Source organism: Juglans microcarpa x Juglans regia, chromosome 2D (assembly GCF_004785595.1).
Source record: "Juglans microcarpa x Juglans regia isolate MS1-56 chromosome 2D, Jm3101_v1.0, whole genome shotgun sequence".
In the NCBI taxonomy this organism is placed as follows: domain Eukaryota; kingdom Viridiplantae; phylum Streptophyta; class Magnoliopsida; order Fagales; family Juglandaceae; genus Juglans; species Juglans microcarpa x Juglans regia.
In genome coordinates, this window is record NC_054596.1 from 37,884,717 (window position 1) to 38,162,886 (window position 278,170).

The 278,170-nt window shown below is 35.0% G+C and overlaps 19 protein-coding genes, 2 long non-coding RNA genes and 1 pseudogene across 43 annotated transcripts; 16 read left to right on the top strand and 6 right to left on the bottom strand.

The window, feature by feature from the left end:
- The first annotated feature begins 411 nt into the window (after positions 1-411).
- LOC121250032 (strigolactone esterase D14-like) lies at positions 412-2,792 on the top strand. The gene is made up of 2 exons (XM_041148944.1): positions 412-902; positions 2,134-2,792. The coding sequence occupies exons 1-2, from the start codon at positions 517-519 to the stop codon at positions 2,576-2,578; spliced, it is 831 nt and encodes a 276-aa protein (XP_041004878.1). The 5' UTR covers positions 412-516; the 3' UTR covers positions 2,579-2,792.
- Positions 2,793-5,230: 2,438 nt separating this feature from the next.
- Positions 5,231-10,396, bottom strand: LOC121248966 (nudix hydrolase 20, chloroplastic-like). Of its 3 annotated transcripts, XM_041147600.1 has the most exons (9): positions 9,998-10,396; positions 9,741-9,805; positions 9,361-9,547; positions 8,892-8,972; positions 7,575-7,700; positions 7,223-7,302; positions 6,988-7,103; positions 6,697-6,817; positions 5,231-5,730 (listed from the first exon to the last, which is right to left on the bottom strand). In XM_041147600.1, exons 1-9 carry the CDS (start codon positions 10,292-10,294, stop codon positions 5,661-5,663), a joined length of 1,143 nt encoding a protein of 380 aa, XP_041003534.1. In that variant the 5' UTR covers positions 10,295-10,396; the 3' UTR covers positions 5,231-5,660. The 3 variants fall into 3 exon arrangements, with proteins under 3 accessions (XP_041003534.1, XP_041003535.1, XP_041003536.1); XM_041147601.1 differs by lacking the exon at positions 8,892-8,972; XM_041147602.1 differs by lacking the exon at positions 5,231-5,730 and having other exon boundaries at positions 6,711-6,843; positions 6,882-7,103.
- Positions 10,397-26,658: 16,262 nt separating this feature from the next.
- On the top strand, positions 26,659-39,364 carry LOC121248967. Of its 2 annotated transcripts, none has more exons than XM_041147604.1 (15): positions 26,659-26,976; positions 27,525-27,602; positions 28,872-28,921; positions 29,044-29,097; positions 29,658-29,710; positions 29,903-29,975; positions 30,335-30,396; positions 33,179-33,247; positions 33,914-34,019; positions 35,039-35,109; positions 35,382-35,482; positions 36,709-36,804; positions 37,831-37,898; positions 37,987-38,032; positions 39,186-39,364. In XM_041147604.1, the coding sequence occupies exons 1-15, from the start codon at positions 26,908-26,910 to the stop codon at positions 39,264-39,266; spliced, it is 1,077 nt and encodes a 358-aa protein (XP_041003538.1). In that variant the 5' UTR covers positions 26,659-26,907; the 3' UTR covers positions 39,267-39,364. The 2 variants fall into 2 exon arrangements, with proteins under 2 accessions (XP_041003538.1, XP_041003537.1); XM_041147603.1 differs by having other exon boundaries at positions 26,661-26,976; positions 33,179-33,262.
- Positions 35,511-35,784, bottom strand: LOC121248970. Its single transcript, XR_005937556.1, has 2 exons — positions 35,634-35,784; positions 35,511-35,588 (listed from the first exon to the last, which is right to left on the bottom strand). It is a non-coding gene; the product is annotated as an uncharacterized LOC121248970 (long non-coding RNA).
- A 1,302-nt stretch (positions 39,365-40,666) lies between the features above and the next one.
- Positions 40,667-41,358, top strand: LOC121248969. The gene has a single exon (XM_041147605.1). It carries the CDS (start codon positions 40,682-40,684, stop codon positions 40,964-40,966), a length of 285 nt encoding a protein of 94 aa, XP_041003539.1. The 5' UTR covers positions 40,667-40,681; the 3' UTR covers positions 40,967-41,358.
- An 8,110-nt stretch (positions 41,359-49,468) lies between these two features.
- LOC121248965 (tRNA (guanine(37)-N1)-methyltransferase 2) lies at positions 49,469-62,844 on the top strand. 4 transcript variants are annotated; one of them, XM_041147596.1, is made up of 12 exons: positions 49,469-49,604; positions 57,059-57,216; positions 57,299-57,396; positions 58,814-58,918; positions 59,176-59,238; positions 59,370-59,443; positions 60,118-60,646; positions 60,733-60,837; positions 61,069-61,227; positions 61,541-61,647; positions 62,231-62,305; positions 62,408-62,844. In XM_041147596.1, the coding sequence occupies exons 2-12, from the start codon at positions 57,122-57,124 to the stop codon at positions 62,495-62,497; spliced, it is 1,500 nt and encodes a 499-aa protein (XP_041003530.1). In that variant the 5' UTR covers positions 49,469-49,604; positions 57,059-57,121; the 3' UTR covers positions 62,498-62,844. The 4 variants fall into 4 exon arrangements, with proteins under 4 accessions (XP_041003530.1, XP_041003532.1, XP_041003531.1 ...); XM_041147598.1 differs by having other exon boundaries at positions 59,370-59,431; XM_041147597.1 differs by lacking the exon at positions 49,469-49,604 and adding an exon at positions 56,184-56,286.
- A 5,171-nt stretch (positions 62,845-68,015) lies between these two features.
- Positions 68,016-70,774, top strand: LOC121248070 (annotated as a pseudogene).
- Positions 70,775-73,778: 3,004 nt separating this feature from the next.
- LOC121250926 lies at positions 73,779-78,025 on the top strand. Its single transcript, XM_041150185.1, is given in 5 exon segments — positions 73,779-74,796; positions 74,799-75,031; positions 76,054-76,272; positions 76,704-76,795; positions 77,131-78,025. Coding segments are annotated over 5 exon segments (2,151 nt in total). The 5' UTR covers positions 73,779-73,898; the 3' UTR covers positions 77,840-78,025.
- A 5,092-nt stretch (positions 78,026-83,117) lies between these two features.
- Positions 83,118-88,399, top strand: LOC121250162 (histone-lysine N-methyltransferase SETD1B-like). The gene is made up of 3 exons (XM_041149142.1): positions 83,118-83,956; positions 87,024-87,279; positions 87,871-88,399. The coding sequence occupies exons 1-3, from the start codon at positions 83,615-83,617 to the stop codon at positions 88,254-88,256; spliced, it is 984 nt and encodes a 327-aa protein (XP_041005076.1). The 5' UTR covers positions 83,118-83,614; the 3' UTR covers positions 88,257-88,399.
- A 6,475-nt stretch (positions 88,400-94,874) lies between these two features.
- On the top strand, positions 94,875-96,278 carry LOC121249494 (omega-hydroxypalmitate O-feruloyl transferase). The gene has a single exon (XM_041148198.1). The coding sequence runs from the start codon at positions 94,875-94,877 to the stop codon at positions 96,276-96,278; it is 1,404 nt and encodes a 467-aa protein (XP_041004132.1).
- A 1,661-nt stretch (positions 96,279-97,939) lies between these two features.
- Positions 97,940-101,335, top strand: LOC121250608 (polyadenylate-binding protein-interacting protein 6-like). Of its 3 annotated transcripts, none has more exons than XM_041149758.1 (3): positions 97,940-98,102; positions 99,959-100,455; positions 100,932-101,335. In XM_041149758.1, the coding sequence occupies exons 2-3, from the start codon at positions 100,024-100,026 to the stop codon at positions 101,088-101,090; spliced, it is 591 nt and encodes a 196-aa protein (XP_041005692.1). In that variant the 5' UTR covers positions 97,940-98,102; positions 99,959-100,023; the 3' UTR covers positions 101,091-101,335. The 3 variants fall into 3 exon arrangements, with proteins under 3 accessions (XP_041005692.1, XP_041005693.1, XP_041005694.1); XM_041149759.1 differs by having other exon boundaries at positions 99,999-100,455; XM_041149760.1 differs by lacking the exon at positions 97,940-98,102 and adding an exon at positions 98,167-98,189.
- Positions 101,336-104,474: 3,139 nt separating this feature from the next.
- Positions 104,475-126,397, top strand: LOC121250648 (dnaJ homolog subfamily C GRV2). The gene is given in 23 exon segments (XM_041149826.1): positions 104,475-105,409; positions 107,197-107,430; positions 107,650-107,737; positions 107,843-108,051; positions 109,280-109,381; positions 109,455-109,517; positions 109,683-111,042; positions 111,045-111,913; positions 112,313-112,675; positions 113,071-113,211; positions 113,626-114,018; positions 114,124-114,615; positions 116,030-116,253; positions 116,362-116,706; positions 117,006-117,300; positions 120,473-120,985; positions 121,055-121,400; positions 121,480-121,823; positions 121,901-122,365; positions 123,046-123,170; positions 124,098-124,221; positions 125,449-125,517; positions 125,913-126,397. Coding segments are annotated over 23 exon segments (7,788 nt in total). The 5' UTR covers positions 104,475-104,989; the 3' UTR covers positions 126,117-126,397.
- A 15,092-nt stretch (positions 126,398-141,489) lies between these two features.
- Positions 141,490-147,779, top strand: LOC121249921 (palmitoyl-acyl carrier protein thioesterase, chloroplastic-like). 4 transcript variants are annotated; one of them, XM_041148779.1, is made up of 7 exons: positions 141,490-141,844; positions 142,866-143,434; positions 143,582-143,715; positions 145,077-145,190; positions 145,556-145,727; positions 145,833-145,901; positions 146,974-147,779. In XM_041148779.1, exons 2-7 carry the CDS (start codon positions 142,937-142,939, stop codon positions 147,241-147,243), a joined length of 1,257 nt encoding a protein of 418 aa, XP_041004713.1. In that variant the 5' UTR covers positions 141,490-141,844; positions 142,866-142,936; the 3' UTR covers positions 147,244-147,779. The 4 variants fall into 4 exon arrangements, with proteins under 4 accessions (XP_041004713.1, XP_041004711.1, XP_041004714.1 ...); XM_041148777.1 differs by having other exon boundaries at positions 141,601-141,844; positions 142,883-143,434; XM_041148780.1 differs by having other exon boundaries at positions 141,601-141,826.
- Positions 147,780-152,828: 5,049 nt separating this feature from the next.
- Positions 152,829-155,066, top strand: LOC121248489 (auxin-responsive protein IAA1-like). Its single transcript, XM_041146965.1, has 5 exons — positions 152,829-153,167; positions 153,620-153,810; positions 153,950-154,067; positions 154,528-154,592; positions 154,729-155,066. Exons 1-5 carry the CDS (start codon positions 152,902-152,904, stop codon positions 154,797-154,799), a joined length of 711 nt encoding a protein of 236 aa, XP_041002899.1. The 5' UTR covers positions 152,829-152,901; the 3' UTR covers positions 154,800-155,066.
- Positions 155,067-159,856: 4,790 nt separating this feature from the next.
- LOC121249981 (serine/threonine protein phosphatase 2A 57 kDa regulatory subunit B' kappa isoform-like) lies at positions 159,857-163,603 on the top strand. Its single transcript, XM_041148874.1, has 3 exons — positions 159,857-160,198; positions 161,415-162,598; positions 162,955-163,603. Exons 2-3 carry the CDS (start codon positions 161,450-161,452, stop codon positions 163,255-163,257), a joined length of 1,452 nt encoding a protein of 483 aa, XP_041004808.1. The 5' UTR covers positions 159,857-160,198; positions 161,415-161,449; the 3' UTR covers positions 163,258-163,603.
- A 10,632-nt stretch (positions 163,604-174,235) lies between these two features.
- On the top strand, positions 174,236-175,717 carry LOC121250765 (aquaporin SIP1-2-like). 2 transcript variants are annotated; one of them, XM_041149969.1, is made up of 2 exons: positions 174,236-174,530; positions 174,878-175,717. In XM_041149969.1, exon 2 carries the CDS (start codon positions 174,886-174,888, stop codon positions 175,612-175,614), a length of 729 nt encoding a protein of 242 aa, XP_041005903.1. In that variant the 5' UTR covers positions 174,236-174,530; positions 174,878-174,885; the 3' UTR covers positions 175,615-175,717. The 2 variants fall into 2 exon arrangements, with proteins under 2 accessions (XP_041005903.1, XP_041005902.1); XM_041149968.1 differs by having other exon boundaries at positions 174,237-174,530; positions 174,870-175,717.
- Positions 175,718-177,402: 1,685 nt separating this feature from the next.
- Positions 177,403-184,844, bottom strand: LOC121250556 (protein PGR). Its single transcript, XM_041149693.1, has 5 exons — positions 184,487-184,844; positions 184,250-184,363; positions 183,269-183,491; positions 177,888-178,136; positions 177,403-177,736 (listed from the first exon to the last, which is right to left on the bottom strand). The coding sequence occupies exons 1-5, from the start codon at positions 184,630-184,632 to the stop codon at positions 177,605-177,607; spliced, it is 864 nt and encodes a 287-aa protein (XP_041005627.1). The 5' UTR covers positions 184,633-184,844; the 3' UTR covers positions 177,403-177,604.
- On the bottom strand, positions 182,060-182,815 carry LOC121250557. Its single transcript, XR_005937808.1, has 2 exons — positions 182,539-182,815; positions 182,060-182,456 (listed from the first exon to the last, which is right to left on the bottom strand). It is a non-coding gene; the product is annotated as an uncharacterized LOC121250557 (long non-coding RNA).
- A 25,801-nt stretch (positions 184,845-210,645) lies between the features above and the next one.
- Positions 210,646-223,008, top strand: LOC121250196 (ABC transporter G family member 32). Of its 3 annotated transcripts, none has more exons than XM_041149206.1 (25): positions 210,646-211,177; positions 211,915-212,035; positions 212,154-212,242; positions 212,325-212,409; positions 212,740-212,899; positions 212,973-213,049; positions 213,153-213,206; positions 214,567-214,657; positions 214,738-215,039; positions 215,113-215,394; positions 215,610-215,926; positions 216,011-216,171; positions 216,252-216,355; positions 217,417-217,576; positions 217,724-217,846; positions 218,301-218,395; positions 218,476-218,808; positions 218,882-219,172; positions 219,530-219,613; positions 219,966-220,099; positions 220,230-220,457; positions 221,299-221,470; positions 221,555-221,809; positions 222,385-222,769; positions 222,801-223,008. In XM_041149206.1, the coding sequence occupies exons 1-24, from the start codon at positions 210,903-210,905 to the stop codon at positions 222,655-222,657; spliced, it is 4,266 nt and encodes a 1,421-aa protein (XP_041005140.1). In that variant the 5' UTR covers positions 210,646-210,902; the 3' UTR covers positions 222,658-222,769; positions 222,801-223,008. The 3 variants fall into 3 exon arrangements, with proteins under 3 accessions (XP_041005140.1, XP_041005142.1, XP_041005141.1); XM_041149208.1 differs by having other exon boundaries at positions 218,304-218,395; XM_041149207.1 differs by having other exon boundaries at positions 222,385-222,828.
- A 6,689-nt stretch (positions 223,009-229,697) lies between these two features.
- Positions 229,698-232,352, top strand: LOC121250202 (gibberellin 3-beta-dioxygenase 3-like). The gene is given in 3 exon segments (XM_041149222.1): positions 229,698-230,032; positions 230,035-230,287; positions 231,690-232,352. Coding segments are annotated over 3 exon segments (1,080 nt in total). The 5' UTR covers positions 229,698-229,800; the 3' UTR covers positions 232,285-232,352.
- A 619-nt stretch (positions 232,353-232,971) lies between these two features.
- On the bottom strand, positions 232,972-250,131 carry LOC121250197 (transcriptional corepressor LEUNIG-like). Of its 8 annotated transcripts, none has more exons than XM_041149210.1 (19): positions 249,860-250,131; positions 249,053-249,150; positions 248,826-248,935; positions 246,573-246,851; positions 246,403-246,491; positions 241,274-241,354; positions 241,075-241,157; positions 239,651-239,703; positions 238,344-238,628; positions 238,007-238,186; positions 237,306-237,548; positions 236,841-236,937; positions 236,610-236,719; positions 236,332-236,481; positions 235,479-235,634; positions 235,284-235,400; positions 234,039-234,245; positions 233,576-233,746; positions 232,972-233,121 (listed from the first exon to the last, which is right to left on the bottom strand). In XM_041149210.1, exons 1-18 carry the CDS (start codon positions 249,889-249,891, stop codon positions 233,603-233,605), a joined length of 2,514 nt encoding a protein of 837 aa, XP_041005144.1. In that variant the 5' UTR covers positions 249,892-250,131; the 3' UTR covers positions 232,972-233,121; positions 233,576-233,602. The 8 variants fall into 8 exon arrangements, with proteins under 8 accessions (XP_041005144.1, XP_041005147.1, XP_041005148.1 ...); XM_041149213.1 differs by lacking the exon at positions 232,972-233,121 and having other exon boundaries at positions 233,237-233,746; positions 246,573-246,755; positions 246,807-246,851; XM_041149214.1 differs by lacking the exon at positions 232,972-233,121 and having other exon boundaries at positions 233,237-233,746; positions 238,344-238,439; positions 238,533-238,628.
- A 2,534-nt stretch (positions 250,132-252,665) lies between these two features.
- Positions 252,666-258,726, bottom strand: LOC121250200 (sodium/pyruvate cotransporter BASS2, chloroplastic). 2 transcript variants are annotated; one of them, XM_041149220.1, is made up of 14 exons: positions 258,425-258,726; positions 258,265-258,366; positions 257,917-258,025; positions 257,515-257,638; positions 257,333-257,374; positions 257,135-257,248; positions 256,993-257,055; positions 256,576-256,703; positions 256,021-256,102; positions 254,813-254,864; positions 254,551-254,648; positions 254,162-254,320; positions 253,463-253,552; positions 252,666-253,333 (listed from the first exon to the last, which is right to left on the bottom strand). In XM_041149220.1, exons 1-14 carry the CDS (start codon positions 258,489-258,491, stop codon positions 253,256-253,258), a joined length of 1,308 nt encoding a protein of 435 aa, XP_041005154.1. In that variant the 5' UTR covers positions 258,492-258,726; the 3' UTR covers positions 252,666-253,255. The 2 variants fall into 2 exon arrangements, with proteins under 2 accessions (XP_041005154.1, XP_041005155.1); XM_041149221.1 differs by having other exon boundaries at positions 258,265-258,726.
- Between the last annotated feature and the right edge of the window lie 19,444 nt (positions 258,727-278,170).

Here is a 278,170-nt window from a genome sequence, read left to right on the forward strand (position 1 = left end):
TGTTACACACATTCAAGTGTTCAATGCATAGGAATAATGCAAATACAAGTGTCATGATAACAAGTACATCATGTCTTGAAAAGTAATATTACCAACAAAAGGATCAAGAATATCCAATATATATTCAAGTCGACTTGAACTTTCAAATAGTTGCGTTTGGATAATAAGATATTTTCAAGTATTCAGTGAATAAAAATAGTAGATAAAAGATAATAATAAAATAATCAACAGTAATGAAATATTCTGAGAGATATTATCAATACTCAAACTAATCTTAACGTAAATGTTAGAATTGGAGTCTCATGAATAACTGCTCCCATTTACTACTTTTCTATATTCAATCCGAGAAGCCATCTTTCTTTATTTGCTAATTATAAACTTGAAGTGACTCCTTGTTCCTATATATTAGAGGCCAAACCAAGCACAAACCACACTAAAGAGGCCCTTGCTTTCAACTCTCCTCTATGTAATAATTTTTTGCCTAGCTAGCTCGCTTTTCTTCTTCCTCTTCCAAACATGGTGCTGCTAGAAAATGGCATCTTCTCAACTGCCATGAACTCAAAAATCATTGGCTCGGGCAGTGAAGTCATAGTTCTAGCACATGGGTATGGAGGAGACCAGTCTGTCTGGGACAAAATCCTGCCCTCCTTGGCTCAACATTGCCGTGTTCTTGTCTTCGACTGGACCTTTTCTGGTGCTGTCGAAGATCCGAACCTCTACGATCCTGTCAAGTACTCTTCGTACGATGCTTTTGCCGATGACTTAATTTCTCTCCTGGTTGAGATGAACCTTCAATCTTCGGTTTTCATCGGGCATTCCATGTCTGGCTTGATTGGATGCATCGCTTCCATCAAAAGACCTGAGCTCTTTAAGAGGCTCGTACTCATTGGATCTTCTCCAAGGTACTTGGAAAAAGATTACCTTTCTGTTGCTTACAAATGGTCGGCTGTTCTTTGATTCTTAATGATATATTGTGGTGTCTTTCTATCTTTTTTGTTCTTTTTGAAACATGATTCCAGGCACACCCATTTAAATTTTAACTGTAAAAAGCATGCTATTTCCAGATTGGCATCAAGTTAGTTTTCTTTTGTACTAAACATAATTTAGAGAGCTTACTATTCCTGGCCTGTCTCTTAAGGACATGGATTCAAGCTAGAAGAAGAAGTAATTAAGTGGATAGGTTTTGATACGAATGGAGAAATTTGATGTGCTTTATCCAAGTAGAACCAATCAAACATGTGGACACGAACTATATGGTTTCATGATGGTGCCGACCTGCCGGGTTTCTAACTTTTCTTTGTCATGTTCTGTTTATGTTTGGTCTCTATACGTGGGCCAGTGAAGCTTTTAGGGCTACTGTATGTGTCCACAACCAAAATGAAGACTTGACATCAGATCAGATAGCTCGAGGGCGCACATGCGCATTCTTGAACTGAAATAAAGACAAGTTTCCTTTCCTCTAATTTTGACTTTTTTCGCATTTTGAGACCCTTTTAGTTTGGATGCATGCCTTATAAGTAGAGCATGATATTGAGATTGTTGACATCAAAATATCATTGAAGCTGCCTCAAAGCGTTATTGACTTTGATGAAGTTTTCTCTGTAAAGTCTCTTAACAATGAGACAAACATCCCATTTCTCTGCTTTTAGCTTTACACTAGTGTTTTTGTAATCATCGTTTGCATACGAGTGCATGTTATTATTATTATTTTTTTTTTTTTGAGGGGTGGTATTAGCGCATTCACGTCTCGTTTTCTAAATTATTTTTGAATTATGACTATTAAACCCACTTTTTCTATTTTTACAAGAGAAATGAAAATTATAGTCGTGAATGTACGAGCACTGCACAATCACTTTAAAAAAGTGAATATATATGAAACTCACATGAAAAAAATTAATTTTTTAATAGTAGACCCCACTTTTTTTTAAAGCGACTACACGACGCTTGTGCACTCTACGACTGCATGTAACATTACTCTTTTAACAAACCATAAATATTATTCCTTATTTAAATTTTAAAATTTTCTTTTTTGCCAAACCGCTAATTTTCTCTTTGCATGGTACAATGCATGCCTAACTAATTAGCATCCATCTCAAACATGCAAGTCTCAGAATTTCTCATGCCACATCACAGATGCATAAACACGGACGATTACGAAGGCGGATTTGGGAACTCCGACATTGATAAGATCATCTCAAACATTGAATCCAATTATCAAAACTGGACCTCAGCCTTTGCTTCTCTTGTAGTCGACGCAAAAGATCCCCTATCGGTTGATAAGTTCGCAAAATGCTTGAAAAGAATGAGACCCGAAGTGGCACTTCACTTAGCCAAGATTGTATTTCAATGCGATGAACGAGAAGTTCTTGAAAAGGTGATTAAACCATGCACAATCATCCAGACCACCAAAGATTATGTCGTCCCAAATTCAGTGGCACTCTACATGCTGAAGAAAATCAAGGGAAAATCGACTGTGGAGATGATAGAGGGTGATGGGCATTTTCCACAGCTAACTGCTCACCTCCAGCTCCTTGAGGTGCTAGGGCGTGTCCTGGGTTTTGATCTTATTCGTGATTAATTAATTAAGAAAATATATATAATAACATAATATCATGGGATTTGTTATTTTGTTAAAGTTTTGTGCTTATTAATGTTGTCCTGAAATTATTAGTATGGTGCTTGTAAACGAATTGGTGGAAATAAATTGCTAGTCTTTGCCGTGTCAACCTATGATCTAACATACTATTTGTCAGTCTATCTAAAAAAAAAACCATACTATTTGATAAGAAAAATGATTTGTAGGGTTTTTGAGCATGTAAACCCGTACAATAAATCTCATTTTTTTTTTAAAGAGATTGCACGAGATTTTTGTATGGACAGGTTTGGGGGTGGGATGAGACACAAAATTCTCATCTCATCTCATTATTATACATTTTTCAAATCTTCATACAAAATATAATAAATAATTTAATTTTTTTAAATTCTCAAATTTCAAAATAATAATAATATTAAAACACAATATTTTAAACTTCTAAACAAAATACAAAATTCTCATCAAATGATACATGCATGTGTCAAGCCGGTAATCATTCGGTGATCAACGGGCCTTCAGCCTGTAAAGTCCAAACTCCAAAGCTCACAAATTTTGAAAGGACAAAATCCACACACAAGTTAAAATATAAACGAATGAGAATAATAGTTATACCAACAATGTCGACCAAATAAAACAGACAAAGAAAGGAGCAAGAAGATATGATCCAGTAGCGAAACACGTTGCTTCACACGTGACTCAAACCAATATATAAAATCCTCGATATAGTTAGCCTTTGAATTGATCGTGCTTCCGGTGGTCAGTGGTGCCTTTGTTTTGGGTAGAGATTTTGATTTGGTTACTCTCAAATTTCTCATTAATTTTTCCGAGAAACTATGGAGATAAGAGAGTTTGGGTAGTGATAGGGTTACTGCCCTTACTCTTCATAATTTATTTGAAATTTTTTATTTATTTATCATTTTCTTTTAAATATTTTTTTAACATCCTTAATTATTAAGAAAAAAATTAAAAAATATATAATTTTACTAATAATCATTTTCTTAACTATTAAGTAAAATAAAAAATTATAAATACAAAAAAAATAGTAATAAACAGTAAGAGAGTAGTAATCATATCATTATCCAAGAGGGTTTATCTCTTTGAGTTTTGAAAATAGTTATGCTACTTATAAGTCTGGCGTGTCAACGCAGGATCCTAGTTAATTAACTTTATTTATTAGTAGGTGTGACATATTTCTATATCCTCCGCATCGTTGATGTGTTAAAACATAGATTTACAAATAGAATTATCCTTTTAAAAAAATATATTGATATATATTGATATATGATGATATCATAATGTTCTTTTTTTTTTGGGGGTGTGGGGGAGGGGGCCTTTTACGTATAACTTTTTTTGCGTGGAATTTTTCATGATTATTATGCCTCTGCAGAACCCAGAGGAGAATCCATCGTTAAAAACTTATATGGATGTCTTGGACACTTGCTTTGAAATCACAGTTCCCTCCCCCACAAGGGAGACTGTACCCATTTGGATTGAGAAGTAATCTTAATTCATCTCATCTTATCATTATGATTTTTTTAAATTCTCACATAAAATATAATAAACAATTCAATTTTTTCAAATCTCAAAATAATAATAATATTAAAAAATAATATTCTAACAATATTTGATTCAACTTATCTAAAATCATTTCATCCAATCTCATCTCAACTCACTATCTAAATGGTACCTAAAACATATATTGACTTAATATATATATAAAACCAACCCAAAGAGGAATCCTGAAAAGACTTAGCAACTCAACATCCATATGTTGGTAGCTCTTCTCGCCCTTTTCTCTTTAGAGACTCGCCCCTAGCAAAAACTGAACCCGCAGGGGGGTGTTTAGACTAGAGATTGTGTAGCCCTTTATTTTTCTTTATTGTTTGTTTTTTCATCCAAAGTATGGCGAAACGCCGATCTGTTATTTTTCGGAGCCCAACGATCACCACGCGCCCCACCGCAAGAGTCCCAAGCTGCCGATCCTTTGGAAGGCTGAATGTTTTCGTCTAACGGAGCATCGCATGAGTCACATGCGCAGGTCAAAGAAGCACGTGAAATACATGCACCACCACACCAGGAAGCTCTATTGCTGCCATGAGCGGCATTTCTGGGACTAGGGACCTCGAGTTCTTCAGACTTGACTGGTTGCCACACTCCTAGTGTGGCACATGTCTCTCACGAGCCACTATAGTCTCTTTGTTTCTTGTGTTTTGCTTTCCTTCAAACTGAAGTTTCGAATCTACAGTTGTAATCTATCATTTTTACATCTATCTTTATCTTTATGTTTATTGTTATTTCATTTTGTTTAGATAAATATAAAAAAGAAATAGTCTCTTGGACATTTTGTCCATAGAGTGAGAGTCCTCTTATTCTCTAGAGGGTGAGGTTTGAAATCTCTGCTTTAGACAAAATGTGGTCTCTCGGACGGTTTATCTATAGAGAGTTATAAAAATTAAGACCATATCAACCACAAAAAAATTTGTATACTGGTAGAGTCTAAACTATGAATAGTTGACTTGTAATATGAGATTTTCCTTGTATATATTAGTCACGAGCCAAGGAGTTAAGATGGGATAATATATTATAACTTTCGCAGCAGCTTTTTCCTTGTTCATCAACTGAGAGATGGGCTGTGGATGCTATTGAAGTATATTATATTTCCGACTGTAGAAAAAATAGTTCATTTTACATGAGCAAAAGCCATCCATCTCAGTGACCAGTGTATGGTATTCTTCTTGATGATGGTGACTCTGATTAACAGTTGGTTTGTAAGAGTTGTTGAGAACAACCGTTTTCTTTTTATTTTTTCCCCCACTAAACTAGTAGGATTTTTTCCAAACACTTTTCAATAGACGACTGCAGTACTATTTTTATCCCCTAAATTAATTGTAGCACAACATTTTTCCACTTCAAAGAAATTGGCTTTTAACTCACAACATCGATTCTTACAACACAGCCTTTCTTCCTTCACAACATAAGCAGAGCGAGAGGCGCCCGCGGGAGGTTGGGGGGGGGGGGGGGGGGGGGGGTAGGTGTTCGAAGTTTGGAACACGATGCACGAGTATCGTTAGGAGCAATCCCCACTCCTCAAACTTTGTAGTAGATCCAAGTATCCAAAATGTTCAGGTTTCATGTATCTGCAAAGTTTGTAGATAAAAATTAGCCTAAGGTGATAGTTATGCCATATATGTGTTTCATGGAACTCATTGAAAAACTATCTACTTCTATTAATTGGAAAGCTATTTTACACACCCAAAAATTGATGAAAGCAGGGGAAGAATTCAGAGAGGCATATCAACTTAATTCCATAATCATTGTTCCAAGTGTAACATAAATTATAACTGTTTTGATGGTCATGGCGGTGATAGGATGGGGCTGCCTTTTCTTTCCCTTTTTCTTGTAACAAGAAGCTACTGGGGGTGCATTGCAATCCTATTCGTACTTTGCCTAGTTCTAAAAATTCAGAAAGCATATATATGCTATATTTTACACTCTCCAAAGTGAGATTCATGCATGAAGTAACAACTGAGGGCAGATAAGCAGGCTTTAGTAAGACTCGGTAATTTGGAATGGGCACAAGTCTTTAGCTCTCCAGGAATAAGCAAGGAAATCTCTAGGTAGAAACTTGAGCATAAATAAAAATCGTGTATCAACATTGACAACAATGTTAGTATGCAAAAGATTCTGGAAATACACATTAAGCTTGTAAGTTCTTTTTATTTTTTATTTTTCAATTTAAGAGAGAGAGAGAGAGAGAGAGAGAGAGAGAGAGATTACCAGATAAAAATGAGGAAAATGAAGTGATCTTGAAAGTGAAATATTAGGCTCAAAAAGTTATTTCAATAATTTGTTAATGGTGGAAATTGGGTAGGATTGGTTCTAAGCTGAAAGCATAACGGCCACAGTTATCTCGCAGCATCAGCAGTAAAGTCAGTGAGTAGAAATGTGTTTTGGGGTTTTTTTTTTTTAATTAACACCGAGTGTTCAAGAACAAAGTCCCGACTAATCCTAGGGGTGCATAGGCCCTCGGCAAGGAGTTGTTTTGGGTTCTTGTTCAACCAATTGCTGGAAGTTAAGAAAATATCAGAATTCAGAAGAGATACCCGTGTCGAAACAAGAAATCAATGATGACAAGAGAGCAATTTGGCTTGAAGAACTGTGTTCTGCGAATGACATTGGCTACATGCCTTGCAGGAATCAACTTGAAGCTATCCACCTCTCCATCTGTCTCTCAACAAACAGTTCACAAAGGGGTCAAATCCACCATAAGAAACCACTTCAGATCAAATGAAGATTACTGAGATGCAACCATCAAATGAATAAGAAAAACTAGTAAAGACTGTGGTTAGGAACAGATACAAGCATTAAAGAAGGGTGTGCTTGAATCATCCTACCTTGATTCTCAGGTTTAAAACTTTCAGGAAGCTTCAAATCATAACAAAATAGAACATCTCTCTTATATCTGTAGCCATCAATGTCCATATAGGAAACAGCGCCTACTGGTATAGCTCTGTATGAAATGCATTTATGAATCAGTGAGAGGCGGAGAGAGAGGTTGTAAGAATCCTTTCTCAACCAATGGCAGATGCCACTACTAGGTAACATGAAACAATGATGGCGAAAACTTACTCATTAGCTATGGATATGGGAATTCCTGCCTCCTCTTCACATTCCTTCACAAGATTCTCCCCACAAGAAATCCCATGAGGCTGCAATTACCATTGTGGAAATACGAAATCAGTGGCTGGAACAGAATCATAATGGGCATAATATAAACCAGCTAATAGGCCTTAGTAATGACTTGACCAGAAGAGCTTTATCTTTTTGTAATTTTTTATCAAGATTGGGCATAAATAACCCTGCTCAATTTAACTGCTTCAACAAGAAAAACTGAATTGACCTCCAAAAATTTGCAGCGAGGAAGAAATCCTCAGATTCCCACCCGCCTCAGGTTTTAAATCATAACTAAGTCATTACAAACCAGTCCTCCAGCAACTAGATGATCAAGCATCCCTGGATAAGTGGCTTTCCCTTGACTTCTCTTCCCTATCCATAAAAGTTTTTGCCTATCCCTTTCAACATAGCCATTCATCTGAACTCCATAAGCCTATACACAGGAAAGCATAAGAGAAAAGAAGGCAAAACTTAAGAGTCATCAATAACCTGATTGCAATACAGTCAGGATCATCAATCAGATAGAAAAACAAAATGCATTGCTTGGTATGTTCAAATATTGATATTCCGTCTTCAATCAGTAATGCAGATATCTGGGGGTAAACATGAAATACGATGGTAATATTCAGGTCCATAAGTTTAGTACAAATGGTATTGCAAAGAGGAAGAAGTTTAAAGCCAGTAAGACCGATGTACTATATTTACACTGTCCTATAAATAATACAGTCAAAAGGTAATCAAGAAGTCATGAAGCGCATATTTTTTGTCTCTGTAGCATGTGATGAAAGTTCACTCCACTTCTTTCATAGCAGAAGCCCATTTTGTGTTTATAGGTGATACAACTTGCACAAAATTATATGGGGATGAACCTATGACCTCACCACGGACCCCACTTTATAGGGAGGAGATGCCATTTGGTCTACAGACCTCAGTCTTGATTAGCCGAAACCATGGATTTAATATGTAATATTGACTCGTCACTCTATGGGACTCAACTCACTTTATAGTTGCCTAACAAATGTATGAAAATCCTTGATTACTAGTAAAAAAAAAAGTGCAGAGCTTGTTGTGATGAAATTCTTAAGCGCGATCATTTTACTAATTGTCTGTAAGAGTTCCACACATTAAATGATGATAAAGAGAACAAAAGATAACAAAATAGTGAAAAGGCCAGTCATATAGGGAAATGATTCCTAAGCAACAGGTTGGACAATTCACCTTCAGCATTTTGTTTTATATAATTTCAAGTCCTGAGTTGACAGAATCACCTGTTTTTAGGTCAGTCTCAGGAACCTTTGTCATTGAAAAATATAAGCTTAGCGAAAGCAGAGCATCCAAAAGATAACAAGTATTAACCACTGAATTTTCCCCTCCATTGATAGAATATTTTTTATAAGTATAAAAAAAATCTATCAATGGAGAGGACTTTTTTCCCTTTATAAAAGCTAAAGAAAACCACTTGGTTTTTAAAGCAAAAGAATCTAGAACCAAATCAAGTTGCAAGTGTCTAATCATATTTGACATGTTTTCTAAAAATTTAGGACTACAAAACAATGGTGTCAACTTTGTCTCCAGAGAACTGTGTATCCAAAAGATGAGACATTCCACAATGCCATAAACCCACCTTTATTCCAAAGTAAGGAGCTGCAGCACGTTCCAGTGAAAAAAAGACCCGCGAACCAAAGGAAGATGTCACAGGGTAAAGCTGAATAAAATAAGTAGAATTTATATCAGTCAAGGAAACAACGATTGGATACTCGGAAACATAGGTGGAAACTTCTAAATAAGGGAGTGGGGGAAGGGTGATATATTCTAGCATGTAATCCTCACGCACAAATATTCTGTGAAATCATCATTTGTCCTTAACACTCTCCCTCACGTGTGAGTCAGTGCAATCTAGGGTTCAAACTCATATCTCTGGTCTAATACTATGTAAAATCACTGACATGTTGAAATTTTAAACTGATGGAAGAGATATATTTTATTATTTAATTTATATCCTAACATATTTGATATTCCAACACACATTCACTTGGTACGCACAAAAAGAATAACATGAGCGAATCAGTGCGTCGCTTAATTACAATGAGTACCTCGTTCCGTATACCTGGAATCAGTTCTTCCCCCAAGCATTTGACCACATCTCCAACTGCACCAGTCCTATCCTCGGGTTTCCCCAGCATTGGATGTAAGGTCACGTGGGCACCAATGGGTCCTCCATAAGAATCATCTCTAGGGAAAATGAAGACATCCTTGAATCTCCTTAAATTTTGAGCGAAACTGCGAGAATTTGAAAAATTACCTAATAAACCTACTGTTTTGATTCCCGAATAGATACAAACAAAATCAATTCCGCAATACAATTCAACATGACAGGAATTCAGTTCTCGGAGAATTTGACCGAAACATATCAGTGAGGTCAGTAATAAAAAAAAACCATATACGAATTTCTCTATAAGACTCTAAGCCTTACCCATTATGAAGATAACCAACGATTTGGTCCTCGATGACAAATGGAAGGAACTCGGATTGCTTTTCCTGGGAGCGATTCCAAAAGAGAAATGAGTAAATCTAACAAAAGGAAATGAAAAACGGTCCGTTTGGCTTGAGAAGGAGTCAAAAACTGCGAAAAGTAGGTCCAAAAACAGCCAAAATGCTTCTTAATTCCTTTCACGTTTTGAATTTCTGGGGAACCAAGCAGAGGAAAAGAGGGACTCCAAAGGACTTAACTGATCCACGATTGCAGATCTTGACCTTCTGGAAGAAGACTGAGATATCCGAAGGATCGTCTGGAAGGCTTTCCGGTTGAGAAATTCGCAAGACATCGTCCCAAGTGAAGGAAGCACCGGCGGCGGATACTGAAAGAGTAGTAGACTTGGATTTGAAGCAAGTGTGAGTGAGAAAACGTGATGGAAACGGTGTCGAAGTTCTCATGGGAAAAGCGGGAGAAGCTTTGGAGATGCAGAGGGAGGGAACGAACGAGTTTTGGATTTTGTGAGAGAGGGGAAGACTGCAACTGCGGGCCATCAGAGAGCTTGGGCAACTGGGCAAGCAAGGATAAGTGATCTCACTCCCTCCATGCTAATTTCGTCCGTTCCAGCGCGAGATCACTCCCGGTCCGTCCCGCTTTTCCCATCCGGTTTGTACGTTGAGACGAGTTGAATTGAATTGTAAATATTAATATTTTATAAATTTTATTAAAATGAGTTTAATTTTTTAAATTAAAATATATAAAATAGGTTGAGATAAATTTATTCTTTTATAAAGAGTTAAAAAAATAGTAAATCTTATCAATAATTAGTTTAAAATGAATTGAATTTAGTTTAACAACTAAGCACAAGCTTAATGTTCTTCTCTTTGAATAAGAGATTATTATTTTTTGATTGGCACGTGCGAGAATAGTATCTAAATAATCTTGGGAGTACACAGATCTTCAATAATAAATTTTTTGCAAGTACATATAAGATAATTCAAGAAAAAAAATTTTCAGACCAAGTGTACATTGGATTTTTCCTAATTATGTTTTTATTGGGTAGATATTTTTGATAGAATAATTCTAGTAATCATCTTTATACTATATACTATACTTTATTTTTTTATCTTTTTATTTTTTTCTATTATATGATTTGGGAATGATAAGTAGAAGAATTTAATTAATTTAATAAAAAAAATTAAAATATATGTGATGTATAGTGTAAGATGATGATAGCAAAACACTTATTAAAAAGGTTAGTTACTCTTCAAATAAATTGTTCAATCTGTTAAGATTTCGCTACTGCTATTTTTTAATTAACGATGTATTAAATTAAATGAAAGATACAGGAGAGGGTATGATGTCTAGTACAAAAACCCCATTACAAATTTACAATAACGTAGCATGGGAAGGAAAAAACGAAAAAAAAAAAAAAGGGCAATCAACTATAGGTTCAGCCAACGAGGGAATTACCAAAGACGGTTTGCGTTGACTTGACAAGTTGATCGTTTGCTTGTGGCTTCAAACTACAATCGATAAAAAAAACAAGCAGCTATCTGTTCTGGTCCATTTCATAGAAAAGTTCCACTTCTATTGTCTTCATATTCTCTAATGGATGAAAATAGGAATATATTTAAAATACCTATACATGGAAAAGCACAATCGTCAGAGGTATCAAATAAGTATTGGCCATTCTATTAGTGAGGATGGTATGTTAAAAACTTTGTCAGATAGGATGCTGTTGAAAAAAATCTAGCAAGAAAGTGAACAAAATTTTATTTATTATTGCTATGCTTGATCAGTGCTCTAAGTTGAAAGTTTTGGAGTTTTGGTTCACTGATTTTCTTGGCAATGAGCGAGCTTCTAAAGTCATTACAAGGTTAAGAAAGATGATTGAGCAGAATTATAAGCAGTATTCAAAATTTAATGTAGGTTTTGAAGACAATCAACACAAGATGTTTGAGAAAAATACTTAGTCGCCATGAGAGTACTGAGGGTGTTTCTTCTATTATTTATAGAGTATATTTGAGCCTCCTAATATCAAATACAATCTGTATTTTACAGTTATACATCATACAAAATAAGATACTATGTTTAGTGATGTTTTAATGTCAGTAATATTGTGTAGATAGTCGTTTGGTGCTTCCCATATCTGGCGAGCGTGTTGAGGTCATGATTGTAGGAGCGTCGTTGAGATTGGATTTGTTGTGTGTTGAGCTATGTTGAGGATGTGATTGTAGGAGTGCCGTTGAGGTGGTTTCTTCTGTCTTGAGTTGGATGATCTAGGTGGTCTGGGTTAATACTCCCCCTCAAACTAGGTTGAGGTACAAGGCCAAGTTTGGCTCGAAGAGAAGAAAGTGCAGGTCTTCCGAGTGGTTTAGTAAGAAGATTAGCAAGTTGGAGAGAATAGGAAATATGCTGTGTATGGAGAAGTCCTAGTGTAACTCGTTCATGTGCATAATGGTAGTTAATGTCAATGTGTTTGCTTCGAGCATGAAAGATAGGATTGACTGTCATATAGAGAGCACTCAAATTGTCACAAAGAAGAAGTGGTGGAGAGAAAAGAGCAACACTAATGTCACATAAGAGAAATGAAATCCAAGTGAGCTCAGCGGTAGTCTGGGTCATAGCGCGATATTCAACTTTAGAGCTAGAACGTGAAATTGTATATTGGCTTCTTGGTAGACCAGGAAATGCAATTGCTTCTAAGAAAAACACAGTACCTAATAGTGGAGTGCCTAGCGAAAGGACAACATGCCCAATTTGTATCTGAAAAGGCATATAAATCAAGTGTAGAATTTGAACTAAAATATAATCCAAAATTAGTTGTACCTTGCAAATATCGTAATATACTTTTGACCATTTTATAAGGAGCTTCTGTTAGCAAGTGCATAAATTGAGAAACATAATTAACACTATAAGATAATCAGGGCGAGTATAATAAACAATTCATCTCATCCCACACAAAACTTTCCCAAATTTTCATACAAAATATAATAAACAATTCAACTTTTTCAAATCTCAAAACAATAATAATATTAAAAAATAATATTCTAACAAATATTTTATTCAACTTTCATCTCAATTCATTATCCAAACGACACCTAATAAGATATTGAAGAGCACCAACTATGCTACGATAGTGACCAGGGTATGAGAACAGAGTATTCGAGGTAAGACCTTTAGTCTTGGGCATCATGTGGGTCCCCATGGGTTTGCAATCATTCATTTGAGCACACTTTAAAATGTCTAGAGCATATTTAATCAGCGACAAAACAAGACCCGTGCTAGTTGGAGTGATCACTTGAATATCAAGGAAATAGTGCAAGGGACCAAGATTTTCATAGCAAACTGTTGACTCAAAACAAAGACAAAATCATTAAGAGATGCAGTGTTAGATCCGGTTAAGAGAATATCATCGATATATAACAATAAAATAAGAGTGCTACGATGAGAATGACAAACAAATAGGGAAGAGTCAGTCGTGCTACAAATAAATCCATAACCAAGCAAGAAACTACTAAACTTATCAAACTAAGCACGCAATGCTTGTTTTAATCCATAAAGAGTTTTATTTAATTTACATACATAAGATGAGAGAGTAGGGTGTACAAAACCTAGAGGTTATTTCATCTAGACTGATTCTTGAATATCTCCATGCAAGAATGCATTCTTGACATCTAGGTGACAAATCGACCACCGATTGATCAAGGCAAGTGTAATAACGATCTGAATTGTGCTCGGTTTGATAACCGGAGAAAAAGCTTCATTATAATTAACATCATCTTCTTGAAGAAAACCTTTAGCAACTAAGCATGCTTTAAGGCGATCAAGTATGCTATTAGCATTGAGTTTAGTTTTAAAAACCCATTTGCAACCAATGACCGACATGTGAGGGTCACGAGGAACAAGGGTCCACGTGTTGTTGTCATGCAAAGCTTTGAGTTCATCATTCATAGCTTGAGACCAACCCGAGTGGGTGAGAGCGAAATGAACGATTTTGGGCTCTTTGGGTATTTGAGAAGTATCATGAAGATTAGCATACTTGGGATTAGATTTGTGAATCCCATGCTTAGAGCGAGTGATCATTGGATGCTCAGAGATCATAGGTGAAGAAGTAGAGATGGAAGAAATAGATGGGGTGAGTGAAGCATCTGAGGGAAACGTGTTGTGTTGAGATTGTAGAATGATGGCGGGTGAAGAAGTGCCTAAGGGTGGTGAAGGATCAGAGCGAGGAAGTGAGGTGAGTGAGGGGTCAAGGGGAATAGGTACATCCGGCATAGTGGGAGAAGGGGTACTAGAAACAGACGGTGGAGGAAGACTCCACATATTAAAGGTAGATAGAACTTGTTCTAAGGGAGGAGGTAGATGTAAATTACCCGGATTTTTATAAGGGAATGTAAGTTCGTCAAAAACCACATGTCGAGAAATGAAAGTACGGCAAGAAGGTTGGTGATAGCATTTGTATCCTTGGTGTCGATCACTAGACCCGAAAAATACACAAGGTAAGGTCTTAGGGTCAAACTTATTTTTTTTGGCATCCCAAATATAAGGATAGCATTTAGACACAAAAACACAGAATGAGCTATAGTCGAGGGCAGGTTCCAAATAAGATAGAAAATGAAGATTGTAAATCAAGAGAAGATGATGGTAAATGATTAATGAGGAAAGTTGCAGTGAAAAAGACTTCAACCCAAAAGTGTTTTGGGACACCACTATGGAAGATCATAGTCATGTTGAGTTCGCAAATGGTGTGATAACGATGCTCAACAATGCCATTTTGTTTGGGGTATAAGGACAAGAAAAATGATGGAGAATACATTGTCATTGAAGATTAGACATATATTGATGGTTAGAAAATTCCCCACCCCCATTAGATTGAGTTTTTTTTTTATTAAATTGGTGCTCAACATATTTTTCAAATAAAACAAACGTGTTAAAAAAAACCAGATTTTTTAATAAATAAGCCATATGTATTTAGAATGAGCATCCACAAGACCTGAATAATAGTGAAATTTTCCAACAGAAATCACAGGAGCAAGTCCCCATAAGTCACAATAGATTTTCTCAAAAACATCATGCGTAACACTAGAAGATGTTAAGAAAGGTAGTTTACTAAGTTTGCTGAACTGGAAACTTTCACAAATAGAAGACATTTTATTAGAACCAACAGTTTGAATAAGGACATTAGACTTGAGGACTTGAAGAGTAAAGGCCTGGGGATGTCCCAAACGTTGATGCCACACTTCTTTAAAGACCTTCTAGAACCAGGTGGAGAAGTGAGCTTCATAGAAAGGTGACAATATATAGAGGTTACCCTTCCGTCGTCCGGTGAGATGGACGTGGTTGGTCTCCCGTTCCTTAACAACAAAGCCAATTCTATAAAATTCACAGTTATAAGGATAGTCAGAAGTAAGTTGTCCTATAGATAACAAATTTTTGGTTAAATCAGGAACTAAGAAAACACCTTTTAATTTAATTCAAGATGTGCCATTACCAATATACGTGTCACCAATATGTGTAATAACTTGTGAACTACCATCATCAACAATAACAACATCATGACCAAAATAACAATGAAGGTTGTCAAGTATACCTGCATTACCTGTCATGTGAGTTGAAACACCGGTATCTACAACCCATTCAGTATCATAGGAGGAATTCTCAAGAGTGAGTGCATTAAGCACCGATACACGTTCCAACATTTAAGAGCCACGTCTTTTTTTTTCCCAAATATTTGATAAATGTCCACCCAAGTAGATTCACATCCTTTGGTAGAATAATTAACTCGATTAGTTGGTACACGAGTATTCAAAGTGTGAGAAACAGATTCGGTGCGAGTGGTGTTTGTGGCTAGTGTGAAGCCACGACCCTTGGAAGAAAATGTGTGGGATTGGTTTCGCTTATTGTTGCGGTGGTCTTTAACACTAGAGTGGTTAGATTTCTATCCATAGAAAGTAAAAGTTGAGCCAAAGGAAGCCTCATGAAGAGCAAATCTCAAAGCCTTGAAGTAGAGGGATCAATTCAGTGTAAGTGGGCATAGGTGGCTTCAACATAGACATTGGACTCATACTTGGCCCCAAGGCTACTCAAGAGAGAAAAATCCTTCATTTTATCTTGCACAGGGCGGCCAATGGCAGCAAGGTTGTCACATAGGCTTTTGAAGGTTCGTAAATGCTTAGTGAGGAAGGTGTTTAGTTCCTTTCACAGATAAGTGAGCAGTTGAGTAAGGTGGAATTCACGTTCTTGTGAATCTTGAGCATAGGCTTCTTTCAAAGAGGACTAGACTTGAGATGTGGATTCTAGACTGACAACCAAACCCAGTGCCTCTTATGAAAGAGTGCCTATAATCCACCCACGAAGTAAGCAATCGAATTTACGCCACTGAAGAAACTCATCACTGAAGGAGCTATGATCAATGTCAGACGCTGCATCAAGAGCACCTTATTTTGGAGGTGCAGAGCTCTCACTGAGAAGATGATCAACCAAGTCTTGGCTCTCGGCCAATGCCAAAATTTGCTCACACCACAATGGGTAACTGGAGTTGGTGAGGCACAAGGTAACAAAATTCTAAACGTTGAGGGAGATGGTAGCCATGGGAGGAAGACTCTTACTCTCACATAGGCTCTGATACCATAAAGACAATCAACACAAGGTGTTTGAGAAAAATACTCAGTCACTATGAGAGTATTGAAAGTGTTTCTTCTATTATTTTGTCGTTACACATTATACAAAATAAGATACTATGTTTAGTGATTTTTTAATCTCGGTAATATTGTGTAGGTAGCCCCGTTTGGTGCTTCCCATATCTGGCGAGTGTGTTGAGGCCGTGATTGTGGGAGTGTCGTTAAGATTGGAGTTGTTGTGTGTTGAGCTGTGTTGAGGCTGTGATTCTAGGAGTGTTGTTGAGGATGTTTCTACTATGTGTTGAGCTGGATGATACGGGTTATCTGGGTTAATAGGTTCAAGTAGGAGCCAATCAAATAATGGTGAGACCCAAAACAACACAAAATCCTATGATGATAAGAATGATCTTTATAGTAGTTATCAAAAGTATCAAGCATGAAAGGTTGTTGTAGAGTCCAAGTCAGAGTTGGATCGATATTTTATGGGGAGCCTTGATTGATGCCCAACTTTGACATTTTAATCATGTGGTGGAAGGTGAATTCAACCAAGTTACCAATCCTTGCCAATATAGATGAGATGTGTTAGCTACTCTCATTTCTATTATTGGTTTTGAGTCAGCATTTAGCATTGGAGATCATGTGTTAGATTTATTTCGTAGTTCATCGGTCCTGACAACAGTTGAAACTCTTATCTGCACACAAAACTGGTTAAAGGCTCCTTCCATTAATTATTACTTTCAATATGTAAAAGAAGATGTTGAAAGTTAAAGTTAGAAACTTGTAATATTCATATTTGAAGAATATTTTGATATAGTCATTTCAATTAATTATGTTTTTCACTTAACTTTTGTTTTTTCTGTGAAGAGATAACCTTAAAGAATATTTTGAATGAGAACAATTGGAGTCTAAAGGTAAGACCATCTCGTAGTCTAGGGGTCCGTTTAGCAACATAATTGTTCTCAAGTCTTCAATATTTTCATCTAATCATTACTTAATCATTACAAATTTTCTAAACTGCCAAACAAAACACAAAAAGTAATACTACTTTTTTCAAATTTCAAAATAAAATTATATTAAAAAATTATATTCAGACGATTTTTTAACTTTATAATGTAGTTATTCAACTTTTTCTCTCTTATTTTTCAAAACTCAATAAAATATCTTAACTCAAATTATTTCACTACTATTCACATATATATTAATATATTTTAAGTATCCGGCCCTAAGACTTATGGGAAGAAAAATTATGTTAATTTGAATAAGACCAATCTTGCAGATCGAGGTCCTTTAATTTCTATGATTATAGCTTAATTTAAGATTGTTTACTTACAATAACACCACAAATTTTGAATCTTAATTAATTAGTCACTTCCTTTACTGAGGTTTACTTTAAAAATTTTGAATCTTAATTAATTAGTCACTTCCTTTACTGAGGTTTACTTTAATGATGTCTATTTATGCCTGTTATCTTGATGTTTGATGCTGGTGTTCGGTCATTGTGCTAAAACCTTAGGTAGATGAGATGAGATGGTTTAAGATGAAAGTTGAATATTGAATAAAATATTCTTAAAATATTATTTTTTTAATATTATTATTATTTTGAGATTTAAAAAAGTTAAATTATTCATTATATTTTATGTGAAAATTTGAAAAAATTGTAATGATGATATGAAACCGTTTCTGTATCAAATAGGACCTTAATCTTGCAAGGCTTTATGAGTAAGGCAGTATATATTTTGTTTGGAAATGGTATTTGTTGCTGCATTATTTATATGAATATCCCCTTTGATGGTGCTACTGTTGACTGCTACTTGAGTTCCCTTTTCGTGATCTGCTCTTGTTATGATGGTTCATTGCCAACTCTTGATAGACTTTTAAACCCTCTCTGTAGATGAGAATACTTGGGTATTTTTTGAGAAATTGTTGTGTTGCCTTTGGTTTGTGCTTTTGCAAGTTTGCTCAATATTTCAATGTTTAGCAAAAACACTCTGGGTATTTTTGGAGTTGGCATGCGTTCTATCCAGTTGAATTGCCCTGCATGGTAGTGTTGATCTGTAACTCTGTATATAATATAGGATCCCTATTTTTGGTTAATGAAATTTGAATTACCCAAAAAAAGAGAGAGAATTCTACAACTATTTGTATGTTTATTCGAGCACTCTTGAATGGTTTAGCCGTAATGCACTTGCCCAGTGTTAATATTCTAGGTGTTTGGTCTCTTTAATGCTAGTGATGTCAACTTCTTCCCACCATGATGGCATATGAAAAAGTAGCTTGCCTTTCAACATTAGACTAATTGTTGTCTTCTTCCTCTTGCATCAGGTATATATGGCCCTTCAACTGGTATCTATGGCATGAACTTTTTGTTGTGTTGGAGAAAGCTAGATTCCGTGTCGATCATTGTTGTAAATGCAAGTCACGCGTTGGAATTCTGCACAGAGTTACAAAGGAGGACGAAATGAAATGGTTCCAGATGAAATACGAAGTTGTTCTTAACAAGTCCCTATCAATTACAACCTATATGATCTTAAGTTGTGAGAAGTAGGGGTGAAAATCGACCCCATCAACGCGGTTTTGGGACAAAACTGATGCCGACCGATGCACCATTTTGGGGGAGGAAACCGGCCGAAACCGATCAATGGGAAGGAGAAACACCGACCGTCTCGACACCGATAGTTCTCTGGCGGTTCATTGATGAGTTTCGTCTGAGAGAGTAGAGAGAGAGTGTGTTGTAGAGGGGAGAGAGAGAGAGGATGAGAAATGAGATCGCAGCTCTAGGAAGAAGAAGTTTGACAAAGAAGACGACCTAATTTCAAAACGACTCCGTTTGGTTTAGACTAAACGGTGTCTTTCTACTTAATTTTATTTAATACGTTATGAATAAAACTACGCCGTTTGGTTTAATACTAAACGGCGTCGTTTCAGCGGTTTGAACTAGGTTCGAATCAATGCCGAACCGGCCGATATCAGTTTATTCTATTTTTTGGCCACACGCCAACGTGTTCTCCACCGGTTTCGGCAGGTTCTGAGCTCTAACGGCCAGTCTGAGTCTGTCTAGGTCGGTTTCTCGGTTTCTTGTACTGTCCTAGTGAGAAGAGTTGTAAATAGTAGTAAAAAAATAATGAAAAAATAATAATAAAATATTAAATAGTAGTGAAAAGTAATAAATAGTAATAAAAAATAGGTAAAAAGTAATAAAAAAAATAATGAATAGTAGTGAAGTATTCTGGTAATACCTGAGGTACTCTTGGTACCTAAACGTATCCCTCGGTTACCTTTCATCAATTGCTTGCCAGGAATTATGTTTTTGTTGAAGAGATTTATGAGTTACTTTCAGTTTTGTGTACTTTCGGTTGATTTCCACTCAAGATGAGATGAGAAATCTATAAATACTAGAAATAATTTGTGAATAGTAATAATATAGTTTGAGTTAAAATGTTTTATAGGGTTTCAAAAAAGAAGAGAGAAAAATTGAATAAAAAAATATAAAGTTAAAAGAGGGTTAGAATATAATTTTTTCATATAATTTTTGTTTTATAATTTAAAAAAGTAGAATTATTTTTTATATTTTATTTAGAAGTTTGAAAAATTTGTAATAATTAACTAATAATTAGATGAAAAAATTATAAAATTTGAAATTTGAAATTGGAAGAGTGTAGATAGAGGAAGGGCCTATGTAAATTATTTCTTTATGCTTCGTTTGATTACATAGATAAGATGAGATAATATGAGATAAAAATTGAAAGTTAAATGAAATACTGTTATAATATAATTTTTGTTTTGGGATTTGAAAAAATTGAATTTTTATTATATTTTATGTGAGAATTTAAAAAAATTATAATGATTATATAAGATGAGATCTCATCTTGGTAACCAAACCAGGCCAACTTTAAAGGAAAAGAATTGGAATGACTTATTACCTCATTAATAAAAGTAGAGTTCTTCTATAGAGTATCCACTGTAGCGGTGCACACAATGCACACACTACGCAGATGCTGTGTTTGTATTTTTTTTTTAAATGCAAAACGTGCGTTTTCATTTTACGATTTTCTTCTTCCCCAATTCATTCGAATTTACCCCACGCGAAAAAGCTCCTCTCCCTCGCCCGCGTCGAGTCGTTTCTTTGCCCACCGCCACCGACGATGCCGCCTCTTTGTCCAGCGACACCGAATGACTTTCCTCAGTCTACACAACACCGCCACTCCCCGCGTCGCCTAGCTCTCCTCCCTCCCCGTCGCCCGTCCATATTCTTTTGTTCCTCTCCCCGCTCGCCGTGTCTCCCCCCACCACCCGCGTCCCCCATACTCTCCCCCACCCCCACCACCCACGTCGTCCATCCTCTCCCCCACCCCCACCCCCGCGTCACCCATCCTCCAGCCCCACCCCCGCGTCGCCCAAACAATGCCCTAGTTGCCCCGCACCACCTCTGCCCAACACCCCCGTTGGTTGCCGTCGACCCTCCCTCTGCCCATTACCCTCACCCTCATTGGTTGCCGTCGACCCTCCCTCTGCGCATCCTCTGATTGCGAAGTTTGAAAAGGTAAGCCGAGACCGATTTATTCTCTGCTCTCTCCTCTTCCTCTCTTACTTCTTGTTTGTATTTCTCTCTTTGTATTATGCCTTTGCATATTTTGCTTGCTTGTTGGTTGGTTCGATTTTTTTGAGTTTTGTGGATATTATGCAATGAGATTGGTTCATGTCTCGTTTGCCGCTTACGAGGGCATCAGTTGGGATTTCTTAGCCTTTGGTGAAATTTGAAGACATGGGTCAATGCAGTGTTCAAATCTTGGATTGAAATTGTCAATGTCTACATTCACTCACCCTTTTTATTGTTTTTTTTTTTGTTTTGTAAAGCATGAATTATGAAAACAGGAATGTATTATTATAATCTTTTAGCTTGTATTTCTTGCTTATCTTCTTTGATTTATTTGTGTGGATTTGAATTCCACATTAATATTGCTTACCTTGCCGCATACCTGGCGTGACGATTACAAGGGGATTAGTTAGGTTTCCTTGGCTCTTGGTGAAATTTAAGGTCATGGGTCGATTCCAGTTTTAATAATTGGATTGATTTGTACATGTATTCTTTCATTCCAATATTCTAGTTGTGCCAAATTTTCATTCCAATATTCTAGTTGTGCCACATTATGACTTTGATCATAACTTACTGGGTCATCTTGATGGGTCCTTGAAATTTTTTCAATAATTGGATTGATTTTCCCTTCCCCTTTATGGTCATCTTGATGGGTCCTTGAATTTTTTTTTTAAGAATTTTATATTCAATAGGTTGTATTGTGTACATGATAATGTGGGGTCATGTGTTATTTATGCATTAGTTAAGCTACATAATTTCTGAACTTTATGATTTTCCTATGATTGCACTCATATTTCATCTTCCCATTCAGAAAACATCTTCCCTTCATTTCTAAATGCTATTTGATGTACTTCAAATGGTGTTTTGGTTTCAGCTTCAGTACTATGTTGTCATGCTTATATGCTTGAGATATATATTGGTAAAGATCTGTGTTGGTTATTTGCTGCAGGCCCATATTAAGTTATTTCAAATTTGCTCCATGAGTATGTGCTGGTTAACTTGCAAATAAGTTCCTATGAGTACGTTATAAAATTAAAAATAAGGTGGCTTATGTGGAATATCATATATTTTTCACAATAAGAATTTGTAGAATGTAATATAGTTTTTTCTAATGTAATGTTTTATAATTCTTTTTGTGTACCTATAAAAGAAAACTTTTTTGTGAATCACACATTTCAAATTCTTTCTTTCTCTGCAGGGGAATGACCTTTAGGTAATTTGTTATTATTTGAATTGGTTAATGAGTGTTGTTTGATTTACCATTGTATAGTATGATAGCTTAGATCATCGTTATATTTTGCTAAATGCCAAATGATCATTGTTATGGTTTACTAAGCTGTGTTTCAAAAAATAAATTGTGTTTACTAAGCTGTGTTTTATATGCAGCAAGAGAAAAAATGCAAAGAATTTGTTCAAGCTTTTGTTGATATTTTTTTTTCTCATTTAAACCTTCACCTTTCAATTTTCTTTACGTTGGCTTCAGTTGAATGTGTCTTTTATTGAATCTTTGTTACTGAATTGTCCACTGCTGGAGAGTTTGAGCTTGACGAAATGTTGGAGTGTAGGTTGCTCAGACACAGAAGGTGTTGCAGTGTAAAAACTAAAAGGTGTTGTACTGAGCTGTAAGGAACAATTTATTACATCTTCAGCATATGAATTAACAGATCTTAGGTTTCAGCATATTACTTCCTGAAATGCATATGCTTTGGCTTTGAACCACAGAGGTGCCTTGTTTAAACCACCAGTGCAATCTTTTGACAAAGGAGGCAGGACTTTGAATGTGATTGCACCAGGAAGTATTGTTTTGATCTGGTTCTCTGCACCAGGAAGTTGATGAAGTTGTCGGTAATCTTCTTCATAAACTCCTAGAACAACTTCAGGTATATATGATATGATCAACTTCATTGATCTAAGCATGATATGATGTACTCTTTTGGTTAAAGGTTAAACCCTAGGATCAGTTCTACTTGTGTGTGTTTCTCTCTAGGCATCATGAATTTTAGTAAAAAAAGTTATCAGGATTTTGATTTTATGAGCAATGTGAAGACCATTTATGCTGCATCCCAAGTCTGTTTTAACCATTTATGTTCACTATTTTAGGTTATTCCCCTTGGAGAAGAACCATTGCATATGAGTATTTGATTTAAGTATCATTTGTCCTTAAACTCAGTATACTCATGGGTGTATAGATAGGAGTTCTTTGATTTACAGATTGTTTTATTGGTTTTAAATGTCATTTGAACATGTCTCCAATGGGTGTATTTCTGCCATTTTTCAGATATGGTTTCAACCCAATATTTTGAGTGACACTTCTTTCGGATGGAGGATTTTGACAAGATTGGAAGCAAAGACAAGACCACGATGCACTTCTTTTGGATGGAGGATTTTGCCATTTTCATTTGCTATATATTTAGTTCTTGTATAACATGCACTGATCTCTGTATATATTGTATGAGGCAAGATCACGATTTTCATTTGATATAAGTTTATTACAGTGTTATTACACAGATTTTTGAACAGTATTATTACATTTGTTGTAAGTTCATTTGCTGTAAATTTATTACAGTATTATTACATTTGACGTACGCTCATTTGATGTGCTCATTTGCTGTATCATTTATAGTATCATTACATTTGCAGGTCTAATTTTGATTTTCTGAAAATTTCTGCTGGACTCACATTGAGTATTGGTTAAGCAAATTGCATAGTACTGTATTTTCTTTAAAAGGTTTTTCAACTTCTGGTGGAAAGTTCGTATATTTTTCAACACCTTTTCCCAGCTAACTAATTTGCCCTGCTTTTGAAGCTAAATGGAATTTTTGTGTTATGGGATCATTATCCTTTGAGCAACTAAAGTGCCACAGTTTTTATGGTTTTTTTAAAGTAATTTTTAGTTGTACATTAGTCATTAGTGCTTTCGTTCTAGCTGGTATTGAACAGAGAGAGCTTGTTTGAAAATCACTGACATATTATTGAGGAAGCTTGGGTTTTGGACTTGTTTGTGGAATTATGAAAAATGCACCGACCTCCCAAAACATCTAATTTTCATTTTTTTGGGTCAATTTATAGCTTGATGAGCAGGTACTGTAATAATAATATATCGTTACGAGGACTCTTAAAATAGCAAAAAAGTCGAGATCAAACAATGTGCACAAGTTGTTTTCAACTGTTCATTACAAAGGTTAATTTAATGAACCAACAGATTCCCCTTTTGTACATCATAACCAAAACATAGTTGGAGTACCCATTTTGTACATCATAACCAAAACATAGTGGGAGTACCATTACAGTTGATCCATTCAAAACCGATATACTCCATACAATGTGTTATTTATATACAGTTTATCCGAACCAAGCCAAAACTATTACAAATGTGACAACCTAGTACAAACATAATAATTTTTGCTTTTTCTTTTGAAGTGTTGTCTCTCTCTCTCTTTCTTACTTTATCTTCCCTTTTATGAACTTTTATGTTCGAGCAGCAATACGTCATCCCACATCTTCCAATAATCCAAACTTTATTCTCTTTTGTATGAATTTTCTCTTCTAGCAAGTGAAGTATATACCGCCCAAATAAAAAATTCACATCTCCTCACTTCTCCCTACACACGGTATACAGTGCAAAATAAAACTCAAAACGCCGCACACAAGTTCAAATTTGTAATACTAAAATAGAGTCCTTTCATTTCAGATTTGTAAAAGACTAGCTAATTACAAGTACTAGACTGCTAAATTACAAAGTCTAAATCCATCAAACAAGTTGTGTCAAATATAATTAGTGCATCACTAAATACGTACTGGCAACTAGAAAAATACAAGGCATTTTAAAGCTTACAATCCAGCAAGTTATCATCCTTAATTCTAAGCCCCAGTACTGACTAGCAGCTAGGAAATTACAAAGTATTTTAAAGCTTAAAATCCATCAAGATCCAAGCTTCTACTACAGGGTAGAGTAATTAGCACTTCTTTCGGATGGAGCATCTCCAAGCATGGAAGTTTAAAAAACATACAAACCATTCTACCCCAAACAGGTTCAAAAAACATTTTTCTGAATGGTTGTGTTTGTAGTAGTCAAAGCTCAAGAATTCTGCCATGTCATTATCGAAGGAGGTTATGTACATGTGGTACTTGCTGATCTTTCTAAGCAAGATCTTTTTACAAACTGGGTGTGCATCATAACTTTGGCAAAATGGGTCGCTCCTCCTAATCACATTACGTCAAAGTTATTCATTTTTTTTTATTCTTTAGATTTCAAATCTTTAGTATTTTTTTCTTTATAATTTTTCAACAAGTATCCTCCATCATATGTTCATTTTACTTAACATAAGTATGAAATGGAAAGTCACTACTCCTCAGATTTAAACCGGATCTGCCCATTTGGTCGTCTTAAAGACCCTCTTTGCATCCTCTATCACAGACATTAATCTGATAAAATTGCATGCATGCTTACCAATTTACTGTCAAATGTTACAAAGATCTGCTTGATGAATGAGTTGAGCCACAAGAAAGCATTTATCATATAAGTTTGTGACATTTTGACTGAGAGGGATGGCAACAATTTGTGTGTTCATGGTGTGTATTCATGGTGTTTCTGTCCATGCTTTATTATGTAGTCGAAAACTCAATATTTATTCTAAATGAATTTTTTTCCCCACTGCAAAGAAAACTTGATAGGACAGAAAAGGAAATAAAAATCCTAGATTTCGAGATCAACTACAACATTCAATCCAGAGATCGACTACTTTCAGTAAATTATTATTAATTTGGGGCAAAATTACAAATTTCTACATATGAACAATAGATCTCATGTTAAAAAAGATTATTTATGAAAATACATTAGCCCTACCGCAGATCTCTAGACGCAAGTTCTCTTCTGTATGGTCTGGACTCACACCGTCGCGAGACTGAGACAAGGCAGCATGAAGGATTTTGGGTGAAGTGAGGGTGAGCCGCAAAAAAATCTTTGCGAGACTGAGATGGGGAAAGTCACATCGGTGGAGATTGAGGTGCTCGCTAGTTAAGAGGATGAAGGGAGGGGGGGAGATGAAGGATTTCTTTGGGGAAAATCATAGTGAAAGCAAACGAAGCAAACCAGTGGGAAATCATAGAGAATAAGAAGTCAACATCCAGCTTCGGGGGATCCGGGATAGGGGATGGTTGAATGAGGGGCATGAGGGCTGAGAGAAGGAACATAGCAAACCGGTTCAGTGGTGTTAGTGAACCCGGTTTACACATCATGTGTACAATGGATGCAATCAAATAATGACTTCTGCGAAGATTTTCTCATAAAAGTTTCCTGCTTTTGACTTAAAAAAATTTTTTTATCTTCATCTTCACGTTATAATGTAGTATTATATTCTTAAGTCAGTGGGTGGAATATAATAATTTATTTTTTATATTTTACTAAAGTATCGTTTAGATAATAAATTGAGATGAGATGAGATGAGATGAGTTGAAATGAAAGTTAAAAGTTGAATAAAATATTATTATTATTTTAAGATGTAAAAAAATTAAATTATTTATTATATTTTATATAAAAATTTAAAAAAATTATAATAATAAAATAAAATAAGATAAAATATCTTTGACCCGTGAGTACAAAGTCGATAATAAAATTTTTGAAACGGTTAACGGCGTATGATTCACGTCAATGTATGCCGAATTATTTTGTAGTTTTTTTGGAGGAAGCAATCATTTCTCATTTGCTCTTTGTACCGTGATTCTCTCCTTGCTCACGCAAAGCCCAAAGTCACCTGTAGGTCCACCTGATGCCGGCTACGTTATTGTTCCTCTCAAATTTGAAAGTCGGACTCGATCAATGATTTCCCACCTGCCACCATCCCTCAACTAAACCCGCCTTCTTCCCAAACCCCTATTTGTTCCCGCTGGTTCTCCCTCTCCGTCACCGCCCGGTTGCCGTGTTTCCAGCCCGGTGAAGTGTCGGAAAATGTCGTGCTCGTCCCAAACCGCCTTCCCTACTCTCAGAACTGTCACCATATCGTACTCAGAGCTCAAGGTATGTATTCTCTCTTGGGCTCTGTTTGGTCCCTGAGAAGATTATTGGTAAGCAGAATAATGGTGTTGCCTGGCCCTTTTTGTGGAGAAAACTAACGTTCTTGTTAATTCGGCTGAACAAGACTTGGACGAGTTGACTTTTTTGTTATTGAAACTAAAATCAAATGGGGTGGGAATACGCCCACCGCTGCAATTATGTGTTTTTTTATTTATTTATTTTTACATGATTTTTTAATATTTTTTTAAAAATTCACAATATTATTAAAAACACTTACTTAATCACGAATTTAAAAAAAAAAAACTAAAAAAAAAAAAAAATTACCAGCGGGAGCCCCCAACGGTAAGCATAGTATTTTCCAAATGACATTATAAACGGGGCTCGAATTGTTCGCATACATTATAAAATGTTGTTGAACACAATTATCACGTACGCCAAATTCGACAGCATTCCTATTTGTGTAGTATAGTTAAGATTACAATTGCTTCATAGATTAGTTTGTTTTTAACGCCCCATCACCTTGATGGAATTCTCGGACTTGATTGTAACAGGACAAGAGCGCTAACTTGTCGATGAAAATCGAAGAAGGTTTTGGACCAAACGGGCTGGGAATTCTATCGATTACTGAGGTACGAAATTGTGTCGCATGCAAACTGCTTGTTCAAGTTACTGTCTCGATATTCTCTTTATATATACAATTGTTAATGAATTTACTTTTACTATGATCTTAACTTATCATTGGCAGCTAGCACATTTGATATGTTCCTTCCTTGCCACCATCAATCATGGTTATCGTTTTGGAGGAACAGACATACCCATTATTTTTGCACGGGATAGTTTCTTTTTATTTCTTTCTTCTTTTCCCGTTGTTCCTTTTTTTTTTTTTTTTTAATGGTAATCAGCATCCTAATATGCTGACATGCTGTAAAATTAGTTTCATATCAGCAATTTGTTTGCGATAGTTTAAGTCGTTAGGTTATGGCTTCAAGTAAATGGAGCTCTTGATGTGATTTTAAGCTTTGTGGAAATAGATGTTAGTTGTGATGTCTGTGGCATTACAAATTTCAGAGAACGTAAGGCATCCTCTGCATTGAACTTAATTGAAATATGATGAACATGTAATGCATTGGTGAAAAATAGATAATATATCGTTGTCTGTTTTAATTGGAACACTTCTATATCGGTGTGTTGTTTGTTATTGGTAGGTATGAGTACCATATAGGGCATCTTTAATGATCAAATGAAAATTTGTCTCGTTCACACGTTCACAAGGTTTATTTAATTAATCTTAAAATGTAAAATACCATGAGCAAAAAGAACCTTTGAAATCTGTTTCTGATTTAAAAAAAAAAAAAAGAAGTTGCTTATCAAAAAATTTTGTGGAGTTCCTCGTATTTCTCTAGGGGTGTACTTATTTCAGAGATATGTTCACCTGTATCTTTAATTTTTCTTTGGGACTAAGTGTAGGTTTGCTCTTAATTATTACCACAACAGGGCCAATTTGCTGCTTTATTGAAAATACTATTCTCTATAATTAGAATATAGGATTCTGCCATGAACTAGGCAACAATTGAAATGTATACTCTCCGTGCTCATGGGCTGCAGTGAAAGTTTTCACCTATCCTGCAAACTTAGATGCCTGATTTTTGCTTTATGTTTTGATAACACGATTGCCCAATTGTCCTTGTCTTTGCAATCAGAACTTCCTCAAGTTGTGCAAAGAACTTCCTCAAGTTGTGAGTATGGTGTTAATCTCATGTCAGATCTCTTTTGTATTCTGAAGCTTTGTATCTTGAACCCGTGCATGGCAGAGCTCAACTATTCTATATAGAATTTATGACTGTGTTTTCTAGTATTATCATAATTGCTTCTCTGAGTTTAACCTTATTTAACTGTAGGTTCCAGGATTTTCTGCATTGCGTCGAAATCTGTTACGTCTTTCACCTAGGTATAACCTTTGAAATATTCCAAGTCATTTTGAGTGCTCTCAAATGTCTCTCACTAAGGAGTATATTTGAAACTATTTTTTACCATATTCTTCTTATGATTCCCCCCACCCTCGCTCTCCAGATTGGCTGGCCTGCCTGAAGAGACAAAGAAGGAACTTGAAGATCCTCACAGTAGGTAACATATTTTTCTTCTCAAGTATTTTACTTCCCAAGTCTCAATTCCTACTGATTGTTCCATTTCAATTCCTTTTTCCACTTGGTAGGTTAAATTGTTTGGTTAGAAAGTAAATCTACCTGCTACTGTCACCTCCATGGTAATGCTGTGTGTAGACACAGAGGTTAATTTGACCTACTCTACAACGACAAAGATTCTTCTCATCTTCGGCAACTTGGGACAGCACCAAGGTGATTGAGGGTGCCTGGCCCAAAGCTGAATAAGAAAGAAAAAAGAATAGGCTTTTTTGTTATTTTTTCACTAATTTCCCTTCAAAGACTCCTTCCAGCCCTATAAAAAATATGGAACCCAAGATAAATGTGTGGGTGTGAAATATTGTTATAACATTTATCACTTTTCATAGAGATTCTATCTGCTTGTATTGTGCTTAAAGTAGAGCTGCAGTAAGAATTCCTACTTCTATAGCTGATTGTATTTTTCCATTTTGGTAACCCATCTGTATAGGTGGTTTAATTTTCTGTTCCTTTCACCAACTGTTCCCGGGTGCCCCCAACTTGTAGGTACAACTTTGGATGGAGTCATGGGAAAGAGAAGCTTGAATCTGGGAAGCCTGGTAAAATCTTGACGTGTTAGATTTTAGAACTCCCTAAGCAGTCTATATTTATTTGTGAATGAAGTACGCACATGTAGTTCAGTATATGGAATGCAAACTCTAATTACTCTCCAACCCATTGGCCCTATTAATTGGTAGAGTTTTTACCTTTTATTATGACGTTGTTGTATTGCTTTGTATTTTGTTGTGCAGATTTGTTGAAGGGCTCTTTTTATGCAAATCCAATATTAGATACACCTACTATGGAGGCATCTGTGATACAACGGTAAAAGCAGCTAAGACCATATTTATTGTTTTAGTACTTCTATCTTATACTCATTGCAAAAGATGCCAATTTCGATAGTCTGGTTTGGGCCAATTGATTTTTGGGAAAGTAGATTAATAAAAAGGAAATGTTATTATTCATAATCACTGGCATATGAATTTAAATATTCTCTCCCCCTATCCCAAATCCTTAGTGAAATGCTTACATTTTTTTTCATAGAGTTCTACAAAATTGACCAGGTAACTTCTTGTTTATGCTGTAGAATGCTTAAGTGGTTCTAGCCGATTTGCATGCCCATCCATTGTGCATACAAAAACATTGTTTATCTATCCACTGGTTTTTAACCCATGATCTTGTAGGTATCCATCATACTGTGGGTCAAATATTTGGCCTGATAGGGCATTGCCAGAACTTGAAGTGGGTATGTCCGTAATTGATTATATGGTTTTCTTAGCTGCAAATTGTGGTGCTAAATCATGCTTTATATATGGCAGTTGTCTTTTCTGTTATTTTTTCCTGACATTTTGCATAGCATACTGCTGGATACACAAATGTAAGTTGTGAGGAGTCTTTTGACTATCATCATTGCATGCCACTGTTCCCATAAAGTGGGCACTTATCAAGCTAATGAAACAAGTCATGTTTATGATATTTGTTGTAAATTATTATAATAATGCCTTTTCTGTTATTTTTTTCCTGACATTTTGTATAGCATACTGCTGGATACACAAATGTAAGTTCTGAGGAGTCTTTGGACTACCCTCATTGCATGCCACTGTTCCCATAAAGTGGGCACTTATCAAGCTAATGAAACACATACCATCATGTTTATGATCTTTGTCATAAACCATTATAACCATGTCTTGCAGTGTCCATTGGTTTCTCTAGAGCGTGTGTTTCAGTGTAACACCCCGCTCCCTAAGTTTAAGAATAAAATCACCTTTAGAAATTCTCGAAGCCAGAGTGCTACTACTAAACTTGACTTAAAAATATTTTCTTTTATTCTAAAAGAAGCGCTAGGTACAAAGATTCATTATAATACAATCTTTATTAAATACTTAAAATCCAAAAGAGTCTACAGAAGCACTTATCTAAATTCAATAAAGTCTCAGGTTCTTATCAAAATAACTTATTAAATTTAAATCATAAAACTGAGCATGGCATAAACTATCTAGGCCTCTGCCTCGCTTCCCTGGGCCAAGTCATGTCCTGCAGTCCCGTCCTCATAAATATCATCACCTGGGGTGGTTAAAAAATAAAAACATACAAAAAATGAGTTGAATATTCAATAAGCAACACATCATACAGTAAACATAATAAACATAAGGTTTCTTGAAAAATATGCATACTCATAAATAGATACGTAAATAACATGAATATGAACTTATATTTCACTTGTCATAGGCCGATACCCACTATTGACACATGTGAGTTAGGGTTAGCGAATCTAAGTAGATTCCGATTCTGCCCATGCCCACGGGTTGTGGAATCCATATATAAGGAAGACACATTGGGTGCACTACCAGCATGTACAACCTGGCAATGCAATATGCCCATAACATATGGTACCGTCTTCATATCATAACATAGGCCGTTACGTATCTTATCATTCATATTTCATCATAATCATACTTGCATACTTGTCATATCATAAATTTCAAATAAAATTGCATTCTTTCATAAAATGTCGTGATACATATTTCCTCACATAAAATCATGATTTTTCATAAATATTTTGATGCACAATTCATTTCATAAAACTATGAATTTTCATAAATAATTTAATGCATAAACCTTCACATAAGTCATGGATTTTCATAAAATATTTAATGCATGTCTTGCAACTAACACGAAACTTATGCATAAAATCATGATATTTATGACTATCCAATGAAGTGACTCTCGTAAAAGATAGCTTCACATAAAAAGGGGCTTCCAATGGGGGGCGTACATGCATAATATTTTTATAAAAGATATGTCGTTTACCATACATACGTGTAAGGATATGATCATGCTACTTACCTCGTAGCGTTAATCCAATATTCTGACGTGAAATCAAGCACGTGAACTAGAAGGAGAGAAAAAACGTGAGGGATGCTGGTGGACTAGAGGTGCTGTGTGATTTTGGGTAAGCAGAAACTACACTGGGGCTTTAAGAGGAATGAGACACACGTAAAGTGTATGGGGCTGAGCGTATCTATAAGGAGTCGGTTTAAGAGTTTTAATGTGAAGATGATTTGTAGAATTGTAAGAGAGTTCTATTGGGGCATGAATCCTAGTGGAAGGTGGAGATGTGCATGGCTTAAAGTTTGATAAGGCAATCGGTTAAAGAGTTTTAACGTGAAGATGGCTTGTAGAGTTGTATTCCTGTTGGAATAGGATGCTGACAAGTTCAAGTTGGACTTGGTCACTTTTATTCAAGAAAAGAGTTTGAATTTAAAAACATGATCTAGTGGTTCATTCAATGTAGGATTAGTAGTGACTGAGACTATGTAGGGGACTTCAATCGGTGATGATTTTAAATTGAAATAAATTTCTAATGGCCGATTTTTAAATTCTAAAAGAAGTCTAATTCGTTCAATAAATAATAAATGTGATTTAACCTAGTTATTGAGCCTAGTTAAAACTCCTAATCAACCTCAATAATTTATTGCTCGTGGGCTTATCCAATATGGCCTATTAAATATAATTTAAGTCCAATAAAAATTATCAATATTCCAACCTTAGAATTACTGGACGGGGTCGTTACATTCAGTTTATAATATTCTTTGCATTAATTTTAGTGTATATGTTATTTAAATTGAATACTACCGAAATATACTGTTTGGTAGTGAATAATTTTTTTACTCGAGTCAGGCGAAAATTGGTGCTTGTAGAAGACAATCCCTTATATCGTTGCTTTAAAAAGTTTGCTTACAAAAATTCATCCTTTTAATTTCTATTCATGGCAAACTTTATGATCAAACAGTTATTAATGGGAATGAAATTTTAGTACACTGCTCTGTTTTGGTTTCTTATGTTTTTGTTTGACTTGTTTATAACTTCTCTCTGTTCTATAAAGCTAATGCATCTAACCATATATTGATCCTTTGATTGGTCGTTATAACTTGTGATAATGATTAACAATGCCTTGCTTTATAAAACTACTGATCCGTAATGTTGCATTATTATATAATTACCAAACACCAATTTTTCATGTGCAGCTTTCAAGGCTCTTGGAAAGTTGATCCTTGATGTTGGGTTGATGGTGGCATATCACTGTGACCGATATGGTAAGATCTCAATATGTAAGAACTTTTTGTGTTAGTACATTTTAGAAGTGAGCTTGTATTTTGTAGGTCTTTCTTTCAACAGATTTTGTTGGAACAGTTGGGACGGTGTCAATGTTTCTTCCCTCAAAAGAATAAAACATCTTTCTCGCCAAGCCAGGAAATTGTGGGGTAGTTTGTCGTTGTTGGAACAGTTGGGACAGTGTCAATGTTTCTTCCCTCAAAAGAATAAAACATCTTTCTCGCCAAGCCAGGAAATTGTGGGGTAGTTTGTGGAAAGGTTTCTGAGTAGATTCAGATTGATATCCGTGGGTAATGGTTCTCCCTTGCAAGATGAGAGCTTCAAGTTTCCCCAAAACAAACACCAACTAAATTCTCAAGCACTTGGGGAAGATAATTGCTTCGATCTCAATTTTTTTTTAAAAGATCACCTTTTCTATCCATTAAAAGACAGTTATCAATTTTAGTAATTATTTTTATGTCATTTCTAGATCATGTTAAGCACCATTTACACGCATTTAGCCCTATGCAAAAAAGCTGCCCAACTGTAGCCTTCTTGTTGCTTGTGTTAGTTTCTTAAATTCAATTTTCTTTAACTATAATATGTGGTAGTTGTTCTTATTCTGTTGTGATCTCTTGTGACCCGTAATTTTTAATGCATTTGATTAGCATCCAAAGGGATGAATATGCACGAGGATCAAGGCCTTGAGCAAATACTTCTTCATTCTCGGTGTCATAAAGGGCGCCTGCTTTATTATTTTCCAGCACAACAGAGGTGATCTTATTTTATTTTTCTCTATCACATTTTTTCCATAGTTGATAAACTCAACAGGCCGAAGAGATCCTTATCACTTTGTGCTTTGATGCTTGTTAGTAGCATAATCAATTATGGAACTGCATTAAGAAGGATAATGAAATTGACACGGTTGAAGTTAGCAGATACATGTTTATTTTAACCTGCTTTAGTAATCCCTTGAATGCATGATCTCTTTAAATCAAGTAATGAGCATATCTTCCAAAAACTTTTATGTTCAAGTTTCTGTAGGAAGCTTTATTACTATACTGCAGCAGGGCTCAGAGATAGAATCTCAAGATTGCTATGAAGTTCATTAACTGCTAAAATGATTGCTTACCTATAAAAAAGGGTCATAAAATGAGGTCCTGAAAAAATACTGTAACATGTTGATGGGCATGTTAATATGAATAAAAGTGAATGCCAATTACTTGATGGGCAAGATCATACTAATAAGGCAAAGGAAGACTTACATGTAGCACAAGAAGGAATATATTATTAGGAAAAGCTTTTCTTTTAAACTGTTGCTCACGTAGCTGTTTTTTGTTTCTCTAGCTCCGTTAAGTTGTGTGGGTCTTTTAAGTGTATCATGTTCAGCTATATGATGGAGATTTTTTTTTATACATCAATTTTGGAATTTCATGGCTAGGTCTGATTTTTTTTTTTTTGGTTTGCATGAATTGATGAGAGAGCAATCATAGTTGGGTGCTTGTATGGGAAATTATGGATTTCTGATGTGGGGATTTCTTCCTCTTATCTTTTAGTTATGACCTCTATCTCTAGTTTTGGACACTACTCATGAATCTTGTACTAAAACTTTTATCATCATGTATAAGTGTTACTTTGTAACATTTCTGTTTAGAAAAAGGAACTCGACTTTTGGTAATGGTTTAAATCATAAGTTTTTAAGGCTGAGAATGTCACTGTATTTGTTTCTAAGGTAGAATAGTTGGTTTATGCTTAGGAAGGTGAAATTTTATCTAGTTGAGTATGACTTGCAGTAATTGTACACAAGATGGTGATTCCACATCATCCTGGTGCGGCTGGCATACGGACCATGGTTCCCTGACAGGTTATTGATTGCTTCTCATGTACTTGCACTTATTTCTCTTCATAGCCTATGAGCCGCTCATCAAGTTGTGATTTGTGGAAGGCAGTGCTTTAGCAGAAATACAATTGTGAATTGTGCCATGTTCTATTGTTGAAATAAGCCTACACAATAAAGTAAAATAAAATATATGCATATATATATATATATATATAGATTACTATCTTACAATACCTACAGTAGAGTTGACAATTGTTTTCTGTTTTGTCTGATTTCTGCTTCAATTCAACATGTAGGTCTGACTTGTGCCATGTTTATGAGAGATGCTGTAGAAATACCTTGCCCTGATAGTGCTGCCGGTCTTTATATTAGAACACGAACTGATCAAATTGTCAAAGTATACTTTCTTGTTCCTAAATTCCAGCAATGCAAGACAAAATAACACATAATTCATTGATTCGAAATTTCTTTAGTGCATGTTGCATCCATTCTAGGAGTTGTACCTGTCATTTTTTTCAATTAAATGTGTCAATATCCCAAGATATGACCTTTCTCTAATGGGATTAACTTGTTGGAAGGATTTATCTCTCCAAAACATTATAGGATTTGGAAATGCTGCAAAAACAAAACATAGCAAAACCAAAAGAAAAAAAGAAAAAGAAAAATAGAACAAAAAAGAGATAAAATGTTATAAATCTTGCAGTGGCATTCCCTAGGTCTCAACAATCTGAAGCGATTCGGAAGGTAAAGAGCGATATGGAGATGTAGGGAGTTAAAAAGTGATGTAATCATATGCTAGAGTGAACAATTAACATAAATCAACTTTCATTTCCTTGTTTTGCTCCTCCATTGATGTTGTGGGTGAGGACAGAATGCAACAGAAACTAGATTGGGCCTCTTGAGTCAACCATGAAATCTACCTCAGTCAGTTACATACACCATATAGTGAGTTTTGTGGAGTATGATAGCATACCTACATTCATAGAGAGGAGCTAAAATGACTTCTTTCCAAATTGGTTCACAAAAATTCTATTGCCCTACCTGTAACAACATAAGGAAAGTCCAGGCCACATTTAGGTTCACACTCAAATGTGAACTCATTACAGGTAATGTGAACTCATTACCTGCAAAAACTTCTTCCTTACAGGAAATGTGGGATCTCATTCACTACCCTTGTATACTCAATCAAGAGTATTACACTGCCTCTGTGCACTTGAATCTACAACTTAAAGATTACTTCAAATGAATTACCACCAGATGCATGGCAACTTGAATACCTCATAGTAATAATGCTTCATAGGACTGGATATGGATAGGATGATGCTAGGATGCCCTCCAAATATGCCCCCAAAAGTGTCCCCTAGTGTATTTTTTTTTTTTTTAATGTTAAAAAAACACACACAAATTCACTAGTGGTAATTTTTTTAAACATTTTAAAAAATAAATAAATAAATAAATTACAATAGGGGGCACTTTTGTGGGGCACATTTGGAGGGCACCCAAGCATTTTCCATATGGATATGGTTATTTATAGTAACTTGGGTTCATTTTTTTTTTTTTTTTTTTTTTTTTTTTTTTTTTTTTTTTTTTTTTTTTTTTTTTTTTTTTTTTTTTTTGCATCAGGTTGTCTTTGGAGAAGATGAAATAGCATACCAGATTGGTGAAACTACTGAAATACTGTCAAGAGGTTATCTTTGTGCAACACCTCATTGTGTTCGGGTACTTGCCACTGTCTTATTTTATATCCTGGAACGATGTTGCACAACCTTTGGCGGAATATCAGTGTCTACATGCATGTGTTGGTGTATAACTTATGTCATGATCCCTAGTTTCTAAGCTTTTGAGCCTCAGAAACGCAGTCACTCCAAATATGCAAAATGAGGTTTTTATGTGGAAGCTGGGATTGAGTTCACATATTCAGTCACCGGACACTGAAATGTAATTTGTGGAATCATTGTTGAAAGAAAATGATGAACCTTTTCTTTTCTTTTTTTTCCCCAAAACTGATTATCTCTCATTTCTCTAAAATATTATATTAAGCTGTCATCAAGTTGATATGTACATATGCCTCCATGCTGCACAGCTTCCCTCCTGCTTTATCCGATTTCCATTGGTAATGCATATGTCAACATAGTTACATAGGGAGGGGGAGGTCCTATCAAACTGGCAAGGGACCATTGTTGCTTCTGTAACTTGAGAGCCAAGTTTCAAATTCAAGTTCATTCAGTGATAGCAGACCCATTTTCTAGAAATTAAGACACTGCAATAGGTGGTGATTAGCACTGAGTGTAGCTGAATTCAATGACATAATTATGGTCATCAGGTTTACCAAGGATCCACCCACACCAGTCTTTTAGATCAAAGAACAGCTATGTTTAAGTTGCAAAGCAAGTTCCATTTATTTCCTTTTTATTTTTTTGAGATTGACAATGATAGTTCTATTTTTAGTGAACTAGAAACTTTTCCTAGTTATCAGAATTTTTTTAGTTATTTGAATAATGTATCTAATAGTGGTGATCCCGATGATAATCCTTACATATATGATACTGAATATAGTTGGAATAACCACATTAATAGTTTTATTGACAATTATTTCCGTACTCAAAGTTTGTATCGATAGCTACATGTTAAGTGGTATTGTCAATTATAATGACAGTTACATTTATAGTTGCATCTTTTATGAATCTATTCAATTTCTATTGCCAATTTGTCTAATAGCAGCGGTTTTTAACTTATTGTTCTTAGGCACCTAAAGGAGAGGACGCTTCTGGTCTTGAGCGTTCAACATTTGCATTGTTCATGCAACCGGACTGGTACATAAATTAATAAAGTGGAACATAAACTCTGTTGACCTGACTTGTTCCACCAGAAATTGTACCTTGACCAAACCTTGTTTTGCAGGGATGAAAGCCTCAATTTTCCAGAGGATGTGCATATTCATAAAGAGGTATGTATTTTCAACTCTAATCCCAAAATAATTGGCATGTAGGATTAGAGCCTTGTGAAAAAAGGTTTATCTGGCATTGATCAGCTGCCTATTATGTAGAACTTCAAGAGGTTTTGTAGAATTGAGCTTTCCCAAAGTTGTAGGTCATGATATAGGCTATGATAAACCGCAGATGAAAATAACATATGTGCCATGAATTAGTGGTTGATTTTAGATGTGCCCAGGGCGCACCGTTATTTCAGGGATGTTTATCTCGAGGAATGTGGCTAAATTTTATATCTGAATCAAATATTTTTTATCCACCAATAGTGTCGGTTCTTTATATCATTAATGCAGTCAAATGGTTTTCTTGGCTGTTCTAATAAATTGTTACTTGGGCAATTGCAAACTCAGCCTGCTTTTAATTTCTCATGACTGTATTTTGACCGTAATAAATATAGGGTCAAAATTCTACTCATTATCTAAATTCTCATTATCCTCTCATCATCTCATGATATATCATTAGATGATTAGAAACTATTTATTATATTTTACTTGTAAACCTATCATCTAATACCACATCATGAAATGATGAGAGGATGTAAAAAAAATAGATGATGAATAGATTTTTTCATAAATATATTTTCAGTATCTTATTCCTTCCTCCAGTCTAGTCTTTCTCAAGGAAAAATGATAAAGTTACTACTAAATAATAATTTGTATACAACTATATAATAAAATAATATTATTTTAAATTTGATTTTGACTTTTATTTTTGATTTGATGTGTTTAAATATAATAAAAAAACATTATTATATTTAAAATTTGTCAGTAAGTTATGAATGAGTTGTTACCCTATCCCTTCCCTTCCCTTTCCTTTCCTTTCCTAAGTCAGTCTCCGGAAAGTTGAAAGAAATTGCTAAAATCTCAAGAAACACTTGATATGATTGCTGTACTGAGGCTACCCTAATTCCGCTTAACCTCTGATAAAAAGTATGAGGCATGTCTTTGACTCCACCATGAAAGAACACCAACTAATTGCCTCTCGCCCAAATTAGATTCCTTAACTAATTTCCTCTTATAGTAAGGGCGCCTTATCTGTGAGGTGGAGTCTTCTCTTTATGCACTTTGAAGGCTCAACTAATCTGTTCTGAACGTTTGCTTTTTTCCTCAGCTGATTCCATCAAGTGGAGCTCTTACTTTTGGAGAGTATACCGAGAAGCTACTTGATAAATATTATCACCTGAAAGTGTAGAAAATTGTATATATTGCCACAACGAAGTTTATTGATAAATAAATGCTCTGTAATGCAAGGGATAACATAAACGGAACTAACTTGTTAATATGCCAAAAATCATTTGTTTGTGTAAGACTTTATATTCGGTTTATTTTCATTTATATAGTTCAATTTCACGTGAAAAATAGGTAGTATTTTTAAAGAAGGGTATATATATATATATAATAATTATAGTAAATGTCGTATAATTATTTTGAAAAAAATAAATAAATACAATATTTACATGAAAAAAAATAACAATAATAAATTTTACTTGACTGTACACTTGTACACTCGCTGATACGCAGTATTACTCATATTTATATATATCTTTTGTTAAAGGTATACTGCCTATGTAATGCTTCCGTTTACCTAGTGTGAAACAGGCCATAGGTCAAGGTTTTAAAGGCAAGAAAATCAAAATGATTTGTCTAGTTATTAATCTAACGTGTGTGAGGATAAGGTGGGGCCAATGAAGAAGAAGATCTTTTGATTGTCTTTCTTCCGCTCAATATAAAAGTGAGAAGCGAACTCTGTTGGTATTTTAAATGCATAAAAAACACGAAAGTCGCGAGGAGTCGGCCGGACACTTCCAAAACGTTGAGATAATAGGACCAAAACTCTACAAAAACACCGGCCGACATGCACCCTTGGACACTCGTGCAGTTTCTGACAGCCCCTCCTTCTCGAAAGAGAGAGGTGCGATGAACCGAAGATTGGCGGCCACCTTAAAAAAGCCTAAGCAGAAAACGTGGGCATTTGGAGCAAGGACAATAAAAATAAGCCACGTGGGATAGATGAGGAAAGAACGCAGCGGACTTGAAAGCTGTGTGCTTGGCGATTTGCATCCCCACACGGCTTCTCTACGCTTTCACGTCTCCATCTCTGCGTTGAAAATGTTCCCCCACAAGCCACTGATCTTTGACCAGTATATGTATTGCGTATATCTTTTTGTATGGTTTTTTTGTGCAATAACCTAAATGACCTTTGAGGCTTTTTCCAACCCTTAGCAAAATAATAATAATAATAATAAAATAAGAAAAATATAGTTTCATTGTAATATTATGCTTGAATAAGTCTATAATAAAATTTTTTTATTTTTTATTAATCGAATATAGTTTTATAACTGGATGTTATTTCAAAAATTGAATGAACAAAAAAGAAAAAAAAAAATCAAGCTTCCTTTAGATACCCTTTATCAAGACTACACATCTTAACATATACATTTCATGTACTTTATTTTTCCATTAATATCCTCAAAATCCAATTGCAAAACCTAAAAAAAGAAATTACATCAATAATAATTGAGGGGTGGAAATGTCAATTTGAGACGAGGCATGTATCCCCAACTCAACCCAACCCAAGAAACGACCTCTATCTTAAAAAGTGGGACCATGGTGTCGGAAGTCCTTCACGCTTTTATATATAGCCACGCCATCTACTCCATCCCTATCCTACCCAAAGCGGCTCTACTCTTCGCTTCCTTCCTTTCTCCTCAAACCATCCCCTCCTCCATGTCGATGCTTTACTTACCTGCAAAACCCCAAGTACCCCGCCGGAAAACCAGGTTCCGGAAACGCTGCTTTCTAATGGCTAAGCAGCAGAAAACCCGGTTCTACATCCTCGGACGTTGCATCTCTATGCTCTTGTGCTGGCACGACCACGATCTCTCGGATTAGCTTCCAAGTTGCTCGCTTTTTAATGCTGTCGTATGCTGCAACCCAAATTAATTGGTTGTCGAAAAGTTGCAGAACCAGCGCGCGGACATGTTCCTGCTCTTTCGAAGTCTCAAGATGCAGAAGATCGATCAATAAAGGAAGATTTGGAACGAACTTGTATATATATACAGAGTTAGTAACAGAGAATCCAGTCTCGGAGCTAAACACTGTTAGATAGTTCATGGAGCTAGACACCCAGTTTTTTCTCTTTAATTTTCTTTCTTGGTTTCAATTTACAGTGTCGTTTAAGGGCATCCCTGTTTCAAAGTTTTGGTGGGTAGTATTGGATTTGTATACCCTTTTCCGATTCAATCAAAGAGAAAGAAAAAGAAAGAGAAACGAAGTTAGTACCATACTTGTTGAGATTTTGCTGATAATTGAGAGAGAACCCAGCAATGGAAACTCGAAATAAAAATGCTTATATTCCGAGTAAAATCGGCAGATAGAATGTCAAAACAAAACAGCATAAGCCATGAAATGTGACCCAATTCCTGCTATCCCAGGAAAGTGGTGTGGCTGGAAAACCCATTGATGCAAAGCATGATTAGCCCAAGGAAATTAAAAAAAAATAATAATAATAATAATAAAAAAAAAAAAAAAAAAAAAAAAGGATGCAAAGTCTAATTTGATTTGGAAATTTCTTGTTCTCGAGTATTACAAGTTGTTACTAAAAGCCAAACCAACTGCCACGACAAATGCCCAAATATAAAGTACATTATGAAAATTTGTATCCACCGTTTTTCTAAACACCTCACTTTTCCCCGCTGAGTTGTCCCATCTGAACGAAGTGAAATCCAAATTTTGTTGGAAAATGTCCAGGGACCGACAAACTGCCCGGCTGATATAGTTAACTAATTTTTAGTGAGTTCGTATTTTTTTTAAAATATATTTAAAAAAATGTGAAAACAAAAGTGGAAGTTGTGGGATCGGTCGGACCGTTGAATAGCACCATCCAATTTGTTACCACTCCATATGCATCTTGGCATCGTCATTGTCGGGCACCAAAACAATTTTTTAAGGTTGGTGTCTTTTGTTCATGATTCTACTTTGTTCGAATGAAAGGTATGTTATCTAGGGTAGGATTGGGAAATAGGGTCGTCCCCCGGCCTGTCCGTGTGTTCCGCCCAACCCGCATTGTACCAGGCAGACAATCCACCATATTTATCCGGGATATAAAAATAATTTTAAAAGAAAAAACAGGGCGGGTTACGGGTGGGGGTGTAATCGGTTCGAAGAGGTCATGGACCTAAAATTTCAGTCTATTATTTTTGTCAAATTGAACTGTTAGCTATCGGTTTGGTCGGTTCATTTGGTCCATGAACATTTTTTCCTCTTTTTTCAACAAAAAAATTAATACAAAAAATTAACTAAATTAGTAAAATTAAAATTAAGCGGTCTCTTTAACGTTTTATATATGGTTAATGAATACTAAATCATTTCATTGTATATATGGTCAATGGTCATCACTTATATGAAAATTATATAATTAATTTATACAACTATTATATAAAGTAATATTATATATAATATTTAATATATATATATATACACATTCAGTCTGTCTCAGTCCGGTCCATTCCAAAAAAACCACACCTCAAAATCGACCAATAAGACTATCGGTCCAGTCTGTTTTTTCAATTTGAATCGATAATCTTACACCCCTAATTACGAGTAGGATATATATGTGTATATATATATATATATATATATCCAAATTCATCAAATCTAGCCCTCTTCTATCGTCTCCTCCGTCATCCTATGCTCTCCACTCGTTTCAATTTCTTCTTCTTCTTCTCCTATGGCATTGTGGGTCTCAGTAAATAAGATGGGTCATTCTCTTGGTCACAATGTCGTGGATCTATAGTCACGAATCTAAGATCCATGGCATTATGGGTCTCTGGTTGCGGCATCATTCTTTGGTCTTTGCTAGAGATTGATGGAGTCATTGTTTTATGATTTTAAATTGTTTTTTGTTCAATTTTTTATTTGATTTTCATTCCATTTTAGTTGGTTGCTTGGATTTTCTATTTATGTTTGTGCTAACATTGTGTTTCACCTGCCTTTGGGTCGGGTTTCAGCAACTCAGGTTTTTAGGCTTTCACCTGCACATTTAAGCAAACATGGAGAATGGGAGCCTTGATGGTAGCCGAGGAGTCAAGTCAGTATATCTTCTTAGTAGTTTATGCGTAAGTCTAGAGGAATCAATGAGAGTTTTTCATACCTGGGGTTGACTTTTATACTAGGTTTCTGATGAGGACATCTCGTACCGTACTTTGAGGAGCCTATGTCATTTCCATTATTCATTTTGTCATAATCCTTTAATGCTAGGTGGCTTCTGGGGCGGCGTCATTAAATGCGGCATAGAGTTCGGAGAGTGGCATGCGGCGTGGCTTACTGACTCACTTTACCCAGCAGGTGTTCCTTGTTGAGCCCTACCATGCCTTCTATCAGGAGATCAAAGGTTCTCCATATTTCTTACCTACCTGCCTGCGCAGGTTCTCGAGGGTAGGGTGTCAGTGAGGTAGTGTCAGGATAGCGAGTCTCATCTCCCCCCCTATTGTCCACTTTCCCCATGCATGGGTTGCTTCAGGGGTGGGTTTTGCTCATGGGCCGAGTACTCTACAGAGGCCGACTGACTTCTCTTAGTGGAGGGTTGTTGGGCTTGGCTGGGCTCTCTGACTTGCTTCCTTTGTGATCCCTTGTGGGCTTGCTATATGGGACAATTAGAGGGGGAATTATAGTTATTCCGTCAATTCTCATCGGACTAGTTCGATGGAAATTCCTTCTTGCCTTTGTCACTATGCTATATATTTTTTGGCAGTCGTTGCAATTGAGATCCTATTCCTTATAAATAGGCAGTTATTACATTCTCGGATTTTCTATTTGTCAAGTTCCGGGCTCTAGATCATGTCTGCGTGGCTTTTTCGCAATTTTAAGGATGTCAGCCGACTTCATTGGCACGTTCTGACGGTTGGACTTCGCACTTGATTGCATCCCTCCAACCCTCTCAGCATTGATGGTGTCAGATGACTCCTTCTGTCTATGCCGTGTCACATAGTACATGATGTGGGATTTGTGCATATCCTACCAGCTTTGTGGAGTGCATGCATTCCCACGATCTTAGGAAGGCCAACTGTCGATGGGGTCTATTTAAGCCCCCTCCTTTCGATGTTGGAGCCCATTTTGTCTTCTCCTCATTTCTCAGAATTATTCGTGCTTACTCTTTTTCTCTTCAAATCTCCTTCTATGTGCATCATATTTTTCATTTCCATATTCACATAACTCCCAAGAATTCTTCCCGTCCTGCCCTCAAAACCCCTAAGCTGGCCAAGTCCTCGCATGTTCCTGGGCGCCTAGACCCCTCTGAGGTTGCACCGAGTCACAGAGATTTGATGGGTTCTCGTGGTGGTCAGTCGTGACTCCTGGTGAGTTGGAGTCGCTAAAGTCAACTTACAACGTGTCAGGCATTGTAGAGTTTGAGGTGTCATCTCCTAATGAAGGCGTCGTGGACTCTGAATGGTATGCGTCGAAGGTGGCCATGTACCCTAGCATGTTCTCCAGCGGCCTTAGGCTACCTTTTTGTCGTTCAATTTGTGATGTGCTGGACTACCTGCACTTGGCACCCACCCAACTCCATCCAAATGCGTGGAGGATTTTGGTATCGTGTTGCGTCAGCTGGTGGCGAGCACTAGAGAAGGCAGGTTCCGAGTACCTTGACCTCACCGCACATGAATTCTTCATCACCCATAATATTTTGAAGCTGAGTGGCAACACTTGCAGTTTCAGATCTATTCAAGCATTGACTCATTTGGAGCTACAGTACAATAGGGTGAAGGGACCTGACGCTTTTTTTCTTGTCCGATAGGGTATGAGAGTTCGATGTCAAGTAGTCCAATCAGCGTGACTACCCCGTTCGCGCCATCTAAGGAGTCGTGGGCAATGAAAAGAGCTCCCTACCCTCAGCTACTCTAAAGGAAGTGAGTCGGATCGAGTTCGTTCACGTTTGGGTGAAAGCTCACCTGGACAATGTTTTTTCCAAGGCCCTTGAGAGTGAAGTTGCAAAAACATTACAATTCCAACTTCTGGCTGAACAAGTGGTTGGAAGGGAGGTTCGAGGGGGCCTCCAAGTCTCTGCAGAGAAAGAGGGATTCTCTCAAGCCTAAAGAACAGAGAGTGAAGGCCTTGGAGTTTGAGAAAACCGAGGCCGATCATGCGACAGCCGCCCATGAGGCCACTATCTTGGACTTGCGCTCTCGCCTTGACAGCGTTGAATCCTCTCTTCCTCAGCTGTGCGAGGAGTTTTCGCACATCTGCTTGGCTCGCGATGATGCCTGGAACTACGACTACTTTAAGGAGAGAATGAGAGATCATGTGCTCTTGAATCCCCAAAACAATCTGAAGGCACTGAAAGTGCAAGAAGTCCCTCTGGATCTAGCAGCGCTGAAGCATGGCTCCTTGATAGGGAAAGAGCTCATCCTAAGTGCACTCTTAGACAAACCCCGCCAGCTGAACATTCATCATCCTGTATCGATGTATTTCTTTTTCTTCTGTTTGTAATATACTTTGCTATAATATTAATGAAGTTTCTCGTATATGTTTTTCTCTCTTCTTAGGGTGATGCCACTTGTGTGATGAACAACAACAAGTGATCTTTGCCTGTTATTAGAATTATAAATTTGGGTAGTGGAGAGAACAGGCCGACATTCCCTAGGGAGAGAGGACGAGATGCCTTAGGCTAAGCCATTCTCTTTGGTTTCCTCAAGGGTGTGATTCGTAGTGTAGTCGATGAGTTGTCTCGCTCTGGCTTTCCATTTGGTAGAGGAGGAGTTCGACGAGGATTTTGAGGCACTACTTGTTTGGTGTTCTATCCTTAGAGATGACGTAATGTCGGGCTGTCGAAGGACTAAGCCTATTCTCCACGCCGGGGGGAGGGGTTGGATTCCCTAGGCTAAGCCCGCTCCTTTAGTCCCCCTAAGAAGACGTCTAATGTACCGTTGGAAAAAATAAATAAGTTAACATAACTGATAGGGTGGAAAACCCCCTTACAGTTTAAATCTGTTTTTGTTTTGATTTTAGTTGTCAATGGTTTAGAAACAGAGGAGCAACCGGTTGTTGCCCTCCATTGATTTGGTTGTATGATCAAGACGGATAGGATCTCTCTAATAGGGGTGCTACCCGTACCCCCATCCCACACCCTGCCCCGCTCCCCGCTCAACTCAATTACTCATTGGGTCTATAATATTTTTTTTATATTCAAATTATAATATAATTAAAATTTATACATTAAAAAAAATATAAACTCATTAGAATTTTAGTTTGGATTGTCTTAATCTCTTTGGCAAACTTTTATACAGGAGGTCAAGACAATTCATTAACTTGAATTCAACTTCAAGTTTTAAACAAATTGTATATATCTATATACAATATAGTTATATAAATAATAAAAATATTATTTTTTATATTATAAGGGAATGGTGCAGAGCGGGGGATGGGGTGGGGCCTCGCTGGGGTCAGCCCAGCCCCCATCCCCACTTGGGATCTCCCATGTGAGTCGAGGGCCTCCGGCCCAACATGGGCGGTGCGGGTAGCCCATGCTGACTACCCCCATTGTAAAGTAGTGCGAGACTGCCTTACAGGGGCAGGGTAGGGAAGGGCAGGCCCCCACTGCCCACCCCGAGTCTGTAAGGCAGGCATGAGAGATATAACTTTTGGCGATCCCAAGAAAAGATTCAACCCAATCCCAAGAAAAGGAGGCCCGACCCGTTGTGATATAAGAGAATAAAAGAGAAGGGGTGCGAATCGAACCTTTTGGACAAAAAGGGTTTTCCCCTACATTTCCCTTTCCCTTAGCTCCCAATCTCGCGTTCTCTCTCTCGCTCTCCCTTCTGCATTTTTGTTTTCGTGGGACGTTAGAGCCGCCGCTTCCCCTCCTGATTTTTCAACACTGGTAAGCTCATCGCCCATCTCTCTCTATTTCTCTCCCACTCTCTCATAACTCTCTATTGGCATCTCACTGTGCCTCAATTAGGCTGGCTGTAGTGACCAACAAAGGCCACCTGAGCCATCGTGCCACCCCATGCCGCCAAGGTATGTCTCGTTATCTTTTTCCCTCTCGTCTGCCTTGATCACTTTCTCTTCCGGCTCGTTTTTCTCTTCGTCCGATTTCGTTCTCCTGCTATGTGTTTCCTCACCATCTCGAACTTGATTTTAATGTTACTTTTCAATGTTACAGAGCATCAGGAATGTCTCTAGACATTGTCGTCGCGCCCTCAAATCTGAGCGACTACCACTCTGAGATTTGTGGCTCTTGTATTTGTGCCCACTGGAAGTTTGTGTTGCCCTTGTTTTGTATGTTGGGATTTTTAGTTTATTGACTTCATAATTGGTTGACATTTGGAGGGTTCCATACATAATGTCATGGTCGGAGGAGTGAATGAATGTAAAAATATGAGTTGGTGTTCTAATGTGCAGGGAGTATGGTTGTAAATGGTGTTGTGTGTTTCTGTTAAGGTTAAGCGAATTCCAAGGAGTTTGGGCTAACCTATTGGTGGAGTAGTGTTTTCAAACGTTGTGTGTGGGTCATGATAAACCCGAGGCACCATGGTGGACTATTTGTTTATGGGCTTATGGATTTTTGTTCTTATTGACGTATGGTTCGGGTTATAGAAATTTGTTAGTTAGGTAGGTTTTTGTTTTGGTATGAATTATTAATATGCTAGCAATATTTTTGAATTAGGTTGTGATACTACTTGTGTTCGGGATCAAGGCTTAGATTGTATACTACTAAACTTTGCCAAAAACTTACTGATGTCGATTTTATGAAAACTTGTATATTTTGTTAAGAAAACAATCTCGATTATTTTCTATACTAGTCTATGTACTTGAATATGAAAATGTGACATTTTATCATACTAGTGTAGACATGAGCAAATTTTTACACTTTGTTTCTTTATTGCATAAAATGTGAACATGAAATCTAAAATAATTTTTATCTGATTATATGATATTATTTGTTCAATTATGTTATTGCATTGTATTTGAAAACCTTGAGCCATAAGATTTTGTTCTGCGTTGTTATGGGCCCTGCCACAAGTTAATATAGTGGCGTCTATTTTGGCCTTGCCACATGTATAGAAAGTGGCCTCTCTTTTGACCTCGCTAGGGTATAAAAAAAAAACTCAAAAAATGGGTCCGGACCGGCTCGAACCGGTCCAGATCGGTTTTCGTAATGGGAAAACCAGTCAGAACCGGTCCAGTTCCGATTCTAGGCTTTTCAGGCCTGGACCGGACTGGTTCCATTTAATATGTATTTTAAATTATTTTTTAAATATTATATATAATAATATAAATTATAATTATATATAAGATAATATTATTATAGTTTATAAAATAAAAATTTAATTGATCATATGCTTTAAACATAAAATATATATATTAATAACATTTTATCATAAATTAATTTAAAAATAAACTGAAATTGTAAAACTTTAAACTAAAATTTATAAATCACATCAATATTTTTTTATCACTTAAAATCAGTTTAAAATTGAAAAACAAATCCTAAATATCAAAATATTTGATATTTATAATATACCAAAGTTGTAAATAAGATTATTAAAATATTATTTACCAAAAAAAAAAAAGAAAATCACTCAAATATCATTACCAAATTTTTATGACCTAATAAATTCTTAATATATTCTTTTTGATAAGTAGATAATACATTAGTAAATTAGTAATACTAATATATATTACTAATTTACATTTTATGGCCTAATGCTAATAGTCTAATACTATATTACTATTAGTAATATACTTTAAGTCTATATATAAATTAGTATATAAATCACTATGCTAAATAATTACATATGAAATAATGATATAGTAATATTAATACTATTAGTAATTTAGTATTTGCATACTAATACTATCACTATAGTCTATCAATAATGTAGTTATAATAAATTAAACTCACTATAATAAATACTAATATACAATTATTCTAATATATTAAATAGCTATAATAAATACTAATATATAGTTATTCTAATACTAATAGTCTAATATAGACTAGTTATATTTATACTAGTATAGTTATACTAAATCACTATAACTAATACTAATATATAGCTATACTAATAGTCTAATATTAATACTAGTATTTAATATATTAGAATATAGTATATTACCACTATAGTATTAGACTATTAGTAATAATTTTGATAAATACATTATTGTATTAGGAAACGGTGCCGGTGCCTCTCCAATATCCCAAATTCCCAATCTAAGACCCGCGCTTCTCTTCCTCACTCTCTCATCCTGCCTCACAGCCTCCCTGTCCTCTCACGCGGCCACGGCCCACACCACTGCATTGTGCACATCTCGCCGTCGCCCTTTCAGAAACATAAACCCGCTCTCTCGCCGTTGCACCTCCCCTCACGGCCTCACCTCTCAAGCCGTTCCCATCACACACATTGCCTCTCGGCCCCTCTCTCAAAGCTGCGCTACCCGCTTTGTCTCTCACCATCTCACTCTCATGCAGCCCTCCCATCTCTCACGCAGCCAGCAGCCACTCTCTCACGTCTCTCTGTCTTCAACAGTAATTTTTCACACTTACTTTTTTTTTTTTCATTTCACTTATTTAAGTTATATGAAATTACTTTGAAATATGGTATGAATCATAATCAGACTTTATATATAGCTAGTGATCTGTAATATATGTATATGTATGTATGTATATATGTGTGTGTGTGCGCGTGCGCATGCGCGCGCGTAAGTGTTAGTTGTTTTTCATGAACTTGGATGCAACTTTTTATAAATGTTTGTGTTAATCCGATGTAGTTTGCATGGTAGCCTTTCAAATTTTTAGATTGCAGGCTGCCTATATTTAGTTATAGAGGTAAGTTATTTTGCTATAACTCTTTTTACAACCCCGTACCAAATGGAGGGTAGTTATGTAAAATTTGAATTTAAATAAATTTGAATTTTAATGTTTTTAATGAAATGAATGTATCACATTAAGTTGTAAAATAATTATATAAATATTATTCTTTTTACTTATAATATGTTAGTAGCAATGCACAACATTTTGAGGTTGCTAGGAATTAATTTCTACAAGTTCTAAGGTTCAAGTAGCAAATGTTAAACCATAAACATGAATGTTGGATTTAGTTTACTAATAGAGAGAAGATCTATGTACAGTGCAGATTACAACATAACACTCATTCCATTCTCTCCATCCATTTCCATACACAACTTAGGCGCTCAACAGTATCAACAAGTCTTGGTCTTCAAACAAATTCATAGAGAGGATCTAGCTAACATGTTTTATTGCACAGAGAGGATCTATTCATTTCTATTTATCAGGATAAGCTAACATATGTTCCCCTAACAATTAAAACCTGCAGCTTGCTTATATATATATATATGTATGTATGTATGTATGTTTAGACAACATATGATATATAAGATTTGACTTTTTGTACTAGTCATGCATTTATCTTGTAATTCTTTTCTTGTCATTTATATTGCAATCTTCTGAGTTCTTTTAAACATCAATCTTTTGAGTTTTTTTTACTGATCGGATTTTGGAATAAAAGTATAAAACAAATTTTTTTATAGGAGCTTTTTTTTTAATGAACAATTTTTTTTTTTTTTACAAATTTGCATTTTATTAAAACCGGAATATCGGACCAAACCAGTAGATTTAAAGGGGTAACCGGTGTGTAATATGTTTTTAAGGACCAAACCAGACCCGTTACACCTCTAAACCTTGCCATGGGTGTAGAATGTGGCATCTATTCTGACCTCACAACGAGTGTAAAATGGCATTTGTTTTGAGTGCAATCACTTTTATTTTCAGCTTGGCTATCCGCAAAATGCACAATCCTGCCACGGGGGTAAACAATAGAATGAATAACCCTGTCATAGGGGTAACTAGTAGAATACACAACCCTGGCACGGGGTAAGCATGACCTCTGTTTTGGGTGCAATCACTTTAGTAACAAAGTGATGTATGTTCTGCTTGGCTATTTGCAGAATGCACAACCCTACCATGGGGTAAACATGACCTCTGTTTTGAGTGTAATCACTTTGGTGACAAAGTGATGTATATTTTGCTTGGCTATCTGCAAAATGCACAACCCTGCCATATGATAAACATGACATCTGTTTTGAGTGCAATCACTTTGGTGAGTGATTGATTTATGTTTTGCTTGGCTCTCCGTAGAATGCACAACCTTGCCATGTGTAACACCCTATTCTTGTAGAATAGAGATATTACTAGCAATCATAACATAATGCTCAGTAAAGAGATTCATTTCCTGAAATACCTCATTTATTGAAAAGCATCAAAATATTAAAATCGAATTGAACATGATTGTTTTGAAAACTGAACGTAAAATAAAATAACATAAACTAATCCTATGAATGACATAAAAGAAATCTATTCGTGGCTATCCAGCTCTGTGTCACCATAATCACCATCTGTGAGAATTAAACATGGAAGAAAACAAGAATACAAATAAAAATGAGTCGAATACCCAGTAAGTAGCACATCACACTGTAAAAATATAATTTGGCCTAACATGGACTTAATTTCTTAAGACTCTTCATAACATACATACAGCTTCATAGATTTACAATCATACACGTAACATGACTTTCGGAAAGACTTTACATACATATATCATCACAGATTTATATAGCATACGTATCCATCATTAACATGAGCGGAAGCATATATAATCATGGCAACATGTAACGTGAATGTATAATATCTTGTTTATCTTGTCTTAACATGGAGTGAAACACGCTTGAGTCTGTGTTTCACTTATCACTTAACTGGCGTTACATGGAGTGAAACACACTTGAGTCCGTGTTTCACCTAACTTGCATAAGATAGAGTGAAACACCTTGAGTCTGTGTTTTACCTAACTTGCATAATATGGAGTGAAACACGCTTGAGTCCGTGTTTCACTTAAATTGCATAACATGGAGTGAAACACGCTTGGGTCCGTATTTCACCTAACTTACATAACATGGAGTGAAACACGCTTGGGTCCGTGTTTCACTTAACTTGTGGTTAACCACGCTTGAGTCTGTGGCACCGTAACATTTCTTATCTCTCTAAATGCATGAGAATTTATTAGGCTTCATGAACATATCTAACATGATATATTCTTGTACATGGCATAGCATAACATGGCATATTCTTGCACATGGCATATTCTTGTACATGGTATAGCATAACATGGCATTTTCTTATACATGGCATAGCATAACATGACATTACAAAACATGCTCTGAACGTTTTATGACATTCCATAGCATACATGATCTAAGTATTACATGAACATGGCATACTGATCTAAGTACTATATGAACATGGCATACATAATCTAAGTATTACATGGACATGGCTTGCATAATCTGACTATTCCATTACATGACATACTTGACTTGAATTACTACATGAACATCTCATGGCTTTCATATGATTTTAGTAACATTCAATCAATCGAACAACAAATTTATTCATTCAAGCATAATCTCATATTTCATCAAAGATCGTAAAAGGAATCTAACATTGACTTACCTCTTAGCGTAGCATAGTTAACCATTATAAGCACATCTATTTTCATACATAACAATAATATTCACAGTATGCATGCATTTATATGATCATACTATTTACCTCTTAGAGTTGCTTCCACAATCTCTCGTCGTAGCTCGCGACCTATACAAGACACTAATCGTCACTAACCTTTCTAGAAAGATGTGTCGAAGCATTCTAAATATTTAAAATCATATACAATAATATTATTCAAAACTCATAATGTAACACCCCGTATTTTAGTGTATTTTCACTGAAGGATTATTTTTATTAATTCAAAAATTTATTCTCCTGTTTTAAATATATCGGTTATTTTTAGATGTTTTATTTTATGATCTTTAAATTGTGAAAAAATTAATTTGCGATGTTTCCTTAATATTCATTATTGTTATGCATTTAAATTGTTCTTCTTTTAAATTAATTGAGTGTTGGATTTAATTATTTTATTTGCCTTGTATCAATACGTTTAAATTATTTTAATTGACTTGCGGTTTTAAAATCTTTTCCGTTGGATCATTTATGTGACCCAAGATGTGAGGATTGTACCTCATTTCTTTCCCTCCATTTTTCTTTTTCCCTTTTTCTTTTCTTTCCTTTCTTTTTTTTTTTCTTTTTCTTTCCCCAGTTTTCCTCCCCTCCCGCGCGACACCGCCCCTCCCATCAGCTTCCCCACCGGCCGGCGACCACCCCCCTCCATTTCCAGCTCCTCCATCGCCGCCGTTAGCCTCCACGCACCACTCCAAGACGCGGCGCATTTTGAGCTCCAGTGCCGCCGTCGCGCCACCTCCGACCACTATCTCTTCACCACTTCATCCTCGACCTTCTAGCAACCCAATGGATCCAACTCCAGCTCCGATCCGTCACCGGTGAAGCACAACCAAGCCCATCTCCGATTTCAACTTTTTGGCCTTAAAACCACCCTTTGCGCCGCCACCCATAGCAAACCACCACCACCATTGGCTTCACCGACCTCTCTAGGCCCTACCCTATCAATTTTGGATCTTAGTTTGTCTCCGTTGAAAAGTGGATTTTTGAGACCCGCGGCCACAGTGTATTTTACACTGTTATGTTGCTGAGCCGCCACTTCTTGCAGCTTCGTGATCCTTCGAAAATTATAATATAGCGTTGTAAGTATTTTTCCAAAGAACTTTCGTGATTTAAATGTATTTTTGCACTAACACATATTATTGTGATCTGGTTGGACATGCCGGACTGAGTCCGAGGAGTTCGGGGGTCGGATGGATTATGGACGGAGTTGTGTGTTTGGTTGGTATTGTGAATTGTTGGTTGTTGTGGTGTTGTTTCATGTATATGGCTATTTGCATGCATGTTCATGTTTGTAAATGAAAACTAAGTTTTCACATGATTGCATACATGTTCATGTGTTTATCTGAAAATTAGATTTTCATGTGAAATGATTTGAGTGTGTTTGAAACGACTGGATTGACTGGTTTGAGAAAAAGGAAAAGAGACTGTAGGGATGGTGGTAAGTAGGGATGGTGGTTGTGTCCCGCCTGTGATTCCCGCCTACGGTGCACGCGGTAGGGATGGTGGTATAGTCCCGCCTGTGATTCCCATCTACAGTGCTCTGATTAGTATTCATTATGTGTAATAAATATTCATTTTGTGGAAAGGAACTGTAGGGATGGTGATAAGCAGGGATGGTGGTAAGCAGGGATGATGGTAGAGTCCAGCCTGTGATTCCCGCCTACGGTGCACGCGATAGGGATGGTGGTAAGCAGGGATAGTCGTTGTGTCCCGCCTGTGATTCCCGCCTACGGTGCACGCGGTAGGGATGGTGGTAAGCAGGGACGGTGGTAGAGTCCCGCCTGCGATTCCCGCCTACAGTGTCCGATAAATGGTTTGTTTTGGTGTGAATCATTTTCTGGGAAAATGACAGACTATGTTTTTAGGCCAAAATGAGATTTTTGGCGTGTGTTGGAAATAATCATTTTTCTGGAAAAAATGGTATTTTATGGCTAAGTGTATTTTGTCATATGAATGCATATTGGTTACATTAATATGTTTTTATCCCAAGAGTTGTTTGGTTTATACTTACCTGCGGTACTATTTTTTGATAACGCAGATTTCGATGCAGATGAGGCTGAGGGTGAGCCTGTGGATTTGGCTCCGCCCGAGGAGTGATCTGGGATCACTCGTCTCGGTTTGAGACTTGTAAAATATTTATTTTTGAATGACTGTATAATTTTTAAACCTTTTTACTGATTCTTTAAATTGTATTAACAATTCTAGTACTTAATTGTATTAATTATCTTCTGCATTATTTTTGTATACTGTTGCATGTACACACACTTGGCACTAACGTTGGGATGTGTGACCCTGTTATCATCATCCCAGTGTCTAGATTCCCGTGTCTCCTTACATGGGAGTCGTGGGCGCCACACATAACATATTCCTTAACTTCTATTTAAAAAATATAACTTAATAATTTTATAAAAAAATCTAGTTAAAAGTCAATTGGAATATTAACTAAATAATAGACTCAAAAATAGTTTAAAAAAGATACTTTAAAATTATGCTTTAAAATCCCTTAAATACTTATCTATAAAAATAAGTCTATGACTAATATATTTATTCAATTAAAAAACTTTGGCCTACTTAATTATTAGCCCAACCCCAATTAGAGAGAACAACCCACTTAATATCACTAAAACAGTTTCTGTAAACACAATCGGCCCAATTTAGACCTCAAGCCCGCATGAAATCAACCCACTTAACCTAGTACTATAGTTTCTGAAATAAATCAAGCCCACCAGATTTAAAAACCAGTCAAGTTACAACTAAGCCCAGCCCCAATAAAACTCAACCTAGTAGAAAGGGTATTTTGGAAAAATTGAAACAAAAGAAATAAAGAGAGAAAACAGGCTTACGGGAGAGGAGGCTGTGCGATGCTCACCGAGAGAGGGCTGAGTATGACGGTGATTCTAGGTGGCTGGGAGTGACCGGCAACGCAACTGGCGGGTCCCTATGGTGGTGCGACACCGACAGAAGGGGAGAGAGAGAGAGAGAGAGAGAGAGAGAATCTGTCAGGCCGACGGAAATAGAGGGAGGGAGGATGAGTGCAACAGCAGTGGCTTACCTGATGGAGTGGGTGCAACGAGACTAGGATGGCTGGCAGTTTCTGGCACCGTGTGTGGTGCTCCAATGTCCTGGGCTAATCGGTGGTGGTTGGGTAAAAACTAGGCTATCCGGGAGTGAGTTTTTCCTCCGGGTATTTCTTGGGTTTTATTTCTAAAAGGTCTCGGGTGAGTTTTTATAGATTGGGGGAAGGAAGTACGTGAGTGTGATTAGGAGACTAGGTTATAGTTTGAAGTTGTCTAGAATTTAGGAACCTATTCCTATGAGGATATACCTATTGAGAGGGATTTTTTTTTTTTAGTGTTTGAGTTAGAGTTGGTTTCAAACTAGGAATCCATTCAAACTGGAAACCAAGGGATAACTATGTCAATAAGGATCTTCCTAATGAAATACAAACCCTTTTAATCTGATTAGTTGTCAAATAAAATAAAAATAAAATCACACTTTTGGGGTTTGGATGTTACACCATGGGAGTAAACATAGCCTCTGTTTTGGATGCAATTATCTCGGTGACAAAGTGATTTATGTTCTGATTGGCTATTTTCATAATGTACAACCCTCCCACGGGGTAAATATGATCTCTTTTTTTAGTGCACTCACTTTAGTGACAAGAGGTACAAGTGCATTAACAGATTGGAATAAGTGTCAAATAGTACAAGAGACTATTGGAGGATTTTTATTCGGGAAATTAATTACTTTTCTTTTTTAATAGTATTATGAGATAATGCTGCTACGTTATTTGAGACTTTGTGGAGTTTTCTTTTATTTTATATGTTAATAGAGTTCATGGATGTCTCTATGGAGGAATGCATATTTTTTAATAAATGAGTTTTACATGATATAGGGCCTCGCCGTCACCATTTGGAGTCTCTTCTTGTATTGTTGGAAACTTGATTTTAGGTAAAAGGAACTCGCTCCCTAACCCTCTGGGTACGGGTTGTGACACCGGGGGCGGGAGGGATGCTACCCGGCATAATATTATCCTTTTCATCTTTTATATCGACTTTAATTGAATCGGAAACCTTTGATATTGGGCTTTGGATCAGATTTTTAACCCCAAAATCCAATCCAATCTGTCTGTGTTCAGCCCAATACCAAACGACGTCGTACCAAACAAACCCCTCCTGGATCCGCCATTGTTTTTGCATAAACCCTAGTCATTGCTTTCTTGTCTGCTGCAATAGATGGATGCTGGGTTTATCCAGGATTACATTACGACATATTTGATTAATTTTCGTTCCTAAATCTCTAGCTCTAAATTTGAGCCCTAGGTATTGAGGGTTTATCATGCTCTTTCTCTTGATGTTCCCATTTCGCTTTCTCTGTTTAAAAAATCGTAGGTTCGGGTTTTAATTGAGTGCTCACTCACTGGTGAATTAAACAATACTCTGTGAGATAAAGAAATGTTGGATGAAAGCAAGTTTGATGTGCATCTAAAACTGTGGGCACTTCGAGTTCCTCGCGAGTTTTGCAAGGTTGGCACTCGAATTTTAAACGGGTGGGTGAGATATTGTTTATTTTTTCTGTTCATCTTCTAGTTTTGATTTTATTTCTTTAAAGACCTGGATGTTTATTTGCAGGTATTTACTTGACAAGGCTCGCATTAAGCCTATCACTGAAGATCCAACATGTGAGAAAAACCGTTACATGATTTTATCTGAAAGAGTTCAGAATCCTGGTATGAATAAGAAATAGTAAAATTTATTTAGATGAATTATTTGTTCTGGTATTTTGCAGAAAATGGATATAATGGTCCCCTTATTGAAAATAAAAGAGCAACTAAAACTCAAATATTTTAGACTGTTGTGTTGTGAAGTTACAAAGATCAGGATGTTGAGGTTTCTTTGTACATTAAATGTAATTATGAAAAGATATCCTTTCCAATTGCCAGACCAAATTAGATGATCCAATTAATGTTGAGTGTTTGGAATTTTTGGGCTGTATGGACCACGAATGAGCATTTGTGTCCCTCTCTTTCCGAATTGAACCAAACCATAAAATTCTGGCAGGAATTCGGGAGGATCTCAATTGCGTAATTGGCATAGTGCGTACTGAGCTTTATTGGTTGTTTTAGCAGTCTCCCTATATCATATGGTGGATCCTTGTGGCACTAAGTGTAAGATACAAAGATCTCATACATATTTGTTTTAGATGAGGTCCAAGGCTACCAGGCCAGACACTTGGGGTTGCATTAGGGGTCGTAAAAAGTGCTTAAATAGCGTCCAAAGCTCTTTAATGATAAAATTAGGTTGTCTAGTTGTTATATGTTATGGTATTTTTTAATCTAAAAACCCTAAAAAGTACGATTTAGGAAAAACATCATTTTGATCATTTTAATGCTTTTCCTCAAACGTACTTTTCCGAATAATGCGGAACGTAGTTCGAATTTTAAAGACAATTGTCAATGGGCGAAAATACCCATACAACTTTCAAATAATTACAGCTTTGCCCTATGAATATTGAGTGTAATTGTATTGCTATTTCACTTATGCATCATTGAAGGGATTTTTTTTCATTATACTTACTGAAAATCCTATTAGACTATTTTCATTGTCATTTGATTATAAAATTTGATTTCTATCAAGAATATGGTCATAATCTTTAAAAAGTCAAAAGGCCTTTTATGTCATTTCTACCTCAAAAAACACTTTTTTATATTGTTTTCAAACAAATGTAACAGGTTTGAAAGTGCTTTAGACATATAGTTACCAAACAGTAAATAGCTTTTTAATAATAGAGCTTATTACTTAAGCTCTACAACTAAAAGCCCTAAAGCTGAAAGCTATAGTACCCACCGCAATCCCAAACATGCACTTACACATTGGACATGGCGTGAGCTGTTATGAAGATTGACTGGTTCCCTTTGTGATTGAGCTGCATTTTCTTAGTTCTTCAATTGGGTTTCCAATTATTGGTACTTACATTTGTTGCATTTTTTAAAGGATTTTTTAGTTTCTTGATTGTACTAAGAGGAGACTAAATCTTGGTTTATGAATTTATGTTTGCTCTGGGATTTAGTCATTTGTGTTTTTAGGCTGTGTCGTTTACTTGCTGTGCATATCTCTCATTATTTGCGAACTTTTTACTTTGGGCAGATTTATCTGATATTCCAGAAGAAAAACTTGGTGAACTGAAAGTTTTATGCAAGATTGAAGTAGTTCCCTATTCACTGACACTTGGATATTCATATTGGAGTACAGGTTAGTTGGCTTCTTTGCATATTATACAGCCAAGCCAGTATTAGTTGTTTTGTCTTTATAAGAACCCCCAAATATCCAGATTTAGGCTCTGCCTGTGTTCTGTCTTCATTTATAACACACCCGATCTATGGAGGTTTAAGTGCCAAGGACTGTATATTGAACTTTTCGATGTCGACGTAATAATGATATCTATTTGCTTTCCAATATTTTACTCTGTGACTAATGGACTACTTTCTGAATGGTTCTTTTGATTATAGATCATGTATTGAAGCAGATTCTACCTCCTGGAGTGGAGGTTCCTTCATCTTTTGAAACGATAGTTGAGTATCTAGTTTGTGTTCTATGATTGCTATGTGATTTAGCAGAAATCTTACTTTGCACTGCTTGGTTTGTCTTACTGATTGTGCATCTCTTACTGAAGATGAATTAACATATCTTCATGCTTATACAGGTCACATTGCTCATCTGAATATACACGATGAATTACTTCTCTACAAGGATGTTATTGCAAAGGTTATCTATGATGTATGTTTTCGATTCTGGATTTTACATTAACTGAGCCTTTGTTCTGTATATATGTGGAATGCCATCTAACAGGATGAATGTGATACATGTTTTAGCACAGAGGATACTTTACCCTTTCTGACTCCAATGCTGCATTGCTTAATTTTTGTTTGTTAAATGTTATTCTTCCTTTATTTTTTATTGGTTGGTGTTTGGGGGGGGGGCTGGTATTGTCTAACTGACCTGCTTTGCAATGTCATAAGATAAGCTGTAACTTAAGTCAAATCATTTATCTAAATATTTTTACTGATTCTGTTAACATTACTACTCTCTCTCTCTCTCTCTCACAAACACACAAAGAGTTCTTCTCATTAATAGTGCTCCTTTCTGGGTTCAAAAAACTTGTATGGTCATCAGCTGCTTAGACCTGTCAACAATGCTACTCCTGATACTGGGATTATCTGGATGCTCTGACCTAGAAACATTAATGTGGGTTGCTATGCCCTTGAGCCAATCTTTGTTCCTCTTCACAGAGATTAGTATTTTTACTTTCTAGTCTTCATATTGGGCACTTCTTTGCTGTTGAACAGACCATTATATATATATATATATATATGTATGTATGTAGTTGTTACCATGAGTTTCTATGCGTGGTTTTGACTTTTTATATATTAAATATTTTTTAATATCTGCAGAAAAATTATCCAAGAATCAAAACGGTTGTTAATAAAGTTGGTACAATTACAAATGAGTTCCGTGTGCCAAAGTTTGAAGTTCTTGCGGGGCAAAATGATATGGTTACAGAAGTGAAGCAATATAGGGCAACTTTCAAGCTTGATTACAGCTTGGTCTACTGGAATTCAAGATTGGAACATGAACACATGCGGCTGGTTTCTCAGTTCCGAGCTGGGGAGACCGTTTGTGACATGTTTGCTGGCGTTGGTCCCTTTGCTATTCCAGCAGCACAGAAAGGATGCGTAGTGTATGCAAATGACCTGAATCCAGATAGCATTCGTTTTCTGAAGATTAATGCAGAAATCAACAAAGTTGATGATCTTGTTTGTGCATACAACATGGATGCAAGAAAGTTCATTATGCAATTGATGGCGGTGCCAGATGGTGAGATTAAAATGGATCCTGATTTCCTCAATAGGAAATGTAGTGAGAAATATGAGATGGATGCCAATGAGGAATCAAAGTCGGAAAATGGGAAGCCAACTGGTGGTATAAATGTGTAATCATATTTTTGATTTTGTTGTAGGCATGCCATGCTGATGTAGGGTTTCATCCAATTTTTCTGTTTCCTGCAGTTGAGGTGAAGTACGTACCAGATACTATTACTAGTGATCTGGAGTGTGCGCAAGGCTCAAGTAGGAAAGCAGATACATCTGTTTCTGCAGTTAAAAGGCCTTCAGGTAATTGTCAAGAAGGTAACATATGCACTGCAATCAGGCTATGGGCTGTAACTAATTCTGATGCAGTGAAGTGCCTCCTCATTGTGTCAGTATCTTCACTGTTGGAGCTAGATGCATGTGCAATTTACCTTTGCCTGCCCAAAGAAATGAAAAATCCCTTTAATAAAATGTGACTAGTCTCTATATCGACAGTCGAAATAGCTACATTTTCCTACGTATTTTCCTCCACAGAGAATGGGGGTGCTGATGGAACTCATACCTTTGAAGCTTGTCAAAGAAAACGAAGCACAAATAAGAGGATGAGAGGCTCTGAGATATCAAATGCTAAGACTTGGGAACATGTTGATCATTTGATAATGAACTTACCTGCTTCTGCTCTTCAATTTCTAGGTAACGTGCTTTTGAACGAATTGTCTTTTAATGGATCATCTCATCATCTGTTCTGTGGGTAAACATCTTTTGATTTGTGTGCTTTAATTAGTATATTTTTTTTGGCATGTCACATTGTAACTATCATTCTTAGAATTGGGAAGACCAGATCATAAATGCCATTCACAATGTTAGATAAAGATTTGTTTTTGTTATTTCTATTGTTAGCACTTTGATAAACATTGCCATGTCATATGTTTCTCCGTGTTCACATTTTCGCTTGCGTCTCTGTTCCCTGTCCAGTAAGATTTAGTGACAGAATAAGTTTCCTCAGATGTATTTAGGGGCATACTCCATAGGGAATATTGGAAGGGACCTCTTCCATGGATTCATTGCTATTGCTTCATGCGGGCAAATGAAACCCAAGAAATTATCGTTTCGGTAAGTTCATTCTGCACTGTTTTTCCCTTGTTCATTTTTCTATCTGCAATGCTGATTAGTTTCCTGCAAGTCCTTTAGCTTGGTTATATTTTTATCATCATTTTCTGCTTTTAATTTATGGTTCCTAGAATGTATTTAGGTGTTCTTTTGTATACTTATTGTGTACATGGGTTTTGCCTATTCATATTAATAAAATTTTCATTTTTTTTTTTATATTATCATTAGACGGTATTTTTGCGAAGTAGTGGGGGTGGGCCCCTAGGGGCACTGCCCTGATCACATTTGCCTCCCCATTCGGCCGGTTTTATTGTAGATTTACTGTTAACTATTCCAGTTCAGCGTAGGAAGTTCTTTTTATTCATTTCTAATTGAAAAATTCTACTTATCATTCCCTACACCACACACCAACATATGACTTGTCATTTTTGCCTTTTTATTTAAATACACATATTGATGTGTATATATGTATGTTTAAATAGAATGATAAAAATGACAAATCACATGGTGGTGTCTGGTGTGGGTATGATAAGTAGCATTCTCATTTTGTATTGTGATTGAAACTGCTTTTCCAACCATTTTGCAGGAGGCAGAATCTGCCTTGAATGCCCGTATACAAGACCCAATATTTCATAGGGTTAGGGATGTGGCTCCAAACAAGGTATCGCCTATTATTACCACTTTTCTTTTTATATATTACTCCATAGTTATAGCCATGCCTTGGCGGCCTTCTGTTTTCTTAACTTTGTCTTGCTATATGCAGGCAATGTTTTGCTTGAGTTTTAGGCTGCCAGAAGCATGCTTCAATGAAGATACCACTGACAATGTAATTCATAATGCTGATCGAGAGTGATTAGCACTTCATATTTTGCCAAGGCTTCAAGATTGGGTTTGACGCAGTATTAGGTGCGGGTACAATGGGTTAAGTGACCTTGAACCCAAAGACAAACTGCCAACAGAAAATAGGGATGGCCTCTATGGGTCACTTTGAGTTAGTTGATGGCAAAAATGTTGAGAATTATTGAGATAAATCAACAATTTGAAGTGTCTTTCTTCTTTAAGCCCTACAGTGTATCATTCCCTTTTGTTGGGTCTTATGGTCAATCGGAACATCAACAAAAACCTGAGTCAACATTGTCTGACTACGATCTATCTCAACATAAACAAAGATTCGACTGGTGCTCTGTCCAACTTCTAAAACTGTTGTTTTATCAGGATGATTGTCTTTTGATTTGCGTTTTCCCTTAGCCTACCAATTTGTGTTGGCTCAAATGGGTTCGTGTCTGACCCATTAGACGGGTATTAAACTTAACGGGTATATACACCATGGCATCCCAGCTCTTCATTAGACGGGTTTATCTGACCCGACCCAAGATGCAACTTGATATAAAAACTTAACAGAGATTTGGAAGCCTTTTCTTCTTGACAATTATCCTCATATATGGCTTCTTGACTGTGAAGCTAAGAAAAGTTAAAATGGCCGTTTCTGCCTATCAAGCTAATTAAATTCGTAGTTGGTCATTTAAGTGGGTATTAAACTTAGCATTTGATTACGTGTTGCATGATGCGTGTACTTCGAGAAATGCCAAAACCTATTTGAAGGGGATAGAAATTCTCTTAAGAGTTCTTGACAGAATTTAGAGTAGGAGAGACGTATTAAGTGAATTCTATAATATTTATTGAGCATTTACATTGTCCATGTAATTTACTCGGACGGTTATAAATGTTGTGTGGTCAGCTTCTTGTATCTATCTCTTTCTCACTCTAGGTTATCAAGAACTTATTATCATTTGACTACGTGTTGGCCTCCGGCCATTTGAAGGAGAGAGATTCTCTTGAGTTCAATCGAATCTAGAGTGTGAGAGACATGCATGAAGTGGATTTTATAACATTTATTGAGTATTTATGCTGCCCATGTAATTTACTCAGGTGGTTATAAATATTGTGTAGTCTACTTCATGAATTTATCTCTATGCTCATGTAATTTACTCGGATAGTTATAAATATTGTGTTGTCTACTTCATATATTTATCTCTCTCTCACTCTACGCGGTCAAGAACTCTAGGAGATCCAAACTCATTGGAATGCCATGAATCCCAAAAGACTTCACTCACTTACCTATCTTTGCCTTTGGATTGTTATCCACTTTATCTTTTCAGGTCTTTGCAAGGTTGAAGTCATGTTGCTAAGAAAAGATGGTTCCCCTTTACTAGGAGTCCATCAAAGTTTGCCAAAAGAGAGTGATGACATTGTCACTTCTTCCCCAAACACAAATTGTCAAATACCTCTAATATTCGGTTCCTTAGGTCCTAGATTATTGTCTCATATGTCGTGGATCACAACAGAAGCTTGGGAAACAAGGAATGCGATGTGAATACAGTTTGCTTTTGAAATATCAAGTCGCCCTTTTACATTCAGATTGCACTAACAAATCTCTTTTCTATCCTTTTGCGAAGAGAAAAGCGAGCTCACAAATTAATGCGCAACACATAGTAAGAAAGGGAGATTTCTGCACGAAGATAGACTATGGCTGTAAAGTTGGCACTTTGGACGATGATTGTTTTCAGTCCTCATCTTAAATGACTGGTCCATGGTCTTTCTCCAAAGCTCCATCCAACTTTAGGAAGTATTTTCTCTCGACAAAAAAAAAAAAAAAAAAAATGTAATGTTAAAAGAGAATTTGGGGAGAATGGAGAAAAATAAAGAAAATAGTATACAACAAGGAAAAGTTTGAAGGAGAGGTAGTACTCTAGAAAGAAGATGAATTATATGCATCAATCACTATTTACTTTCACACTTCACATTTATAGTTTTTTTTTTTATAAGATATGATACATTTTTCATAAGGTGTAGAGGTATTTTTTATAAGGTGTGAAGTATAGAGTAGTAAATAATAGTCGATGAAAAGAATATTTTATAGAAAGAATAACTTGAAAGATTATAAGTTATGATTTTTTTAATATATATATAAATTCTTTTACTTTTAGAAAATTTTAGAGGCAGGTTTTTAAGGAAAAAAAAATATTTAATATACGATTATTATAGAGTTCTGGAACTCTGTAGCCAAAGAGGGTTATTTTATGTTTTCTTATTTGTTTGTGAGGAAGCAAGATTTTTTTGTTATTAGTTTTATAAAATTTTATGTGTAGTTATTTTTGTGTATATTTTATATATTTTATTAATATAATTAGTTGCATTATTTTTTTAATATAAAATAATTATTTTAATTAATCACGTTAATATTAATAGAATACACAAAAACTATACAAAATTATGTGACAAATTCTTATTTTTATATAATTTAGACAAGGGAAAGAGGCTTCTAAAAAAGAGTGCGCACTCTCCGTACACTTTATATGGAATATCTTTTTTTTTTTAAATGCAGCATAAAATGTGCTGCGGCTGTAGCATACAGTAGACAGTAATAAATATTTTTTTTCTAAAATATCAGTGCCACCTTTTTTTCTAGAGCGCTTGTTCACACGCGCTAATGGGAATCTGGCAGACTGGCACGTCAGCTGTCCATTACTTTTTTCGAAAAGAATTTTATCATTTTTGATTGACTTCTTGCTAAAATTTCAGAACCGCGACTTTGGGTTCTCTTGTATATTGATACACTAATTAGTGCAGACAAGCTTTCATCCCTTGTTTGTAGCAACATAACATTTTCTACAGTCATGGATTCCTAAAGAGACAAAATATATATATTGATGCTTGAAAATAATTTGGCTTTCACGCAACAGATGCAAATTCTGTCCAGTACTGCCATTTTTTGTTTTTTTTTTTTTTTTTTTTTTGGTCTCTGTCTGGACTTTTTCTCTGATCTTTATGCGGTTGTTTTTCTTGTTTTATCCAAACAAAAGCTTGGATTTATGGACTGGATGAACTCTAGTTGTTGTTCTGTTGATGATTTTTGCTTTCTGGATTAATGGAGTTTGTCTCAATAATTCAAATCTACCAAAACTCTTGGGTGATAACTTTGTGTTAAATCAATGGTTATTAATGTAGAATTGATGTGGCAAGTGGCTACAGTACATGGCGGCGATTGGGTGTCACTGCAATGTAGACTAATAAAATAATCGGAGATTGACGTGTTGGCCTCTAATTGGACCATCAGCTAATTTTCTGGGTTCTCTGTAAATTAACTACATGGCAGAAACTAAAATTTAAGAACTCCCCCTAAGCAAGAACATCAGCAAGATTGCCAAGAAGGTCGAAGTTGATGGAAAATCAAATACTGAAGAACTCGTTCGCTTAGTATTCGTTTGTTTTTGCAGATGAGATAAGATGAATTGAAATAAAAATTAAAAGTTGAATAAAATATTATTATAAAATATTTTTTAATATTATTTTTATTTTAGGATTTGAAAATATTGAACTGCTTATTCTATTTTGTGTAAAAATTTAAAAAATTATAATAATTAGATGAAATGAGATGAGGTGGGATGAGAATGATTGTGAAAACAAACGAGGCTTAGATCATCCATGGACGAGTAAAATTTCTCCTAAATTTTAGTTAAAAGTCATATTTTCCTAAATTTTTTCTTCAATTTTATTCATCTTTTCATAATCTCCTACTTCACACTCCCTATTATTTTCCTATTCTATTAAAATAATCTTTCTATATTCTTTTTTTATTATTTTTTTATCACTTCCTTTTACAATATTATTAACTAGGGATAACAATATGTGACACGAGCCATGAACTCAACATGAATACGACACGAAATTAGTAGGTTTGGGTTTAATGTTAATGGGTTTGGGTTAAAACGGATTGACCCGTTAAGACATGATTTATTAACTGGTTAATATGCTTAATACGAAATCAACTCGTTTTGACCCACTGAAATTTTATTTTAAAATTAAAATTTTATTATTATTAAGTTGTAATATTGGTATTTCTCAATATGCTTATATTTTTATTGCTGGAATTGTAATTTTAGATGTATACTTGTATTTGTTATTGTATTGTTTGTAATATTAGTTTTATTATATGTTAAAATTTGAAAAATATTTATATATATTTTTCAAGATATCATGACTACTAATAAATATGGATTTTAAATTTTATGTGAAGTTATGTTAATCAGGTCAAATGAGTTATACGTGTTAGTTCAATCCATTTATATGAAACGTGTTTAAATAGGTTGTATCGTGTTAATTTATTTATAATTAATTATTAAATTGGTCAAAACGGATGACACGACACTAACCATTATCTAAATGAGTTGGGTTAGAGTTTGAAAATGAAAATTTGACACATTTAGCTTAAAGGATCGGGTTTGGGTTAACCCATATAGTCGAATGTTCAAGAATTGAAACAACACAAACACAACTCGAAAACACGATTTGCCACCCCTAATATTAACTACTCACTCTTTTGTCTTTCTCCTTCTTTTTAAACTATTATTCTTTAGCGAATATCTTAAATAAAAATTTAAATTATTTTTCTACAAGTACGATAATATTTTCAAAATTATTATGTTTTAAAGAAAAATCTAAATTTTTGTCAAAATTCACTTTTTCCAAAGGTAATATTTTGTAACGGTTAAATTTTAAAAATTAGTAGGAAATTGAAATTGTACATAGCACTGTGAAAATGTGTGTTTGTTAATAAAAATTAGTTAAATGTTTAGTAAAAATGATTTTATTTAATATTATTGAAAGATATAAAATATAATCAGCCTCACATTAACAAAAATAAGAAAAATTGATTTTTATGATATTGGTTTTAATTTTGAAAAAAGAGTAGGAATAATAAATATATCTAAATGTATTATTAAATTGGAATGAAAAAATCAAATGAATGATTTAGGGAACTGGATGTAACCCACTTTTCTTCCATTTTCATATTTTTCCCCTATAATTTAGCCAAGGACCACTTGATGAAGCGGATCGGATGCAGTGCTCTTAGGAATGCTTATCAGAGTTTGTTGTAGTTAAGAACACCCACATTAATGTACAATATATGTAAGAACTGGTACATGCTTCCTTAGTGCGTACGAAATAGCCTTAACATCAATTGGGATGCATGGCATAACGGAATGGAATTAAGTAACGGATCTTCAGTTTTTTTTTTTTTTTTCTTGCTACTTTACTCTATATTTGTTTTGAGTAATGCTACATACAATCGGGTGTGGAGTGTTCAAGCGGTGCAGTCGTTTTGAAAATGAGTAAAATTTATTATTAAAAAATTATTTTTTTTTTCACGTTAGTTCCGTAGTTATTCACTTTTTTCAAAATAATTTTGCAGCGTTTATATATTCACGACTGCAACTATCAGTTTTCATTTATTTTATACAAACTCCACCTTTAAACTTTCACCTTGTATATGAATGCATTGAATGGTCTCTCAAATGCTAATAACTTTGTAGAGAAGGAAGTAGCTAGGATTTCATCACTTTTTCACTCTATAAAATCCATCGACGAGAAACCTAAAAATTCCCCTTCCCCGCCCACTCTAGATCTCTTACATGCTTTCAACTCTCTAGTCACCATTATTTCTGCTCTTTGAAACATTGATTCTCTCTTGGTTCAAGAAACATTTATTCCCCGCCCACTCTAGAGAGAAAACCCAGTTAAAGAATATTCATCCAAGAAGGAAAAAAATGACACAAACCTTGCTTTTTCTTGTTTTCATGACCATGCTCTCTAAGGGCATGGGTATCCATATTCATAACCACAAGGGCAAGGGTGTTGGAGTGAACTGGGGAACCCAATCTACACAACAACTCCCAGCGGATAAGGTGGTAAAAATGCTGAGGGATAATGGGTTTAACAAGCTGAAGCTGTTTGACGCCGATGAGAACATTCTTGGGGCTCTGATGGGGACAGATATTGAAGTGATGCTGGCACTACCCAATAAAATGTTGCGGAATATGAGTGAGGATCCTGATGCTGCGGCTTCCTGGGTGGATGCCTATGTCACTAGTTATTCCTACCCTGGTGGAGTGCATATCAAGTTGAGTCACGCACTATAATTTCTTTATGTTAATCAAACCAATTTAGAGTTTCGTTTTCCTTTCCTTTTTAGATCATCTTTATGTTCACTAAGTGTTCTATATATCACTTTTACTCTCTAGGTTAATTCTGTAATTTGTTCCCATGCTGCAACTGTATGATCCGTTATGGTCCAAGTTTTTTTTCTTTTTCTGGGCACTATACATTCTCCACGTACGCTTTCCGTGATGGCTTCCTCTCTTCATTGATTGATAGTTCTTGTTTCCGCTTAAGATCGTTGTTCATGATCTTCTGAATGAGTACTCTCTCACTTCTCTCTACCGTCTCTCTACCTTCTTGGAATAGGCTTTTGATCATTCTGGAAATTGGTCTTCCCGTACTTGTTCTAGTACTTATCCTCAATGGATTACCGTCAACCATCATATTTGAGGTGTTTTTTTCCAAATTTTGTGTCATTCGTGTGTTTTGATATTCTTTTCTGGCATCTTTTATTATCTGTGGGAGGTAATTAAGTCGATTCCATGATCTATCGAGAAACATTCAGTTTTTAGCATCTTCCGGGTACTTCAAGCCTAAGTCCTTCAGCTTTATAATAGATTTAGTGATCCAACAGTAATTTTTTATAGCTCAAATGTCTAGCTCACATGACCATGTGCACACGACTTCGGCATCTGGCTTAGGTGTCTGCAACTTAAATCTGACTAACTTGTATTTTGTTCTACCTAGTATCCAACAAAGGCTATATATGAAGGTGATCTTGATTGGCCTATACTTTATTCTGGCTTCATTAATTATGCTTAACCCAAAAAAGAAAAAGGGATATGTTGCCCCATGTGTTGTCTGAAATTACTGTGACTATTATTTTTGCAGGTATGTTGCTGTAGGCAATGAGCCTTTCCTTAAATCTTACAATGGTACCTATCTCCATTGCACATTACCAGCCCTCAGAAACATCCAGCAAGCACTCAACCATTCTAGGCACGGATCCAATGTGAAAGTCACAGTCCCCTTCAACGCAGACGTCTACTACTCGCCGGACTCAAACCCCGTGCCATCTGCTGGTGATTTCGGGCCTGAACTCCGAGACACCACAATTGAAATAATCAAATTCCTGCATTCAAATGATGCGCCTTTCACTGTCAACAGCTACCCTTTCCTCAGTCTCTATTTGGGCGACGATTTTTTCCCCGTGGACTATGCGTTCTTTGATGGAGCAAACAAACCTGTTAAAGATGGTGATTTGCTTTACACCAACGTGTTTGATGCAAATCTGGACACTCTACTTTCAGCTTTGTCTAAAGCTGGTTACCCCGACATGAAAATCATAGTTGGTGAAGTCGGGTGGCCAACTGATGGCGACAAGAATGCAAATAAACAAAATGCAAAGAAATTCAACCAGGGATTACTCCGACATGTTCTGAGTGGAAATGGAACCCCGCTGAGGAAAGGTGTGATTGACATATATCTGTTCAGCCTCGTGGATGAGAATGCTAAAAGCGTAGCTCCTGGAAGCTTTGAAAGGCACTGGGGTTGTTTGAATACGATGGAAAGCCAAAGTATGAGTTGGATTTGTCAGGTTTGGAGAAGAATAAAGATCTGGTACCAGCTGAGGACGTGAAATATATGCCAAAAAGGTGGTGTGTTCTGAATCCAGATGCTAGCGATTTGGATGATTTGCCAGACAGTATCGACTACGCTTGCAGCAGATCAGATTGCACTTCTCTGGGTTATGGGTCTTCTTGTAATCATCTGAGCGTGGAAGGGAATGCATCTTATGCTTTCAACATGTATTATCAAGTCAATGGGCAGCAGATTTGGGACTGTGATTTTTCTGGGTTGGCTATGGTGACTGATGAGGATCCATCCGATGAGAACTGTCTATTCCGGTGATGATTTCTTATGGTGCTGCAGTGTTGCTGCATGGGGGAGTTTCAGATACAGTAGTAAAAGTAATTTGGGGATATATGTTTGTGGGGTTTCTGCTATTATATATATAAGCATATATGTTTTTGGGGTTTCATGCATGCACGTTGTTTTTGTCTAGCCAGTTAGGTTGATTGGTACTTTGTACGGCTAGCATGGATAGATCATTGAATTATTTATGAGATGTCTTTGCCATGTATTTATCATTTTTATATTTGGTTAATATAAAAAAAATAATTTAAAATATGTCACTGCAACAATCGATATGGTAGGAGATGACAAATTTAAAATAAAAAATAAGTACTCTGGTGTTATGAAATAGACCAATCTCAATAGAATCTTCTATTTCCACATCGGATTAGTTGCATTTGTCAATTTCTTTAGTGCATTGTGATGTGTAGATCATCATTCATATATATAGAGGATACTTGAGTTTCCTAGTTATTTATGTTATCATATGCAAATTCTGCAACACTGCACTTCTCAGTGTTGATCAATAATGGATATGCATTTTTAACTCTCATATCTCACTCCATTAGGAGGGGTTTGGATTTAGAAATGAGGCCGAATTTCTCTCATTTTTTTTGTCTATAAGTATTCTAATTGTTAGGGTTTCTAAAGTCTTGTTTGTTTTTACAGATGAGATAAGATGAGATTAAAATTAAAAATTGAATAAAATATTATTATAAATATTTTTTAATATTATTTTTATTTTGAGATTTAAAAAAATGAAATTATTTATTTTATTTTATATAGAAATTTAAAAAATTGTAATGATTAGATGAAATGAATTTAGAAAAATTGTGAAAACAAACGAGAGACCTAATTGATGTCATGATACCGAAGTTTAATTAGTGATTAAGAAAAGACAACATTTGTTAAAGAATAAAGAGACAGAAGTGTGATATTGATCTTAATTTGTGTAATATTCAGCGTATGATTTACAAGTTTTTAGCGTATATTCTATCGAGTTATATTTTATATTATGCTCGCATTTCATTAGCTAGGTGATCGACGTGATATAATATTTGTTAGAAAATGATTTATATACAATATTTTTTACAACCTTTTTCACAACTATGTTGTAAATGAGGGATATTTTTTATAAAATATCTTATAAAAATAACATCATTTTACAAAAATACCCTCATCTTATGACATTGTTGTGAAATGTTTTATGAAAATAAAGATGTGGTGTATATTAATGTGTGTATATATATGTTAACACCCAAAAAGGGCACAACCCGAAAAAGAAGAAAGATTCATTCTTGAGATGCACTGAGGTGGGCCGGGTCTCGATCAGTGTTGTTGGGATCCCCCTGCAGTGGTCCGATGAGGTTGTACGGTGTCGGTGGGTACATCCATGACGATGAACAATATTTAAATATAGAAAAAATAAGAATAGATGAACACACAAATTTACGTGGTTCGGCACTAGACCTACTACCACAGAGGTTTAGGGAGGGAAGATTCTACTATAATATTTTTGTTTACAGTCTCTCGTAACCTCTCATTTCTTACTGTACAATAAAAGCCAGAGATCTATATGCTGGAAAAGATATTCTCTCTGGAGTTCTCTATCTCGAGTTTGAAGAAGAAGTCTAAGCCTAAAAGAAAAGTCGGAAGTCTCCCTCAAACCGTAGGCTCCCTGTCCCTTTTATTTGACCCTCTGCTTGCGTGCCGCTCGGTAGTAGTGAGGGATGTTTGCTTTGCATATCTGACTCTCTCTTCCTTTTCTACTTTCTCCTAACTCCCTCACCCTTAGTCCCTTCTTACCCTCTTTCCTTCTCTCTTCCTTTATTTTCTAATGATGACCTCTTGATGGGTTGAGCTTTGAAATCCATTTTCGGTTTGGTGTATTTTACCCCCTCACAATATATATTGATATTTTTTTGTTTGCTTTTTGATTTTGTACCCTTAATTCCTTTCCCTACCAAAAGAAAATAAAATAGAATAGAAGGCCTTGTGAATTATTTGAATGCATAAGTTGATTAGTGATACACATATTATAGACAAGAAGGCTGCACTAATAGAAAATGGGCAGGGAGATTATAAAAATGAATAATTCTACATACAATCGTGAAGTGTGTAAATGCCATGTAATCGTTTTGAAAAAGAGTGGGATCCACTATTAAAAAATTAAATTTTTTTATGTGGGTCTCATATTTTATTTACTTTTTTCAAAACGATTACGCGGTGGTTGCACAATTCACGGTTGCAAATATCTTTTCTCTATAAATAAATGAACCCGTGGCTATAAAATATGGATTGATCAGATCTCTTATAATTGTCAGTGGATCTTATAGGACTCCATTATTCTATCTTAGACAAATTTTAATTTGAAGTCACGACCCAATATTAGGCCACTTCAATTCTAAAATAACTGAGCCTTGAGGTCTTTGAAAGATCAGTAATTTGCGTATCAAAATTGTGGATACATTCTATCTAATATCCAATTATAGGTGTATATGAGTGTACTAATATATTACAAACATATATATTGTTGACTTGTTAATAAACATCTTAAGCCCCGTTTGGATAGAGAAACGGTTTCATTTCATCTCATCATTACAACTTTCATAAATTTTCATACAAAATATAATAAACAAATCAATTTTTTCAAATCTTAAAACAATAATAATATTAAAAAATAATATTCTAACAATATTTTATTCAACTTTCAATTTGTATCTAAAATCATCTCATCTCACCTCACCTCACCTCACTATTCAAACCAAGCCTTAGAATTGAAGAGTTCTTATTCTCTCTTGATTTTTTTAAGATCATAAAAAATGATATAACCCAATGTTGGATTTTCAAAACAATTCATCATGAAGGGTTATTAAATTGTTGATCATTGATAATTATAAGTTTTTTATATTTTTATATTTAAATTTTTTATTTAAAGGATATTTTTATATCTAACTTAAAAAATGCTGAGTGATATTCATATGTTAATGATTTAAGAAAAAGCATTTCGACTTTACCAAAAAAATAAAAAATAAACACCATTTAGACGGGGCAAAAAAGGAAAGAAATAATCTTCTGCCACGTGGAGTTATGCGATTGGAAATATAGAATGTGCTCCTCCAAGGTTCCTGTCACATTAACATCCTTTGCCCTTTCAGTTAAGGTAACGGTAACGTAGCCCATACCGAGCAACTGACCCATTTCGAACAAAAGATTCTAGCGGGATTTTGAATTTGAATTCTGTAACGGACAAATCTGCCTATCCTTTATTTCCAGTTCTGCCACTACTAGCCAGTACTTCTCTTCCACTCCACCTCCTCCTTTACTCTCAGACTCTCTCTCTCTCTCTCTCTCTCTCTCTCTCTCTCCCTCCCTGTGTGACAGGCACGCGCTCACCTACAATGGCGTCTCTCACTCCAGGGATTCTCCTGAAGCTCCTCCAATCAATGAACTCCACCACCCGTGTGACCGGAGATCACCGCTCGGCTCTCCTACAAGTCATCGGCATTGTCCCTGCCCTAGCCGGTTCTGACCTCTGGCCCAACCATGGCTTCTACGTCCAGCTCTCCGATTCCCTCAACTCCACCTACGTCTCACTCTCCGAACGAGACAACGACCTCATCTTGACCAACCGGTTGCAGCTCGGCCAGTTCGTGTACGTGGACCGCTTCGAATTCGATTCGCCCGTTCCACGTGTCTGTGGGATCCGCCCAATCGCCGGGCGCCACCCGTTCGTTGGAACCCCCGAACCGCTCATTGCGCGGATTTCAGCCTCAAAACGCGAGTTTGTGATTCAACCTGTCGCGGACTCGGATCAATCGGCTGACCCGATCGCTATTTATTTGTCCAGCAAGAAGTTAGAGGAAGCTCGAAGCGAAAATAAGGAATCATTGAAGCTTGAGTCGAAGGCAGAAAAGGGCAGATCAAGGCAGGCTCTGGCACCTCGAGATAATGTACTTGTTGGAAATGTGGGGAATTATGATGAACCAAAGACTTCGGATAGGCCTCAGAGGTTCTCGTCTCCTGCAAGTGCTAAAAGATCAGTATCAAGAGGGAAGAAGAACGTGGCTGTAGTGGAGAGAGACCCATCACCGGCGGCAAAGGGAAAGAGGTCGGCGTCTCCAGTGCCTTCAAAATGTGTGGTTCCGAGCTTGGTTTCTGCTCGGGAAGAGAATCGGAAGACATCAAGGGAGCCATCAATCATCGTTCCTTCAAGGTACAGGCAGCCATCTCCAAATGGGCGGAAGCAGGCTTCGCCTAGTGCACGAAGGGCTTCTCTTTCTCCAGGTAGGAGGTTGTCGGGGGTGTCAAGCTTTCGCCCATGGTGGCCGGAGGTCCCATGGATTCCACCAGTAAGAAGAAGATGGCAACTATTGTTGCTGGGATTTCCAAGGTTTCGGAAGCGCTTGTTGGGTCTGCAAAGTCAATTCGGAAGAGCTGGGATGAGCCGCCAGCAATGGCAGCCCCAGTGGAGCAGAAAGAGAAAGCTGTTTCAAAGAATAAACAGAATCTGCAAGCAATTTTGCGGACTCAGGTAAATTTATAACCCTTGTCGATACTAAAAACTCTGCTTACATAATGAAATCTTGTCTCTATAATTTCTGTACTTCTAATTTTCTCATTCCCATTTTGTTGCCACTTCTTTAAGCATTAAGCTTTTGCATGAAAAACTTGATTTATTGGGATTTATACGCTAAGCTTTTACGAGAAAAAAATGCTCTTGTTTTTATTCATTGCTAGTAGAATGGACTTCTATGGTAGCATTACATTTTCTTTTTAGGCTTTACTGTGCTTTTATTTTACGTTGAATGTTTTGCTCAAGGTTTCTCTATCTGCATTCTTACAATAGAAAAAACAAAAATCACAGCATCTGCCCAGCTCTTACTTTGATAGCTCCTCTCCGTTAACATGTCATCGTTGATATCATTGAATTTCAGTTTGGACTGATTAGAGATATGAGTTCCCTTTTGTGTACGCCATCGCGAAAAGAAATGGCTGTGAACAGGCACGTCTGATTCACGCATTTGGTGAACTGATGTAAAGAGATAGGGAACAGAAAATGAATGAAATCTGTTAGAAATTCTTGATTTGTCATTTTACCTCTAACAGAGCCAAATCAATAACTTCGTTGATCAGTCTTCCCATTTGTAAGTGTAATTCCAAATGATATGAAAAATTATAGGTGAAGAGTCTATAACTCAGCAAAATCAATGCTTTGCTCTTAGACATATCCATTAGCATATTCACTCAAGAATGTCCTTTGGTCAGGAAGTCAACGAACATGATGATATATATATATATATATATATATATGTGGTCATAAACGCAATCTACTAAGTGAATATTTTCAGTAATTACCCGTGAAATCACCACTAGTGCTAATGAGATTATATTTTATCTTTAGCACTCCGCATTTTATCCCTTTTACTTGAAGTTATGTTGTTTCTGATATTCCTTTACGGATTTTCTTATTTTCATTTCTGTGCACTTGAGATTCCTCATTGATATTCTCTCCAGAGCTTGTTTTGTTCATTGCGTTCTTTTCCTGCTTTCCAGGCTGCAATTTCTAGACGTTTAAGTGACGTAAACGGCCGAAAACCGAGTACCGACGATTCTTCAAGTGATGAGAAAACAAAACCAAGCTCTCCTGACAGTTGTCTGATTGAAGAAAAATTAAACTTAGGAGCTCTTGGTATCACTGTTCATGAAAAGAAATGGACTGACGGCAGTGTTCCATTGGATGCAGTGTCTGTTGATCTTGCAAGCCTTGGGAAGGTATGGATCAAGATAGGAACTTGGATTGATTGATTGAGTCGGACAGCACTGAATAGAACAAAGGCTTCGTTTGTTTTCAGAAAATATCTCATCTCATCTCATCTCACTTCATCATTATAATTTTTTCAAATTTTTATATAAAATAAAATAAATAATTCAACTTTTTCAAATCTCAAAACAAAATAATATTAAAAATATATTCTAATAATATTTTATTCAACTTTTTAATTTTAATCTCATCTTATCTCATCTCATCTCTAAAAGTCTAAGTTATTAGCCACTTGGTAGTTACTGCATGATTACATCCAAATTGTTCACAATTAATGCGGCAAGGATTACTTTATATCTAGTTAAAAGATTAAAAGAATTATTAAAACTTGATTAAAGATTGAAGACAGAAGTTTGACTTTTAACACATCAACCAAATGCAGGATGCCATGCAAAGGAGAGCTGTTGCTTCTGCAGCTGCAGCTGAAGCATTGAAGGAGGCCCTTGCTACTGAATCTGTTGTAAGGAGTTTAAGGTAATAATAATTCCTCTCTCCCCCATCAGTTTTATATTTCTCTCAAGTGCACACATTTGAAGCAAAGACGCAGCACACGTGGTTTATAAAACAGGGTGGCACAACTTCATTAATAATAAGCCTGTGAGACAACTTGAAAGCATAGTCTAATGAGTTTTTTGCGTTCTCAAATCACAGTTCTGTGATTATAATTGCCATCTTTATGATACAAAGTTCGCTTATGGCTTTAATACTGAGGGTGCATTTGATATTGTGGTCTGTCTCAACTTCATCCATTTTATTCTCTAACAATTTGTCGAAGGGAGCCTAATTATATTATTTTCTATCCTTCTCAGCATGTTCTCAGAACTCTCTTCTGAATGCAAGGCTGGAAATCCTTTGCCCACCATTGATAGGTTCTTCACAATCTATAACGATGTTGTGAGATCAACTGTGATTGCTGAATCAGTTGCTAGTAGCCAGAATTCTGACATACCTGATGACAGTATCCCCACAGAGCAATCTAATCTGTGGGTTGAAGCTGCCTTGGCAACAGACCTACAGATTGTCTCCCTTCTTACCAGCCAAGATCATGATCCCCCATCAACTCTACGGAAAAGTTCGTCAAGACGAAAATCTTCTCATAATGCACCTCCCAAGGTCCATCGAAAGGTCTCATCGTCTTCATTGCCACAATCCAATCCGGGTAGTGGGGTGTGGACAAGGGGTCATGGTATGAAAGAAACAGCAGAGCTTGCAACGAAGCTGCTATCTGAAATGCAAATGTGGTTTCTAAGATTTGTTGAGGAGTCCCTTGATGCAGGTTTTAGGGTGTTGGGAGAGCGTGGCACTGATGGGGGTAAATCAATGTGTCTTGATGGTAGCTCCATTGCTGTAGTTTTATCCAAGTTGAAGCGAGTCAATGATTGGTTGGACCTTGTGGTTTCTAAAGGGGATGAACAGCTGACAGAAAAGGTTGAACGGCTGAAGCGAAAGATCTACGGATTTGTCATCCAGCATGTTGGGACTACGTTTGATAACTCCTTGTCCCTTGCTTCTTCTTGATTTTCTCTGCCTTTTCTTCTCTTTTGTGAATTATGTTTGAATTCTGAACAAAAAAAAATGCTTATGAAATCAAATTGGCTTGCGTTATTCTTCACAGGAAAATGATGATTGATTCATTGTAAAGTCAGTGCAGTTGGTTTTTTCATTCAGTGGAATCTCATTGAATATATTTTGGCATTTTGCTTCCTCGCGTGAAGATTGTTAGTGAGGTTTGGATTTCCGAATTCTTTAGTTTCTTTTTACTTTTTGAGAATTCCCTTTTTTAATTTATTTCTTTTTTTTTGTACACAAATAATAGAGGTGCCTATTGAACGACTAGCCTCATTTATTTTTGCAAGTGAGAAGAAATGAATTGATATTAAAATTAAAAGTTAAATAAAATATTGTTAGAATATATTTTTTAACATTAATTTTAGTTTGTGATTTGAAAAAAGTTGAATTATTTATTTTATTTTGTGTGAAAATTTGAAAAAATTGTAATGATTAGATGAAATGAATTGAGAGGAGTTGTGAAAACAAACGTGGCCATTCTGACATGTTTTTTCATTCTTTTTTCTTTCTTAACCCATCTTTAGATAAACTCATCTCATTTCATATCATTACAATTTTTTCAAATTCTCATAAAATATAATAAATAATTTAATTTTTTTAAATCTTAAAATAATAATATTAAAAATAATATTTTAATAATATTTCATTTAATTCGTTAAAACTATCTCAAATTATATTTCAATGGAGAGTTTTGAGGATCATTTACTGAGTTTAGAAAATGTTATTTTCGAAAATATTTCTTTGAAGTTCACGGATCACAATGACTGCCATTCCCCAAAAGGAAAGTTCACGGGCTGGCCTATTTCAGGCCCACAGGAAAGATATTTATGACTATTTTCCTATTAGACAACATCTAGTTTCAACAATGTTGTAACTTGTAGATTCCTCCCATTCAAGCTAAAAATTCTTGATAAAGTTCCATTATTGTTTTTAAATTCAAATATGTAACATGTTAATATTTACCATGTTTAACTATAAATTTAAATTAAATATAAGTTATATTATATTATAAATGTAGGATAAATTCAAATATGCACACTAGATAAATGATTTTTTTTTCTTTTTCTTTAATTATTTTTTAAACATATTTAATCATTAAGAAAATAAAATTCAAATTCATTAATAGTCATTAAAAAAAATTTAAAATACATGAGTGGACACATTTGACCTTTTGGGAGTCATACTAACATTTTCCTATTATGTTTTGTCAATTTCTCGTGAGTTCAATTATTGCTTTCAAAGTAAACGATAGGGATTTTGCCACGTCAACATTTTGTCACTTTGAAATTCAATTGTGTCTTTTTGTATTTACCACACAAAAATCTTTTGCAATTCTTCTATTCATGGGTCGTGTATAGTGTAGGATTCAATATTTAAGGGTTATGATGTAATTTTATAGGTGCCTGAAACTCAACTCGAAGAGTCACCAGCTGTTGCTCTTGTCTTTTAACTTCGGTGGATGTAATTTAAGAATCGCCCAATGAAAGTCATGCCATAATTGAAATTGGTTTTTTTTTTTTTTCATTGTCCTATGCCTTGATAAGGATGTCCTTGCTTAATCAAAATGTGTGAAACATTTTACATGACATGATATGATATGTGCCTTTTTCACTTGAGATTAGGCCTCTTCCCAATCCCTAACCCTCGAATGAAAAAGGTGGCTCTGGATATTTTCCTTTTTAAAGTGCACTATTATGTCTTTTAATGTGTTCATACTTCATGTTTTATTGTCATTTTCTTTAGTCTAGTCATCAATTCTTCAAACCAACATATTTTTTTTTTAAATATATATATATATATATATATATATATATATATATAATCTCAGAATTTCCCAACAAACATTCATTTATAGCAAATATGGCATGAAAAGGGGAAAAAATAGGTCATTGGATAAAAAAAAAAAAAATGTTCCCCGCCAAGTCCCTGCAAAGAAAGCATTGTCTTTTACAGTCCACTAGACGGACTATGGTGCCATCACTAAAGGTAGTAGTTGATTGTGATGGATTATAATTAGGATAATGATAGGCTTACTACTAATTCTTACAACCCATCTATAACTCTTTTTATTTTTTTTTTAAATTTTCTTTTTACTTAATGGTTAAGGAAGTAACTATTAGTGAAATTGTATATTTTTAAAATTTTTCCTTAATGATTAAGGATGTTAAAAAAATAATAAAAAGAAAAAAAAATCAAATACACTATAGAGTAATAAAATAGTAGTAAGAGAGTAGTAAACTTATCATTATCCTAACGACTATCATCATCTATCTTACACAGTAAAAGCAAAATGTGATTTAAAATTATGATTCCAAAGGTCACTTTACTCCTATCATTTGGCTCTCATTGCTTAAATAAGATTGTATTTTTATTTTGTATTGTATTTTTTTTTTTTATAATATTCATAGTCTTTTTCTCTTTCAATGGGGGTGCCAAGTGCCATTGAAACACTTGTAGAAGAATATAGAGAATGATAACTTTGATGGTTGGCTCACTCGTTGAGCAACCCAAAAAGGTCTGTTCCTATTAAAGACATGGAGTGATACATATTAAAGGTATATTCTACTTCGTATGGAGTGATTCATATTAAAGGTCTGTTCCTTGACCACATGTTACCATCTAATAAAGCAAACTTAGTGGATCACGTTACGCGTATTTATGCTTTATTATAAAATCTAAAAGTATGAACGACGTGATATTCTTATGAGATACTAGTAGTTATAAAAAATGATTATATAAGTAGTAATTTTTAATAATATCTTATTTTATGATAAAATGAGATGAGATGAAAGTACAACATATCAATATTTTCGTTGATAATCACCATACCATGATGGAATTGCGTATAATTATAACGTGCTTCCTATATGTAGTCATTTTACTGTTGAGCTTTCATATCCTATTTGTTTAGGGTTTATTTGTGAATATAATTATTTTCAGATATTTTCATACTACTTCACAAATTATTCATTATTTTTTTTACTATTGTGGGCCCTTAACCTATTTAATTTGTGGGATAATGTTAGGATGCACACCAAATGTCCATCTCAAATATACACACCAGTACAAAATGATTTTTTTTCTCTTTCTTTTAAGTATTTTTTAAAATGTCCTTAACTATTTAGAAAAGATTAAAAAAAATATAAATTTATTAATACTCACTTTCTTAATTATTAAAAAAAATTAAAAAATAAATAAAACACACTAGTATGCATATTTAGTAAGCACATTTATGAGTCGTACTATATTTTCCTTAATTTGTGTAATAACTTGTAGCAATAGGAATTAGGATAAAAAAACAGAAAATAATTTACATCAATTTATAGTCGCAGCACACTCCATATGTTAAGTTAAAAAATAAAAATAAAAATAAAAAATAAAAAAATTGTGAGGTGTGCAGTGAGTGCACCGCAACCTTAAAAAAAACCATTATGAGCTCTTTAGGTACGAGACTTTTGTCTATTCTCTTTGTTAATCTATTTTCTGTCATGATATTCTCAGGAGATTAGAGCTAAGATTATTTTAACCAGTCTCGAGAAAAATGTAAGCAGACCACCTTTAGCCTTTTTGACCATAAAAACAAGAGAGATAATTTAACTACAAAATGATTACATAAAAATAATCTTAAAAATTATTATAATTTGATGTAATTTATTAGATTATAAAATTACTTTTATTATAAAATAAATTTAACAGATTACATGAAAGTACGTCTATTTGTGAGATTACTTTTATGTAATCACTTTGTAACTAAAATATTTTTCTAAAAACAAAACAAAACAAAACTTGAGAAAAGCAACTATGACACTAAGATTTTGTTTGAAAGTTGAAATGATCTTAAATAATCTAAGATGATTTATGAATAATAATATTTTGTAAGTTTTACTGATATGTGTTTTAATGTATGAAGTGAATTGAGATAATTTTTAACGTTTTATATGTAGTTGAAAAAGTAGTGAGTTTCTATCAATAATTGATTTGAGATGAATTGAGATAATTTCATCTTCTAAATATAGCTTAAGATACTTGAAAACAAAATGAAAATCTTAAATAAAAATGTTACATTATTTATTATTTATTTAATATTATCTAAAATATTTATATAGTCGTTAATATATGTTATAGAACTCAGTAATATGTAATTAAGGATCAAAAGAAAATTTGGTAAATAATAATAAAAGAAATGATAGTTGTAGTGATAAATATATAAATGTTATATAATCATTTTAAAAAAAATAAATATAAAATTATATAAAAAATAATAATTTTTTAATAATAAATTTTACGACTATACCTAATATTACTTTATTAACAAAATAAGGAAACAAAGTCGGTTAGTTAAATCACTATGCATAAACAGGTAGGAGTGGTCCAAAGGAAGGGAAAAAAATCCTTTTAGGCATGCCAGACAATTGTCCTCCCAACTCTGTTCATATCCATCCGCATTTTTCTTTTTCTTTCCATGCTGCATGCATAAAACCTCCGCCACAAAACGCCAGACAACATGACAACCCCCCACCAAGACAACGGCTGATCTTCTCTCATGCCATCTTAAATAAGAAAAATGCTGATCATTATAATTTTTCTATTTTAATCATTATTTTGTCATCATTTCAAATCTTATAAATAAATAATCTGTGTAAATATTCTTTATGTGAATATATTTAATTTAAAAAAATTAAAAAATTAAAATTTTATTTTAAATGACATCTTGTCCAGTCAATAATGTAAAGAGTTCATCATCCACACCAACTAAGCAACTATTACATAAAAGTTAGGCTCGTCAGTATACACAAATTATTTCAACTTATTTTTTTCAGCTTCTCTTTATAATTTTTTCTAAATTTTTAAGTACAATATAATAAATAATTTAATTTTTTAAATTTAAAATAATAATAATATTAAAAATAATATTATAACAATATTTTATTCAATTAATTTAAAATTATTACATCTCATCTCATTATCCAAACTAACTTAATAAGTAATTAAAATATCCTATACTTTTAGGTTGAATATTATATATACATTGAAATAAGATAATCAAGATTAGAAAAAAATAGAAAATCAAATTAAAAAGAAATAAGCAAATTTCTTTTATTTAATTTTATCTTCATTAAAATTAGATAATTTCATAGAAAAATGAAGCGTGTCACTCTCTGGCCGCTTCACCCTCCACGTAACGAGCCCCAAGACGCCACGGCGAAACGAAACGCTCGATTAGACAGACAGACACGCCCAGCAGCCTCACTGTCTCTGTCGACAATGCAAAATTAAAACAATAATAAAGAGAGAGAGAGAGAGAGAGAGAGAGAGAGATCCATTGAGTCCTCACACCGCAGGCCGCCTCCTCGTTCACACTCATGAGCGACGTTATCTTGCGGGAGTAAAATCTCCATCTCCGCGACTGTGATCACGCGTTCTGACTCTGTTGTCCTGTCTTCCCCGCATCGTCGTCTCCATCTACCTATTCATTTCTTTCTTTCTTTCTTTCTTTTTGGAGAAATCTTGAAGCTGATATTCCTCTGAAAACCCTAATCCGTTTCTCGAAGAATTTAAACTTTTTCCCCATTTTCCCCATCTCTCAAATAGCTCTACATTATCATCGGCTCTTAAATATATAATACAAAACTGTAGTGTAATTCTGGAAACCAAATCCAAAAAAGGAAAAAGAGGTTATTGTTTGGTTACGCGGCTGAGGCTATTACCGAAGCGGATTAGAAAATGGTGGGAGGAGCGAGCAGGAGGGACGAATCGCTGGTCATAAACAGCTCAAACGTGTTCGCCGCGCTCGGGAGCTTGAAGAAGAAGAAGAAGAAGCCGTCCGAGAAGGAACATACGGGTTCTTCCACCAGTAAAAGCTCGGCGTCGAATAAGCTCGCGGAGAAGGAGAAGGAGGAGGAGGTGTTCTGGGCCCCGGCGAAGCTGACGGTGAAGTCGTGGGCTGATGTCGACGATGACGATGACGACGATTACTACGCCACCACGGCACCGCCCGACTCGGTCTGGAGCGCTGCCGCTGATTCCAAGGTCGTGAAGGAGAGCGACGCCGAGCATGCGGAGGAGGTAAAATCCTTTGAGCTTGGCAGTCCTTTAAAAAAATAAAATTGATGATCTAGTTTTTAAATGCTAGTTTTCTTCTTTTCGGTTTCATGTTGTTGAGCGTTATTAAGTTTGTTATACACGCGTAAACACTGGAATACATGCGTGCAATTTCTTATGTAATTTGTGCTGAGTGCATCGCTGTGCTGAATACTCTGAAATGCTAATTTGTTATTTTCCATTTTTGGTTATGTTTAATGGTAATTATAGTATCCTGAAGAAGACGATACGCGCGCGCCCGGGGGGGGGGGGGGGGGGGGGGGGGGGGGGGGGGGGGGGGGGGATGTTTGTTAATACTTTACTTCAATTTATTGTTTGAATTATGTTGATTGTGCATTTCTGAGGTGGGTTTTTGTGCTGTATGGCCTGGTGATTTTACATTTTTTAAGTCGTACATATTGTGCAATTTTAAATGCATGTTCTCTTCATTTTGCCTAATGAATGAATTGGGTAATGTTGGGACTACATGCTAAAGATCGAGCTTTAGGTGAACCAAGACAAATAATTAAGGTAAAAACATGATGTCACATAACTCCTAGGGGTTGGCTCAAGTGGTAAAGGCCTTGGGCTTGGGGTATGCTCCCCCTTGGGGGCAAACTATCTCTAGAGGCTATCGGACTGAGTGATTTTCCCCTTAAATTACTTAAGGTGCACTTGCGGGAAACTCCTTGCCGAGAGCCTGTGCACCTTCGGGATTAGTCGGGGCGTTTTTCCTAGACACCCGGTGCCAATTAAAAAAAAAAACATGATGTCACATGCTGTTGGATGACTGTGATGTTAATCTGCAATCAGTCTGTTCATTTTAATAAATAAAAAGTTAGATTGATATACAACTTCTTCCTCTTTTTTTCTTAATAAAAAAAGACTTGTATTTGTGAATTGTGGAGTACTAACTGTGGTATGGTGATGTTTGCTCTGGAGTTCTGGAACCTGAAGGATCTTGGTTGGATTGTGGGGGGATAGTATCATTATGTTTGGTTTGTTCAGTCATTTGGTCACTTAGTTTTACAACAAAGAATTTTGATCCTTCGAAGTGCATGCCTATTGGTCCCCTGCATAAAGGATTGCATGTTACTCTGTCCTGGCTTGCTCATGTTTAATTATGGTATCTTGGTTAAGTTGTGAATGTTTCTTGTGGCATATGGAGAGACATTTAATCTTGTGTTTGTCGTTGCTTTGAGATATTTAGGAATAGATTACTTCTATGCAATCATTGTGAATAACGGAAGTGGTAGACGCCATTTGACTTTCCAGGATCTATGGACTATGCATAATTTTTGTTAATTTAACAAGCATTGGTGGTGGCGGCTAATAATGAAAGATGTGGCCAATGGGCCTTGAGCAACCATAAATATTTTCTTTGTCATCACCTTTGAATTTTTAAGATAATGTAACTTTATGTTATAAGTATGAATAATGGACATAAAATGTAATATAGCTTATAGGAGTCCAAGGATTGTATAGTTTGTATTAATTCAACATGTGTTGATGGTGGCAGCTACAAAGGAGCACATGGCCTGCTGATTCATACATTTACTTTTGTCGTGTTGATGACAGAGCAACTTTGTCGGAATAGATCTGCATTACGTAATGCTCCCTTTTATGGTGTATCTCTGAAGTTTGTACTTTTCACTTTTGTTGTGTCTCAAGTTGGTAACTTATTAGTTGCTATGGATATAAATTTGGACTTGCGCTTTGTTATGTGAACATCTGGATGACTGTAATTGATACAGCTTTGCAAGAATCTTAGATGATGGGCTTATACTGATGACACCCAATGCACATTTTGCATCCTAAGAAATGGTCATGGACCGCCAAATTGGGTGGGAATTTGACCTAAGACAATCAGTTTGCATTGGCAACAATGTTGGCTGAGCGTTAGATGAAACCTGTAGCAACTAAACTCGGTCTTCGGTAAAAGCATAACAGGTATTAAAGGTTTTGTTAGAAGAATGTTGCTAGAAGTAGTCCAATGTATGAGATATAAATATGATGGAAAGTATTAATGTTGAGGAGGTCAGCATTTGATTTCTTGTAGAAAATGCTATTTCTTGTGCCTGATCTTAGTGCCATAGTGGAAACTGGAAAGATCTTAGTCAGTTCATGTAATCACAAACTACGTGCCAGGCATGGATAAAATCAGGGTCGAACTGTAACCAACCACTTTTCCAAATTTATTATAGAGGTTATGTTGCTAAGATTTTATTTGGTATTCATAACATTGAAGGAATTTTATTTTATACTAGGAAAAAATAGAAATAGGTATCTTATTAAAGATTACAGATGGGAAATAGATGAGAGAAAAAAAGCAAGAAAGGAAGGAAACTCTGTCATTAATTTCTGAAAGCAGTAGAAAGTACTCGTAGCTGACCCAATATGGTGGTCTAATAAGATGTGAAACTAATCTAGCAATATAATCAAATTAAATAGCAACAAAAACGATAGAAGGGAAATACCTTATTCATAAAAAAAGAAGGCAGGAGCGAAATGACCAGGTGTTCGAAGACAGAGAGCGTTCATTGGAGGAGATTAGACTACTGTTTGTTAGAACTCTGTTTCTCTTGGCTAAAGCTGTAGATTTCAATGGCCTAGATTTTCATGATTTTCTTAATTCTATTTCTTCTTCTTAAATAGGTTTTATCTCTTGTATACCCCCTGTGTACCTGGGCTAAGCCTATTCTTATTAATATAATTTTATAGTTTACCTATCCAAAAAAAAAACAAAAGAAGGGAAATACCAATGATAAGAATGAAAACATCAATGACACACTTTAACCAAGTAATGGAGACCACAGTTCCAGGACGAAGGAAGGAGTTGCTGTTTTCTAGTAGTTTTGTTCTTGTATTTTGCATTTTGCATTTCGCATTCATTTGCTTCTTTGCATTTATCAACTAGAGTTATTATCTTTCTGCCTTAGGTGTAGATTGCCTAATTGTGGTATTTTATTTATTTGATAATTTATGTATCGTTGCTCCCCTAGTTAGCTTTAGTGATTCTTGGATTTACTAATTTGCTAATATCTGATTCCAGGAAAGTGAAAGTGAGGAAGAAGGCCTTGATGAATTTGATGATGATGTTGAGGAAGAACATGAAATTGAACCGGAGACACCAGTAGAAGCTGAGACTGTTATTAAGATTCCTCCTGAAGCTTCTTTGGCTCCTAAAGATACTGAAAGGCAGCTATCAAAGAAGGAACTGAAGAAGAAAGGGCTTGAAGAACTTGAAGCTGCTCTTGCTGAATTAGGATATACCAACAAAGAGACCAGTGGCCAAGATGGAACCCATGGTAATAATTTAGTACCTAATTCATGCGTTGGCTTAGCATTCGGTCCTCTCTTCTGGAAAATAAAAATGCTTAGGGTGATTCTTTAGAAATCTATAAAGTTTATGTTGTGGAATGGTTTTATTAGCTTACCATATTTGAATGTTTTCCATTTAAGTTAAGAAATTCTGAATGATGAGACATCAGTTGTTATTTTAGTAAATTAGTATTCATTCATCATGTCACTTCACTTAGAATTTGCTTATGCTATTTTGTAATACTTAGGTTCTCACTGATAATTTTAGTGCAGGAGGTAACTTTTAGATTGTAGCATTTAGTGTTATAAATAGTTCAGAAGTAGGACACGAACCAGTAATAATTTGGCCTCAAAAATATGGAGATGGATCCCAGTTGGCCAGTTTTGCCATGGACTTGAATACATTCCTTTGGCTTATAATTATCTTCCGCTAGAAATGCTAATGATCGGTTGTTCTACTGTTCTGTCTCTAGTAACATTTAATTGACTTGCTTCATAGATTTAGTTCGTTATTTTTCTTTGGCTGGGTACCTGATGGCTTTTCTTACATAAAATGATTTCTCGACTTATTCTTGTAGGTGGTGAACAAAAGACGATAGTAGAGAATCTAAATGGAGAGCTAGAAAAGAAGGCAAATGTTACAGGGGAGAGCAAAAGTGCGAAAAAGAAGAAAAAGAAGGATAAATCTTCAAAGGAGCCAAAAGAATCCCAAGACCAGCCTGAGGGTGCTGATGCTGAAGATGCAACAGAAGAAGCTGCTGGGAGTGAAAAGGTAGAAGATACATCTTCTATTGATGTTAAGGAGCGGCTAAAAAAAGTGGCATCTATGAAGAAGAAAAAATCAAGCAGAGAGATGGATGCTGCTGCCCGAGCCGCAGCTAGTGAGGCTGCTGCAAGGAGTGCAAAGCTTGCTGCTGCAAAGAAAAAAGAGAAAAATTACTATAATCAGCAGCCAATGCGGTGAGTGGGTGAGATCCTTTGGTTTTTGTAATTTCTTTTCTTTCTCATATATGAACATGTACTCTTGTTCATTTCGTGAACACAAAATAAACAATGGGAACTGGTTTTGTGAAGTTGAGTTATATAAAGATACTTTTAGTTTTACTTAAGGGAAAAGATTTATGGTTCTTTATAAAATCTTCTATTTGTGTTGTCCTCATTGCCTTTTCTTGTGCAATATCTCATGGGTACGAGGTATCAACCAGGCTTTGAATAATTGTTGTTGTGGTATCGATTTCAAGTTGGCGAGGAAGGTATTTTTCTCCCAAGAGTTGAGAAGGGTAAAAAGGGTAGGTAGGAAGTCTGCTTAGAGGTGCGGTGGGGAAGGGAGAGTAGGAATTTTCTCCAAATGTGGAGAAAAAAACAAAATGGTATAGAACATGGCAATAAACCTTGCATGGACAGACCCATTTATCTGCGTGTGTTATTCTTGGGGATTACAATGGATGCTGAGGCAGCCATTTCTAGCCACGGAATGGTAGCCAGGTGGAGTTTGGTGGCTGCCGGAAGCGGCAAGCCAGTCATGATGGTATGATCCATCAGAAGGAGAACGAGTGAGGTTGGCTCTCTCCGACTTATCAGTGTATGTTATATTGAAAGAAAGAGATTGTCTTGTAATTTGGATGAAAAATGGGAGGTAATAGAATTTGTGTTAGATTTCACCAAGGATTTTAACAAAGGGGTTCCATTATGTTACAAGTCTGACATGCATGCAAGGGATAAATTTTTGGAATTAAAATAGGAAAAATCATAAAAAAAATATAAGTACAAATAAAGAAACGTGAAAAAAATAAGAATAGAAAACAGAAAAAGTCAAAAAAATTAAAAACAAGTTAAACATAGGGAAATGAATTTACCAAACAGATGCCAAAAACAAAGTCTAAAAAAAAAATACATAACTAAGATATAACAAAAAAATTAAAAAAAATAAAAAAATGTTGAGGGAGGGGATCACCTCCCTGCCACGACGCCACCCGTCTGTAAGGGAACCCACCCCCCTCCGAGCAATGTTGGGCACAGTTGGGATCATCCCTTGCCTCCATGGGCTGGGGGTGATGGAGGGGCTCCTCCTCCCACTACTCTACCCCCTGCCCACCAGTTTGCAAGGTTGGTGTGTTAGGCGTAAACCACTCCATTATTTTTTTTTTTTCGAAGGTTGTTTGTCTATTATTATTCATGTGGCATATCATGCCAATAATTTTATCAAGATTTGTTCAAGCACTCAGTACACTGCATGCACCTCATGCAGATCATGCCACTCACGCACTACATACAGACCATGAAGCACAGAACGTATCACCACTACCTCATACGGTTATTGCCACTACTACACAGCAGTACACTGCCTCTGCCACACACCATAACGTTTTGTAGTTTTCTGTAAATCTGTTATAGAGCATATTCCATTTTTATACCTTCTCTTGTACAAGTATATATTAAGAGGCAGTGCCTCATTGTAAAGATTAAGTTGAGAAAAATACAAGGAAACCTTTCTTTCTTTATTTCTAACATGGTATCAGAGCATACTCAAGACTAATCGTCCAAGCATGTCTAGTTCTTCAGCTACATTTTCCTCTTCTTCTTCCTCTTCCACTCCCACCTCTCTTCCCTTCCTTCCCTCACCCAACTTCTCCCACATACTTTCTGTCAAGTTAAATCCAAAAAATTATTTGTTATGGAAGGTCCAAATTGTTCCTTACCTTCGTGGCCAAAGACTCTATAAGTTTGTTGATGGATCTTGCACAACCCCACCTTCTCAACTCCCTAATTCCTTACAAAACCCAGACTATGAAGCTTGGGTTCAGCAAGACCAGCTAGTCATGTCAGCTCTCATCTCCTCTCTATTCGAGTCTCTTATCGCCCAAGTAGTTGGTTGTGTCACTGGTAGACAAGTTTGGTCATCATTAGAGTCAGCCTATGCTTCCTCATCTCAAGCCCGTATTATACAAACCCAGCTCAAATTAGCTTCTCTTAAGAAAGGCTTGAATTCCATATCAGATTACTACCGACGTGCTAAGTCCCTAGCTGACACAATGGCTGCTGCAGGCAGACCACTTCCATCAAGTGAGCTTGTGCCTTACCTCTTAGCAGGACTTGGGCTAGATTACGACCCCATACTCACATCTGTTACTACACGCCTCGACCCCATTTCCACTGATTCACTACTAGGACATCTTTTAGCCCATGAAGCTCGGCTGCAACATCATGCAACCAATACTACTATTTTCTCAGAACCATTAGCTAACTTCTCAGCTCGTAATCCATCATTTGCTCGAGGCCGTGGAGGCCGTGGACGTCAAAACTCTTCAGGTAATTCTCAAACTGGTCCTTTCAGTCATCACCCTGATTCTCGCCCCGTGTGTCAAGTGTGTAACAAGGCTGGTCATATTGCACTCACATGCATATATCAGTTCAACCAATCCTACACCACAGCTGCCCCTGCTTCAGCTCATTACACCTCCTCTCCCTATACCACGGACGGTGCCTGGTATCCTGACACTGTGGCAACCAACCACGTAACCAGTGAAATAGTCAATCTTAACCTCCACTTAGCTGACTACCAAGGTTCTGATCATCTTCACGTTGGGGATAGCTCCATCGTTCCTATCACACAAACTGGTTCAGCTCTTTTTCCCTCAACCTCATCCTCCTTCATTTTAACAAAAATGTTATGTGCTCCTTCTTTGAACAAAAATCTAATTTCAGTCAAGCAATTTTGCACAGACAATAATGTTTACTTTGAGTTTTACTCTGATCGTTTTTATGTTAAGGATTGCAATACACGGAAACTTCTACTCCAAGGGACAACAAGTAATGGCCTCTATACCTTCCCATACCAGTCTTCTCAAGCTCATTCCACCACATTGCACCCAGTTCCTTTATGGCACTCACGATTGGGACATCCCTCACTCAAGATTGTTCGTCAAGTTCTTCTTCGGCATGGCTTACCATTTGATAACATGTCTTCTATGCACTTTTGTAATGCTTGTGCAATGGCTAAACACCATCGCATACCAGCACCTACTAGGAAAACAAAATCCATTGAGCCTTTTCAGCTTAATTTTAGTGATCTATGGGGACCATCACCCCATGTATCTGAGGATGGTTTCAAATTTTATATCTCTTTTATAGATGACTTCTCAAGATACACATGGTTGTTTCCTCTTCAAAACAAAGCTCAGGCTCTACCCACTTTTGTTAAATTTAAAGCCTATGTTGAGTTGCAATTCAAAACCAAAATTAAACAAATTCAAACCGATTGGGGAGGGGAATTCAGGTCTTTTGCAGAGCTACTTTCCACCTCTGAAATCATACATCGAATAACTTGCCCACATAAGCACACTCAAAACGGTATCATCGAAAGAAAGCATAGACATATTGTTGATTCGGGGCTAGCCTTACTTGGACATGCCTCGGTTCCATTACATTTTTGGCCATATGCTTTTCAGCATGCTATACGTCTAATTAACATGATTCCCTCCTCCTCACTCAATTTTTCTTCACCTTTTCTTACTCTTCACAAAAGAGAACCTGACTTCAAACAAATACATATTTTTGGATCATCTTGTTGGCCACTCACACGAGCTTACAACAAACACAAATTTGACTTTCAGGCCCTATAGTGTGTCTACTTAGGTATAAGCCCATCCCATCGTGGCTCAATCTGCTACCACATTGAATCCAAACGAGTCTACATTTCCAAAGACATCAAACATAATGAGGCCTCCTTTCCTTTTGAACAAATCCACCAAATTCAACAGCAGCCCACCACTGAGTCCACCAACACCTTACTTCCTCTCTTCACTTCAAATCACAACCAACCAGCCCAATCAATATTAGGTCTAATACCCACAACTTCACCATCTTCGTGCCTTCCTCATATCTCACAAACACATGATACTCATGAGACCTCTGCCACAACCAAGGTCCATACTCACACGCTCAAAAACAGCATCTTCCCGCCCACGCCAATACACTGATGGCATCGTCCGATGGCCGCCACCACCACAGGCTCATCTTACAATCACTCTTTCCAACCTCATTCCCGAAACCCCCTCCTATTACACCACTGCAGAAAAATTTCAAGATTAGCGAGAGGCCATGGCAAATGAATTTAATGCTCTGTTGGCAAACAAGACATGGACACTTGTTCCCTCATCTGAAGCTCAAAACATAGTGTCCTGCAAGTGGGTTTTCAAAACAAAGAAACGTGCAAACGGCACCATTGAAAGAAGAAAAGCCTATCTCATGGCGAAGGGTTTTCTGCAGCAACCCGGCATTGACTATGATCAAACTTTCAGTCCTGTGGTGAAAGCTACAACTATAAGGCTTGTGCTAGCTCTTGCTATAACAAATGGTTGGCCAGTTCAACAATATGACGTTCAAAACGCATTCCTCCACGACCCTCTATCAGAAACAGTGTTCATGGCACAACCTCAAGGCTTCTCCATCCACAATACCCCACACATGTCTGCAAACTTAGGAAAGTAATCTACAGTTTAAAGCAATCACCAAGGGCGTGGTATTCTCGACTCAGTCAAAAACTTGAGGAACTCGGCTTCACCACCTCACTTGCAGATTCATCGCTGTTTGTTAAAATTAATGGTGCCGCTGCTCTTTACGTCTTAGTCTATGTTGATTACTTACTTGTTACTGGCTCTAAAATGAGTCACATAACAGCATTGCTTCATGATTTAAGCTCAAAATTTCCAATTACCAATCTCGGCAAGCTCAGCTTCTTTCTCAGCATTGAGGCAACCTATAACAATGATGGAATTCTCCTCACTCAGAGCAAATATATTGCTGAATTGCTGGAGAAGACAAATATGCAGCTTGCCAAACCAGTCAAAACACCAATGGCAGTCTCAGAAAAATTAAGCATGCACTCGGGTTCCATGTTTGAAGACTCATCTCTCTACCGAAGCACCGTTGGGTCTCTTCAATACCTGTCATTCACAAGACTAGACGTGGCCTTTGCAGTCAGCAAAGTTTGCCAATACATGCATGCTCCACGGGTCCCTCACTAGATAGCAGTGAAACACATCTTATGGTATTTAAAACACACTATTACCCTTGGTTTACAGCTCTTCAAATCATCTTCAATGAACATTACAGCCTTCTCGAATGCCGACTGAACGGGCTGTCCAGACTACAGAAAATCCACAAGTGCTTATTGCCTATTTTCAGGATCAAGTTTGATCTCTTGGTCGTCCAAAAAGCAAGCCACCACTGCAAGGTCATCGACTGAAGCTGAATTTAAATCAGTAGCAAATACCACAGCCGAAGTGATATGGGTACAAAACTTGTGCAAAGACCTTGGCATTAATCTCACTGCTGCACCGATCCTCTATTGTGATAATCTAGGAGCAACATACGTATCCTCCAACCTTGTTTTTCATGCAAGGACAAATATGTGGAAATAGATTTTCACTTTGTACGCAGTCGGGTGCTAAATAAGTCACTCACAGTGGCTTTTATCTCAGGAAAGGACCAACTCGCAGATGCCTTGACGAAGCCACTACCGGCAGCAAGGTTCCAGTTGCTTTGTTCAAGTCTATGCTTACGTTCACTACAGCTTGACTTGAGGGGGCCTGTTCAAGCACTCAGTACACTACATGCACCTCATGCAAATCATGCCACTCACGCACTACATACAGACCATGAAGCACGGAACGTATCACCACTACCTCATACGGTTACTACCACTACTACACAGCAGTACACTGCCTCTGCCACACACCAGAATGTTTTGTAGTTTTCTGTAAATCTGTTATAGAGCATATTCCCTTTTTATACCTTCTCTTGTACGAGTATATATTAAGAGGCAGTGCCTCATTGTAAAGATTAAGTTGAGAAAAATACAAGGAAACCTTTCTTTCTTTATTTCTAACAAGATTTTAATAGAAATGTGGCAGTATTTTCGCTAAATATTAAACCTAAGAAGTTTAAAACGAAAGTTTTTGATAACTGAAGGACCTTTTTAAGAGAGAGTAATCTTTAATGAAATAGAAGTGTTTTTGGTAAGTCATGCTTCATTCTTTGCCACCACGCAACCTCTACTAACCTGTAACTTCTCCCCCATTGCATTTTCGCTTCATGTGTTCCCCTCACGGTCCCCCCCAATCGACCATTCTCTCACCTGGTTTTTTTTTTCTTTTTTTTTTTTTGTCTGTGTTGCTTATTACATGTTGACATGCTTTTGAATTGGGTTCAAGATTATCGAGCACCTGAGTGGTTGGACCTGGGAATTCAGCCATGATGCACTCATGGAAAAGATTAGAATAATTTGGTGAACGTGAGAAGAGAATCGAAGTGAAAAAGAATATATAATGCAGCTGGAGGCAGGAGACAGTAATATGACAAAAGGAAAGCAAGATATTATCAAAGAAAATCAGCATGACAGATTAATCAAAATGTATATTTCCTGATCATGAATGATATCACCACCAACTGTTCCACACCAATCTAGTTTTATAATGCTCATCCATTTAGCCCCAGCAGCATCTTTGTATGTCAAATTGAGAATCCTTCTTCTACAAATGCCAATACTTGGCATGAGACCCTCTCAACACAGCTCTCTCTCATGGCTCTTCCGTGGGTTCAAGAGCTCCATTTCCCTCACCTCAACATCTCTATAACCGTTGATCGTATGATTTCTGTCATGCCCTCGAGGCCTATTCCTGCCAAACTTGGTGACAGCCTTTACCTCTCTAACCTCGATGATACAATCGGAGCGCGTGTTTTCACCCCTACAGTATACTTCTATCGATCAGATAATGTGAATTCCGGGCAAAGATCTGTCATGGAAATACTACACGATGCTCTCGCCGAAATCCTAATCCCTTACTATCCTTTATCAGGTAGGCTTAGAGAGACTAAGAACGGTAAGTTAGAAGTGTTTTTTGGAGCAGAACAAGGGGCAATCATGGTTGAGGCACATTGTAAAATGGCCTTGGCAGATTTAGGAGACCTCACAGTGCCAAACCCTGCTTGGGAACCATTGATCTTCAAGTTCCCTAACGAGGAGCCGTACAAAGTTCTTGACATGCCATTGGTCATAGCTCAGGTAACTCTTTTTAGCTGTGGTGGCTTCAGCCTAGGCTTGAGGCTCTGCCATTGTATTTGTGATGGAATTGGTGCCATGCAATTTGTTGGGGCTTGGGCTGCCACAGCAAAAGCAGGTACCTTATTAACAGACCCTGAGCCATGTTGGGACAGGGAACTCTTTCTGCCTCGCAACCCTCCAAGAGTGAAATTCCCACATGTTGAGTTCATGAGAATTGAAGATGGCTCGAGCCTGACAATGTCTCTGTGGCAAGCTAAGCCTGTTCAGAAATGTTACCGGGTTAGCCGGGAATTCCAGACTCACCTGAAAGCTCTGGCTCAACCAGATGGTGCTGCTGCATGCACTACCTTTGATGCTATGGCTGCTTATATATGGAGGACATGGGTGAAAGCACTCGATGTAAAACCACTAGATTATGAGCTCCGGCTAACATTCTCCGTCAATGCTCGCCGGAAGCTGCAAAACCCACCATTAAACGACGGGTTTTATGGCAATGTGGTGTGTGTTGCATGCGCATCCAGCAGTGTCTCGCAGCTTGTAAATGGCCAGATCTCGGGCACCATGCATTTAGTTCGGGAAGCAAGACTCAATGTTTCAGAGGAGTATTTGAGGTCTACATTAGATTATATCGAAATGAACAGGCCAAAAAGGCTTGAATTTGGAGGAAAATTGACAATTACCCAGTGGACTAGATTTTGCATATACGAATCTGCAGATTTTGGTTGGGGAATTCCAGTATATGCTGGTCCTATAGATCTGACTCCTACACCTCAAGTTTGTGTGTTCCTCCCAGATGGGAAGGCTGATCCTAATGGCACAATGGTGGTATGCATTTGCCTGCCGGAGGCCGTTTCTGAGAAGTTTACAGAGTATTTGTGCCTGATGGGCAATGAAAATTGTACGCAAACACCTTTAGTATAAAGATGATAATTAGTTTGGGAATAAAGCATCAAAGAAGGCTTCTTGTTTATAGTTCATCATGAATATAGATATTATTTCAAATGGTATTTGTTGAGGTTTTAGGGCAATTCTGGACACAGAGATGAGATACGTAATTATCAAAATTTCTTATAATTTCGTTTTCAAATATGGTTCAAATATAAAATATTTTTTAATTTCAAAATTTTAATTTTTTAATCTAATCATTACTTAGTCATTATCCAGGCACAAAAATCAATACAACTTTTGCAAATTTTGAAACAAAATACAAAATTCAATACGACTTCTACTAACTTCAAAATAAAAATTATTTTAATTTTTAACTTCATAATATTTTTATTTTTTATTTTTTTATCTCTCATTTTTCAAAAACCCATAAAATATCTAACTCAAATCATATTACTACTATTTATAGAATTTTTAAATATTCCAAGTGTCCAAACCCTTAATGCAACACATTGTGTAAGGTTGCGTTTAGATATTAAAAAGAGTTAAGTTGAAATGATAAAATATTATTAGAATATTATATTTTAATATTATTATTATTTTAAGATTTGAAAAAATTGAATTGTTTATTATATTTTGTGTTAGAATTTGAAAAAATTGTAATGATGAGTTGAGAGGAGTTAAGGATCCAAACGAAACCTAAAACCTTTACAAACTTCATTTTTATTGACTTCTTAGAGACTGCTTCTTTAATTACATCGATGCTACATATTTAAAGTGGCTTTATAAATTAACTATTTAAATACAAAAATAACTTGAAATATGGCAACATTTTTCATTTCTCCTTTGTATAATAAAGTTGGCAGGAGGTATTGCACGTGTCAAGTTCTATGTCTGTACGTAGCAATTAGGGATTAATTATAGTAAGAAATTCATAATTTTGACAAATTGATGAAGATGAAAGAAGTGAGCCTCAATGATTAGTTTTACTACTATTCTCAGGTATTCTCAGATATTTATAAAATATTTAAAAATATCTCACTATCCAAACGCAACCTTAAACACATCATTGGATAGACAAGGTTTCCAAAACTAATAATATTTCTTTTGTTTTAACTAACAACATGCCTTCTTGTTTTTAATTTTGGAGTTTAATGCTCCCAAAACTTCTATGAGTTGCTACAGATAATATAATTTTTTTTTATTAGATATGTTATTCACATTTGTTTATATCGGGTTATAAATAGAGTTTTTTGAAAAATACTACACTTGGAAGATTTTTTTTTTAAAAAAAAAAATCTATTTATAAGCTTGTGTGAATAAGATATATAAAAATTTATGAGCGCCGTCAGAGTAGCACCGCTCGGTGTTACTGTTAGTTATAAAACTAGTTTTTTTTTCATTTTTTTATTCACATTTTTAATGTATTTAAATATTTTTAAAAAATAAAAAAAATACATCAATACATTTAAAATCACTTTCTTCATTATTCAGTAAAAAAAATACAAAGCGGTCAAACTGAGCAGTATGATTTGAGCGGCGTAGTAGAGTTTTTCAAATTTCATATCATATAATTTAATTTAAAAGAAAAATTTTAAAATTTTAATGAAAGAAAGTTTTAAAGGCGACGGTTAAGATGTAGGGGCGGAATCTGTCGCCTAACTTCGACCCCAAAACTATAAATGCTTTCATCGGGATCGTCATCCACAAGAAGACGTCATTAACAAGCTTTTTTCCCCCTCTCGTGCTTGCTTTTTACTTTTCGATTCCAATTACATTTCTCCATCCTATTTCTCACTCATTTCTTCAAGCCCAATCGTTCCGCTCGGCGATCTCAGATTCATTCGGGGTCCAACGCAGGTAATCTTAGATTTACTCTTCGGTTTTTGTTGCTGCGGAAACTTGAGGAAATGAAAGAAAATTTCGAGTAATTGAAAGCTACGGAGGGTAAATTTCGATTTCTTTTTTTCCATCTTTGGTTAAATTTTACTATCGTGTGTTTGGTTGTTGAGAAATGGTGGAAAACTAATGAATTGAAGATGTGATTCGAGCCTGTATATGTTTTTTTCCTTTTTACTTGAAAATAAATACTCGACTGTATTAAAGTTGTCTATTTATATATTTTTTGTATAGTTTCTTAAGTTTTCCTCTCTTTTTTAAACAACGTGCTTGTCTGAGAAATAGACTGTTACGATCCAAGTACCCTGCATGATTTGAGCACAAGCCTAATTACATGTATATAAGCTATTAAATATCCTCCCTTTGCTTGAGTTCTATCTTAGGGTTTGTATCATTCGTATCAAATTCAACCACCAAATTAAATGAGGGATCGAATGAGTTGTGATTTTGTAGTCGGGTTTTGAAAGGGGCGGCGTCAAGGCTACATAAAGATTTCTTGATACTATGTAAAGGTGTAATAAATCATTGAATAGAACCGTCAAAAGAGAAAAAGGCTACTGCCTGGTCCATGTCAATAGAGTGATCTGCTATCGTGGCTGCAAAGTGTGGTGGTATGGTACAGTTCAATTTTTTTTTGTTTAAGAATATGTACAAATGAACAAAGAGTAACAACCCCTATGCCGGAGTGGAGCCAAGATTTCTACTTGGCATCAAAGATCATGAATGAATTGCAAAGAAAGCTTTTCCCCTCCTCAACCGATAACTCGCAATTCACGTCAAACTGATGAGGGAAAGCAAAGTGGAGAGGAGGGATTAAAGCACTCAAGGAGGATGGAAGAAAGCCACATGTTCTAGGTTTAGGAAAAGGACACATATCTTGTAGAAACATTTTGGTTAAACTCATATTTTCTTCAGACCTTTGTTGGATGGGTTTTTCTTTTCATGTATTTTGGGTCCATTTTTTTTTTCCCCAAATTTTCGAAAGGGCCTAGGGAGTTTTTTTTTTCCAAGAAATATTGGAGTGGCAAGTGGTTTTTCTTCTTTTTTTTTTTTTTTTTTTTTTTGGGGGGGGGGGGGGGGGGGTTAACAGCTGGGGGAAATGTTTTGGAAAATGTGACTCTTTGGTTTTTTTTGTAAATATATGTGGATGTTAGATAATTTATGTTCTTGTCTTTAACCTGAGCTCTATTGAGGGATTAAATATGGTTGGACTATATGTTTCTAATTTATGAGTCTGTCCAGTTTTTTTTTTTTTTTTTTTTTCGCTTTTTCCTTTTGTCTAGGATGACTTAAGTTTGCTCTGCAGACAAAAGAATTCATAATTCCTATTTTGTTCCCGAGGTATTGGTTTATAAGATGTGCATATGGTTTTGAATGGCAGGAAATACAGAATTATCAAGTGCTACCTGCAACATGGGTTATATGCTAATGCTTGCATGGCTATTTGAGCATCCCTGTATATATTTTGCTATATTTGCTATAGAGCCAAAGCCATATATGAGTTTGAACCTCTAAGAAGCGCAGTTATATAGTGAATATGGGATCGCTTGAACAGCTTTGATGATCATAGTTCTTCAAAGACACCTCTATTGGCATTCAGTGTTTTACTTACCCAAAAAAATGGCATTCAGTCTTTATGAAACATATCAGACGATTTTTGTATTAGTTAACCTTGATTTTTTTATTCATTATTTTTAATATTTTTCTCTATACAGTCAGGATGATCCTGCTGGCATATCATTATTTAATCTAAATACTCTATATTCAAGACCAGCTGGATTGCTTCTGAGATTGTTTTGGTTATTTTTTGGTTGTAGTTTCTCCTATCATTGAAAGCTCTCGTCTGTCTTTAAACAGTTTCATGTCTTTATAGATTGAGAATATGCAGCAAGGAACATCATCCTTAAATCCAAATGCAGCATCATACATACCACTTTTTAAGCAAGGAGCAAATATTGAGGGTAAAGTTTCTGGGTTAACAACAGAAGATTCTTTGAAGAATGGTTATAAGACTTCTTGGTCCCGTTGTCCTCCTGAAGGCTACAGTGGAATTGATCAGAGATATCTCCAAGCTGGTATGGATTATGACATACATAGCTTCAAGGGTCCTCTCATTGGCAATGAATTCATGGAGAAGGGTCTACCTACGTCCAGTGAACTGACAAAAAAGCACTCCATAGATGAAGATTCGGAGATGGACATGGCTTATCTGACAATCATGTTCCCCAATATGTCAGAACAGTCCCTTGCTGATGTTTACTCTGCTAATGCGGGTGACCTAGAAGCCTCAATTGAAATGCTGAATGAACTAGAGGTATGAGTTGTATGTTGTGAAATCCCTTACATTAAACTATGGCATTCCAGGAATTACATCTGATGGTGTTATGGTGGTGGTGGTGGTGCGCAAGCTGACTAGAAGATGTATATTGCAGAACGCTAAAAGGATTTCAGAAATTTTAGCTTGTTTATTTCAATGCCATTTTACTTTAACTACATTATAGAATTGCGGGGAGGACACTCATCCACCATTGCCACCTTTTCTCATCTCAAACATTCAGAAGAAGGTCGGATTCGTTTCTATCTCTACGACATAGTGGCATTAGTCGTACCCAAGATTTTCCTGCTGAGCCTTTCCTATTTTATGCGTATATGAAACAATATGTTCAGAAATTGATGTCTTATGATTTGAGTAATGGGCATTTTTTATGTAATGTGTAAGATATGTTTTTGCCTTTTTGGTGTTTGGAGACATTGTCCTAAAACTTTCTTCTCATTGTTTCAAATTTGCAGCTCTGTCCTGTTGATTTTTCAGAACATCTGCCGGACAGCTTGGACATTGGTGATGTGTCAGAACAGAAAGTTACCGAAGGTTCTTATTCAAACCTGAAGAGCATCTTCCCAGGGGACGCCAGTTGGTCTTCGGCTGGTCCCTCTGATCCGGGCTCCTAAGTTCCTATCTGCATCTGCATCTGATAAAAAGATTGATGTAGAGGGGGAGAGAGAGTGGCTTCCTTCTTAGAAGTTGTAGATAGGTAAGAATTAGGATAATTCGGATATAATGATTGGAGTTTCTTTCCCAATATATGTTGTAAAGCGTCACTGTTCCATTTTCTGTCCTATATTTCTTTACTGGTTATCCCTTTTATCTCAAGTCTTTGTCCAGTGCAAAGATATATATATATCTTATTTACATATATTACAATCTGTGTTCACGTTTTACTTTCTTTTTAAATTGCTCATCTTTTAACGTGGGGTAATTAGCTGCTATCATCATGCTGTCTTAATAATTTTCGAATTGGCTTTTCTGCTGATTGGACAATTAATGAATTCTGTTTGATGTGCTAGTATGTTTTATAGAATTTTAATACTGAAGGTCGCATACCATGCATCATCTTCTGTACATGTTTTCTGTTCATCTGTAAAATGCTTCATGATCCAGACAGGCTAGATATGCATGAATGGAAAGGTTGATACTTGATTCAACGATTCAGAAAGTTGGGGACTGCTTTGAGTTGCATGGAGCATTAGATAACTATTACCTACTCCAAAACAAGAATGCACTTGAGCAAATTTAACCCAGCCCTAAATATTTATTCACGCTTTTGCGTGGAAAAGGGAGAAAAAAGCATAGAAGAGAATGATTAGGTAACTCGCTACTCTTTTAGGGGAGGTTTAGACGGTGAGTTGAGATAAAAGTTAAAATTAAAGATTTGAAAAAGTTAAATTATTTATTAATTTTATATAAAAATTTAGAAAAATAATAATGATTAGATTATATGATTGGACGGACTTTTATATGTAAATCGGGCCCATCCTTTTATGTCGAATAGCACCCAAACCCTCCAGTCGAGGGTGAGAAGGAATTTGCTCATGCATCAAAATTGTGGCATTTTTGCTCCATGCCCTACACTGCATCTGCTTTGCTTCGCATCCGAATTTGACTGGCGGATGGTCTTAGCTCCAATATGTTCGTTCCCAATGAATTTATATGTTTTTTATATTATTTTTGTTACAAGTAATGTTATATATAATCGTAAAGTATGTAAATACTGTATAATTATTTTAAAAAATAGGAGAGTTTATTATTAAAAAATTAGTTTTTTTTTTTTTTTTATGTGAATCTTGTATTTATTCACTTTTTCAAAACGTGGTTTAATATTGTCCGTCCAATTATAAAGCCCCTTTATTGTAATGTATATTTGGCATATTACGTTAATGTGTAAATTTTATTATATAAGATTTATACGTAAGACTTATTATACTTATGTATGAGATATTCGGCATCAATTCATTGTGATTTGAACTTTGTACAAATATAAAAGCAGAAAATGTTCTGTGTCGTAAACAAGGAGTGTTTGCCCTTTATTTATATGATTTAGGATCTAACTAATGCGCTAAAGAATATGATTAAATATGAACTCTTTTATAATTGTTTCACAACTTATTTCAAAATCACCTAACGTAATTGTGTCAATTTATTAAAAATAATTTTAATTTTACAATTTCGATTTTCTAAAATAAGTCGTTTTTAGAATTGTAAATGTATCATTATCCTTAATATAATAAAATGTGTGAAACCTTATTAGCCCTTACATGTAAACAATAACACTTGTAATTCATCGTACTCAAAGTTAAGTTTATTGAAGAAGGAGATTTGGAAAAATAACAAGAATCAACACGGTGGTTTTAATAGATTAGAATTACACTAAATAATAAAATTACTCTATTTTAAATTAATAATATTAGTTTCAATTTATTTGTATTATTTAAGCATTTTTAAGAGTCAGGTATAGGGATGACAATATGTGACATAACTTGTGAATCCAACACGAACGTGACACAAAATTAGCAGATTAGAGTTTCATGTTAATTGGTTCTGTCAAAACGGATTAATCCATTAAGACACGATTTATTAATGGGTCAATAACGGGTCAACCCGTTTAACACGAAATCTACCCTTTTTGACCCGTTTAGATTTTATTTTAAATTTTATTATTATTAACCTGTAATATTAGTATTTTTTTAATATGCTTATGTTTTTATTATTAGAATTGTAATTTTAAACACATATATTTGTTTATTATATGTTTGCAACATCGGTTCTATTATATGTTAAACAATATTGATATGTATTTTTTAAGATATTGTGGCTGCAAGTGGATTTTCCTCCATTCACAGAGCCCACTAGGCTTCGGCCCAAGGGCCACAAGGACAACATAGGAGGAAGGCATCAATCAGGAGGAGTCAAGTCGTCGATGAGACAAGTTAGTCTGACATCCCATGGTCGTATTCAAAACCCAAAGACGTGCACAAAGCATGTGCGGGAAATGCAGATGGCCCTCGATCCATTGATATCAGACCATCTACGGCCCACAAGGAATAAACAGAAAGCTAGGAAACCACACCGCATTAATGGCGCCACTATCAAGCTACATGCTATATTTATGGTGTCGTCGCAAAATCACACCGTATTAAAAGACTCTAATAGCAAAAACAGCATGAGAGGAAAGAACTTTGTGGAGACAAAGATGATATGCACCTCCCCAACCCCACGGTATAAATAGCAAGTTCCAGGTACGAGAAAACTCTCGAATCCCTAAACTCTCTCACTTATTTACATACGTCCAAAAATATTATTAATTTTGGCATCAGAGAGTCCTTGGTGTCAAGGCTGCCCTCTTCTAGTTGCATTCTCCATCATATTTTGCAGACCCATTTCGAAAAACCTGAGTTGTTGAAATTTAGTCTAAAAGTATGCAAAACACGACGTTAATAGTGACTACTAATAAATATAAATATTAATTTTTATGTGAAATTATATTAATTAGGTCAAATGAGTTATGCGTGTTAGTTCAACCCATTTATATGAAATGAGTTTAAATGGGTCATGCAATATTAATTTATTTCTAGTTAATTATTAAACAGATTAAAATGGGTGACACGTCATGGCCCATTACCTAAATGGGTTAGATTAGGGTTTGAAAGATTGACAATTTAGTTTAATGGATCGGATTTAGATTGATCTATATAGTTAATTATTCATGACTTGACACAATACGAACACGACTTAAAAATACGATTTATCACCCCTACTTAGGCTGGTTTGGTTATAAAAGTTTCGTAACTCATTTAATCTAATTATTATAACTTTTTCAAATCTCATAAAATATAATAAACAATTCAAATTTTTTAAATTTCAAAACAATAATAATATTAAAAAATAATATTATAATAATATTTTATTCAACTTTTCATTTCAATCCATCTCTTCTCAATCTCATTTCCAAACCTTCCCTTAAAGCAGCTGCCAACGGTTCAGATCTCGCGTGGCCCATCCAACAAGCAGCTGCCAACCCACCTAAATCACCCGCAGGGAAAGACGAGGATCAAGCGAAATTGCCTTGGCCGTATGGTATTCCACAGCAAAGCCCACCTCTCCTCTTCCTCCTCCACCTCCTAGCTGTCTCTCTCTCTCTCTCTGCGTTTTATCTCTGTTCAGTCCCATTTTGATTCGATCTCTCCCTTTCTCTCTGCAATTCAATCCGAACGCATTTTTGTGAAAATCCTTACTATTTTCATCGGTTTCCCGATCAAGATGAAGAATTTAGGTTTAGCTACGTTATAATTCGATCGATTCCAGTTGGCGAATCCGTGAATAACCGTCAGAGCTGGGGGCGAATCAGTCCGGGCCTCACCGAAGCCCGGCGGGGGCGGCATCCCGTACGGGAATCTGGCTCTTTCTACGCCCTCACAATGCGCCACCTCCCCACTCCCTCGCTTACCTCGACTCTGTGAGCCGTCAACACGCACGCGATCCTCACCACCCGCCTCCAAGACGAACGACTCCCATGGACTCCTCCATTCACAATTCCCATTCTGCCCCTCCTCCTCTCGAAGAGCCCGAGTACCTGGCCCGCTACCTTGTCATCAAGCACTCCTGGCGCGGCCGCTACAAGCGGATACTATGCTTTTCCAGCGTCTCCATAATCACCTTGGACCCCTCCACGCTGTCCGTGACGAACTCGTACGACGTTGCGACCGATTTCGAGGGCGCCACTCCGATAATCGGCCGCGACGACAATTCGAACGAGTTCAACTTGAGCTTGCGCACCGACGGGCGTGGTAAATTCAAGACGATGAAATTCTCTTCGCGGTATAGGGCGAGCATATTGACGGAGTTGCATAGGATACGATGGAGTAGGCTGGAGGCCGTTGTCGAATTTCCGGTGATTCATCTGCGCCGGCGGACCTCGGAGTGGGTCCCTCTTGTAAGTTCTCTATATTAATTTTCCCTTAGTTGAAGTGAATTTGGATTGTCCAATGTGATGATTTACGGTATTAAGTTGATGGTAAAAGATTCTTTTTTGCCTTGGATTAGATGTTAGGTTGGTTTTTATAAGTAAATTCATTAATTAGTTAAAAACACAGGTGGAACCCTAGTAAAAAGTTGTATGGGAGATAATCTTTCTAAAAAGAAGAGCAGAAATCGTAAAGAAATTCAGAAATATTGGAAAAAATTAAAGATTTCATACGCCCCTGACCGTGTATAAATAAATTTGAGCAACATATTCTTTAGCTCTTCCACCTACGTCTCGTGATCTTCAAAGCATCTTACATTCCGCTCTCTCAATATGCTCCATGTGAAACACAGAGGGACCATCCTCCAAGCAGCTAAAACTGAGAGATTTCCCATTTGATATCTCCAACAATCTAAAAATCCTATCTCCTGTCTAGGCACGACTCATTCTACTTCGAATGATTTTAAGCTTGGAAGTAAGTTGTTTCAGTGATAAGAGGCATGTTTGTTTCTTCACCAAGTTCTCTGATGCAAGTGTTTAGCGTTGATGAGACTATTAGAAGGCATAAAGATTGTGTATTACTGCTTGCTAGACATGCATGCATACTAATGTAAACATTTTCCTTTATATTATTTTTAATTTTTTGCAACCATTTGGTAATAGAACTTGTTTGTTTGTTTTGTGTGATTAAGAACTAGACTAATAAAGTTTATTACTTACTGATAAAAAAAAAGAACTAGACTATATGAAAGAAAGGAATGAAGTGGGAAACTCTCTTTTTGGCTTGTAAGTTAGGATTGAAGCTTCAGTGCTAACAGGCAATCACCAGCCATTGGGGAGTTTTTGTTTTTTTTTTTTTTTTTGTTGGGGGGGGGGGGGGGGGGGGGGGGGGGGGGGGGGGGGGGGGGGGGGGGGGTTTGGGGGCGTGGTGGAGGAACTGGAAATGCACTCTCTATGCTGAATCACCATTCTTTATAATTATCTACCAAGCAACTGTTCTCTTTTTTCCAAAACTTCACTAACTGACAAGTGAGTTTATGCAGGAAAAAATTTATAGAAATGATACGGTTTGTCTGATGATAGCTTCATTAGTTTCCTTCCCGTTTAGCTGCACCTTGATAAACTCTCTTTGTAACATTCACATCAAAGCCCATTGATACCACAAGAATTAAACAGCTGTTGCTAAGGCGAATGTATGCAGCCCTAGAGTTTTTGTATTACTCCTCTTTCCAACCTTTAGTGGCTGCTAAATCATAGTGTCAGTTATTACAATGGCCAATCTTTTTGGATTTTTTCAATATATACAATCTAACCTTTGGACAGCTCATACATTCTGGAGGGAAAGGAGATGGATGCTAGAGGAGCTCAAAACTCTCCTTTTGAACCCTCTCTTCCTTTGGACAGCTTTGATACACTTTTTTTTTTTTGATAAGTAAGAAATTTTATTTATTGAATGAAACTAGGCAACGCCCATGTACACAGGAAGTATACAAAAGAGACTCCTAATTACATTCTAGAAAGCTGAAATTTGATACACTTTAACTGGCTTAGCTTTCATGCTTGTTTCTTTTTCTCCTAGATAGGTGTATTTCTTGTATACTTCCTTATGTACTTGGATTGTGCCTTTTGTGCCTCTTAATGAAGTCTTATTACTTAAAAAAAAATTGACTATGCATACAATCTATCTTGTTGTCCATTACTTCATTTTTTTCTTCAAACTGAAACTGTTAAAAATTCACAACTTTGGACTTGCACAGAAATTGAAAGTTACTTATGTTGGTGTTGAACTTATCAATCAAAAATCTGGAGATCTTCGCTGGTGCTTAGATTTTAGAGATATGGATTCTCCTGCGATCATTCTCCTTTCTGATGCTTACGGGAAGAAAAGTGCTGAACATGGAGGTTTTGTTCTTTGCCCATTATATGGAAGAAAATCTAAAGCTTTTCAGGCTGCCTCAGGGACAACGACTTCTTCTATCATCTCAAATTTGGTATGGCTGGCATCCAAGTATTTGACTTACTATTTTGTGCTTATTTATTTTAATACTTTATCTGTATTTCTCACGTCTTTGCCTCTGACACAAGGAACTCAGATCCTACTTGACTGTTTGATTATGCCTGTCAGGGCATGCTAATGCCCTGGATTTGTTTTTGCCTACTCACACTCTTTTTTCCCCATTACGACTTATATAGTTGTACATCTTTTGCAGATTAAAACTGCAAAATCCATGGTTGGTTTGTCACTATCTGTGGACAGTTCCCAAACCCTCACTGCAGCAGAGTATTTAAAGAAAAGGGGTAACATATTATAAGCATGTTTTCTTCACTTTTCATCTATTGTATTTTTTCTTCTTTTGTGCTCAGTTCTAGGCGCTTCTTAACCTTTGAACATGAAAAATACAGCCAAAGAGGCAGTAGGAGCAGAAGAAACCCCTTGTGGGGGTTGGTCCGTGACAAGATTGCGGTCTGCTGCCCATGGAACTCTAAATGTTCCTGGATTGAGTTTGGGTGTTGGCCCAAAAGGAGGACTTGGGGATCATGGTGATGCTGTATCTCGTCAACTCATTCTTACAAGGGTTTCACTTGTTGAGAGGCGCCCAGAGAACTATGAAGTAAGCTGCGGAATTTAAGGGTTTTTTTTTTTAATTTTATATTTCTTGTTGTTGATATATGCCTGAATTAGAGAAACTACTCCATGCATTATTCCTGCCATATGCGAACAATAGACACACAGTCTTAGCCCTTGTTTGGGAACACAAACAATCTATCATCTCATCTCAAAATTTCTCATAATTTCCTAACTAAATATCACTCAAACACAAACACTTTTCAATTTCAAATCTTCAACTTTTTCATCAAATCATTACCTAATCATTAAAACTTTTCCAAACTTTCAAACAAAACACAAAAAACAATACAACTTATTCAAATTTCAAAACAAAAATTATATTAAAAAATTATATTCTAACAATATTTTAATTTTATAATATTTTTATTCAACTTTTTCTCTTTCATTTCCCATAACTCAATAAAACATCTTAACTCAATAATTTCACCACTATTCACAGATTTCTCATCTCTTCTCATTCCCCAAACATCCCTTACTGTAAATAGGCTTAGCATCATAGAATGGGGTCATGTTTTCAAATTTAATGACATATTTATAAGCAAGTGACACTATTCACCTAGATTTTAACTTTTTTCCCCCTAAATTCTTAGTAATTTTCATAAGCATGTTAAAGGAAGAAAATGTTATATTCTAGATGATCTGGAAGGCAATTATATGAGAAGACTATCTGGCGCTGCATTATAGATTTCTGTACAAATCTTACAATACAGAGAAGTAATAGAACATGTGAGGACATGATAAATACATGCAAGTGAAAATAGGAATAAATTCTTTAGATTGAACATTCTGTAGTACTAGAAAGTCCCTTTGTGCGTACTATGGAGTTTGACCTGCATAATTTGTAATGAATCAAGATAACCATTCATTCTAGATAGTCACTATCTGTTCTTCCACTTTGAGAGGGGCCGAGGACTGCGAAAGATGGTGTCAGAGTTTAATTTTCTTTAACGTCTTGTACCATTGGACAAAGGCCCATTATGGTGCTCCCTTTTCTATTTCTAACTTTCAGACTTTATAGCACTCTTCCCTTTTATTTGTTGAGTGGATTTATGTATACTAACTGTGCATTGGAATAATATCTCTTTCCATGATTAATAAAATTACTCGTCCTCATCATGGAAAAAAACATTCTATAGAATTATTTTATTTAGTTTGGTGTGTTTTTGGTGGCGTTATATCAAATGCTGAGAATCATCACTAGATGTGTGCAGGCTGTTAGTGTTCGTCCTTTATCTGCAGTAAGCTCTCTTGTTCGATTTTCTGAGGAGCCCCAGATGTTTGCAATTGAATTCAATGATGGATGTCCTATCCATGTAAGTTATCTTCAGTTCTTCTTTTGGTTCACTTAGGAGGTAATGTTTCTGAAGCATGTGGCATGGATTGTAGGTTTACGCAAGTACGTCTCGGGATAGCTTACTTGCTGCAGTTCGGGATGTTTTGCAATCAGAAGTAGGTAGATGTGTTCTCTCTTGGATGATGATAACATTTGTTTGCCTGAATAGTTAAGATTCTGTAACATAATGTGGTGTGGTTGATTCCACCAAGAAATTTTATTGGTAATACGTAATCTAGACACTGATGTGGTGTGGTTGATCTCTGGGGTAAATTTTGCAGGGTCAGTGCCCAGTTCCTGTGTTACCAAGGTTGACAATGCCGGGCCATCGTATTGATCCACCTTGTGGAAGAGTTCATTTACAATTTGGACAGCAACGTCCTGGTGCTGATATGGAAGGTGCTTCCATGCATTTGAAACATTTAGCAGCAGCTGCAAAAGATGCTGTTGCTGAAGGTGGTTCTATTCCTGGATCTAGAGCTAAGTTATGGCGTAGAATAAGGGAGTTCAATGCATGTATAGCATATGGTGGAGTTCCTCCTAACATTGAAGTACCTGAAGTGACCTTAATGGCCTTAATTACAATGCTTCCGGCTACTCCAAATTTTCCTCCAGAGTCTCCTCCCTTACCGGCCCCTTCACCTAAAGCAGCTGCAACAGTAATGGGTTTCATTGCATGTTTACGTAGATTACTGGCATCAAGAAGTGCAGCTTCACATGTGATGTCATTTCCAGCTGCTGTTGGAAGAATAATGGGTTTACTCAGAAATGGTTCAGAGGGTATAGCCTTTGAAGCTGCAGGGCTTGTTGCAGTCCTTATTGGTGGTGGTCCTGGCGATACAAATATGTTAACAGATTCCAAAGGAGAGCAGCATGCTACAATCATGCACACCAAATCGGTACTGTTTGCTCATCATGGTTATGTTATTATTCTTGTCAATAGGCTGAAGCCATTGTCTATATCGCCTTTATTGTCAATGGCTGTTGTTGAAGTTTTTGAAGCTATGATATGTGAACCACATGGCGAAACCACTCAATATACTGTTTTCGTTGAACTATTACGCCAAGTAGCTGGTTTGAAGCGTCGCTTGTTTGCTCTGTTTGGGCATCCTGCTGAAAGCGTCAGGGAAACAGTAGCTGTGATTATGCGAACAATTGCAGAAGAAGACGCAATTGCAGCAGAGTCCATGCGTGATGCTGCTTTGCGTGATGGTGCTTTATTGAGGCATTTATTGCATGCGTTTTTCCTTCCTGCTGGTGAGAGGCGTCAGGTCAGTCGACAGCTCGTTGCCCTTTGGGCAGATTCCTATCAACCAGCTCTAGAATTATTGTCTAGAGTTTTGCCACCTGGGCTTGTTGCTTATTTGCACACATGTTCTGATGGAGTTCCATCTGAAGATGCCAGTCAGGAAGCATCATTGACCAGTAGAAGAAAGAAGCGTTTACTTCAACAGAGGAAAGGTCATTCAGGAAGAGGATTTGCTCAAGAGCATTCCTCACCTTCAGTCAACAATTTTGAAGTTGGTGATTTGGCAAGACAGGCAGGTGGTGGTGCTTTTAAAGGGTCAGATGGCTACCAAAGATCTGCTCTAGAGCCAAATCTAGGGCAGACCACAATCATTCAGTCATCTGTTGCCCAAGTTGTGATAACTTGACGAGTGAAGTGTTCTCTTCCAGAGTTCCACAAAATGATCATTCAGCTGTTTCAGCTGATGCTCCATCAACCAGTCTTCATGAGGCATCAGAACCAGGTGCTTCAAATCTGGTTGATTCTAATGCCAATATCGGTGGCTTGGAAGATACAGGCCTTCCAGCTCCTGCTCAGGTTGTTGTGGAGAACACCCCTGTGGGCTCTGGAAGGCTACTTTGTAATTGGCCTGAATTTTGGCGAGCTTTTAGTCTTGACCATAATCGTGCAGATTTGATCTGGAATGAGCGTACCAGGCAAGAGTTAAGGGAGGCTTTGCAGGCTGAGGTTCATAAACTAGATGTTGAGAAGGAGCGTACGGAAGATATCGTTCCCGGAGGTGCAACAGTAGAGATTATGACTGGGCAAGATAGTGTGCCACAAATATCCTGGAACTACTCTGAGTTCTTAGTTAGTTATCCTAGCTTGTCCAAGGAAGTTTGTGTGGGCCAATACTATCTGCGTTTACTGCTTGAGAGTGGCAGCTGTGGTAGGGCACAGGATTTTCCACTGCGTGATCCAGTTGCTTTCTTTAGAGCACTTTATCATCGGTTTTTATGTGATGCTGACATAGGCCTTACAGTAGATGGTGCTGTTCCCGATGAGATGGGTGCATCTGATGATTGGTGTAACATGGGAAGATTAGATGGTTTTGGTGGAGGGGGAGGTTCTTCTGTTAGAGAGCTTTGTGCAAGGGCAATGGCAATTGTATATGAACAGCATTATAAGACAATAGGTCCTTTTGAGGGCACTGCTCACATCACAGTTCTTTTGGATAGGACAGATGATAGAGCTTTAAGGCATCGCCTTCTTCTCCTTTTGAAGGTACATTCAGACTGAATTCCGTCGATTTTTTATTTCATTGTTCTGCTGATATCTGAATTGCCTTAATGATACATTTCACCATGGTCTGTTGTGCATATTGGTGCAAGTGACATGTTCTCTTCTGTTTCTTTGCACTGAAGTTGTCCTTTTTTGTTGGTAAGTTATACACACGTACAGTGGGTCGTGAACACACGATCTTACCCTTCACTGCAGTTTTATAGAGGAGTGTAACAGTGAATTCATTTTTATAGTATTTACTGTTAACCCTAAAATCCTTCAGAGAACCAACCTTATAATGGAATGGGCTCAAGATCTAGGCTAAGCCTGAATTGAGGTTTGCATATTTCATTGTGGTTATATTTTGGATAGTAACAAATTTTCAACAATATATATGTGCAGGCTTTGATGAAGGTTCTATCAAATGTGGAGGCTTGTGTTTTGGTTGGAGGGTGTGTTTTGTCTGTGGATCTGCTGACAGCGGTTCATGAGGCTTCAGAAAGGACTTCTATCCCTTTGCAGTCAAATTTGATTGCAGCTACAGCTTTCATGGAACCACTTAAGGAATGGTTGTTTATTGACAAGGACGGTGCACAAGTTGGACCTGTGGAGAAGGATGCTATCAGGAGGTTCTGGTCAAAGAAAGCAATTGATTGGACAACAAGGTGCTGGGCTTCTGGGATGCTTGACTGGAAGAGATTGCGTGATATTCGGGAACTTCGCTGGGCGCTATCTATTCGGGTTCCAGTTCTCACTTCTAATCAGGTACTGTAATATGGTTATTATCGGATTTGACATTTTGGAAAAATCCCCCCTTAAAATTGCTTGAATACACTAGTAGTTCTATCTGTTTTGTTCTTGGTTGCTTATTTTATCTAGTAATGCTGGTTTATCTATTGGTCAAGCGAAATTTATTTGTTATTTAATGTTCAACTTTGACATATGCTTTCCATTCCTTTATGCGATTTGATTACTGTTGGTTTTTTGAGACCTAGTAATGCAATGTGTTTGCAGAATCATACATGTTGGATATTTGCAATTTCTAGCTCCAGAAGTGTTTTTCTAGCTCTAATTCTAACTTGGAAATAATATGTCTGTCACTTTTGCCTTTTCTTGATTTATTTCCTCGATACTTTCCAATAGATGTTACTTGTTTTCAGGTAGGGGAGGCAGCATTGTTCATTTTACAGAGCATGGTATCTGCTCATTCAGATCTAGATGATGCTGGAGAGATAGTAACACCAACTCCTAGAGTAAAATGGATCTTGTCGAGTCCACGTTGCCTTCCACATATTGCACAGGTGAATTTTGAAGCTGTATTGAATGAACTTAGACGTTTCTTCTTTGATACACTAATGTCGTGGGTAATTTCTATTGATTTCAATGGACTCTGTTATCTCATATATGTCATGTGTACTTGGGCTACGCCTATTTTCATTTCTATTGATAAAATTTCTTTTACCTATCCCAAAAAAAATTGAAGCTGAATTTTGATTGTCAATGCTAAACGAGTCCTAGTGGTAATCTGATGGTTAGTTCAGACATGGAATATGTACGTGTGGGTGTGGGTGAGTGCATGCACATGAGATGTAAGGCTATATTTCTAACCTATTTGATCTTGTGAGGACATTTGTATAGAACTTTCCTTTTAATCTGAAAACATGGACGTTGAAAAGTACCTATTATCTTCAATTTTGTTTGCCAAATAAATTTAGGCTATGCTGTCCGGGGAACCGTGTATTGTAGAGGGTGCTGCTGCATTGCTGAAGGCTGTTGTCACCAGAAATCCCAAGGCCATGATTCGTCTATACAGCACGGGCACATTTTATTTTGCCTTGGCATACCCTGGATCTAATCTCCTTTCAATTGCTCAACTCTTCTCGGTGACTCATGTCCATCAAGCATTTCATGGTGGGGAAGAAGCTGCTCTTTCCTCTTCATTGCCTCTGGCAAAACGGAGTGTACTGGGTGGACTTCTTCCTGAATCCTTGCTATATGTACTGGAGCGTAGTGGTCCAGCTGCATTTGCTGCAGCAATGGTTTCTGATTCCGATACGCCTGAGATTATATGGACCCATAAAATGCGAGCAGAATATCTGATACGTCAGGTATAGCTAGACCTCTAGCAAGGCCTATGCATTATTTGTTTCACTTCACTAGAGGATGGTTATCTATAAACTACAACTGAATCTGTGCCTTTTTCCTACCCCCAGGTTTTGCAGCATCTTGGAGATTTTCCCCAGAAATTGTCACAGCACTGTCACTCCTTATATGAGTATGCACCTATGCCACCAGTGACATACCCAGAGCTGAGAGATGAAATGTGGTGTCATCGTTATTACCTTCGGAACTTGTGTGATGAGATCCGGTTTCCAAAATGGCCAATTGTTGAGCATGTTGAATTTCTACAGTCATTACTGGTAATGTGGCGTGAAGAGTTGACACGAAGACCCATGGATCTTTCTGAAGAAGAAGCTTGCAGAATTTTAGAGATAACCCCGGAAGACGTGTCGAGTGATGATGTCAATAAAACTACTTTTGAGTTGGGTGAGGAGATATCTAGCATATCCAAGCAGGTTGAGAACATTGATGAAGAAAAACTCAAGCGACAATATAGGAAACTTGCAATGAAATACCATCCAGACAAAAATCCTGAAGGTCGGGAGAAGTTTCTTGCCGTACAGAAAGCTTATGAGCGCCTGCAGGTAGACACTGTCCTCCAGATTAAGTATATCCATCTGAAAAATGCTTAATCATGAGAATATCCAGAATTCTCTTGCGCTGAAATCTATAGAATTTCAATGGTATTTCCATGATATGGGTATTAACTACTTAACATCTGTGTATTGTATATAATTTCACTTCATACTCCTTCCTAGTCTGTCTCGAAATATTAAATTTCTAACAAGTTTGGCCATTTATGAAGCTTTTGCATCTCTTAAGGTCCACTGTCCAAGGCTCATGTATGCTGTTAAGTGGATATATTCTGGGATTAAAGATGCAATGTGATAAAGATTCTGCTTTTCTGTAGAGTTTTTAGAATATAATATGCACATATACCATCTTGCGTACTTGGGCTATGCCTATCATCATTAATACAATCGTTTACTTATTAAAAAAAAAAAAAAGAATAGAATATGCACATTTTTATAAAAAAAATTTCATGTAGAAAGATATGAATATAAATTTCCTCAGAGCAGCTTAAGATTGGGAGGTGGAAGTTTTGGTGAAATTTTGAACTTGTATTCCACTAGCTTTAGAAGAGGTGGGGAAGACAACTTTTTTTAGGCCTTGTATGAAAAGGGGATATTCAATGTTCGTACTTTTTATAATATCCTTACTCCTAATATTAACAATCCATTTCCATGGAAGAGCATTTGGTGGACAAAGGTTCATTTGAGAGCTGCATTCTTTTGTTGGACATCCTCTCTGGGAAAGATTCTCACTGTAGATAATTTAAGAAGTGACATTGTCATGATTGATTGGTGTTGCATGCGTAAGAGAAGCGTTGACCATCTTTTGCTTCATTGTGAGATTGCAAGTACTCTGTAGATTAACTTCTTCAATCATTGGATTTGCTTGGGTCATGCCCAAAAGAATTGTGGATCTTTTTTATTTCTCGAAAGGGAAAGTGGCAATCTGCAGATCATTGTAGTGTGGAAGGTGGTTCCTGCTTGCCTCATTTGGTGTATTTGGAAGGAAATGAACGGCAAATTTTTTTAGGACCGTGAATGAACATTGTAGAAACAAAAACTTTTTTTTATCAATACCCTTCTCATGTGGACTGTTTCTATAGGCTTTAATGGGCTAAATTTGCATGATTTTTCTTTATCTTTTTGTTTGTTATAATTAGGTGCTTCTCTTGTATACTTCCTGAGTACTCAGGTGCACCTTTCTTGCTTTTTAAAAAGATTATTATTACTTGTTAAAAAAAGAAAGATATGAATCATCCTTGTTCTGTTTTATCCCAAAACAATTCAACTTTTTCAAATCCCAAAACAATAATAATATTAAAAAATAATATTCTAACAATATTTTATTCAACTTTCAATTTTCATCTCATCTCAACTCACTATCTAAACCTAACCTAACTCTTCCCTCAATATGACTTTTCTGCAGGCCACCATGCAAGGCTTGCAAGGTCCTCAGCCTTGGAGGTTGTTACTTTTATTGAAAGGACAGTGTATCTTATACCGGCGATATGGGGATGTACTAGAGCCATTTAAATATGCTGGCTATCCCATGTTACTCAATGCAGTTACTGTGGACAAAGATGATAACAACTTTCTTTCCTCTGACAGAGCACCCCTACTTGTTGCCGCATCACAGCTTACTTGGCTGACGTAAATCCCCTTATGCCAGTATCTCCTTTGTTGATTTTATTTTTTTGTGACAAGTGAGTTTTGACACCGCTATGATTGATTTAATTCTCATGATTGTCCCATGTTTAGGTGTGCATCTTCTTCTTTGAATGGTGAAGAACTTGTGAGGGATGGAGGGATACAACTTCTTGCAACTCTTCTTTCTCGTTGCATGTGTGTTGTTCAGCCAACTACTCCTGCAAGTGAACCATCTGCGATTATTGTTACGAATGTGATGCGAACCTTTTCTGTTTTGAGTCAATTTGAGAGTGCCAGAGTTGAGATGCTTGAACTTTCTGGACTAGTTGAGGACATTGTACACTCTACTGAACTTGAGCTTGTACCAGAGGCAGTTGATGCTGCCCTCCAGACAATTGCCCATGTTTCCGTGTCCTCAGACTTGCAGAATGCTTTATTAAAGGCTGGTGTTTTATGGTAAGTTAGCTTATTATTGTATTGGTTTAATATGTATGCACCATGCATACTTCTTAGTCACCCCCTCGACTTTTTTGCTAAATTAATTGCCAATATCAAGATCAGGTGTATCTTCTTACTAATCTCCCCCCCCCCAAAAAAAAAAAAAAAAAAACTATTAGCATGCCCATTCTTTCTTTTTATCTCTAGATGTTTGTAAAATTAATGCTGTCCATCCTGAAAATTTTTCTTTTTGTGTTATTCAGCATATGAGATTTTTATTATTGAAAAATTGTTACCCTGCAATTGGCTCGTTTTAGGTACCTTTTGCCACTGCTGCTTCAGTATGATTCAACTGCTGAAGAATCTGATATGACAGAGTCACATGGGGTTGGTGCTAGCGTTCAGATTGCAAAAAATTTGCATGCTGTTCGAGCATCCCAGGCCCTATCAAGGCTCAGCGGGTCATGTACCGATGAGAATTCAACACCTTACAATCAAAAAGCAGCCGATGCTCTCAGAGCCTTGCTAACTCCAAAGCTTGCTAGTATGTTGAAAGGCCAAGTGCCTAGAGACCTATTATCCAGATTAAACACAAACTTGGAGTCTCCAGAGGTAAATCCTATGATTTTTTGCCTGTCATGTGGAAGAAATATTTCAAGTGTTCATATTTCCAGGGATGAAGATCAAATTCTGTTGGATAATTTTGAATATGCATATATGTTGTTAAAAGTTTAGTTTTCTGATTGCAATTTGTTTGGGTGCGCAATAACTTGGTGATATAAGCTATGTAGAATTCAAATTAGTGTGATTGGCAAATTTTGTGTTTTTTTTTTTTATTAAGTAAAATTAACTTTATTGAAGAGAATGAAATAGGCATTGCCGAACTACACAAGAGTATACAAAAGAAAACACCTAATTACATTATATGAACCGGAAAAAGAAACAAGAAATCATGAGCACTAGTTCCATTGAGTACAATAGCAGAAAACCAAAGCAAGAAAGTATGCACAAGCCAAATGCACCACATAAGACACAAAGGAATCATGCTCCAAACTGCAGCCACCTGGGGATTACCTTGAAGATCATTACAGCAAGCGAGGAGATCCACCACCCTCCAAGGCATCACCCATGCAATTCCCAATCTACTAAAAACCTCATCCCAAAGTGCCCTAGCCACCTCGCAATGCAATAACAAGTGGTTCACAGATTCCCATTCTTTTTACACATGTAGCACCAATCCATGACAATGAAACCACGCTTTCTCAAATTGTCCATAGTCAAGATTTTCCCAAGAGATGCAAGTCCAAATGAAGAAAGCAACTGGAAGGCACCCTACTCTTCCAAATACACTTCCAAGGAAAAGAAGTATGACTGAGATGTCAAAACCTTATAAAAAGATTGAACAGTGAACTTCTTGCTCCCATTAGACCTCCAAAGCGGCCTATCCACCACAGAATGACCAATACTCACAGCATATAATGAACTGAAAATTTAGAAGAAGTATCAATTTCCCAATCATGGGCTGCTCTAGTAAAAGGAACATTCTACTGAAAAAGAACCATTGGTGGTGACCAGAAGGTCCAACACTGAGGCCTCCTGATCAGAAGACATACGAAAAAGGGAAGGGAACATCGTCTTGAGAGCAATGTCACCACACCATATGTCATTCCAGAAACTCATCCTGGATCCCTCTCTAACTTCAAAACAGATATGACTAGAAACCCACTCCATACACACCCCTCGCCTCCTTAGAACACCGACCTTCCCCCCCCCCCCCCCCCCCCCCCCCCCCCCCCCCCCCCCCAAAAAAAAAAAAAAGCACTTCTAAATTTGAGGTCAATAACCTCCCTCCAAAGAGAATCCCGTTTTGGGTGGTATATCCACAACCATTTCCCAAGAAGCACTTTATTAAAAATCCTCAAATTACAGATCCCCAAACCTCAGTAAGAAATAGGAGAGCAAATTTTGTTCCAACTAACTAGAGGGATCTTGGTCTCCTCCCTAACACCACCCACAAGAAAGCTTGAAATAACTTCTCAATCTGCTAGACCACCCACCCCCACAGGCAAGGGAAACAAAGATAGAAAATAAGTGGGGAGATTAGAGAGTGTACTCTTGATTAAAGTGAGTCTCCCCCCTTTTGACAAATACATCCTTTTCCACCTGACCAACCTTCTCTCAATCTTCTCAACAATCCCATCCCAACTGGATTTAGCCTTAAATGGGGCTCCTAAGGGATGACCCAAATATTTCTTAGGCAAAGAAGCGACCTTACACCCCAAAAAACTAGCCAAGCTTCTGATATTGCTCACAACCTCCACCGGCACTGCTTAACAAATTGATGGCTGATTAATGTTTTAATGTGGAGAAACCAACAATGAGCATTCATAGATGGTGCGATATTGAAGACTTTGAGTCTGTATCCCTAAGGTCTTGTAGTTGTTCAAAAAATAAAAGTACGCCTAAGGTCTTGCATTTTATTAATGTTAATTTTTCTATTTCCTTTGGTGGATTCTTTTGCAGGCACAATTGCATATTTTACGTTGAATTATTGTCTTAGTTTCTAAATATTAAATTCTGCATGCTGAGACTCAAGTCAGTGACTATATTAACAATATTTAGAAGGTTCCTAGATCATTTATAAGTCCCATGGTGTGGCATGTGGAATGTTTTGTATTTCTTATGGTCAAAACCAGTCATGTCAATCTAGGCTACCCTCAATATTATAATTCTTTTATTCTTAATCATTAACTTTCTGGAAGGCCAAAACATTGGCCTGAAGATTAGGGGTGATCATGCTGCTGATGAACCTGACTGAACTTTTTTGACAAGTGAAACCGACCAAACTGACCGACCATGATCGGTTTCCAACAGTCTGGCGATGCAATGTGGTTTTGGTTTCACCGAAATCAATGCTATCATGTTTGGTTTTTAAGCCTAAAATCTCCTGCATACCGAACTGATCAACGAAGTGGCCCATAAAAACTGACAAAACCAATCATACTTGCAGCATACTGATTGATCTAGGTCAATTTCAGATGGTCCTTGTAGAGCGATCTGCTGATGAGTCTTGATCTATTACATGCTGTCAAAAACCAAAAAGGAAAACATCTGTGCTTGCCCTGTCTTTTAGTCCCAATTAGTTTTGGAGTATCCCATGGTGGCTACTCCAATCAATCTCCATCAAGTTTTCTTTTTTTGCCAATCTCAATCGATTAACTGAACCTTGTTTTGTTTATATCCATTTATACTTGTTGATATCTAGGCAAAAATTGAGAAAATCAAGCAACCATGCCAACAAATTCCCAACATTCGATTAGTCAACCTCAGGGGATTTGGTTGGTCACTTTCAAAATCTAAAGGGCATGTTCAGTGATTGGAACTTCCTCAAATCGTTCAAACAACTAATGATCGCCTCTTTTAGAGAATATAGCTTTAATAATTTTTTCTTCTATCAAAATCATAATTTATCTGGCTAGTTTTCCTTCTAATTTTTTTTTTTTTTTTTCAAATATGACTTTTTTTGTTTAGCTTCCTGCCCAGGCCGTTAGATTGTGTTATCAGTCGTGGGATTTAATAAGATGATTCTGTAAATAATTGCTGTTCTATATTTGGGGAATAGAAAATGATATCCCATGTATCTGAAGCTCTATCTGCATATAGAGTTATTGATCATATGGCATGCATCTCATTAGCCATCGTCTCTGGGCACTTTGGTTGCAAGAGTGATTGTTAATCTTATTTTGATTTTATTATTCCTTATACTAGCTGCTTGTGGTTTTAGATTATCTGGAACTCTTTGACCCGAGCAGAACTATTGAAATTTGTGGATCAGCAACGTGCAAGCCAGGGTCCTGATGGTTCATATGAGCTAAAAGATTCACAGGTCTTTGTGTATAAGGCACTGTCAAAAGAGCTCTTTGTAGGCAATGTTTACTTGAGGGTCTACAATGATCAGCCTGACTTTGAGATCAGTGAACCAGAAGCTTTTTGTGTTGCTCTTGTTGATTTTATAGCACATTTAGTGCATTCTAGGTGTGCAACAGATTCAGATGTTCAAAACGAAGTTAGTGTCAGTGGCTCATCCCTCGAGGCATCTGAGCCTCAAAATGATATGGCTCATGGATCAGTTAATGATCAGCATGTAACATATGAGAACCAAAGTGATTTGGCATCTGGATCACTTAATGAACAGCAGATTTCTGATGATTCTTTGACAGTATCAGATGGACAAGTGGCAAAAAGTGAAAAACTTGAACTGGTTAAGAACCTTCAATCTGGATTGACCTCACTTAAGGTACATTTCTCGCTTGTTATATTAACTTACTACTTGTCCGATGTGTCTAATACATTTTTATACTTGCAGAACTTACTGACAAGCAATCCAAGTTTGGCATCAATATTTTCTACTAAAGACAAGCTGTTGCCTCTTTTTGAATGCTTTTCTGTGCCTGTTGCATCAGAAAGCAACATTCATCAACTTTGCCTGAATGTAATGTCACTCTTGACTGCATATGCTCCTTGCTTGGAGGCAATGGTTGCAGATGGATCTAGTCTTCTCCTTTTAGTACAAATGCTTCACTCTACTCCAAATTGTCGAGAAGGGGTTCTTCATGTTCTTTATGCATTGGCAAGCACAGCAGAACTTGCTTGGGCGGCAGCCAAGCATGGTGGAGTAGTGTACATTCTCGAACTTCTGTTGCCCTTGCAGGGTAATGAACCTTTTTTTTCATTCTCTTCTTTAATTTATTTAAAATATATCTTATTAATAATAAAAACTATTATGTACAGAAGAAATTCCCTTGCAGCAAAGAGCAGCAGCGGCTTCATTGTTGGGGAAACTTGTTGGGCAGCCTATGCATGGGCCTAGAGTTGCAATAACACTGGCAAGATTTCTTCCAGATGGTATGGTATCAATTATTAGGGATGGTCCTGGTGAGGCTGTTGTAGCTTCCCTTGAACAGACTACAGAGACACCTGAACTTGTCTGGACACCAGCAATGGCAGCTTCTTTGTCTGCTCAAATTGCAACTATGGCATCAGATCTTTATCGTGAACAGATAAAAGGTCGCATAGTTGATTGGGATGTACCTGAGAAGGCATCTGGGCAGCAGGAAATGAGAGATGAGCCACAGGTATCACTTGATATTGCTATTTTTAGACTATACATAATTATACTGTTCTCTGAACTAAAAGCTCCATGATCATGCAGGTTGGTGGAATATATGTCAGGCTGTTCTTAAAAGATCCAAAATTTCCCCTCAGAAATCCAAAGAGATTCTTGGAAGGACTACTGGATCAGTATTTGTCGTCCATTGCTGCCACACATTATGACGCCCAACCTTTTGACCCTGAACTTCCGTTGCTTCTGTCAGCTGCTTTGGTTTCCTTATTGCGGGTGCACCCTGCACTTGCAGATCATGTTGGATATCTTGGATATGTGCCCAAACTTGTGGCAGCTGTAGCCTATGAGGGAAGACGAGAAACAATGGCATCAGAGGAGGTTAATAATGGCGTCTATGCTGATAGAGGCTATGAACCTGACGATGGATTGACACAACCCTCACAAACTCCACAAGAACGTGTGCGTCTTAGTTGTTTACGTGTGCTGCATCAGCTTGCCGCTAGCACTACGTGTGCTGAAGCAATGGCAGCAACTAGTGTAGGGACTCCTCAGGTATGTGCTAAACAATCCATTTCTCTATCATTAAAATTGGTGTCTTGTGGATTCTGTTAATTTCATCACATATAACAGACGTGTCCATTCACTTGAAAGGGATAGGCATATGATTTAGTTTGTGAAAGGGCACTGGTGAAGTGCTGTTTTTTTCTGTAGAAATGATATCAAACTATCCACATCCTTCTGTTCTTCTTAATAGTACACCATTACAAACTGTATAAAATTTTATGGTTGTTGACTTGAGGCAGAAAATCTGCTTTATGATCTTTTAAAAATTGACCTTGCTTTAATAGGAAATTTTTATTTTATCTGTCTTTATTGTTCTGAGAATCAGAAGGATACAGTTTTGCTTAGGTTTTATCAGATTGGCAAGTTTCCAATTTCCGTACGCTTGCTGTTATATTGGATAATAATTTATTCTTTGTTTTACTTGTTTAAAAAAAAAACTCTATAATTTATTCTTTGTTTTACTCTTTTTAAAAAAATCTATCTTTAATTTTATTGATGTTGTGACAGGAAGGGGGGAGGAGGAGGGGTAGGGTCTTTTTTATGCTGAAGGGTTGTCTACATTAGAGATTATAATAGTCATGAATCCTTGCATTGTTCGTCATATATTCTGCTATGCTTTTGTGGCTTAATCTGTATCCCTTGCTTGCTCCTGTCAACCTTGTTTTCAGGTTGTTCCACTTCTAATGAAAGCCATAGGGTGGCAAAGTGGAAGCATATTAGCTCTCGAGACACTAAAACGTGTCGTGGTTGCTGGAAATAGAGCTAGGGATGCTCTTGTTGCACAAGGACTCAAGTGAGTAACTTCCATATTCAACATTCATTTATTCTTCCATGTCTGTTTTTTGTTTCAATTGTGGCGTGGTTTGTGCCCCGTAGATCCTAGTTTATGTGAAAAATATTTTATTTGCACAAGACATGCTAAAAACACACAGGCCGACCCACTTGAAGAGTTGTGGATAAGGTGCATGTTAACTATACTTAAAATTTATCTATTTATTTTGATGAGTGCTATAGTCTACCTATAGATTGCACGTGTTTATTCTTTCTTTGTATGAGTGACATGATTTACGTTTTTTAAATTAAATCCTTCTATTAGATTCATTGTATAATTTATTCATAGTGAACTTTATTTCAATTTAACCTATAAAAAAACTTTATTTCAATTTTTTTAGAAAAAAAGTTATACTTTATTATCATAATACTTACCCAATATAAAACAAAGTTACATTTTTCTTCCCTGAACTATCATTATTTTTGCAACGTGGACCCCAAACTACTGAAAGTTGTTATCTGCATCCTTCTTTTAGATTTGACCGTTAAGTTTGTATCACATGTTTATTTTCCGTTCATTTTAATAGTCAGATCTTAATTGAGGGTGCGTGTTCTTTTGGTAGTTTGACTTATCAATGGCTTCCTGATACAAGTTACTCATAATTCTATTAATCAAGTCTGAATTCTTTCAACACAATCAATTATACATTTATATACTGTTGCCAACTTGAAGATAATATATTATTGCCTACTGTCTAATATTTCTACTACGGCAGACATTCTTCCTATAATTGTAACTGTCTCTTTGATTTAGTATTTCTCATATATTAAATAAACCTTATTGAGAAAAATCTTCTCAAAGGAACTTTTGATCTTGCGATGTGTTTATTATGTTCAAGTTATACTTCCATGCTTTCTGATAGTAGAACAATTCGTGTGAACATTACAGGGTTGGTCTCGTTGAAGTACTTCTTGGCCTTCTTGATTGGAGGGCTGGTGGAAGGAATGGTCTTTGCTCTCAGATGAAGTGGAATGAATCTGAAGCATCTATAGGCAGAGTGCTTGCAATCGAGGTTAGAATATTTATCCTTCTCTCTATTTCATGAGATTTTTTGGGTTTTGTAATGCTAGTCTAAAGTTTTGAGCGGATATCTTCCAGTCACAAACACGCTTAAATGTTTTAGTGTATTGTAGGCCATAATTGTTCTGTGTTACCTCGCCTTTAATGGGGAAGTTCTTGGGTTGGGACCTTCGGAGGTGAGCCATTTGGAAAGGGTTGGCTATCCCTCATTGTTCATCTATCAAAAAATGTTATGGCTTACCTATCAAAAAAAGTTCATCTATTGGTCCTCACAGTTTTGCTCAATTTTAGATGGGTTCTTAGAGTACCTTTTTTTAAAAGAAAAATTGATCCGTATGGTACATATTGAATTTAAGATTGGTCCCTTAGTCCGATGTCTGGTAATCTTAGGACAGAAACTGCCGTTGTGATGCTCCCTTACCATGTTAGAACCAATCACATAATGACGTGCCAAAAAAATAGTTTTTAAAAAAAGTATCCAATCAGCATAAAAAAAACTAAACTTGAGAAATCAACTAAAGTTTTAAGAATCATAGAAGAATAATTTAAAAAAAATCATAAAATAGATTTAAGAATATAAACAAAAATTAGAAAGAAAAAAACTTGGTAACTGAAAAATCCAAAATAAACCCTAAAAATCTAAAGTTAGAAATAAGCTTAAAATTACTTGATTTAGAAACTAAGACCAATAATTGAATAAAATGAATTAGAAATAATAATTAGTATTAAAAAAATTAATTTAAAAATACTTAATTAAATTGAAATTAATATGTAATATATTACTGTTACGTGCATGTAAACTTGGGTTGCTTCCTTACTAAAGAAAAATATTTGGTTGCATGCCAATTCATTGGTGAGAAATTGTTGCTGCTGCTATATATTTAAAAAAAATAAAAAAACAAAGAAGAGAAATTGTTGTTGCTCGCTATTCTCACAGTTTACATAATACATTCTTCTGAAACATTCTTTGAAACTCATCTATAATGTGATTTAGTAAACATCCTCTATTTTTTTTAATTGCATTTAATTATGTGTTACTCCTTGGGAACTTCCAACTTGTTCCACACATTAGCTTTCTTATGACGTCCTAACAAGGAGTAAAAATTGGAGTCAGGTTTTAATTGCTCTAAACGAGAGAGCTTTAACATTCCTGTGAAGCTAAATTTCACATCCCATTTTTTCAAGTGGCTTTAGCACTACCTGCTTTGTGTTGGTCCAGGTTTTGCATGCATTCGCAACAGAAGGGGCCCATTGTACCAAAGTGCGCGAAATATTGAATGCTTCTGATGTAAGTCTTAAGGCCCCTTTTCTTTTTCCACCCTTGATATTTGTTATGCAATTTGTTGCTTTTTGGTATCCTTGAACCATATTCTGCCAGCGGCTAACTTGTCTGTCTGGATAAAGTGAATTGTCGATTCTGAAGTATTCTATGATATAATGAATGATCTTGTACTTTCTCTTTGCTTAGTAACATAAAACACATATTTTTGGGATGAGATACCTATGCATTTTAGTTTATCCTGTATCAACCTAAAGAGTTTTTACCCCCTTTTTACCCACCGCTGGAGAGATTCTTGTCAGTATGGTTCCTTCTGATCATATTGATAATTGGAAAGTTGTTACTGAAATATAATAAATAGATAGGTTGTAACTCAATTCCTGGTCATGCTCCCTATTTTGCAGGTTTGGAGCGCTTATAAAGATCAGAAACATGACCTTTTCCTACCTTCAAATGCTCAATCTGCTGCTGCAGGGGTTGCCGGTCTAATTGAAAATTCATCATCCAGACTCACTTATGCCCTTACAGCTCCACCACAATCTGCCTCTTCAAGACCTGCTTCAATGACGACATCGAACTCAAATGGAAAGCAGGATCACCCTTCATAGTCCAAAAACAGAAGAAAGACTTGGAGCATTATATTTTACTCATTGTATAGCACACTGTACAGTTGAATCACCTTTTTTTTGTGGCTTTTTTTTTTTTCTTTGCATACTCTCTCCTTCTGAGGGGTAGATAATCAGGTGTTGATTGCAATTTTTAAGGGAAAAAGTGAAGGGGCTAATCTATTTGTTTTCCCGTGTAAAGAGGAGGTCATGTGCCTTCTGTAAATTGAGTTGGTGAGTTGGTCGACTGCCCTATTTTCAATATATAGGTGAATTAATTTGTGCGAAATCCATTCCATATTTCCCTCGGAGAATTCGCGTTGATTTTTGTTTTTAGTAATGCTAGAAACTATACTACAATCTCATCATTATCGACAATATTTAATAGCCATTAAATTATTTGGGAGGTGAGATGAGAATTGTGTTTTGTTTAAAAGTTTAAAATATTATATTTTAATATTATTATTGTTGTGGGATTCGAAAAAGTTGAATTGAGATTTGAAAAAATTGAATTGTTTATTATATTTTGTATGGAGATTTAAAAAATGTGTAATGATGAAATGAGATGAGATGAGAATTTTATATTTTGTCTTGTGCCCCAAACCAGCCTCAATAGCCATTAAATTTTTATGGTTTTTAAGATTGATCTTAGGGCTACTAGATCTAGTCATATCATTAGAGTGGGATAATGTTGTGAGAGTGATATAGTTTCTAGCATTATCACTTTTGCAAAACTGATTGTAGTATGGAAATTTGGTGTTTCAACTGTCGGACCACTGAAATGAATTATGTGTGGTTACAATTAAATATATATATATATATAAGAAATAAAATGATGGAATTTCCTTGGGAATTATTGTAAGCTTCAAAGCTTTTAAAAAATCTTCCTTGGAAGGCCAGCCATTCCAAATGTACACACAATCTCTTTCATCAAATATTTTTCTTTAAGCTCTCAGGGAAAGAATCCATTAATTAGGGATTTAAATCTAATTTTGGTCAAAAAGAGCATTACTCTTGTTCAATGCTAGTGTGCTCTAACTTGATGAGAATTTAATTCAAAACAATAATGAAGTTGAAACATAGAGGCAGGTATGCTCGGCTACTATATTGGCCACAATCTAATATACTTTATTATCTAATCCATCTTCTTGTCACTGTTATTGCTCATATGTCATTTTCCTCAAATTGAATTACCAAAGTTAGTTTTAGACAACCACGTTGGCATATATTGGAAAGGGTGTCGTCAACGATATCTATCTAAATATTAATGTTGCCACTCAATTCCGGTAATTGACGTCTACTTATTTTTTTATACAAATTAATGCCACCGAATTCATAGATAATGAATAGTGTCATTACCCAAAATAGAAGAAAGAATATCAAGATATATGCTTCCATATGCAAGTGCCTATTTCTAGCAAGGATGATGCTATTCTTCATGCTCTTGAAGTTTCTTATGTTGATTGTGCAAGGCCTATTCCAAAACTGGTTTATTGGAGGAAACTGGCTGAAGGGTGGATTAAATTAAATGTAGATGGGTGCTGTCGTGGCAACCCAGGTAGTTGTGGTGGAGGAGGTATCATTCTAGATGAGAGGGGTACTTTCAAAGGAGCCTTCTCTTCTTCTTTTGGTCATGGTACGAATAATGAGACTGAATTGAGGACATTAATAGCTGGCATATCTTTGTGTAAAGAGTTGGGTTTTAATCAGATAATTATTGAGAACGACTCCAATTTGATTCTCTTGGTTGAGTAGTTGCAAGTGCATGGCTTAGTACTTCTGGCACTATTGGGATGAACTTTTGATGCTATTAAGAGACGTGCATTTCACCATTAATTATCAGTTACGTGAAGGAAATAATGCGGCGGATCTCCTCGCCCCTTCTAGCGATGAAGGTTATAATAACACTTTTCTGATTTTATTTATTTGCCACGTAAGTTGAAAGGCATGCTTCGGTTGGATAAGACGGGATTGCCTCGTGTTAGATTGTAACTTGGTATATTGGGTTTTCCCTGTCTAAGGACTTAGTTTCTTTTTTTTTTTTTTTTTGGTTTAGGTTTGTTTAGTTTGGTTATAGTTTATTGTTTCGTTTGTTTTTTCTTATAATTTTGATTTTTGGGATGTTTTTCTTTAAAATATCTGTAAATCCCAAGTGTCATTCATGTTACCACGATTTTCCTCCACTACAAGTGAGAGCTTTTAATAAAATTGAGAGGAGGGTCACTCATGGATAGGTGACCCTCGTCTCTTCTTAAAAAAAAAAAAATTACACCTCTCTTTTCCCCTAATCCTGATTCCCAAGTTTTTGGAAAAGAGAAGAAAAAAGTAGAGTAATGCTAGATACAAATCCTAAATAAATAAACCTCATACAAGCCTTTTATAAAATAATGGGTCCTACTAATAAATAATAATTTTTTTTACACTTTTTTAAAGTGGGATCTACTTTTTTACAAAGGTTTATATGTGGTTTATCTATTTGTGACTTGTACAAATTATTTCTCAAAAAAGTAATACAACTTGCAATAATACTTCCAATTCTTTCTAATTTTGTACCCGAAATATTACAAGCAAGAGCAATATTATATGTAATTATAATTTTGTTTATAATTTTACATACAAAACTTATTTTATCGGTTTTTTAATATAAATTTCAAATTTTAAATTTTATAATTTTCATGATATCATATGAATAATTGATACGTGATGAAATAAATTTCTTTTAAATATTTTTTTAAATAACGTTAATATTTTCCGACAAGTTAAGTAAGGATGATGGAAGAGGACGATCGAGGACCACTCCTCGACCCCTAGACCTAGGTAGTTTGATCATAGGTGCGTCCCCACTTATGAGGTAAGTGGCAGTACACGTGTACTCTAGAAGCTGCACTTCATTGAAGAAAATTTCTACTAAAATATTATTTAAATTGAGAATTTCTATACATAATAATTAAAAAATAATTATTAGTCAATTGATTTTTTTAAATGTTTAAATATATATAAAAAATGGTTGAAAAAAAAAATTAAACAAATTACATTTGCACTTATCGGCACTACGATGGGAAATATTATTGCCCTAGCTTCTAATTGTCAGGGAGATACGCACCATGTATCATAAACACTGATGTTTTTAATATATTTATATTTTTTGAAATATTTTTTTATTAACCTTTTTAATGAACATAATATAAAAAATTACTCTCACAAGATTTAAAAAAGTCTTCAGCGATCGGAATGGTTTCCAAACTAATTTAATTATGCTAATTATAGTGTTTTATGTGCTTTAGAAAGATATGAATGCCATTAAAAGGAAATAATTAAACGTAACTTTAGCCTTATTAACACCAATAAGATGACACTACTTTTACATATATTTAAGTGGACCAAAACGCTCTCCCTTCTCTCTAAACTCCCTCCCTCCCCCTATGTGTAGTGTTCTATTTTGTGTTTATGTATTTTTTTAGGCCAAATAAGGGATAATCACATATCTGAAAATTTTTGGCAACCATAAACCAGCACGCGCCCCTCCATCCCAGCCGCCTATCTTCAAAACCACCGAATGCGACACCAAACAGAGCGGCGAGTAGTCCGCATGCGTTGGTTGAAGTTCTCAGAGACGTTTGGCGAGTGCTTTTCACGCACCACTAGGAAGCCCTATGCCGATGCCACGTGTGGGGCTTCTAGGGTCTGTGAGTCCAGGACTTCGAAGATCGACCGTCGGTTTTCCTCCCAGAGTGAAACGTGTACTACATGCGTCACAACAACCTCTTGGAGCACTGTTTTTTCAATTTTCGCAGTGTTTTCTCATTGTATTTTATTTTGTGTCATGTCTTTACATTTTAGAAAAATAAAAATCCAAAAAATAGTGAATTCAGACCTTAGTCCAAATGGAGTGGTCCACCCTTCGGTTAGGTGGCGCTTATGGTGGGGTTGGTGCACCCTACTCCGCTTAGTCGGGGTATGGGATTTTGTCACCCAGTTACTGTTAACTCTGTCGTAGTCAGAGTTGTGCTATTTCTTAAACTTAGGTCTTTAAAGATTTATCGTCTGGACTAGATCATGTCAGTCACGGAAGTGTATTGGGAAGCTATTAACGTTTGTAACTGGCTTGTTTTTTAACCAACTTTGTATGTACTATTTTAATGAATGGAATTTGGTCCATTATTATTTAAAAAAAAAAAAGCCACCAATAAGATTAAGGGTACGTTTAAGTATTGAGATGTGATAAAAAAAAAAAAAAAAAAAAAAAAAAAAAAAAAAAAAAAAACCTTTTTTCAATCTTCACTTGAATACACAATCTTTCTCAATTTTAAATGTTCAATTTTTTTATTTAATCATTATAACTTTTCTAAACTTTAAAATAAAAGACAAAAATCAATACAACTTTTTCAAAACAAAAATAATATTCAAAACTTATATTCAAATAATTTTTTAAATTTATAATACTTTTATTCAATTGTTATCTCTCATTTCTTAAAACTCAATAAAAATATCTTAACTCAAACAATTTTATTACTATTTACAAATTATTTTATTATTATTCACAAAATTATGAGATACTCCAAATATCCAAACAGCCCTAAAAGTTTGAACTTTTGACCAAAATAAGAAATTTTATAACGTAAAGCTATATAAAGGACATGCTTATTGAACTATTTAGGTTTATAATGTATTCTTATTAATGCAAGTTAATGAAATCATGTTTAAAACTGTTTTATAAGTTATTTTGAATGCGATAATTGCATTATATATTTTGGTTTTTTTATTAATACTAAAGTATCCGATTTAAACCTATATATTATGAATCGCCCGCCATTGTGTTATATATTTTGATTTTTTCTATTAACACTAAAATATCCTACTTAAGTTTATTATGAATCGCCCGCCATATTCAATTATGAAATATTGTTGAATTCACTTAATGATCAGTTCTGCCCCATTTTAAATCCGATTCTAAATTGTTGAGGTCTTTAAGAAGTTTTATTAAAGTAAGAGAAAAGATATTTACAATTGTAAATTGTGCAACCGTCGTGTAATCGTTTTAAAAAAAATAAATAAAACATTAAACTCACATGAAAAAAATTAATTTTTTAATAGTAGAATCTACTTTTTTTTAAAACGATTACGCGACATTTATACACTTCACAACTGTACGTATAATTACTCTTAATAAAGTAATCCGATTCCAATATTGGAATGTATGGTCTCGTTTATCTTTTCCAATGGTAGGAGTACATGGTGATGCATACCGCAAAGCTCATGAATTTATAATTAATTAATTTGAATAAGGGCTAGTTTGGGTCTATTTATTATTTTATTATTATATTTTATTACTATTTATTAGTATTATTTAATATTTTTTATTACTTTTTTACTAACATTTACATCATGTTTGAGATGATCTCCCTACTCAAATATGACTAAATCCGGTATGAATATTATATATATATATTTATATATATATAAATATAGACAATATTTCTATTTGCTGTGTACTTAATTAGTGCTGTATATTGGTGTGCGTGCATGGCAGCAATTAAAAGCTAACAGCTAGCCGCCGCCATACCCAACTCCATGCACCAATATCGCCAGCTAAGCCTACTTTCCCTTTCCCTTTCCTCATGCAATCTATATTAACAGCAAAGTTATGCATCAGTCTGTAGTGGCAATACACTATACAATTTTTTTTTTTTTTTTTTACCGCAGCACACTGACTGATACGAATAATTTTTCCTATATTAATACCGTCGGTGCCAAAACGTGATGTATATATATATCGAATCGCCCAATTATCTAATTATTATTAAGGAGAAGTTCGCGCTGTAAAGAAGTTTTATAAAATTAAATTTATTAACTGATATGATTTGATATAATACATTATATCTATTTTATAATCTGACGTACGTATATATTTTATTAAATATTTTACTTTAAAAAAAAGCTAGTGGCCACCATTTCATGTAATATTAAAGGGTATATATATATAGCACATACGTACAAGAAGCAAGCATAGAGCATGATGCATTTTGACGGTATGCATGATGTCGTTCAACAAACTCTAACCTACCCATGAGCTGCATGCGTTAACCCACAAAGCACGGATCGAGTTTGTGTACGCAAATGTTTTGGGAGTTTTCTGTATCGATCAAAGTGATCATCACGAAAACGAAAGAATGATCGATCGATCGATATTATTCAAATCTTCAATCAATGAGAAGCCAAAATTAGTTGGGGAGGTTTAATTATTGCAGTACTACTCACGTCAATTGGGCTGCATGCTGCATGAATTTTGAGCCGCTTGCTTTTATGGATCACTCCTCAACTGTTGGAATTAATGCCACCATAGCAAGTTCCTTCGTTCAGCTTATAACTATATATATATAAATATATATATATGGATCACTCCTCAACTGTTGGAATTAATGCCACCATAGCAAGTTCCTTCGTTCAGCTTATAACTATATATATATAAATATATATATATGGATCACTCCTCAACTGTTGGAATTAATGCCACCATAGCAAGTTCCTTCGTTCAGCTTATAACTATATATATATATATATATATATATATATATATATATTTATATATTTTTTTTTTCTCGGCAAATAAGTATTTATAGATAAACTAACGGATACAAAATATAAGTTCAGTGAGGTGGGGGTCCCCTACAGTCTTTTCAAAACCAACACACATTACAAAACAAAAGTAAAAACACAAATGGAGTAATCAAAATAAAAAAATTGACTCTCACCCAATTCCCACAAGGAGAGATCGCTTGGTGACGATTTTTATATAGCTTGATGAACAGACTATTAAACTGCAGCTAGAAGCTATAGTACAAAGGGGTGTATTGCACACGCCGCCACAACCAGTGGTGACCCTTCGTCAAATAATTCAAAAGAACAAAATTGATTATTTGTGGCTAGTCATTTTCTGTAAAAATGACTGTTTTTTGTTAAAAAAAATTTATTTTTGTCATAAATAGTCATTATCTTCATAAATAATCTGTCATTTTTCTTGTAATGGCGCCTGAGCATGCATGTATGTACGTAGTAGATTTCTTTCAATTAAGTTTGAATGTTATTAATTAGTTTCTTCAATGAAACGGTTTCATCAGTTTAAAGTACTCATGATGTCATGCCAACCACATCTTCGATCGATCGATGTGATTGTATATATTATATCGTTTATCATCAATCAAGATCCATTTATAGGACTCCATCTTACAGTTTAAGGTCACTTTTGATCATTATCATAATTAATTTGCATATATATATATATATATATATATATATATAGTTTAAGGTCACTTTTGATCATTATCATAATTATTAATTTGCATAAATCCCACATGATGTGAATATTAAAATCTCCTTCTTGAATATGGAGTTTGTAACTTCTATACGAAATAATGCACATCAACTGCTAGAAAAAAAAAATATTAACTTATGTATATTGTAATAATTAAATACTACATTATTATATTATTATTTAAAACACCCAAAATAATTTTATTATTTTAACAAAATCTAGAATTTCTTAGCCAAATTTGAGGGTTTCATGCAAGTAGAAAAAATATTATCAGTATATATATAAACTGATCTCAATAAATGTTGTAGAACATACTTTACAAATGTTTATTAAAGAGAAATGATAATTGCAGTTGTGAGTGTGTAAGTATTGTGCAGTCATTTTGAAAAAAATGAATAAATACGGGACTCACATGAAAGAAAATTAATTTTTTAATAGTAGACTCTACTCTTTTTCAAAATAACTGCACGACACTTACACACTTCATGACTGTATATAGCATTACTCTTATCTTCATTCTACTTAAAACCCTTAAACTTGAAAAAGAATTTGAGGGAACTTGAGGACCTCCAAGCTTGAAAAGATTAATTAAGGATCACTCTCCGCTTAGTGTCATGCACCCATTTTGTGCAACGTCGACACCACTGACTTCCTTTGTGGGAGGTACACGGGATGTCTATTGCCTCATAAAACACATTAGTAATGTGTAAGCATGTCACATTTTAATTTATTTATAAGTCATGTAATGGTTACACAATAAGTACTGTGTTTATGCATGACTGGCTTATATTTAGCAAGACTATTTAATTAATTAATTAAATTTAGAAATACATTTTCACTAAGCTAACTAATTTTTTAATATTTTGTAAGTCAAGTTGCATTTTTCAATTACCAAAAAATGGCAAATAGCATCATGTGATACAATCTTCAATGTCTGAAGCCACGCGCCACCCCAACCTCTCCGCATGTGATGATCGTCCATCTCAACCATTTTGTCATTATTCTTTTGTTCGTGTGAGCCTACGCCTCGGCCTTGCCGTAGGTGAGTAAGGCCCACTCCAAATTAGTGTTGTACAAAAACCGACGGGACCGGTCATCACCAATGCAGACTAGTCGCTGGAGTTCGGAACTAACCAAAACTTGCAGAAAACCGGTCAATCGGCAGTATAAAATTAAGAAAACTAATGCCAGCAGATTTGGTTTCGGTCTAAGCCAAACCTAAACCGTTGAACCGGCCAATTATATATATATATATATATTTTATATTATACGTATATAAAACGACGCCGTTTAAGTTATGAATTTTATAAAAAATAATAATAATAAATAAATAAATAGATAGATAGATGAAGCGGCGCCGTTTCACCTAATTTTAATAAACTCACATTCTTATTATTCTTCTCTCATCTTCTTCTCCCCTTTGCTTCTTTCCTTTGCAACTGCAACTTCTTCCCACCGACAACACGGCCCGCCGCTTGCCTCCTCCTTCACAGTGACACCGACAATAGACTGACGAACCACACCAACTCATGCTGACATCGAAAATGCCGGTTTTCTCTCCCTTAATCAGTCAATTTTGAAGCTCTCTAGACACCGTTGGTGTGATGTGTCAATTTTAAACCGAAACTACATCAAATACGTCAATTTTTAGCCCTACTCCCAAGTTCCCAACCGCAATTCTATGTAGATTTATCCTCTTTGGTTTTTATGATTTTCAAAAAACTAAACAATATCTAGAATTGTTAAGTTAAAGGTTAGATTTTATGAAAATAAATTTATAAATTAACGTGATTTTATATTATTATGCTTTATACCTATTCTATAATTTGACGTATAATGTCAATTACATTAATTTATGAATTTATTTTTGTGAAATTGCTAAAATATTTATCCATTATAAATATAGATGCTTTGAATTCCAACTTTAGAATTTAGCGTCTCCTCATATAGTCCTAACCCCGCGCATCTAGATACTTTACTAATGGGTGTACCGCTAGTTTTAAATTTTTTAGTTTTTATTTTATTTTATTTGTATACATTTTTTTAACATCATTACTTATTAAGAAAAAATAAAATAAAAATACACAACTTCACTAATAGTCACTTTCTTAATCATTAAATTAAAAAAAATAAAAAATAAAATACATGAGCAATAAAATTGAGGGAGCAAATTCATGGTTTAAATTAGCATTTTCCTTTTGGCTATTCATTAATATTCTTGGATAAAACACTCACTTATGATCCTCTTCTTGTTTAGTAAATTACTTGAGGTTGTCGAGATAGAAGAAAAAAATACTTCCAGTAATTACGGTCATGTTATCTCACAAATTTGTATAAAAATTTGAATTTTACTATTCATCATTTTCACACACCACATTATTTTTTAATTTTTTTATTATTTCTAAACTTATTGAATTCTTCTACGTATCATCTATATACCACACATTTAATAAGATAAAAGAAAATGTGTGGTGTGTGAGATGATGAATATAATTTTTTCAAAAATTTTACAGCTTGTTTATGTTTTTTTTTTTTTTAAATTTTAAATTTAGATTAACATTAGAAAAACAAAAATAAGAGGAGCTTTGCTTTTTATTTTTTATTTTTTATGTGACTTAATAACAAAATGCCAGCATGACACCTTAATTCGGGGTTTCACTTTCCACCTACACGTCTTTCCACGTGCACACCGCGCGCCCTCAAATGCATGGCACACGTCAAAACAGATAAAGCGTCGCCCCGCCCGAATAAAGCTTTTGGTTAGATGTGCCTGCATGCCAGTGAAATGTTTGTGTTAATGTCAGTGAGCAGCCACGCGCTGGTTTCCGTGCTAGCTCTGAAGGAGAATTGTGTATTTGGAATTGAACTGTTGTAACTTGTACCGTTGTACATGTTCAAATTTCAAAATGTTTTGATTTCTGCCAGTCCTCTTCGTGGCCTAACTTCACTTGGAAAGTAGATTTCTTCGCACAATTGGGTTCATTCGATGATCATACCGTTTTTGTCTGATGTGTTGCTGCTCATGCTGAAAAATGCATTAGAATGAAGATCATCACGGCATTCAATAGAAGAAGTCAAGTACGGCTGCCTGCTGCAAGGTAAGCCTGGTCTTGACAAGCTAGGGAGGCATATAGGTCGAGCTGCAGCTCCCTCATCAATGGCAGCCATATTAGGTCCAATGGGCGCTGCATGTTTTGTTGGATGATCAGTACCTCTCCTACCTTGTACATTGAGACTCATGTTTTCATTAAAAATTCAATGAAGCTCGTGCATAACGCCCCATGGTGGACCCAAAAACTACCCTGGATTGGGTTGGGTGGATTTTTGCTATCCTTGCCCCTTGGGGCACATGAGCGATCCTAATCCAAGACTTGATAAATTTAATTATTTATATAATATTTTAAATATTATCTTGGAACTCCTCCTCAATAATAGAGAGACAAATTTAGCTGAGGCCCGTTTGGATAATATTTTAAACGGTCTCATCTCATCATTACAATTTTTTTAAATTCTTACATAAAAATATAATAAATAATTCAACTTTTTCAAATATCAAAACAATAATAATATTAAAAATAATATTTTAACAATATTTTATTTAACTCATCTTAAACTATCTCATCTCATCTCTAAATTTAAACAAGTCTTAATTCTCCTTTATTTTGACCCACATTAGATTTAATAATTAAATAGCTAAAATATATTTGAGCTGCATTACTTCTTCAAAAAAACAAAATACAAAAAAACTCTCATTTTATCTTCTTTATGTTTATCTCTACCTCTCGCAAAATCATGGGCAATAGATTTTAAAATTTTGATTGTTGAAAAAGTAGATTAAAAGAATATGATTATTTAGTTAAAAAAAAAAAAAAAAGACAGTTAGACAAAGGGACAAATATGATTATTAGATTTTGACAAATAAGAACGTTGAAAAAGTAGATTAAAAAAAAACATGAGCATTAAATAAAAAATTGACAGGTAAATTAAAAAAAAAATGATAATACGGAGAACATGAAATAGCTAACACAATTTGAAAGCTTAAGATTGAGATTCTGTAAATTTTTTATCCGAGTTCTAAGAGGTAGAGCGAGAGAGATAATTATATAAAGTAGATCACATATCATATATTGATCGATTATTAATGTTATTCGAGAAGTTTATTTTAGACTTTTGTTAGGTATAAATTTCAAGTGTACAAATTTTTTATAAGTCTTTTGTAAAAATATAGATCCCATTAAAAAGTGAGTTTTTTACAATTTTTTATAATGAAATCCGTTTTTTTATAAAAAGATTTATACGAGACTTATACATTTTAATTTGTATATATCATTTCTTCAAAAAGGATGGTCTCCTTAACTAAGACTTGTGCCTCAGGTCACATTTGGATAGTGAAAATATTTTCATCTTATATCATATCATAATTATAATTTTTTTAAATTTTTACATAAAATATAATAAATCATTCAATTTTCTTAAATTTTAAAATAATAATAATATTAAAAAATAATATTATAATAATATTTTATTTAATTTTTATCTAAAATCATCTCATCTCATATTATTTTATCTTATTCCATCCCATCTTACTGTATAAACCAAACTAAGTAGTTGAATGACAGTAACAATTGAATAGAAGAACAAGGAAGGAGATTGGAGGATCTAACTCTAACCAGAAATTTACTCAAAAAATAACTCTTAACCAGTAACCAGCCCCCGGATATGAATTGAGAGCAATCCCACTCTGCAGGGGACCACCCAAAGTTGGCAATAACTTATTCAAATCCCTTTTTTCCTAACGGTCTCTCTTCCAACTGTTTATTTCATTACAATGTTGTCCTTGATTAACTCCAATAATAACGAGACTGCCATCCCCATTGACTGCCCAGAAACATCTAGACCATAGACGCTTCCTTCGGAACTCGGAGAATAAAAAGACCAATTTGGTCAATCGCAGGACAGAGACCCAAAAAAGAAAGAAAAGAAAAAACCAAGTAAGTTTGTCCACCTACTTGTCAATTTGTGTTCATCTTCGTTTTTTCTTCCTTCCTCTGGACTTAATTGGAATTTAGCCCGTCGACTTGAAATATATATATATATATATTACAAGCCATTTTACAACAAGTCAACGCAGTAACACCAATTCTTCAAGAATATTAAAGCTGTTATAAATTCTTAGTTTTTTATTTTATTTTATTTGAATTTTAAATTTCAAATATTAAAAGTTTACTAGCTGTATATATGCACATAGCATATAATACCTATACTTATATAACATTCTTTTATTAATATATGTGTATTATAATATGTAGGAGCAAGTTTATGGGTCAAGTCTATTTTTATATGAGTTTATTCGCAAACATTATTTGCATTTTATATAAATTTTATTTTAATAATTAATCATAATTTTGTGTTTATAAACAAACTCATATAATAAATCAATCGAGTATGAACTGAGCTAAGTTCGAATAACCTCTTGAGTGTAATCTTATCTAGGTTATATTAGGGGTGCTAACCGCACCATGCGGGATGGGGGCACCTGCTCTCCGCCCCCCTCCCTGGGAGGGTTTCAACCCCGTCCCGATAGCGGGGGTGGGGTTGAAACCGCACTGCACCCCACCCCACCCCCTGCTCAATCTAGTGATTCACTGGGTCTATAATTTTTTTAGATCTAAATAAATTATAATATAATATAATTATAAATTTTTTTTAAAAAATATAAACTTATTAGAGTTGTATTTTGAATTGCCTCCTAGACCAATTTTTATATAAGAGGTCAATACAATACAATAGTCATTTTTGAGCAATGTGTGACTTATAAAATAATATTTTTTATTATAATTTGAGAAGATACGGGACGGGGTCTCGTTGGGATCAACCTATCCCCTATTCTTGCTAGGGGTCCTTCATACGAGGTGGGGAGAATAGGGGCGAGATAGCGAGGGCGGGCTCCCACTGCCCACCCCTAGGTTACGTCCCTAATCTAAACAAGTCTCACATATTATTAATTAGCTGACTTTCAACCATAATTAAATTGCTATATGCTATAAGAAAAAGGGTTATTTTATTTAATAGGTATAAGCATGTAGGCAAAAAGTAAACATAAAACAGTAAAAAAAGACCCCACACATAAAAGGAATTTTGTGTTAAAATCAGTTAAAATAATTCTCAATACGTAACAAAGTCTTTAGTTTCAACATGTTAGGAAATATAATATTTCAAGAAAAATTATTTTTATCGGTCACTATTTACTATCTTATACCTTATAAAAAATATACTCACATTCTATGAAAAAAAATTTATAAGTATGAGATATAAAAATAAATAGTGATTGATATATAGAATTTCTCGACATTCCAATTCATTTAACGTTAATTACTTGGAAGAAAAACAAAATAATTGGTCAAACAAAAGTTAAAACGGAACAAAGAAAAGAAAGTAGAAATACAGCTGAGCTACTCCGTCCATAAATCAACCAATATTTAATCTATCAAGTGGACCTAATCCGAAGATTAACTCCACTAATTGTGATTAAGCCTTAATTATTATTGTTATTATTATTTTAAAAAATCATATTATTCCATTAATTTATTATTGTAAAAGAGGAATATAATTATCAAGTATAAAATAATGGTTACTTCCTCGAGAATATCGTCTTGGCTCGTAGAATCCACCGTACTGCTACATATTATTGAACTCATCGATTTTACTTAAATTATTTAAACATTTTCATGGAAACCCAATCTGGATTTTTCGGTTATTTTGTCTATATTTTACAACTTAAGGAGAAAAAAAAATAAAACATGTATTTTTATGATATTTCTTAATATTAATATTTATAGGAATACTGATAAATATTATAAAAATTATCTTTTCATTTGACATTTAAAAATTCATATATATATTTTACTGATAAAAAAGGGATTCGGTCATATGATTTTCTAAAAAGGAATAAATATGAAAATACAGCTTATATACAAGTACAATAAGTTCAATTTTTAATTTAAATATTGTAATAAATAACTGATCGTAATTGGCTCAATTACACGTTGCTCAAAAATAGAAAATTCTTCACGCATTAAGCTTTTCCCAGATAATTAAACATAGATTCAATTGTTTCTTAAAAAATTTGAAAATTCATCACATTAATAACCTTTGGATAATTTAGGTCCCGTTTGGATAGTGAAGTGAGATGAGATGATTTAGATGAAATATGAACTTTAACTCATATATTTCACTACTATTCACAACTCATCTCAACTCATATTCAAATACAAACGAGACATTAAAATAAAAAGATGAAAGTTAAAAGTTGAATAAAATATTATTAGAATATTATTTTAAAATATTATTATTATTTTAAAATTTGAAAAAGTTGAATTATTTATTATATTTTATATAAAAATTTAAAAAAATTATAATGAGATGAGTTAAGGTGAAATATTTTAACTATCAAATGGCCTTAATCATATGGGACCAAAATTTACTTCAGTGTCCTGCATTGTATGCCAAAAATATAAATAAATAAAAAAGTATATACAACTTTTTTGAGAAATTTACATCAAATCTTTCAAAGCATTTTATAATGTGAATTCAAAGCATTTTATAATACAATTCGAATCATTTTGAGTTATATAAAATTTGAATTCTATTTAAAATGATTCGAATTGTGACATTTAAAATTGATAAAAGTTTTTACATAAATCTCAAATTTAATACAAAAATAACTAATTAGAATTGAAATATCTGACATTTTTAATTAACTAACTCGTATATATATATATATATATATATATATTTAAGAAGAATAATGTTACTCATCATTCAAATTTCTATCATCTTTTTATTATTTTATAATGTGGTATTAAATGATTAAAAAATATTTATTATATTTTACTTATAAATTTATCATTTAATGTCGTATTATAAGATTATAAAAGTATAATGAGAGTTGAGATGATGAATATATTTTTTTATTTAAGAATAATCTGGTGACAATAATTTAAAATTTAACAATTAACAGTAATGCAGCAAAAGAAAGGGGTGGAGGGCAAACACGTAAAATAGTCTCCACCTAAGCTGGTGGGATGTGGAACTTTGAAGGAGAGGCGGGAGGGGGGAGGACAGGGGGAGAAGAGGGGTCCAGTTGGATGGATGGGATGCTATATATAAATGGAGTCTGCTCTCCAATTCTCTACCACCCACGGTTCCGCTGGCCCTAGCTCTCTCTCTCTCTCTCTCTCTCCCTCTCTCTCTCTCTCTCTCTTACTCTTCCTTTTTGGAAAGTGAGAAACCAAGCTCAGAAAATTGACGACAGAAGAAGAAAGGAAGTAGATCGCGAACGCTAGAAGTAACTAGAAAAAAAAAAGCAGTTTTGAAATTTCTTTGGACACATCTGTCCCAGGTATTCTCACTGATTAAGGTACGGACGGAGAGACTTTCTTTGTTTTTCTCTCGTTTTTCGATTCTGATCTGGGTGTGGCATTTGAAATTTTTGTCTTCGTTGGCCTCTACGTGATTTACGAGAAAGTGGAGGTAATGGGAAGGGGATGAAGGTTTATATTTTTGATGTTGCGTTGTTGTCTTTGCTGGGATTTTAGAAAATGAGAGATCTGGGTTTCAAATTTCAAACCTCTTAATTTTTTTTCTCGGCAGCCAAACACGGCGTCAAGATGGGGATTATTAGCATGATTTTATTGTACGTTGCGACTTAATATGTTTCCATATATTTTAACAAGATCAGATGAAATGGTTTGGATTTCGCTTTTGGTGTTTTATCGTTTTCGGGGTCAGATCTGGTATGCTTTTGCTGCATATTTAGGAACTGTTATGCATCAGTTAATATCAATGATCGTGCGTTTCAAGTTGTGTTGTTTTTCTTTTCAAAAGAATTTCCCTTTTGCGGTTTTCTCTTTCCCATGGTTTTCATCAGTAAGAAATTTTTAAGTTTATTTGAAAACGTCCATTAGTCTTTTTTTTTTTTTTTTGTTTCGTTTAGTTTTCGGAAAGCTTAGAGAAGGAAACAAAAATGGGCCAAGGCTAAACTTTGAGCGCCGGTCTCTTTCTCCATTCAAAGCCTTTCTTTCGGTTGTTTCTACGCAGGATTTGAATATCTAGGACTATCTTTTTTTTTTCAAAGGTTCCTGAAGAGGGATATTGAAAACGGACCACCTGCGTACATATCGTGTTTGTGTTTTACGTTCTTGAAAAAAATGAACTCGCTTTTGAGTAGTTTTTGCTTTTGTTTTTACTTATTCTTCATCTGAACCATAGAGACCGACGGTGTTCTGTTTGTACTGTAATTCGTCGAGGCAATTGATTTGCTTTAGTTGTATGGGTTTTCACGATGCTTAATATCAAGCTTTTCCGCTGCATGTTGGTGTCTGGTTCGTGTTTCTAAATATTATCGCCATTGGTTGTAATTTCCTTTCCATGACAAACACAGTTTCTCTGAAAACAGTGCCCTGATTGGCGACAAACGTTGATTGATTCCATTGGGTCGTAGAAATTCATCATGGTTGCTACTGCTGCTACATCCGCATTCTTTCCAGCTGTATCCCCCACTCCAGACTATAGTACAAAGACGGCCGCCAAGCTTTCGAATTTAGGAGGGATGAAGTCGAAATCTGCTGGGTCTTCAAGTGGCTTGCAGGTCAAGACAAATGCCCAAGCTCCTCCCAAAATAAATGGTACCTCGGTTGGGTTGGCAACACCTGTAGAAGGTGTGAAAAATGAGTGTGACACATTGTCACCTGCCCCTAGGACTTTCATTAACACGTTACCTGATTGGAGCATGCTTCTTGCTGCTATCACCACAATCTTCTTGGCTGCTGAGAAGCAGTGGATGATGCTTGATTGGAAACCAAGGCGGCCTGACATGCTCATTGACCCTTTTGGTCTTGGGAGAATTGTTCAGGATGGTTTGGTGTTCCGGCAGAATTTTTCTATTAGATCATATGAAATAGGTGCCGATCGTACAGCTTCTATAGAGACGTTGATGAATCATTTGCAGGTATGATTAATTCTTCAAATTTTATACCACTTCTTTAAAAACCAAAATTACATCCTTTAACAGGCCGTTCTGTTTTTCTTGAATAGCATGTGTCTGAGATTTTTTTTTCATGAGCTATTACCTTATTCCTCCTCCTTTTGATTCCAGGAAACTGCCCTTAATCATGTTAAGGGTGCTGGACTTCTTGGTGATGGCTTTGGTTCAACGCCAGAGATGTGCAAAAAGAACCTGATATGGGTGGTTACGCGAATGCAGGTGGTGGTAGATCGCTATCCTACTTGGTAAGCCCACCACTTCATGCATATGGTTTGCCCTCTTTATCTGCAGTTGATCATGAGCTGTTGATTTTTGTCATATATGTTTATATTTCATTTTTTGTTTATCCATTTTCCATATACGGATTTGATGATCTTATCCTACATTGCTACCATCTCCTGTAGTTTGCAGGGCTGACTGTGTAACAAAGAATTGGCTCCATGCTTAGCTCTATTTACTTGTTTTTGTACTTAATTGCTCTAAACATTTACCAATTTTTGGGGATGACACCTATACAAGTTCGCAATTTTATATCTAAAAACTAATACACCATTTGTGTCTTTGTGGGACAATTTATTTCTTGAGACCATTAGTGTATATGAGAAGCTTAGCCTATCTTAATCAAAAGATTTGTTATATGATGATCATGATTATGGTGTAAGCTCGTTTTAAAGGTTAATCTACTACATAAGTATTCTAATTATTACAACTTTCCTAAGCTTCCAAACAAATCACAAAAAACAATACAGCTTTTTCAAATTTTGAAATAAAAATTATATTCAAACAATTTTTTAACTTTATAATATTTTTATTCAAAACTTTTTATACTTTCCCAAAATCCAATAAAACATCTTAACTCAAATAATTTCACTACTATTTACAGAAATGCTAAGATATTCTACATGTCCAAATGGGCCCGTAGTGTAATATTTATAAGCTAAGTATATTGGTACTTGGCTGTAGGACTTCTACTTTACTATGAATGATGACCTCTTCATGCTTTTTGTGGTGTCTTTGTCTTTGGAGAGAGAAACCGGTGCCGAATCTCCAGTCTTTCTTTCTTAATACCCTCATGGGAGTGTAGCCTGAAATAATGACGCTGTTTCTATTTTTATACTTACCAAGAAATTTTAGCTCTCTTTCCTTTGCTAGTTTGGTGTATCTCTTGTATACTTCATGTGTGGTGCATCGCCCTATTTTGTGTTAACAAAATTTGTCTTACTCCTAGAAAAAATCTCTAGAATATATGAATGTAGGTTTCTTTTGCCATGTGCCTTGTCCCTATATGATGTGTTCTAATTTGCTGACTATTTAATTTTCTTAGAAGTGGAAGAAGCTTGAAGCGGCTGGTTTACTTGTGAAACTGCCCTGGGTGTGAGGCTTAACATTTTGAGGAATCTTGTTTTGATTAATATATTTTGAAGTCAAACCGGTGTAAATTAATTTTGTTGCAAATTATATGATATCTGTTTTTAGCTTTTTAAGAACTTTTTTTAAATGTCATCATGATTGGGATGTACCAAAATCCATGGATTATAAGTTGTTTTGTAGCTTCAGGAAAGTGGTCAATGGAGATTGATGGCTCTAATTGATTTTGTTGTTACAGGGGTGATGTTGTTCAAGTAGACACTTGGGTCAGTCAATCTGGAAAGAATGGTATGCGGCGTGATTGGCTTTTACGCGATTCTACATCTGGTGAAACTCTAACGAGAGCCTCCAGGTAGATTGTTGCAGAGTTAGTCCTTTTTTCCCTCTGTGCTCTTGACTGATAAATTTGGCCGTATGTAACTTTTGATATATGCTGCATGGTAGTGTTCGAAGGTGCATATATGGCCCCGCTAATATGATTTATGTTACATCCTATCTTGTACTTTTGGCGATGACAACCAAAATGATAGAAAATATATTTGTTTTGCTTGAGATGATCCTGATTGTAAGGGTGTTGAGAAGTGATTTATATGGGATGTATAGTAATAAATTTTAGGTATGTCAGCATGTAATGTGTGTGATGATATACTTGGAATGGTATCAGCAGAATTGATCAGGGTCTAAATGGTTGTGTTTTTCGGTTTTGATGATCTGCAGTGTTTGGGTGATGATGAATAAACAAACAAGGAGGTTATCCAAGATTCCACCAGAAGTACGAGGGGAAATAGAGCCTTACTTTACGGATACCCTTCCTGTTGTGGAAGAGGATAGCAGAAAACTACAAAAGCTGGATGACAATACAGCGGACTTTGTCCGTACTGGATTAAGCGTAAGTTGATTTTTTTATACAATAATTTGAATCAACATTTTTTCTTCGTAAAATTAAATCTCGGTTGCTCGACGATGGTAAATTTTTTACCTTTCTAATTTGTAGCCCAGATGGAGTGATTTAGATGTCAACCAGCATGTCAACAATGTGAAGTACATTGGTTGGATCCTTGAGGTAGATGTCCAAGCGAATCCTTTCTTCTGTTTATTCCCTTGCACTTCCCCTATTCCCCATCTCTCTCTCTCTCTCTGTCTCTTATTAATCCTCTCCTACCTTTGATATCTGTTCGCTAGATTCAATATGCATGCTAATATTGCGTGCCCTGTTCAAAGATGTCAGTCAGATCAAATCTGGCCAGAATGTATAGGGGAAATGGATCTGACTGGACAACCATTTCTTGATATTTATTTAGAATATTTTACATGCCAGAAATGACTGTACAGACCCCTTTTGATAGTGCTTGGTATGCCAATTTTGAGAAACTGGTATATTGATACTTTTTTTTTTTTTTTTTATTGATAAGAACTGTTGAATTTATACGCCTTGGAAAAGATTTGTTTTTAGCCATCACTTTTTAAAGCTCCAAGTATAGAAACTTATAGTCTAATTCTTTTAATAACTTCGATTTCTTTTAGTCTTAATAAGTTCCCGTCACGGGACATTCATCAATTTCCAGGCTGGATAGGTCCATCTGCTGCAATTTTGTAGTTCAGTAATCACTTTGGTTGTCCAGCAAGGTTTTAATGACTTCAGTACAGCATGCCATGTCCACCCCTGTACTTGTCAAAGTACCCATTCCTGCTTTTTTTTTTCATTGCCACAATAATGTTTGCCTTTTAGCTTTCATCTTTATTATTTTTTATTGCCTTGTTGCTGGAAGAAAGATTCCTACTACCAGCCATCTTGGTCCTGCAATACTTTGATTTCTTTGAGCTAGATATCATCAGACTTCAGTGTGCGCTGAGCTCAGTTAAAAACTTCATCTCTTTTTCAGCTGTTTGGGGGATGCCTCAACATCACATTGCAAATAAAACAAATATGTATTTTCCCGATCCACACCGTTCTTTCAACAACCCCTCAGTTCAATTATCAACAGAAGTTGTTTCATATCTTTTTTCAGGGTGCCATATTCTTATCACTCAAATCCATTGATTTGATATGTGAGAAATTAAAGTACAGGATGCTCCGAGAAAGTATTGGCTTGTGCATTTAACTAAGATAAATCCATCGATTGTGGTTGTTGCAGAGTGCTCCATTGCCGATCTTGGAGAGCTACGAACTTTCTTCCATGACTTTGGAGTATAGGAGGGAGTGTGGGAAGGACAGCGTGCTTCAGTCATTGACTGCCGTCTCCAGCAATGGCATTGGTAATTTGGGAAATTTAGCCGACATCGAGTGCCAGCACTTGCTTCAACTTGAGAATGGAGCAGAGATTGTGAGGGGTAGAACTGGGTGGAGGCCCAAACATGCCAGCAACTTTGGGACTCTTGGTGAGGTTCCAGTTGAAAGCACCTAATACATGAGTGCCTTGAAGCTGGTATGGCAATAGTCTCGGCGCCTATGGCATGTGTAGAATCATCCTGCACGTGTTCCTTGGATCTATTATTCATATATGTTTATTTTCCTCCATATATATTCCTTCTGTTTTGTCTTCTTTCGTGAAAGAAAAGCATTCCTATTGTAAGTAGCTCTTTCTGTACACACAACTCTTTCCCTCCCTCTCTCTCTCGAAAGGCCTCCCTTTTGCCTGCCTCACCTGGTTGGTATGGTGGACCCAAAAGGTGCAGTGTCTGCCATTCTGGCAGTTAACCTTTGCTTTCTGGCATATCTGGGCGATTCATCTTATTTAATAGCATAACGTGTATATTTTTTTTTATACATTCTTTTTATTTTTATATTTTTGCTATTCAGAAATGGCGAAATGTCCTCTTATTGCTGCATTTATTGCTGCTGATGACTTCACTTGTAATTCCATCTTGTTTGGATGCAACAGCTTTGTAATGTCTGTCTGTGATTGGGTTTTCAATAAGAAATAGGCATGAAATTGGGACACTGAGTGATTGCACTTTTCGCAATTCATGTTGTTATATGAGCTCCTCGACGAGGAAATGAATGTTAAGGCTGGTTTAGATTTAGAGATGAGATAAAATGGTTTTAGATGAAAGATAAAAAAAATAGTCAGAATATTATTTTTTAATATTATTATTATTTTGATATTTGAAATTTTTGAATTAAGATATTGAATTGTTTATTATATATTATGTGAGAATTTGAAAAAGTTGTAATGATGAGATGAGAAGAAATAAAATATCTTTTTGAATCTAAATGGGGCCTAAAAGTCACTACACGGAAGCAAAGATTGTTCCAAATCTCAAGGCGATCATCCTATTTTATAGCCCTTGGATTTGGATAGGATTAGCTTGTTATTGTGTTGAAAATTAAGTAGGCATGCATTAGACAGTGATGGCATTGTAATAATACTTTAAATTCAATACCGGATCCCACTTTCTTCAGAAATGGGGATTCAAACCTCTAGAGAGAGGGAGTGAGATGGGTAAGAAGATAGGAAATTGGCATCTACTTGGACTTATGCCTATTTTACTTTGAAAAAAATAAAATGGCATAAAGTCTAGTCCTTTAGTCCTATGACCATCCATCCCAATGGACTGCAAAGAAACCCAAGTCTCGCCCAACTAGACAAGTCTCGTCTGGGTCATGCTAGGGCCACCGATGGTGGATCCCAATTATTTCTACCGATAAATTTAAAATGTATTTTTTTTTTTTGTATTTTTTAAATCCTTTCAAATATTTAAAAAAAATTCGCAAACTTATTTAAAAATAATTTCTTAATAATTAAATAATATAATATAATATATAAAAAAATAAAATAAAGCCTCAATTGCCAATTGGTAACTTTTCTCGTGGATGAAAATCGAGTTAAAAAAATAAAAAATAAAATAAAATATTTTCCTAGAGTTAAAAACCGAGTCTCTACGCTTTATAGAGTTTGAATCTCATTGGATTAAAAAATGACAGAAGGCAAAAACAACTGCTCGCATGGCAGAGATTTTGCAAAAATTTCAAATTTTTGTGTGTACAAATATAGTTAATTTACATTTAAATAGAGGCTGGATTTATGACCTAATGTCTCTCTTATGCAGGCCGGAGATAGTAAGTACCGTTTGATTCAAAGCATCGCGACAAAATCTAAACATAGATAATTAGCTTGGAACCAGCGGAGAAAATTAGGTGGTGTAATCGAATCTTTGGTTAATATTTTACTACTATCTTAAAAAAGCAAAAATAAAGAAAAACAAAGGAAATTAAACATATGATATGACATGATTTGCAGCATCCTGTGCATGTATTTTCAACAAGTGCATGCATTTTGCCCAAAAAAAGACTGACCCTATAGCTATTACTACAATCAATGCTTCAATTAAGGTATAGAAAATAGATCAAATGGATGCATGATGCACTGAACTAATCATGGAAACACATAGCTAGAACGTACATTAAACTAAGAATCAAGATTAATGGTGTTTAATTTGGATATATACATACATACATATATATATATATAATATTTTGCCTATTTTCTAGTGCTTCCTTTTTGCAAAGTACTCATGCATGCATGCACATGAAGAAGTCCACTCCACCAGCACGAGACCTCACATGATTAGGCACTAATCCTAGCTGCATAAAACTACAAAAAAACAGATCATGAGCTGAATTAGACTATTAATCAATTAAAAGAACAAAGAAGAGAGAGATCAGACGTCTAACCAGCCAATCATGTAAAAACACATCTGGGTTTGTTTACAAAACTAGTTTAATTTATTTGGTAGGTTTATAGATATAAGTTCATGATCAATTACAATATTGCTGAGATGGGACAAGAGGCTGATCAAAGCCGCGTGCGGCTACCGGTTTTGCTGAAAAACTGATTGATCATCAGCAGTATTAACCGCAGTATCTAGAGTACCCCCCCTCTTCTTCTTCCACGCTGAGGAACGATGAATCCGAAAATGGCACGTCTCAGACATGCCGACATTGCCACATGCACCTTGTCGATGATCGGGCTCGTCAAGGAGATGACGCTTCTTCTACCAGCTTTGACTTGAAACCTTCAAACACTCGGGGTCCCATGCAACTGATCTTTACATGAACTTTAACAACTTCAGGTCAACTAAGTCATGCTGAAACGTAAGCTAATTTACGCATGTTTAATTAGTACTAAAATTCATTCAATTCAATGCAGGAACCTCAAGTGACAAGTTAGGTCTTAATTAACAGAAACCTCATATAATATAATAAAAGTAAAAAAATAATATTTACAGTCATAGAATGCACAAACATTATCTATTTTTTTTGAAAAAAATAAATAAATATGAAGTTCACATAAAATAATAAATTTTTAATAGTAGATAACATGACTCTTTTAAAAAAAAATACGCGATACTTACATAATTCACGATTATATTTAACATTTTTAGGACCCAACCGCGTGACGTAATAATTACTCCATTAATTAATTTGTATGCAATGAGGAGGTTGCACTTGATAATGATTATATAGTCGACGCAAAAAAAGCATCGGATGCCGCCCATATCAAATTAAAAAGAGCCTCTAATCAGTAGTACTTACTGTTTAATTAATCATGCTAATCCATTTAAAATAATAATAATAATAATAATCATGCTGATAACCTTTTTTTTTTTTTTTTTTATATATGTATTTAGTTTTAGAAAAATGCTAGTACGTCGCCAAACTTTATGCCTCATTTTGACCACTTATATATTTAAATTTTTATTTTTTTTTACTTAATAGTTAAGGAAATACCTTTCAGTGTATTAATACATTTTTTTTTATTTTTATAAATATTTAAAGATGTTTAAAATATGTGAAAAGGAAAAGAACAAAAAAATAAAATGTAGAATTTGTACTAGTGGGCACGCCCAACGGTTAAAGCTGGAAAGCACAATAGCATCACTCTTATAAGGTTTCGTTTGTTTTTACAGATGAGATAAGTTAAGATAAAATTTGAATAAAATATTATTATAAAATATTTTTTTAATATTATTTTTGTTTTAAGATTTAAAAAAATTAAATTGTTTATTTTATTTTGTATGAAAATTTGATAAAGTTGTAAAGATCAGATGAGATGAAAAGTTTTGTGAAAGTGAACGAGACCTTAGTTTTATTAATATAATTTCAATCACGTACGCCTGGTTAATAATCTGAAGTACTACTGAATATTTACGAGCATTGCAAAACAATAAATTAACTTAAAATACTTTGATCATTATGTTCATGATCATATATTATCAAGGAGAACCATGGCTTAAATTAGCTGCCTTAAACCCGACGTTGCTTACTAATTTGAAATCAAGATTCCACTAATACCCATAAAAAATAATACACACAAACATTAAGATTTATTAACATCGGCTCGAATTGAATTATGTAATATTAATCGGTTGACTTATAATAACAAAGGAATGAGATCATAAGTTCCAACTCCACATCAGAGTCCTCTTTTCGTAAAAATAAAAACGAAATCTAATTATTAAATTCAAGTCATGAATCTAATTACTGCAAATTAGGAATACGCACTGTTATCACTAAGGTGGTAACTTAGTTGGTACAACCTAATATTTCATGGCAATGAGATCAGGAGTTTGAGTCAGGATATAAGTTGAAATTATTTGTAGTAGTAAAACCTGACCTTTGAGCCATAGAATAGGCTTTGGACCAATGAGATATTTTGGGAGTGCTTTGGTGACGGGCTCGTCCTTGGAGCAGTAATTATGGTTCAAACCAAACATTTCATAATGGGAAGGGACTCCTATAGTCATGCCTAGGGAGGGTTGGTACGCCGATCGCCCCCGCCTCTCCTTTTGCTTAGAAAAAAAAAAGGCATAAACATTATTATAAAAAGAAATATTGTATTCTCAAGTCGGTATGTAGAGCACATAACTTAATAAAATGTTTATTTGACATAATTTGATTTGAAAGATAAATTTTAAATTTTACAAATCAAATATTTTCATTTAAGTAATGTGTATACTGTGATTCACCTAGTGACTTGAAAATAGAATAACTTGCTCAATGTAATCAAGCATTGTCAGGTTTTTCTCTTCTGTTGTTTTTTTTTAGAAAAGCTATTTTGCCTCCCCAAGTGTACCACTCAAATGTACCACTTGATAATTTTTTTTTTTACTTAGTGATTAATGAAGTAATTTTAAGTGTATTAATATATTTTTTATTTTTTAAAAATATTTAAAAAATGTGAATAGAAAAATGAAAAAAAAAAGTTGCAAAGCAACTAGCGGTAAATCTGAGCCAGCTGAGTAACACTGCTTTTTTTTTTTTTTTTTTTTTTTTTTTTTTCTCTACCCTCCTATATATATATATATATATATATATATATATATATATGTGTAGGAAAAAACTATTTTGCCGACCATTCTACTGCTCTACTTGACTGGTAGGGAAAACTTTTTTATTTTTATTTTTTATTTAACGATTAAAGAAATGATTTTAAACGTATTAGTATATATTTTTTTTAATTTTTAAAGGTATTTAAATATATTAAAAAAATGTGAATAAAAAAAATTATAAAAGCAATTAACGGTCAAAGTGAACAGGCTATTTTAGACTAGACGGCAGAATAGCCTGACTCATATATATATGGAAAATTTTATACACCATACTACCATCCTACTAAGTATGATGTGGTACAGTTATAATCACTATTAAATAGTCATTTATTACATACTTTTTTATCATCTAATAGTGATGAATATATCACATATTACTTAGTATGATTAAAATAGGATGAGAGTGTGATCTATATATATGTGTGTACTGTACATGTATTAAAAAAATATTTTGGGTGGATCTAACTAGGAATATTTCAAACACGAATTGAGTGGACGCAAGAATTGAATCTGATGAAATTGATTGAATGTACCGACAGCGGGTCCAAACTTCAAAGCATGCTTCTATCACTGTATGCACGTGGCCTCATCCCATAGGCCCCTTGACCTCTTTCGTGTATATATATATATATATATGTATAGAACACCAACACCCACACGTTCCTGACCACTGAGCACAAGCCTCCAAACAAAACACTGAGCGGCCTTTGATCACCCACAAAGTTTACAGTATGCAACCGGACACAACATCTGAGTCGCCGGGATCTGACGTTACAAGCACGGTCTTCAAGGATACCGAGCTCACCTTGGGATTACCTGGAGAGGCTCGTTTCTCCGGAGGAAAGACGTGCTCGAAACGTGGATTCATCGAGACGTCCATGGATCTTGACCTGGGGGACTCATCATCATCAAGCCATACACGTGGTAAAATTCTTGCTGGCCAAGATTTCAGCTCGGAAAGTCTTGTCTCCGGCGCCGGGAAACCCTCAGCTACTAAGTAAGACTATTTATATATCTCACCGTTTTATTATAACAACTTTTTACCCTAAAATTTAGATCGTTATCAACTTATCAATCAGCTGGCCTGAAGGCGTACCCAGTAGTAGTGAAAAAGAAATGAAGAACTCTTTGCACGAGATATTTAACATTTTTTTGAGAAAATTCAAGAAAAAAGCTAATTAGAGGTACTGGTAATTTGTGTAATGATAAGAGGAAAGGACGAAACGTCCGTTTAATTGCTCGTTCGTCTCTTCATACAAGAGTGATATGTATCGTTTTCGTGGATCGGAATCCTCTCATACTCTTGACTTTCTTAGTTATCTTAATTATATATTCACATGAATTGATGTTAGAGTCTTCACTCTTCACAAACATGGTATATACGATTCATTTGTGAGATCATCGAGTAACTTATATATATATATATATATGCGGTATGATCGATCGCAGGAGACAAGAAGTGGTTGGGTGGCCACCAGTGAGATCGTTGAGAAAGAGGGCGTTGGAGGGCTGCAAATACGTGAAAGTGGCCGTAGATGGAGCACCATACTTGCGTAAAGTGGACCTGGAGATTTACAATAGCTACCAGAAGTTATTGAGGACCTTAGAGCAGATGTTCATGACTTGCTTCGCCATCCACGGTGAGCATACACACAAACACACACACACACACACACATATATATAATATGCATGTATGTGTGTTGCTTTATGCTTAAATAATCTTATGAATCTGGTGCGTATAACGTGAGTACTACGGCCGGATGGCCATATGTTACAGGTAATTATGTGGGCGAGGGGGAGAGGAAGGTTATGGATCCAATGAAGGAAATGGAGTATGTGCCTACTTATGAAGACACGGATGGTGACTGGATGCTAGTTGGCGACGTTCCTTGGAAGTAAGTGATCCATAAACGTATTCGATTCATTCACCATTTACTCACTCTTGTTTTTGGGGACAACTTTAGGTTACAGCATTTACCGAAAAAACACTATGGATTCGAGTACTACCTCACGACATAATTATCTGAAGATTCTTCTTCTTTTTCTCGGGGTGGGGGCCTAGGTTGGGGAAGTTAGGAACTTTCGTTCATGCTGCATCTGTCATGTCCTTTTGCATGATATTTTAGCATCTTCTTTGAATCATGCATTTGATCTGTTTTTCCTCTGAGTTTCAAATAAGTTTTTTCTTTGGCTGATCACTCAATTAGACTGATTAATATAATCAAGCTTTGATCTTAAAGTGACTTAAAACTTGCAATTGTGGGTTTATTTATAAGTTAATGGAACTCATGATCGTCTTCTTCCATTTAACCAAACTTAATTCATATGATTTACTTTCCCCCTTTGGAATGACAGAATGTTCATAGAATCGTGCAAGCGTATTCGCTTGATGAAAAGCTCAGAGGCTGTTGGGACGCTTGGTAATCCATATTTAATTCCGTCTTTCAGTAGTATATATTTATGCAACGTCTTGTCTTTTTTGGATTTTTTTTTTTAATACAGCTCGATGATTATATATATATATATATATATATATATATATTTATATATATGCAGCTCCTAGAACTCATCCAAGATCATGCACGTATAATGAAGTAGCAGCTGATCAACAATTGAAGGCCAGGTAGAAACCAAGCGATCGAGTCCTTGAATGATGGTAGATTGTAATTGTATAGAGATCATAAAATTCAATATCCCCATTTTCCTTTGTTAATTGGGAGATCATCATAAGTAGTGCGTTAAGATGAGTAGATTAATAAGAGAGAAGATTTGATATTGTACTAGTTTTTCCGTAATTTGATTTCGTGTAATATATCTTTGCCTGTCTTATATAAAAGAGTACGTACGTACGTGCAGGCCGATATGGTGCTGCATGCGTGTGATTTTGTTGTGTATGTTCTTGCAGTTGAAATATTAATCTCAGATAATTGGTACGTACAAAACAATGCTCAACGTACGTACGTACAGATCATGATCACCACCTTAATTAATTTTAATTCCTGGGTTGCAAAATCACATGATATAATTTTCTTAAGTACCGTACGTCGATTCATGATCTTGTTCTAGCTTTTACGTACTGGCCAGCCAGCTTCATGCTGATCAAATATATATATATATATACATACAATATTATTGGGATTACGTATTTATTTGCTGCGCAATGGAGGAATCTCAGATTCTCGGGTCCACATATCAAAAGCCATTAATACATGATTTGATGATCTCCTCGGCTGATCAACCGTCCATGTATGGTGTTGATCAGTACCTATATATAGAGATTGAGCTAGTATCTGTACGATATTTCTTCTCTTTTCTCTAGTGGATTCAATTCCCAAATCTATTGGGTTTAACGTTTTTTAATCCTTTCTCCCTGTGACTATTTCCAAAGATTTTACATGAGACACGTATGCCTAATTGAAGATGGCGTAACCAAGTAGTATGTCGATTGAACTGATCTTGCTCGGTGATGATCCCAATCAAGGGTTATTTTATTGTGATGCTTAGAATTTTCAAGCAGTGTGTTCGTTGGACCGAATTTATTTGGCGATTTTGAGTAAGGGTTATTTTCTTGAGATACTCAGAAATTTTGAACAATGTGTTAGTCAAACTTGCTTTGCTCGATGATCCCAAGTAAGGGTTAAATTCTTGCGTAGCTCGGTATTACCGACCAGTGTTTCAGTCATACTGGATTTGCTCAGTGATCTCGAATAAGAGTTATTTTTTTTTCGATATTCAAAATTACCAAGCAATGTGTCGGTCGAAATGGCCTTGCGCGATTATCTTGAATAATTAATTAATTTTCTTTCGATACTCGAAATCACCAAGTAATGTGTTGGTCAGACTGGACTTGCTTGATGATCTCATGAAAGGTTTATTTTCTTGCAATGCTCGAAATTTTTGAGCAATGTGTCAGGCAGACTGGCATTGCTCAATGATCCCAAGCAAAGGCTAAATTCTTGCATAATTTGTCGGTCAGATTGGATAAGGCAATAAGTCCAAGCGAAAATGTTTTTGCATTTTTTTATATGAGAAAATATAATGTTTAAAATGCATATCAATTATAACTAATCACTAAATGCCTGTTTAGTGTTACGATAGGAGTCTTAAAAAGTATTTAAATAGTCTTAAAAGCTCTTTAATGAAAAAATTAGGTTGTTTGGGTGTTACATATTAAAGCATTTTTAATCTTAAATAAGCTAAAAAGTACGTTCTCAAAAGTGTTTTTCCGAAGAATGTGGAACATAATTCAAATTTTAAAAAGATTGTCAATTGACTAAAATACCCTTACAATTTTTGGATGATTACAACTTTCAAACTTTCAATGATATAGTCATGATCTTTAAAAATTCAAATAATCGTAATTTCTACATCAGAAAGTATTTTTTTAATTTATTTTCAAACAAACGTAACTTGTTTAAAAGTGTTTTAAACATATAGTTACCAAACAGTAAATAACTTTTTAATAGCAGAACTTATTTATTAGGTTATAAGCTATATGTTATATTTTTCACCGCAATCTCAAGCATGTACTAAGACTGAGAATCATTGAGGAAAATTAATAATTTTTAATATGATAATGAACTAAATAACGTGAAAGTGTTTTAAAGTTTTGTCAATTATAAAATATAATTATTAAATCAGTAATAATAAAATTAACAAACCAGAGATAGATATGTGAATCAAAACATGGTTTCTAAATAAGTTAAATCAAGAGGCATATATACAACCATTGTAAAGTTTAGTATTTGCTAGGTACAAACACATTATTAGGCTATTAAGAAGATAGTTAATTTGTTTTATGGAAATGGAATTTGTTTTGTTCATAAAATTGATCATTCTAACTCATGTATAATTTTCTTTTTATGCAAGGCTCATGCCTAGGTCTACATTATTTGTACATATGAAATTTATCTTAAAAGTTGAATGTTTTGAACTAAACTAATGAAAATGTAAAATAGAAAGGAAGAAGAATAGAACATTAGTTTGACATTCTTTAGTACGCTAACCCTTATGATTGAACCATGTTTTTGTAGATGTTAATAGATAGGAAAATTATTAAATGATCTTATTTATAAATAACTCATACCATATGGTGTTATTCTTAAAAACAATCTAAGCGTGTCATAACACAAGGGGATGACCAAATTTACCTAAAATTATTAAATGATCTTATTTATAAATAACTAATACCATATGGTGTTATTCCTAAAAACAATCGCATATGAACCTACTCCTAAGCGTGTCATAGCACAAGGGGATAACCAAATTTACTTAAAATTTTCCCAAAAGAAATCTAAAAAATAAAAATATAATTTTATTCAAGAGACAATGCAATTTAATTAAAGCAAAATAAACAGTAAGAAAAAGATGAAAAAAAAAACAAGAGACACTAATCATCTAAACAAAAACCTTGCCTGCCAAACAAAATATTTTAGAATCTCGTGGACAAAAAAAGTAGCCCATCAAACACAAATCTTAAGGACAAAGAGGTACTTTTACCCATCAAAGACAATGGAACCTCAAAGACATGTGTAATTTTGCTCACTAAACACACACCTCAAGGGTAAAAAGAATTTTCTTTTGCTCATCAAACACAAATCTCAAGGACAAGAAGGTAACTTTTTCATCAACACAAACTACTAACAAACCTCAAGGACAAAAATATAATTTTTCATCAAACACAACCTATTAACAAACCTAAGGACATAAAGGGTTTTTTTCCATCAAACAAAATCCTAGGGTGATACCTGCATATGTGGGGGCGGGGTCACCCCCGGTGGTGTTTCAAGCCCCGCACCTCGCCCACTTCAAGAGTATTGATGCTCAATTCGGCCTAAAAATTATTTCTTTGTTCAAAAATATTTTCTCAAACTAAAATTATTATATGATTTAAATTGTAAATTAAAATTAAAATATATAAAAATAATTTAAAAATTGATAACATAAAAACTATGTTATCAATTTTTAAATTTGTTAGGCTTGATCAAAAGAGTATTAAACTTATTCACAAGATTGTATTGTGGATTGGCCTTCTAAGCCAACCTTTTTATAGAATGTCAAGGTAATAAGTCTTATTTGAGCAATGTGAGACTCACTATTGAGTCCCACATTGCTCAAATAAAACTCTTGTATTGCATTAATCTTTTATATAAAGGTTGGCCTAAATGGCCAAGGCAATACATGTACAATCTTGTGAATAAGTTTAACATTTTTGTGAACAAGTTTAATAGATTGTAATATATATTTATATATATACAATTTGAAATATACAATTATATATATATATATATATATATATATACACTATAAAAGGCCAGGCGGGGCAGGGTATTTGTAGGGTAGGGGTGAACCCCATCCTGCCCTCGCCCTTGCTGTGCGTGCCAAATGCGGGCGGGGCCACCTACTCCCAGCATCTCGAGGACGGGGTGATCCATCCCACCACACGGAGGCGAGGCTCTGCTGCCCACCCTTACAAAATAATAATTCGTTTGTGGGCAGTCTGGTTGATGAACCAACCATATAATAATTCATTAGGACTTTTGTAAATTTTCAATAAGATTTGGGCCGACCCATTTTTTTCTCTATCTGATCCACTTGATTATGGTTTAATTGTATTATACACTTATAAGGTTGCCATAGTACTTCTTTTGTTATCATCTGAAATAAAATTTTCTCCAGTTAATTTGCAGACTTAAGTGCATTATCGAAATATATAAATTTTATATTGTGTGTGATTATGAAAAAGAAAAAAAAAGCTTATTACCGCGTTCTAGTACCATTGAGCAGTTCAATCATTCATGTACGTACATGTATTTGAATTATCCTATAATCTACCGTTGGGACTGATTAGTATTGATAATTACGTGTACTTTACAAATCTTATTGTTTTGCATAAAATAAGAATCCTAATATCTTAAAAAAACCAAAAAAAAAAAAAAAAAAAAGAAACTGTTCTTCGAATCGCTTTTTTTAGAAACGACATTATTAGAAACCCAACATTAACATGTGATGATTGCCCAGTAGATTATGGGTGACAGCACCAAGACATTAAGCTCTGTTCATTCGCACGATGCCGACGCCTCAGGATCATATTACTTTGGGAATGGGAATCATTAGCTTTGTTTGGTTGCGTAGATTAATGAGATAATATAAAACATTTTATTAAAAATTGAATAAAATATAATTTTTTAATATAATTTTTATTTAAAAATTTAAAAAAATTTAAATTATTTATTATATTTTATGTGAGAGTTTGAAAAAATTGTAATGATGAAATAAGATAATATAAAATGAGATAGTTTTTTGTATCCAAACCGGATATTATCCTCAATTTGCATATCTTATTTATAATAAAATAAAATCATCTCAATTTCACTTGAAATGAATAATATTCGGTGTAAATTATTTCAATAAAATAATTTATTTATTTCAATTACTGCTTATTTTGTACATACTTTCTAAAAAATTTCAATAAAATTATTAGCTGAATAATAAATATATAAATTCCTTTTGCTAAATAAATGTAAAAATTAAAATTGTAGTTTTTGAGTGGTCTAGACATGTGCATTATATCCATTACTCTTGCTCTTGGGCCTTCAAAACTTGGGCTTAAAACAAATGGGCCAAAAGTTTTATTACTTTCGTATTTATTTTATTTTATTATTAGTAGTATATATTTTATTAATTTTTTATTTTCTGAGTTTTTTCTTGACCTTTGTGGTTGCTGGGCGACTGGTGTGTCTGGTACCTGCTGCAGCAACTCTCAGAAAATGCCACACCGCTTGTTCTCTTCAATCGAGGAGGAGCTCTTATTGATCTTCCATGGAGCTCCAACATGACCGAGCTGTGCTTAAAAGATCAGATCGGTGAAAGAGAAGAACCTACCTTCACAAACAAACGCGGTCTCTCTGCCCAATGCTCGAGTTTTGAAGCTTAAAAAGTACTTCTTTCACTGGAAGGGGAAGCTATGGATACCTTTCTCTTTCCCTTTTGCTGAAGATCTCGCTCTTTTCAGCTCAAAAAACAGGTTGCTGCCTTCTCTCTTGCTTAATATATACGTGCATACACGCGCGCGTGTGTGTGCATGTGTGTGTCTGTGTATGTATGTTTGTTGAATTGAGCTTAACTGCATAGATTTCGACATTAATTGTAGGGCATGGAATCTTAGTATTTAAATGGTGAAGATTGTAGTTGGGTTTGTTAAAGCTGGTTCTTTCTGGTAATGAATAATGGTGATCTGGGTTTGTGACCCCTTGTCTTTTGTGATGTGGTGGTTTTGGATTTTTATGGCGATTCCGTATCCTGTTCAAGCAATTGTCCCAGATCTAGTGTTAAATCTACCAAATTCGCTTCTCTCATCAAAATTGAGTTTGTATTACTTATGCTCTTATTTTCTGGTAATAGCTTAGTACAAAAAATTTAATGTCTATCTAGCTTCTTCGCTTTTCCCAGCTTTCCTTTTTTCAGTTTCAGTATTATTTACAGTCTTCATGTGCTTTGAGTTAGTTGCGTACATCCTATATGGTTAGTTCTGGTAGCAACTCAGGCGTGGGCAATAGCTAATGAGCTTGATCTAATTATCATTTCAGTTACTGGAGGCTTCGGGTACTTTGCTTTAGATTTGGATGTTTTCATGCTGGTGGACAAGCTTGTTCATACTTATGATTGCAAGATCACCCAACTAGTGCTTTTGATCAAATTATTAAAAACAAGGGACCGAATGTAACCTTCATTTCCAATTGATTTTCTAGTACAGGGGCATCCCAAAGACTAGTTGTATGTAGTGTAAAATCTTCTGCGCCAACATTACTCAAAAGCTAAATTGAGCATTGATATCGTTTTCTTCATTTTCTCTCTATATTCTCAATTTGTGTGGATTCTTTGATTTTCTGTGGCCTCATGAATCTAATGCAGCTATGATATTCCGTTCTTATTTATGCACTGATATTTGCAGAAGTTGTGCTTTGAAGTCCCATATTGGTCCCATATTGGTTTGGTTGTCTCACTTTTCAAGAATCTATTAGCATGAATCTGTCTGCTTGATACCGTATTTTCACCTTTGGATTGTTGTGTGTGAATGATTTTCCTGAGGAAAATGTAAATAACAACTTCATGGATTCCAAGAAGTGAAGCTTTAAAATACCATGCAAATACTTGCCTGCACCTGTTTCTCTTTGTACTTCCCAGTCTCTCAAGCCCCTCAAAAGAACTTGTTTTTTATATACTTTCTTTATTTGATCCAGCTGGTCTGTCTGTTGGATATTGCAACACTGCCACCATGCTGAAGCAGATTCTGAGCAAACTACCTCGGAAGCTGCCAAAAGCCGACCGAGATTCTGCAGGGAGTGATTCTGGCAACACTACTACCAATTTGGGCAGTGGCTTTCAATGTACAAACGTTGGTAGTGCTCTTTCAAGCAAGTTAAATGTTGTGAAACGGGTGTCTTCGGCAGTTTTTCCCACAAGCACTGCAACTGGAGTTGAAGCAGTGGAAGCTCATCTATCCTTCAAAGATGTTTCGAATTCCCAAAAGCAGAATCTTTTCGTCAGCAAGTTGAACCTGTGCTGTGAGGTTCATGATTTTAATGATCCAGATAAGCAAGATATTAAACGTCAAGCATTGATAGAGCTCGTTGATTTTGTTTCTGCTGGATCTGCAAAGTTCACTGAACCAGCAATTGCTGCATTGTGTAAAATGTGTGCAGTTAACCTGTTCAGGGTTTTCCCACCTAAATATCGTTCTAATTGTGCTGGGGGTGAGACAGAAGATGAAGAACCAATGTTTGATCCTGCTTGGTCACATCTGCAAATTGTGTATGACCTACTTCTTCGATTTATCAGTTATAGTTCTCTCGATGCAAAGGTGGCCAAAAAGTATATAGATCATTCTTTTATTTTGAGATTACTTGACCTCTTTGATTCTGAGGACCCAAGGGAAAGAGACTGTTTGAAAACAATCCTGCATAGAATATATGGGAAATTCATGGTCCACAGGCCTTTTGTTCGAAAGGCTGTTAGCAATATCATCTATCGATTTGTTTTAGAAACTGAGCGACATAATGGAATTGCTGAGCTGTTGGAGATTTTTGGGAGTGTAATTAGTGGGTTTGCGTTGCCTTTGAAGGAGGAACACAAGATGTTCCTATGGAGGGCCATGATTCCCCTGCACAAACCAAAATCAATTGGAATTTATCATCAACAATTAACCTATTGTGTTGTACAGTTTATAGATAAGGATCCAAAGTTGGCCAGCACTGTGATTAAGGGACTGTTGAAGTACTGGCCGGTTACAAATAGCCAGAAGGAATTGATGTTTATAAGCGAGTTGGAAGAGATTTTGGAAATGACCAGTATGGTTGAGTTCCAGAAGATCATGGTCCCTCTGTTTCGGCGCTTAGGATGCTGTCTCAATAGCTCTCATTATCAGGTAATTTTTCTGTCATATTACTGCACTTATGAATGACACGCTTGGTGTGGAAACATTTTTCTTTGGTGCGCTGTACACAGAAAATGTCTGTGGTTGAAGTAGAACCCCTCTAGACATCTCTTTCGTTTCCTCATTTTGTTCTTATTAAAACAGCATTCAACTGTTGTTTTTTTCTGGTTATCTATAAATTTGCATCGCGTTACTGATTACATTTTACTTGGTATGTCAGACAAGCAACCTATGTTTAACTGAATGGGACTTATTCCATCCAAATTGTTTTCATTAGATGGTGGGAAGTTGTAATGTATCTAACAGATGGCGTTAATGTCATTTTTTCATGCCTTGAAAATTCTCAGGTGGCTGAACGTGCCCACTTGCTATGGAATAACGAGCACATCCTTAATCATGTCTCACATAACAGGCAGGTGATTCTGCCTCTAGTGTTCTCAGCTCTTGAGCGGAATGCAAAGAATCACTGGAATCAAGCTGTGCTCAACCTGACTCTAAATCTGAGGAGAATGCTTTCTGAGATGGATGAGGAGCTGGTGATTGCCTGCCAACGTAAGTTGGAGGAGGAAGATTCAAGGTTAAGTGTGGCAGCTGAGAAGCGGAGATTGACATGGGAACGCCTGGAAATTGCTGCTGGCCTCCAACATTAGCTGGTAATATCTTAGTTCCGTAAAACCTGGCTCGTGCTGTGTCTCTTGCTAATTACGTCGGTAACAATCTGTGGGAAACAAATCAGAAAAGTCATTTTCGCAGCTTTATTATAGTACTGGACATAGGTTGTTGAATATTACCTAGACTGGAATGCCAATAGGGTTTCCATCTGCACTAAGATGCTGTGTTGTAATTGTGTTGAGTGGTTATGCTGCTGCCTTGAAGGTTCTTTCTGTGCACAGGAGGTTGGGTTGACGGGATTGCTTGCAATTGTGTGAATTGATCTCTCCTGTATCGTTTGCCCAAGAGCTGATTGTTCTTACTTCTTACCTATATTTCTATTTATTCTGTTGTGCCCCTTAAGAGTTTGCTGATCGTGTTGCCATCCTTTCCAAAATTATAGCAAGACTCTAGCCAATTGCTTTGATATGCCAAAGATGCATATAGAAATCCCACCTTTTGCTCTCTAAAGTCATGAATGCCAAACTAGTAAGTAGATGGCCATAAGTTTTTAAATGGAAAATGTTGGTGTTCTCATCTTGGCAGGGCAGGTGGTTTCCTTGTTTAGATCAACCATATGGCTTTCAAAAATATTTTAGATCAGATGTGTGATGTATAAATAAAATCCCGTAAAAATACCTCCATCATCACTTAATGGTGATCACCATGCCCCTTTTTAATTTCCTAGATTGTATGATAAGAACTGTTTGCCACTTATTCAGCTTCTTGTGAACTACAACTAGAACTAGAAGGCATTCCTTGAGAAATCCCAGAAAGAATAATGTTCCATATCAACCAATACATCCTAGAAATATAGGCATATCCTCATAGGTTGTCCTAACATGCAGAAGTGTGGGGTTTTTTGTTTTTGTTTTTTACTGTGACTCCGTGAACCGGTAGACAGTACAATAATTCATTGTATATTTTCAAAGCCTTCTTTTGCAAGTAAAGATTAATGGGAAATTCAGATGGTGGATCCTACAGAAATGATGCAGTCCCATCTGATAGGACCTGCATTTTTCCTGTGTCGACTATTTACCCAACCAAGATGATTATAGTCATAGCATGAGCCCATCCACCAAGGTCCCAAACACTCCTAATGACTATAATAATTGTAAATAGTAAAAAGTGTAGTGACAATAATAACAACGTGAGTCGCATGATGTTTATGATAGTTTTGTCCTAAGATTTGGTCCCACAATTGAGTCGGACTTATCCTGAAGTACAACTGCCAGTAAGATAATGATGTTACATTGGGTCTCCAAAGCTCTAGTTAGAAAGAAATTTATAAATTGGAATGGCTTTATTTAATACATTAATTATAAATTATTTTTAAAATAAATTATATATATAATACTGGATCACGAATATTTATAAATTTATTTTTATAAAATATTTTTATAGATTCAAGTACCGTTTATATAGTGAGTTGAATTGAGTTGAAAGTTAAATAAAATATTATTTTTTAATATTATTATTATTATTTTAAGATTTAAAAAAATTAAATTATTTATTATATTTTGTGTGAAAATTTGATAAAGTTATAATAATGAGATGAGATGAGATAAAACACTTTTATTATCTAAATGGGTTAATAGTTCTCATTTTGTTATTTCACGAAGTTACTTTGCTCTGATTTGAATATAGGGTTAATTCCACTATTGTTAGAGAAGTTATATGCATTTTTAAATGGGTTTCTAGGATTGGTTTTTCAATAAAACAATTATAAATGTATGCTATATACTGAATTTTCAATTGATCCCTCCGTTCAATGTCTGTTGTTAATCCCATGAAGAGAAATGCTGATACTTAATTTTAGTTATTTTTATTTTATTACCTATCCAAAAAAAAAGAAGTTATCTTTATTTTATTGCTAAGTTGATGGCGTTCTGACTTTTTTTTTTTTTTTATTTGTCATTCAAGATATTGATTGTTCATTTTAGACACACGTCATCGTATGATTAGTCATAATGTGACAAGTAATGTCAAAATTTTATGGACGGATGAATCAATTTGATGTTTATATATATATATATATATATATATATATATATCTGACGGACTTTTTTTTGTCATTCAAGATATTGATTGTTCATTTTGGACACACGTCATCGTATGATTAGTCATAATGTGACAAGTAATGTCAAAGTTTTATGGACGGATGAATCAATTTGATGTTTATATATATATATATATGATCGTTTTCCAAAAATCATTTGAAATTGAACAAAATCTTTTTTATATATATGATCGTTTAAATATATATGATCGTTTTCCAGAAACCATTTGAAATTGAACAAAATCCAATCAATAAATAAACTTATACATACCTTCTGTCGTATAAAATCACAGGTTTCGATCTGATTTTCGTCAGAGTCCTCCTTCCTCTCCTTCCCCAATTCACCCACTTTGTCTATCAATATTTCTTTTCTTTAATTTTATTTTGCTTTCTTCAAAAGTCGAAAAAGACAAATCTATAGTTTTTCGACAACTCTCAAGAGACACATGCGGCACAAGCAGATCCATAGGTCAAAAGTCGTTCGGAGGAAAGTTGTGGTTTTGCTAAAATCACAGCGCGTGGTCTTCATGCATCACCCCTTCCGACAGCTCTTCTCGACACACGCACCCGATCACCGAACTCGCCACCAATAGACATTTCAGATATAACATTTGTAACTGAAAAGAGACAAGTGTATTGCCTTCACGGGCCATCACAGATTTCGAAGTCTACCAAAATTGGTTCAAACTGTAATTCGTTCTTTTTCGCATCTATCTTACTGTTTTCCTTTTTGGTTTTCCTATTGTTAATTAAAAAAAAAGTTCGTCTCTCAAACGTTTGTATGTAGAGGTTGAGTCATCTCTTTCTATGAATGATGATGTTGAGTCTCTGTTTAGGCAGAGAGTGTTGTCTCTTGAAAATTTGTCTGTAGAGAGTATTAGCAATAGTGAAAACTAGACTAATCACAAAAGGAAATAATGTACTAGTGGAATTCTAAATGCATTATTTTTATTTATGATATCGTGTTTGATATGGAAACATCCAAGAATGTATCCGGTCATGGATATAAGTTTCTCTGATGAATAAATGATGACAATTTCCCTTCAAAAAAAAATTATACAAGCACATAATCTATTTTTAAAACTCAACAATAATTTATAAGTAGATAAAGATACATATTATTTGAATTTGAAATTCTCAAATAAAATAGAGAGATACACAGGTGAGCCTACAACATTTAAATACTCTCGGAAACTCTACACAAACATGAATAAATTCACACCAACTTAAGAGGACTTTTTCCTTACTTAAAATTTTCAGTCTAAATATCCCCCAATAACCTTCCCCAATTAGAAAATTGTATTTTTCTCAAGTCGATATGTAAAGCATACATAGTAAATGCTTATATGACATAATTTGATTTGAAAGATAAATTTTAAAATTTGATTCTATTGATTAAATCCTTTACTCGCAAGTCTTACATGTCGATATTGTTCTATGTATAACTAAAAGAGAGAGTTATTCTATTATCAAACCGGTATGTAAAGCATATCATCCACGTCATTTAAATTGTAAGATGCAAATTTTAAAAGAATAATTCTATTCTAAGACCTTTACACTACACACCATCCACATGTAATGGACCCTTGCTAACTGTATTCTAGAAAGTTCCAAGAAGTAGAGAGAGAGAGAGATTACAGAGAGAGAGAAGTGTATGAACTGAATATTTCTCATTGCTTTCTTCTTCTTCTTTTCTGTATTTATAACTTCTTCATCCTTCATACGACATTGTTTTATACCAAGATTACATCAAAATACCACGACTTCACTTATTCGACTAAACTAAACGACAATGTTCTACTTATTTGCTTACATTTCAATTAAAACTAAACCCAAAACGACAACGTACAATTTAAAACATACGACACCGTATTACAACAACTCTAATGAACTAAATTGCCACTTTCCTTTTATTTCTTCCCGTCCATAATTCAACTACCTCTTCTACTCTTCCCACGCCTACCTTGTAATCCACCAATGCTCATATCTTCAATGACCATTACATACCCTGAAACTTCATTCTTTCTTGTGCTAGTACTAAATTTATCTTCAATTTATCCATTATCTACTCTCTGGTTTTCAGTAAATCTTCCAGAGCTTGATTAGGTGAGAGCCCTAGAATGTATGCCTGTAATCTGGTGGGAGGTACTCCATAAACTGACTCATATGGTGTGAGCTTAGTAAAGGCATGAAAGCTAGTACTATACCACCATTTAGCCAAGGGCAACCATTCAAACTAATGCCTTGACTTATCACCAGAAAAACACATTAGAAAGTGCTCCAAACACTTGTTTACAACGTCAATTTGGCCATTACTTTGAGGATGGTAGGCTGAGGAATAAGACAAACTCACCCCTTGCAGTTTAAAGAATTCCTTGCAAAATGAGCTGGTGAAGGTAAAGCCTTGATCTGATACAATGTTTTTAGGCATATCATGTAGCCAAAAAATATTGTCTAAAAATAAGGAAGCCACTTTAGCTGTTGTAAAAGGATGCTTCAAGGGAAAAAAATTAGCATATTTTGACAGCCTATCAATAACCACCATAATGACTAAATAGCCCTTAGATACAGGTAAGCCGTCCACAAAGTTCATGGAAATATCTATCCAGACTTGTTGAGGAATTGGTAAAGGCTAAAGTAACCTAACTGGATGTACATTTTAAACTTTGTTCTTCTAACAAACTTCACACTACTTTATAAACCTTTTGATTTCAGCTTTCATTCTAGGCTAATAGAAGTCAAACCCTACTCGATGTAAAGACTTATGGAATCCTGAGTGACCTGCACTAGGACTTGCATGTATAAAATGTAATATCTTGACTTTCAACTCTATATGGTCAGGAATATAAATCCTCCCTTTTTTGAACAATACACCTCCTTTTAAAGAAAATTTTGTGCTTATTAAAGGATTTTGCTACGAAATAGCAAATTGTTGATGAACTACTTGATTTTCAGCATAGGCTCTTTTTATCTCCTCTAACCAAGTAGGATTTGGTACAGTGATGGCTAATAAGGTTTTATCACTTTCATCTTCCCCTCTTCTAGACAAGGCACCTGCCACATTGTTCTCCACTTATTTCTTGTACTCCACAGAAAAGTTATAACCCAACAACTTGGACAACCACTTCTGTTGAACATGTGTGCCAATTATTTGTTCCAACAAGTACTTTAGGCTCTGGCGATCAGTTTTAACAATAAAAGAACCTCCAAGCAAATAAGGCATCCACTTCTTTACTACCAAGGCCAATGCCAAAAACTCTTTCTCGTAGGTTCAAAATTGTAGATTTTTCCCTTTCAAGAGTTGACTTAAAAAAGCGAAGGATATTTGTGCTTGCATCAAAATAGCCCCTACACCACTAGCACACACATCACATTCAATTATAAATGTTTGAGAAAAAGCAGGTAATGATAAGACAAGAGGTTGTGTTACAGCCTCTTTAAGTTGATCAAATGCCCTGGTTGCTTCATCAGACCACTTAAAAGCTTCCTTCTTTAGCAAACCTATTAGTGGAGCAGCTATGATACCATAATTTCTGATAAACTTCGTATAATAACAAGTCAACCTAAGGAAACCCCTCAGTGCTTTCACAGATTTAGGAAACCCAAGAAAACTCCTATTCCAAATTAAATTATGCCATGTAAATATCTACACCGGCTTGAGAATAGAGTTTTTCAAAGAAAAATTTTATTTGCAAGTATCATTTTTAGCATACCCAACACACCTATAATGTGGAAGTCTTTTATATGAGTAGAAAAATAATTACTTATAAAAAAAAATTATGAGTAGAAAAATAATTAGTAATTTGATTTTTTTTTAAATTGTAATAGGTGTCATTGGCCTCATTTGGATACAAGAATTGTTTCATCTCATCTTATCTCAAACATCTCATTTTATTTCATTTTTATAACTTTTTCAAATTCTCACACGAAATATAATAAACAATTTAACTTTTTCAAATCTCAAAATAAAAATAATATTAAAAATAATATTATAATAATATTTTATTCAACTTTAAACTTTCATCTCAACTAACTATCTAAACAACATGCAAATGTGACACCGATTTATATAGCAAAACTTACTTGTATACAGGATAAATGAATTTTACGCATCAGTCACTATTCACTTTCACACCTCACACTATAACTTTTTTTTTTCATAAAATATAAGAATATTTTTTATAAAATATAAAATATAGAATAATAAATAGTGACTGATACATAAAATTTTGCATACAAGATAAGGAACCGAACCAAATTTGGGTCATGACCTCTTCACAGTACATGCCACGTTTTTCTTCTCTCTTTTTTCAAAACAAAGTCATACCGAAGTAATAATTAATAATTTTAATTATTACTTCGCAACTAATAATTAGTAATAACTTTTACTACGATTAAAAGTTAATAGACGGAAAAAAAAAATTTGCACTTGACACTTTAATCATTGCTTGTTTGTAAACATGTAAAGTTTTATTATAAAAATTATAACGATAAAACTTATAAATTGAAGTGACTTCATGCTATCAATAATAAAGTCATACATTGAAGTGGGTGCAAATGAAATTTACAACAGAAGAAAAAAAAATGTATATGAAAGATTTTACAAAATTATGAATTCTTTTACTTGTAGCACCCACTTGAAAATTAATATGACAAGAGAACCCTTGAACCCTTTTTTGTTTTTATAATTTAGTCCAAAAATTATTATGGGATCGATTATAAATTCATTTCATAATTCAAACAGTACAAAAAAATTATGTTCTTCAATAAAACAAAATTAAGTATATTTACTTAAAAGTAGCATCGATATCTCAAAACATGAAAATTAAAGGGAATCATAACTTCCAAAACTGAAAAAAAAAAATCCTAGAAATCCCACACCAAATCGTTTTGACTTATCTGAAAACCCCTCAACATAGTTTAAATAAGATTGTTTGCTATAATTTAGTTGGTTTGGTTTTTTATAGTGGAGTCCGTGACTATCTTTTTTTTTTCCTTTTGATTATTTGCTTGTTTAAGAAAAATAAGTTAAATGTTTGGTGGGTTTTTTTAAAATTGATAACTTAATTTCAATTTTTTAAGTATTTATTTTAGTTAAAATTTTACACCCATTAAATGATCAAAACGAGCCTATAATCCGCACAATACGCAGATTGTTATGTATGAGGAAGAGAGATTAAGAGAGAGATTGAGTTTTATAGTAGAGAAATTTGAAACAGTTAATAGAGCAATTTATTTGACAAAACAATATAAATGTTGAAATAGTACTTTTGGTTGGAGACTTGAATCGGTTTATATTTTTATATGTAAGAAAATAAATGAAACTTAAAAGTTACAGTAGTTCATAACGAAACATTGTTTTTAAAAGGATTACCGCTTCATAAATATAACACTTCAAATTTAATGGGTAGAATGTCACATTAGAGTCATATCATGACTGCTTAAAAAACAAAATAATATAAAAATTGAATTTGTGCTTTTGGGTAGAGTCTTGAGTCGGTTTTTATATTTATATGTAAGAAATGAAATGAAACTTAAAAATTACAACGATTCATAATAAAACATTGCTTTTAAAAGATTTATTGTTTTATAAACATAACATTTCAAATTTAATAAGTAAAATGTCATGTCAGAGTTATATGACTCCACTTTTATATCTAGTAATAGATATTTGCTACACCACTGTACATGATACGTCAGTTTTAATGTAATGTAAGATTTAAAATAAGCATATTTCCTCACTATGAGAATGCACACTACATTAAATAGCAGTTTTTGAGACAAAATTTTTTTACAGAACTTTTATTTGGTAGTAAATAATTACTTTTTGCGACAAATGCTTTTGCGGCTATGTAATTTTTGTCGCAAAAAATTAATACTAACATTTTCAAATTTTTATTTTTGAAATTAATACTAATTTTTACTTTTTTTGCAAAAATTATTTCCGGCCACCAGTATTTTATCACAATAAGTCTCTCATTACTGTTGCAAGGCATCATTCCTGGCGAGTGGAAGGCTCAATCTGGCCATTTAATTTGTGGAAGTACCAATTACTGCACACTGTGTACGTATTGGTGCTATGTTTCCAGTGTTGTTACAGACGTAGGTACTTCCTCCATTCTTACTTATATATTATTTAATCACTATGGATAAAATTGGTCATGTTAATTTCTGATTCGTTTAGTTAATTGAACAATGCCTTGCATTTGGTTGCTAGTGGAGTAATTGATCTTAGGTGCTCTGCTTTTATGACAAAGATCTTAGGTAAAATATTAATTTCCCAGATCAGATATAATTGAATCTGTTTTATGTGGGTCTCTATCTCTCTTTATGTTTCTCTGTCTCTCTACTGGTTTTAATTTATATGTTTTTATTCTATCCTAAAATTTGAGGTTGTATCAGTGGAATATGATGCTTTATTTATTTTGTCTATGTGGGCTGTGGAGTTTTGAATTGATTTAGATCTCCTCTTCCTTCCACGTAGATTCTGCACTGTCACCCACCTCCAGCAAACTTGGTGGCTTGAAAACATATGTTCTGTTTTTGATTATGTGCAGCCTTATGTTTTGGCTGGCTCGAGTTTAAGTGGACTATGGATTTAGTAATAGTATGTTCACGAGTTTCAAGTAAGCCTGCAACCTGGCCCGTCTGAGACACATTTAAGGCCGACCTGACCCGACCTGCACACAAACCAGGTCGAAACTGACCCGGTCCGACCTGACACATTCTGGTAGGGTCGGAACAGACGGTTTCGAATGCCCAAACGTTCGATTTCCATATCTACTTTCTTCTACACTTTCCATTACAACCAGACCCATAATGCTTACCTCAATCTGAAGAAGATCAACCTGCAGGAAACCTTTCCTTTGGTGCCAGAAGTTGGTGCAGACGAGACTTCACATGAAGAAAACGAAGAGCAGCTTCTTTATAGTGCTGGCTAGTTTTTACCACGGGGTTTTGACAATTCTAAGAGAAATCCCATTTGGGTTTTAGTCCCCTTTTTTTCGAGTTTCTGAGTTTTGGGAATCCGAATTTGTGTTGGGTTTTCAGTGAATCTTGAGTAGCTGATACATTGCTGTGGGAAGAAAAAAAGATTCTGCAGGAACTTTGATACATTTGTCTGAATCACACGTGGTCAAACCCCAAGAGTAGCTGTCGATTACAGTTGGGGAAAAAAAGAACTATATGTTGAAAAAGAGTGGGGGAGAGAGGAGAGACAGAGAGAGACGGAGACGGAGACGATATGGGAACTCACTGCTCTTGGGTTTTTGAAAACAATGTCTACTGCTACTTCATCACTCAACTGTTCCCAGAGGCCATCTGATGCAAATATCAGGAATAAATCCTGTGACTCGAGCTTTCTAAAAAGGATTGAGGGCTCTGCTGTCATTACTGGTCACTTCAAAGGAACGGGGTTTCCAAATTGCTGCAAAAAAAGTTTCGAACTTCTTACTTTGAGGCTAGGGTTCGAAACTTAGAGAAATAAGACCAAATTTACAGAGTCGGTGGAATTAACACCTGAAGAAAACCTGGCACTAGGCGGGTTGCAAACTGACTTTGTAATGACCCGTTATATTGTCGGACCAATCGGTTCGTCAACCCATGTACACAGGCCTAGTTTCAAGACTAATTTAATATTTGTATCGTGTCAGAATGTAATGGACAGATTCAATATTTACTCCTTAATTACATTAGTATTTGTCTAATGAGCTTAGAAATGATTTGTAATTATATAATTATGTTTGACTTTGTTAAATGCTACGTAAATGTATTGTATTGAGATGTTTGATATTAATATATGAAGTTTGAATAGAGATGGATTGTGTTGAAGTTTTGGGATTAAATAGAGTTATAGTGAAGTTAAAAAACATGATTATGGTGTTTAGTACTTGTGCTAATTTTTTTTTTTCCCTTTCTTTTAAAACTATTTTGAAATTATTATTTGTATTCCAATATTTTCTTTTTTGTAATATATTGTTCACATTCTTTTATATATTTTAGGTACAAGGTTGTGAGCTTATGATACTATTTTGTTAGTATTTTTTTTTTTTTTTTGTAAAAGACTATTTTCGATGAGAACAAATTGTTAGAAATACTTTTTTCATGCGGGGAAAAAGAATTTCATGCGCTATTTATTGTTTGAAATGTGCATTTTCGGTAACATTTTTCACCACAATAAAATTTTCTCAAGAGCAAGCTACACGTGTGTGACATATTTCTTACGAAAACTCTATAATTCCAATGACTATCATTTGTCAGAAATAATAGTATTTTAGACAAAAATTAAATTTCAGCTATTGGTAGTATCCATTGCCAGTTATTTCACGTGAGTCTCCTAAGAGTCGAAATGAAGGAAAAAAGCCATTTTTAGCAATAATGCTAACTATTTCGGACAAAAATTCTCCCAATTTAAATTTCAAACCCAACCATGAGATACACAAAATCATGATTTTATTGTTTAGATTGGAAAAGATATCAACAAGAGTAATACTAGATATAGTTATGAGGTGTGTAAATTCTGCATATTTTCTTTAAAAAAATAGAATTTACCATTAAAAAAATTAATTTTTTATATAAATTCTAGATTTATCCACTTTTCTTAAAAGCATAGTTAGCAAGACTTTCCTATAATATTTATGGAGTTATTAATGAAAATCAACACAATAATCATAAATATATAATATCACATAGTCCATGCATTTCGTATATTTTCGGCTTTCCCAATATTTTAAATTCTGAACCAGATTTTAAGAGATAATGAAAGAAAAAGTCAAAAACGAGATATTCAAGGATAACAAAAAAAAAAGATCAGGACAGTTTATTTCTCCAGATAATATATATATATATATATATATATATATATATAGGAAACATATGCACACACGTCACGTATATATAATAATAAGATAATCATGAAATGAGGAGCCATCCCATCCAGCAGCCAGTATTTTTTTGAGAATAGATCAAACCTATTAAACAGGCCTGCCTGCTAGGTTTCCATCTCGATCTGCCTGCTGCTTCTTTATTACTTGTTCACCTCTACCCTTCATTTCCTGCTACTACTGCGACGTTTGTGTTCTTGGAATTTTGGAAAAATTTCTTTCCGCGAGAAAGAGAGATCAGGAAGGAAGAATATATCTGCGCCACCGGGTTATGATCATCACGTTCGTAGACTCCATGAAGAGATAGAGAGGCTTCTTTTGCTTGCACTTGGTAATTCGTACACATATTCATATCATTTTTCTTTAATTTGTTATTTTTGTTTAGTAAGATTTTCTCAATTATCTAGTTTCGTTCCAATTTCCCCAATCCTCAAATTAATTAATTAAAAATATTTATAGCATCTCGATCGAATGAAGATCATGCCTGTATTAGAATTAGAAATACTTGATTTTGAAAAAAAAAATCAAAATAATATGGTTTGATATGATATAAAAAAATATATTATAATTTCAATTTATAAATTTATTCTTATAAAACACGATCGACGTATGAATTCTTGTTATTATTTGTTATCCTAAAATCGTGGTTTGAATTTTGACATGATCATAGATATTTAGATCCAAAAATGGGTGCCATAAAAGCAGCAATCGGAGACGCAGTGCTGACATTCATGTGGGTGTTCTGCGCATCCTCTCTGGGAGCACTGAATAGTGTAATAGCCACTGCACTCGGGGTTCAAGGACTGCTCTTTCCTTCTCTCTTCATCACTACCCTGCTTTTCTTTGTTCTAAACTTTGTCTTCACATTGATCGGCGATGCCCTGCTGGGTGGGGCTAGCTTCAACCCCACCGGCAACGCCTCATTTTACGCTGCCGGACTCGGTTCCGACACCCTCTTCTCTATGGCTCTACGCTTCCCTGCTCAGGCAGCCGGTGCTGTGGGCGGCACTCTGGCAATCATGGAGGTTATGCCAAAGCAGTACAAGCACATTCTAGGCGGGCCTTCTCTCAAAGTTGACTTGCATTCTGGAGCCATTGCCGAGGGATTCCTGACCTTCCTTATTAGTTTTGCTGTCCTTTTGATTATCCTCAGGGGTCCCCGAAGCCTGATAATGAAGGCGTGGTTCCTTGCCGTGGTAACTGTATCGTTAATCTTTGTGGGTACTAATTACACAGGACCTTCCATGAATCCGACCTTTGCTTTTGGTTGGGCGTATGTAGACAAATTGCATAATACTTGGGAACATTTCTATGTCTATTGGATCTGCCCCTTCATTGGAGCAATATTGGCAGCTTGGATTTTCCGGCTTCTCTTCCCGACCTCATCCCAGCCGGCAAAACAGAAGAAAGCTTGAAGAGGGTCGTATAAGCTTATGTGCTCATTGACTTGGTAGAGCTTGATGTTGATGATGATGTAATTATCTGGACCTCCCCATTAATAAAGTTATTTTCAGACAATTAATTCCACTAATTAAGCGGTTTTATTTAAAAAATATATAATTTTATTTTGAGTAATGTTAGATATAGTCATGGATTGTACAAACGATATTTTCTTTAAAAAATTGGATTTTGATATATAGATTGATGATTAATAATATTGCTGAGTCCAAATTAGGAATTTTGGCCATGGCTTAGCAATTAATATTGAGCCCTTAATTAAGGCAGTTTTCAAGTAGTAGCCTTTCCTGATGGCTTAAACCAATAGCTGTGGGGAGTCGCTTTTGACAATCGACTGGCCACGGGTTTAAGCCATTCAACCCAACAGGTCCACTTGGATTGGTTGATAGTCAATCACCAATTTTAAAAATATTTAAAAAAAACAATTGAAAGGCCTCCATTGGAGAAATTTGAGAAAGTCTGCTACCAAAAATATAGAACATAAAAACTCTTATTTGAAAATTAGCATACAATCCTCGTATTAATTAATACTTGCCCTAAGGCTGCATGCATTTCTTTCTATGTAAACCATGAAAACTAAAAATATTTTTCTAGAATAATTACTGATTTCTTAATATTTGGTTGATGATTGAAAATGATAATAATATAGAAAAGAATATATATATATATATATTTCCAGTACTATTGGGTTGCATTAAAACCCATGAACTAGCACTATATTTATAAATATTAATCTGCTCTAGAAATAATAGAAAACTAATTTAATAACTTTTAAGATTATTTGCATTAATAAAATTCCTTTAGCAATGTGTAAAAAATGACTTATCAAATTAGAGAAAAGATGAAAATGTTCTCTACAAAAACAATTTCAGCTGTAGCAGTGCACTAAAAAGCTTGAAAAATGTTTGTGGTAGACATGATAGATTGTCAAAATTAGAAAAGGTTGGTGATATTTGTGACTAGAAAGGGAGGCTGTTGATTATGATTGGTGGTGATGCCACGTGTAGGGATGTAGGTTGTCAGAACTCATGATTTTCATGCCAAGACATTGGAGGTAGATGCTACTGATAGATGATGCATGGTCTTAAGAAAGTTCGCTAGACGTGATAGAAAACACTGACAGGGTGATCGATCATATGAGACTAGAAAATTTTAGAGAGACGAAGAAGATAGAGAGGATTGTCTACATCAATATGCAACACAAAATCCTAACAAAATCTCTTCGTTAAAAGTAAGGCTAAGTTTTAGAATAAGGTAGGATCTAAATACATCTCAACTCATTTCAACTTACTATTATAACTTTTTAAATTTCAACACAAAATATAATAAATAATTCAATTTTTTTAAATTCTAAAATAATAATAATATTAAAAAATAATATTCTAACAATATTTTATCAACTCAACTCATTTCAACATACAAATGCAGCCTAGTCCAGCATAAAATTTAAATTATTATTTATTTTAAAAGTTTCATTAATATTATTTATTAAAAAATTTAGTTAAAAACTTCTATTCTAATAAAAAGTGTAATGTTAAATACATGTACAAGTCCTTGGTACTAACTTTGAATAAAAGTAGAGTTGACTATTAAAAAAAATAATTTTTTTAAGTGAATCACAGATTTATCTAATTTTTTCAAAGGGAGTGTGTTAGACTTGCATATCCACAAATATCATTTCTCTTAATAAAAAAAAGACCAATTTAACTATTTAAATTTTCATGCTAATGTGTAAGACTAGCAAAATCCAGAGACCATTAACCCATCCATATTTTGGATTTATGGGGTTAAATGTTTATTGCTTTATTCCTCCCAAGATTAGCAACGGACTCTAGGTTTCAAACAATACAACATGGTACAGTTGTTGCATCTATCAACTATGAACTGCACTTTCTGAACTGTGCGAACTCATACAGATGACAAAATCATCGGTACAAACCGATGGTTTTAAAAGATGTACACACAGGCGATGGAAGTCAGCAGTGTGGTCAGCAATATCGACACAAGATTCACAGCATTATTGTCAAGAATGCTAATACCTGAAATCCTTTTCACAGTTGGTCCTGGTTTTCCAACAACCTGTGATTCACGATAAGAAAATGTTCAAAACAGGTTTAATATACCCAAAGAATTACCTGATTAGGTCATAAATGGATGTGTTGCAATTATGCCAAATACCAGAAGAAAGACACTGCTGGTGATAAAATGAGGGCAAAATGTCTTAATGTACCTTATTACGAACAGTGCAGAATCCACTGAATTGCAGTGTTGCTCCCAAAAGAGAATCTATGAGACTTCCACATACTCCTGCCAGAGCAGAAAGAGGTATTACCAATAGCTGCTTTACGGCTACATCATATGCGCATTTTGTTGTGAAAAACCCAAAGACAACAAAAGTTAGTCCTATGACACTGCCAGCAGCTGCCGCTGCCAAGAGTCCTGCTAGTGTCACACCACCATTTGTACCCTTCCGAACGGGCTGACAACAAATAAGGACAGAATTTACAACCATAATCTCCCTTATGTCTATAAAGCTAGTCAATTTCCTTAAGTTTGCATGATAATTAAAAATGTAAAAACCAGAAAAGGCGCCCACTTCTGCTTATACAATAGAAACTATTTTCATCAGAGGTTTCTAAATTGAGATGTCAGATGAGCTTCAACGAAGAAACAACAGATAAACTCTATGTTGATAAATAAAAAGTACAAAGAATGGGTGAATGTATTAGAATTTAGATAATTTTAATTTTAATTTTTCCGCTCTTTTTTATCTGTATATAAAAGACACATGTAATATTCAGTGAGTTGAGCAATACAAGAAGATTTTTCCCTTCCTTTCTTTACATGGTATCAGTTGTTTTCTCTCTCCGCACGCCAAAAACATGAGTTCCTCATCTGTTTCCTTTGATACTCATCTTCCTCCTGAAGATGCATCAAGTCCTTATTACCTTCATCATGGTGACAGTCCCAGCGCCTTACTGGTTACTCACGTCCTCACCAGCGATAATTACCACACCTGGCGCTGTTCCATGTTGATGGCATTGACAGCAAAAAATAAGATTGGCTTTGTGGATGGATCCATCTCGCAGCCTTCAAATTCTTCTCCTCTGTTTCATTCCTGGATCAGATGCAACAATATGGTTCTTTCTTGGCTCTTAAACTCCCTTTCCAAAGAAATCGCAGCAAGTGTGATTTATGTCGATTCTGCCATGGAAATGTGGTCCGATCTCAAGGAATGACTCTCTCAAGGCAACGGACCTCGAATTTTCCAGCTAAAGAAAGCAGTTGCCTCTCTTACGCAAGATAATCTTACAGTTAGTGCCTATTTCACACAGATGAAAGGATTATGGGATGAATTACTCAATTACAGGCCAATACCTACATGTTTCTGTGGAGGATTACGTTCACTGCTTGATCTACATCAACAAGATTATGTGATGCGTTTTCCGATGGGGCTGAATGATTCTTATTCCCATATTCGAGTTCAGATTTTACTTCTTGAATCTCTTCCTCCAACTAACAAGGTTTTTTCCCTTGTTCTTCAAGAAGAAATACGGCGTGACATTGGATCTATCTTGATCCCTTCCATACAATCTGCTGCTCTATCTTCCAATTCTTCTAGTAAACCTTCTACTGGCAATAAGATCTAAAGTAAGATCCTCGGCTCCTTCTGATCATCAAGTTGCTTCCACAGATTCCACTCAAAATCTACCTATATCTCAATCACAGTGACAACAACTTCTGGCTCTTTTTAATTCAGAGTCATATGTTCCTACACCCCCAGCAGCAACTATAATCTCTCCCTCTTCTTTTGACCATCTCTCAGATAAATCTCTCTCAAACATTCTGCTTTTTCCACCACCAAATTAAATCTTACCAAATTTTCTGATCATGACTGGATAATCGATACTGGTGCGACGGATCATATGATCCACTCAATATCCTTATTTAGTTCTTCTCGTCCCGTTCACAATACCATTGTCAAACTCCCTAATGGAGCCTCTGCCCCTGTCACCCATATAGGTTCCATATTTCTGTCACCTACTCTTATCTTGCATAATGTACTATGCATCCCTTCCTTTACTTTTAATCTCTTATCTGTAAGCAAACTGACCAGTTCTTCTAGCTGTCTCATATTTCTTCATGATGCTTGCTTCATTCAAGACCTCATACATTGAAGGACGATTGGGAGGGGACAAGCTAAAGAAGGTTTATACTTGTTGTAGCTTCAACCAGATCATGGCCTTCACTCTCATATGTGTCTTCTGTCTCTTCTATATCTTCTGCTTTCAATACTTTTAGTGGTGATACTGTTGATATTTGGCACAAAAGGTTGGGTCATCCATCATTTTCTCGCATGAAGCTTTTACCTCAGTTTGCTTCAATTGTTTCCAATAATACTTCTAAACATTGTGTTGTTTGCCCTCTTCCTAAACACAAGAGGTTACATTTTCCTAATAGTGAACATAATTCTTCTGTTCCTTTTGAACTTGTTCACTGTGACATTTTGGGACCTTTTTCTCCTCAGTCTATAGAAGGTTTTCATTTCTTTTTAACCACGGTAGATGATTACTCTTGAAGCACTTGGATTTACTAACTCAAACCAAAATCTGATGCTCGGAGTCACCTGCAATACTTTATTGCTATGGTTGAAAATCAGTTTGCTTCCAAAATAAAAACCATTCATTTTGATCATGGAAATGAATTTGCTATGAATCGTTTTTTCTCTAGCAAATGATTTCTCCATCAATTGTCATGTGTAGCCACCCCTCAGCAAAACTCAGTTGTAGAAAGAAAGCATTAGCGCATTCTTAATGTAGCTCGTACTCTTCTTTTTCAATCCAACATTCCATTGATTTTTTGGAGTGATTGTCCTCACTACTGTTTATCTCATAAACAAAACTCCTTCACCTATCATATCCAATAAAACTCCTTATGACTTACTCTTCAACAAACCACCTTCATACAAACATTTGAAAGTTTTTGGCTCTCTCTGTTATGCGTCTACTCTAGCATATAACAGATCAAAGTTTGCTCCAAGAGCTCTTCGTTGCATCTTCCTTGGTTATGTTACTTTTCACGAACAAATATTTCTATTCCAATCAATGTCTCATAACATTGATAATCTTTCAGCTCACACTCTTTCACCCATTGACCTTCCTCAACCTATTCCTGATTATTCTAAATCTATTTCACCACCTTCTTCATCCATTCTAACTTCCACTCAAGATCCCACTATCTCACTGCCTTCCACTTCATGTCGAAGATCATCTAGAGCACACAAGCCACCTGGTTATTTGCAAGATTACCAATGTTATTTGGCTTCTTCTAATGCTTGCCCTCCTTCATCCTCAATTCCTTTTACTGGTCCTGAATCAGGTAAGCAATATCCTATCTCTTCATTTCTTTCTTATTCTCTGTTGTCTTCATCTTACAAAGCATATGCCTTAGCTATTTCTTCGACCTTTGAACCTCAGTTTTATCACCAAGCTGTAAAATTTCCCCATTGGAGGACTGTTATGGCAAATGAAATCACTACTTTAGAAAACAATAACACCTAGACCTTGACCACTCTCCCGCCTGATAAGCACCCAATTGGATGCAAATGGGTGTATAAGATCAAACATAGGTTTGGTGGTACTCTTGAAAGATAAAAGGTTAGGTTGGTAGCTAAGGGTTTTACCCAACAAGAAGGGATCGACTACTTTGATACATTTTCACATGTTGCCAAAATGGTTGCAGTCAAGTGCTTACTAGCCATTGCAGCTATCAAAGGTTGGCATCTCATCCAATTAGACGTGAATAATGTTTTTTTACATTGTGAGTTGACAGAAGAAGTTTATATGTCTTTACCCCAGGATTTGGGGCAAAGGAGATAATAGAGTGTGTCGACTCAATAAATCCTTGTATGGATTGAAACAAGCATCACGCCAATGGTTTGCTAAGTTTTCTTCCGTAGTTATTGAGCATGGCTTTACACAATCTAAAGCTGATTATTCTCTCTTCACTCAATCTCAAGGCTCATCCTTCATAGCCTTATTGGTTTATGTTGACGATATCTTAATTGCAAGCAATGATATTGAGGCAGTAAATACTCTCAAAGTTTTTTTTGATCAAAGGTTCAAGTTGAAAGATCTTGGTTCCTTGAAATACTTCTTGGGACTTGAGGTTGCATGCAGCTCCAAAGGCATATCTCTTTCAGAAAGAAAATATGCTTTGGAAATTTTATCAGATATAGGTTACTTGGGTTGTAAACCAGTCGAGACTCCCATGGAGCAAAATGTTAAATTGTCTCGGTCTGATGGTATACTTCTTGATGATGCTAAAGCTTATAGAAGACTTGTGGGTCAATTATTGTACCTTACCATAACTATGCCAGACATTACATTTGTTGTCCATACCCCTAGCCAATTTATGGACTCCCCTCGCCAACCTCATCTACATGCTGCATATAGGGTATTACAATACTTGAAATCCTCTCCAGGTCAAGGCCTCTTCTTTCCTGCTACTTCATCTCTTCACTTGAGTGCAGTCACAGATTTTGCTTGGGCTAGATGTAATGATACTAGACGTTCCATAACTGGTTTTTGTATTTTTCTTGGTAATTCTCTTGTATCCTGGAAGTCCAAACAACAGGCTATAGTTTCAAGATCCTCTGCTAAGGCAGAGTACCATGCCATGGCCACCACAGTTTGTGAACTGGTTTGGATTTCCTCCTTGCTCTGTGATTTACAAGTTCCTCCAACTGCTGCTTCATTATACTGTGATAACAAAGCTGCCATTCACATCGCATCCAACCCTGTATTTCACGAACGTACTAAACACATAGAGATCAATTGCCATTTTGTTCATGACAAAATACAAGATGGTTTCCTCTATACCTTTCATGTCCCTTCAAGAACTCAACTCGCTTGGTTTCCCTTTGTTTACTGCCTTGTTGTCCAAGCTGGGCATCATTGATATTCATGCTCCAGCTTGAGGGGGGCGTATTAGAGATTAGATAATTTTAATTTTAATTTTCCCACTCTTTTTTATCTGTATATAAAAGACACGTGTAGTATTTCAGTGAGTTGAGCAATACAAGAAGATTTCTCCCTTCTTTTCTTTACAGAATGAAAAGGGTGGTGGCCAAGAGCCTGATGACCTGATGGCATATGACCTGGTTCTCCAAACGGAAAACCTAGGTTCAAAACCCCCACCCCACTTGTAAAAAGAAAAAAAAAAAAAAAAAGGTGGTGGATGTGGAGAAAAACTGTATACTTCATGACATAGACAGTTTAATTTTTAAGAAGCATGTATGTAATGCTGGAGCCCACAATATAGCCAAAAACTGTGAGCGCAGGAATGAGATCAAAGCATAAGTTGCATGAGGGACGATCAAAACCAGACAAAGCTACTTCTTAGTTCCAATAGCTACATTTGTTATTGGATAGCCAGAGCAGACAATTGCACGTAAATGCTTATTGGATAGCCAGAGCAGACAATTGCAGGTAAATGCTTCTAACATCTACCATAAAGGTTCTCGAGTCGTGTTTGTGCACACAGGAAATGGGCTGAGAATGCTACAACTATAGTTGACAGAAGCAGATAATTTTTTGAAGCAAGATTCACCTTAAAGGTTGTGATTAGTCGAGGTTGTGCATCACTCAGTACCCCAAGTTCAGAAGACCAAGTGTCTCCATTACAGCAGCAATAGTGACCAATAATGCCACCGAGGAGAGATGTAACAAGAGTTGAATCTTTTGAGTCCAAACACTTGTCCTGCCCTCCTGTCAATTTCCATGTAATGACAACCAAAACCATAGCAATGCTAGCATTGCTAAGAACTTGTATCCTGAAAAGAAGGAACAGAGGAGCAGCCTTTTAAAAAGAGCATCAACAATTTGGCACTTTGCCATTGCAGAAGCTTCAGAGATGCATGCTGGCCCATTACTTTCACATTGTTGTGTGTTGATGATAGTAGAGGAACTGAAAAGAGAAAAATGCAGTTTGCAAAAAGCTCTGAAGTCCATTCAACAGCCCCTTGGTGTTTGGATACATTTTTCAAATCGACATAATTAGGTACAAGCAATTCGAAATATGAGATGCCAATGATTTTATCTAGCGAGCAATAGCTTACATGTAGCACATCCTATCCATAAACTACCACGTACAGGTTCACCTCACATCAAAAAACTTTTTATAAAAAGGTTTCCAAAATACACAATCAGAAGGTATAAACAATAGACCCAATAACAATATAAGCGGTCAAACTCACATCATAGCACAGCCAACACAAAGGTGCACTTACAGCGTGGAATTTACAAATTTCCTTTTTTTTTTTTTTTTGGGAAGAAAATACCAGTATGTGCCAATCTGTGAGCCATATACGTGCATTATCGACATTTGACAACAGTTCAAGCAACATCGAGTTATATACACGAACTCAGATATACATCCAACGGATTACGAATTGAAATACTGAGCAACAGAGATTATGACCGATTCAACCACCACACCTATATTTCTTGGCCATGCAAATCAATACAAGATTACGCTCGCGAAGAGATTTTTACTTGAATTTCGCGAAATCAATCGACAGAGGTTATTTACCAATTTCTTTGTCCGCCTTCCTTGAAATCAGCATCGACGCGTCGCTTTTTCTCTTCGCCCACCTTCGTGAGCTTAGAGGAAGTGAAGAAGAACACAAGTAGCATAGCTCCATACCTAAAAGAAAAAATACAATTAATTAAATAGTTCAACCCCTCATCTTCTTCTTCATCTTCTCACATTTTCCCAGCAAACAAACTGAGTTTAAACAAACAATAGAAAAAATTAACAGAAACGGACCGGTATCCGAGGGCAAGGTGAATAAACATAACAAGAAAGCCGGAAAGAGCCCCGGAAAGGTCAAGGGATTTTCTTCTGTAAGCTCTGATTGCGATTAAGAACGAGATTGAAGCAGCAATCAGTGGCTGAATCACGTTCTTTTCCATCTTTGACTCTGTGGATGGGAGGCTTTTCAGTTTTCAGAGCAAAATTTGCAGGTTCAGGTATCTCGAGATTTTGTGAACTTAGGAGCATCTGTGATGGAGACGTTTAATTATTGCATTTTTATTTTCTTTTGTCTTCGTTTTTTCTTCGATGGCTTAAATGCGCATCTACGTTATACGCTTCTTTGAAGTTTGGTTTGCAGCTGTGAAAATAATAACGAAGAGTAATTAATACTCATTATCCTTAATTTATACTTTCTTCTCAATGCACCATGCAAATGTAGGAATTAGGGTCGTTTTGAAGAGTTAGATGAGATTAAAATTTTATAAATAATATTATAATAGTTTATGAATAATAGTAAGATAATTTAAGTTGAGTATTTTTTAAATTTTAAGACATGAGAGATCAAAAATAAAATAAAAAATATTATAAAATTAAAATATTGTAAGAATATATTTTTATAATATTATTTGAAATTTGAAAAAAATAGAATTGTTTTTTATTTTTTATTTAAATTTTTGAAAAAGTTGTAATGATTAGTTTGAAAATTTTGTATTTGAATTATGTTTGAGAAGAAAATGGGATGAGATAAAATGAGATTAGATAATAATTTTATATATTATCTCATGTCCCAAATCTGTCCTAAAAATTTGAAAATCGCTATGTTTATACAATATTTTTACAAAATTTTTATACATTAATTTAATAATAATATCATTCTCAAGTTTAAGCAAAGAGAAATAATATCTATAAGTTTCAAATAGACATGTCCATATAAATCTTTGTAAAAAAGTATACACTACTTAAAAAATGTGTAAAAAAAATATATTCTTTATTAGTGGGCTTTACTTTTTTATAAATGACTTGTATGGAGTTTGTTTATTTGAGACTTGTATCTAGCATTATTTTTAAAGAAAATGTTAACCCAAAAATTTAGTGAAAAATAAAAACGAACTCACACATTTACATGTAAAATTAATTTTATAGGATTCTTGCGTAGATTAAGGGCTTATTTGGATATTTAAATATTCTCAAATATTCTTAAAAGTTCTCGTAGTTTTCTTTCCAAGTATCATTTAAATATAAAATATTTTTTAATTTTAAATCTTCAACTTTTTTATCTATTCATTGTAACTTTTTTAAACTTTTAAACAAAATATAAAAATAAAATAAGATTAAAAAAATTATATTCAAACAAAATTTTTATATTTTAATTCAAATCATTTTAATATCCTCACAGTTTTTTTTTCTTTCATTTCTCAACATCCAATAAAATATTTTAATTTAAATCATTTTACTATTATTTACATATTATTTTACTATTATTTATAAAATTATAAATATTCTTAAATATCTAGTCGAATCCTAAATCATTCCCACTAACGAGATGGTAATATTTGATTTTCTATTTTTTTTTTCAAATTAATTTCTATCACGGTTGAATAAAAAATTCATATATTTTTAAAGGAGACGGCACGCATTGATTTTATTCGCTCAATATAAGTTAAGGAAAATGCTTTATCTCCCGCTGGGGATTTTTATGTGTTTTTTTAAGTTTTATTTTTATATAACTTCTTTTAACAATTTTAAATATTTTAAAAAAATAAAAAAAAATCATAATATTATTAAAAAATATTTTCTTAATCATGAAGTATTTTATTTTACTTCGTGACTAAGAAAGTATTTTTTAATTAATTTTTTTATTTTCTGATTAAGAAAGTGTATTTTTAATGATATTTTAAATTTATTTTATTTTTTAAAAATATTAAAAAATCTATATAAAAAATAACTTAAAAAAGACACATGTAAAACAATTCTACACTCCAATGCCAATAGGAAGCCCAACGGGAGCTGTAGCATTATCCATAAGTTAAATAATTCGTTAAAGAGTGATTGCACCATTTTAACTTTGATTAGTGATTGGGGGGGGGGGGGGGGGGTTGAAAACAAATTTTTGTGTTGCACGTATGGATCTCTCTTTCATTTATGAATAATTTTATTTATCATCTTCACACATCACATAATATATATTTTTTTTATTTTTTTATAATAAATATATGGTGTGTAGATGATAAATATAACAACTCAATTAGTTTAATAAAATAAAATAAAATAAAAATAATATTAAAATATGTAGAATGTATGGTATAAAATGATGAATAGCATCCATCTTTATTTCTTTTATTTTAAAGGTATTGTGGAAGTTCACTTATCCGCATCATCTACCACACTTTATAATTAGTGTGAATTAAAAATGAAATCCTTTCTCCTTTTCCAACATGATTTCTATTTTTTTTTAATAATAAATACACGTAATTTTTCATAATATTTTACACAATAATATTTTAAAAAGAATGTTATTTTGTAAAATAACTTGTAAAAGTATTATCATTTTACCAAAAGTATCATTTTGGTAAAATGTGTGAATTAAACATGTATTGTGAAATATATTGTAAAATGTGTTGTGTGTATATCATTACTATTTTTTTTATTATTAAAAGTATCATTTTACTTTAATTTAAGAAATAAATTATATTGCAGCCTGTCGTTAAGATTAGATAGATGGATAAAAAAAAATAGCATAACATAAATTAATATAACGATTAAATATTAGAGAAGTAGATAAAACGATGAATTACAAAAGAAGTGATAGCTTACGGGTAAGATGACAACTTTAATGGTTTGGGAGTCATATTAAAAAGAAAATATATGTTTACATGCCCCATTTTTTACGCATTATGTGAAAATTTGAAAATCTGTCACATCAATTATGTTAAAAAGATTATTGGTGTTTTTTTTTTGAAAAAATTGTAATGAATTTCACCATAAATGGTATGTCAACATACTGATTTGTGTGTAGGAAAATTCAACTAAGAAAAATGATAATTTGAGAGAGTGAATTATAATTTTACTTTATAATTACGATTTTGAGGGCACGAAGTAGTATTTCCATCTTTGAGTTTATAATTCAACATTCATAGCAATCTTCTTGGAAGTATTGCTTCGAGATGTTAGCACTCAAATGGCAAGCAAGATCCATTGAAAATGTGTTTGAAAAAAATCAGATATATTTTCTTGATATTTGTAAAATTGATAGAGCTCTCTTAAAGTAGAAGAATTTTTAGGTGTCGTTTTGATTCGAAGATGAATTAGAATGAGTTGAGATAGATTGTGAATAATAGTGAGATAGGTTGTGAATAGTAATGAGATTTGTGAATTAAAATTGATGAATAATAGTATTATGAGTTGAAATGAATTGCGAATACAAACCGGACGTTAGTTTTATAAAAATTGTTTTGACTTTTATTTTTTTATTTTTGTGAAAGATGTATATAAAAAACTTTTTTTTTAATCTTGAATAATGATAAATATACAATTAATTTTTTTAAATTATTTTAATTTAAAACATTATAAGAATATCTTTATTTTAAAAGTAACTTTCATATAAAAGAGTTGTAAAATAAGATAGTGTTAGTATGTCATCCAGTTTTAATAGTTGAACTTATCCGTTAGTATAAATTTTACATTTTATTTATTTTTTCTCTTTTTTTCTTTACAATTTTTAGTATATTTAATTTTTTTAAATACATTAATATATTAATAATTATTTTTTTAATTAATAAATAAAAAAATTAAATATATAAATGATCAAAATGAGATGATATAATAACATTGTTATTATGTAAAATGATGATAGAATACAGCTTGCAGCAGCCGCTTAGCAAAAGTTAACATATATGATACGTATATCAGACACTCAAAATGTTTTTTAAGAATTAAGATTAATTAAACATTCATTACGAAATTTTATTTAATTTCCCACGCAAGACTTCCTCTAAAAATAGAAAATTGGATGATGATTTTTCGTGTCTGAGTTGAAAATGTTTCTGGATGAGACTTTGTGACGTGATTGATGTTACTAACATTCAAAACCTACACCACAATAAATTATTTTATAATTAAAAAAAATTATAAGTTCTGCGTAAAAGACGCATTTGAATAGTAAAATCAGATAATTTTAGATAAAAATTAAAAATAAAATAAAATCTTATTTTTTAATATTATTATTATATTAAAATTTTAAAAATTAAATTATTATTATATTTTATAAAAAAATTATAATAAAAAAATTAAATAATATAAGTTGATATACTTTCTCGATCAAACTGTATTTAAATGAGCGATGCTATTCTATTGTTTGAATAGTATTGCTCGTTTATACTGTTAGTTATTTTTGTAAAATTTTTTTTTATTTTTTTATTTATATTTTTTTAATATTTTTTTAAAAATATATATATTAATATATTTAAAATTATTTTTTTAATTATTAAATAAAACGAAATATTAAATTCTTTTTTTTCAAGTAATCAAAAAGTGCGGTCAAGTTTAGTGGGCGCTTTTTCCGATTCAAATTTCCAACGCGTAAAAATAGGGCCGGCGTGCAGACCAAGGACGATGTGGACACCTACTCGTGCTGAAAAGTTGGTCCAGGAGTTGGAGTTGTGTTTTTGTTTTGAAAAGGCAATCACAGGTGCAACTACTTTATAATTATTTATAATTTATTTTAAATTATTTAATATAATTATAACACTTTATTAAAAAATAATTTAATTTTTTTCTCACATATCATATATATATATATATTTTTTATTTTTATTTATTTTTACTAAATTTGTGAGATATAAATGATGAATAAACTAACTTAATTAGTTTTAAAAAAATAAAATAATTAAAAATAAAAATAAATGTAATGTATAACATATGAGATCATGAATAACTTCGCTACATTTGTTTTTGTTTATTTTTCAATATTTTTGGGTTTGGCACCCATTAATTCGACCATCCATTGGAAATCAGAAAAATTAATCCTCTTTTGACTATAATTCGAAGTGTTGATTAAAAAAATTAAGCATACCTTTTGACAAAAGGTGCTGCTAGCCTGCTACACCCACGGGGGTGAGAAATTAGAAGAGTTTTACTTCACAATTTCTATCACACTTTATATTTTATATTTTTTTAAATATTTTAAATATTTTAATATTTTTTTAAAATTTTTTTGAGTTTATTTTTTTAATATTATTTCAAATTTTGTATTTACTATTCATATAATAAATATTTAATAAAAAAAATAATTAAAATTTTAAAAGAATATAGAATGTAAAGTGTCACGAAATTGTGAATATTTTTTTAAATTAGAATCCTCACCGCACAGTTACTTTTTTTTAAACATATTTTTAAACACTTTAAATATTTTATAAAAAATATATAAATTCATTAAAAATACTTCCTTAAATGTTAAATAAAAAAATCGATACAAAAAATCATAATTACTTAGTGGGATTAGTGTTGTCCTTGGAGTCATCTCTACTTGACCGTTGTTTTTTAGTTTTTTTTAAAATTTTTCTATTCATATTTTTTTAATATATTTAAATATTTTTAAAAAAATAAAAAATATATTAATACATTTAAAATTATTTTTTTAATTATTAAATAAATAAATAATTTTTTTTCAAGCGATCAAGTAGAATGGTACGCATGAAGAGGTAAACTAGTTTTTTTCTTTCCTTTGATAAAAGAAATTGTCAGATGGATAATCATTAAAACAATTATTTCTTTTTGACATTAGGTGTCATTTTTTTTTTTTTTTTGGGATTTACTCAAAGTCAAATATATTATAAATGATATAGATAATTATTATTTTTTAATTGTAAATAAAAAATTTGAAAATTTTGTTCCCTTTCGTAATTCTCTAATACTATTTGAAAACAAGAAAGATAATAATGATGTCATCATTCTAAAAATTCTAGATGACCAATAACCATGGAATAATTAGATGGCAAGACGGTCATTGTAAATGTGAATATCAAGTACATACAACAAATGCAATTAAGGGGCTGTTTGGGAAATACATCTCATCTGATCTTATTTTATGTTAAAAAATTTTATAATTTTCTTTCCATATCACTCAACTACAAATAATTTTTAATTTCAAATTTTCAACATTTACATCTAATATTACTTAGTCAATAAAAAATTTTCAAACTTAAAAAATACAAAAATTAGTTTAAAATTTTAAATTTTTAAATAAAAATTATATTAAAACAATATTTAAATTTTATAATATTCAAATTTTTTTAGAACATATGTGAATTTTTGAATTAGTGGTACATGAATGATGCGATACGAATGGCCAGTCCCACCTTTTTTCACGAAATAATTATAGAAATTATGTGATTAGCTTCTAGATATGCTTAGATAGTGGGATGAGAACTTTTAATTTTAGATGAAATTTTAAAATATTCTTTTATAATATTATTATTATTTTAAAATTTAAAAAGATTGATTGAGATTTGACAAACTGTAAATCATATATATTCTTTCGCAACATTGAAATAAAATATTTTGAAATTCCACTCAACAAATAAAAAAAAAACAGAGAAAATATAAGAAAATTGATAAAATTATAAGCCAATTTAGGATTTTCCTCCTCAAAGAATAAAAAATCAAAAGATGTCAGTGCTTGTTCATCAAGATTTCAGTTCAAACGATGAGGATGATAATACGATGTAAAGTTCGATAATCGTTGAAACGGTCTGTTCCTACCATAATTAAGGATAATGGAAATTATTACAAAGCCACATGCTAGATTCTACAAGTACCTGGAAACAATAATCAAAGGTAGAGCGGTCATTAATAAGCCCACCCAATAAAAAAAGCACTAAAATGCAGGGCCAAAACAAACCAAACAAAGGACACCATTCATAATGATAAGCGGCCTAGAGTTTATTTTATTTTTAATTATTCTATTTTTGGAGCGTCATTCACACAAATTTAGATCCCGTTTAGATAATAAGATAAGGTAAGACAAGATGATTTAAATAAAACTTAAAACTTAAAAATTAAATAAAATATTATTAGAATATTATTTTTTAATATTATTATTATTTTGAGATTTAAAAATATTGAATTATTTATTATATTTTGCATAAAATTTTGAAAAAGTTATAATGATGAAATAAGATTAGATGAAACCGTTTCTGTATCCAAACAAGACTTAAATAGTAAGATTTGATTTATAAGATTTAAATTTTGAATTTTTTTTCTAAATCAAATTATGTCATATAAACACATTACTAAGGCTTCGTTTGCATTCAAAATACACATCAACTCATCTCATCTCATCATTACAACTTTTTTAAATTCTCATACAAAATATAATAAATAATTTAACTTTTTCAAATCTCAAAATAATTTTTTCAAATTTTTATATAAAATATAATAAATAATTTAACTTTTATTTTATTATTTACAAATAATTTTAATCTATTTGAATTTATCTCTAAATTCAAACCACTACTTAATGTTATCCACACCTACTTCTAGATAGAATAAATAATTTAATAAATGATGCTTCCAAGTGGCCATAGGGCACTTATTAACCTGACCATAACAATTTCCTTAAATAAAATGAAAAAGACATTATGAGAGAGAAATCTCAACAAACATTCCAGATAAGTGGATACAGAGCAAGTTGGGTCGGTCTCACGTTATATTCCTTGCAAAAATGCTGATACAGTGGAAATGCGCCACACAAAAGGTGCCAAGGAGTTGTCACGTGATTCTTATGACAATCTAAAGTTGGACTGACAGGACTGGTACTTCTGGAAATGAACCACACAAAAGGCATTTTAACCGTACGTGGTGGAGCTTGGCGGTGTGTGGGGCCACGCACGCAGACGGCATCATATTGAGACCATTCACCAGTGAGAAACATAATCTAGTTGAGACAACAGAAGATAGTTGGTTGACGCGGACTGATTTGTATTTAGAGATGATTTTAAATAAAATATAAAAATTAAAAAAATATTATTAAAATATTATTTTTTAATATTATTATTATTTTAAAATTTAAAAAAATTAAATTGAAATTTAAAAAAATTAAATTATTTATTATATTTTATATAAAAATTTAAAAAAATTATAATAATAAAATTAGATGAAATAAAATACTTTTCGAATCCAAATAAACCTAAACTCTAAAATCTCTAAAGAAAAGAAAAAAAAATCTTAAAATGAAAAACATCAAAGAGAGCTACTATAGGGAAGCCCCTAGATAACACGAAATGCACGAATGATGCCAAGGTGGATAAGTATAGAAAAGTAAATAAAAAAAAATAATTAAAAAGTCAACGCGGCACAGAAGCTTCTTTTATACTCTTTGTTTTTCTCCCTCCTTGGTATCATTGGTTCATCTCCCGCATAGCTTCACAAAAACAAACAAATAAAACTTCTCGTCTCCAGCACTAACGTCGATTCGTCCATCCACAACATTGTAATATTTCTCTTCTCTTGGTTAAAATACGCGTGTAAGTGATCTGTAAACATTTTTCTTTTTGGATAATTCGAGAATATCCTCTTTGCATTTTATCTTCATTTGTATATGTACTTATTTTTAACTAAATTGATAACATCTATTTTATCTTTATTTGTATGTGTATACTTTAGTCCTTCTACAACTTAAAGAAATTTAAAAAAAAAAATGCAGAGTAGTAGCCATGATCAAGATTTGCCATGTTTTTTCCTTAAAGAAATCATTTTTACGTACATTCTCGAATCTTTCTTAAAGATTTGCACCATTGAATAAAAGTCATGTGCATAGGAAGACAAAACAAGAAATGAACTGCATTATTATCAAATTTCATATGCCTTTCAAGTCTTCAAGATAATTTATGGGTTAATTACACTTTACCCCATTGAAATTTCACTCAATTTACAATGTGCCTCTGAAACTACTAATTTTATCAAAGTGGACCCTCAAACTTTCAAAACTTTCCAATCCCCCACTTCGGTCTACCAGCAGCGTTAAATCTAACGAGAATTCACTGCACGTGCAACTCATGTGCATAATATTCACTGCAAATGTATGCACGTAGTAGAGCATTGTACCTATATTTTAGAGATATTGTAACATTTAATACGACTTATTTGACTAATAGGTATGGGATGTCATTTGCACATTTTGTCGGTATAAATTATCATGGTCAATCCATACTTCTAGATGCAGGATTGATATATAGTGAAGAAACACATACATTTGTATGGTTGTTTCGAGCGTAGTTAAAGTGTATAGATGATTGAGTACCAGTTGCAATCAGAACAGATCAGGATTGTGCAATGATGTGTGTGATTGCAATTGTATTCCCAGAAACAAGACATAGATATTATCTATGACACATATTAAAAAAACTCTCAAAAAATCTATGCTCACATTCGATGTACAATTGTGGTCTAAAATCCACCATTCTGGGGTGTGTGTATAATTCTTAAACATGTGTTCAATTCTAGGAAAGTTGGGGGAGGCTATTGGATGCATACCAACTTCATGATAATGCATGGCATTTTGGGTGCCAGTTTATTTGAAAAATGTATTTTAGGCTAGGATGAGCACTACCCAAAGGAGCGAAAGCATGATGAACGTTTTCTTTGATGGGTTCGTACATTCGGGTACCACACTTAAAGAGTTTGTTGATCAATTCGACGATACCTTCAGAAAAAGTGTTGAGAATGAGCAATCTGCCGACTTTAACTCATTCGATGCCACAATACCATGTGTTTCAATTTGCAAATAGAGAAGTAGTTCCAAAGTATGTACACTAATGAGAAATTCAAGGAGGTGCAATAGGAAATAATGAGAATGATTTACTGTAACTGTTCACTTATAAAAAATGAGGGTGTGATCTCAACCTATGAGTTATCTAACACTATGCAAATTGAAAACTTCACCAAAGATGCAAATGTTTGCATTTATTTCAATATTGAGGAGTTTGAACTGAAATGCACATGTGCTTTGTTGAGACTCGAGGCATTTTATGTAGGCATGCATTTTCTGTGTTTAGAGCCCAATGCAGTGACACATCATTATCGTTTAAGTATATCTTAGACTGCTAGAGAAAGGACTTGACGCGCAATTACACACTTATTAAGAGTAGTTATGATGATTTATGTGCCAATCTTGATACACAAAGGCATGCTCATCTTATGAGTTTGTTTGAGGTAGCAAAACTTATATTGAGAAATGAGGAGCGTTACTCGAACATGGCGAACCATTTACTCCATGTCAAAGACCAATGTAGTGACTTAATGTGTGAAGTGCCTAGGCCTTCAGAACAAATAGTTCCCACAAATAGAAGTGCAGAAAAGGGTAAAAAAGTCCTCAGTCTGAATGTTGTGAGAGGTAAAAGAATGCCACCGACACGATAGAAAGTTTCCAAAGTTGAAAATTCTATAAAAAAGAAAAAAAAAAGAACATTAAGAAATAAAAGGTTTAAAGCTCTTTTTATAGTTTTTAATTTACTTTGTTACTAGTGTATAGATTTTGTTATATTGACACACTTTTAATTTCTACTAGCCCATCCAATTAAGTGGATCAAATGAAATACAACCAATCCCTCCAACTCAAGTTAGCACAGTTTATACGGTATGATTTTCTATTATGCTTTTCTATGCTTTTGTACTTGTCACTAATAAATTTTTTCTTTCAATTGTGCAGGAAGAATGTTCAACATCCACTAGTGCCTAGTGGAGTAGGTTCTATATTTTTTTTGTGCCTACCTCTAAAGGTCAAGCTTTTGTTGATGAGTATGGCATCAAATTTTTGAAATTGTAAGTGTGCAACAGGCTATCAAGACATGGATGAGGTTTTGATGTGTTATTAGAATTGAAATTTGTATTGAAAAATTCAAAGCTTGTTATTTGATGCATTCAAGACAATGGGTTTTGTTATGAAGATCTGTATTCAAGACATTTCAAGTCGCATTACGTTAAGTTTAACTTCTTTGCCTTAAGAAATTCTTATATTTTCAGTTGCAAAAAAAAAAATGTTTTTTTCCAGTCATTTGCTTATTCAAACATGGATTGGTGCTGTTGTACAATAGGCATGCCAAATTTATCTTTTTGCTGCAAATGAGTTCATTGATGCTTGTAGTGTTCGACCCTTGGTCTCTGGCACCAACTTTGCCAACACTACCAACACTTGAACGTAAATATAGCACCAACAGAGTGGAAGTTGTGGTGGAGGGATGCTGTTGTTATTTTGTCTCTATGAAGTAGTTTCAACTTCCATTTTCTGTCGCTAGTCTCATGAGGGGTTTCCAGAAGTTCTTGGTGTTGTGAAATAATTTTGGTGTCTGCCATGATTTCTCTTACATTCAAGTGTAAGGTAAAATGATAAAATGGAGTACTGTTGTTTTATGCAAGGGTAAATGGAGTTTTTAGACTGCTGACATGAGTTTTGTGCTTTTCGTGCCTCCTCCCGTTCGTGCTTTCTAGCATTTTTCAACATCAAAAGGGTTACATGAGGTGAAAAAAGAGCAGAGATGAATGGTTATGAAGGAAAGAGTCAGCAAAAACTTGCGGAGGATGATAATGCGTTAGCCTCATGCATGCCACACATGGAGGCTTATGAGCTTCATACATTCGCAGAAATGGACAAATATCATCTGACACTTAATTAAAACCAAAAAATTAGACCAAACTGGATCATACTCTATAAAATCGGAAGTATTGGTTAAGAATGGTAACTGGTGTGGAATCGGTTCTTGAAAATGTAAAACCAGTATAATCGGTTTGGTTTCAAAAATTGTACAAAAAGGGACCGATTACACCCTTAATCATCTCTCTTGGAAGATTGGGGACAGGGGAGATCTAATCGTGGTATGGTGGTGGAATACAAACATCACAAGTACGACAACATAAATAAATTAAATATAACTAAGCTTTTGTTTGAGAGAAACGATATTTATAGTTTTAAAATGTGTAAGTTTTGCAGATTCAAAATTAAATAAATCTATAACCCACATAAAAATTTATTTTTTTAATAATGAGTCTTACTTTTTTTCAGAATGAGTGTGCGTAGTTTATACAATCTATAATTATATCTAGTATTACTCATTATGTCATTGTTAAGTTACTATTCTTTACTACGGTGTTGACATCCTTTTTTTTTATATCAAGTCATGCAACACTTTGATCGGTATTACTTGAAGATACAAACCTTCATGAAATTTCGCTTTTCTCTCTAAATAAATACTTTATTATATGCGAGCCGCATTAAATCGTTTAATATGAAATATATGTTTTGCCCATAAATGATATTTTGGAATTTTTCTAGTAAAGGCAATGATATATTGGAATGACAGAACTCGATATTTTGAAGAAAAAAAAAAAATCATATTTTGGAGAGTTTTCTTAACTAAAATATAGTATCGTTTTGTAACTTATTCACGCAATCAACTCCCTCAAACTATCATTTAATTTACAACCACCCTCAAAATATCAAATTTGATAATGAGAAATTCTACATGAAAATCTTATATTATATATATTCACCTAATCAATATATAATTTATCATTTTTATCTTCTATCTTAATACTTAAATATATGTGTTTAAATAGAAGGAAAAAAATGAATTTCTTGAATATGTGTATTGTAAGTCTTATTGTAGCATTTATTTTCTTATAATTACCTCCTCGAATTATATTGGATGGCAATTAGAGGAGATTAATCTATCGAGTTATGTTATGTATAATCATTTTTATATATTTTATTAATATGATTGGTCAAAATATATATTTTATATTAAAAAAATAATACAGTCAATTAAATTAATAGAATGTATGAGAGATACGTAAAAATAATTATACATAAAATTTTTATTATCTATTTTCCTCTGTAAAAAAGAAACAGAGGAGGAAAGAAATCAGGCCGGCGAGACTAGAGGCAGCAGATCGAGTTGGGGTTTCACAAATAGGACAGCTCGTGATCTGTCTCCAAGCCAATGGTTTAGCCCAGCCCAATGGCTAACCTATTAGACAGACATTTATTGTTTGGAAGAAGCTACCAAAACGTACGTAAATTATTAATATTGACAGGAATTATAGTACTTACGCCGACAAATGTTGTTGTACCATTATCGGGATCGGCTAACCACTCTTTCACACTGCCTCTCCTTCCAACCAAATTAAAATAATTATTAGGTAATGCAGTTGATGTTGTACTTCCACGTGAATAATGTATTGTTAAAACTCAAAAACATTGATATTGGATTCATTAAATAAATTTAATCTTTAAAATTTAATGAATTTATATTTAAAATTATTGTATTAAATTTATCAAATATTAAAATTTAAAATTTTAAGCTACAGTACATTATAATTTATTTTTAAATTTAAAGATTTAGTATTCACACTCTATAATTATTATTTTATTTACTTAAATTATTATTTTTTAATTTTGAGTCACAATATATTTAAGTTGGAAAACAATAATTTAAGTATCAAATTAAATTATTAATTAACATATAATTAATATAATTATAAAATATGAAAAAAATAAATTAAAAATATTAGTATTAAAAAAATAATATTATATTATTATTTTTATAAATCTAATGATTAATCCAACTTGAGATTATAGATAGAGAGATTTTGAATTTATGAAAAATATATACTTTTTAACAAATTTTAAAAATGAAAATGATGAATCTAATACTAATGATCTAAGATTAACCAATAATCACTCTTCAAAATACCGAAAAGCAGTGATAGAGTTACTAAACAGCTTACATATACATGAATAGTATAGCAAACGGTCAAATATTTGTCAATAAAGTATCAATACCGTGAAGGAGACTCCGTACTTTTAGGGACTTGCTAGGTTGAACCAAGTCGCGTATCAATATTCATATAGGTTTTTTTATTATAATTTTTTTTTAAAAAAAAAGAATAAGATTCTCTATCTCACAAAAATCATTTTTATCTTCAATTTGCATTGTTTTATTAAATGAATACCTTACATTTAATATTGGTATGCAAAATCGCTTGTACGATGATTTTTTCGTATTTTTACTAGAAAAATTATACTCATCATCTTTATATCACACACTACACATGACTTTTATTTTTTTATTTTTTTCTTTTAGTATGTAATGTAGAGATGATGAGTACATTAAATAGAAGAATGCAATTAATTTAGCAGGAATGAAATAAAAAATAAAAACAAGTGTGGTGTGTGAAGATGAGTAATAAAACTCTTTTTCTTATGAGAAATACTTTAATCGCAAAGAGATTATACAAAAATATATCTATATACTAACGTTGTTTGATATGGTATGTCAGATTATAAAATTATTTTTATTGTAAAATAAATATAACAAATTATATAAAAACACGTCACTTTATAAATTTATTCAAATTTATTTTTATATAATATTTTTATGTTTCGGAACACTTCCCTTCCATCATGAGTGAAAACCAAAAACACTCGTATCCTACCGTAGGAGTCCTACGTGCAAAGTCCAACATGCATGTACTTTATGGCCTGGGTATGTAACCGAACATTTGAACAGTGACGTGTACCTGCCAAAGTACGAGCCATATGCGCATTCAAACAAATAAAATGAAGATTGGTCCGATATCACATGTGTAGATCAAAGGCAGATTGATGGCCACCAAATTTTTTTTGACAATTTTGGCAAGCTAGCTAGCTTTCTAATAATAATTCAAAGATTTTCGCTCTTGTATTATTTGTAAATTAGGAAATGATATTTGTAATTATAAAGGATATAAATATTATATTTTTTAAAATAATAAATAAATATGAGACTGATATAAAAAAAATTAATTTTTTAATAATAATCTTTACTTTTTAAAAAAAATTCTTGAAACTTACACATTTCTATAAATGAATGTAATATTACTCTCGAATATAAGCGGAACTAACCCATCCCTTGGTTGGTGAGTCGCATTTAATTCGCAACTTATCTAACCTATGAAAAGGAGATCCCGAGATAAAATTTGCAAAAAAAATATGAGGGAAGAAAATGCTGGCCAACACGTGTCTCGGTCACGATTTCTTTAGTCAAATGCACCGTCATGATTTCTAATTTATAGATCTCTGCTTCCAATTGGTTCGTTTATTATCTTATCTTAAATTATTTCATTTCATTTAATTATTATAATTTTTTTTAATTTTTAATATTAAATAAAATAAACAATTCAATTTTTTTAAATCTCAAAATAATAATAATATTAAAAAATATATTTTAACAATATTTTATTTAACTATTTAATTTTAATTTTAATTCATCTCACTTTATTTCATTTCGTTTATGAAAACAATCTAAGCCACTTTAGAGTAGTTGGATATAAGAATTCTTCTATTTAGCTACCTTACACTATGTAGTATACCTGTTTTTATATTTGAGAGAAACAAATATAAAAAGATAAAAAATAAAAACAATTATGTATTATAGGGTTGCTGAATAAAATTTTTCTGAACAAAACTGTAAAAAACCTATATTATGTTCTAAAATAGCCAGGAGTGGCATGCTAAAAAGATTGCCTGAGAAAAGATGTAGATCGACATGCTTGGGATAATGAGATCAGAATTCTGTGAAGGTTAGTAAAATAGTTTATAAATAATAACGATATAATTTGAGTTAAGATATTTAATTAAATTTTGAAAAATGAGAGAGAAAAAGATAAATATAAATATTATAAAGTTAAAATATTGTTTGAATATAATTTTTGTTTTGAAATTTAAAAAAATTGTATTGTTTTTACTTTTTAATATTTTGTTTAAAAGTTTAGAAAATTGAAAAGTGTTGTGTTTAAGAATAAAATTATGAAAATTTTTTAGATGAGATATTTGAGAGAGAGGAGCACAGAGCTCCATCCAACTACGCCCAAACATGATTCACCAAACCAAGGAGTTGAACGATGTTTGGATTCCATCAAAATCGGAAGGAAAAAAAAAAAATCCCGATTAAATCGTTTTAAATATATATAAAAGTTGTGAACTAGTTGTGCATGTTTATATATTTTTGTCAATAAAATTCCCGGTTAATTTGTTTTTAAATATTACTTTTTATAAAGTGTACTGAATGAGTAATGTTATATACCACGCTCTCATCTTATTTTGATCTATATTAAATAATATGTGATATATTTATCACCATTAGATAATAAAAAATATGTAATAAATGATCATTTAATTGTGATAAATGTGCTACATCATACTTAGTAGGATGAAAGTGAGATAATAGTATGGTATATAGAATTTTCCATATATATATATATATGTATATATATATACACGACTTGACTGAGTAGTACATGACTATTCTATAAATTTGGAACATTGTCCATGCATGGATGGAAACTTCGAACCCTAATCACATGGAGATTTAATATAGAAGACATTAGAAATGAATGCTCGTAGCATGCTGCACTTTTTCAATGTAGCCATGTGGGGGGGGGGGGGGGGGGGGGCCTTCACCATTAAGTTTACAATTAATGTTCTCACCACCATGCCAAATGGGCACTCACGTTTATGAACATTGCACCTAAAATCTTTTCTTAACTTAAGGGAAAAAAAAAAAAAAAAATCTATTTGTAATGTCATTAACATACCAAACATATCACTGATGTACGTAGAGGTATATTGTTGGGTCTTTTTTGTATGGAGCTTTTTTAATTTGTAGCAGCTCAATCGATGACTCGACTCTACAAGGATCGATTGCGGTTTATGCCAAATTTTTAATAAAATATTTTTTGACCAGTTTTGGCTCTTCATCCGACACTACCCTTTGATTAAGGTTTACTTATATATTATATTAAATTTTGTATACCCGATGAAATGAATTCGATAATAAATTATGTGTCTACACATCAGTCTAAGTAGATCATGAGCTTGAAGATCAAATTAATATTAATCCTACATCCGTTCTAAAATATATCTAAAATTAGAATCATGTGTGAATGATAATTATATCTCAATTTTTTTTTGAAAATGCCTACTCTGCCGCTTCTATCTTACTGCTTAAGTGTACTGTTCGGAAAATTTTTGTTTTATTTATTTTTCTTATTTAATGATTAAAGAAGTAATTTTAAGTGTATTGATATATTTTTTTATTTTTTAAAAATATTTAAAAATATTTAAAAAATGTAGAAAAAAAATAAAGAAAAAATAAAAGCTTAAAATGTGTTATATGGTCAAACCGAATGGACTACTCTTGTACTCTAGACGGCAGAAGAGCCCGACAATTTTTTTTTTTTTTTTTGAGATCAATTATATCTCAAAACGAAGTATCGGTTTCTATCGAGCACACCCATTTTAGCAGCCCGTTTTATGAACATTTATTTCGCACCTTCTCCTTTTTCTCCCTCGAAGGTGCGTACGTACATTGATAAAGGCTATACATAGCTTTTTCTGACCCACTGAAATTGTTTCCTTCATCAAGTCATCAAGCACCAGTAGCTATTAGGGATGGAATTGGTCTGATTTTACACCTATTTTAGAACTGGATCGCTAAAACTGGTATAACTAGTTTTGAAATTTAAAAAATCGATATTACACCTATTACATCCTTAACAGTATTAATGTTAGTATTAATATATATATTTGTATATAATAGTTGATTATGTATGTTAGTAATAATATACTAGTGATAATATGTTAGTGTCTAACTTAATTATTTATATATTTGATTATATAGGTTAGTGATGATATGCTTGGTTACATATATATATATATTAGTGATAATACGATGGTTACATACACTTTTTATATGAGTGTATATGATCAAATGTATAGAAATGTATTTATAAAAAAGAATATATATTATAATTTATTATGCTATAAAAAACATTTATCCTTAATATATATATAATTTATATTAATAACATATGATCAAATGTTCATGTTTGAGATTAAAATTTATATTATATTAATTCTATGTTATAAAATCAAAACTTTTAATGATAATGTTATATCAAATGTTATATTAAAATTTATAAGATTAATTTTATGTTATATTAATTCATGTTATTAGATTATTATTATACATGAATAATATGATTTTAAAATTTAATGTTATATTCATTAGCAATTTAGCATATAATATAAAATAATTTTACATATAATTATATAATTATATATAAAAATTATATATAATATAAAAAATCAAATATATATATATATATATGAACCGGTCCGGTCCGACATTAGAAAAAAAAAAACCAAAACTGAACCGGTTTTAACCAGGTTTGAGAAAAATGAGAGAACCGGTTACACATCGATTTTATCCCCATTTTTTTTCCACCCCTATTAACTATCACCAAAATCGGACATTATATATATAATATATATATGTTAATTATATATATATATATATATATGAACTATATATAGATGGAAAAGTAAATTAATATACACACCCAGGAACATTTGCCTAGTTGAACGAAACAGTTTTTTTTATAAAAATAGTATGATTTTTACAATAAAATTTGATTAATAAATAATTTAATGCATAGAAATAAAAACAAAGTTTGATACAAGTTTACAAAATAACGTACTATAAATGCCTAATGTCAACTATGTTTGATACAAGTTTCCAAAATAAAGTGGTACACACATCATATATGAACCATAGTTTAATACATAATTCTGTATATTGTATATTTTTTTGCAGGATTTATTGAGAGGATATTGAATTTTTTATAACATTGCTTGAGTTGATCTATATCTGCACTAAGTTGAATCATCTGATATTTTTAAGAAGTTTGTGCTGTAATATTCTCCCAGAACAAGGCTGCCACGACTACCTGGGCTGTAATACCTTTCTCCTTGGGCAGATTTCAAGAACTCATTAATGCTGACAGATTATAACAATCACACCACATAATACCAGTTTAATATTAATCTGGACAAGACAAGCAACCCAAGGAGAATGAAAAGTAGAAAAAATAAGTCAAGGCCGAAGCAAACATTAAGCAGCAAATCATATGAAAGATATAAAACTCTTGGATAGACATGTTAAAAAAATAAAAATGAAATTTGATTTCTTTAAAAAGAAAAAAAGGAACTGCATAAACATTCACAATTTTTGCCAGCCATGCTTTGCACACAAGTTCCAAAATCATGAAAGAATATAAATAACTAACAAAAAAGATTTAAAACTAAAGGCTAGAGATTACAAGAATAAATTTTCAAAAAAACAATATGAGTATTTTTCTAAAGCAACCAATTTAATGTTTGGTTTACCTAATCTAGTGTGGTTACGTATATAATGGTCACTGCAATTGCAACTGCATGGCCAAAAAATTTAAGATCAAACAGAAGTGTAAAATGAGGATCTTATCAAATTATTAATTTTTTGAAACAATATGCTTACAAACTTAAGAAATTGGCTATGGAGAAAATTTTGAGACAAGCTAGGGTTCACGTATCTGGTATATGAAAGAAAACCATCATTCTTATGCCAGACCAAAAAAAAATTATATGAGGACAAGTCAAGCATGCATAGCAGCAGATACTTTAAAATCTAAGGCTTTAATGTGTATAAGAATGCGCATAACTACACATATCTCTTTGAACAAAAGAGTAATACTCTCTTTGGATTTAGACACTACCAAAATAGAAGAATGTGCATAACTACACATATCAGGCACCTATTGAAAAATTACATCTGATAATTCAAATTTTAGCTTTAGCAAATAGCTGAAAGAGCAAGAGAATGGAAACAATTGTTTGTGAAAGAAAGTAAAGCACTTTATCACCTATTTTAGGTCCCGCAAGGAAAAAAAGTAAAACACTTTGTCCCATTACAGGCCAATAAAGGAAACGTCAAGAAAAAAAAAAAAAAACTAGAAGATTGAAGCATAAATGGGTAGTGACTGTAACGTCTAAGTCACTTGAGCCCCATGATAAAATTTTAAACACAATCAAGAGGACAGTTACAATCATCATAAGTGAGATGAATAATATTATCATATATAATGTTGGGGAAAGTAAGACAAAGATATTATGAGCTTAAACAAAACACCAGTCAGCTTACATATAATGTTGGGACGGTTGCGACAACAAGGCTAGTAAACGCCACAGAAGTCTGCACATGATAAAATTAACTTACGATCACAAATAATAAAAAAATCAACATAAATCATGGACAATTACAATCAAACTTAAGCTTACAGGCATATCAGGAATATATGGCACACTTAATGACTATCATAAGTTTGATTACAACATATTCAAACGAATCAAACCATAACCAATTCTTCTAGTGCAACTCGAAGAAGAAACTAATTTATCACCAATTTCTAATACGACTTCTTATAAAGTACCATATAACAAATAATACCATTTTGAAAAATCACATCTTTTTCTGATCTCCACAACAAGAAGGCCCGTATCCCTTTTTTTATTGTGGTTTTGGTGAGGAAGGGGCAATACATTTGGAGATATTGAACTCATGCAAACTTGTGACCCCAATTGCAAATAAGTGTTTGAATGCCCATTCATATGAGATGGAAATAGCTTTTGAACTAGTTTGGGAAAACCTCATCTTTTTAGGCTTGAATTCAAGGGAAACTGACTTGGAGACGCTTCTTCGTTTTTGCTCAAGTTGTTCATATTTAGGGACAATAAACACCAGTTTAATAGATTTATGTCGTTCACTTGGCTTTATGCAAAAGAAATGGTTATGATGTTTCTAATACGACTTCCTATAAAGTACCATAGAACAGATAACACCATTTTGAAAAATCACATCTTCTTCTGATCTCCACAACAAGAAGGCCCGTGTCTCTTTTTTTTTGTGGTTTTGGTGAGGAGGGGGCAATACATTTGGAGATATTGAATTCATGCAAACTTGCGACGTAGCCCAATTGCAAATAAGTGTGTAAATGCTCATTTTCCTCAGATGAGGTAGAAACAACTTTTGAACTAGTTTGGGAAAACCTCATCTTTTGAGGCTCGAATTCAAGGGAAACTGACTTGGAGACGCTTCTTCGCTTTTGCTCAAGTTGTTCATATTTAGGGACAATAAACATCAGTTCAGTAAATTTATGTCGTTCACATGGCTTTATGCAGAAGAAATGGTTCTGATGTGTATGTATGCATAATTGAATCAAGTTTAATTCTCACCTGATTGCGCAGGGCCTCATTCTCCAGCATTGCCTTTTGATCCTGAGGGTAACATAAACCCAAATCCAAGTGAATTCTAATGGAAAACGAAGCGTAATCCAAAAGAGCATGTTATTGATTCCCACATTGATATTTTCGTTAGTCTCTCTTTCTGAGGTAATGAAACTTCACTTCAAAAGAAAATCTCTTTCAATTTCTAAATTCTAGAGTGAATGAGACACCAAATTTTCAAAAGAAATAGTCTTGATAGCATTAATTTTACTTTAAAAGTTTCAAATTGCGGTAAATTATTGCCATCGAAAGTTCCAAATTTTCTTTCATGTGAATCAGGTTGTGCCTAAATATGAGCCATCACTACAAGGGATCAGAGAATTATTTTAATCATGTGCTACATTTATTCACAACTGAATTCTTGAAATCAGGTCTCAAACACAAAGAGTGGCACAACCTCAAATCACAATATGAAAATAGAAGGATAAAAAAGATAAAACATCCAAAAAATGGACAAGATGCACGGAGGATGACAATTCTACTGTTCACATCTATCGCCACTTATATATTCACTATATATATATATATTTATATGAATACTTATGGATCATAAAAAAGGGCTAACAAGTCAGCTTTTTTGAGAATTTTAAAACACGTGAAGACATTAATTGATAAAAACTAAAGCTTATGAGATATTTCTCATCGAGAATAATCATATTATATCAATTATTCATTTGTTCTATTATTACAGATAAATTAAATATATCATTGAATTGCTCAGAAACAAATAATTGGAACAAGAATTCCATGTTTTCCAAATAAGTATATATCATGATTTCTTTTAAAAAAAAAAAAAGTATATATCATGATGGGATATTTATTTATTTATATATATAATTAGAACTAATCTTGAATACAGAAATTAATTAACCGATCACACAAGCTCAAATCTTAGAACTGGCGCAGTGGCATTAAAAGTGTAAACTCTCGGTTTTGCTAGTCCACGTAAAGATACGAATAAATCTTTACAACCTCTAAATACTTCACACTTCACATTTCATATTTTTTTTAATTTTTATTATTTTTTCTTTTATTAAATATTTATTATATGAATAATGAATAAAAAATTTGAAATAATTAAAAAAAATAAACTTAAAAAAAATTTTAAAAAATTTAAAAATTTTAAAAAATTTAAAAATTTTAAAAAAATGTGGAATGTGGAGTGTGGTGGAGGTTGTGTAGCAAATCTCTAAAGATATATATATATATATATATATATATATATATATAATGCAACTAGCCGCCACCGACGGGAACCGACCGGCTGCGTCAGGAACTGGCTGAAACAGGTGGAAAATCGGCCAGCGTGCGGTGGAAATTTGAAACAATTTACGTTTAGCAGTTTGGTCTCGGTTTGCAGCTAGATTAGACCGTTGAACCGGTTGATAAAATAAAACTATTTTTTTTTTAATTTACCTTTAATCAAAACGACGTCGTTCTACTTAAGTTGCATCATTTTACACCTATAAGTATACCAAACATAATGGAAACAACGCTGTTGGTATTAAACGGTGTCGTTTTATTCAAAACGTATGAAAAAAATGAAACGAAGCCGTTCTACTTAAACTTAAGTGGAATGACGTAGTTTTAAGATGGGTCGTCTTTCTTCTCCAGACCTTCTTCCCCGATTCACTCATCTGCAACTCTCTCTCTCTCTCTCTCAGAAGAAACTCGCCGCTAGGGGAACTGAACATCGACCGAGAACCGTCGGAGTCGATACGGCCGATTTTCCTCCTCCCCATCGACCAGTTACGATTGGTTGCTCTTCCCTTTTTTTAGATGTCGGTCGGCATCATTTTTGCCCAAAAATCATACCGAAGGCGTTGGTTTTCACCCCTAATATATGGTATGTGTTAATGCTTAAATTTGTACAACATGCTAGGATGGAAGATATAGTCATCTCCAATCCACGATGGTAGTTTGCGCGTCAATACGGTGTTCGGATACCCATCGGTGAAGAATATAATGAACAAAGCGCATAAAATATAAATAGAGAGACACACAGATTTACGTGATTTGGGATAAAAACTTATGTCCACAGGTCATTTGGGGGCGGAATTTACTATGTTGAGTGATTGTACAGTCTCTCATGACGTCACCTATATCTCAATACAATGAAGGAAATTGAAAATTCTAAAGGTTGAAGAAGATGTTATCTTCCTAAAGAGAGGATATTTTTTCCTCTGTGCGCAATGGAATCTGTCCAAATATGAGGAGATTTCCTTCCTTTATAGAGAGGTCTATTTTCTTCATTGGAATAATTGAGTCATACTTAGCTTGTGAAATTATTTCCTTTTACTGAGTCAACTTACCTTATTTTTTCTTGATCTTATTTATAGATTTGATTATTGATTGTTGATTTTATATCGGAAGTTTTTTGAGTAATTATATATACAACTGTAAAGTGTGTAAATGTCGCTTAATCGCTTTGAAAAAGAGTAGAGTCTACTATTAAAGAATTATTATTTTTTATGTGGATCTTATGTTTTATTCACTTTTTTTGAAACAATTGCGCGATAGTTACACAATTCACAATTATAAATGACTTTTCTCAAGTTTTTTATATCCACTCGCAACCGAAAACAATATCAAATAATAACTTTTAGCGTGTCTTTTAACAAAATGTGATTTACAATCTAACGTCCATGCATATAAAAATGTGGGTATGTGAAATTAATCAGCGAAGGAGTCGTTGAGATTTGGCAACTTATAAAATTTGAGTTCATTGATGCACATCTGCATGCAATGAATTATTCTTTTATTGAGAGATAAAAGCTGTGAATTTGGTTGCTGAACCAAGTAAAAAGGCTTTCTGGATGGGGATGGTAAGAGTTGTTGTGCTCACTTCTGACCATGTATAGATGAAATTCACGTTATTTGTTCATCTTCCCCTTTAACATAAAAAGGGGGAAAAGGGCGGAAAACGTCTCTTCCCATTCATTTCAACTTTCTTTTTTTCTTTCTTTCGTGATGAGGTGTAAAAGAATACCTTCTTTCACAAGTTCTAAACAAATCGGTTAGCTTCCTTTGTAGTACAAGAAATGCTACTCATCTCTACACCAAACATTAATACGTGATTTATTATTTTTGTTATTCTATTTAAATATGAACAGTGCTACGTACAGTCTCTAAATAGAGACTGCATTACAAGCATAGTTAATTTTATCTTTATTTTTTTAAAAATTATAATAATATCCTCATCAATATGTGCGTGCAATCCCCAAATAGAGATTACAAATAGAATTTCTCTTTAAATATACATGTTTAGACATTAATATGTGCGTGTTTATATAGAAAAGTAAAAATGACAAATTACATGTTAATATGTGGTGTAGATAATGATAAGTAGAATTTTTTTTGTAATATATATATATATATATATATATATAAAAGAAGGAATTCTTACTACTAATTAAACTACAAAATTGATATCTTTTTCTTTCATAAATTACATAAAGGAGAAGCCGATCGAGCTAATTTGTGTGCGCAATAAAATTGACACTTGTTTATATTTTAGAGACGATCCACTTTAAAATGTCAAGCTAACAATTGTTATAAATATATGTCAAGCAATCAACAAATTTGGTGGGCGTTATTAACAACACTTGGAAGTTTATTTATTGAGAAAGTCTACTTTGTTGTCCCGAATTGATACCTCGATTTGATCGTTGGTTAAATTTTTTTTTTACTTAATGATTAATGAAATGATTTTAAATATATTGATATATATTTTTTTATTTTTTAAATGTATTTAAATATGTTAAAAAAATGTAAAAAGAAAAAAAAAAAGTTTTTTACGCTGGGCATCCCTCCCAGCAGTCAAGATGGAGCGGCATAGTAGCGGTACCCTTATTTATTAGTATTTGTTTTATTTCTCACTAATCAAGTAATTATTAGAAAACGAAGTCATGAGGGTTTTATCAATTAAACTGAAAAAATATCTTTATATTTTTAGTTTCTTGTAAAGATTTTAATATGTTTTATTTTATGTCTGTACTGTATTAACCTCATCATAATATTGTTCATCACACTTGCAGTTATTATTATTTTTACATAAAATATTTGTAAATAGAGAATTTATTCAAACTTTTTATAAAATTTAAGTCACGTACACCCTAACTACTCAACAAAAATTAACTATACAATTTAATTGAAAATAAATAAATAAATATTGACACTACAGCGTGTAAAATCATTTTTATAAATGTTTTTAGGAAAATCATTTGTATAGTATTAGGATATGCAAGTTTGGAGCGCTTCATTTTTTGAAAAAAAAGAATAAATGTGTAACCAAAAAGAAAAACTCTATTTTTATATTCTGTTTGGATAGTGAAAGTGTTTCATTTCATTTCATCTCATCATTATAATTATTTCAAATTCTCACATACAATATAATAAACAATTAAATTTTTTTAAATCTTAAAACAATAATAATATTAAAAAATAATATTTTATTTAATTTTCAACTCATCTCATCTCAAGTTACTATCTAAACACATCTTAATTCTATTTTTTTTATTATTATTTTAAAAAGACATACTTTAGAGCTATATCTAGTCTTAATTTATTTATTTATAAATACACGAAGTAATTCACTCGTGAATAATACCATGCAAACGTGACGAGATAGGGTGAGGGAGACAAAAGTTTTCGTTTATTAAACAAGCACAGTTGCAAAATTTTGAAACTTCTTTTTTCCCTGTGCTTCCCAACCGTTTCAATTCAAATGTGGCCGTAAATTCCTACCCACTCACGCATCCACGCCAATTTCTCTTCACGCGATCGTAATTATTTCTGAGAAGTCTTAGATCCTTGACCAGAGGACCCTTGTAAAACACGTGGCATTCTACAGTTGCGAGTAGTTTTGTCGTTAAGCCGCGCGCGAGTATTCTTTTCGGGTAAACCCGCCCACTGTCTTTCCCGCGGCCATTAAATGAGGTTCTCTGTGGCAAACTGTATCACACCAACGTACAAAACACACCGGAGAGAGAGATAAATTATCAACGAACACGAAGACCTTATTGGAGAAACCCCGCCATTAATGCATAGCTCAACTACTCATCTGAACCTTAGAAGTAGTGGTAGTAATTCACACTCTCACCAAATTGCTAAGGCCTCTCTCTCTCGCACTCTCTCTCTCTCCCCCCGCCCCCCCCCCCCCCCCCCCCCCCCCCCCTCTCTCTACTTTATCTCTTGGATAGAAAAGATCCAAGGTTTTGTTAGATCTTGATCTGGATGTGGAACTCTGCGGAGAATGCGTTTTCCAGGACGTTGTCGCTTAGGGAGGAGGGAGAGGATGTGGAGGCGCTACGGTGGGCCGCGCTGGAGAGGCTGCCCACCTACGCTCGCGTACGGAGAGGGATCTTTAGGAACGTTGTTGGAGATACCAGGGAGATCGAGGTGACCGAACTCCAGGCTCAGGAGCAGAAGCTTGTGCTGGACCGGCTAGTCAGCTCGGTCGACGACGACCCGGAACTTTTCTTCGATAGGATGAGGCGCCGATTTGATGCGTAATACCCTGTCTGCTTGAAGTGCTTGATTGCGAGGATGAATTTTCTTTGGTTCAACTTAGTTGCTGAGGATTTAAAAAAAAAAAAACTTAGTTGCTGAGACAATGTAGGAAAACTGAGGCGAATAAATTTGGAAGTTGTTAGTTACGTTAGAGTTTTTACTCAACTTACCTTGATTTAACAATTTGGGAGGGTTTTGTTCAGTTAACTTTGTCGCGTTTTGAAAACTGAATCAGCAGACACACACACAAAATTAAAAAAAAATGTGAAATTTCATTTTCTCCGTCTCTCAACAAGGTGGATTGAAGTTCAATGCATGGCTATTCTCTTATTTGATTTTTTTTCTCTCTGTCTAGTTTTCTTGCAAGAAAAAGTTTTAGGCAAGGGTTATAAGTTCCTTCAACCTACTGGACATACAGCAAGTTTTACCATTAAAAGTTTCTCGCATATGATCTGGATTATTTCGCCTTTATCGTTTCTCAATTGTGATCCCATTCCCCGTGTGCATTGTCCTGGAATTTTGATTGATTTTTTTCTCTACTTCGCCAATGACTTTGTTGATGTGCCATTGGCTTTCCCATTGTTAGTGTATATTATCTTCGATTGACTCCAGGAAGTTATTCCTCTCTCTATGTTCTTCACTTATATATTATCTTCCTAGCTGAATCCTTTGATTGGATACCTACTGTGGTTAACTGCTTCTTTGTTTTATTTCTTTTACAAATGTGGTGTTACAGAGTAAATTTAAAGTTTCCGAAGATTGAGGTTCGATTCCAGAATTTGACAGTTGAATCTTTCGTCCATGTTGGAAGCAGAGCACTGCCAACAATTCCCAATTTTGTTTTCAACATGTGTGAGGTTGAGTTTTCTTAATTAGTAACCATTTTAAAAGGACCCAAGTTCATGCTACGGTTATTGTTTCATCTCATGGTTCTGATTGTCTTTTAAATTTCTCTCTATTCTAAATATCATTTAGGAACTTTTAAGGCAGTTGCGGATATACAGAAGAAAGAGAAGCAAGTTGACGATTCTAGACGATATTAGTGGGATTATTAGACCTTCACGGTGAATTTCGATCTCGATCAGAACCCAGTTGTTCAATGTCCGTTCAAGTGTGTGTTTAATAAGCAGTTGCGTTATCTTGTAGATTGACATTGCTATTGGGTCCTCCAAGCTCTGGAAAGACAACTCTACTGTTGGCTCTTGCTGGTCGCCTTGGAACTCATTTGAAGGTAACGAAATATGTTCATGCACTACCCTGAAGATTGTACAACTTTTGGTAATCACGCGGTTCGGTAATAATGTGATATTTACTGTAATTTTTCATGTCATTTCTGGGATACTGCAGGAATGAGCTTGTAGGTTTCTCAGGGTCAAACTCTAATTTGATAGCGATAAGCTGTCATTTTTACGTATTTTCAACCTCTATTTTTATGCATTTTGAGCTAATTTAAGTGATCACTATAAATTGCTCTGCTGAATATATTGCAAAGACTTGCTACTAATTTCCTGTTGGATTCATCATTTACTACTTGCCACTGATACTTTGATCCCTTCTGAAGATGTCAGGCAGAATCACTTACAATGGACATAGCCTGAACGAATTTGTTCCTCAGAGGACATCTGCTTATGTGAGCCAACAGGATTGGCATGTTGCAGAAATGACTGTAAAGGAAACTCTTGAACTTGCAGGTCGCTGTCAAGGGGTTGGATTTAAGTATGGTAAGCATTGGTTTTCTTGGGTATGTGTATGATGATGCTTTTAGATACTGACATAATGAATACTTCTGCTCAGACATGCTAGTGGAACTTGCAAGAAGGGAAAAGCTTGCTGGGATAAAACCTGATGAAGATCTTGATATATTCATGAAGGTACTGCACTTGTTAGGTGTGGGTCTGTTTAGCATTTTTTTTAATTTATTTTTTGGCTCGATAGTTTATTACTGATAAGAATTGTTATAATTTCTTCCTTTAGTCATTAGCTCTGGGGGGAAAGGACACAAGCCTTGTTGTGGAGTACATCATGAAGGTATCATCTCAATTCTGGTTTCTGCAGGGTGGATATAACTGATTATATCGCTACATTAAAATTTATAAACATAATTAATATTATTTTAATTTCATGAATGACTAATTATGCACCTTCTTTTAGAACCTTGGATGCTAGTTCTTTGCCATTCTCCAACTATGTATACTTGAATGGTATTTTAACCATATTGTGGGTGTGAAGTTATAAGATGCAGAATACCCATTTACAGAATTTTGGTTTTTGACTCGTGTAGGCAAAGTTTGTTTATTAATATTGCTAAATTAATACTTCCCTCTTTTGTATGGTGTTTAAAATTAATAGGCAGTCCACCTACATGGTCATGTATGCTCCTATCGCGGTTCCACCACCTTTCATCTTTTTCCTTGTTGTTTATGCACCAAAATGGTAGAACATTTATAACCTAAGTTCATGTTGATCTAGACAAATGCCACCTTTTTCATCAATATAGCCTGCTAGCTAGGTTTCTCTGTGCTAGCACAAGGCAGTCCTGTTCAAGCGTCATGGGTAGAGCATAGTATTCCGGGCTGTTAAACAGACCCTGAATTGTCCACCGGTTTTTTCTTTTACCTTTTTCCCGTTTCTTTTTAAAGTTCTCAGGATATCATTCCCTTTTGAGCTCTTCAATTGGAGTTGACACCAAAAATTATGTCGTAACCCTCAGCCACTGGTTTATTAATTTCAAGTGATTTGAGTTATTTTAGATGCATTAGGGGCCACCGTTTTCGCCCAAAGCTTGAAAAAACGGGTCAAAACCAGTTAAAACTTTTAAAATGACCTGTTCTATGTTAAATTTGTCTCTTGAATTGGGAGGTGTTGTTTTTTAGTGTGCTATATCATCATTTTTCCTAAAAACTTAAACTGAAAGGAAGACATGTGCTTAATAAGTTAATTTAAATTTTAATACTCTTGCTCATGTGTGGGCAGGCTTCCACTAAATAAGTGGATCCAAGAAGTGAGATATCTATTTGAAATGAGGTGGAGTGTGAATTTAAAGTTCGAAGTTGAGAACTTTGTTACGATATTTTATTAAATCACTATTTATTCCAAAAGTGTAAATAGATAAGAATGTTATTTTAATCATATAATCTCTCTTCTGCAAGAGTGAACAGATTGATCCCTTTGCAAAGAGGCCATGAAATGACATCAGGTCAAATGTGTTGAATTTGTCATGTAGATTGGCTTATGCGTTCTAAGCTCTGAGAACTGTTTCTTTTTAATCTTTTTTTAATAAGAAAAGAGTTTATAGTTCATATAGTAATTAAAGATTTAGAAAAAATGGGATAGGAAGTTGTTGCTGAATCTGTCTTCTTCAACGTATCACTAATATGTTATGACAAAGATTTTAGGGTTGGACATCTGTGCTGACACATTGGTGGGAGATGAAATGCTCAAGGGTATTTCTGGGGGACAAAAGAAGCGGCTTACAACAGGTCTTTACCATGTATTTCTAATGGTGTACTAGTCAATGGTGTGTTGATTTATGCTTATTGAGCAGATATATGATTTCCAGGTGAATTACTGGTTGGTCCAGCAAGAGTGCTATACATGGATGAAATATCAACTGGGCTTGATAGTTCTACTACCTATCAGATCATCAAATATCTGAAGCATTCAACTTGTGCACTTGATGCCACCACTGTAATTTCTCTGCTTCAACCAGCTCCAGAGACGTACGAGTTGTTTGATGATGTAATACTTTTATGTGAGGGGCAGATTGTATACCAAGGACCTCGTGATGCTGCTCTTGAGTTCTTCGCATTTATGGGATTTGGTTGCCCAGAGCGAAAGAATGTGGCAGACTTCTTGCAAGAAGTAAGTAGCGGAGAACTTTAGATTACTTTCAGCTCTATTATTGTGGTATCTTTTTTCAGATTTTTATATACAGGTTACGTCGGAGAAAGACCAAGAGCAGTATTGGTCTGTTCTGGACCGCCCTCACCGATACATACCTGCAGGAAAGTTTGCCGAAGCTTTTCGCTCATATCGTGCTGGGAAGAATTTGTCTGATGCACTGCGTGTTCCTTTTGATAAACGCTACAATCATCCAGCAGCCTTGGCAACATATCGCTATGGTGTAAAGAGGCGTGAACTTCTCAAGACCAGCTTTTACTGGCAGAGGCTAATCATGAAACGGAATTCATTTATTTATGTCTTCAAATTCATTCAGGTAGTTATTAACTATTACCACATCTCAATTCATATTTTAGGATTCTGCCATTTTTGGTTGTATTTATGATATGTCAACAAGAGTTACATTAACTTCTATGTTAGCAAAGCAGGTTATAGAATTTTATTTTCCAGACCATTTTGTTTTTAGTTGTGAATTTTCTTATTCATGACATAAAGAGTGCTGATTTGCAAGTACTATTTACTGTCTTCCAGCTTTTTTTTGTTGCTTTGATCACAATGAGCGTCTTTTTCCGGACAACGATGCACCATAATACGATTGACGATGGAGGCTTATATCTTGGGGCACTGTACTTTTCCATGGTTATTATTCTCTTTAATGGCTTTACCGAGGTGTCAATGTTGGTGGCCAAGCTTCCAGTGCTTTACAAGCATAGAGACTTGCATTTCTATCCAAGTTGGGTGTATACTCTTCCTTCTTGGATCTTAAGTATTCCAACCTCGCTCATAGAGTCTGGCTTCTGGGTGGCTGTCACATACTATGTGATTGGATATGATCCTTCAATTCTTAGGTAAGTGTTATGCTTTCGTGAAGTTTAAAAATGTATTATAACAGTTGATTGGGGTGGATTGCTGTATTAACGCTTGATGTGCAGGTTTTTTCGACAGTTCTTGTTATACTTCTTTCTGCACCAAATGTCAATAGCTCTCTTCCGTCTTATGGGTTCCTTGGGCCGGAACATGATAGTTGCCAACACCTTTGGATCATTTGCCATGCTGGTTGTCATGGCTCTTGGAGGGTTTATTATTTCTAGAGGTCAAACAAAAATTCTTTCAATGTTTACTTGTTGTCTTTCATTTCTTATGCATATTCATTTTCTTGTTACATTGTGACAGATGATATACCAAAATGGTGGATCTGGGGATTCTGGATTTCTCCTTTGATGTATGCTCAAAATGCAGCTTCTGATAATGAATTCCTTGGACATTCTTGGGATAAGGTAATGCCAGAATATCATCTGTTCCATTTCACGTGATAGCTTTGGCATTTGCTGGTGTTTAGTTACCAAAAGGAGAGGGGAAAAAAAAACAGCATTGGCATTTTGCTAGTCTGATGACATTATGCAGAGAAAGTTGAAAGGAATATGATCACGAAATTGTATTCATGAAGACTTGAGATGTAATGCCCCATGATTTGAGTGGGGGAGCTTGTAGTACCTTACTAAGGGTCCGTTTGGCAACACAACTGTTCTCAAGATTCTCAGATATTTCTTTCCCAAACATCACTCAAACACAACACTTTTCAATTTCAAATCTTTAACTTTTTCATCTAATCAATTACCTAATCATTACAACTTTTCCAAACTCCCAAACAAAACACAAAAAACAAACTACTTATTCAAATTTTAAAACAAAAATAATATGTCAAAATAATATTCAAACAGATTTTTAACTTTATAATATTTTTATTCAATTTTTTTTCTCTCCTTTCCCAAAACCCAATAAAACATCTTAACTCAAACCATTTCACTACTATTTACAAATATTTTGAGGTATTCTAAGCATCCAAATGGGCCCTAAGTCTCACATTGGGTGGAAGTAGTATGGCAGAGATGAATGAGCATGATAAAAGTGTATTAAGTTTCAAGTTTCACCTCGGTTCCTTGTTAGGTGAAACTGGCTTTATAATGATTTCAAGGAGTTTCAGTTATTATATAGATAGTCATTTCAAAATATAAGTCCATATCTAGCTTTGGCTTTCCTTGGGTCATACAGAAGATGCATTGGATATGTTAACCTTTCAATTGAGTTCTACCACTTCATGATTATACATAGCATTGTTATCTTTTCGTGTAACTATTTCGGGGATGAAAGGTGATACTGAGACGTTCCATGAAATTTTGCCTTTACCATGTTTTTTTTTAATAGGTAAATCTTGTTTAGTATAATCTTCTATATTGTGATGGGAGTAATTAAATTGAGTTATCCTTTCAATTGAGTTAGTGTTCTAGCAGTTTGATTCTATTTAAAACTTATAGTTGTCTGTTCCCTTATTATGCAGAGCGCCGGGAAGAACCTGAGCTCTCCACTAGGTGAGGCATTATTAAGGGCGCGTGCTTTGTTTCCAGAGACGTACTGGTATTGGATTGGAGTCGGTGCTATGATTGGATACACAGTTTTATTCAACGCACTTTTCACGTTCTTTCTAGCTTATCTTAACCGTAAGCCTCTTCTTTCTGTTAAGAAGTTTACTAATCTTGTATAAAAAAAAAAAAACAGAGGTCTGCTAATATCTCCCTTATGATACTAATATATAGGCTAAGAATGTTAGTGAAGGCTTATCATGTTATTCTTTTACATGCCTACAGCTTTGGGGAGACAACAAGCTGTAGTGTCTAAGGAAGAGCTGCAAGAGAGAGAAAGGAGAAGGAAAGGTGAAACAGCGGTTGTTGAGCTGAGGCATTACTTGCAGCATTCGGGTTCATTAAGTGGTTAGTAAAATAAATTTTCTATTAACTTCCTTTCATATTTTTCTTTTTCAGTTTGTTAGCTATAGTGGTTCATATCCATAATAAGCAATTTAATGTTTTCTCCATAAGCATAAGAAGAAGCCTCATGGGTGTCAAAATTAATTTATGCCAGGTCTTACATTGGGGGGAGGGGGATATTGGTGATTGGGGGGGGGGGGGGGGGAACTTTTTTACTGTTCACGCATTGTCTCTGTGTACAAAGCATTTCTCTCTCACACACATACACTGTTGTAGTTTAATTTTGTTCAACATAGTGTGAACAATGACTCTCTCTTCTTTGGATGCAAGCACACGCCGAACCCCCTTAACTATGTGTGCAATTTTTTCTCTCTAGTTTATTTAATCTTATTTGCATAGTATCAACATGGTCACTCCAAACTTTAGGTAAATGTTTAAGTTTGTCATCACTTCTTAGCAGGAAAGCATCTTAAGCAGAAAGGCATGGTTCTCCCATTTCAACCACTTTCTATGACTTTCAGCAATATCAATTACTATGTGGATGTCCCTCTGGTGGGTATATAACTCCATTCTTCCCTCATGAAGTTCGAGAAACATCTTGACCTAGATTTCTGATCAAAGTACCACTTCAGGAATTGAAGCAACAAGGGATAGTAGAAGATAGATTGCAACTGTTGGTTGATGTCACTGGAGCATTTAGGCCTGGTATCCTTACAGCATTGGTTGGAGTCAGTGGTGCTGGGAAAACCACCCTCATGGATGTATTAGCCGGTCGAAAAACTGGTGGAGTCATAGAAGGGAACATACAGATATCTGGCTATCCCAAAAGGCAGGAAACTTTTGCAAGAATTTCCGGTTACTGTGAACAGACTGATATTCATTCCCCTTGCTTGACTGTTTTGGAATCACTTCTGTTCTCTGCCTGGCTTCGGTTACCATCAGATATTGACTTGGAGACACAAAGGGTAAATATAAAAAAAAAAATATATTTATGTATGTCTTGGTACATTATGTTTACTGGAGGGTTGAAATTTGCAGGCCTTTGTTGAGGAGGTGATGGAACTTGTAGAGCTCACTCCATTGAGTGGGGCATTGATTGGTCTTCCTGGAGTTGACGGTTTGTCAACAGAACAACGAAAAAGATTAACAATTGCTGTTGAACTAGTTGCCAACCCTTCTGTAGTGTTCATGGATGAGCCCACATCAGGGTTGGATGCAAGGGCTGCAGCTATTGTGATGAGAACTGTGAGGAATATTGTAAATACTGGGCGAACAATAGTGTGCACAATCCATCAGCCTAGCATAGACATTTTTGAATCCTTTGACGAGGTATTTATATGTATATTACACACACATGCATAGATGCAGTATGCTTCTATATTTTGGCAGAGAGTTTCTTCTACAAATTTTTCCTTTCTGATTGTCTGAAATGCTAAATTTCAGAAATCAAAATTCTTGCCAATAGATCATATTCTATATATCTGTGCATATAAATTAGAAGAACGAGTTACTAAAATTCCCCTAGGTTCTTGCCAGTTCATTTTCCCTTTCTCACAAAGATGTGTCGCTGCTTTGTCACATCAGTACATTATATAGATAGATTAATTGCAATATTTTATAATCATGTGTTTCTAGATCATCATGATCTCTTTGTTTATCGTAACCTAATCTCAACTTTAAATGCAGCTTTTATTTATGAAGCGAGGAGGACAGCTCATATATGCTGGTCCACTTGGCCCCAAGTCTCAAGAGCTCATCAAATATTTTGAGGTCTGGCCATGCATATTATTATCTCTGTGATTAGTGAAATTTAAATTCTTGATGATAGAACCCTTAGGGGTTGGTTCAAATGGTAAGAGCCTGGGTATTGGTGGTATGCTCCCTCCAGGTCCAAGGTTTGAACCCTTGAGTGTAAACAATTTCTAGGAGTCATCGGACTTGGGAATTTTCCCTTGAATTATCCGAGGTGCACTTGCAGGAAACTCCTTATTGAGGGCCTGTGCACCCCCATAATTAGTCATAACTTTATTTTAGGCAACTGGTGCCAATAAAAGAAACATCTTCATGATATAAAGTACTTATCAAAATAGACATTTGAATGATATAAAATTTGCTTCTGTAGGCAGTTGAAGGAGTGGAAAAAATCAGGTCTGGCTATAATCCTGCTACATGGATGCTTGAGGTTACTTCTCCTACTGAAGAGAACCGTATTGGAGTGGACTTTGCCGAAATTTACCGAAACTCAAATTTATTTCAGTATGCACTGTTTCAATGGATTCTGGCTATTGATTTGTTTGTTTTTTCTTCTTTTTGCTAGGTTAATGATTTTGTTGTTAGAGGAACTATCCATTTCCTTATTTAACTTGGCTATCATCTTCCATTTCAGACTTAACAGAGAGTTGGTTGAAAGCCTAAGCAAGCCGAGTAGTACTGCCAAAGAATTGAACTTTCCAACCAAGTACTCTCAGTCATTCTTTCACCAGTTTTTGGCTTGTCTTTGGAAGCAAAATCTATCTTATTGGAGAAACCCACAATACACTGCTGTTCGCTGCTTCTATACTGTCATCATCTCATTAATGCTTGGAACGATATGTTGGAGATTTGGTGCTAAAAGGTTTTCTTTATCTTTTGAAATATTTTTAACCCTAGATTTCATGAAAATTTTGGTCCTTAGCTATCGAGTTGTGGTACCACATAATCTACTTCATAACATGCTCCCAGCTAATTTGCTCATTAATTCATTTGACTTGGAAGTTGACTGATTATGATGCTGTGTTAGGAGGATTAACAGAAACAGTTAATTCTAATGAGGTGCATTAATATGACGTGTATCTACCTGGTCCTCTCAGTGGCAGATTGCTAGTATGGAGGCCATGAACATGTACTGTTGTGAAGGTGTGTCAGTGCTTTAGATTCCTTAAATTGGTCGTCTTTCTCATCTGCGGATCTGATGGTGGTTGCTATAAAGCTCTTCCCTGAAGCAGCAATTGAGAAAGCCAGATTGATCGTTAAGTTGAGATGGTTTAATTGCATGCAATCTTTCAAATCAATTGCTGTCCTAATGTTTGAGGTGGTTTTGAAAGTACAAGGGGAAGGAAAAACAGAACGTGGGTCAAATCTGCATAAACTGACATTTTGATGGCAGCTTTGACCCAAGACCCGTTATGCGTATTTTGATGGCAGTTTATGATCTAATAGCAGAAATGGGCCAACTCTAAGATGACATCAGATTTTGTTGGACAGCTTTTAAGCTGGACAGTGCTATTCGTACCCTGATTCAGTCCTATTGGGGCTTAATGGACAATTGGCAAACTCAATCCTAGTTACAAATCACTCAATCCTCTGTATTTAGTTTTATTTTTTTCTTTTTCATTTGTCCCTCGAGAATCTTATGGTCTCAGTCTACAGCATCAGATCTTCTGCGACTCTTTAACTATTTTTCTCATTTCTGACAGGGATAGCCAGCAGGATTTATTTAATGCCATGGGATCAATGTATGTAGCTATCCTGTTCGTTGGAATTACTAATGCCACTGCTGTTCAACCAGTTGTTTCTATAGAGAGATTTGTTTCATATCGAGAGAGAGCCGCAGGGTTGTACTCAGCTTTACCATTTGCATTTGCTCAGGTTTCCTTCTGATATCTTTCCTCGTTTCCAGTTGTTAAAATCACTGGATTTCATTGAAGTTAGCTAATGTTTCTCTCTGTGCAGGTTGCTATTGAGTTCCCCTATGTGTTCTCACAGTCAATCATCTACTGCACAATTTTCTACTCAATGGCTTCGTTCGAGTGGACTCCCTTGAAGTTTATTTTGTATTTATTCTTTATGTATTTTACTATGCTCTACTTCACCTTTTATGGAATGATGGCAACTGCTGTAACACCAAATCATAATGTCGCTGCTGTCATATCTGCTCCATTTTATATGCTATGGAACCTTTTCAGCGGTTTTATGATCCCTCACAAGGTAATGAAGTGATAAATTTCTTGCTTCTAGAGCATTAGATCAATTTTACTTAATCAGACCTGCTTGCCTTGTTTATTTCAGATTTACACAATGATCTGTAGGAAATCCACCCTTGTATTCATTTATACACTCAAGCTATTACATATCATTCTCAGCTTAGGAACTCCTAGAGATATAATCTGACAGTGAGTCATGGGCTGGTGTCTGGCAGGAGGGGATTATACTAATTTTTTACATACAAACTTATTGTTGTTATCATTGGATTTGCTTATTTGTGGGCCCAAGATCCCCTGCATATTTGAAATACTGATTCGTAGAGCTTGTCCCTAGTACTTACCATTGAACTTTTTATGGCTAGAATAACTTGGCTACAGGGTGAGATTGTACATGGAAGTTCCTTTTTTTTTTTTTTTTTTTCAAAACCAATCTACACCAAAGAATTCAATAATCAGAATTACTCTCTATACAGTATTCTCTCTTTATCTCACATGTACAAAACACTCGCACAAACATCTTTCCTTTTTTATTTCTGGCATACATGTCATAAGACTCACAACTTGGCTACTTATTTTCAGAGAATCCCAGTATGGTGGAGATGGTATTATTGGGCGAACCCTGTAGCCTGGAGTTTGTATGGCCTCGTGACTTCACAATATGGTGAAGATAATAGAGTAGTGAAACTATCAGATGGATTGCACTCGATGCCCGTAAGGCAATTAGTCAAGGATGTCTTTGGGTATAGGCATGATTTCTTGAGTACAGCCGGCATAATGGTGGTTGGTTTCTGCATGTTCTTTGCTGTCATTTTTGCATTTGCAATAAAATCATTCAACTTCCAAAGGCGATGAGAGGTCGAAGTTATGTGCACCATTAAGAGGTCTCGTGTTAGGTTTCGGAATTGATGCATATGCTTGGCTAAGTATATCAGTTCCTGGTAAATGAATGTTACACGATAACTATATATATATATATATATATATATATATATAATATATATATAGCAACAAGATTTTCTAGTATGTAATGTTATTTGGACTTCAGAAGATTGTGTAAACTAATACTAGTTGCATGTTTCAATATTATTGATCATAAATAATTTGATCGAAAATGTTGTAAAGTCAGAGACTATTGGCATATAAGAATTTGTTTTCAACAGAATGGTTGGAAAACCACTATTGTAATGCATTGTGATTTTCACAGGTCCTTGTTTGAGATATCAATATCAAAGCTTTTACCCAATTCTGTAATTATTATAATGCATACATCATTAGGACTCGTTTGGATAGTGAGATGAGTTGATTTAAGATGAGTTGAATAAAATATTGTTAGAATATTATTTTTTAATATTATTATTGTTTTGAAATTTGAAAATGTTGAATTGTTTATTATATTTTGTATGAGAATTTGATAAAATTATAATGATGAGATGTGTTAAGGACAAAGGTGCCCTTGCAAAGACCTTTAGCCTGCAACCCTCACAGCACAAGGACTTGAGTAGCTCCATGTAACAAACTCTGCAACAAACATGCATTGCATGCATTGTGCTTCTCTACCTCTGCAAAATCAACCGTAGCATTAGCTTTAGAATATTCCATTCATTGTAACTTATGTCTATAAGAGGACCTCATGTAATAACAATTTTCAATCAATGAAAACCATAAATTCTTTACTCTAACAAGGTACTAGAGCTCTAAAGGACTAAAATTCCATGGCTTCCTCGCTTGATTCCTCTTCTTCTTCTCCCACCCTTCCTCAACCCAATTTTTCTCATACAATCTTTGTCAAGCTCACCCCCGATAACTACTTGTTATGGAATGTTCAATTGGTTCCTTGCCTTTGTGGCCAATGACTATACAAGTATGTTGATGGCTCTTGCCCTCCGCCAAAACTAGAGCTTGATGATAACACTCCAAATCCAGCTCACGACCTTTGGCTTCAACAAGACCAATTAGTCATGTATGCCCTTATCTCTTCTCTTTCTTAGACACTCATAGCACAAGTTGTTAGAGGTACCACTGTCAAAGCGGTATGACTCTCTCTTGAATCAAATTATGCCTCAGTCTCCCAGGCTCGTCTTCTACAGACTCAACTTCAATTAGCCTCCCTTAAGAAAGGCTCAGACCCCATTTTAGCTTATTTTCGCAAAGCTAAAACCCTTGTCGACACCATGGTTGCAGCTGATCGTCCCTTACCACCTGTTGAGTTTGTTCCTTATCTTCTCGCTAGACTTGGCTCCGATTATGATGCTATTGTTACTTCTGTATCCACCAGACTTGAACCCATTTCCCTTGAGGAGCTGCTCAGGCACTTACTGGCCCATGAAGCACAGTTGCTTCACCACTTTAATGTGAGCACCTTCCCTACAAAACCTTTTGCAAGATTTTTAGCAAAATCTCCTGCTAGCTCACGTGGCCAAGGGCCTCATGGTGGTGGTCGCAACTTCTATCGAGGACGTAATGGTGGTCATTCTACTCAGGGTCACAGCAGTTACACAAGTAACACTGGTAACAATTCCTTTTCACCTACTCATCAATGTTTGGTTTGTCAGGTCTGCAATCGACAGGGCTTGCCTTTATTGCTTTAATTAAGCATATACTACTGTCTCACCCATCACTGCAAACTTCTCTTCCTCAAGTTATCCCTCGGATGAAAACTAGTATCCGAACACTACCGCAACTAACCATATAAGTATATAACTAGTGATCTGGGTAACCTCAATTTGCATGCTACTGAGCCTAATGGTGGTGAGCAGCTTTGTGTTGGTGATGGCTCCACAGTGCCTATCTCACACTCGGGTTCAGCCTCTTTCTCATCTTCTTCATATAAATTCCTGCTCAATAACATGCTTTGTGTTCCTTCTTTTCAAAAGAATCTTATATTAGTTTGACAATTCTGCATTGATAATAATGCTTTCTTTCAATTTTTTGCTGACTCTTTCTGTTAAGGATTGCAAATTGGGGAAGCTTCATCTTCAAGGGACAATCAGTAACGGCCTATACTCCATCCCACCACAATCGCCTTCACCTCCATCTGCTCTCAGTTCCCCTATGGCACAGTAGGCTCAGCCATCCATCTCTCAAGCTTGTGCAATCTATCATTCGACAACATAATCGTCCCTATGAGCATACTATAATTCCTTTTTGTAATGCCTGTGCACAGGCAAAATATCATAGATTTTCTCCTAACAAATGGTCACATAAATCTATTGCCCATTTTCAGCTCATTTCTCGGATTTATGGGGTCCTTCCCCTCATGTGTCTATTGATAATTACAGATTTTATATCACATTTGTAGACAACTATTCCCGAGATACTTGGTTATTTCCTCTAAAATCAAAGTCTCAAGCCTTCGATATATTTGTTAAATTTAAAACCAATATTGAACTTCAATTTAATACAAAAATAAAGCAATTTCAATCCGATTTGGGGGGGGGGGGGAATTTCGGCCATTTTCTAGGGGGGAATTTCGGCCATCTTCTAATTACTTAAACTCGTATGGTATTATCCATAGAATTTCATGTCCTCACACCCACACGCAAAACGACATTGTTGAACGAAAGCACTGTCACATTGTCGATACGAGCCTTGCCCTCCTCGCGCACTTCTCTGTCCCATTCCATTTTTGGCCCAATGCATTTCTTCATGCAGTTTATTTAATAAACATGCTTCCATCCCTCACATTACATAACTCTTCACCTTATTTTTTACTTCATAACACTCATCCTGATTATTCTACCTTACGGGTTTTTAGCTTGGAGTGCTGGCCTTTAACTACTCCTTACAATCCTCACAAGTTTTCCTTTCGTTCACTATCTTGTGTGTTTTTGGGCTTAAGCCCATCTCACAAAGGCTTCATCCGTCATTACATTTCCATAAGCTAAACCTTCATCTCCAAAGACTTATGCTTTAATGAGTCCAGCTTCCTTACTCAACTCTTCCCAAGCCCACGATAACTACCAAGCCCACTCATGTTATTCTGCCTCATTTCGAGTCCAACCCACCTTCGCCAACCTTTTCTCCTTCTTCATCTATACTTGGTCCTCCTCCATCTTCACCACGATCTTCATCGCCATCCACACACAGCACGCCTTCCCCACCTTCTCAACAGCATGCACACTCGATGGTTACTCGTTAACGTACCCACTCCCTAAGCCCAAGTAAGTTTCATGATGACACCATCAAATGGCCCTTAGCCCGTGCCTTTGCCACTGATTTAAGTTATGTTCCTGAGACTCCAAAAAGTTACACCATTGCAAATTAGTATCCCGAGTGGTGTGCTGCTATGGCACAAGAGTTTCATGCTCTACTTGCAAACCAGACTTGATTTTTAGTACCAACTTCCCAAGCTTCGAACACAATCACCTGCAAATGGTTGTTTCGGACAAAGCGACTGGCCAACGGATCGATCGAATGTCGCAAAGCACGCTTGGTTGCCAAAGGGTTCCTCCAGAAATCCGAGATTAATTTCGAATAGACTTTCAACCTTGTGGTTAAGGCTACGACAATTCGCACCGTTCTTGCACTTGTTGTTTCTCAACACTGGACCATTCGGCAATGAGAAATGATACTTGCAGTTGTGAGTACGCAAGCGCTGCACAATCACTTTGAAAAAATTGAATAAATATGAGACTCTCATAAAAAAAATTACTTTTTTTAATAGTGGATCCTACTTTTTTTCAAAGCGACTGCACGATGCTTGCGCACTCTACGACTGCATGTAGCATTACTCTTTGGCAATATGATGTGTAGAACGCATTTCTGCACGGACCACTTCATGAAGCTATTTTTATGTCTCAACCCCCTAAGTTCTCACATCCTTAGTATTCTTCTCACTTTTGCAGGTTAAACAAAGCAATTTATGGGCTTCGGCAGTCACCCCGTGGATGGTATTCACACCTAAGCTCTTGCTTACTTGGTCTCGGCTTTGTTATCTCCTCTGGAGACCCTTCTCTTTTTATCAATAAAATTGCAGGGATCACAACCTTTGTGTTAGTCTATGTTGATGACATATTGGTCACGGGCTCCTCTATGCAGTATATCTCTGAACTGCTTTCTGATCTATGCAGTGACTTCCCGATCACTAACTTGGGAACTTTGCACTATTTTTTGGGTGTCGAGGCCACCTTCAACTCACGCAGCATATGTACATCACTGATTTGCTCCATTGAACCAACATGCAATTTGCGAAGCTTGTAAAATCTCCAATGTCTACTTTCAAGAAGCTTAGTGCCTTCATCTTTTTGAAGATCCCACCTTGTATTGTAACACCGTCAGCTCCTTGCAATATCTCTCATTCACATGACCGGGCCTTGCTTTTGCTGTTGGCAAAGTATGCCAATTTATGCATACTCCTCGGGTCCCCCATTGGCAAGCAGTGAAGCGCATTCTCAGGTATCTCAAACATACCTCTGTTGTTGGACTGCAACTGTCATCTTCGCCCACTTCCAAAATCACTGCATTTTTCGACGCCGATTGGGCGGGGTGTCCAGATGATTGGAGATCAACAAGTGGTTATTGTATATATGGGTTGTAACCTCATTTCATGGTCCTCCAAGAAACAATCAACGATTGCATGTTCATCAACTGAGGCCGAATTTAAAGCTATCGTAAACTCTACCACTGAAGTTTTTTGGCTTCAACATCTATGCCGAGATCTTGGGATCACTTTACATGAGGCTCCTCTTCTTTACAGTGACGATATGGGTGCTACATACCTCTCATCTAATCTCGTTTGTCATGCACGAACTAAACATGTTGAGATCAATTTTCATTTTGTGCATAACCGAGTTCAAAATAAATCCCTGCATGTTGCTTTCATCTCCATAGTCAAGACCAGCTTGTAGACCTTTTTACAAAACCTCTTTTAGCAGCTCGGTTTACATCACTTTGTTCAAGTCTTTGTCTCCAAGCTTTGCAGCTTGACTTGAGGGGGGATGTTAAGGACAAAGTTGCCCTTGCAAAGACCTTCAGCCTGCAACCCTCAGAACACAAGGACTTGAGAAGCTCCACGTAAACTCTGCAACAAACATGCAGTGCATGCGTCGTGCCTCTCTACCTCTGCAAAATCAACTATACGTAGCATTAGCTCTAGAATATTCCATTCATTATAACCTATGTTTATAAAAGGACCTCATGTAATAACAATTTTCAATCAATGAAAACCACACAAATTCTTTATTCTAATAAGATAAGATGAGATGGGTTGAGAATGTTTTTATATTCAAAAGTTGGTAGTTATATCCATATTTCGAGATTACCTAACCATTACAATAGCAAAGTTTAATACACTCGATTTTTAGTTTAGATGAGATATTTTATAAGCTTGACGTTTCAGCCTTTGTGAAAGGCCTATTTTTTGTCCTAATATTTAATGCTAAGTTCTAACCATCCAAGCATGAAATTCCAATACCTTTTTTCATGAGAAGAAAATTTTCAAAGAAGAAATCCTAAAAATGTTGAAACTCAAAACCTAATTTGAAGTTAAATCCCGGAAACATGACGCACGTACGTTGAACATTATACAATTCTTACCTTTTTTTTTTTTAAAAAAATTATATAATTCTTAAGCCTTGTTTGGTTATGCTGTTCAGATGATATGAGATATTTTGTTGGAAGTTAAATAATATAATTTTTATTTTAAAATTTGAAAAAATTGAACTGTTTATTATATTTTATGTAAGAATTTAAAAAAATTATAATAATTATATAAAATAATAAAAATAATAAAAAATAATAATTTAATTTTATGTAATAAAATCAGCTCACTCAATTATTAACAGAGGTGGCCTACGTACTAGGCAAAATGGTGTTTCTGATCCTTTCCAGTTATGGAAAATAGACAAATTACAAGTACATGTTTATAGATCACTTTTTTGTAAAGTCGGATATATATACACGTGTGCGGGCGCGCGCATAACTACTACAATTACATCTCTCATCATCACTGATCTTATGATCTCATTGTCCTTTTAAAATTTTAAATGAGATGACTTAGAAAGATTTTTTTATCCAAACTTTTCTTAAAATCTTAACTTACCATCAAGTGGGATTAATTAATTTAAAGATTGCCTTGAAATTAAGGTTGTATTTGAGTAGTGAGGTGATCTAAAATATTATATAAATAATAATAAAAAATAATAAATATTAGTAAATAGAAAAAAATAATATGAAAAAATAGATAAAAATAATAATAAAATAATTAATAATAATGAAATATTCTCAAAATACTTTAGTTCTCAAACCAGCCCTAAGATCTAATTTGATTCCAAAAATGGACAGAGCACCGGTACGTTTGGAGGCGCCGAAATAAATAGCGGAGGTTATTTTAATATTTTTCATTGTTATAAAAGTACGTAGCTGCATATAATACAATTACGTACAAAATTCCAGCGCACCCACATACAATAATAGCTAGGGACAATGTGTCAAGAAAGATCATTTCTGAAACCCGGGCTAGTCTCTGCAGGCTGCAGCTACAAGTGACAAAGTTGAGAGCTCTCTCCCCCATGTTTAATAAAGGGTGCGTCTACACCCACCGCTGGGCTCCCGGACATTTGAAGGTTTTTTTTTTTATCTGTTAAAAAATTAGAGCAGAGCTCCCAGCGAGATGTCTAGCTGCTTTTTCCTTCACTAGAAGACAAACACTTCAATTATATATTACATGAGAAATAGTTAGTCATGATTATATAAAAATGATAATATAAATTATGTAGATATTATTTGTTAGATTGTAAAATTATTTTTATTATAAATAAATGTGACGGATTACATCAATATACGTGAATTTATAAATTTACTTTTCTATAATTATTTTGTAGTGATAGCACCCTTGATAATATTATATATATGCGCTCTTTCTCTAATAAGAAACAAGATATATAGTCATAGACCTCTCTCTCACACAGACACGCACAAACACACAGCACGAAGAAAAGGTTATAAAATATGCCTCATTTTGCCAATAAACAGTAGTTAGGTACTTCAGCTCAAAGAATGATGAATTCATCGATCTCAGAATCCTTCAAAAGCAACCCTGTCCAACTCAACCGTATCATCCCACTAGACTTCAAGGCTCATGCCAGCAAACTACCCGACTCTCACACTTGGACCCTGTCAACGGACAACCCTCCGCCCGTCGACCCGTTCACCTCCGAGTCCGTGCCCGTCATAGACCTTGACGATCCCAATGTAGAGTCGCTCACACGGCATGCCTGTGAGCAATGGGGATGTTTCAGGTCACCAACCATGGCATTCGCATTGACCTCCTTATAGAACTGGAGTTTCAGACGCGGCGTTTGTTCTCTCTCCCACTGGAACAAAAACTCCACGCCGTCCGATCGCCGGAAGGCTTTGCCGGCTACGGCCTGCCCCGCATTTCCCCGTTTTTCCCGAAGCTAATGTGGTCGGAGGGCTTCTCTATAATGGGGTCTCAGGTGGAACATGCCAGCAAGCTTTGGCCAAATGACCACACCAAATTCTGGTACGTGGAGTACTGCAGAAATAATAATAATAATAATAATAATAATGCATGCTCTAGCTAATATTCCCAGTAAAATTAACATTTAAATCTTGTGTTACTAACATAAAAAGGGTTCGTTACTATCTATGGTAACCTGACGTTGCTTTCAGCGGTGGACGTAGAAAGTTGAGAGTGGAGAGGAACAGAGCTGAGATTTTGACGCGTGCTGCAATGAAGCAGAACTCGTGTAAAAATGGTGGTTGGGCAGAGAAGAGTGCATGCACCAAGAATCGAATCCCATGCACTGCACTTCACTGCACTGCCCGTCACTGTGTTTCACTTCGAGCATCCTTCAAACTAACCCAGCCCACCTGCAATAATGAGGTGGTTGTCTTTTTGGGCCCCATTCATAAGGGCTCCAGGTTGGGACCGTATCTAAATATACATTATGTATAAATTTCATGTATTCTTTTTAAAAATAATAAGATGTATTATTAAAAAATTAATTTTTTTTATATATATTTTATATTTACTTATTTTTTTAAAAAGAATACGTGATATTTGCACATTGATATAGAGACTTTAAATATCATTTCTCCTAAAACATAACACAGTGAGGGCAGCTCGCTCCAATTTTTATTTTTATTTTTTTGTGTTTGATAATTCTAACATGTCTTTTTTTTTTTTGATACATTTGGGAGAGTAGGAGTTTCAAACTCCAGATGTCCATTTGAAAATTGGATATTATGTCAATCAAGCCACATGTCTTAGGCCCTTATTCTTGGTGTGGATAAATTCCTACATCCAAATAGCACTCTCATTGGATTAGCTAAAAGCTAAATCCAACGAGTATTTAGCTATTAGATAGTAAAATATACTCACATTAGATTAGCTAAATTTCAAAATATGCTCACATTGTATTTAGCTATAATGATTTTCAAAAGTTTTTCCAAATTTGAAAGTTACTATATATACATCAAATACATATTTTATTAATTATTTCTCTCTCCCTTTCTTTCTATCACATATTTTATCACAATTGATTTATTAATTTGAGTTTGTGATATATTAATTTAATAAGAACATGATTATTAATTAATATATAATAGGTAGAATAGTAAAATATGATAAAATAAAATAAATTAATAATTAAAAAAATTAAATATTTTTTAAATTATTAGTTATTCATTACAATATAATGAATAAATGTATAATCTAATGTGGATGTTTGATGTGAATAACTAAAATCAAATTCATCTTATATTATTTTATTATTATATAATGAAAAAATAGTTATTCCAATGTAGAGATTTATGTGAATGGAATAGTCAAAAGTTAAATTTCTCTTATATTCATAAAAAATATCCTTTAATTTTAACTAATCTAATAAGAGTGCTCTAAAAATTGCTGTTCTTTCGTGCAGTGACGTAATGGAAGAGTACCAGAGGGAAATGAAGGACCTAACCGAAAGGATACTAGGGCTAATGCTTAGATCTTTGGGCCTAACCCGCGAAGATGTGAAATGGCTCAAGCCCAAAGACGAGGGGAGCAGACGTTCCGAAGCCCTTCTCCATTTAAACTCATACCCGGTTTGCCCGGACCCTAGTCAGGCCATGGGCCTGGCCCCTCATACGGATTCCTCCTTGGTCACTTTATTATACCAAAGTTGCACCAACGGGCTCCAAGTCCATAAAGAAAATATCGGGTGGGCGCCGGTGCATCCCATTGCTGGTGCACTTGTTGTCAATGTTGGAGACCTGATGCACATACTCTCCAACGGCCGGTTCAAGAGTCCGATGCATCAAGTGCTTCTCACCAAGTCATGCCATCGCATTTCGATGGCTTACTGCTACAGCCCTCCGGTCGACGTGAAAATATCACCGTTGATGAAGTTGATTGACCACAAACACCCTGCTCTCTATCGGCCAGTGACATGGAAGGAATATCTTGATGCCAAGGCAATGCATTTCAACGAGGCATTGGAGTTCATTCGGAATGATGTTCATGGAAATAAATAAATGAATTCCAAAAATTTTGGGTAAATCTGTCATTCAGCAAAGAGATCATGATTGCGATGCCATAAGGTATGAAAATAGGCACTTACAATTATGAGAAATTCTATTTACAGTCCTGTCCCATTAATGAATGGAAGTAAAAAGATAAAAAATATTATTTTAAAAAGGATACAATTGTAATTTTAAAATTTTTTTAAACATAATTGTATAAAATTGCATGAACAATCTCCAAATAGTGACTGTATGAAGACTATATGTAGACTAACTATACAATTATATCATACTGATGGAGCAATCTTTAGTATTATAACACGGCAAAGAAACAAGAATTCTGTTTATAACCAATGTATTGTTTAGTTAGCCAATATAGATATTCTGGTACCGTACAATAGTTTTCCCTATTCAAACACACTATATTTCATCTCTAAATTTTAAAAAATCCACTTAAATAAACAGTAAAAACTGACATGAACAGCATCTAAACAGTAACAACTGACATTGAACAGTGTATGAACAGTTGTAAACGTGCACTTTTCGACTCTCTAATCAACAATGGGACCCACACCTTTTTCAAATTTCAAAAATTTAAAACTATCTCATCTCATCTCACTATCCAAACATACATTTTTTTTTACAAACTATTTTATCTCATGTTAACTCAAAAATTTTACTACTATTCAAAATATCTCATCTGAACTGCGTAACTAAATGGGCGTTACATTAGGATAATACTACATTCATAACTCCGAGCAATTTGATGGATGCAAAAGGTTCATGAGCACAAGAAGACAGAACAATCCCAGTGACCTCGTGTCAACAACGGAATTGTTGAAAATGATCCTGCAGATTTCATTGCTCATAATCAAAAACCATCTTGCAACTTTGAACCGGAATCATGTAAACACAGAAAGAAGATCAGGAGCTCAATCATGTGTAATACTTTTCAAAAGGGTATACTGTAAAGTGGACATTCTATACATTGCTGAAGTTAGTCAACAAAGGCCGAGTATTCTGTAAACAGCATTTACATTTTCTGTGTCAGAACCAGAACTCATGTCGGACATTGTCAACCATATTTTCTGTTTAACATTAACAAAGTCAGCTTTGATGCAAAAAGATTACTTCCTTCGGCTATCTTGGAGTTGGAGTTGGATCAAAGATCTAAATTCTTCTTTCCTTGCTAAGCAGACTGTGCAAAAATATAAGCCACAAAAGCATCTAAAGAAGGCATACATAGAGGAGAAGGTATTTCTGGATAAAGTATCTCAGGATAAACATAATGGAGAAGGTATACCAATTTTGTCTGGGGGAAAAGCAACTGTCACTTCCAGAGCTTGACACACTTGTCATGACTAGCTGAAGCTACCAGACCTGTCACACTTGATACTGCTAAGGCAGAGATTAGTTTGTCGTGCGCATGTACAGATATCGTCTTGTTTTCGCTTGTGTTCCAAAGTTCCAGAGTCTGGAAATCCAGGGCATTCCATATCAAAAACAAAAACTTCGTGTCAGTAGCTTGTCCAGGAGCATGCCATTCATTTCAACTCTCATGTTAACTTAAATACTATAATCCAACACTTTTTATGAAGCACTGTCATTTCTAAGCTGTAACAATCTGATCTAAACATTAGTAGCTACAAAGGTTTTAAGTAGTGCTAATCTGAGACTCGCATCCTATGCAATCAAATATCAAATTGGAATACCCAGAATGTTTCATATGGTTAAATTAGTACATGAAATGGCGAACTATGACTTACCCCATAACATCCGATGACCAACAGAGAATGATTAGTAGGATGGAAAACACAGGTATTAAATTTGTTGCCAGTAGACCTCAACTCATGAATGCATTCCCCTTTGTTACCAGAGCCAACTGTCCAGACTCTAACCAGGTCATCACTCAAAGTTGCCAGGCACTCCCCAGAAGGATCCCAGCATACGGAATGGACAAGGTTTTTGTGGCCCTAAAATCAGTCACATAAGATAAAAGGAAATATTACTCATCAAATGTCATATTGTATACATATGTATGTATATAGATAACTCCATGAAAAGAAGCAAAAACTGAGGAAGAAAAGTAACAAAGTAGAAACAGATATTCATTTGTGTCTTCCACATCATATCCTGGAATAATTCAAGAAACATTCATTTGCAGCATTAGCCATATCATTGTTCCAAAGTTATCAGCAGGCAGTAAAGAAAAAAATAAAAAGAAAACAGCACTTTCAATTTGCTTACAAGAATGCCTCCAAATTCTTTATAAGAGAAAATTCAATAACTTCACACCCTACATGAAGATCTCGTGATCTATCATCAAATTTCAAAATATCAAACGCACTCTTTTTACAGGTACAGTTACCAATGCAACAAGGAACCAGGAGCATACTTAGTGCAAGACAATAACTATGTATTGGGTTAAACTACCGAAAACCAGGGTGCCATAAAGGAACATTTATAAACACCAAGCAAGCAACATTCTATCTATCACTTTAGTCTTTTCATCAATGGGAGGGTCCCGAAGAAAAGACCTAAATTATTAAGATTAACCCTTATTGGAAAAGAAATTTTTCCCGTTTCTGGCAAAAATATAATACCTTATAGAAATTCAAATTACGTAAATCAACAAAGCCACTTGAAAAAATGTAAAGAACCACCCAATTAAATGTAGAAACTAATACACTGCAGACTACAGAGACAGAACAGAACCCTCTGGAATAAAAATTTGACCTCCAAAATTTGGAGCATGGATTTACAAAGCCTGGTTCAAAAAGGTCTCTAGGAAAAGAATTTAATACTCTTAGAAAATCTAATGACTCAATGGAAAAATGTAAATTGGGTCAAGCAAGCCAGTTGCCAAAGAAATACCAAATTAAAACTCTTGAGAGAGATTCATATACAGCAGAGACACAGAGAACAATCTGACAGCAAAAAAAGGTTTTGGAACTTTTGGTTTTGGAACTATAAAGAGTAAAAAACATCATCAGGGAAGGATGACAACCAACCTGTAATTTAAGCATGCAAACTTGAGTCTCTACATCAAGCACAGTTACAAGATCTCCAGAGGCCGCAGCAAGAAGCCTTCCAAGACGAGGTTGAAATCTCATCAGGGTTGCACCACCCTGACAAAATGGAGAATATGACTAGCAAATGCGAAAGACATTGAACTCTATTATAGAATATCACTTGAAGATGTATACCTTGAAAACACCAGAACAACTTCCATTCTTGATACTCCAGTATCTCATCTCACTATTATTATCACAAGAGCAGAGAAGGTCCTCCTTAGAAGGATGGAAGTCCAATGACAAAACGGCTGTGGAATGCCCCGTAAAAGTGCGAAGTGAATAACCAGGCTGCAAAGCTTCAATACATCATTAGAGAGAGAGAAGGGGGGGATATCAAAGGATTTGATAACATAAATAAAATTATTTCTATCACTGACCTCAAAAGCAAAAGCCATACTGTAACAAATCAATCGAGGACCTTAATGAGATTCAACTAAACTTACTATAGCAAGTTGGTTTTTATGATCCATCCAAATAACTTATTCCAGAAGAGGTTGGCTTGCCTTGGGGTATTAAAGAGACAAAAAGGTGATATATAGAGAAATATCAATCTCAACAATTTGGTCATTGATGCAACTATACCAGTAAATAGAAGTCCAAATTTGAAGTGTTTCAATAAATACATCAAAGTTCAATCTACTTAATCCATTCAAAATAAAAGTACTCCTTCCCTATATATTTGCATCTTTGATTAATTTGATCAGCAATGAGAAGAAAATTGAAGCAAAACTGCTCCCCTTTATATGGTTTTTGATATTTACAAACAGAAAAAAAAAAAAAAAAAAAAAAGCAAGAACATTGCATCTGTAACCCCCCCGCGGGAAAAAAAAAAACCAAAAAAAAGGTGAATATAACAAACGTGCAGAAAGCGAGCCTAAGAGATTAGTCAAGGTCAAGAATCAATGTGAGGCTTTGGCATATAAATACTCTCAAAGACAAAATCAGATGAACAAAAGAACAAAAGACAAAGAATATGTAAACTAACATTATCAGTGTTCCACACCCTGACAGTTTTGTCAGCTGAACATGTAGCAAGCCGTGACATGCTTGGACTGAAACGGACATCAGTAATCCATTGAGAATGTTCTTCAAGTGTAGACTTCATTGCAAAGGATTCTGTGCACCACAATACAGCCTGCACCGCATAATCATTGGGTGGAGAGGTTTCTGTTGGTTTTCTCATTATCAAAAAGAACCCAGCCAAAGCAGCGGGGAAGTGTCCCTGTGCAATTATAAAGCAAAAAAATCTAAGCAACAGCTTACCTTTCTATCGTGCCCACCAGTAGCAAGCAATTTTCCATCTGATGAGAAGTGACAACATTCTACCTTACTCGTGCTTGCAGGGATAAGCCGTATTTTCGTAATTGTGAGGCCTACATTAAGACAAAAGAAGAGTAAATTCTTGGGTTCCATTCGTAAAAATTATATAAACTACCATTAGATAATCAAACAAAAAGAAGTACACACCAATATGAAAACTAGAGTTTGTCATACCTTTGCTGACATCAGAACACTGACCATCATCACGAGATAAGAATGAATCAACATTATCTTCCAAAGATCCATCATCCATAAAACGGTCAATATCAGCCTGTAACAGATTATAAACTGTGAAATTCAACGCTAATGGCAGTTCCCCATGCCCTGGGGGCGCCAAGACCTTCCTTTACTTCTGTTTCTTATATTTATGCATAAGATCTTACTGTTGCACTAAGAAAATAAAAATCAAAGAACTTGAAATCTAATTCAGTATGAGCATATGAGATGTGGCCCTGGGGTATTTTTGACAATTCCTTGCAAGTAGACAATATGTAACTTTCATACAGAGGGCACATCAGATAACGTTTTAGCATTTAGGCATTGACCAGACATTATTTCTACTACATGTAACTCGTTGACTGGAAGATCAGTAAAACCATCCAAAATGGAATTGAAAATGAAGATGAGAAGGTTGCTCACCAACTGATTTGATGCTGACATAAGTGAGCCCATGCCATCAGAACCAAACATAAGCAGAGACTTGGAGGAACCACTATTATGGGGCAAACTTGGCATTGACATCATATCTCCTGGTTTGTGAGTAGAAGGGGATGAAGGTGAACTTGGGGATGGTCCTGTGGTGTTTGTGGTTCCAGAGCTATTGGCAGGACCTGAAGATGATGCCCGCTGCTTTCTTTTTTGCCTAATTTCACTTTTTGGAGCCTTTAATGAGGGAAAAAAAGACACTCAGAAACCAAACCAGGTTAAACCAACTTTCAACTATGATCAAGTTAACTGTTTGGATTCAAGTTATGAAAAGCAATTGACAAATAAAACATAGAGATCCTAAGTATAATTTTTTCTTTTTATTTGGGTGGGGGTGTTAAAAGCAAGCAGAACTTAGATGATGAGAAAGTAAAGCACGTGAAAGATGACACATAAGCGGTAATAGGATCATATATTTGATATTGGTAGTCCACATTAGAAAAGAAATTCTAAAAGAATTTTCAGTGATTAAGATATACATAAAATACATGGCAGATTCTATCGACAAATAAACTTGACACTTTGATATATATATTTTTTGGGGGGAGAGGGAGGGAGGGAGAGAGAGGGAGAAGACAACAGAGAAATGTGTAGCTAATATGATCTACAAATGCTGAACCCAATAAATCACAGACCAGATCATTTCCTAGAAAGTTGTTTGGAATGACACCATCTGTTGTCATGCTGATAGCACCATTCATTTTATCTTGCTGCTGGAGGTGGTGGTTTGAACTCTGAGACTGTTGACTAGACAGTCGATACTGCAGATGGTGTTGCTTATGTTGATTGTTGCTATGTAGCTGTTGCTGCTGTAACTGAAGTATTGGACTTTAGATAAGAAAATACTTCTGAAGCTTTTTTTTTTTTTTTTTTTAATACGAGTACTCCGGAGGCTTAAAGGCCATAAATCTTTCGAAGAGGGCTAAATATGATAGGATTGACCAACTTTGATGTACAGGAACAAAATGATACCTTAAGTAGTAGGTCCTTGTCTGTCACAGGGCAACCGACTTGCACCAATGATCCAGTATTGGGAACTATATCACCAACAGAATCTAACTGGCCATCCTTTGCAAGGCCCACATTTCGATTGTTAAGAAGCATTCTCAGTCTTCCGCATCCCAAATCATTAGTAGATGGAGATGCCAAGTTTTGCTGTACCTGACACATTAGTTGCTGCTGTAGCTGAAGCTGATTCAAAGACTGAGGAGACTGCATCAAAGATTTCTGCTGCTGAAGAAGTCCAGACCCGAGCTGCTTCAGCCAGTAGAAAATGTGAAAATTCAGAAAAGAAAATCTATTCTGTCCTTTACATCATATAAAATCTTTGCACCGCCAAAAAAAAAAAAATACAAATGGAAGTTTCATTTCAGGCAACACACATGGACAATACTTGTCAGACATCAAATAAAAGGGGGGAAATTGCCGTCATTCTGCCTAGCTCCCTCCTAAAAGAATCCTTAACACGGGTGATTCTGAATAATTCAGAGAAGACACCTTTCGAGGATTCATCACCACACTACAAATCATGCCAAAAATGTGTAATGTACTAGTCACCCATCACAAATCAAGTAAAGCGGGAGAAATCCCCTGAACCCCTTCTAATGTTCTCCCAAAAACAAACCCCCCAAGGGCTCATTTACCTCATGGGAATACCAACCTCCTCACAAGTTCTCATCATCTCTGCCAACTAGAACCCTCCAAAGGCTCTCTCCTTCATAGGCATAACACCCGAGTCATTTCCCCTAAATAGCTCAGTTAAATAGAATTAAGTTTCTCACACCTACTGGCACCTTTTACAACTGACAAACACGCCTTGGGCCACTTCAAAAGATGGAACCACACTCCACCCCCATACCTTTCCACCAAAAATATCATTGTAACTTCTCAAGTTGGTTGACTCCCATGTGTATTGGAAAAAGAGAATATAACAAGTAGGCTAGCTGAATAGTGTGCTCTTTCAATTTACTTCAGCCACCCTTCAACAAGTACAGTGGCTTTCAACCAGCCAGCAAATCAATGCTCCATCTTCCCAATAATTCTATCTCAAATAGATTTGGCTTTGAAAAAAGAACTCTAAAGAAACAAGACCAAGATAAGTCATGGGCAAGTTAAAATCCTGCAACCAGGAAAAACTGCCTTACTAGCAACGTTCTCAAACTTACCAATCAAGTTATGGCACTATTTACTGCAACAATTATTTGGCTGATGAATGGTTGAGGAACCAACTTAGGAACAAATACATGGTTGAGCAAAAAAGCATGTGTGTTAAGTCTTACCGTCAAAGGCCATCCTTTTAGTGTCAAATTTTTACTGCCTTGATTCAATCCTCCTAAAAGAACATGAGAGTACTTATTAAAGCAGGCAATAACTGAATAAAATTTCACAATTTAAATCATAAAAAATACAAGTAATTAAATAAAGGATTTATGTGCCACTTTTGCCTGAACAACAAACACATATTATAGCATGGAAGGAATTTATGAAAACCTTATGGGATTTCACCACTTATATATGTTTCTAGATTCAAGAGGAATGGTTTCTTTGTAACTAATGACATAAATGACAAATATTAGAATACAACCATCAATATTCATTTAAAATTGCCATACATAGAAGAGAAATCCCCTATTTTGTTTCTTTTTAAATTTGATCTTCCGAATCATCACCTATAGTAGAATAATTGCCAATCTGCCAGTTCGTGTAATAACCATAGAATGATACTAGGTTTAGTAAGAATAACTTGAATATTTACCTATCAAAAAAATTAAAAATAATTTGAATATTTATACCCTTGTTGAGCTTAATAATGTTGTAAAAGAGTTTTGGGCACACTTAAGTTTGAAGGCCCACCTAGAGCCTCATCATAACGTGTATGCACTCATCTGACTGATTTTATATAGGTTGAAAGATTCATCAATTATAATTCAAAAAGGTCAATAATATATTTAGTTATATATCTAGCCTATTAACTTGAATGGTTGGACAACTAAATGCCGTTTAAAAATCGTCATATCAACATACAGCATAAAAAAGTTACTTATTCTTCAAGTACTACATAATTGGAAAAACAAAATCCAAAAGACAAACAAAAATCATGTTATGTTTTTGAGTGTTAAAGGAGCAAAGGGGGAAAAACAGAAGGGGGGAGAGGGAGATATTAAGGGAAGGGGACGGGGAGAGAGGCGAGGACTGAGGATTTGCAAAGATTCTTCTATAAAAAGAGTCACAAATTTTACTTCTACTTCGAAAAAAGGACCAACAGATAGTTATAAAGACGCTTTCTAGTGCGTGGGATTTAAGGAAAAAGCCAATTAGGCTTTTCCAAAAAGCGCAAAAGAAAGTGCACTGCAGTAAATTCACTTCACTTCAAGTACCAGAAGTGCTTCACTTCCAAAGCTTGCACTTCATGCACTTAAACTGCTCCGCGCTTTTAACAATACTGTGAATACCAGAAGATACATTCCCCAATCAGTGATTCCCAACTATCAAAATTTGAAGACTCAATCCAATATAGATGCCAGATATGTGGATAAAATGGTATTCCATTGAGAATCTTTACAAGGGGGTTCAATCATCTAATCACTTATTAGAAGGGAAAAAACTACAGTTGTAAAAGCATAGAGCCCATACATGAGCACAACAAAATGAGAAAATAGAAACAAACTCCTCAGTTCAATCAAAGTACAACGTCAATCAATACCCTGAACTCCAATCAATGTTCCATCTGGTCCGGCAGTTATGGGATTCATCATTGAATTCATCTCACTTTTTATGTCCTGCTTCAAGCATGCAAGACTATAAAAAAGAGAGAAGATAATAGCTCTGAAGATAACATAGAAAAACAATATATTAAAAATAAAATAATCATAAGAACAATGATGATGGTGATGATGCTTGCCTGCCCTGGAAACTGTTGACTCCGATTTTGAACTTGCTGAAGATTCTCAGAATTAACCCCAGGGGTACCATGCAGTGTTTGCCTGCAAAAACAAGAGTTTATTTGCTTTCAAATTGGATTTAATCACAGACACTGCAAAAACAAGAGTTTGTTTGCTTTCCAATTGGATTTAATCACAGACATTGTATACAAAAGCATTAAATAATTCTTTGGAATTGAGTAATTTTTCCATTTTAACTTGAGGAGGTTTTCTCTACGTACAAGTGCGAAAAAAAGTAAACTCTGTTTCTTTGCCGTCGAGGATGGTGGATAGCTAGTTCCTTTACTACATCGACGTTAAGATGGGTTATTCAAGGGAGCTTGGGATCGAATCTAAGCTCTTCTCTGTAGTGAGGGAAGGGGGTCTAGTCCGTATCATTGAAAGAGGCAGAAGATTCAAGCAGGGGCTATTGATGGGGTTGGGCACTGCACAATGGCTTGAGAGAGCTCTGAAGGATAGTGCGATAGGTGAAAGGAAGGACTTTTACTCATCAACAAGAGAGGGTTATCGGAGTTTCATTGCTCAACGATGCTCGAATAACCGAGGCAGATTTTTGGAGGTGGTAGTGTATGGTGATGGGAGTCGACGTAGCTTCATTCTTATTCCAAAAGAAAAGGGGGGAAGGGAATGGAAAAGAATGAGGGAGGTGTTGAGGGAGGTTATTGAGGTGGACAAAAACAGAGATGGAGGTGGTGGTGATGTGCAGAGGAGGAAGTGGGACGAAGGGGTGTACCCGAAATCATACAGAGATGCTCTCTCTCCGGCGGGGGCCTTTGGGGTGTCGAGATTTGGTGCCTAAGGGGGAGGGCCTGATGGAGACGTGCACTAAGCCACTCGTTAATGTGAGGGAAGTGCTCTGCATGGTGAGGGAGGTGCAGGAGCAACTGGGATATTTGCAGGGGGAGGTTGAAAAGATGATGGAGTGTGTCAGGGTTATTATGGAAAGGGATAATATGGGGAGATTTTTTCTTTTTTTTTTTTTTTTGGGGGGGGGACTAAAACGAGGCGTTTTCAAGTGCCATTACAGAATTCGAATGGTAGGATGGGCCCGAATGGGCCGTATTTGGCTCAGGCCCGTATCATTAAGGGGCAAAGTTTTAAAGGTAAGGGGTGGGTTGACAGGCCCGGGCCCAAGTACAAACGTGGAGGGCTCATTCAAGGTACGAGGGAGGAGGAAGGTTTCTCCAAGGCCTGTTGTCGCGCTGCCACCAGAGGGTGGTCGACCTGCCGGAGTCTTCATCGCGACGTCATCAGAAGTCGTCGATGAAGGCAGTATTGCAGCCGGAGTAAGATTTGTGTCAGTAGAAGAATCCGAAAGCGCCGACAAAGTTAGAGGTGGCTTTTCCACCACCACCGTGTGCTTTTCTACCTCTAGGGAGTGCACAGAAATCGTCGACGAAGTGTGGGGGAGGTTTCGAGGCTCTGGCAAGCAATACCGAGGGGCCTAACGACGTCGTCGGGGATTCGGCCAGTGATGAGTTATTTCTTTCAGATGAAGAGAACTTCCAAAGGCTTACCCAGTGTTGAATGAATCTGTTGGGGAGTTTGGATTGGTGCTCGAGGAAGAGAATTTGGAGGAACAACAAGATTCTCAATTGCAGCATCCTATCCCTTTGAAGTGTATGTTTCCAGACCAATCATATGTATCAGACTGGGTGTTTAATATAGTGAAGGATATTCAGGAAATGGTGGGTTTGAAGTGTAAAGGTTATGAGGAACAGTTCATGGCATTACTCATAGCTATCGAAACGGGTCACCAACAACATAGGAAAGTGGGTACCAAGAAACAACGTGAACTTAAGAGGTTGACTTGGTCTATGAACTATGAAGGCAGCTCCAGTAGGGATAGGACTAAGGGGAAGGGGTTGTTTTACCCCGAATGAGATCAAAAATAATATCGTGGAATGTCCGCGGGCTAAATGAGGCTAGCAAGCTTCTTCAAGTAAGAAACTTGCTGCAAGGGTGGAAAGCGAATATTGTTTGTTTACAGGAGACGAAGTTGAAAATTATTAACACAAAAATTGTGAGGAGTATATGGAGTTGTACACATGTGGATTGGGTATACTTGGCAGCTAACGGGGCTTCAGGAGGAGTGTTGGTGATGTGGGACCAACGAGTGGTGGAGAAAAGGGAGGAGTTTATTGGATTATTTTTGGTAGCATGTTCCTTTAAGAGTGTATCAGATGGTTACTTGTGGCTTTTGCATGTGTTTATGGACCTAACTCAGACATCGATTAGAGTGTATTGTGGGATGAACTAGCTGGAGTGCACAGTTAGTGGGATCTTCCATGGTGTATTGGGGGAGATTTTAATGTAACAAGATTTCCCAGCGAGTGTTTTGGCAATAGAAGAATGCGTCTAGCAATGGCAAATTTTTCAGAATGCATTTTTTATTTAAATTTAGTGGATTTACCAATGGCGGGGGGCTTATGTACGTGGGCCAATAATCAGACGTGGTCTCAGTTAGACAAATTCTTAATTTTCCCAGAGTAGGAAAGTCATTTTCCGGAGATATGACAAAAGAGATTGCCTTGGCTGTGTTAGGATCATTGGCCTATCTTACTGGATTGTGGTGGGATTCAACGAAGGCATGGGCACTTTAAGTTCGAGAACATGTGGCTGAAAACGGAAGGTTTTATGGATAGAGTCAGATAGTGGCGGGCATCCTATCAGATTCAGGGTACTCCTAGTTTCATGTTTGCAGGTAAATTGAATGCTCTAAAACATGACTTAATACTTTGATATCAACAGTCTTTTGGGGACATTGGGGAACACAAGAAATGCAAGACAAGGGAGATCTAAGAGTTGGAAAGGGTTCAAGAGTCTATGACCTTAACACAGGAGGAAGTAGCTCAAAAGCTACTGCTAGTTGCAGGTCTTGAGAGGATCGTTCTATTAGAAGAGATTTCGTGGCGGCAAAAGTAGAGAGCGTTATGGTTGAAGGAAGGCGATCGTTGTACTAAGTTTTTCCACAGGGTAGCCAATTCTCACATGAGATCTAATAATATTGAGTCATTGAAGATTGATGGGGTAGATTGTAAAGATAAGCAGAGAGGATTAATGATCACGTAGTGGGCTGGTTCGAACAGCAACTCACTGAGCAGAAGGTTGGCGACCTAAGCCCAATGGGCTATTTTTTATTCTATTAAGTCTATGGATGGCATCTGTTTGGAGAGACCTTTTAAGGAGGATGGGGTTTTTGAAGTAGTGAGAAAAATGGCTAAAGATAAGGCTCCAGGTCCTGATGGCTTTTCAATGGGTTTCTTCCAAGCTTGTTGGGACGTTTTAAAGGATGATCTCATGAAGGTGGGCTTTTCAATGGGTTTCTTCCAATGGGCGTGTGAATGGCTACTCGATTGGATCCCCGGGTGGGGAATTACTAATATTTCACATTTATTGTTTGCAGATGACACTTTTATCTTCTGTAAGGCAGACCATAATCAGGTTAGAGTTTTGAAGGCCCTTCTACTTTGTTTTGAAGTAGTTTCTGGATTGAAAGTGAACCTGGCAAAATCAGAGATGGTGCCTATTGGAGAAGTTCAGCGTATAAGACAATTGGCTAATATTTTGAGGTGTAAGATTGCTTCACTCCCGATGACATATCTTGGTCTTCCGTTGAGGGCCGCCTCGAGAGCGACTTCTTTATGGGAAACAGTGATTGAGAAAGTTGAACGTCAACTAGCAGGCTAGAAGAGAATTTACCTATCTAAAGGGGGTAGGATACCCTGATAAAGAGTACGCTATCTAACTTACCGACATATTTTCTTTCCTTGTTCCCTATTCCAGCAAACGTGGCACTTCCTATTGAGAAACTTCAACGGGATTTCTTGTGGGGTGGAATAGGGGAGGAGTTTAAATTTCACCTAGTCAGGTGGGAGAAGGTATGTTGTCCTCTCTCTAATGGTGGTTTGGGCATTAGAAGTTTGAGGATTTTTACTCAGGCGTTACTTGGAAAATGGCTTTGGAGATACTATAAAGAACCAGAAACTCTATGAAAGTTAGTGATTGAGAGTAAATATGGTGGCTTATGGGGTGGTTGGTGTACTAATGAAGTGAGAGGGGCACATGAAGTGGGTTTGTGGAAACATATAAGAAGAGGATGGGAGGTCTTCTCTCGCCACATAAGATACTGTCTAGGAGATGGGACTAGGATCAATTTTTGGTGTGGAAATTGTGCTCTAAAGGTTCTATTTCCTGCACTCTTCAGGATTGCAAGTGACAAGGATCTCAGTGGAGGAAGTCATGGTGAGAGTGGGGGAACAAATCCAATGGAACATTAATTTTAGCCGGGCGACTCATGATTGGGAAATGGACAGTTTTGCAGCTTTTTTCAGCCTCTTGTATTCATTCAAACTGAGTAACCAGCGTGCTGATTTTTTGTGGTGGATTGTTACAGGCAAAGGTACGTTCTCGGTTCATTCATTTTATAAGTCCCTATCACAAGAGCTTCCAACTCAGTTCCCTTGGAAAAGGATTTGGAGACATAAGGCGCCTCTCAAAGTAGAATTTTTTGTCTAGACCGCTTCCTTGGGCAAGATCCTTACAATGGATAATTTGAGGAGACGGATGGTGATCATTGCCGATTGGTGTTGTATGAGTAGGAAAGAGGGAGAATCAGTGGATCACCTTCTATCACATTGTGAGGTAGCTCGAGGGATATGGAATGAGGTATTTAGGAGGCTAGAATTGGATTGGGTTATGCCTGAGTCAGTAGTGGCAATGTTGGCTAGTTGGACAGACCTAAGAGGTAATCAACAGATCAAGGCTGTATGGAAGATGTTTCCTATTTGCATCATGTGGTGCGTGTGGCAGGAGTGCAATGAACGGACGTTTGAGGATAAAAAGAGATCGATGGAGGAACTTAAAGCTTTTTTCTTTAGAACTCTTTGTACTTGGGTCATTGCTGTTAATTTCAATGGCTAAGATTTCCATGATTTCCTTATATCTATGGCTCCTACGTAGTTAGGACACACCTTGTATTGAACATGGCTTTTGCCTATTATTTTATTAATATACTTTTACTTGTAAAAAAAAAAAAAAAACAAAAGCTTTAAATCATGGTAGAAGAAACTAAAACATTAAAAAATTACCCAGGATGTTGGCCACCTACTGCAGCTGCCTTCAGCATTGAGGCATGATTTGGATCCAGAAGCTGTCCCACATTGTCACCCAACCTTTGCTGCATAATAATGTTTTATCAACTGCGGGGATGATAAAATCAGAATAAACCCTTTTTTGAATCCTTCACAGAAATTGATACCTTCACAGCTCCATCATCCAAGGCATCCCTCTGGAGTGGAAGCTTTAGTCTTTGCTCATACATTTTTGTTGCCACGGCATTTGCAGTTGCAGGGTTCCGCCTCATAAGAGTGTCACTGCTTACAAGACCATTGGCATTGCCATTTGGAAGCTGGTTCCCATCTCTTGGTTGCTGCTGCTGCTGTTGTTGCTGCTGATGAGCATGCCTCTGCAAAAATAGCTGTTGCATTTGCATCTGCTGATGCTGATGCTGTTGCTGCTGCTGCTGCAGCTCTCGAGTCTTTGCCCATTGAGTCATTTAACAAGCAAGATAAACATCAAACTCACCAAGTATCTCCCCAAAATACACAGAACAGCTAGAAATCCCGCAGAATCCAAAAAAGATGTAGCAACATAACATTTATTTGACGAATTCAAAATGAAAAAAAGAGAAAATAATGTTTCATAAGTAGTGGTAAAGACATTGGTCTTGGTGGTATGCTCCCTCCAGGTTTAAGGCTCAAATCCTCTTGGGTGCAAACAATTTCTAAGGGCTAAGGGTGAGCACCAACTTAGTCGAAGTCGGATTCCCTTAAATCTAACTCCAACTCCGACAAAGTCGGAGTTCAAATCCAAAGTCCGACTCTAACTCAGACTTCTGTAGGCTCCAATCCGACTCCGACTTCGAATTGTCGGAACGAAGTCAGATTTGGGCTTCTTTTTTTTAGCTTCATATTTAGCCCATTAAAAAAAGAATTTTTTTGGGCTTTCAAATATCAATTTTTCAAAAAATTTAAAACTAAAACTAAATCATTCACTGCTAATTTACTTCTATATTAATATCTAACTTATTTTTATACTAGACTTATACTATAGTGTCTAATTACATGTTATCATACTATAATATCACATATTATTTTTAGTATTTAATTACATGTTATTATGCTATAGTATTACATGTTATTATATTAGACTAACTTATTTCTACACTAGACTTATTCTAGTGTCTAATTACATGTTATTACACTTTAGTAATTTGGTATTATGTGTTATTAACTTATTATACTAGACTTATTAGTTATTTCTATACTAGTGTTTGATTTAATTCTATATAAGACTTATACTATAGTGTCTAATTACATGTTATTATACTAATGTCTAACTTATTTCTAACTTAATTATATATTAGACTTTCTAGTGTCTAATTACATGTTATTATACTTTAGTAAATTAGTACGTGTTATTAACGTATTATACTATACTTATTTCTATACTTGATTATGCATGATAATAATACTATGATGTTTACATATACTAAACGAGTAATGATATCCACACAACACATTTTCTCATCATATGTCACAACACGTGTTATAAAATTAGGGTATTTTTATAAAAGGATATTATCTTTATAAGGTATTTTACAAAAATACCCCTCTTTTTTATAACATTATAGTGTAAAATGTTGTAGAAAGTTACGTGTGTTTATCATTTTTTATTTTTATAACGTATGTACTATATCGGAGTTGGATTCAGAGTCGGCGGGCAAAGTCGGAGCATAAAGTTAGAGTCAAATCGGATTGGATTGGAGTCGGTTCGGGCGACATCTCCGACTTTGACTGAAAGATAAAAAAGAAATCCGACTCTGACTGGAGTCAAAGTCAGAGCGGAGCCGAATTTGGAGTTGGATTTTTGCTCAGCCCTACTAGGGGCCATCGGACTAGGGGAACTTCCCTTGAATTAACCGAGGCACATTTGCGGGAAACTCCTTGCCGAAAGCCTATGCATCCCCGGGATTAGTAGGGACTTTGTTGTCAGATACCCAATTCCAAGGAAAAAAAAAAAAAAAGCAGTAACTGTCAAGGCAAGATAGTCAATTGAAGTATCAGAATAAAAACTTCCCATGTCCGTAGAAAAGCCAGTGAGGGATGCATTAGGTGTTAAATATTATAAATAAAACAATGAATGCAAACCACCTGGTATTTTAGAGAAAAACATCCAAAAACAACAAAGTAAATATCATTTGAGCATATCTCCAATTTGTTTTTCCAAAAAATTAAGCCATTGTGGGGGAGAGGGAGAGAGAAATAATCAGGTATTACCAACAAAAAACTGCAGAGGATATAATGAAGCACATATTTTACCCAATATAGTTACTATAAGAAAATGATTTGCAGATTGCCTGGAAACTTTCACAGCCACACCCGCCGTGGGCGAGAAAAGGAGAGAATGAAAAGCAAAAATGAAAGGTTGATAAAAAAACCGGTAAGGCTACCTCATTGTATGATGCAGCTGCTTCTGAGTTCTTCTCGTCTGTCCTAGTGATAAATATGTCCCAAAAGACAGACCACCATTCAAAAAGAAAGCCACCAGGTGCATCAATTGCTGAAGTACATTAAAACACAAAACGTACATTAACTAGGAATCACGTTATAAAAAGATACAATGTGAATCCTTAATATTTAAATTTACTTTCCCCAGCAAATCTCCAGATATTCTTACCAATAGGATCTGCAGAGACTTTCCCTTCAGCTTGAAATGCTTTTGCAGAAGCATGCAATTTCCTTTTCATAAGATAATCATATATGTACACATCCAACCTATCATACACGGAAACATGCCACCGGAAAGTTTAAATCCTTTGAGAATAGTTTGAAGATAACAGTGGCACGGACTGTGAATGATAAATAAATAAAAAATACCACCATCGGAAAATTAAAAACTTAAGAAGAGTTTGGAAGCTAACTGCGCACATACCAAGAACACCAAAGAAAAAATAAAATATCTATTCAGGGATGAAAAACTTCCACTCAACCAAGCCTAAGAAGACCACTTGCCTTGAGAAAGTGAAAAGAAAAGTGGAAAATTTCGGAAATACCTCCAGAAACCAAATCCAAAAAAGAAACCAATTTAATGGAAGGCGACAAAATCAAAATCCTACCAAAAGGAGCTAAAAAGAAAATTTATCCAGAATGAAAAAGTTTAAAACCTGGAAAATAAACCAAAGCTTAAATGAAATAAATAGACACATAATTAAAAACTCAAACTTCATCATAAATTTATTTATTTATTTATAAAAAAGCAAACCCGAATGCGAAAAATAAGACAGAACGCTAAACCGCCAAAAACTAGGACAACTGAATACAAAAAAAGGGTGGGGGGAAAGAAAAAAAAAAGTACAAAGGAAAGAAAGAAACTGAAAATCAAAATTCTAGGACCAAAAACACAGCCACAAACATTCAAACAAAACCAAGAAACTTAAAGACAAAAACAACAAAACAAAATCGATTACCAGGAATATAGACTTACATTTTATCAGCTTCCCACTTGGGCTGAGACATGATTATGATAGTTTACTAGAGAAAATTGGGACCTGCAAGTAGAAATCATCAGTGGAATTCTTCTGCGTTATATTCCCAAAAGAACATGCGTTGTGGACATTCCGAAGAAGCTTATAAAAGTGTTTTTGAACTTTTTGACAATTTGAGAACGACAGCCATCCTGTATGATTAAAGATTTTGTCATATGTATCATATCTTCAATGCTACAGTATTGCTACAAGAGTCTGTCAAAATGAGACGCAAATTCAGGCGGTATTCAGCATTTTCCATAAAGCTGGTCGGCAGCTAGCACGACTCTGGTTCATTAAAAAAACAATTACTTTTTATTTAATCATATATGCATTGATTACGTAAATTTATATTATACACTAATCCCACTGTAAAACGATAATTTAGAAAATATAATTCTAACATATTTTATAGAAATATAATTATATATATTATGAAAAAAAAAAACCCCATTTTTTACAAGAGAATATGCCAAAGTGATCTCCATTTCAAAAAATGGTAACTTCTATAGCAATTAGTATCACAAAGACTATCTCCAATTTAATGTGTGAAAAAAAAAAAAAGTAACAAAATGTTAGTCTTAAAAACTGAAACACTAATTACTAATACATTCGGACTCCCTTAGTTTAGATTAAGAAACACTTTAAACTCATCTCATATTATCATTACAACTTTTATAAATTTTTACATAAAATATAGTAAATAATTCAATTTTTTTAAATTTTAAAACAATAATAATATTAGAGTATTGGTAGTGGTTTATGCATCTTTATATACAAAATTATCTTTTTTGAAAAATGATTTTGCATATGAAAAAAAACTCTCACATTAATTTATGCATCTTTGAACTAAATAATAATAAAATATTATTATTTTTTATATTTTTATTTGTTTCCTAAATTTTTTTTTATATATATTTTACAATTAACATTCACTTTGTATTATCAACTTAATACAAATTTTATGTCTCAAAATTATCTTAATATAAATTCTACAAAATTGATTTTAATGGGTAGGAGAGAGAAAAAAAGTAAAATAATGTTTGAAGAATGAATAGTACTTCTTCAAATTTGAAGAAGTACTATTCATAGCTATGTAAAAATTAAAAAATGCATAAGCTAATATAGATGAATTTAAAGACATTTTTTAAATTTAAAGATGAAGATGAAGATGGAGAAACCACTATCAATGCTCTTAAAAAATAATATTCTAATAATATGTTATTCAATTTTTAACTTTCATATAAAATCATCTCATCTTAATTCACTATCCAAACCTAACCTAGAAACGTTACTTCCTAGCTTTCAAAATTATCTCATTAAAGAATTATGACTTGTTTGGTTATACAAAATAGATGAAAAGAAAGTTGAATAAAATAATATTATTATATAATTTTTTTAATATTATTATTGTTTTAAGATTTGAAAAAATTAAATTATTTTTTTATTTTATTTGAAAGTTTAAAAAAGTTATAATAATTAGATGAGATGAAATAATTTTTAAAAATAAATCTGCCCACCTTAACGTTTCAGATGTTATTGTGATTTAGAAAATAACTTTTAAAAGAAAAAAAAAAAGACAAAAACATATATTAATTTTTAAAAAAAGAAATTATAAGTATTTCTTTTATACCAAAAAGGTTAATAAGATAATTTTCCATCTTTAAGGGGAATATTGAGCATCACATAGCAATCCAATGTCGACGTTTGAGTACTTGAGAATTTTAAACCCCCATCGATAGCATTTATTGGGGTTTTTTACGATGTGTGGCACAGCAAAACTTAAAAGTATAGGATGGTATTTTATGATAAGGTTTTTGGCATTTTGCTCATTGCAATTTCAAATAAAGAAAAATTGTATTCACAAGTTGGTACAGCTATACACTGCTGCAAGATTTAATTTATAAGAAAAATTCAGAGACTTGAATTTTGCAAATCAAACATGACACATCAATAATGTAAATGGTGTGTTTTGTTTGTTTTTACAAAACTTCTCAACTCATATAATTATTACAATTTTCTCATATTCTCACATAAAATAAAATAAACAATTCAATTTTTTCAAATATCAAAACAAAAATAATATTAAAAAAATATATTCTAATAATATTTTATTCAATTTTTAATTTTCATTTTACTCATAAGTCGGGATAATTTTTATTTCAACTCATTTCATCTTATCCCGACTTATGAGTAAAATGACTCTTAAGTAAATAGATAGATAATGCAAATTTTTAAGATATAAAACGACGAGGTTATCCTTATCAAAAGATAAAAAATAATATATTTAATTATTTAAGGCCTTAAAATAGGAAAAGATTGGATATTAAAGTTTATGCTTTAATATTTTTCTTCTTGAGGGGTTAAATCTTTCCTATCGAGCCAAATCTTTCATATGCAATATGTGTACGAAGGAGCCATTTTTATATAAATGTTGTGACCACAAATCAGCCTATCATGTACCTGGAATCAAATCATTCTATCTCATATGGAAAAAGACTATGCAAATCATAAATTGGGATGGTAAAGTTGTAAACATGGGATTGGAATCATTGGATTGCCCAAGTCAGTCAGTCATGTTATTCCCAGAATCCCAAGAACATGAGAGGATCCAATTCTGACATACATCATAACGTTTTTGGGTAAGTAACACATCAGATTGGGACCAGGATTCCCTACAATTTTGTAACTCAAACACCTTCCACACTGTTGGACAAAGGTAGGCACAACATTGCTGAAAACCTGGAAATTGCCGAGGAAACATGATTGCTGCAAAAGTATTCCATTCAAAATTGCTATCATACAAGAGGGGAAGAGCATTCGGCCTCTTCCGATTTGTTCAAACGAAAATGAAGATGGAACCAATTGTAAATCTGGCAAATGAAATTACAAACAAGGCAGGAAGTTTTGAAGAGTAATGGGTCTCTCAAAGAAATAAAAATCTCTGTTATTTTCACAAAATGAAACAAAAAAGTTCAGTTCCTAAATTCCAGTTTTAATGCTCTGCAGAAACAAATACCTGAAACCCAAACACTCGCATCCCCTTAATTTTCCATTGATGTCTTCACAGAATTCCAATGATTCTAAATAAGAACCTGAGAAGAGGACCACAAAAAAATCCTTCGAACTGGCTTAATTTAGCGAGAAACAATACCCATAAAGAACAAGAGGTTGTGTTATTTGCAAGCCTGATGTATCAGCAAACCACTTGTGGAATCCACTATAGTTATAAAAAAGTTAAAATACCTATACTTTTTTATCATTGTGGGATCCACTTCAGTGTTGTGTTAGATGTGTTAAAAAAACAGGCTTGCAAATAGATTTTTTCAAGAACAAAGCCCGAGACAGAATTTTCATTATTCCTGGAAGTCATCCTTGTCGTCAACAGGTATCGGCTTGTTCCTCCAAAAGACTGCAAGAGCACTCCCACCAAGCTGCAAGGGAGATAGTGTGCATCAATAAGATTGGGAAAGGTAAATTCCCAAGAAGAAAAAGAAAACGAATACACGTGCTCGGAGAAAATGAAAACAGTAAGTTTGAGCAAGTGCAAGGAAGACTCCTACAGCCATGCAAACAACGCTGACAGCAGAAGGGACAGCAACAAGGGGATTTGTAAAATGCTTCTGGGCGAGCAAAAACCCAAGTGCAGAGCTCTGCAGATAAACATGAAGGAATAAATAAAATTATCAAGCACATAAATTAGATGGTCAGTTATACAACACAAGAGTTGTAAACTGGTGATATGATTGTCATGGCTAAGTGGAAATATTTTTCTACTCAATTTAATCTATCAATTTCACCATTAAAAATGGGGCTCTTGATTATTGCCAAAAAAGGGGGCTCCAAGTCTAAGGCTCTTCAATAATTATTGTCTTGGTCTTTATTGTCTGAGGTTATTCAAGAAGAAACAATTTAGTATTTATATATAATGTATAACCAATCAATTTAACCTTCAGATTCAGCATATGCATATCAGGCACAGAGAGAGCCTTCAGATTCAGCATATGCATATCTATAGTTCAAAATCATTTTGGTAGCAGGGCCCAGATCAATCAAACGATTCCTTCTAATTAGTTCCTCTTTTTATATCCAAAATTGTGTAAATTATCTTATCTAGACACTGAAAGGATTTTTTTGGGGAGTGGGGCGGATGGTGGAAGAGTATGCATGGTTGAGGGTGGATTCATAAAGATTATCATTGTAAATATTTTAAAGGTCATAAGTATTGTTGGTAAAGAAATAATCATGAAAAATACGTATACCTGCATCCCACATTCTATAGAAATAGTACGAGAAGTGGATTCGCCAAATGATACTCTTGAAAGCCAATAACCAAGTGCAAATGCAGCACCATGTAGGACAGCCACTGGAAGTATTAGTTGCGCTCCTCGAGTTTTCAATACATCTGAAACTTGTCCAATCTTAAAAATCATAAAAAAATTAAAGTAAGTTCCCTCCATGAAACAACTATCACCAGAATACTGAAATGAAATACTAAAGCTGTAAAAATGATCAATTAAATACAGATTTATTTTTTCAGAAGTTATTGGGCTTTTAAAATAAAATAAAATAAAATAAAAAAGGGGGGTTGCAACATGAGGACTTCCTAGGAGGTCACCCATCCTAGTACTACTCTCGCACATGAACTTACTGGGCTTGCACAGAGAAGTGTGGTGAGAATAACTCCAATCAAAGGTGTCACTGTCACTATTTTGGAAGTGAATTTGGGGAAGAATTCATTTGCCAACACTGCCACAGAAAGCAAAAACTAAATCATATATGTCCAGATGCATTGACCCTTGAGATAAACTTTGAATTGCAGCAGAGAAATTAATTTTTTATGCAACTAAATCCAATGGACAGAAATCTTCAATAAGTACAATGGACATAAAGTGTAAACACCTTTCAGTTACCTCCAACAATTGTTGGCACTAAAACAACCTGAAAAGTGCTGATTGCCAGACCCTGCGAAGATGGCAGGAACACCAAAATCACAGTAAATCTCTCTATGTGAGTTATATGGAGAAAACTTAGACCTTCTCACAAGTATTAAACATGGCCTGACATATATAAATTGCTTCTACACAAATATCTTTCTAAAACTCAGCTTAAACTGAACAGGATGACAGATGCTATATTTTTTATACAAAATATTACACTTTACCCTTTTGTAGTATGGGATCAATTCAGTCTGTATTCTTATCCAACATACATTTTTGAAGAGTTCCAATATATATAAATATGTATATATATTCATTCTGTCAACCTTTGGTTTCAAAGTGGCAGTTTACCCACTAAGGTTTATGCCATTTTTGTCTGTTATACTTTGTTGTTACAAACTACTATGAACCAGCAATTATAAACACATGATTTTGGGGAAAACCCTTAGGGGTTGGCTCGAGTGGTAAGAGCTTTGGTCTTGGTGCTATGCTCCCTCCAGGTTTAAGGTTCGAACCCATGGGTGCAAACAATTTCTACGGGCTATCAGATTGGGAGAATTTCACCTTGAATTACCCACGGTGCACTTGCAGGAAACTCCTTGCCTAGGGCCTGTGCACCCACGGGATTAGTCAGGACTGTTTTCTCGGACACCTGGTGCCAATCAAATAATAAAAATGATTTTGGGGGGATTACTTTCCTAGGCCATAAATCTGTAAAGTGCCATATTTTCTCAAAGCACATGATTTCCACTAGCATAGTTGGCAAAAAAGTTCAACAGTTGAATGAATGGACCTCAGGTGGACAAAGGGAAACATTGTAATTTACCTCGCACCACATGTGGGCAAATTGTAGCATTCTCTTATAATTTCAAGATCATTTACCAAATGTGATGAATAACCCTTTAATCAGCCTGGAATATGTACGGACTCCTAAAGGGTCCAACAAACCGCTATGTACTGAGGATATTGGAATTGTAGAACACAAGGTGGTTTCTCAAAGCCCCCTGTACAGTGATAGCAGCAGTTTGCAATCTGAACAGGTGCCCATGTAACCAATGAAATAAAGCATATTTATTTCTTCAAGATCCTCAGTTTTTTATTTATTTTCAAGAACCTCATTTTTATATCAGCAAATCCAAGGATTAGACATTGAGTTATTTACCAGTTACATAAAAACTTACCGCAGCATCAACTGGAACAAGCTGACCAGCAAGAAGCTTAGTGAGGAGTGGTGTCATAACAATAGCTCCAATAGTTGAACACCTACAGAAGTCCAGAATGATTATGAAGTTAAAGTACTCATACTCAACTAATATGACACAAAATGAATTGAAAAAACATGCTCCTTTATGTAAGAATTATGGTAGAAGTCATAATTACTTTTCCTAGATGACACAAGAACTTAAACCCATTCATCCAAGTAACTGCTGTTAGTGTTACATTACCAATTGTCCCAAAAGCTTAAGTTGATGGGAAGAGATGAGTTTAATTATTTAATTATAGTTTAATTTATATCCTAACAGTTAATTATTTAACATTATACTGGTCATATAACAACCACATTATTGAGCACTACAGAACTATATTGGAAACTTTACAGTGCATATATTTATCAATTCAATATTTTGGCCAGTGTTCTGAATGTGCACATCCATAACCAAAAATAGAATTCAAGGGCAGCAAAAACTTGTCAACCCTCTCAGGGTGAGAAAATCATTTGAAGAAGTTCAGCTTACGTTGTCATGAGAACAGAAAGTGCCACATTTCCTTTTGATATGTAAGTTGCAACATTTGATGCCTGACCTCCAGGGCAGCATGAGACCAAAATAAGACCAGTTGCAAGAGGTGCAGACAGTTTCAGAGTCTGGAAATCATAGATTTAAAATGTTAACAGTGATAATTTCTCACAAGGTTATTGTAACACATTATACAATATGTTTTCTTTTTCAGATTACAAAATTCAAAATCAGTTCCACTCTGAAAGATAAATTAGGTGAATCCACCCCCCCCCCCCCCCCCCCCCTTCTTTCCCTATTAGGTTCTTATTTAAGAAAAAAGGAACTCAATATTGATTCTGCTGATGAGAGAGGTAAAAAACAAATAGAACTTAACAAGCACATAGATGTCAAATGCTGATCATTTTGAAAAAGTACCAATGCAATGACGAAGCCCAACATGGGTTTAATCAAGTATTGAGCAAGAAATCCTACACCAACCTGCATCAATAAAACTTGATTATTTAAACTAGGTAAGGAAAAAAAAATCAAATTAACAAAGTAATTATTTAATTCTTACAGTCCATGGATTCCGCAAACAGCGTCTGAAATCCTCAAATCTTAGTGTCAATCCCATTGAAAGCATGAGGAAACCTAGGCCAAGAGTGAAAAGGTCTGTCTCCAACCATGTTACCTGTAAGAAGATCCAAAATTCAACTGGTTAACCAACAGCTAACTTGACATCCAACAAAGCAAAAGAAAAAGGGCACGATATTACAGCAGCCGGCTTGTAGATGCCAACAATGGTGCCCAATATGACCTGTCATGTAAATAGGTTTAGATTTTGAATGTACTCCACAAGAAAGAAATCTTAAATGCAATTACAATAAGAGAAGTATGCCACTTAAAAACATTGAAACAGAGATTGGCCAGGTTGTCCTTACAGAATGTAACACATACCCAAACCGGAAAAAGAGTTGTCAAAGTTTCAATTATTCTCTCATACTGACTCATTCCATCGGGTGTTTTACTGGGGACATCTCCAGATAAATTTGTTGCAGCCTTGCACCAAACTTGAGAGTTCCTAAATAAAGGAGTCAACAAATTATTCTTAACACTATACTACAAGTGTACAGATGGGTATATGCACCAGCAAGCTTGTAGAGAACGAAAGATGCCCTCCTATGATCATATCCTCCAGGAAGACTAACATATATCAATATACGAACGTATGCTTAATTTGTTTTGGATGAATACGATTATAAGAATTTGATTCCCAAATCGCCTAATTATTGGTTCTTCTTCTCTGGCATTTTCATATTAGTCATAAATCTAAATTACTCAATTGATCTTAATAGATACCTTGAAGTTTGAATGACTGAAGAAGGGATTGTAACTACTGGACTCCATGGCTTGTTAAGGATTGACAAACTTCTTCCATTCTTAGCTTCAGGAAACTCCCCTCTTACATCTAAAATCTCAAATCAGTAGGGGAAAGAAAGAAACCCCGAAGAAGAATTCGAAATTCGTTGCTCATAGCAACTAAATGTCACAATAAACAATAAAGGAAAAGATCAAGGAATTTGCGTACTCCCCAAAATACCAAATTTCGAAACAAAAAAATTCAACACATTAGAAACACGTGCCATTCAATCAAATAAACGGTACCCCATAAGCAAACGATCCTAAACAAGCAAAAATGAAACATACCCAGATGCAATTGAAGCTTCCTAGAAGGAAGAGAAGAGCTTGGTTTGTACAAAACGTCGTGTGTCCGAAACTTACAGTCCTTGAGAACCAATCTAGACATGGACGCCATTGAAGCAAGCAAGGAAACACCTGGCTCAATAAAAAAAAAGGGATCAAATGGGTACAGGGCTTTGATGCGACAAGGGACGAGTGAAGGTTTCCAGTGTTGCACTTTTCACAATGGACATGGGGGTTTAGTCCAAGAATGGCAAGCGGATATATGTGGCAGTCGTGGAAACCGATGCACCACAAACACACACCAAGGTTCGCGTTATCCAGATGTTCTGCAAATGAAACCAAATTGCTTGATTGCAGATTTCATCATGGCCATGGTTGTCGTTTTTGTTGACTTTCCAGTGTTCGGGGCGTATAAATGAAGATCCCATCTCTCATGAATTCTAGCTCTAATTCTAGCAGAAAATGATATGTATGGTAGCGAAACTCAAATAGTTTGTCACGGTAAAGGACATGAGTCGATGACAGTTGTCGATTTAAAGTTTACTAAAATTTAATGTAATAAGAAGATAAATAAGAATCCAACATTTACGATATGTCATTATAAAAGGAAATGAAATTTGGAATCTCAAGGTGTATAAGTCCTGAGCATTTATTTGAAAAATATGATTAAATTTGAAAATTACATGAAAAATTACTTTTTTTAATAATTGACCTTATTCTTTTTAAAGGGAATGTGTAGAACTTGCATATCTTAAAATTATATCTAGTATTATTCTGAAAAAAATACCATTTAAAAGATTCGTTAAGAGGTCATATATTTTTTCTTCAAATGAAAAATGATTTGTACAATATTAAAATATGCAAGTCCCAGATATTCTCAATAGAAAATGATTAAATATAAAATTTACATAAAAATATACTTTTTAATGGTGGATTCTATTTTTTTCTAAAATAACTACACGAGCTTGTACATTGTGTATTTAGCATTACTTTTTTTTCAAATCTATTGTGCAATAAATATTTATGAGGTCTAATACATAGGCCTCGCATCTAGCCCGCCTCTGCCACGGGCATGCGGGGGCATCCGCTCTCACGCTGTAAAGAGTCGAGGGATGGGGCCTAGGCTGGGCCCAAGCTAGCCCGGCCCATTACATATATATATATATATATATATAATTAGGTTAATAATGAAATGATGCTGCCCAAAACGACATCGTTTTATTACAGAGTTAAATATAATATAAATTATAATATCCTATGCTAGGCGTGCCCTCTAAGCAAAATTCACTTTTTAAGTTTTTTCATTTTTTTTATTCGTATTTTTTTAACATTTTTAAATGTTTTTAAAAAATATCAAAAAATATCAAAACATCAGTAGTTACTTTCTTAATCAGTAAGTAAAAAAGATTAAATTCATAAATGGGCAAAATGAGAGAGCAAAATGAAAGGGCATAATAGCATTATTCATATCCTATATATTTAAAAAAAAAAATAACTATAAATACCACTCTCTCTCCCTCTCATTTATCTTCTTCCCATTTCCGAACCGTTGTCCTGACTCCTCCCTTTCCCCCTCTTCTCCTCCCCTCAGTTCTTTTCCTTCATTTCATGCTTTCACGCCTCAGTGCTAGCGGCCACCATCCTCTCTTATCTCTCATCTCTCTCTTCCCTTCTTCTTCTCCTCCTCCTCCTCTAAGCTGTCAAAGAACATCTCTCTGTTATCGTGGCTCATGGTTGGCAACTACGAGTTCTGTATAGCTCTATATTGTCATCGATTGTATTTTGTTAAAGGCCCATGCTGGATGCTACGATCGTGTTGACGTTTTGACGAGCCTGTAAGTTTAATAACCCACGGCCACAACCATGGGTCATATAGATCTGCTCACAAATCTTTAAAGACCTGTGCATAGATCTATATGATCCATGATTGTAGTTGTGGCCCATGGGTCTGTGTAGAGATGGTCTGTGCACATATTTGTACGATTCGTTGATTGTTACTTAGTTTTGTTTATTTATTTGGTTTGATCTGTAATTCTGTGAGTTTGTTCTAATTTTTTTATTGAATTTGTGCGATCTTTTCTGATTTGTAACTTTGTTTTGGTAAGATCTATAAATTTGTAAGAGTTATTAGATCTGTAAATTTGTTGGAATTTATAAAAAAAAATGTGATGTTGGACGACGGTGGCACCAATCTGCCCTCTGACATTCGGATGGTGGCACTCAACCTTGGGAGTCTGGCTTGGGAGCCAACTCATCCTGGGGCCGGGCCGGGCCGGGCCGGGCCGCCACCCGTCTAACAGTCTAAGGGGTGAGGCTACCACCCCCTACTAATACAAATGTTTTACCGGATAGATACGTGGCTGGGGAAAGGATCCTTGTAAGTGAGTTGTACCCCTCCCTCCCTATATGAAGTACCCGTATTGCGCTTTTATTATGTGTAAATTGAGAAATTTAGAAAGTAGAGTTTTTTGAAAAATAAAAACATAAAGCATTCCATTTTAGTATTTAATTAATACCATTGAAGCAAAAATAGCTCTATTGTGACTTGAACCCAATGGGCCTGTGTTAATCTTGACCCACGTTAGCTAGCATTTATGTTTGCTCCCGGCCTTGCATCAGTGGGTAAACGAGGTGATGCTTCCTGGGGTGAATCGTGACAAACATCGTGATTTTGTCACATATTTTAATGAAAAAAATATATTTATAATCGAATTGTATAATTATTGCATAATGATTTTGATAAAAATAAATAAAATATAAGATTTATAATAAAAAAACTTAATTTTTTAATTATAAATTTCATTCTTTTTTAAAAATGATTATGCAATATTTACTTCCTTCACAATTATTTTAGAAAAAACCAGTGGCAAACGAGAAAGATGGCCCAGATCGTCGAGTTCTGAGTGGGTTTCATAACGGGAAATCCAATCAATCGATCGATTTTAGTTTTAAGAAAAGTGTGGCTTAATTGGTGTGGATTTTGTGTTGTTTATTCTCTCTGTGTCTGTCATTTTTCACGTGAGTGTAATTCCCTAGCTGCCTTCCCTTTTTCATGGTTATAGTGTTCTCCAGCTATCAACCGTAGGACCTCTTCTCCTCAAAATTTTCCACAAATCTGACAACTCAGGGAACTGGCTGCATGCTTTAAGGAGCTTTTAATGTTGTGCCTCTGTAATCTGGAAAAAAAATGTTTACTTTGGATGGAATTTCGAAAAGGTTTTCGTCGTAATGTTGAAGATTTTTCTCAGATTCCTTCTTCCCTTCCATTTTTCCTTGAAGAGCATCCCAAGACTAATGGGCCAAGGACTGTATATTGAGAGTTTACATACCAACATATCGAGAATCAAGGGCAGTTTCAAACATTATATTCATGTTGGAAAATTTAAACCAAGTGGATGGTGGAGGGAGGGTAGAATATTATTTCACAGTTCATGTTAGTGGACGTTTAAGTATTTTGATTTCGTAAATGAGTTGAGAGTAAAGTTAAAAGTTAAATAAAATATTGTTAGAATATATTTTTTTAATATTATTTTTATTTTAAGATTTTAAAAAAATGAATTATTTATTTTATTTTGTATAAAAATTTAAAAAAGTTGTAATGATTAGATGAGACGAGTTAAGAGGAATTGTGAAAACAAACGAGTCTCAGTTTCCCAAGCTGAATACTTCCGGAGAATGTCTTCTATAGTTCTGGAATGAGAGAAAGATGTAGGGGTTCACTTTATTTAACCATCTTTATTCCACTCTTAAGTTCGGTCGAGAGCTATACGTGTAATGGAGCATGGACTTAAGTAGAAAAAAGTCTATCAAGTTGGAGACTCGGTTGTTTTGGCATATGCATGCCTTCATCTGCAGTGTTGCAGAAGATCAAAGGTGCCAAATTAATGAAAGCTTCTCTGTTGCATTCTCCGTCGTGAAATGCTTGGTATGGAATGCAAACCAGTATTTACTGACATGTACGTATTTACAACTGTAAAAATAAGAGCTAGCTAGGACGCATGCATGCTGATGCTGCAGCAACAATGGCCATTTCTGTGGAACAGCTCAATGTTGTTTGGCCTTTTCTGGGGACTAGCACATGAAGAGAACAAAGAGGGCGGGATCCCTTTATTGTGGACCTAATGAGGATAGTGGCTTGGCTTCCCTTGGCAATAATTTTGTGGCAATCTGGACCTCCATTTAAAGCATATATAAAACCTGCTTCAGACACTGTGGGAGGCAGAGATCAGCGGTTTTGATGGACCATTTCTGTTTTGTCACGCAGCTGAGTGAGATTAGCAGTGACAGATTTGTAATTTGGACGTTTTTGTAGATCCAAATTGCAATCCCTCTAGAATTTGTTCATGTACCCCAAAGAGAAGATCATGACAAGACAATAATTGCAAACAATTTACTTCTACTTTCCTGCATTTTCTGTCTTTGTTGAAAAGATTGAAACAGTCAATTAATGTTCCGTTTGTACATTGGTTGAACGTTGATGTAACTAGTAACCGGAGAATGGACTACTCCCACCTAAATTCATGTCAGATTTAACCGAAAAATAGGGCTCTTAATTGAGCGACAATGTTAGATTGGAATTATGAGTGTTCAGCACTGTGACAAAAGGTGTTAGAATGTACAGCGGAAAAAGTACCTCAAGCTCAGCTTCAAGAATTGCTCCACGAGTTTTTCCAGATTGATAAACTCCAAGCGTTTCCTCTTAGTGGCGAAAGTGTACTACTTAGTATGGAACTAGAGTAACACTTACAAATCCACAGCCTAAGTATTTTATCAAGAGAGAACAAAAAGAGAGAGAGTCTTTTTTTCTAATTTTTTTAGATAGGTGTTCACAAAACACAATTGAGGAGGACTATATATAGTCCTCCTATGCACGGCTGGCCTTAAAGGCCAGCCTTCAATATTCTTGTGTAACGCATGGCTTTAAGCCATGCGTTACATACGTTACAAGTAACGCATGGCTTAAAGCCATGCGTTACCAACAGGAGGGGTCAGCCCCACGTGGGCGCCCCTCCAACTAATATCTCCCACTCGCACACAGTGGGCATGACCCCAGGTCAGCATCTCTCTAATGTTCTCAATCTTGTTCATACAAATAAATAGGCCGTGCGACCACCAAGCACAATTGTAGAAAGGAGGGAGTACATACACCAAATCTCTCCCAGAGAAGACCAGCATAGTAACATCCCTAAAGTGTCTGGTCATGTCCTAGACTTATTCGATCGCATCAAGATCAAGCATTTTCGAAACCCTCTTGAGTTTTAAAAAAAAAAAAAAAACTCAGAACAATGCTTGACTACCTCCATATATTTCAATGTGTTCACAACCTTTAGCCGCTACCAAGATGTAGTGTCATTTGTATGACGTCAGCAAACACTATCGAAGATACGATATCGAATAGTCTTCCCTTTACACTCATATCACTCAATTTTGGTCGAACTGCTTTCCCAACAATGCCTCTTTAGACCGTATCAATCATGGCCATAGACAGCATGTCAAAGTAGCAAACATCACAACCTCCATCTCGTGACATAGTCAAAAGTAAAGGACATTTTTTTAAGAAATGAGACTCACACAGTGAGAAAGAGGGAAATGTTTTACTCACTTACTCATATGGTCGTATAAGCACATATAGTATGAAACACATGCTACGGTGGATTTCTCTTTCTCAAAGAGCATATGTCTATATCAACACCGTACAGATCTTAGTCTAGCCGCTCCTTAAGCGTCTAACCCGAATTCCTCAATTTGCACGTCTCCAAGGCGTCAAAGAGGAACTCGCATCTGGCTTACTACAGGTTACATGGATGGTGGGGTAACCCATGCATAGTCCTATCAATGGACCTCATCTTAGCTCCCACTAAGGCGACATAACTTTGTGTCAACCAACTTATCCCTTTGGACAAGTACCTAGGGACACAATGTCTCATCTCTACTCGCTACTTAAGCGCTAGAGGCGATCGCTCGTGTGAGTGAGCCGATCTAAGCCTGTTGACATATCTTGTGTATGCGTATTAAAAACAATACGATAAAGACAAGAACTGAATCATATTGTATTAATATCCCAAAGGAAATGTTACATCTTTATGTCATTTGGAACACAAATTACATTTATAGTCTACGCAGTCCTAGATTCCTAACATGAGCCTCGAAGACATCTCTTGCTATAGGCTTCGTTAAGGGATCAGCAATCATGCGACTCGTAGAAAGATGTTTCAGAACCACTTCCTTTTGCGCTATCATGTCTCTGATGTAGTGATATCTGATATCTATGTGTTTGGTTCTTCCATGATACTTTGAGTCCTTAGCATATGCGAGAGCTGCCATGCTGTCGCAGAATATTGTCACCGGATCTGAAGTATCCGTGCCAATGTCTAAATGCTTGAGGAACCTCCGTAACCAAACAGCTTCTTGAACTGCTGCAGAACAAGCTATGTATTCCGCCTCCATGGTGGATAAAGCTATACAGGGTTGTTTCTTGCTGCTCCACGTAATGGCGCCTTGGTTGAGCAGAAAAACATACCCAGTGGTTGATTTGCGCTCATCAAGGTCGCTGCCCCAATCGGCATCACTGTAACCTCTTAGCTGCAAATCTGAACCCTGATAGCACAGCACATAGTCCGCAGTTCCCTTGAGATATCGCATAATCCTTTTGACCGCTTTCCAGTGAGCTAGTCCGGGGTTTGATTGGAATCGACTCACTAAGCCAACTGCATAGCATATGTCAGGTCGAGTACACATCATTGCGTACATCAGACTACCCACAGCATTAGCATAAGGGACACGAGCCATCTTTTCCTTTTCTTTTTGAGTCTTAGGACACATCACTTTAGACAAGTTATCGCTCCTTGCAACAGGGGTGTCAATGGGTTTACATCCATTCATTAGGAAGCGCTCGAGGACTTTCTTTATGTAAGTCTGTTGAGACAAACACAAAAGTCTCTTTGAGCGATCTCTGTAGATCTTAACTCCCAAAATGTATTCTGCTTCACCCATATCCTTCATCTCAAAATTGAAGGATAACCACTCTTTTGTGGCGACTATCAACCCTTTATTATTCCCAGCTAGTAGTATGTCGTCAACATATAATGACAACATAATGAAACTCTTCTTAGACCTTTTGACATAAACACAATGATCCTCTGTGATCATCGTAAACCCATTCGAGAGAATGGCTCGATGGAATCTGAGGTACCATTGTCTAGATGATTGCTTTAGGCCATATATAGATCGTTTGAGCTTGCACACTTTGCGCTCTTGACCTTTGACCACAAAACCAGTTGGTTGATCCATATAGATCTCATCATCTAGTTCTCCATTGAGAAATGCTGTCTTAACGTCCATCTGGTAGAGTTCCAAATTCATGTTTGCTACTATAGCTAGAATCAGGCGAATTGAGGCAAACCTCACCACTGGTGAAAAAGTCTCCTCATAGTCTATACCTTCCTGTTGGGTATATCCTTTCGCCACTAAGCGAGCTTTGTACTTATCTATTGATCCATCCGACTTGCGTTTGACCTTAAGAACCCATTTGTTCCCAATAGTCTTACGTCCTATTGGTAGATCAACCAGATCCCAGACCTGGTTAATCTTCATAGACTCAATCTCATCATTAAGAGCTTTCATCCACTCATCTTTTGTAGAAGATGAGAGAGCCTCATAAATTGTCCTAGGCTCGTCATCATCATGCGGAGCTACCATAAAAGCTTCCCCTTCAATCTCAAAACGACGACGGGGAATACTTTCGCGTGTGCTTCTACGCGGCTGAGGTTGTTGTGATTGATTGACAAGTGATGTGCTCCCACTCGGATTCAAATAATTTGTAGGAGCTTGAAGAATTTCTTCCTCATTCTCAACTAAATTCCTTGGAGCACTTTCTTCTTGTTCTACAATCTCATGAAGTTCTAAACTCCTATCAACCTCACCTCTACTTGGAAACTCATCTTCAATGAAATCCACATCTCGTGACTCAATCTCAGTCACACTTCCATCAGATTGTTCACCTATTAATACATACCCTTTAGAGTGTTCTGAGTACCTTATAAAGATACACTTCTTCCCTCTAGGGCCTAACTTCCCATACTTATGAGAAAGATTGTGAACAAAACCCGTTGAACCCCATGGCCGCAAGTTACTCAAATTGGGTTTCTCGCCGGTCCATAGTTCATATGGGGTGGAAGTTACTGATTTGGAGGGCACTCGGTTAAGAATGTAGGCAGCAGTCAAAAGTGCATCCCCCCAAAAAGAAATTGGTAGGTTTGCTTGCGCCATCATTGACCTAACCATCTCAAGCAGTGTTCGATTTCTCCTTTCCGCCACGCCATTTTGCTGGGGCGTATTCGGCATCGTCAACTGTCTTTTGATTCCTTTTTCATCACAGAGCCTTTTGAATTGCTCAGAAAGATATTCTCGTCCTCGGTCAGTTCTTAGAGCTTTTAAACTCTTGTCTAACTGATTCTCAACCATTCTTAGATATCGCCTAAAGCATTCCAATGCTTCAGACTTATGGGAGATTAAGTAGACATGACCGTAACGTGAAAAATCATCTATAAATGTGATGAAGTAGACACCTCCGTGTCTTGCCCTCACACTCATTGGACCACAGATGTCTGAGTGGACTAATTGCAGTGGAAAAGATGCCCTTGTGGCTTTTCCAAACGGTTTTCTCTTAGCTTTTCCCATTAGACAATGTTCACATGTGGGTAAGATGACCTTAGCGAGATTGCCTATAAGGCCTTCTCTAGCTAACCTAGTCATTCTATCTTGCCCTATATGGCCAAGCCTAGCATGCCATTTATATGAATCCAAATTATCAGATGTAGAAAGAAAAGCAATTGACTCATTTATATTTGAATAATCTAAATTCAATATCATAAAACCGTCTTGTAGAAAAGCATTGCCATAAAACACATGGCCCAAATAAAAGGAAACATAATTGTTTTCAAATACAATACGAAAACCAAGTCTTAATAGAGTGACTACAGAAAGTAAGTTTCGTCGGATCTCGGGAGCGTATAGCACATTGTGAAGGAAAAGAGTGCGGCCACCCCGCAAGTCTAGCTTGTAGGTACCAAGTCCCAGTACCTCAACGCTAGCTCCATTCCCCACCTTGATATCACGACTCCTAGCTGGAATCCGGCGATACTCAACAAATCCAACTCTATCTCGCGCTATGTGTTCGGTCGCTCCTGAATCAACAGTCCACACAGGATAGGAGTGAGCAACCATCACATGGCTAGTTACAAAAACAATGCGAGAAAAGTCAGAGTGTACCTTCTTCGGCTCAGTGCAGTCACGAGCGAAGTGGCCATTCTTTCCACAGTTGAAGCACTCTAATTTCGACTTGTTCTTCCCGCGCTTGCCCCTCTTGCTGCGCTGAGAAGTTCCTGACACCTTCTTAATTTGTCCAGCAGCTACTCCATTCTTAGACTTCTTGCGCTTAGGCCTTGATGCCTTACGCGAACCAGAATCAGCCACATAGGCCGTGTGATTGGGCTTGGCAGCCTCTAGGCGCTCAGCCTCCAATTCCAAGTGACGCGAGACATCATCAAAGTCTTTGATATTCTCGTTATGCGTCAAGTTCTGGCTCATATTCTCCCAAGAATTCGGCAGTGATCTTATCACTGCCTGGACTTGCTGTTCATCAGTCAGGTTGTTTCCTGCCGACTTAAGTTCGCGGATCATAGTTGACATAGCCCTAAGATGCTGCTTCATCGTGTGGTCAGAGCGCATCTTATAGGAGTCAAACCTCATGGTTAACCCACGCAACCTAGTGGCTGAAGTTCCACCAAACTTCAACTTCAAAGCCTCCCACATGCTTTGGGCAGTGTCATAGACCTCGAACTCACACATTAGATCATTGTGCATGCTGCTTAACATTATTATGCGCGCGCACCGACTTTTCTTAGCCCATTGAGTATAGGCTAGTTGATCTATTTTGTGTTGTTCCGAGGTCCCTTCCCCGGGCTCAGTAAGGGAGTGAGATAAGGCCTCCAAGACCTCTTGCTCATCTAAAACATATTGGATCTTCCGATGCCAAATGTCGTAGTTCTCCCCATCCAATTTCTCCCCTTTGTTTAAATCGGCAACTATACTCTTGGATGCCATTTCACTACAATACGCAAAGAAAGGATATTACACACACACCTAAGAAATCTGCCGCGTCCATCCAAGTTAGAAAAAAAAAATAATTTAGACATGTCGCAAGATCGAAAAATCGCTAGGCTTCAGAATCATCTCTTGCGCCACAATATCCAATTATTAAATTTTTAACTTAATTCCCGCGCAAATTCAAAAAAAATATGGGAGAATTAATCATAATTCTCAACCATACTCCCACTGTCTTAAGTAGTCATCTAGTCCTAGTCACATGTAAAGACATGACCTACTAAAATCGCAGTAACCTTTTGGGCCAGTCTACAAGGACAGCTACTTCAACCACAGTAACATGTTGGGCCAGTCTACAAAGATGGTTCATATAAGACCATTACAGTCCATTTTTCTTGTTCCATCAGTGCATTTACAGTTCTTACTGGGGTCACTGTGGTCTTTTGGCTATACAGTGCATTTACAGTTCTTACTGGGGTCACTGCAATTTTTTTTCAGTCTATCATCTACACTGACATTTCTAACTAAGACTACTTAGTGGGAATTTTTCTATTTTTTATCAATAAAGACTAATGTATAAACATTCAAGCCTAACATTCATAGATGATAAAAATAATCACATATCCACATGTTCAATTCACATATACATGTTATCACATTTAATATAACAAATTAAATAAAAGATCACATGTAATATAACATAATGGAAAAAAAATAGCATGAATATAACTATATATTCACATGTGATCACATTTAATCTAAAAACAATTAAATAAAAAATCACATTTAATATAACAATATATCTTAGAGCAAATTTCATCCCCTCATTTTATTTTCTGTTTTTTAAAAAAAATGGGCTTGAACAAAGGTGGGTTTTAAAAAAAAATGCCCAGTAAAAAAGTTGGGCCAAGCCCAGCCCATATTTAAAAAGAAGGAAAAAGAAAAAAAAAAAAAAAGAGAGTGGGCCGGGCCATGAGGCCCAAGCCCATGGAAATCAGATGACCTAATGGTCATCTTCTTCCCCCCTTCGGCTACTGTTCACGTGAACAGTAGCCGTTCGAAGCAGCACCCTGGAGCCTCCCACGCAGCACCGCAGGCGGCGGAAGTGATCGGTCCAAGCAGCAGGGTGCTGCCGACCACCTCGCCGGTGCGCGCTGCGCCTCCGTGGTGCGGGCAGCACCTCTCTGGTGCGCGCAGCACCGCGGGGGTGCGCGCAGCACCTCGCTGGTGCGCGCTGCACCGCGCTGGTGCGCGCTGCACCGCGCTGGTGCTCGCAGCGCGCTGCACCGCGCTGGTGCGCGCTGCACCGCGCTGGTGCTCGCTGCACCGCGCTGGTGCGCGCTGGTGCTCGCAGCACCGCGCAGGTGCGCGCAGCACCGCGCTGGTGCTCGCAGCATCGCGCTGGTGCGCGCAGCACCGCAATGGTGCGCGCTGCACCACTGTGGTGCGAGCAGCGCCTGGCGGTGGTGCGCGCAGCACCACTGCGTTGGTGCTCGCAGCACCACCTGCTGCGTTTTTTTTTTTTTTTTTTTTTTTTTTTTTTTTTTTTTAACAGAAAAAAAAAGAGAGGATAAAAAAAACACCATACAAATCTCAAGCATATGCGAGAAAAAAAACTGGAAGCAATTCATAAAATAGCTCTGATACCAATGTGAGAATGCACAGCGGAAAAAGTACCTCAAGCTCAGCTTCAAGAATTGCTCCACGAGTTTTTCCAGATTGATAAACTCCAAGCGTTTCCTCTTAGTGGCGAAAGTGTACTACTTAGTATGGAACTAGAGTAACACTTACAAATCCACAGCCTAAGTATTTTATCAAGAGAGAACAAAAAGAGAGAGAGTCTTTTTTTCTAATTTTTTTAGATAGGTGTTCACAAAACACAATTGAGGAGGACTATATATAGTCCTCCTATGCACGGCTGGCCTTAAAGGCCAGCCTTCAATATTCTTGTGTAACGCATGGCTTTAAGCCATGCGTTACATACGTTACAAGTAACGCATGGCTTAAAGCCATGCGTTACCAACAGGAGGGGTCAGCCCCACGTGGGCGCCCCTCCAACTAATAAAAGGAACTCCTGTGGTTGCGGGGGATGGGCTTTGATTAGAGACCTCATGCTTGCATGTGGTCAATGCATGGCTCCAAGTCTTTTGACATATGTACCTGTGGTTTCTGGACCACCTTAACTCTGTTTTCAGTACATATCATTGCTGAGAAGAAGAAAAAGAAGAAGAATGAGAAGAATATGACTGCTTTTTTTTTTTTTCCCTCTTAACGACACTCCCCTTTTTCGCATAAGGCAATCACTTTGTTGTTGTCGAAGTTGTTCAGTACCACAAGAAATATCTACTCATTTCATATGATTAATCAGTCTCCTCATGGAGTTATAATTATAAACACTTTTAAATTATCTTGACATCTATTGAAAAAATTTATAGACCTAAATCATCTCATAAAACTGGTTCTAAAAGAGAGAATTAATCATTCCTTATAAACATGCCCAAGACATTGTCCATAGATAATGTGAGATTATTTCTCACCACTCTCATTCATATAAAGGCTAGTATTTTTTCTGATCCTTGTCACGGGATAAGTATAGTGTGAGACTTTATTAGTCTAGTGGCAGACTCTGATAGCATGAAGAAATTCATGAGCCTAACTCATCTCATAAAACTAGTTTTACAAGAGATGATTGTTCATTCTTTATAAATATACTCAAGACTTTGTTCATTAGTAATGTGAGATAATTCTTCAACATTTATAACAACCAAGACAATAAAGAAAAAAGAAAAAGAAATATTTTTGTTCGATGGGGTAGATTTAAAGCAAAACAAAACCGGGCAAAATATTTTGGAGATGAAAAAGAGTCCCTTAGTACAACTCATTGCACACTATTCTCTTGTTTGAGTCATTCTTTTCTTCCATTGAAAGTCACGACTCCAGCTCGAGCCTCTTGTCCCATTTTAAAGCCAACCTTATCTTCTACTGCCCCTCCAATAATCCATAAAGTTTCTTCTTCTTCTTCTTTTTTTTTTTTTTTTTTTCTGTTTTTTTGGGGTTAAAAATTTGAGACTGAAACACCACCAACAAGCAGACAAGATCAAGTTTATTTGATGTTAAAGAGTACTAAAACCATGAACTAACAGAAACCAACATTATTTAAACAAGCTTCTTCTTGAAGACATCCAATAAATTAGACAATAATAATCAACATTGTCTGTTGGATACCAATGGAGTTTTTGTGTCCCTGCCCTGCTGAATGATTGTGCATGGGACCATTTACAGGGGAAAAAGGAATATCATTGTTCTTCATCAAAGCTTATCTTCAACGTTTGTAAGAAGGGGTCTTCACTCTTCCAGATATCTTTTGTTATATAAAACACAATTGAAAAATAATATTTGCAGTTTTAGAGTGTACAAGTTTTGTACATTTTTTTTTAAATTAAATAAATATGAGACTCACATAAAAAAAATTATATTTTTAATGTTGAACTCCACTTTTATTCAATGTAAGTATACGAAATTTGTACACTTTAAAACCGTATATAGCATTTACTTCGCTGGTTCACTCGATGTTAAAAAAATTACTAAAAACATAATGCATGCAGCGGTTAGTAATTTTAATGGTTAAACCGCCATCATTAACTAACAAATCTATGAATAAATAAAAATGCTAGGGAGTCCGATCCCGTTTATTTTGCCTGATTGTTTTTTTTTTTTTAGTTTTTTTTGACTTTGTGATTAAGAAAATATTGTTTAATAATATTGTGATTTTTTTTAAAATATTTAAAAGTGTTGAAAAAATGAGGTGAAAAAAAGATCATTTTTTTAACACTTTTAAATATTTAAAAAAAATCACAATATTATTAAATAATATTTTTTTAATACTAAGTAAAAAAAACTAAAAAAAAAAAAAACAATTGGAAAAATCAACTGGGAGCATTTCCCATGAATAAAACTTAAAAAGAATCAATCTCTTTCAATAAAAACAGATTTAAATAGGGAAATATTTTGATATTTCAATAAAATAATTTAACTACAAATATTTTAGCTGAAATGGGAAATGATATTACGTATTAGGATCTTTAAATAGTTTTGGTTTCAAAGTGCCTCTTCTCAGTTATCGATCTCTGTTGTACATTGGAGGTTCAACGAAAAATATACATTGTCTTTAATTTATTTAAAATGGATAGTATGTATTTAATATTTAATAGTAAACATAAAATGTGTTGATAATTCTAATTATTAATTAAAAATAATAATTTATATTTTACACGCACTCCGTGTTGCAATTAAAATTGAGAGAATTTTGAAAAGTGAGTGGCCATGGAACGTACGTTGGTCGACCTTTCTACAAATAATTGATCTGTTTTTAGTTCTAGTCATACGTGCCAGTAAGTATAACGTGGAGGTTTGGGGGGCAAAGACAAGATCAAGAGTTCTCATTTACTCTCAACTCATTATTATAATTTTTTTAAATTCTGATATAAAATATAATAAATAATTTAATTTTTTCAAATCTCAAAATAATAATAATATTAAAAAATAATATTTTAAAATTTCAACTTGTCCTGTTTGAATTCAGAGATGAGTTGAGATAATATTAGATTAGTTAAATAAAATATTGTTAGAATATTATTTTTAATATTATTATTATTTTGAGACTTAAAAAGGTTGAATCATTTATTATATTTTATGTGAAAATTTAAAAAAATTATAATGATGAGATGAGATGAATTGATGTGAGTTTAAAAGATGGGTTTGACATGTCAAATTGCACACCGCAATTTACTGTGGAAAAATAGAATAACTACCTGATTTACTTATGCTAAAAAGTCTTCCTTTAAAGGTACTTTAGTTGGCTTAATTTCTTGTCTTATTACATGGTGTCTATTGAAGAAAAGATGCAAGGCTAGAATGGATGGAAAGTATGATACGGTTGTGACTATCTAGAGAAGTGTTCGGATGTGGACTAAGTTATTGGCGAATAACATAAGATCGTTTAGTAATCTATCCATGCACGATTTGAAGATCTTGGAAGGATTTAATTTGGAGAGGCCACGAACTTCTATCAGAACCGGATCGATTTTGACCGGTTTTAAGAAAAATAAAACCGGTACCGGACCAAACCCACCGGTTCGGTCCAGTCTGGTCCAGTCTGATTTACTGGTTCACCTATTTTTTTTTTATACCCCTATGTGCAGCCATACATAATTACAATATATGTGTGTGACGAAACCCCAATTAGGGTAATTAGCGTGTAAATCCTAATTAGGGGTCAAGTCGGACCGATTCAAGAGCTAAATTAGATTAAAAATAAAAAAGAAAAAGAAAAAAAAGATAATTAGGTTGGCCTGGTCATTTAAGCTTGGGCTTATCGGCTCAACTTGCGTTCCATGGCTGCATATGAAAATCTACCAAAAAAAAGTACCGAGTACTTGTCGGATGGAGTCATCAAATCAGACAACCACAAAACAGAATTAGACTTCACACAAAAAGCTCAACAGAGTTTGATAATCAACATGCGACCATGTAGCACGAAACGTGAATTGAGTTTCATTATTTACCCAACTGCATGCATGTGTCAGATCTATCCATATAACTGGATCTCTCGCTTTTGATATGGCCTCAGAGTCAGTGTTGCTTTTTCCACGTGGACTGTGAGGTCTATCTGGGTGATTGGTTCTTTTCTAGGTCCAAGCATGTTTGGATTGCAGGAAAATGATCTCGACATATTGCTTCAAGAAAATCGTCGTCCTCCATGAAAGGTACCTATCTCCAAGTTTAATTTCATAAAGTCATATGGGGGAGGGGACTCTTTGTTGGTCTTGTGTGGTGGCAAAATCACTTTGCTGGTTTAGGGCATGCTGCGTGCAATCCCAATTCAGGCTCAGGCCATGCAATCTCGTATGGGTCCTATCAAAAAGTTAAAATACACGTAAAAAAAATATATCATTACTCAAATTATTTAAAAGGAGAATATTTTAGATACAAAAGAATTACATAAAAATAAACTCACAATCTGATGTGGTTTAATATGATATATCAGATTTTAAAGTTACTTTTATTATAAAGTAGATCTAACAGATTTTATGAAACTACATCAATTTGTAAGTTTATTTTGTATATATAACAGTTCTTTTATTTAAAACATATCACATCGTTTCAAATTATTACGATTGAGAATGATAAAATTTATCTCGCTAACTTATAGTATTGCCGAATTACATATGTTTGCACTTTGCAGCTGTTCATGGACTGCTTGGCCTTAGGCCGTTCAAAAAATAGATTAGGCTATGAATGCAAAATGCCTGTTGGGGTTCATATCCTTGTTATCCTGTCCATTTTACCTGGATATATAAGAGAATTGATGCAATTAAATGACATGGTGAGAGATACCAAAATTGAAAGTTGAAAGCTTCTTTTGTTTCTTGTCAATTCAATGTGAGTCGTGAGGTTTTGATCTATTTTGGATTCAAATTACCTTCTTCTAACTATAATTGCATCCACCTCTTGGCTTTATATCTAACTTATAAACATAACATTGTTTTAAAGAAATACTTTCAATTTAAAATGATTTTACATGTCATTACCCTTTTTGAAAATTTTAATATAAAGTAAAACCATTCTCCATAACCAAACTTAAAACATTAAAAAGGAATGCGTAGAAAACATGAGTAAAGTGGCACTAAATGATCAAGGAGGCCTGCAAAACCCTATTTGAATGGGTCTTCTTGAGGGTGGATGTTTTGTTCCAAGTACGGCAAACAGCGTAGTACTTTCATGTTCTTGGGTTACCCACATGTCATGGCTTACATCTGATAAATTGTAGTTTCATGAGAAGGACTCCATTTTTGTAATGATTTTAGTTTCATTATTTTAATTTCACGAGAAGCATTTTTTAGCTGTTTGCTATCACTGGCACGTATTCAAGTCCAGGTAGATATCGTGCCATTTGGTAATGAAAAGGGCACAAATTAGTTAATATAATATTTTATATTTAGAAATAAAATGAGATGAATTTCAGTTATATATGATCGATAACTTTGATTTTTCTTTTTCTTTTGGTTTTTGTAGAAAACACACGGACTTGGAAATTATTCAAATGGTACAAAGCATTTCTTCATCAATGACCTATCCAGTACCACCAACTTGGTTAAATTTTTTAAAAATGATTATCGTACTTAAGAAAAACTTAGTTCTCTACGTGTCAATTATTGATATACTGAAAATTATAAAATTTAAATTTAAAAAAAAATAAATAAATGAATCTTGTATGTAAAATTATAAATAAAATTATAAATACATATAACACTCGTCTACATTTTTTTTTTCTAGGCAAACAAAGCTATTTGTGTACATACTGCCATGGTAATACTATTATGAAGAAGGACGGTACCTTCAATTTGATTAATAATTCTCACTTTCGGCAGAGGAATACCATGTACTAAACAAAAACTTGGAGATTACAAAAATTCCAAACCAAGTCCTAAACAAACTAAAACTATATTAACTATGAATACAAAATTAAAATGTAAACTACAATAATCAATGCATCAAAACAGTAGGAGAAAATCTATATTAAGAGCTACAAAACAAGACACCAAAATGTAAAGTACTGAAGTAACCACCATCTAAAACCAAACCACATGGAAATTAGTAGCAACTACAATCTATGTCTAAATTTTAGCAAATCAGTTAGATCCAATTTCAATTCAATTCAATTTAACCAGTAAGGCCTGGTTTCCAAGAGATTAGCCATCAATGTAAGAGAAAAGATATTTGCAATCATGAATTGTTCAACTGCCGCATAATTATTTTGAAAAAATTAAATAAAACATGAGATCTATATGAAAAAAATTATTTTTTTCATAGTGGACCTTATTATTTTTTAAAACGATTACGCGATGATTACACACTTCATGGTTGTACGTAGAATTACTCTCAACGTAAAACTTCATTTTTCCAACTGGGGGAAGTCTCCAATGCACTAACATGTGCTTTTTTATTCACTTGCAGCTGATGAATTTACAAACTCTACTGAATACACAATTAAAGTCTTTTTTGGATTTAACAAGCCATTCAAATCAAGTAACAATGAGTAACGTGATTTATTCATTACTACCTGAGCCGATGACACATTCTACTGAATACACAATTATTTATTGACAACCACAATTGTCAATGAATGATCATTAGTACCATAACTGCCAGCATATTAACTTGATATTTTATTTTAGAAAGTTGCCACCATTGTAATATTCGTGTTCTCCATGGAAATCTTAACAAAGAGGAGTAACCAAAATTAAGTGCAAAATGTTCCTTATCTTCAGTAGCTAATTTCTCATTTTCAAACAAATGACCCAAGATTCTATCTTTGATGAAGTTGAGCAGCAGACACATTTGGAAACTATGAGAATTCCACACCCTTATATTGCTACATCAACTGAGACTGCATTAAGAAAAAGTTTGCATCCAAAAAAAAAAATTATTTGGTGGCAATATAAGTTGATTAATATGTTACCCATGAGAGAGAAAAAAAGGGGGGGAAAAAAAACTTGAAGCAACAATGCGTATTCACCAATAAGGGTGTAGAACTGGATTTGGATCTGGATACTCGGCCATAACCGGATCCAGATCCGGGTTTTAAAAACCAAACGATTATCCACCTAGATAAGCCCAGAAAAAATCTGGTAACTGGATATAAATTCTGATATCTGGGTTTATTATTATTATTTTTAAATACTTTCTAAAACTTTTAAAAATTTTTTTATAGTACTTTTTTTAAAAAAATTTGGATATCATGTTTAATACCCATATTTAAAAATATATATATTTTAAACACTTTTTAAAAGGTTTTATTTTTAAAAAGAAAATCTTTTTAACAATTTAAAAGGCTTTTTATTTTTATTTTTTTATAGGCCTTTATGTTTTTTATTTTTTTATACAAAATAAATAATAATACATCAACACACACAATGCATACATACTATATATTACATTGTTGTTTACATCACAATGCAAAATATCAATTTACAAAGAACAAAATAAATAATAATGTATCACAACAACATCAAGATGTAACACTCAATACTATCTACCTCCAATATAAACTTATCCAAACTGATTGTTTCAGTTTACTTAGTAATTACTTAGTCGGTGATAAATTAAGAACATGTATATCAGGAACCAAAAATTAAGATTAACTTTGGTGGAAAATGCTACTCCAAGCATTAATTTATCACAAAACTAGTGAAAAATATGTTAAAAATTTTCAATAGTCTTGCATCGGACAATCACTCATGCATGCATGTTAATTAATGTTGGTGTATATGACTTCAACATGTTAGAATAAGTAATCGAGAAGTTTGTGAAAATGCGCCCACTGAAGATGGTATATTTGCGTAACAAATATGTTAAATTTAAGGCGGCTTCAAAGAAAAACACAAACATAGAAAAGTACTGCATGTATGCATGATTACTATTAAGATTTTAGCGAAACTTTTGTCTTTTAAGTTGTGGTCTTGAATTTTGTGATGAGATGATTTGTTAAAAGTAATAAAATTATTTGTGAATAGTAATAAGTGATTTGAATTAATATGGTTTATGAAGTTTTGAAAGATGAAAGATAAAAAAATTGAATAGAAATATTATAAATTTAAAATATTATTAAAATATAATTTTTATATATAATTTTTATTTTTTTATATATATATAAAATCTGGTTACGGATAACCGGATCCATAACTAGATCTATACTAGATTTAGTTTCATCTTATTCGCTCAAATCCATTCTAAACGGATAACC

Bases quoted from the DNA above. Each gene is read 5' to 3' on its own strand.
- LOC121250765 (XM_041149969.1), top strand. From the start codon at position 174,886: ATGGGTGCCATAAAAGCAGCAATCGGAGACGCAGTGCTGACATTCATG.
- LOC121250196 (XM_041149206.1), top strand. From the start codon at position 210,903: ATGTGGAACTCTGCGGAGAATGCGTTTTCCAGGACGTTGTCGCTTAGG. The intron at 215,040-215,112 runs GTAAGTAGCGGA...TTTTATATACAG, and splicing joins TGGCAGACTTCTTGCAAGAA to GTTACGTCGGAGAAAGACCA. The intron at 216,356-217,416 runs GTAATGCCAGAA...CTTATTATGCAG, and splicing joins TTGGACATTCTTGGGATAAG to AGCGCCGGGAAGAACCTGAG.
- LOC121250032 (XM_041148944.1), top strand. From the start codon at position 517: ATGGTGCTGCTAGAAAATGGCATCTTCTCAACTGCCATGAACTCAAAA. The intron at 903-2,133 runs GTACTTGGAAAA...GCCACATCACAG, and splicing joins CTCATTGGATCTTCTCCAAG to ATGCATAAACACGGACGATT.
- LOC121249981 (XM_041148874.1), top strand. From the start codon at position 161,450: ATGCTGAAGCAGATTCTGAGCAAACTACCTCGGAAGCTGCCAAAAGCC. The intron at 162,599-162,954 runs GTAATTTTTCTG...GAAAATTCTCAG, and splicing joins TCAATAGCTCTCATTATCAG to GTGGCTGAACGTGCCCACTT.
- LOC121248966 (XM_041147600.1), bottom strand. From the start codon at position 10,294: ATGGCCCGCAGTTGCAGTCTTCCCCTCTCTCACAAAATCCAAAACTCG. The intron at 9,548-9,740 runs GTAAGGCTTAGA...AAATTCTCGCAG, and splicing joins GTTGGTTATCTTCATAATGG to TTTCGCTCAAAATTTAAGGA. The intron at 7,303-7,574 runs GTTTGTAATGAC...TGGTAATTGCAG, and splicing joins ATCTAGTTGCTGGAGGACTG to CCTCATGGGATTTCTTGTGG.
- LOC121250608 (XM_041149758.1), top strand. From the start codon at position 100,024: ATGCAGCAAGGAACATCATCCTTAAATCCAAATGCAGCATCATACATA. The intron at 100,456-100,931 runs GTATGAGTTGTA...TCAAATTTGCAG, and splicing joins AAATGCTGAATGAACTAGAG to CTCTGTCCTGTTGATTTTTC.
- LOC121250200 (XM_041149220.1), bottom strand. From the start codon at position 258,491: ATGTCCATTGTGAAAAGTGCAACACTGGAAACCTTCACTCGTCCCTTG. The intron at 258,026-258,264 runs GTATGTTTCATT...TTGAGATTTTAG, and splicing joins GAAGCTTCAATTGCATCTGG to ATGTAAGAGGGGAGTTTCCT. The intron at 257,056-257,134 runs GTAAGAATTAAA...TTATTGATGCAG, and splicing joins GTTTGCGGAATCCATGGACT to GTTGGTGTAGGATTTCTTGC.
- LOC121248967 (XM_041147603.1), top strand. From the start codon at position 26,908: ATGTCGTGCTCGTCCCAAACCGCCTTCCCTACTCTCAGAACTGTCACC. The intron at 28,922-29,043 runs GTATAACCTTTG...CTCGCTCTCCAG, and splicing joins CTGTTACGTCTTTCACCTAG to ATTGGCTGGCCTGCCTGAAG. The intron at 29,098-29,657 runs GTAACATATTTT...CCCAACTTGTAG, and splicing joins CTTGAAGATCCTCACAGTAG to GTACAACTTTGGATGGAGTC.
- LOC121249494 (XM_041148198.1), top strand. From the start codon at position 94,875: ATGGCTCTTCCGTGGGTTCAAGAGCTCCATTTCCCTCACCTCAACATC.
- LOC121248969 (XM_041147605.1), top strand. From the start codon at position 40,682: ATGGTGTCGGAAGTCCTTCACGCTTTTATATATAGCCACGCCATCTAC.
- LOC121250162 (XM_041149142.1), top strand. From the start codon at position 83,615: ATGGTGGGAGGAGCGAGCAGGAGGGACGAATCGCTGGTCATAAACAGC. The intron at 83,957-87,023 runs GTAAAATCCTTT...ATCTGATTCCAG, and splicing joins ACGCCGAGCATGCGGAGGAG to GAAAGTGAAAGTGAGGAAGA. The intron at 87,280-87,870 runs GTAATAATTTAG...TTATTCTTGTAG, and splicing joins TGGCCAAGATGGAACCCATG to GTGGTGAACAAAAGACGATA.
- LOC121250556 (XM_041149693.1), bottom strand. From the start codon at position 184,632: ATGGAAAAGAACGTGATTCAGCCACTGATTGCTGCTTCAATCTCGTTC. The intron at 184,364-184,486 runs GTCCGTTTCTGT...TTTTTCTTTTAG, and splicing joins CACCTTGCCCTCGGATACCG to GTATGGAGCTATGCTACTTG. The intron at 177,737-177,887 runs GTACATTAAGAC...CGTGAATCACAG, and splicing joins TCTGCACTGTTCGTAATAAG to GTTGTTGGAAAACCAGGACC.
- LOC121250197 (XM_041149210.1), bottom strand. From the start codon at position 249,891: ATGTCTCAGCCCAAGTGGGAAGCTGATAAAAT. The intron at 238,629-239,650 runs GTAAGACTTAAC...TACTGGCTGAAG, and splicing joins TAAAAGGATGGCCTTTGACG to CAGCTCGGGTCTGGACTTCT. The intron at 238,187-238,343 runs GTATCATTTTGT...CCAATACTTCAG, and splicing joins ACAAGGACCTACTACTTAAG to TTACAGCAGCAACAGCTACA.
- LOC121249921 (XM_041148779.1), top strand. From the start codon at position 142,937: ATGGTTGCTACTGCTGCTACATCCGCATTCTTTCCAGCTGTATCCCCC. The intron at 145,191-145,555 runs GTAGATTGTTGC...GATGATCTGCAG, and splicing joins ACTCTAACGAGAGCCTCCAG to TGTTTGGGTGATGATGAATA. The intron at 145,902-146,973 runs GTAGATGTCCAA...TGGTTGTTGCAG, and splicing joins ACATTGGTTGGATCCTTGAG to AGTGCTCCATTGCCGATCTT.
- LOC121248965 (XM_041147596.1), top strand. From the start codon at position 57,122: ATGTTGGATGAAAGCAAGTTTGATGTGCATCTAAAACTGTGGGCACTT. The intron at 60,838-61,068 runs GTAATTGTCAAG...TTTCCTCCACAG, and splicing joins TGCAGTTAAAAGGCCTTCAG to AGAATGGGGGTGCTGATGGA. The intron at 61,228-61,540 runs GTAACGTGCTTT...AAGTTTCCTCAG, and splicing joins TTCTGCTCTTCAATTTCTAG to ATGTATTTAGGGGCATACTC.
- LOC121248489 (XM_041146965.1), top strand. From the start codon at position 152,902: ATGCAACCGGACACAACATCTGAGTCGCCGGGATCTGACGTTACAAGC. The intron at 153,168-153,619 runs GTAAGACTATTT...GATCGATCGCAG, and splicing joins GGGAAACCCTCAGCTACTAA to GAGACAAGAAGTGGTTGGGT. The intron at 154,593-154,728 runs GTAATCCATATT...ATATATATGCAG, and splicing joins AGAGGCTGTTGGGACGCTTG to CTCCTAGAACTCATCCAAGA.